Here is a 288358-nt window from a genome sequence, read left to right as displayed (position 1 = left end):
GAGATTGTCCCTATTTACGAAAAGGGGGGAGGGATAGTCCTCAGAACTATCCCCCCCATTTTCGATATTCCGGAGACACTGCTAACGCCAATCCGGTTGCTATACTCTGGCAACTCGGCTACCGTTCGATTGAGTTTAGCTGGTGATACATCTCTCGCCTTTTTAGTGGATAGAGGTGTTTGCCATAGGTGTCCTCTAGCCCCCATTTTATTCTTTATCTACATTAACACCATTATAGAAGAATTGTGCCCAGCATTGTTTTTTTCAGATGAGACAGTTCTTTTGTCTACCACACCATCTGGTTTGAAATCATCTTTGATATGTTTCCAAAAGAAATGCATTGATCTGGGTCTCGAATTGAATGTCAGAAAGACAAAAGCAATGATTTTCTCCTCAAAGAATTCAACAAGCAAACCTCTGTCGATAGTGTAAGGAGTAAATTTAGAGCAGGTCCCTTGGTATGACTACCTTGCTATTTGCTTTGCCTCCAACGGTGGGTGGGCTCTGCAAATAGACAAGGTCACTGGGGGTTTGGTGAAAAACTGGATTCCTGAAAATGTTTTTTTTCCCACCCATGGTGGCGGAGCAGTGTGCCCAGTTTTTGAAGTCTACAAATTGAAAGCAAAGTCAGCTGTATTATACGGCGTGGATATTTGGGGACCGACTAGGAGCATGAATGCAAATATTATTGAAAATAAACATTTTAAAAGTATCCTATTACTTTCCCAAGGCACTCCGACTGCGCTTGTTCGTATGGAATTTTATCTTAGTCCAACAGATGAGGAGTCTGCCATGAGACCTGCCCTTTATTGGATCAGAGTATGGGGAACCCTGCCCTAGGTAAATTCCGGGAAGCTCTAATCCAGGTAATGAACATGGAAGGTGGGTGGACACTGATGTTTGCTCATATAAAGAAATGTTTGGCAATATTGGACCTTTCTTATTACTGGCTGACCCCAAATCTGATGACTAAAACTGTGTCACTTGAGGAGAAAAAGGCTTGGGTAAATTTAAGGGCCAATAACATGGAAGGAGCATGTCTTGCCTTACCTCAGACTATCTGCTCGCTAAAGAAACATTTGGGTACCAATCTTACGATTGCTCTGAACTATGCCCAAGCTCTCTATATCGAGTTTCGAACCGGATATTTGAGGGTACACGGCTACACAGGCAAGTGGAAAAATTCGTCCGGCAGTAATTTCCTGAACAAGATAGATTTTGTGTTGTCAAATGTTTAAAACAATACAAAAGGGCTACAGTCCATCTCAGAGCCGCCAGCCAATCTCAGAAACTGATTTCTTTAAAAAAAAAAAAACTCTTTCCTCTCCTACTCTGTCCAGAGGGCTCAGATGGGTCACGTTGCCCTTCATCCCAGTGTGCAATGGATTCCCTCCAAGTAATATTGAGATGGCTGATTGGTCCACAGATTCCACCTTCGAGACATTTTATTTAAACCAGTTCTGCATGTTTTGCAGGCGCTGGTAAATGTGCTTTACACGTGCAGAATTGCAGCCTCTTTATCCTGACCTATGTTTTCTTAGCTAGCTTTGTAGGAAACTTGTAATTTTAATAAAAACAACAGAGGCATATATTCCCCCCTCATTGCCTCCTCTCTCAATATTTTCCTTAGTTGCTTCGTGAGCAACAACCTTTGAGAGCCTCTGGGGAGGATGGATGGAGGCCGCTGCTGCTTGAGGCACCTGTTTATCTGTGCCTTCTGCTTGTTAAAGATGTTGCTGTGGGAGCAAAGAAGAAGCAGCGGCTGTGGAGCGTCAGATATTTATAGACTCTTAATGATGTTCAATGCCACCTAGGACCATGTTGGTCCCATTGGTCGAGTGATTTTTTCTCTTTCAGAGAGTTAACTCTTTAATGCATTCTTTGCTCTTGGCAGTTTCAGTAAAGAAGGTTCTGCAAAATCTATTCATCGGTTCCTCTGTCGCCTTTATTACAATTATGATTTTCTTACAGAGCTAGCTGGGGAAATAGGTATTTTAGAGCATGATCATACGTAAACATATAGGATGGCCCATAGCTTGGTCAATCATCCCCATATGGAGTGCGTGCATTCGCACACATTCACGGAGAGACATTGGGCCTCATTACGAGGTTGGCAGTAGCCGTGCTGGTATAACAGGCATGGCTGCCGCCGGTATCATTTTTTTTTTTACAGCGCCTGCGAATGGGCAATTACCAATAATTGCCCATTCGCGGGCGCTAGAAATAAATTATCCCCATGCCCAATGAGCCCCACAGGGCTCAATGTGAATGAGGAAGTTGGATGAACCAGCACCATTCAGAATGGTGCCGGTGCATCCGGCAAGCTCTGCTTGCGGGTGCCAGTACGCCCGCCAGGTCAGACCTGGCGGGCAGGAAGGCACCCACAACCAAAACTCGTAGTTTGCCGGTCTGGTAACAATCGTACCAGCAGACTTACTGGTACCATTGTTACTGGACCGGCAAACTTTACGAGGTTGGCAGTAACCGCTGCTGCTACTGGCCATTTGCCGCTAAACCCATTGCACCCTTACTGATGCCTGATATCCCAATGCTACCGGGATATCACAAGCGGCGGGGGTATAGGACTCCATGAAACTGGGGACACGTGACAACCATGCCCAGCAGGGGCCTGAACTCCATGCAGGTCAGGCCTGCCAGGGGATCCGTGGCCCCCTACCGGCATCGTTGTAGTATGGCAGTCCGGAAAGTGTGCTGTTATGTTGCTACCGGCAACCTTATTTCCAGACCGCCAAACTTGGAATGAGGCCCATTATTTAATTTGGTTGTAGAACGTTGGAGAAGATAGGGATTATGTAATTTAACAAGTTGTGAACAAAAAAGCACCATTGGCTCTCGGCAGCATTCCGCACCACAGTTCTCTAGCTCGTCCACGCCATTGCAAAAGGTGTCCAAGCCAACAAGTTGTTACATATTCCCTGAATATCCCTGGTCTCCATAAAAACTCAGACACGCCTACATTCAATAAGAACCCATGAGCAGCAGCATGTTAACGAAGGAAGATAAAACGCAGCGCCGCGACCTCGCCTGCGCAGCCCCGGTTCTAGGATTTACATGGCCCTCTGCGACAAAAGACCAGCAAGTCCACCTAATTTGCACATGTATTGATATCGCCAGAAGGGACAATACAGAAAGTGACATCACAAGTAGTGAGTTACACTACATGAATTTAATAACAAGAGAAACATAACTTTTTGATGTGCTTTCGAACGGTCACTAACTTTATAAATGGAACAAATATAGTCGTTTAAACAATGATTGAAGCTTTTCCCAAACATGTGTACTATAAATGGAATCACCTATATGGACTCCATAAACTAGGACTATGAATTTTGGCATATAAGGTACAATAAGTGAAAATGATTTTCTCAGGGGCACACACTTTAGTTAAGTGGGGAAGCTGGGATTTCAGCCCAGGCTGCAATTTTGGCCCTTTACTGACCACTTACCTTTGGTTGATAAAAATATATTTGAAAAAATTGGACATATGTAAACCCTTATAAAAATACTTTAAGAAAATGGAATATGATTGCAGATGTATATTCCCTGTTCAGAATTTAAGTATGTAAGTAATTGAATGCTAAGTCATTCTCCACCTGGCTCTGTAACTTAATTTGAAGCCAAAAAGTTAATGCAGTTTGTAATTATGCACAATGTAGCGGAAATTATATGAAATTCCAGAAATAGAAGAAAAGAAACCCCTTTGTTTCCATGACATCATGGAAATATAATATGTAGACTAAAAATGCTGCAAGGGGTCCATTTGTGATCCCATCTAAGTGTCTGGAGAGAAGATGGAGATGTCCATAGTCAACCGGCAAAGCTGTGTAGGGACTTTCAGGTGCAAAAGCCCTAATCAGGTCTGATCACCTAAACAGTAATGCTACATCAGAGGATTTGCTGCCATTTGCAACTACCCTTTCAAAAGTGCAGACATTTTAAGGGTTTTCATGACCCTAATGCTAGGTTTGGGGGAGTCGAGTTACAGACACAGCATCCTCCTTCTCTCGGTTATGGAGGTTAGTGGAGGCTGCGGCACCACCGGTGCATGAGATGTCGCATGACCTCTGCAGGTCCTGATCCTGGGATCCTTTCTACTCTACTTTCAGTGGCCCACCACCTGCTCCTATTCCTCCTCCTCTCCACCCCCATGTTATTCTCCTATACTTTGGTGGTGGTGATTTGCACCTCTTTCTGCTTTACTTTTCATGCTCTTGATGGTGTTTCCCTATAGACAAGGGGTTCTCTTTCCTCTCTTCTACCCCCCACCCCTCCGGGGCACTCCTCTCTTCACCCCTCGGACCTTTTATATCTTATCTTTGTTTTCCCCTCCCTTGGGAGCATCTCAGACCCCTTCCCTTTCTTAGACTGGGCAGGGAGGCTATCTCAGGGGCCGCTTGTCTTCGAAGTAAGATAACAGGGAGCAGCCCGGCCCCACACTTAGATGCTGGAATCCAGCATGAAGCGCAACATAAGAACCCAATTGAATTATTTTTTAGACTTCTTTTCACTCCACTCCCCTTACTAGGTCATTTTCTGCCTCCCCCATATTCATAGTTTCTGACTCTTGGCCCTCCAGGGTTCTTTTACTTCCCTTGCTTTCTCTTTTCCCAGCTTGCTTTCTTCCCTCCATTCCCCTACCTTGCTCAGGGTGGTTTTGTTCTCCCTGGTCTTCTCTTCTCTCTTAGTGTTTTTGTCCTTTACTAATTTTCATTCTTACCTCCTCCCTTTGAGTGTTCACTCCTCTCCTTATTTCTGTGCCTTTTCCCCTCCTTTATGTTGTTACTTTCCACCTCCCAGTTTCTGCACCGTCTCTCCTCTGAATCATTTCTTCCCTCACTACACCTTTTTTTTGTGCAATTCCTCTGTTCCTCCTCCCACTCTCTGCACCTCCTCCCCGCCTCAAAATCTTTTCTTCCGCTCCACAGGCGCTTTCTGCATCTCAGCTGCACTTGTATTCGGTGCAGGTGATTGGCCTGCCAAGTAAGGGCACACGTGACGTGAGTGGGTGGGTGGAGATAAGCGTTGGCTTGCAAGCAGACTCTATGCAGACACCATAAGGAGACTATGCAATGAAGATAAATAGGAATTACCCATGGAACGCCTTGCCGTGCCGCTTACTTCTCTCACGCCAGGTCTCGCCACACCCTTGGTTTGGTAGGGTTCGATGTTTGGTAGAAGGAAAGGAAAGGGGTTGGTTAATGAACAAAGGGGTCTGCCTAAAATCACCCTAGACCTAAAGAAAGAATAGTTTGAACACCAAGCATAGACCATATTGCACAAGTAGCATCTGGTATACCCATCTTTGCTGTTTATCACTCAAGGGTCTAATAATCGGGCAAGCCTCTAAGAGTACGTTGCCCTCTGGACGTGTACACTCCACCATGACTGAGGGTGGATGCCCTACGTTAGAAGTCTCAGTTGTTCACCCACTGCAGCAGTACGTCACACCTGACACCTCTTGTGTATCCGAAGAGTGTGAGAGTAAAGGTTTTCTTCAGGAAATGAAGGGGATTGGTGGAACACAAACGCTGACCCTGCAGATGCCCAGGGCACGCTGATGACAAACCACTGGTGAACATCTGAAAACAAGGAATTTGGACGAGGTGATCCTGCCAAGTGTCGGGCTGCATTACCAAACACAGCAGAGCGCCCGGGGGCACAATGTAAGCATTAAGTGAAGCACCGTGGAAACCACATTCGGTTTCATGCTTGTTCTTATGTTTCCACATTGACTGGCTAGAAAGAGAATGCTTTCCATCTTTATGCGGTGCACGAAGTACAAATAACTCTGCTGTTTTCCCTATGCCTTACTCTACCCTTGTTTCTTTCTGCTTTTGAGTGCTTTTAGTAAATTTCGAACCCAGGTGTGTTTTTTATCAACTCTACACCCCCATTTGGCATCACATTTGTGTGCCGTTGGCAAATTTCAAACCTGGGTGTGTTTTCTTAACAACTCTACACCCCCATATCTGTACTCAAGTGTTTCTACTGCATCCGTTTGCTCTACTTTTCGCCTGGTGAGTTTGCGCCTGTGCCGTGCAGTCTCTCCTTCTATCCTTCATCCTTATCTCTCCGCCCCCCTATGGCACTCACCACCCCCCCCCCCTATCTATTGTAACTGCTATACTATCTTGTACCCTCCTTCTCTCACGAAGTCTGGAAGGAAAACGTTTAAAAAAGACATCCCGGCCACTAACCCTGGTCTACCCATTGCAGACACCTACGACAGCGCAACTTCTAGACAGATTGTCACTGATATCCTCTTTTTGTCCCCTCTCCAGATCTATGGACTCCCCATCTTATCTCTACTCTCTCTCCCATCTCATCCTCACCCATTATTGGTGGCACTAGAGGGGAAGTACTCTTGGCGGGCTTCTCATCATCCAGGTGTATCATTAATGTCTATCGCAATGACACCATCATGGCTCAGGGCCCTCAACCCAACCTCCTCCTCCTCCTCCTCCTCCTCCTCCTCCTCCTCTTCGACTGGCGCTTGCCGTCCCTCATCAACTTCCTTTCTATGCCGGCTACTCCTTCTATCTCTCTCTGTGTCTCTGTCTCTGTCCCCCTTCTCCCTCTGACTGGTGTACCACACTCCTGTACCCCTCATCAGAAAACCTTCAAAGACTGGCTTCACTTAGCCACACACTTAATGCTTGCTGTGCCATCAAACACTCTGCTGACATCTGCCTCCTCCTCGAAGACCTTGACCTTAATATCCTCGATCTTATCGAGACTTGGGTCAATGCCAGCTCAGTCACTGCTTTTGACTCCCTTCTCCCCGATGGCTACAAGATCATCTCTAAGCCTCGGCCTAGCCCTGCAGGCAGTGGGGTTAGCCTGATCTTCCCTGAGTGGGTCCCTTCTTCCCTCATACCCACCCAGCCATTCTCTTTCGAGAACCTGGTCTGCAAGCTGGCCATTTCTCCTACTTCCTCCCTGACCATTGCCACCATCTACAGGCCACCTGGTTTCATCACTCTGTTCCTCTCAGAATGGGCCGATGTCTCCTTCTCTCTACTGACACCTACCTCTAAACTCTTCCTGGGTGACTTAGACATCCACCTTGACTCCTCAATCATGGTGTCCACTCTCTTCCGTGACCTCTGCATCTCGCTCTCCCTCTCCATTCTCCCCTCTGGTCCTACCCACATGGCTGGACACACTCACTATGCCTTTATCCACACGATCTTCTACTCTCCACCCCACACGCCACCCTGCTCTCTTGGTCAGACCACTCCCTCCTCTCACCTGGGTCCTCTCAGCCCTCTGACCACACCTCCCCCAGCCCTGCCAACCTCACTCACGGACATCCTTCCGATGAAATGAGTGCCAGTTGCTGCCTTTGCATCCACCTTCACCCCCCCTCTCCTCCCACCGCAGACTCTAGCTCTGACTCTACTCTCAGTTACATCCATCTTGTCATCAATAATACTCTCGACATTCTTGCCCCAGTCATGAGGATCTACCTGAAACATGCCACCAAGCATAACACCTGGTACGATTCTGATCTTGCAGGCCTGAAGCGCAAGTGCACAGCTGCGGAATGGGAATGGCAGACCTCAAGCTCATGTTCTGACGAACTGGCCTGTAGCCTTCTCCAAAGGCAATACTGACTCTCCATTCGCTCTAAGTAGACGGCCCACATCCAGGCTCACAGATGAACTGGGTGGAACAGATGAACCAGGTTGAACGGATGACCTGGGTGGAATGAGTGAACAGGGTGGAACCGGTGAAATATGTGGAAGGGAAGAGTGTAGTATGTAGATGGAAAAGATGAAGCAGTTGGATGGAAGGATTGAAGTATGTGAATGGAACAGGTGAAGTATGTGGATGGAACGGATGAAGTATGTGGATGGAACGGGTGAAGTATGTGGATGGAACGGATGAAGTATGTGGATGGAACGGATGAAGTATGTGGATGGAACGGATGAAGTATGTGGATGGAACGGATGAAGTATGTGGATGGAACGCATGAAGTATGTAGATGGAACGGGTGAACCTTGTGGAAGGAACGGGTGAAGTATTGTAAATGGAACAGGTGAAGTATGTGGATTGAACGGGTAAATTATGTAGATGGAACGAGTGATGTATGTGGATGGAAAGGATGAAGGATTTGGATGGAACAGATGAAGTATGTGGATGGAGCGGGTGAAACATGTGTATGGAACAGTCTAATTGCATGGAACGGATGGTGTACCTGGATCTATTGGAAGGGGCGCAATCTCAAACACCGAAGGTAAACCACCATATCACTCCCTTCTTTACACCACCACTCAAATAGAACACAGCGATACTATGACACCATTCGGTATAACTGTTCTCATACCATCACTTGTCCCATACCGGCCATCACCCTAACTAAACACTGCTGGTTATACACTCTCCAGCCTAGGCGTTCTCCTCAAGCCTAACGCAGCTAGAATCGGTCTGGATAACAACAGGCCAGAACAAACACATACGCTTGATCTCTCAACCACCACACCTACCGCTATGAAGCAGCTATCACTTGAATGCCACACCAGCTGCACACATATAGAGTGCTCACACACACCTTTTAACTCTCTCTATTCTCTTTACTGTCTTGAACTTCGGTTCCCGAGGGCGTTCAACCTACCGGCGCCTTGAGACCATACCAATGGTACATAAGGCGCTATATAAATGCAAAGTAACATAACATCTCTGGAGGATCCAACAACACGGCTGGACTCTTTAAAATCTGCAAAGAACTAGCCAGGGCAGGCACTTGTCTTCAATCACATACATCTGATACCCATTAGCTCTCCACACACGGATAAAAGCAGAACCTAGAGACACACTCTGACCAAGGTGGAACACGAGAAGGAGCAGATCTTCTGCGGTGAAGGCAAACCCACTGGAGCAGGATGACCGATCGAGGGAATAGAGCAAAGGGTAGAGAAACCCTGCAGTTCCATGCAGGAGGTCATTGCCTCCGGGAAGTCGTGAAGGAGATGCAGAGAAAGCCAAATCGCAGACAAGAAGAAACCTGCATTGTGTTTTAAGGATGCCAGCAACTCTCTCTGGTGAATGACAGAATTGGGGAGGCAAGGCCAAGCCTGTGGCATCAACTTTGACTCGTGAATCGAAGCCGCAGAGACAAGAAAGAAACGCGCAGACCGGTGAGTTAGTGAAAGACATGAAAGGCCGGTTTGTGTCAAGGAAAGATTGAAGCCGCAACAGTGTATCTCGCAATTGAAGGTTGCGCACATGCTGATGAGACACGAATGAAAGCTAACCAGTGAGGAACTTTTAGGTAGCCGATAACTGAAGCGAGTGATCCAGAGTAGCGGAGTGGTCCAGCGAAAGAAGTAGCCCACTCGAAAGTCTCTGCAAAATGGTTGATGTCTTGTTATAAAGCGGCAAAATGAACGAACTCTGAAATGTGCAGTGGTCAAGATTAATCCTGACAAAAGGGGAAGTGAGACGGTGAATGCTTTAAGAGAAAGATTTCTTTGAACCCTTGTGCTTGTGGTATGGAACTATCAAGAATAAGAGGCACTGGGGCAAATAACATAAATGGAGAGCGGAAGTGAAAGTCGAAGCAATCCTGTGGAGGACTATAGTAAAAGCCTTGCACATTTGAAAGTCTTCGACAGTGAAAGGTCCAAGCCTGACTGAGGGAGACCTGGAATAGGAAAATAAGTTAGGGGAAGGGAACCCCTAACAAATGTGACTAAAGCTTGGGGAAGGAAACCCCTGCAAGTGCTGTAATTGCAAGGTCTGAGACGGGCTGCGGGAGATCTACACTGAATCAGGTAATTATTGGTTGCAAGGTCCGAGCCCGACTGAAGGTGACCTACATGAACCTTTGTTGAACTGTGAAAGTACTTTTGAAAAGCTGGAATAAGTGAATTTAACGTGCAAGACCAAGCAGTCCTCGATCCACATTTTGAACTGCCTTTTTTTGAGAACCTGAGCCAGAGTGTGTCATCCTGTTTACAGGGGCTGCCTTACTCCGTGCTGTCCAACGTGGGAAGGAGAGCGGACTCTGATACCTTGTTCCTTTATGTTGTAAGACTGACTTTCATGTGCATACATTCCCCTTTTTACACTTTTTTTTTTATGATAGGGCAGGCATTAGGTTTTGTTAGTATAGGCCATTTTGATTTGACAAAGACTGACTAGGACTGTGTTTTCTTTATTATTTGATGGTAGAGACTACTCCCATCACAGCTATTGGGCAGAGTAGGAGATTTTCCAAACCCCAAGAATATAATAAAGGTTTTGAAACTTGTATCTCTTGTGTCAGTGTCATACCATGCCTCCCTTACAGCATCCACTTCAATGCAAAAACACAGGACATCCTGAGCACTCTTTCTTCCTCCCTCTCCCCCTCCTACCATCCCCCTTCCACCTATGGCCTCCCATCCTCCCTCAGCCTTTCTATCCCCCTTCTCTCCTATCACATCAGAAGAGGTCACTAGGGTTGTCCCCTCTACGAAGGTCTCCTCCAAACAGGTCTCCTCCTGTTCTTCCAGAACTAATAAGGACAATATTAGCTCCCTTGCCTCTGCACTTGCTGATTTCTGCAATCACTCTCTTGCTACCGGGCCTTTCCCCTCTTCCCTCAAGCACTCCTGTGTGCCTCCTCCTGAAAAGCCTTCTGCCGACCCCTCGTGTCCGGCTAACTACTGCCCGTCTCCATCACTCCCTTCCTTGGGAAACTCCTGGAGAAGCTGGTCTTTCCCCCAACTGACCCAGCACACTGAGCTTGTTGGTTGCCTGCATGATCATCAGTCTGGATTCTGAGCAGTCAGAGGCACAGAAAATGCACTCCTGAACACCCATGAAGAACTGCTTGCATCTCTCGACTCTAACCCTCCTGCTGTTCTCATTCCACTTGATCTCTCCTCTGCATTTGACACGGTCTACCATTCAATCCTCCTAAAACGGCTTCACAATGACCTTGGTATCTCAGAGCGGCCACTGGGCTGGCTGAACTCCTTCCTCACTGATCATCCCTCCCAGGTTATCCTGGGCTCTTTCTACTCTCGCACCTCTATCTCCACCTGTAGCATTCCCCAGGGCTCCAACCTTTCCCCCTGGCTCTTTAACATATTTCTCGCACTGCTTGCTCACCTGATTTCCACTCTCTCCCCTCACTTCCAGTGTTATGCAGATAACACACAACTCTTCTTCAAACGTCCCCCTGATCCTCTCCTTAATTCCTCTATCATTCCTGACTGCCTATCTGCCATCCAGTCCTGGTGTGCCTCTAATGATCTCTGCCTCAATGCCAGCAAGACAGATTCTTCCTATTGGAACCTGTGCTCCCTCTTTATTCCCTTTGCTCTGGCCACCATCTATGGGCTCTCCCCCTTCGCCTTCATCTGAAACCAGAAACCTTGGAGTCATCTTTAACTCCTCTCTCTCTCCTTCCTCCCTCACATCCTGGACCTTGCCAAGAAGGCCTATTTTCAACTCCACCTCCTGAGAGGTATCCTTCCATTCCTCACTTTTCCCCAGAAGCTCAATGTCTCTAGAGCTCTGGTACTCTCTAGGCTGGACTACTGCGACAGCCTCTACCTTAATCTACCCTCTTCCTCTCTCCACCCCCTCAAGCTTATCCAGAATAGGGCTGAGAGACTTATCCCTGGCCTCAAGCCCAGGCACGGTATCTCTCCGGCCCTAAAATCCTTTTACTGGCTGCCGGTTGCTGCAAGGATCAAATTCAAATCCATCTCCATCATTCATAAGGCTGTCTGGGGCCGCGGACCACGCTATTTACAACTTGCTCTCACCAAATACTCTCCCTCCAGATCTTTACGCTCCTCCAGCTCCAAACCTCTGTGTGTCAAGCACTTCACTAAACAGCAAGCTGGTGGCGATCTCTTTCCTCGGCTGGCTCCCTCCTCTGGAACAGCCTCTCCCTGCCTCTCTGTCTTGAGCCGGATCTCATTAAATTCCGGAAGCTTCTCAAGACTTCCCTCTTCAACTCCTCCTTCCCCCTCTCCCTCCAGTGCTAAACTCCACAGTCGCTGTGATTCAGGCCCAGTTCCAGCAGGAGGGACAGAAAGCAGGGCCAGACTGGGAACCAAAAGAGTCCCTGGAAAATTAAGTGGCCCCATATTTATCCACACAAGTGAGCAAAATCAGTGCACAGGAAAATATTACTGTACCAAGGGGCACTATTGCAAAACAGGGCTGGTCGATTCCATCATATTGAAAACATGCATTGGCAATGCCAGCAGTTTGTGTAGGCATGGGAAGAGCACTTTCCAAGCAGCGCCGTATTGGTATTAACTGGCCATTAACGGTAGCAGGTGCAAAACGGTGTGAGTACCTGGGCACCTATTAGCAGTGCCTGGCAAATGCCCAATACTTATACACAAACAAAAACGGTTGGCTTTACCAATGTTTATTTTGAACAGGACTTAAGTGAAGGGCATGCATAGTGCTTATAAATCGAGTGGCTAAAAGCAGACCTGGTGAAGACATTTCTATTACACCAGTAGTGGGTTTACAACTCTAATTAAGTCATTAACTCTCAGAAGGCTGCTTAGACAAAACACTGGCAGGCACTTTGAGTGCAAAGTTTGATGGTAAGGCTTGATTAAAGCAAAGTCAAAGAGTTCTCTGGAGGAGGCATTTTTGACAGGGAGGGACCAGTACTGGGTTGGAATAGCCATAGGGATTATCATGGGCAGTCAATGAATGGGAAAATAACCAAACAACACCTACACGCTGGGTGTCCCTCATAGCCGATTTCTCCCCATCTGTACTTTAATGCAATAGTTTTGGTTTATAGCCGGTGCAAGCACCATCTAGAAGCCTAAACTAATCAAAAAACTGCACATAGATGAGGATAAGAGAGTGTGCAGTGAATATTACAGCAGAGGAATCCCACGGCATGGGGGTGTGATGGCAAATGTGATTGTTAAAGCAGAGGGTGAAATATTACAGCACAAGGCTGGACGATTTTGGTGCAAATACATATGTCATGGGTGGTTAACAATCAATAACCACACTAATACCAACACCGGCAGCAGTCCCCTTTGTGTGTTCCTAACATTACTTTTGCCCTTTCCGCTGCCAGTCCATCAGGGCACCCATTTTTGTTTGTTTAATAATGGGTAGGTCATGCTACAGCACAGGGCTGGCTTTATGCAGGGCTAAGGGATTACATAATACGGAAGGGGATTTTCTTATGTGGAAGAAATATTACAGCATGGGGCTGGGGTTTTACACACCAGGGGAACCATCGAGCAGCTGTGGATTGGAGGATTACACAGCATGCACAAGCTGTGTGGTGGGGTGCTCAGCGCAGCGAGAAGACAATGGCACATGCAGCAGGCACCCGTGAATCAGCCAGGCAGATATGAAATTGCCATCTGAGTCTGGAGGATTGGGGAGGTGGATGGGAGGACAGAGTGTGTAGAGCAACGGGGTGGGCAGGGCATACTGTACTAGCAGATGATTGCTGAGCAAGGAGAGATTTAGTGCATGTGTTTTTGGGATATCACACCACACTGATATATTAGAGCACACAGGGTGGGGCGTTAAAGTGCAGGAAGATATGATGATATATTTTATTTATATCGTGCTCATACACAAGTGTTTCAGAGCGCGACCAGGCAAAGAGAGGGGAACATTGGAGAACAAAAACAACGTTCTTAGTAGGCCCAGGACAGAGGGTGGACAGGTGCACGGTGAAGAGAGAGAAAGCAGATTAGCAGGGGAGAAGAAGGGTAAAGGCAGAAGCGAAGAGGAAGGTCTTGAGCTGAGAGGTCGAAGAGAAGTGCACACCACAGGGAGCGACTGTACCAGCAGAAGAGGCCAAGGTTACAGCGGGAAGTGGATGGTGCAGCAGGCAGTGAGTTACAGCACGTTGCTGGCAGAGTATAGCACTGGGAGAGCACACTACCCCCACTGAGAATGTTACAGCACAAGGGGGTAAGCACCTTGCTAAGTGCCACCTGCAGGCCCAATACATCATCTGCACACCCTGCAGCCCCCCTCCACAGCCAGAGAAAGTCTGGAATGTATTACTGTTCTTGCAGAGACGAGTGGCCCAGAAGCAGAGATGCCATGTTAAGGCACTCAAAATACAACCGGATAAGATAAGGGGTTGGCGGAGGGGGGTGCTATAACACTCCCCCCGCCCCACATACACAACTCCTCCCTGCCCAGAAACAGCATACCCTTAGACCTGGTTATCAGAGCCAACTCCAGCGGCATGCAGACCTCACCACCTACCACAAGCATGAAAGATCAGACAGCGGCTGGCCACGATTGAGGTCCATTGGCAGAGCTTTGTGGAAGTTAGTGTGATGGAAGGATGGGGGTTGCTTCTAGCTAGGGTTGAGTTACACTGGTAGAGCTGTGTGTGAAGGGGCCACTGACTGCAATGGAACAACGGGAGGTGTTGCAGGCCAGGATGGAGGGTCCATTGGCAGATCTGTGTGTGAGCCACTGTAAGGAAACAACAGAGGTTGCAGCTAGCCAGGATTGCGGTTCATTGGTAGAGCTTTATGTGAGCCACTGTTATGGAACAACAGGGGTTGCTGCCGGCTAGGATTGAAGTCCATTAGCACAGTTTTGTGAATAGCTGTAATAGAAGCAAAGGGGTTACTGCCGGTAAGGGTGCAGTAGTAGTGACAGTCGGCTGAGCTTTGCGTTAGTTGCTGTAATGGAACAGCAGGCATCAATGGAGGTCAGTGCTGAGGCACACTGCCAGAGCGGTGTATGGCTCTAACATACTGGAATTGCGGGGGTGTGTAAGGTCAGCATTGGGAAGAGGTGCATTAGCAGAGCGGTATGTCAACCTCTATAATGACATAATAAGGGGCTTCTTTAGGTCATGGTAAGGTACATTTGTAGAGGTGGGTGTGAGTGGCAGTACTGGATTAGCAGTTTAGTTTGGTTTTGCATAGCAGAGCTGAAGTGGATTTTAATAGGTCTATGGGCTGCCAGTATTCCCACTACACCCCGATAACCATCCCCATTCAGTTCGGCCAGGGATCACAGCACAAGGAGTGGATATTAGGTAAACAGGGGGCTGTTTTACAGTACAGCTCAGGCAGGGAACATTAAAGCACAGGAAGGGGAATGTTAGTGCTTATGGAGAACATATTACACGTCCCCGGCCGGTAAATGATTAGAGCACAGGGGGGAACAGATTGCAACAGAGGTGGAGAATATTACAGTGCATTGCATCACAGTAAGAAAAAAGTTCAGCACTTGCAAGCAGGATAGCAACACAAGGAAAACATTGTAGCATGATGGCTAGAAAATATTACAGCAAATTGGAAAAGGTTTACCGCATAGGGTGAGAGTGATGGTCAAAAGCACTCGGCAGAATGGGAGAGGGACCCGCACGTACAAATAATCCCTTACCTTTCAAGTCTGGCTACTACCCTCAGCTGCTCACAGCCCCAGCCCCAGCCTCACTTGGGTCACCTGCTGCTGTCTGCTGAACGAGGCAGTGCGGCCCGCCTCGCCTGGTTGGTTGGCTGTCTTTCTTGAATCTGTCAGAGCACACTGTGAACATGGGGCACAGCACACGGCATGGGCCCGGTACAAGCACAGCACTCAGACTGTCTGTCGGCAGTGTCTCTCAGGTGACAATGGCACGTTCAATCAGGGGCCCAGCAACAACTTGACAGCATAATAGGGCACGTGCGGTTTCAATGCGCACATGCCATAGTGCGTCGAGAGCGCAAGCCCCAAATCCATGGGCAGGCGCGGGCCTGGCAGGCAAATAAATCATGCAGTGAACGGCCACACCCACGCTGGCCTGTATGGATACATATCCCCAAATGGCGAGTGATAGTTTAATTTTGAGTCCCCATGTATCCTTCCCCCAAGAAAAGAAGCACTATGGCCGAGGCCTACCGGGGAAACTCCCGGTGTGTCAGTCCAGCCCTGCCAGAAAGGCGGCCTTGTCAGTGGTGTGAGGTTTTCTTCCTTTTTTCATCAAAATGTTGAATGTATTTAACTATATGCAATAAACAAAAAAACTAAAAATAAATATTAACCGCCGGTGGGTGGAGGGGGAGACTAAGGCGGTAAAAACAGGATCTGGGGATTTTGCAGTTCGCATTCTAAGGGGCTGCACTGCAGGAAGCTCAGTCAGGATTTGTTTGCTTGCTCTGGACAATGATTTATGCCCCACAGCCATGAAAGCAGAAATGACCAGGGATATGGAGGGTCATTCAGACCTCTAAGTAAGGTAGCAGACTTGCTCAAGCAGGCAGGCTACAACTATCTAGCAAGATCCTGTGTTGCTTTTTTTAACTGCATTGTTAATCTTACTTACATTTCAAACCTCTCATTTATAAGGTAGCTATTGTTTCAAACCTATCAAGTAGATTTCTATAATTGAATGTAGGTTTTTATGTGTGGGAATATAACTGTTGTTCCAATCATGCCTAATAAGATGGTTAACTGTAGAAAACAATAAATAGCAGGGGATGATGCTTGGACACAGATTTCTACACCAAGTGCAAAAACGGCTGAGGACCCTGACAAGTTACATTGACTGGAACACAAGATACCGCAAGCATTTTTAGAGCTTGTGATCCAGCAGTTTGGGCAGGGCTGCTCACATTGTGGCAAGGAGGCCAAGGCTGATTCGTAAATAACAGTATGGATGCCTGACCAAAGCAACGCAGTGGTTAAGATTGATTCAGAGACTTCCATCCATCAGACTGAGAGCCCTTACAAATTCCATTCAAAGTATATATTCTGCTGCATGAAGTACTTGAACATAAGTGAAACAATAAGGTTGGTAGTGGTAGTAAGAACAATGTAATTCTGGAGGGGAGAGTGTAGTAAACTCAAAGTGATTTGATGTAAGGCGTTTAAAGTAGGCTATTAGGTGTAAGCCAGAACAATTGCATTGGACCACAGATAAGATGGAGATAGGATGTTAGGAGGGATACACATTCAATGGACGTGTTTAGTCGTTTATCCATCCATTGCCATGTTAATCTCTATGGTATTCCCACCAACTACATGCCCCCTCCCTGCTGAAAATACCCTGTTGGGTACACTTTGAGCTAGCTGTGTCACAAAGTAAAATCACACTTTGTGATGTATTGGGCCTGCTTATGTTATATCTAAGCATTCTTTTGCGTGTTCAATGACTTATTTGCTCTGTAAATGAGCTCCTGTTGTAATACAAAATCTCTTAACATGGTGTGTTTTTCAGCCAGTAGATTTAAAAGCAACATGGCGTCCTCACATCTGTTCCTTGCACTGGAATCCTAAAACAAGCAATCGCAAAGTCAACCGTTTTGACATGTGTATAAGTTTTACACATGCATTTTCCAGACAATTACATCATATGCCTAGGTAGTCACAAAATTTTCTAGTTGTTCCCACCTTATTGCCAGATGGTACCCTTATGGCAGTGCCTGGCACATGCCTTTGCCATGTGTATTCACAACCCCCAACTGTTGGCTTTTCCAATGTGTGTTAGTTTCAGTTTATCTCCCTAAATGAAAGTATATATGCCCTGATGTGGGAGCCTTGTTTGCAACGCCTAGGGACTCAAACTGCACCTCACTGAGTTGGTCCAACAAGAACCTACCTGAAAATATCAAGGCTAGGATGGCAAGTATGGACCAACTTCAGATCATTTTCTCATGCATACTTACCAGTGGGGCTCTGACCTAAATAGTATGTATATGTGTCTGTGTGGAAGCCTAGGCTGCATGGCCAGAGCTTTTCATGAAATGGGCAGATGAGTACTGCCTTAATAGCATCATACTATTGGAGTAACAATTAACAATGTCTGTATGCAAACTGGATACATCATGTGTGTTGTGGGTCTTGTTTGAAAAATATGATATAACTGCTAGGTGTTTAGGCAGTGACAGAAACTGAAGTTATTTACTGTGGGATCCCACCAGTGACACGGGGGAGGGGTGCAGGACTGGAGGATTGTTCCCACTTCCCCCAATAAACATTTGGCTCTCAGAAGATGGATCATGAAACCTTGAAAATAACACAAGAAAAGAGCATTTCTTAATATGTTTCTGGTAACGTATAAATGGTGCACATCTGTTAAATGTAAAAAAAAGGGTATTGAAATATTTCCTGCAGAGTGCAATCGGAGGTGGATTGAACAGTCAGACAATGGACAAATGTCCGTGGGGCACCCTTGCTCTGCCTTTCTCCCCTCAAAGTCAGTCAGGGCTTCACAGGTCCTCCCAGTGACACATCTTTTTAATGTGTCTCATATGCAGTTGATTTCAAATAGGAAGTGGTTAGTGACAGGAAAAGGTACCTTTTTCTTTAAATTATATACGCCTTTAATAAGCTATTTAAGTGTGGCTGTTGGGTGATTAGAAATGATTGTGGTATAGAAAAAGCTGTGTGAAACAATGACTTTGTTATGCATTTCATTTCACTTTGTCTGTATGGGATTTTTTTGTAAATTCTGATTAATTAGCATTCTGGAGCTTGTAGGCTTCCAAACAGAATGGGGAAAATAAATCTACAATCAAAAATCATTTGATCGCCACTTTTCCACTCCACAGGACTTGGAAAATTGCCACCTATGATTGTAACTTTATTGGTAAATGCAAGCAGATTCCAACTCGTTAATTGTGAGAGAGATTTATACTTTTCCAGACACGCAGTGCAAAAGTGAAGTGAAATGGTGATTTTGCCTATGTTTTGCTATTTACTTTTCCAGAATATTGTGGAAACAATTCAAATTGCCTGTACGAGACCTGAAGTGCAAAAAGTAGCAGTCCCCTCTATGTAATTTAGGATTCAAAATTGTCCCAATACTCTTTCATCAACCCGATTCTACAATGAACACATTGTCGGGTTGGTTTATCATGTGACTTGTGCATTTTTAAAGTAATCTGTATAACAGTGAGCATTATTTGTTATTGTTTATGGCTTATAACAAACCTTTACAAAAATGTTAGCAAAGTAAGAAAAAGAAAGTAAATAAATCGAAAAAGAAAAGTAAAGAGAAAAATGGAATGCAGGAACTTACAAATTAAACATTTTGATTTTCATGGCTTACAATCATTGGTATAAAAGTATGGAATTCATAACAATAAAACATGTTTTCCTATAAATCATCTCTATCACTTAAAGTTTATTTTATATACAGAGTAATGGCTTTGGTAAGCAAAGTAAAAGTACAATTTCAAAATCTGTGCAAAAAGTGACTTTTGTGCAAAGACCCAGAATTGTAATATTTTAGGTATTTAAAACCAAACTTCAATACATATTTGTACCAACTTTAGCTGGGAAGATGTGTGGTCAAGTACCTACATTTCAGGCTATGATGACATTCTGGTTTTACCACTTAACCAAAGTGTCATTTAATCTCACTGTGTGCTTCCTGCCAAAATTAGGAGCCCCTAGAAGTGATCCACTTTGCAGTATGGTTTAATAGATGGGCCAGCCAAGGAGACATACACACATCTTTCTTTGGAAGATATAAGGACATATTTATTGATCAAAATTGTGACATTCAAAATAGCAAAGTAGACATGTCAAAAAGAAGTCATCATGGACAATTGCATATTATAAACAGTATGGAAACAGTATGTACCAGACAATGATGTAGAGGAGGTGGCAGGGGAGCGGCGGGCCATTCTCCCTGCCACATCCAACCGGGAGTGATGCCAGGAGGCCAGAAACCTTTCAACCTCCACTGTCTACCTCCTGATCCCACGCTCACCTGCATGCTAGCACTCCCACACACCCTCAACTCAATTAAAATTAGCTGCAATATTGCAACTGAAATACAATGTTGTGCCTCAAAATGTCATTTGTAAGAAACTAAATATCCTATTACTTGCATCAGTATCGAGGAGGAGGGGGTGGTCTTTCACAGACCACAAGCACCTCCTATGTGGCCTCCTGGGAGTAGCCACAGTATTCAGGGAGGTATTATTGAGCTCACACTGTTAGATGGAATAAGGACTGGCGTCCTCGCTGCTCAGCCCCTGCAGAGGAGGAGGTGGCATCATCCTTGATTCTTCCTAGCCAGGGCAAAAATACATGGTGGGGGAAGGGTGGGGGAGGTGGGAGTCATTGTAAAAGGGGGTGATATTGCCACACTATTTTTTCTGCTTCTCTTTTGCTCTGTACTGTTTTTTATATCTCAATAATAGCAGTATGTTGAAAAAAGGTACAAAACCTTTCTTAGGACATGAATAATTGGGAGTAATCACTCAGACTCTTGTTAAGGGCAGTACACAGCTTTTATTTTTGGCAAACGTTTTCCATATGGAGATGGGGGAGCATATGGAAGATGAAGTGAGCAGCCTATGGAAGTTCAAAATAGTGAGGGAGTTTATGGAAGGAAACAAAGGAGCAAATGGAAGAAGAGAGCAGAAGACTGTGGAAGGGGTACTGGCGAGCCTGTGATTTTGGAAGGGATGAGCAGCTGGAAGGCGAGAGCAGGTTTCCCCATTTGAACAAATTGAGTGAACCTGGGCAAATCACCTCATGTCAGCAAAACCTGGCGAGGTGAACCGGCTGTTTCCAGCTAGAGTCATACCCCTAAACATGCAGCTCCAATAGTAGAAAAAGACAACTTAAAAAACATGTAACATTTGTTGCACTTAGGACTGCAATTAACGACTCCCACCATAAGCTCCACACCCAGGCCCCACCTACCCGGGACCATCGGTCAGCCTTGCCCAAGAATTCATTTGGCTTAAATCTGGCAGGCAGTGCAATCCCAACAAGCATCTTTATCAGACATTGAAGTAGTCTTGCGTGTATATATGTCAACCCTGGCCCCAACAACCTGAGCTTGAATCCAGGCTTCAGCCGTATAAAGCATTATAACAGACTAAAGAAGCAAATTAAGGGCAAATGGATTTTTCAGATCCAGGAAGACATTTTTTTGCCAGATCACGAATCTGAGAAAAGTTTGGCCCCCCAGATCACAAACCTGGCCCACCCAGATAAAAATTCCTGGAGCCGGGCCTGACACTTAATAAGTGTTAACTTTGCATTGATGATGCACCAATAGCATGAGCCGTGGGGCTGCCAGTGCCCCAGCCATCCACTGGCTTGGCACCAGGCAGGCAGCTTTATGTTCTCTTCGAGAACACCAGCAATTTTTGTCGTGGGGCTGGGCTCTAAATCAAGTTTGCTTTTGCCTACCTTGGATGGTGGGCAGGGCAGGGCTGACCAGGGGATGACTCTTGAGCCTCGCCCTCTCAGGGCAGGGGGCCTGTTGATATGTAGCAGACTGGCAGTAGCAGCCAATCATGCTCAAGACGCATGGGCCGTCATGTGCATTGGTGTGTTGCTGGGTGCCACACCCAGCACAATGCGCAGATATTCAAAAGGAAGTTTTTGATGACAGAGGAGGGAGCAGACCTCAAGCAAAGCACACCCGACAACGACGAAGGGGCCCATTCGAGCTGCGTGGCCCAGCCATAAACTGCAATCAATGGAGAGTGTCTGGAGACAGAATTTGTGCACATGGGTTACACACAGTAAGTAATAAAACCATAAAACTGAATGGGCCAGCTGGGGCCAACTCAGCCTTTCATTAATCTGAGGTTCATAAATGTTATGTTATGTTATTTGGCATTTATATAGCGCTCTATATATCATTGGTATGACCTCAAAGTGCTGGTAGGTTGAACGCCATTGGGAACTGTTGTTATGGTCAGTACAGAGAGATAGTGTTGTGGGGTGCGTGGGTGCACCAGATAAGTGTGCAGCTGGTGTAATTGCCGGTTGGTAGCTACGTCCTACCATTTAGGTGTGGTGCTGATGATGTCAGTTGGATGTGTGCAGTTTGGTGGGTAGACATCTAGACTGGGTCTGGCTGCGTTAGGCCTGAAGGACGGATATGTGAGCAACTATGCCGGAATGTGCTCGGCTAGCTGCGTTTTTTATTAGGGTGATGAGGTGTTGATGAGGTCGTATTCGTATGTCGACAGCTAGGCCGAATTAATCGGGGGTATAGCTGTGTTCTAGTTGAGTGATGGTGTATAGTAGAGAGTAGGAGTAGTGATGTGATGTGATGTGGTTATCTTTAGAGCGCCTGAGAACAGGCACGTTAACAGGATGGTGGGAAAATAGCGACAAACAGACACTTAGAGACAGGGGGCTATACGGGTATATATGGGGATACAGATATATAGCATATATAGGGGGATACAGATATATAGTAAAGCATGGGGAATAGGGGGTCAGGGTGCACAGTGATAAAACGTGTGGGGCTCATTCCATTGGATTCCGCTCATTCCATCTGCCCCACTCATTACGTCCACTCCTACTTCGTCCACTCTATCTATTCTATCCATTTTATCCATATCATCTATTCAACCTATTCCATCCACTATACCATTCCATCCAATCAATCTATTCCATCTACTCTATCCATTCCATCTATTCCAGTCCCACTATTCTATCCACACTATCTATTCCATTCCCACTATTCTATCCACACATCCATTCGCACTATTCTATCCACACTATCCATTCCATCCATGAGTACCAACTACTTCATTTGGGAATGATTGTATGTAAATATGTGCTATGCACAGTGCTTTGGCAAACGTGCTATTTAAATAACAAATCATTATCAAATGCCGGGGCCATGGAAAAGGAATGTTATCACTTGTTTTCTTAAGTGTTTACACCACACATTGTATGCAACAAACACCATTAACACTCCATAAGTAGCATTTTCTGTAAAGTCGTGAATTGACATGATTCACGGATGAGGGTTTGAGGGCCACCTTTTTTAGGTGTCCGGGCCCATTTCTTGTCCCAGTACGACCACGTTGAAGAGAGCGGTGGTGCAAGCAAGCCTTGGATTTGGTTGCTGGTTCGGATTTGGCGTTACAGAGTTAGTTTCTCCAGGATGGTGTCTGTCATGGGGCATCTACAGAAGAGGATGGGGTCTTAGAGGAAAGGACTTATATGGTAGGACTTTAAGTGGGCCGGGGCCTGCCGGGGCTGGGCCCGGGCTGGCTCCGAAATCTCATTTTGAGGGTGGGCGCTGCCGGGGCCCACTAATCTGCCCTGGCAGCCCCGGCCACTACACGAAAAGGATTTTTTTTCTAATGCATGAATCTCTCTCTCCTGTGCGAAAGCTTCAGGCTTCAGAAAAAATGCCATAATAGTGTTGCTGCACCTGCAATGCATCCCTTCAAGCAAGAGATGCCAGTGGACCAGCGCCACCAGTATGGAGAAAACGTCAGGCCGCTGGAAGCAGAGGCCTTGTTTTCTAAATCCTGAAGTTCCCATGCATTCGCTGGAGTTTCAGTCGTCAGGAAATGGCCTCAACTTCCAGCGTCCTCACCCTTTCAGCCTTAATGGTGGCGCTGCCCCTCCCCAGCTGGCGAGGGCCAGCGCCACCATTAAGGCTGAATAGGCAGGCGCTGTCCCCTGCCAGGCAAGGGAGAGGGTGCTGATTTCTACAAAAGGCTGCCTGGCAGGGGTACGAGTAGCCCATTGAGCCGGGGCTCGTTGAGGGGGTGTGGCTTAACGAGCCAGCAGGTCGAACGCCACCATTAGGCCACACCCCCTTGATGAACTCCAGCTCATTTTGTAGTGCCACTTAAGGCACTGGGTAGAAGGTTCCTGCCAATTGGTTGTTGGCAGGGCATGCCCTGTCCTCCATCTTGATTTTGGATTACTCCCTTAAAAACACAAACTTTGGTTTAAAAAAGAAACTTATTTTATGTTAAAGTTTTTTCTCTTTGCTGCTGTGGTGTCATGTACTAAAGATTGTTTGCATAACACTTGCCTCCTTGTCTTTAATAGAATCTAAACCCCCTCACGTTAGTGGGGGGGATTATTCATTGTGAAGCAATGTCAAACAGGCTTGTTTTCTAATTGTTGCTTCTCATGCTGGCGTCACTCCCCACATTCACCAGCTACCCCTGCCCTCCCATCTGCACGCACAGGCAGCATGATCTTTGCTGCTTCTCTTCGGGATTGAGGGGTTCCTCTGTGCGAAAATAAAACTCGTTTTAAAACATACATCCCCCCCCTCCCAAAAAAAAAAACGACTTCGTTTTATACTGATACACAGAAAATGGAAATGGAAAAAAATGTTGGTAATTTCATTGTGTTCCTGCACCTAAAATCCCCCTTGTGGTGTCTGGCTCTCTAACAGGTACAAGCAAAAAGGGTATTTTTTTATTTTTTTATTAGTGTACATAGTTTAGTTCAAACTTTTCACTATTTTTATGCTGATAAAATAACTTACAAAAAGGAGATGACTTACAAAAACGGATAGATATGAATGGGACTAATGTACTATATTTGATCTATATTTTATCCCGTCATCTAAAATGTATTAGTTGAAATTTCAAGGCTATCGGCTATCTCTTTATACTCTTCCGTTTTTGTAAGTCATTTCCTTTTGTAAGTTATTTTATCAGCATAAAAATAGTGAAAAGTTTGAAATAAACTCTGTACACTAATAAAAAAAATTAAAAAATCCCCTTTTTGCTTGTACCTGTTTGAGAGCCAGACACCACCATTGCATGCGTCGACTCTGCACCTGGGAGTGGAGTCTTGGCAGTTGCTCACGTGACATGTCCCAAGGCCTCGTTGCCAAGTGCTTTCAGCGTCCTTTGCTATTCAAAGGATTTGCCCGTGTGTATAACCTTTCCCAGCGCTTGATGGCGTCCTTCACCTCATACAGTCAATCTGCTTTGTCATCCTGACTATATCGTGTTTACCGTCGCTATGACAAACTCCAGAACTTGTTGTTGGCAACATTTTTTAAATGTATTCCACCTAAAATGTACATCATGTAAGTCAGTGGGGAAACATATAAACACGCCTGTTCCGTAGTTTCTCTAGGCTCTGTGATTTCTTCAAATGTTGTTCATCGAAGTAGAACCGGATACAATGGACTCTGCTCTTCAGGAGCTTACTTATTGATAAAATGTCTGATTTTAACCCTCATTCGGGTGCAGGCCCCTCCATTCTAGCGCATGTGCCATAGAAGTACGCATTTGGAGGGGCAACACAGTCCAGGCCTTAGTTCTCCTGGTCAGGAACTCTCCCCTAGAAGGGGGCTAAAGTGGAAATCTGCTGAGGAAGGCCCTTTCTTTCTTTTCCTTCCTGGGCAACTCAGTTGGGCGTAGGTCCAGCTAATGGGTCCCTTGCATGCCCAGATCATCGGAGGATAGCTCAGAAGACTCAGATTCCCCACCCAAGTGAAGAAGAAGAAGGGGGGCCCTGTAGATCTCTCCCAAGGTGTTGATGGCCCATTGTTAGATGATAGTGGAGCACCTTTTGTCAACCCTTCCCTCATTCAGCATCCCAGGTCAGCTGAATGGCATTCATCTGGTGCCATCTCTGCCTTCTTGAAACATTGGATTAGGAGACCCTGGCCAATGGAGGTTAGGAATAAGCTCCACTTGGAGTGTCCAAGACTGGTCCTTCCTGATAAGGTGGCCCTTACTCCAGATATTGATCAGCACATGGTTTATTTTCTATCGCAAAAAGGGTAGGACCCCAAGAAAGGGGTAGATAAGGCCTTGAGGGGCTGCCAAGATAAATTGTTAGATATCCTAGCTCCCCTAACACAGATTGCTTAAATGGCAGAGGATGCTGCACTCGCCAACTCACCTTTGGATGTGCATGCCCTCTGGGGCTGGGTGCAAAGAGCTATTTGCCTGCTCGGCAATACCAACGCCGCCATTTCTAGAGAACGGCATAAGGCGCTTCTCATGAGGATTGATTCAAAATTGGCAGACATGGCGCAAGGGGAGGCAGGTCCCAAGGCCCAGGGCAATTTGTATGGAGAAAGGTTTTTTAAAGATCTGTCGGCTTATGTCCACACCTTCACAGCCTTAGATAAGGCACAGGCGAATATCAGAAAAGTTTTTGCTCCTATGATTTTTGACAGAGCTAGAAGAGGTAGAGCTCGCTGCTCTGGCCACCCCTTCCAGGGCTTGTGCCGTCCCAGCCAATATGCATCCAGGGATGGACATAATTCTTCCTCTGCACGAAGGTCGCAAGTTGCTTTCTACCCCCAGAAGGGGTTCCACTAGAGAGGACATGACAGCAGAGGTGCTGGTAGAGCAAGGACAGCTCCAGGTAATGCTACATGTTTGAAATGTTTCTGCCCCCAGAGGTTTAGTGGGAAGGGTGGCCAGGTTTTTCCCACAGTGGGAGGCGCTCCCTTAAGATCCTTGGGTGTTACAGACTGTAAGAGGTTTTCAGCTAGAGTTATATTCCCCTCTGTCAACTAACAGGCCCTCTTCCTCTCTCATTCGACAAGGCCAAGCAAAAAGCAGTCGATGCAGAGGTCCAGGACCTCATTTACAAAGGGGCAGTAGGCCCGGCCACCTTCAGTGCCTCCCAATTCCTGAGCACGATTTTCTTGGTCCCAAAATCCGAGGAAGGATTTCGTCCAGTCATACATTTACGAGCCCTCAGCTCTTTTGTGGTTTATCAACGTTTTAAAATGGAGGCATTCCACCTTCTCTGGGACACCCTTCTCCCTGCAGATTGGATGGTCAAGGTAGACCTCAAGGATGCATACTTGGAAGTCCCGGTTTTCCATCCCTACCAGTATTTTCTCCAGTTCCAGTGGAGGTCTTGCATTTGGCAGTTTGCCCCTATCCGGTTGTTTTGCTTTTCTGATACGTGCAACGACTGTCAGAACCTCTTACCCCATTACAGAAACCAAAAAGTTTTTGGACTCAGGAAGGCAAAAATACACACACAGACCAACGATTAGAATACAATTGGCTCTTTACAGGCCATTTATTCACAAACATGAGTATACAGCTAACTATTGGAATAAATGCAATCAGTTATATATAAACACACAAGCAGGAATGATTATACAAGGAGCTACATCACCGTTAGTGTAGTTGCAGAAGAAAACTTCATCTCAGCCACAACAACACAACCCAGTCCCAAGGCAGGTAGGCAGAGAGATTACACGTGCTAACGGGGTCCGGAGCAGAGCGTCCTCCCTCTCAGCAAGGCTTCATCACCCAAGGTTCCAATTCTTTGTCTACCATCAGGATACATCTCCTCTTATGGGGTAAAACATCTCACCCTCCTAGGTTGCCAACCATCCTTGACCGAAGGGCAGACTGCAAGCATGGAAGGCAGAGTGGAAAAATCCAGTTAGTACTGGGAAAAACCCAGTTTGTCCCCCGCCCTCTCATTCCCAGCACCCCTTATCAATGCTCCTACACAACTCCGACTCCCTTCTCAGCTCGTCCTTGCGCGAACAATACAACAACTATCCTTCATAGTGAGCTCGTCCATTTCATAATGCATATTCTTGCAACCACTGCAGAATTCATGTCTGCCTTCTAACTGAGCCCACAGACAGGAAGACTTTTATTGCAGATAAGAAGTGAAGTAAGGAATGTCCAAAATGGCCGCTCATTTTCACACACGCATTACAATCCACCCTTTGGACAATCAACTGCCATATTCCAATGAAAGAAAACATTTTTTTTTCAAAATTGACTAAACATCTTCATCAAAATGGGAATACAAGACATACAACAACAACAAACAATAAAAATCAAAACAACTACAAACACACAAATAAGAACATAGCGCAATGCCTCAGCAATCCAGGAAAACAGCTGATCCCACCAATTCCCGCCCTGGTCCTGTGTGACTTGGGAATACGGTCCTTCAAACCACCAATGTGCATTCAATAGAACGAGAATGATCATCCAGATTAAAGCAACACATACCTTCAACGGCATTGCAACCTAAATTATGTTTAAAAAACAAGTAATCAATAGCAGCCCTCTTCTGCAAAATAGCTTTTCTAAAATGTCTGTTGTCTAACAGCAGCTCAGTCAAGGCGTGAGAGGTCTCATTAAAACCCTTCACTACAATACAGCCCAACTTAATGAAAGATGTACCCACTAATGAAATTGCCAGCGCCAAAAGTTCAGTTTCAGACATCAAGTGCACATTTGAATGACAGTCAAGAGACAAGCCAATATGATGGACGGCATGCGTAGACCGCCGAACAGCAGGATGCAAAGGAAACATCATTAGACTAAGACGTGTCAAAGCACAAGGGCCACCAGAAAAGTTAGCAGGAATATTGGAGAAGGTAAAGTTACTGCAAGAGAATAGCCAACCAATAGGACGTTTTACATGGCGAATATGACTCGCAGTTAAAACAGTATAATTACAGAACAGGTGATTAGATACATCAGTACAAACAGACATAGACCAGGCACATAAATGTTTTTCAAAGTCAGTGCCACTTCGATCATTAAATAAGTTCAATTGTTGACATTTGCATACGTGCAGAGGATCACAAGTCATCAAGTTACACACATTCGCAGGAGCAATATCGTAGGTGACAATACAAGTCATATTCCTCTGTTTACGATCCATGTCCATACAAAATTTGCAGTACTCAAACAGAAAAAGAACCTCTGACATCTGAATCCTCCACAAGAGAATAATTGTGCAGTACTCCAAAAACGTGCCGCAACACAGGGGCCGCCGTTGGTACGGCCACAAGGCATGTCGAAATTAAGTTTGCAGCATCATGAACATCAGCCAAGCAGAAGTGCGAGATGTTCAGCAGACGACGGGCCAAGAAGACTCATACATTCTCAGGCTGCTCTACAATCGCAGCATAGCCATGCCGCACAAAGGACATGGAAGTCGTGGAAGGGGGCAAAACATCACAACATTTCCTCAACGAGTCACGATACAGCACAGTCGAACTGGCAGCAGGTAACAAGGTAACATCAAATCCACCAGTCGTCATCCAGATAGCCGAATTTAGTCGCAATACGGAGACATTTGCCACTTCTTCTCACATGTCCCCGGACCCTCCCGAATGGACTCCACACAAATCCACAAGCACAAACACCACACACAGGGTCTGGAAATTAACATTTCAGAAAAAACAAGATATCAGTGAAGTACATCACTCACGTAAATAACATTTGTCAGCGGGAACATGACTCAATTTTCTCTTCCCTGGTTCCATTACAAGAACCCCTTGGTCTTCCCCTGCTGCAATTACATCTGCCGTAACCGGCTGACCACTAGGTTTTTCAACCCAAAATTTCATTCCCGGAACCATTTTGTCTGATGAGCCAAACATTTGTCACCACGTGTAGTTGTCACTGTGGGTGGCACTCCCTTCTTCACCATGGGCAATTTTACAGGTACAATGATCAATTGTGCTACCCTACCACCTTTATGGATAGGTAACATGTTTTCTCCAATATTGATTAGAATCACTTTGATCTCTCCCTGATAATCTGCATCAACAATCCCTCCCAAAACTTGGATTCCTCTCAGTGCTAGTCTGGATGTAGCGCCAATTAATCCCATATGTTCTGATGGAATTTGTACTCCAATTCCTGTATCGATAACATGGATTCCTCTGGGTTTTGGCCTAATCTCTTCCATTGCATGTAAATCCACCCCTGCAGACTCTGGTGTAGCTCGATAACGAGCTAGCACTCCAGGTGTCATCTCCCAGTATATTAATGTTTCAAAGGCCGTGTTTGGCTTTGTTGGTAAGGCTGGCATTACCATACGCATCAATGGAGTTTAGCCATTGGCGATAGGTCTGTTATTTAATACTTGCACCACATCCAAAACACGTTCCCGCCACCCTTTCAGATTACCCTAACCAGATTTTCGCAACTGTTCTTTCAACAAACCATTCATTCAATCAATCCAGCAGCCTCAGGGTGATACGGGATGTGAAAGATCCATTCCACGCCATTTTCCTGACAATAATCTTGAATCAGTCTTCGTTTAAAATGTGACCCCTTGTCACTCTGAATCTGTAAGGGAATTCCATAATACATTGCCATTTGGTCTAACAATTTAATTGTATTCAAATGTGTGGCTCTCTTGCATGGTAATACCATTAAATATCTGGGGTATGTGTCCACAATCGTGCACGCATACTGACATCCTCTGCTAATTGGCATTGGACCGATATAGTTGATCTACCATATTTGAGCAGGTAAAGTACCTCGTTTTAGTGTACCACGGATAACATGAGGAATAGATCTCTGTTTTTAATGCTGACACACTGGACATTGCAAAATCACGGTTTTCACTATTTCTAAAGGAATGCTAATTCTTTGATTTTGTGCCCACCTGATAGCTTTTTCTCCAAGATGCCCGCTTTTCTGGTGTGCCCATTTAGCAATTCCTTCAAGATAATTTTCCTCAGATCTCGCATCCATAGCTGAAATTTTGGCATGCTCATCTGCAACAGAATTGAACCAACGTTCTAATGAGGTTGTCGCACAGTGTGCATCTACATGATATACAGTTACTGTGCTACGCATCAACATATTGCCACAGTTTTTTCCCCCTATAATTATTTTGCATGAATCTTCCATCCATTCTTTTGCCATGTTGGCAACCAAACAGCAAGTCAATTCGCCACGAACCACGAGTCAGTATATAACAGCCAGGGGCCTCTTTTTCTCAATGCCTTATACATAGCATATAATTCAGCTAATTGACTACTCTTCCCTTTTCCCGATGTCAATATTTTCTTCATTATGTGATTATATGCCACTGCCTTCCAGTGTCGCTCGGGTTCCCACATATTTAGCCGAACCATCGGTGAACCAGGCATGTTCAGTTTGTTTACGAGTCAGCTCTCCATAAGGAACTCCCCCACTTTACAGGAGACTCACACATTTCCGTCCCCTCTGATCACTCCAAATCCATCAGTGGAACACCCACCACTTGCTCATGTAATTTTGCCACTCCACCCTTCCCTGTTTTGGCACAATCTTGTATGTACCATTTCCATTTGATAATACTAGCTTCTTGGGCATGTCCTATTAAATGTGTTTTAGGAGATCACTGCATGATAGGAATTTCCGGTCGGATCAATACATCATGACCCACTGTCATTTGTTCTGTATCCACAAGAGCCCAATAACAGGCCAGTAACAGTTTTTCAAAGGGAGTGTAGCGGTCACCAGCTTCAGGTAACTTACAACCTCAAAGGGACACGCTTCCGGTCCTGTTTCTGGCACAAACTCCAATTGGCAGTTGTTCTGTACCGACACATTTAATTCCACTTCCCCTGCACTCAATGGCCATAAATCAAGCACTGTCTGTTTGGTATCTTTGGTTAATTGAAATGCTTTCTCCTGCTCCGGTCCCCGCGCGGTTAGATTTCTTCTGTGTCACTTTATAGAGGGGTGCAAGAATCTGCCCCAAATGTGGTATATGCTGTCTCCAGGATCCAAACAACTCTATGAATTGTTGAGCTTGTTTTTTATTCATAGGTGTAGAAAACTCAAGGATCTTTTGTGTAGCCTTTGACACCATTTCACGATGCCCATTATGCCACTCAATTCCCAGAAAAATCTGTCTCTGCAGGACCTTGGCTTTTTTCCTCATTAATTTCCAATCCTTTTCTCAGTCCCTCGATAATGAGGTCTAGGTGCGTCAGCACACTCTGCTCCTCCTTTCCTTGTATCAGAATGTCGTCAATGTAGTGCAAAATCTGCACATCAGGTTGGCACAGGATTTTATCTAAATGTTCTGCCACCAGCCGGTGACAGATTGTTGGACTATGCATATATCCCATAGGCAAACCCTGAATCAGATACTGCCTCCCATTCCAAGAAAATGCAAACTGTTCCTGATATTGTTACGCAATCGGTATTGTGAAGAAGGCATTTGCCAGGTCTATCACAGAGTACCACGTTCCTTTGAACCTTTGCGCATTTTCATTCAAGGTAACCGCATCTGGCACTGCGGGGATTAATGGAGGAGTATATTTATTCAACTTGCAATAATCTACAGTCATCCTATAGCTTCCGTCCAGCTTCTTGACTGGCCAGACCGGATTGTTCCAAGCCATGGTTACAGGACGTAACACGCCGGCTTCAACATATCCTTTAATGGTGTCTAAAATTTCCTTCTGCCCGCCAGGAATACGATATTTTTTCATAGATACCCGTTTTGTGGCTAAGGTGACCTGCACGGCATTTTCAATTTTCCCACCGTAACGGGGGTACAAGTCAATGCACTCACTCCAAACTGATAGGTTTTACCTCCTCGTCCTAAAGTCAATCCCTCCAGAATATCAAAGCCAATAATGTATTCAGGTATGGGAGCAATCAACACTTGGTATTTATTCCTTTTCAGATTACCAATTTTCATATCAACACTGGTTTGGACTGCAGGGGTCTCTTTTCCTCCCAGTCCTGTAATGGTAAAATGTCTACCATTAAATCTCGGAGGATTTGCATGATTCAAGGAGGCCTCCGCCCCGGTATCAGTCAAAGCTTGAACATCCTGTGTATTCCACGATTGCCAAAATAATTTCACACAGAGGAGCAGTTTGAATTATTGTATTTCCGGCTGAGACCGATAACGCGACTACCCCCATATGTTCAGGATACTCAACATGGATGGCTTCTTTCATTGCAAGTTCCCATAGCATCTGAATTGCCTCTCTCAATGTGTACCATTTCTTCACCTCACTAGGCCAGTCCATTGTAATTGGATACTTGTGATTACACCCTTGAGCAGCTAACTGTAATAACAACACATGCGGTTCTCTCCCATCCACATCATGAGGTGGCCCTGCATGCATTTGACTGATTATTTCCCCAACCTCCTGTTGAGAATAAATCTCTAAAGTTGTCAAATCCACGAACCCAACTCCAGGATCATTCGGATTTGGCCCAGCTTGCCTACGCATGACTGGTTTAACAGTCACCTCTTTCCAACCAGGTTCTGGTTTGGACAGCACTTCCGTTTCCGACCCACTCTCTGAACTAGTACTGTTGACTACATCTCCGTCCCATTGGTCGGGGTCTCAATCAACCCCTGCAGAGGCAATCACGGTTGCTACCTTACGTGTGTTCACCCTTCCCCTTCCCTTTCGATATTTGTATCGGGAGACTCGTGCAGCAGCTCGCTCGGCTACCGCCTGATAATTATCCACCTTGTAATGGTACAATTTCATTTGAAGCTGTTCCATTAACACAATCTGTTTCTCGGCAGCCAGCTCTTTTTCCAATCTTAAGACACTCACCTGCAATTGTACATTCTTTTGATGCATCCTTCTGAAGGCATGCAACAAAATCCAACCTTGTCTACCTAAAGCTGAACACTCCTTTACCTTTTCCACAGGTACCTGTTGCAGGCAACCCGCCACCTCGGTCGGACTCACCTCTCCTATACACGTATCCCAGGTCTCACTCGGACTTGCCCCACACACCCAAGTCTATGCTAATTTGTCATATATGCTTTTTGTCCACTCTGGGATCGTTACTTCAGGACAGACACAACCTGCAGAGCTTCCTTTTTTCCTAAATAGGGCACTCATGGTGTCAATGAATGTTTCATGTCCCCATTATCACTACCTCCAACCACCCTTATACTCAAACACTCACAAAAGAGATATTGCCTTTCTGGGTCCAAGCTTCAGATTCAGTCGGTCTTTGGCATCAATTACAGCACAAAGACCCTGCTCACAGCGCCACTATGTTTTGCCTTCCCGAGTCAAACAACGTGTTGGTTCGTGTAATAGGGTAAGTGGTTCTGACAGTCATTACACGTATCAGAAAAGCAAAACACCAGTTCGGCTTCTCTTCAGCCCCTTGGTGTTTCACCAAGTTAATGAGGCCGGTGAAGGCTCATCTCAGGTCAAAGGGGATATGAATAATATCTGGACGACATGCTCCTTATGGCGCAGAGGTTTCAGACTCTTCATACTCATCTAGCTATAGTGGTTTCTCTTTTACAAACGCTGGGGTTTTTCATAAATGCAAAGAAGTCCATTTTCCACCTATGCAATGTATCCAATTTCTGGACTTCAGTATAGATTCCAGGCAGTGCATCCTCCTGCTTCCAGATGGCAAGCGCTCCAAAATTCAGAAGGCCAGGTTAGTGGGGATGCTGTCAGCCTCCATTCAGGCCATATTTCCAGTTCTGCTACATTACAGGGCCTTGCAACGCCTGAACGCCAGACATCAGAGCAAGAATCTGTCTTACTCCCAACTAATAGACCCGTCTCCCAAATCCAGGACAGAACTCCTTTGGTGGCTCAAACACATATACGCCTGGAATGGCAGGGCGATTTTTGGTCCATCTCCAGATATTATTATTGAGTCAGATGCCAGCAGGAGAGGCTGGGGACACAGAATGGGGCAGGTGTGCACTAGGGCAAAGTGGTCAGATCAAGAGAAAACCCTGCATATCAACTGTCTGGAGCGTTTAGCTGGCTACTTTGGGGTCAAGAGTCTTCTGAAAGATCAGAGGAATTGCTGTGTTCTCCTTCGAATGGACAATGTATCAGCAGTTCATTACATCAACCATCTGGGGGGGTCGGGGACTCCTTCCAAGGCCCTAGCAGACCTGGCAAGAAACTTTTGGCACTATTGCCTGGACAGAAACATTCTATTGAAAGCGGAATACCTTCCGGGGTCCAGCATTGCAATGGCAGACTGGAATTCTCGGCACATTCAGGACAGGAACGACTGGCTGTTGGACCAAAAACATTTTTGCCTGGATCCTCTCGCTTTGGGATCCGATTCACATAGATCTCTTTCCCTCCAGGCTCAATTGCCAGGTGCAAAAAGTATGAAGTAAAGGTATATCCAATGCGCAATTCCGAAAATTACAAATTCACATCAGAGTGAAAACAAGGTTGTCTGCTTGTATGTAGGGTTTATTGGTCAATTGCCAGGTGCTCCATTTTTACAGCTGGAGTCAGATCCTAACGCACTGGGAACCAACGCTCTCCTTCAGGATTGATCGGACACCATGTCTTATGCTTTTCCGCCCTTTGCTCTGATAGTGAGGATCGTAGTACAAGTGCGCAGGTAGGCTGCAACAATGGTAATCTTGACACCCTTTTGATCCTCTCAAGTGTGGTTTCTGGCACTTTTGGAGTTGGCGGTCGATATTCTTCAACTTCCTCCTCTTCATCCTCACATCATAACGGATCCAGCAGGTTGCCCTCTACCTTATGGTCTGCAGGATTGCAACTCTTCCGGGTGCTTCTGGGGACTTTTGCAAGACTCTCTCTGTATCAAAGACTCTTGGGTAGCCTCCACCAAGTTGGGTTACACCTCAGCATGGAGCTGGTGCATGGCTCGGCACCCCAATCCCGTTTCTGCCACTCCGTTAGAGGTGGTTAATTATTTGGTTGAATTGTTTAAGGGAGGTAAAACTTACAGAACTATTAATGGGTTCAGGTCGGCCATTTCTGCTGGGCATGTATTGGTAAAGAAAGAGCCGATGGGAAGGCACTTCCTGGTGCATAAAGCTCTTAAACCTATTTGCATCCAAATCCTGCCTAAAGCTAGGTACTCCGTCTTGTGGGATGTCAATTTGGTCTTGAATTTGTTTCAGTCTTAGCCTGATAATAGCGAGTGGACCTTGCAGCAACACTTCTCCAAGCTAGCCATGTTATCGTGCCTTGTTTCCATCAAAAGAGTTTCAGACATCAGAGCATTGGATGTGGATAATGAAGTGTTTTCCCCTCAGGGGGTGACCTTCTTTATCTCTAAGAACAAAATGTATGATTTCTTCAGTTTCGTATCCTGCTTTTCCAGAGGATCACAAACTATGTGTGGTGCAATGTTTAAAATGTTTTGAACACAAGATAGTGGGGCTTAGAGCTCCAGGTACCTCTCAGCTGCTCATTTCTTACTGTAGACCCCATAAGCCTGTGTCCCCGGCCACTCCAGCCAGGTGGGTAAGATGGATCTTCTTTTTTTGTGGACTAAATATTGGTGCAGGTTAGATGTAAAGGTGTGCACTGATTGCAAAGTAATGATTGGAGCAGTTTTTGATAGAAGATGGGCAGGGTATGGGTTTGTTAAGTAAACTAGATGTGTCGGGTCGTCTGAACGGAGGGAGTGAAGTTTAAGATTATAAGATTTAGCAGTGAGGAGTAATTAGAGCAATAGGAATAGTGGGAGAATGGGCTCGGGTTAGAGTTTTGTCACTTCAGGGTTATTTCTTTGGACGTTTGAGGTGCAGTGCTTTGTCAGTTAGCAGTGGATACACAAACCAACATGGTATCCCATGAATGGTGCTTTCCAGTTGTTAGTGCTGCTTATAGTAATGAAGATTCAGAGTAGGATTTAGTTTCAAATGTTAAGGGGAAAATGTTATTGTGATATTTATTTATCCCAAAACATCATTTATCTATAGAAAAGAGCAGGGAACTCGGTGTGAAATGTTAATCACTAAAGGAAGATGATGAAAGTTTCTCACAATATAGATTGTTTTGCGCAATGGGATTGACACATAGTTCATTTACTCAGCATGTTACCGGGACCTAGAAAATATCTGTTGATTAGCTCTTGATTCATTGGTGTTAGTTCATTGAAGAGCCATGCCTCGAGTTGTTTCCTAAATGCCAGGCTGCTCACTTCCAGGTGAAGAGGCTTAGGTAGGTTGTTTCATAGTGTTTAGCTTGTATGGAGAATGGGGACCCTCCTAGTCATATTTTATTGACATTGGGATCTAGGATCAGTGCAGTGCGTAATGACCTTCTGTAGGATGTCAGAAACCTAAGGGTATTCTCCCATTAGTACCCCGAGAATACTCTTTTGGGTGGCCAGGGCACGGCCATCACCTTTCCATCCAGAACCTGGTGTAACGCTCACCTGATTCCCGCAGAGGCGCCGGTCTTGACTGGGTGAATGCCGTATCTTCAAAGGTGATGTGTAACACACGGTTGGCTCTTTGGGCTGGACCTCTGTGCACTGTATGTCTGACTCGAAGAGTAAGATGTCTGCAGATAGAAAATATGGGATTAATGAACTGGGGTTATTGGGTGCCTCTCTCCTCTTCCCTTTCTCTTCTCCTGTAGAACCCCAAAGGTTAACGCCCTCACCTTAGGTAAGTGAACGCCGAGCTCTCCATCTGCCTCGGGGCAGGGTGCCGTAACCAGTTTCTTCACTGGATAAGGGTGCAGGCCTCTTGACCTCAGAGGACTGCTGTCCGTCGTTAACTGCACGAACGGTAAGTTCTGGGCACTTCAAATGTCTTAAAAGTCTTTTGTAATGATATCTCTTGTTTTGCAGGGTTCCGGCGATGGCGGATGGCGGGCTGATGAGAGTTGAGGATCGAACCCGCGTGAGGAATAGAAGCGCCTGGAAGCACGTAAGTAAGCGCTTGTAGCCTGCTTCACGATGCGCACTAACTGTCCCTTTTATCTTGCAGGTACGAGTTCGGAGCTTTAGAGAAGCTGAAGGGTGCTGGAATACCCACTGGATTCGGCGTGGGAAGGAGTAATGGCACGTGAGTAATAAAGTTGCCCAATGTCTTTAAACGCACCTTCTTTTGTCTTTCAGATGCGGGATGCAGCGCCGAAGGCCTCCGGAGCGTGCGAAGAGCTGGTAAGCTTTTGTCTTTCAGATGCCGGAATGCAGTGCGAAGACCTCCGGAGCATGCGAAGAGTAGGTAAGCCTTTGTCTTTCAGATGCCGGAATGCAGCGCGAGGCGTTGGTGACAGCCGATGGACCAGGTAAGAGATGCGCTGCCACTGAAGACCGTAGTGCTAACCGGTTCTTTCTTTGTCTTTACAGGTGCTGCTGAAGACTGGATTCCAGGATGGTAAGCCTTTGTTCCCTTAGGCCCAGGATCAGAAGCAGAAGACACGATGAGCGTTCTGCTGCAGAGAATGCAGAATAACACAAAGCAAGATTCATCCATCGGGTGTGGTTTAAATAGCCTCCTGTAGTGCTTAGGTGTCTCCTTCCACAGCCACGCCTAGGTAAGAAAAGAGTTCCTGCTTTCCAGAAGAGTTCCAGTGTTCTGAACCTAGGGAGTGGCTCCTGCCCCACCCAACAGGAAAAGTAGTCCCAAACAGAAGAGGATCAGGGGTTCAACTGGCAGGTAAGTAAGCAGCATGGTCTGCTGCAGGTAAGTCCACCCAAGCATTATGAGCCCGGCGCTTCCAGCGCTGGGACTGGGCATCTTTATGAGCCTGGTGCCACTGGCGCCAGGACAGGGTCCAAAAGGTCCCAATTGGGACTGGCTGGCACTCGGAACCGGGGTTATGGGTCTGCTTCCAAGGGAGTCGGGCAAGTCCTGATCTTTTGGAAGCAGAGATCATGACACCTGGGGTGGACCAGTGCGGGAGGATCAGCCGGGTAGGTGAGTCCGGGGTCATTCTCATGGGAATACCCTAGGTGAGACGCAATATTCCAATTTTTCCAATGCACCCCTACCCGATATCCCAGGAGTCTTTATGGGATGTTGTCAGCACAAATAAAACCCGCCCCCCACACACCCCACAGCACTTTCCCTTATGGAACATATACAGAAAACAGGGCAAAATCCAAATTACTTCTAAAACCCAAAACAAATTTTACCTCTCCACAATACTACAACTCCCATAATTCCATTCCCCCATTGAAATGCACAAGGACTGGGACGAGGAAGAGGCAGATGGGAGGCATTAGCAGTACCCATAGGAATCAATGTCAGGCAGAGTCAGGCAGGGAGGGACAACTATTCACACCTGACTCCAATTAACCCTAGTTGGCAGCATAAAAGCAGCAGCCAGGAACAGCATTGTGAGTGAGTCAGGGATGCTGGAAGGTACTGGAGAGCAGGAGAGAGCCCATGTGAGCTGGAGATACCCTGGGAGGCATGGAGGAGAAAGAGAAAACCGCCCAAACACTGGCCCAGCTACCAGAGAGGAGATTGCAGTGTGGAGGAGGAAACCATCCGTCCAGAAGGCAAGACCAGGGTCAGCTGGGGTGGCCTGGAGGTACCAACAGTTAAACTCCTCCCCTGGGCCAGGCAGGTGAACCTAGGTGTCTCAGGGGCAGAGGGAGAGACCCCAACTTCCTACAAACATCTCCCTTTAGCTCCTGCAGCTCCCAATGACAAAGTGCCATTTTGGGGAGCAAAGGAAGTGGGAGCAAAATCAGCCAAGTGCATTCTGGGACTAGATGTCCCATAACATTTTTTTTAAATTGTGACTTTTGCAAGCAGGGACCGTCCCGGAAGAGGGAAGCTTTTGTTAACCTATAAAGGGGTCGGAGCCCGACCGAGGGAGAACTTTCCTTTAGGAGCATTAATAAGGTTCCGAGCCAGACAGAGGGAGACCCAGTGGTGAAGCTATAAGACACAATCAAACCTTCAGGACCAGCTGCAGAGTGTTCCCGCACCACGTGGGTGCTCATGTGAAAGACTGGCTGATCCCGCTTTATTTTGAAGGAACAAATGCCATAGGAGAGCCGCCAGAAGAGGTCACAGTGGTCATATTGGAGGTCTAGTAAAATCCTCGTACAATTGAAAGACTTTGATCCACAAACTTGAGAAAGTAACAGGGAAGGGAATCCTGCACGGTGAAAGAAAAAAGGGGAAGTGAATCCTGTGAACATTACAAGTGAAAGTGAAGTTGGCAAGAGTGAATCCAAAAGAGGAATGCTAACGAGAAGGGGCAAAGTCTAAAGTCCTGAGAAACAGTGCGTTGACAAGGCAGGGAATGTCCACTATGAACTGTTTGAAAAGACACTGAGATGCTAAGGAGGGGCATGAGAAGTACACTGTCCTACTGGTAGTTTTGGAATCCAAGCCCGACAGAGGGCGAAATCATAAGACTCTGTAAAACAGGAGAAGTACACTGTCCTGCTTGTCTAAGAGAAGTGTCATCCCCAGAAGAGATGGACCCAGGGGTGAGCAATTAACCTGATCACATGAACACGAGAAAAGGAGGTTCACAGCGAACTGTTGAATAGACTTTTTGGAAGAACAATAGCAGAAGACTTGTTGAAAGCCATAAGGAACCCGGCGGAGGGGGGCCAATAGTCGAGGCGGGTCCGAGCCTGAACGAGGGAGATCCAGAGGTGAACTTGTCACCAAAACCCATTAAAAAGAACTGTTTTTGAAGGGTCAGCCCAGAAAAGGGGGACCGAAGGGTGAAACCATCACCCGACATGAACTTCCAAGAGAACTTTGTGTTTGTTTTGTTATTGGATACATCAGGCCCTTTCAGGAGAAACGAGACGTGGTCATCAATGATCCGGATTGCTGCCGTTGGAACTGTAAACTCATGCTGGGAAAGCTCGAGTGTGTGCTATGCTCAAGGCTCTCATCCTACCCCATGTAGACAACGTGGGGGAGGGAGTCCCAGGCTACCACATTCAGACATTATTTATGAACACTTCTTTCTGTTCCTGAAAACTATCCCACATCCTTTTTGTATTAGTTGTGAGGTTTGGCAATAGGTTTCTTAGTTTAGGCCCCGTTTGCTTTGACACAACGCCAATAGGACTGCCTTATTTTTCATTTTATGATCAACGCTTGCTCCTATCTTAGATTTAGGTTTAGCTTAGGCATTTTTCCAACCTGCACACAGCATTTAATTGTTCAATAAACACCCTTGAACTGTGATCACTTGTGTCTGTCTTACTTATTATCACCAAGAGTTTCTCCACATATCTGTAGCGCTGTGATGCGCAAACCTATACTACCACCCATTAGCCAGTCAGTGGATTTTTACAATCAGCCCTGGGGATGGGTTTTGAGAGGCAACTTAGGTATAGCTAAATTCTATCAAGGTAATGCAGACTGAGCAGTAATTCAGCCTTCAGGCGCATTGTGGGTGGTGTAGTTAACTCAACATAGAGTATTGAAATAAGACCAGCAACACAGGACCACACAAATATACCAATTTATTAGGCCTTAACTCTAAGCAGGTAAAGTAAAGGTCGAGCAGTCATTACTAAAACACACTATCTACACATATATGTACACAGTTGGTGAGTTCAAAGTAAAATCACCCACACTTTACAATAACACAAAGTAAAAACAGTTTAAATCAATGAAGCTGGATGAACTGTAAACAGTTACGTTAGAAAACCGTCTGTTAAAGACAGTAAATAGACACCTTACCGTATTATAATTATAAGGCCCATATAGCTAAAGCCAGGTAAGTAGGCCTGGTGGTTCCACAGTCAAAGTTCAAGGAAAGTACCAGTGTAGGGAGCAGGAAGTATTAAGCCTCCTTAGAATATACTTTGGCAATGCCAAGAGGTTAGATATACTTACAGAAAAAAAGCTCTTTGGGTATTTAAAAGGTATGTAGCATGTTAGCTCTACTGTCCTAATCCTACCACCCTAGGAGTTTTTTTTTTCTTTTATTGTTTTTGGTTTATGTACAAACCTTTACAAAATCACAAAAAATATCACACATTGACGTTAAAAAAAGTAAGAGAAATACACACAAAAAAAACTGTATAAACAAATCAATCCAAAATGTGCAAATTATATAAAGACATTTTCACATCGTAATCATATTACATTAAGCTCAAACAAATTCAATTTTTGACATTATGAAAAATTCCAAATTCACATATATTAAGCTTTAAGATCAGTCACTATTTCATATGTCTAAAATCTTTACCTTCATTAACTCAAGTCACAAACATTTCTTAAAAAACTTGTTACACAGATTTTTAAACTTGTACAATTATCATGTAACATTCTGTACCATATGAAGTCTCTATTCACTTCATCGGTTGAGACCACAAATTTCGCAAAGTACTCTAACCTTTGAGCCTTCAAGTGAGGGCAAACCAGTAAAATGTGTTGCAAAGTTTCCACTACGCCAGAGATATTACAAAATCGGCACCATGGACCTCCTTCTATGGTGCGATTTCGAATACATTTTATTTGATTGGTAGGTAGAACATTAAAGCGAAAGCGCATAAAATCATTGCGCAGCCGCTTACACGGCTATTGAATCAAATATCCTTCAATGACAGATTGCCATTTCCAAGTAGAACAGGCAAATTTATATAATTTTGATTCTAAGATTTTACCTTTCGTTCTTTGCCAATCAAAGCCCATAAGACTGATCTTCACTTTTTCCGGCTTGTTACATAACGAGACCATAGATAGACCTAACTCTTTCAGACAATTCTCAGTTTCAACTTTTAACACATACATGAAAGGATTCAGTACTTCATGATAAGCAAAGGCATACAAGGTTTTGTCCGTCGATGTTTTAAATTTTTTCCATAGGCATAGTCTCTTCCAAGTTGCATAGGAAGAAAGTGAGTGCAAACCCAGTTCGTATCTAATTAGGTCTAATGGAATACATTTGGGCAGAAACCATAGCACAGCTCTCCAGATTTTTCCTTCAATACTGGTCAAATGTTCATGTAATACGTTAGGGAATAGTTCAATTCCATAAGTTAAACGTGGAATTAATTTTTTGTTGTAGAATTCCGTCAACGGGACCGTAGAAAATTTTCCAAATTTGTTATCAATGGCCATCAGCTGTCTAATGGCTATTTCTGATTTCAAATTCAGCTGACTTTTTATCAGGTTAGTGGTATCCTGCCTAGAAAAATAGAATCCCAAATACTTGAATGAGGGTTGTGCCTTAATCCTCTTTCCTTCACAGACCCAAGAATAAGCATTCTCTCTTTTATTGTTTTTACCAAACCGGCCAATAACGGTTTTAGATGGATTGATTTTAAGTTTCAGATTGTCTATGAATATTTCAAAGGCTCTAAGTAGCCTTTGGAGTCCAATTTTGGTTTTGTCCATAAGAAGGAAATCATCGGCGTATGCCATCCAAGCTATGCACACTCCGTTCAGTTTGGGACAAACCAGACCTTTACCATCAAGGGAGTTGTGAGCACCACATACATAAAGATTGAAGACCGTAGGGGCCAACATGCAACCTTGCCTTTATCCGTTCGGAATAATGATTAATTTAGAGAGTAAACCTTCAGTCGTTAGACGTACCTTCAAACTGGTGTCTGTGTACAGAGCAATAATAATTTGGAGTAAGTGAGGAGGAATACCAGTTCTTTTAACTTTAGCCAAAGGAGTTTCCTATCTACAAGAGAGTTTAGGTCCATCGAGGACACAAAAAGAGGTCTCTCCCCCTGGTTCATAGATTTGGCTATTAAAGTTTTCAATACAAGACCCCCGCAATCAGTTCCAATGTTTTTTTGAAACCTATTTGTTTCAGATCAAGAATGGATTTAGCTTTAACCCATTCTTGCAGTTCCATTAAAACCAAGGAGCAAAACATTTTCAGCAATTGCTATCGGCCTGTAACTAGTGGGACACATACGTGAACCCTTCTTAAAAACCAGTATGACATTAGATACTTTCCAAGAGAGTGGAATAATCTTGGTCTCTAAAATGTTGGCATACAAAGTTGACAAAATTTTTCCCAATAAAACCGGGTCCATTTTTAGCAGTTTATTGGACAAATTGTTCGGTCCAGTGGCACCCGAGTTTTTAGATTTCTTAATAAGGACTATAATGACGTAAACTGAAGCCTTCAAAGACCATGGCTGACTTTCAACAATTTCAATTTGCACGTCACCTATACAACAGTATATAGTTTGGAAAAATGACCCAGTCATACATCCTCATTAATAACATTCACGGCCATGTCCTGTTGAGGTTTTTCAATTTCATTTATCAAGTACCAAAAATGTGAACATCCATGTCCACGTAGAGCTTTCAACATCAACTCACCATCCTGTTGCATGCGAGAAGCTCTGTAGTGAATATGCCAATTTTTATAGGATTGTTTAATTTTACTTTTACTCAACATATAATCAAGTGGCAATAAACCTTTTTTTAGTTGTCTAAGTTCTCTTCTGTATAGAATCTTACGTGCGTGTACCACTGTATCCGTGTGATGTCTATTTTTAACCTTCAATTTCTTTCCTGTCTCAGGCAAAGAAACCAAGTTATCAGTGGTATTTTTGATGAAATCAGTGAAATTTAAGGATGAATAGCACTCCTCACGGTGGGGCTCAGACATGGACAGATAGTCATTAATCATTGTCGAAGTAAATTTAACATTCTTTTTGTGGCACCACTTTATTCCGTTCCCTTGCTGATTAACACTCACCCCATGAGTATACTTCTCAATAACAGGGTTATGAAAATCAACTGCCATTTTAAAAGTTAGAAAGCAATGATCACTCGTGCTGGAATCCATAACCTCAAAGTTAAATACACTCCTAAAAATGCCAGAAGAGACATAAATATAGTCTATAGTGGATTCATGACCTCTGGCTTTCCAAATATAATGATCCCCTCTTAGAAGTTCTAACCCCAAGGATTCCGCAAAGTGCATCCACAATCTTCCACGTAGAATGCGATTACCTCCCACCCGTTAATGCAGGTCAATATTTGCCAACATATCATCGCCCAATAGTGGATCACAGAGAGTTAGCATTCATGTCACCAGCCATCACAATGTGACCTCCCACATTTGTCTCCCGCCAAGATTCAATTCATATTCCCAGTTTGGTCTGTTCCCTTCCAAGTTGCTGGTCAGTCAATTCGCTTGGGTTCCAGTAGATATTAATAAAAAGGACAGAAAAACAGTCCTTGTTGGTTCCTAGTTTAAAAGCAGCCGCAATAAAGTGGTGTCCCAGACACCATTCCCCTATTTTAGAGAAAAGATTTGCTTGTTTGACTGCTATAAGTAGACCACCCTTCGGGCGACCCTTATTGGAACCATGTGCACAAGCTGTGACCACAGTAAACCCTTCCCAACACAACTGCTCCCTTGACCAGGTCTCTTGGAGAAGAACAAAATCAAATTGTGATAAGTAGCGCATAACCTTTTCATTCTTCAAGAGAGTCAAGCAACCCCATGAATTCCAGCTCACCAGTTTAAGATTCAAACAGGAGCTAGAGGGGTTTTCTGAGTGAATCGATGGATTCCCTTAGAGTCAAGGCCAACCACCTCCATTCTTGTTTATTCAGGTCCGATTCAACATTAGAAGACTTATTAACTTGGCTGGATTTTACTTGCTCTGTTTCATGCAACCTAGGCTTCTGTTGTAATAACACATGGGATTTATATTCAAAAATGTCAAAACCTCGTTTTTGAAGTGCTTCAGCCTCCTTTAAAAGCAGAGATCTTACCAGAGGGGAGGGAATAACAAGTCTTATGTAGTCATATCTGGTTCTATGAATAAAGTCAACCAAGGTGATATCCGCAGAAGTAATCAAACTAAGCTCAGGTATAGTGGCTAATAAAGATAGAATGTATGATCTATTTAATGAAATAGGACCTCTGTCTTTGAATAATGCTTTCAAAATCAAGCCCGGGATTTCTGGAAACACTGGCTGTCTTAGATCAATATCCTGGTTACCAGAAAAAGACCCCACATTATCAAAATCATTATCATGAAGTTTAACATCATTATCAGCTCTTCCCAGCCCTTTAAGTACAGTCCCCTGAGTTAGATCGGGGACGTCTTCTTGAAATAATCTAGAATGAGTTGTTCCCAAGGTACAATTATATGTAGAGGCTTGATTCTCCCCAAGCAACTTCAAAACAATACGACTTAAGTCATTCTCTTTTGCCTCTGCGTCAGTACCCTGAGCACCAGCAATTGTCTCACAGTTAGGGTTGGAAAGAAAAGGCTCATGCTCCCCAATCAGATCATTACTAGTAATAAAGTGTGCATCGGTCTTCCAAACATCATTGTTGCTTCTCCACTCCACCCTGCCCTGACCAGAATTAGCTGTAATTTCAGATTGTTTCACACAAGTAGTCCCTTTGGGTCGCCTTTCATTGGTTGATTCTCCGGTACTACCTGCACAACCTACTGATACAGGTTGAGGAATTTGTAAAGCTTTAGGCACACTGTTATTAGTACAACCATCATTCAATGTGATCCCCCAAACAGCTTTAGAGTTTAAGTTATCTTTACTAAAGTCCAAAGAGTGGACCTTTACAGATTTGATACATAACATCCGACTTTCGTTTTAAAGCTTCACTCAGTATTTTCTCCTCGTCTGTGAAAGCACCCCTTTGAGCACATTCTACGTCGATTATTTGTCCAGTCGTGATAGCCGTTGTCAATCCATTAACCCCCAAACTTATCTGGTTCAGTTGGGCTCAGAGAGCACAGCACCCTCTTCATTGGCTAGCTGTTGCATATCCAGTTTTCTCATACATTTTTGCGACATTTTGTTTCTTGCCGCATTATTATTTTTTTATTTTGTTTAGCCAATTTCTTACTTTGTCGTTTAGACATTTTTACCTCAAAGACATCATTTATGGGAGTCTTTGAGCAGCCATTTTTTTCCTTAACAATTTCAAAAACCTCTGCCTGTGACTCAGTGAATAAGCCTTCAGAGGGTGAACCCCCCCTGCTGCTTGAGTAGATGGAATTGTAATTATCTCTTCAGTTGGAGCAGAGTTGTCCAGGACAGTTTTTACATTATCCCTTAGCATCCCTTGCACATGGGCCAGAATATTAGGGGTTTCTTTACTCAACGCTGCAGCAAAAGATTCAGTTACATACTGAGGCATTTTCACAAACTCAATGGCTAAATTGGTTAGCACTGCTGTCTGTTTTCTCATTTCTGACAGCAGTAACCTATTGAATATGCTTAATGTTGCAGCAAAATCAGATCCTATTCCCAAATTGGTGACCTCATTTTTAGATATAACATCGGAGTCTAACATATGCCTTCCCTCCAAAGATGGATTAAATAGAGAATCAGCAAAGTTATCATAACAAAAACTGCTTTCTTTCGTCGCATTAGGTTCCTCCAAAACATCCTCTTTCTCTGAGGAAGTAACCTTACCTGAAATAGATTCAGGTAGTTCCTCATCAACAAAGAGGGATTGCGAGGGGTCCATTAGGTCCTCTATAGTCTGGCAGTTAGGAGAGCAGTCCTGCGCACATTGCAGCATGGCTTCTTCCTCATCACTAATAACAGGAAGTGGAAGAGCCGCAGCCCGCGCCAGGCTCACCCGTCGTGTACTAACTGCATTAAAAAAGTCTGCTCTAATGTCATTGCAAAGGCAGCTTTCTTTTTCCCCATATTCAAGTCACACAAAAGCAGATTATAGTACACGTTTTACCCACTTATACAAAGTGAACCAAAAGTGGACCAATTATATTTAACAAAAAGCACAAAAACGTAGCAGAGCCCACTAAATAACAAGTTAGCCTTACCAGCCAAAACCCCAGCACTGTGGCTCGTTTCTCTACAGGTTATCCCCAGGGTTGTTTTTGCTCTGTGTAATAAGTATTAGAAAGAGGATGAATGAACGAGCACCACGCACTGCTCACAGCGAACAGTAAACAGTGCTTACTGGTGCTTCGTGGTGCGCGCGCAGGTGCGCTGCACCATGAGTAGTTGTAGGGAGAGGTCGGAACAGCCAGGGGGTGGAGCCAGTGACGCTCGCTAAAAATCAAAGAAAAGAAAGTGTAGGTAAAATTACTTAAAGTACTTAGTACAGACTAAGTCCATACATATAAATGTCCGTGAGTTAAACAAGTCTAATATTGTCAACATGAAATTCCTGTTCGCAGTGTATTGACCTTCAAGCAGCAGCGGTGTTACACCGAAAGACGTCCTCTTAAAGGTGTTGGCAGGAGCATACAAGAAGGTCCGCTCAGTCAGTCCACACAGTAAACAGTGCTTACTGGTGCTTCGTGGTGCGCTGCACCATGGGTAGTTGTAGGGAGAGGTCGGAACAGCCAGGGGGCGGAGCCAGTGACACTCGCTCCAGGCAGCAGCGGTGTTACACCCAAAGACGTCCTCTTAGCGGCGTTGGCAGCAGTATACAAGAAGGTCCGCTCAGTCGGTCCACACAGTAAACAGTGCTTACTGGTGCTTCGTGGTGCGCCCCCTCCAGGGGTTTCCCTGGAGGGGGTGGGAGAATCCAGGCCTCACTGTTTATGGATAGGCAAGGGAGAGTTAGGGAGAGGACTTTGTGCCCATACAATCCCTATAGTGACAACTCCTAGGGTATTTGGAAAGACTCAGGCAAATTACTAATGCCATTGGCGTAGTTTCACGGGTGCAGCAGTGGCTTAAGTCAGTTTCTGGATTGATTCTGTGCAGCATTTCTGTGCTCTGGTGGGACATTTTGAAGATCCTCCAGCAAGACAGATAAGGCAAGGCACTTCAGTACATTAGCCACAGCAGGTCCCATGACAAGAGGAGATCACTAGGACTTTGCAGAGATGAGCAGCAGCAAAGTGTACCCTGATCAGGGGGCAGCTGGCTACTTGCCAGTGAAGAAGACTCAGCTCCTGGAAGGCCTCTCGTAATGCTGGTGAGCAGCTACAGCAAGATGGGTGATTTTAGGCCACAAGTCAACTCCATCTCAGGACGGCTGCTAATGTACTGGATAGGTATTTTGCAAAGCTAGACAGCCCGCAGGATGGTCCTGGGATGCTCCCATTGTCTTTTGATGGCAGCCTTCTTCTCCAGGTGTCAGGACTGGCTGGTTCCACCGCTCCAAGGTCGAAAGCACTGATGAGGGTCTTCTTGTATCATTGCAAGAGAGGCAGGTCTTCATGGGACTTGGCTTTGGCAGTCCTCAGCCACAGACTTCCATGACATTAGCATAGTGCTCCCCTTCCTTGGGGTCTTGGTTCCAGTCCACGATCTGACGAGCGGCTATAGGGCCCCTCTCTCATCCCGAATTTGTGCTTGGACTGCTCCAGATCTCCCAATGGCAAGGAATTCCACAATTCAAACTGAGCAGTGCTCTCCACTAATGGACAGCCTTTGGCCTCACATCTGCCCAGAAACCGACATCCCCGGCTGCAATGTGAATTCAGACAAGAAAGTGCAATCCTATATCCAACCAGGTTACAGATGCTTTCACTTTCACGAGGAAAACAAGCTGGATTCTGCCAACATGAATATCTTATGTAGCAATTCCCAACCAGAATAATTAGTAAGAAGGCCAATGAAGAAGCTGACCAGAGAACATGGAAGATCTGCATGGCATGGGCAATTTGGGTAGCTGGAACTAGAAATGGCATTATGCAGTAAAAATCAATGTGCACACAAGCACAATTAATTAATGGTAGAACTTAATCTACTGCCACCAAACCTTCCTGGACGCATGAAAAAGGTAACAAATGTACCTGCAGGAAAAGAAAGTAGATACATAGTAACCTTGCATCACTTCACTGTAAGCGGATGTCTGCTACAGTAACAAAATACAGGAATCTTGCACATGGGATAGCAGCCCCCTGCATTGGTAACCATATGGGGCTGGCCAATGCCCCCAAATTAGGTGAATTGAGGATGGGAAATAGAGCAAACGGTCTTTACTTACCTCTAAATGTCAGAAAAGGGTTCAAGTCATATCAGATGGCTGGGGTTCAATTGAAGTTAATGGTGGGAAAGTTGCAAAAGAAAAACATCTTTCCTATCAGTTTGCATGCATGGAAAATCTAACATAAGACCTATTGAACCTGCATATTAGTCAAATACCCCACCGGTCCAGAACCATCTTATTCGCATGGGCCCCTCTAAGACAACCAGCATTGCACCATAACCTGTTTTATTGACGGAAGGGACAAACATTTGCCTACTGATGAAACCACTTCTAAACCTTACTGCACTGTAGCCTTTCAATGTCCAATAACAAGACTGCCATATAAGGAGCACATTCATCTAGTGCCCTGTACAGCATGAAACAATAAAGATCCTCGTGCAACTTGCAGACCTGAAACCTCTGAGGCAAGGCAAGAGCAATTAACTGCTAATCATGTCAGATGCCTTTTTAAGTGCTACAATTCCTGCCAGATTTTCTGCAATGTTGTCTTTATGGAAATACTTCCATCCATTACTTTTCCAAAAACTGAACTGCAGCTCTAACCACCATTTGTACCTGTTGATCCTTTCAACATGGAATTCTGCTCTACTGAACAGGGTATTTTCTTAGCTGCCTGCATCCTCCGTGGTAATGCTGCAGCTATGAGCAGCGTGGTCCCCTTCAATGTCAGGGGTGTTCCACATCACACAGTTCACTCATGGGCTTCCGCAGGAAGATCAGCATTAGTAAAGTACAACCACGCCTGCTCATTTGCAGGGTAGGAGCATTCCAGCCCTTTGTTTCCCTTGTTTCCGAGACCCTTGATGGATGCACAACCAGGTGGGCAACCATCATTCTGGATGTCAGCAGCATTCCACTGTCATGGAAAAATGACCGACTATTCCTGTGGATTGGTGAACAATATATTAGTAAAAAGCAAGAAACGACAAAACAAACCAATGACAGTATCAGACTTTGACACAAGTGAGAACCCCCCTCCCTCCAAGTACCGTTCTCTTATACTCAAAGAAACATGAATTTCAATAGAAGGGGAGGTCCAGACAGGGCAAGGAATCATACTGAAACAATGTCACAAGCAGGGAACAAAGCCCCCCTATACAAGTCTTTGATACCAGCTGCGCTCTTACATGTAAGACATTGTTATCAGGAAGGACAGCATAAAGAGATATATTTAGTGGAACGGAATATACCCCTCAGAGGTTCACACACAGTTTGAGGCAGGCAAGCACACTGGATGACTTCTTTCTGCTAAAGCTGCTTTTCCATAGAAAGTGGTAGCCTAAAACATGCTTACATAGGCCAAAAGGGAAACACGTCAGAAGCGAGGGATGTGGAGGCAAGCACAACTACACACTTGGCGAAGAGTCTTCATTACAAGGGCATGCTCAGTAAAGCCTAAAGCCTCACCTCTCACCAGCAATAAACTGTTGTTTAAACATCACAGTTTTTAGTACAATATTATAATGCAGTCGTATGCTAGGGGAGTATATAACATTTTCAATTCCAGACTTCCCCCCACAATCCCGTCATGAGATATTCACTCCAGTCTCATTACATACATGTCTGGAGACCAGACATCACATCCCAGTATATCATAACATTATTTCTTCTGCAGCATGACAGTAAAGCACTTGAGCAGTTTAAGATACTTCCGAGCAGGTGGCACATGCTCGATAATAGACACTTACAAACCATCAACAGGCAGCAAAGACTTAGAATTATGATCAGTGCTATGAGCAAGATCTAACGAATAGATGCCCCCAGAGGTCCCAATAGGCCTCCAATCCAAGACCCAACTGTCCAGGGAGCCTCCAGACTTGTGTGTAGGAGGCTTACAGTGTAACGAATGTGGGTGATGTCAGTAATATTTGTTGAGTAACTTGTCATGAAAGTACAGCATTCACTCTTCACGATTGTGCAGACGCATACGGTTCTGTAGCACCATGGTTCTGATGGCTATTTGTTCTCGGGATAATAGAGTCAAGGAGGATGCAGTGGCATTTGCAATATCCTCTACTAACCGTGACAATTGGGCCAGATGGTCTCCGTTTATCTTGACCCAAAGGGCTGGTATGAAATATCCTACATTAGCAACAAGGTTTTCCCAGGCCGTGCTTCTCCTGGGGCGGGGCTGAGTGGGAAAAGTAGAAGTATGACGCACTGCGGGCAGAACATACCCCATGTAACAACTCCCTCCCCAATTAATGGGCAGCCAGGGATAAGCTTTGTCGTGACATATGAAATAGGTTCCGGAATACATGGGGTACCCATATTGTGAAAATGAAAAATTACGGTTGAAGGCAAATATGACGACATTGATCACTACACTAGAATTGGTGGACAAGTAAGAATTTCATTTGCTAGTTCCCATAAACAGAGGATCTGGGTTGGTGTAGCATAGAAGGCCAGTTGCCGGGGAGGAAAGGTAGAGTGCTGCTGGTTTGTTGCCAACTTGGTCTGGGTTGGAAATTTAGAGGACTGGTAAAACCCAAGTGGGCATGAGCGTCCCTACAGGGTCCGGGGCATTGGGGTTGGGTGACCAACTTGAGATCCAAACGGACATCCCACCCTGGAAGGGCAGGGGTGCAATAGAGAACTTGGGGGATAAGTCATGAGGCAGATGGGTGCAGACCCAACAGTCAGTAAGATTAAAGAAAATACAGGCATTCTGCCAGGAGAGGTGCAGAAAGGGGTCTTCACTTTGAACCCAGGGATGTGCAGAGGGACCATCGTTTTCATGACAGGTTGTGCAAAAAGCAGCAGTCACAGTGAAATGATAATATAGCAGTATTCTGACAATAATGGTAATAACAGAAATATAGCTAGACATAGTGTACACTAGGGCCAATCCTCAAATATCCAGGTTCAAGAATCAGGTAATGGCACCAGCACAAAAGTTTGTGACTAGAAGACAAAGTTTGGTTCAGTGAATCAGGACAGGCGATATGCAGGGCACGAGTGATATAAGCTTGCAAGGCCAGAGCTTTCAGTTCAAAACCTTATAGGATTTGTGAAGTTGGAGCAAAGTAAATGTCGATGTTCAAAAGTTCCAACAGACACTGAACTTAGAATTCTTAGTTCATAATCAAAAGTTCCAGCTCAGAATTCAAACTAAAGCTATCTGAAATACCAGAGCAACGTGCATATGAGGATCATTATAACAAAGACAATTACCAACAGATGATACCAGCAGGGGCCATAACTTGCAGGTGTCATTGGGTCAAATGTGGTGGCTTCTACTCTTTGCCAGTGCACTGCCACCTCACTGGGATTAATCGTCGTTGAGGGGACAAGTCCAGGGGCGAGTGACCTGGCCAGTTACCACTTTTTTCAAAGCTATTGGTTCTCGGGAGCTCTTCCATGGGATCACAAAGTGTACCTTTTGGGGACTGCATTGTGAGATGCAGGGGTTCAGACATTGAGGGTGGTATGCAAGCAGTGAGATCTGAACCAGGGGCTTTCCCTCTGGGGCTTCGAGAGAATGATGGAGCCTTAGCAAGAGCTCCCTCCGGGACCTCACTTTTTGGAAGCGATTCAGAAGCTGTGGGTCATGGTTGAGCACAAGAGCATACTGAGTGATTGAGGGCTGTGCCCTCGTCTACGGGTACTGGCTGTACCATTCCAGCAGCACTGAAAGTGTCTGACATTGGCAAACAACTGGCACCGTCACTGGTGGATGAGTCGATGGTCGTGCTGGGACTGGAGTCAAGCCAAAGAAGATTGGTCGAAACTGAATTGGTGTCGTCGGGTGGGGTGGCGATCTTGCAACAATGTGCTGCATGAATCTAGGCTGGGATCCCAGCACATTTAACTGCAGTGTTCATAGTTTGGAGGACCTGGAACGGGCCGTGCCACCTAGGCTGGAGTGCAGATTTCCACAGATGGACCTTTACCAATATCCAGTCTCATGGCTGTAGAGGGTGACAGGTTTCAGTAGCTGGTTCAGGCAGGGCTTCACAGACCTGAGCATGGAGAGATCCAACAGTTTTAATCAACATGCAACAGTATTGGAATAAGGTATCATCCTCTACAGGAAAACTTTGGATGTGGGGGAACTGCTGGGGGTGCAGTTCCCATTCTCATGGGACGACCACTGAGGATTTCTTGGGAGGAGTGTTTGCGTTTATGCGGGGGATTATTGCGTATGGCAAACAGAGCCAGGGGCAAGGCATCAACCCCATGTCTTTACACACTTTAGATGTTCTCAACTGTAGATCCCCATTGTAGAGGTCTACTTGCACGCTGGACAGCAGGTGATGAGCACAAAGGACTGTTGAGCTATTCCTAGAGCTTTACACACTACTTTAATAACTTGACAAGTAAAATGGGTACCCTGTCGCTGTCTATACCGAGGGGCAATCCAAATCGGGGTATGAACTCTGCAAACAACCTTTTAGCTACTGTGACAGCGCCTGCTTTTCCACATGGGTATGCTTCTACCCACCCAGAGAATACGTCAACTATCACTAAATAATAAGTAAAGTTAATCGGCTGTGGGGAGCTGCATGAAGTCTGTCTGCATGTGCAGGAAGAGACCTTCCGGTACAGGACATGCAGACAGCCTCGTGGGTACCACTCTCCCAGAATTGTGTGTCAAACCTGTAACAATTCTCACAATACCCTTGTGCCATGGAAGCTAACCCAGGGGCCATCCAATCTTGATTTAATACGGTAACCTTACCAGCATTTTTACCTGAATGAACTAAACCGTGAGCTTCCCAGTTTGGGGAGGAGTACTGTGGGTGCCACTACGTGGCTGTCTGGGGGAACGACACAGGGAATCTACTCCCAAATTTACTGTGGGGTCCAGGTCACCTTTTCGGCTTCATGGGCTTGGGTCTTGGAGGATTGCCAGACTGGAAAGGGAGGCGACTGGTGACCGTGGGACTGCAACACAAACAAGAAATACAATAGGAGCCAGGGCACATTTAAGGCTGCTGAACAAGCTGCACCATCTGCTAGTGTATTTCCATGGGCTGTGAATAACAGAGGCATCATGTCCTTTACATTTAATGATAGCAACAGCTGCGGGAAATAACTATGCATTCAATAAGGCTGACACATTTTCCATTCAATATTAGGATACTCACGGATGTTAAATACCCATGCTGCTTCCAAAGGAAGCCGAAGTCATGGATCACCCCGTGGATGTACCTGGAGTCGCTATAGATCGTGACTGATCTATCCCAGGCCAAGACACAGGCACTGTGAGAGAGTTTGGCGACCTGTGCTGATTTTGCCATAGGTAATCGATTTGCTTCTCGGACGGCCTGGGTGGTACATACAGAATGACCAGAGACCAATTCCGTCAGGTTTCCTTTAATTATTCCATTATTCCCCTTTATTTCTGTGTGGGTTAGAAGTTTTCTACTGCAGTTGGTTTGGCCTTGACTTTTCTATACAGATTCCTGGCTCTGGCCCAAGGCAAGATGGAGTTTTACAATAGAAGCTTTGATTGGCTAGAGAGAACTGCAGGACAACAATGAACATTCTAAACTGTCACTCTCTGCCTTTCATCGTCGTAACCCCAGCTGAGAGGACGTGTTTGTAGCTGCTCCTGCTGAAGTCTTGGGCCTAGTGGATTTGAACTTTCAAATCTTGGCAGTCGAGCGGCTACTTATTCGGGGTTGTTCAGGAGAAATATTCAGGTTCACAGGAGAGTTTTCGGAAGTTCTTTTGGAATAGAAACATTCTTAAGCTAAGTGATTTTATTTGGATATGTAAATCTGTTGCTCAGATTCATTAGTGACTTTTAGAGAAAGTAAATGTAAATTCAATAGTAGATCTGTGATGTTACACTGTTAATAGTTCCACATTTAATTCTTAAAAGCGTGCGAGCAACGGAAGTCTGTTACGTGAATTCTATAGCGCGTGTGTGTTCATTGCGCGTGTATTCATAGCGTGTGTACGCAAGCGCGTGAAAAGACTGCCGCGTACACGCGAGAAAAGACTGCTACAAGATTTCTACAGTGCATGTATTCATAGCGTTTGTACGCGAGTGCGTGAAAAGACTGCTGCGTGATTTCTACAGTGCGTGTATTCATAGTGTGTGTCCGCGAGCACGTGAAAAGACTGATTTCTGCAGAGCGTGAGTTCATAGCGCGTGTACGCGAGCGTGAGAAAAGACTTCTACGTGATTACTACAGCGCATGTTCATAGCGCGGGTGTTTATAGCGCGTGTACCCGAGCGTGAGAAAAGACTTCTACGTGATTTCTACAGCACGTGTGTTCATAGCACGGGTGTTTATTGCGCGTTTATGTGAGCGCAAGAAAAGACAGCTGCGTGTTTTCATAGCACGTGTGTTCCTCAGTGCGTGTTTTTCTCCGGCGTGTATTTTCTTCAGCGCGTGATCTGCGCGTGTAAATCTTTGCGCGTGTGGACAAGTTTGAAAGTTCTTAAAGAGACTATGTACTTTATTAAGAAAGAAGAACTGGATTCCTTTTAAGCCCATCATAGCTGGAACATTATACAGTTTTAAAAGGCATGAGTCAAGGTTCTTAAGGCTACATTACTCGAAAGGAGTTGCTGTTATTTTCAAGATTTCCAAAGCAAAAAAGACGGTAGAAAGATTTTATCAGCAATTACTCCTATCTTCTCTAAGATCCTTAAAGAGAAGAACCAGGTATGATTCTTTACATTTTAGTTAAGGATATAGAGTTTTCAAAATCAAAAGGTAGTTAAGTAATTTGAGGATTTTTTGTGTTCTTATGTATTCACTGCAGGTTCCGCATCAGCTAGTCTAGACGTCACCAGCCTGTTTCTTAAGTTATCCACTTCCCCCTTTCCCTTTGGGGTGTAGTTAACAGAGCCGAGTATAAACTGGTTCTGAGGATTACATTTCAGGGGGATTGTCGGGGGTTCAGCAGCTTCCGCGGACACAGGATATCTGTCACCTTTTCGGCTTCATGGGCTTGGGTCTTGGAGGATTGCCAGACTGGAAAGGGAGGTGACTGGTGACCGTGGGACTGCAACACAAACAAGAAATACATTAGGAGCCAGGGCACATTTAAGGCTGCTGAACAAGCTGCACCATCTGCTAGTGTATTTCCATGGGCTGTGAATAACAGAGGCATCATGTCCTTTACATTTAACAATAGCAAAAGCTGCGTGAAATAACTATGCATTCAATATGGCCGACACATATTTTCCATTCAATATTAGGATAGTCACGGATGTTAAATACCCATGGTGCTTCCAAAGGAAGCCTAAGTCATGGATCACCCAGTGGATGTACCTGGAGTCGCTATAGATCATGACCGATCTATCCCAGGCCAAGACACAGGCACTGTGTGAGAGTTTGGCGACCTGTGCTGATTTTGCCATAGGTAATCGATTTGCTTCTCGGACGGCCTGGGGGGTTCATACAGAATGACCAGAGACCAATTCCCCAGTTTTCGGGACATGGATGCAGGAGCCATCCACAAAGAGTATCAGGTCTGTGTTCAACAGGGGCACATCTGATAAATCAGCACGAGGAGACAGGTGTATCTCTACAACAACCTGACAGTCATTCCCATCCTGCGGAGTTGGCAGCTAAGAAGCAGGAATCAAGACTGAACATCAATTCAACATTGTGTTAGCGGCAGAAATGAGCAACTTTTCATATCAAGTGAGATGGGAATTAGTCACATGCTGTGTCTTCCCTTTAAGCAGTAATGACAACATATCATGGGAACCGCAATCGTGAGAGGGTGACCCTGTACCAGCGAGTATATTTTTTCTATCAAAAGAGCAGCAGCAGCGCCGGCTTGCAGACAAGCTGGGAGTCACCCCTTGAGAGCACCCATTGCACCCATGGCAAAACAGTACAAAGGGCTTACTATAATCCGGCAAACCTAAAGCCGGAGCCATTGAGAGTGCAAAAGCATATTCTGCTTCTTGAGGCCATGGCAGGAACTCGGGGGTTGAATAATGCATGAGGTTTTGAAGGGGCTTAATAATTGTAAGGGAGGCATGCTATCACAAGTATGACACTGACACAAGAGTTACAAGTTTCAAAACCTTTCTTAGATTCTTGGGGTTTAGAGATTCTCCTACTTTGCCCTATAGCTATGACAGGAGTAGTCTCTACCATCAAATAATAAAGTAGACAGTTCTAGTCAGTCTGTCAAATCAAAATGCCTATACTAACAAAACTTAATGCCTGTCCTATCTCTCATACAAAAAGCGTGTAAAGGGAATATGTATTGTGAGAAACCTGAAGGTGTCTCCCTATCTCGTCCCCGGGTATCTGTCACCCAGGTGGCCAGGACACAGCCATCGCTATTGGATCCAGTTCCTGGAAGTGGACCAGTGAGGATCACCTGGATGGGGGTCCTTGGGGAGTGGGACACTGACAGGTGAGATGCGCTATCCCCGTACTTTCAAAACCTTCGTAGGATATTCCAAAACACTGCCCCTCCACCCCCCTTACCAACACAAACACTTTTGCACAACATGAAAGACAACGGACTAACACGAGAGCCGTTTACCTGACATGTCTCATTACAAGGGTCAGGAAAAGTCAGGCAATTGACCAGAATCACACACACCTGGTGGCCCTTTCCCTTCGCCACACAGATAAAAGGTGGAGCACGAGAGCACAGGACGAACAAGGCAGACAGCTCAATGTAAGAGCTAACTCAGCACGGCAGTTCAAGGAGGAGGAGAAAGGTGGTGCATACCGAGAGGGTGACAAGGAGAGAAGCAACCTTGACCTATCCGACCAAGGCCCGTGAAACCTCAGCAGATGGAAACATAAGAACAAGAACAATAGCCAGTGTGTATTGCAGCAGATGTCAACGGTACACAAGACCCTCCTCTGTTGATTTCCAAGCCAGGGAGAGACGCTTGTCTCAGGAGGTACCAACCTCAACTCCATAGAGAAGGATAGCCAAGCGGTTCATCACAGCCAGTAATTCCTGTGTTGAATGAAAAGTAACCAATGGCTAATTTGAACTTTTAAAGATTTAAAGAAACTATTGATGAAAGAGGGGGAAAACCAGTAACAGAGGCGTCCGGCACCACGTGGGTGCTCACGCAGGAAACTTTGGGCAATTACCCGATGGTAGAGACTACTGTAACCAGAAGGCCTTGGGAAGAGGCAGAGAGCGGTCAAAATGGTCATACAGGAGTCTTGTAAAATCTTCTGTACCATCGAAAGTCTGATCGACAGACGATTGTGAAAGAAGGAAAATTAATCCTGCATGGTGAAATTAGTACATGAATAGTGCGTTGCAAAGGTTGGCAAGAGTGAATGCAGTGGAGGGATGCTAACGAGAAGGGATAAAGTCTGAAGTCTCATGAACAGAGTATTGACAGGAATGAGCCAGACGGATGATGTCCACCATGAATTGTTTGAAAAGGCATTAAGATATGTGAGTGCAAGAAGGATTGTAAGACCAGGGGAAGTGGATTGTCCCCCTTGGCATTAGGATCCGAGCCCAGCAGAGGGAGATACTGGGGTGAAAAGTCATCACTGTAACGTTAATTTGAAGAGGAACTTTTTGTTTGTTTTATTTATTATTTATTTATTCGTATTTGTATAGGGCACAACAGCCCATAAGCATTGTGGCACTTGTTACAGAGAGTGAGCAGACTTAGTTACATGGAGATACTTTTTACTTTTACAGTTTTTACATTACAGAGTACAATTATTGAATAGATCCTGCCCTAGAAGGCAAGACACTTATTGAAAAGAGACCTAACCATTGAAGAACCGGATAGTGGGAACGGAACTGCCGACTCATGCTGGGAAGGCCCGAGTGTGTGCTGTGCTCAGGAGATCCACCTTGTCCCATGCTCAAAACATGGGAAGGGAGACCCCCGGCAATCACACTTTGACTTATTATTTGTGAACACTTTTTCCTTTATTGAAAACCCTAGCCCACACTTTCTGCAATTAGTTGTAAGGATTTGGCAATCATTTTTTTAGTATAGGCCTTTTTAATTTGACAAGACGCCACAAGGAATGCCTTATTTTTCATTTGATGGTTGAAGCTTGCTCCCATCTTAGATTTAGGTTTAGATTAGGCATTTTTCCACCCTGCATTTACAGTTTAATAAACACCCTTGGCTGTGATCACTTGTGTCTGTCTTTACTGTTGCCACCATGTGTTCCTTACAATATGCAAAGGAAAATCAGTGTTATAACAAAGGATCAAAGTGGCTGAGTCAGCTCTCCGCCCAACATTTGACAGCACGGAGAAAGGTGGCCCATATAGACAGGACGAGACACTCTGGCTCAGGTTCTCAAAACGTGGATCGAGGATCGCCTGGCCTTCCACGTTAAAGTCACTTATTGAAGCATTCCACGGGCTCTTTCACAATTTAAAAAAAAAAGTTCATGTAGGTCTCCCTCCATCGGGCTCGGAACTCTCAAAGATTTAACAGGTCACATAGGTGCCCTCAGCCGGGCTCGGGCCTCGTAATCACAACACTTGAAGAGGTTCCCTTCCCGAAGCTGAATTCACATTTGTTAAGGGTTCCCTTCCCCTAACTTATCACACTTCCGGTCTCCCTCAGTCAGGCTCAGACCTTAGAGTGATGTCGAAGACTTTCGAATATGCAAGGCTTTTACCACAGACCTCCGCAGGACCACTTCGACTTTCTCTTCAGCTCACACTCTTATAATTGTTTACCCCAGTGTCTCTTGGTCTTGGTAGTTCAGTACCACAAGCATAGAAGTTCAAAGAAATATTTCTCTTCAAGCATTCACCTTTTCACTTCCCCTTTTGCTGGGGTTAATCTTGCCATTTACGCATTTCAGAGTTCGTTGACAATTCCGCTTTATAACAAAACATTTTGCAGAGACTTTGAGTGGGCTACTTCCTTTTGCGGGACCACTGTGCTTCTCTGTATCATTGGCTTCACAGTTATCAGTCACTTAAAAGTTCGTCACTGGTTAGCTTGATTTTACATCTCATCTGCATGTGCTCAAACTTCACTTGTGAGATACACTGTTGCGGCTTCAATCTTTCCTGGACACAAACCGGCCTTTCGTGTCGTGCGCATTCCTTTCTCATCTCTGCATCTATGATTCAGAGTCAAGGTTAATACCACAGGCTTGGCCTCGCCTCCCCAACTCGGTCGTTCACCCGGGAGGGTCGCTGGCATCCTTAAAACAATGTAGGTTTCTTCTTGGCTGCAATTGGGCTTTTTCCGCGTCTCTTCAAGATTTCCCAGAGGCAACAACCTCCTGCAGGGATCTTCAGGGTTTCCATAGCCTTTGCTCTAGTGCCTCCATTGGTCCTCCTGCTCCAGTAGGTTCACCTTTGCCACAGAAGTTCTGCTCCTTCTCATGTTCCACCTTTCTCAGAATGTGTCTCTATGTTCCACCTTTTATCCATGAGGGGAGAGCTAATGGGCATCAGATGTATGTGATTGAAATCAAGTGCCTGACTTTGCCTGACCCGATTAGCGGGACATGTCCAATGAGATGTGTTAGCCTCTTGACTCTCAGTCGCCCTCTTCCTCAGCCCAGTGTTTGTGTAGAAAGTGTGAGGGGAGTTGGGATGCTGTAGGATCTGATAAAATGGGATGGGGCATGGGAATGGGGGGAATACCACGCCTCACCATAGGCTGCCTCACCCTCATTCCCCGAAGAACCCTCACACAGGTGATCCTCTCGCACTGGTCCACCCCCCGGGTCTGGATCCAAAGGTGATGGCCTTCCCCTGGCCACGTAAGAGAGAAATTCCAGGGGACTAGTAAGTGAGACACCCTTTGGTTTCTCACACCGTGTATACATATCCCAGGACCAACTGTCTACAGTAAGTGACCATCCTGAGGAGCCCCCTTATCTGCTTCCTAGTCTTGGCGACTTTATGGATCACTGCATTCCGACCTTGGGATAAATGTCTTTCCCCATCTGAAATCTCATGGCCCAGGTATTGCACACAGGATAGACACAACTATAACTTGTCCTTAACTTCAATGTGACCCTTTCAGGAAGCACTTTCAACAGAATGAGAGTCTTCCTCAAACATGCTTCCAGGGAGGGGGGAGGCTAGGAGCAGATCATCTACGTACTGCACCAGCGTCAAACAACCTGGGAACCGAACTAAGATCTTTCTCTAATATGTGGGAGAACAGGGTAGGACTTACTACATATCCCATTGGAAGATGAGAACGTTTATTGTGTGGATGCATGGGTGAATGCAAACAGATAGTGGTTATCAGGATGTGTAGGTATGGAGAAAAACACTGAACACAGATCTACAACAGTGAAGAACTTGGTATGCAATGCATCACAAGATGGTAGCTGGGTGAGATCCAATGAGAAAGGCTGGTAGCATGGCTGCATTAACTGCACGCAGGTCCTGAATGATGCATGAAATGATATAACTCTTTAAGTGGCTTCTTTGTGGGAAAAATCAGAGTATGGCAGGGACTACGAGGTGGTACAAGAATAACTTGTTGGAAAGGAGATTGTCGGAAATAGGATACTGAGGTACACAAGGGCAAAGGTTTGGCAGGATTTAAAGTAGTTTTGACTGGCTCAGTATTAACCATGTAACCACCATCATTTGCATGGATTGAATACAATTTGACAGACTCGGTCCAACAGTACTTGGCGTGAGCACGAAGTGCCGGCCCAGTATCCAAGGTTCGAATTAGTAATTTCCCGTAGTACTGCCAGCACCTGGTGCTTTCTGAGTGGGAATGTCAAGGTTTACACCATCAGAGGAAAAGTAAACAGAGCAACTTAGCTTAGAAAATAAATGTAACCCAAACAAGTTTACAGGTAAACAGGTACTCAGCACGAATGCATGACTATCGGTTTGAAGTGGTGGCGGTAGAGACTGGGACCTATTCATTCCGCTTGGTGCGGTTTGCTCTCTGCCTCGCCCGCCATACTGAGGATGGTGTGGACACTTTTTTGCAGTAATTGCAATGATCACTGTACGTGTTCGTGTAATACTTGTCAGCAATTTACGCCAGATCATATGATTGGGATTTTCCACTCCCTCTTCCCCATCCTCCCCTTCCCTGGGAAGGTTGTGAATTCTGCATCTGCAACACCATAGGTTTTGCTTCAATAGTTTCATTTTGTCTTTCAACCATTTTCATGGACGTGCTGTGCAGCTAATAAAACTTCTACCAAACCATATCCTTCCCACCTTATTAGTACTGCCTGAATTTCCTTCGATAACTTTGGCTGCAAATCCCTAACAAACTGAGCCACTACAGCTTGAGGCGCTATAATGGCTGCATTAACAACCCCCAAATATTGCTCAAAACATAGTTTCGAACTCTCGAGGAATTCACCCTTGGCTTGCTTGCATGCATTCATTTTAGACCAATCAGTCTTTCAAGGGCACATTTCAGTGATAGTTTGTACCAGCCTGTCAGTAAAAATGTTCTGGTCCCTGGCAGTGGCAGGTTCTTCAGTTGGCACATACTTTCAGCAGGGCAAATGCATCTGTGGGCAGCACTGCTTAAAACAATTGATTCAATTCTACACATGTGGGGTATGACAGTCTAATACAACCTGAAGCTCCTCTTGGAACTTAATGGGATCTTCTCGTTTCTTTGGGAATCTCTGAATGATATTGAACAAATCAGTAGCGCTCCAAGGTGCACGTACAGTAGCTAAAGTATTGTCTCCTCTAGGGAGCTGTCTGAGCGCACCAGTACTGGTATTGGCTGTCAAATTGAGGAACCCTTCAAATGTGGCAGGGAAAGGCACAAAAAAAAAAAAGGTTTGGAGATCTGAGCTCATATTTCTGGGGTGAACGGGCCAACCATAGAGTTTATTGGGGTGGACTGATGATAGGTTGGCGGTTGGGCAGAGTCTAGGCTAGCCGGTTGACGGTCGGGTGCGACATTTAAAATGGCAGGGTTGCAAGAGTCCAAAATATCTTCAGGACATTCCTTTAGTGGGAGCTCTTCTTGGATTACTGGACAGAAATGTTTGTACCTGGCTTTGTGGACCGGTACCTGCATGTTGAAGTACTCATTTTCTCAGGGATTTAACTTGCTCCTGGAGCATTTCTTTAGTGTCTTTCTGTCTTGGACAGTCTGTCTCTTAGTAGCCTTGGTATATCAATCTAGATAGCTGTCCCATTGCCATTAGTGTACACGTGCACCTTTATTTTCTTACACCTTACATAGGTTCATTATTTTATCTAAGTCAAATGTGCCTTCATGGGGACGTGGGGGGGGGGGGGGGGGGGTGTCTAGGTGACTCACTCTGTGTATATTCATGCCATTTATCCAGGTACTTGCATGCATTGGGCGAGTATTGAGTAAACATGAAGTGTGCTGGACTTCCTTTAGGAGGGGGTGGCACTTGTCTAGACTGACCTGAACTCACAGGGGTAAGACAAGGTACGACTTAATACGGATCCAGGTGTGTTCTCAATTTGGTCTGCCTTGGGGCGCTATCATGACCTGTGGCCGGCAGAGTTGGTATGGCTCATGGCTGACCGCTCTGCCACATCTATGTAGAGGCTCAGGTATCACTACCTGAGCTGTGTTCCTCCCCATACAGAAATTTCAGTGACATCCGCAGGTGTTGATCAGATTCAGATGACTGCTGGTTCATAGCCTATATCCCCTATTATGCTACCCACAATGCAGAGGTGAGTCAAAAACAAGACAATTGGTAGAAACAAAACCGGTTACAGCTCCTCCCGTACTAGGATAGAGGAGAGTGTGAAATATAAAGCAAGATCACAACCGAGTTGCACATTTAGGGTTTCAAGTGTCAAGATACAGGATGAGGCAGAATGATTATGGGTTCTCATCCAAAATATGTTCTTCACATTGAACTGGATGGACCCCAGCCGGCCCATTTGACTGGAGATCTCCAAACAGCCCTTTAAGATGAGTAGCAGCACCCTCAAGATAGATGGGGATGCAGATTCATACTCTTGCATCAAATAATTATGACAACTCAATAGTTTGGCAACGGGTGTCCGTTTAATGACAAGTACAAAAAACGGGGAGTACAATGAACATCAGCAACCACTCGCTCTTCCTTCTCAGTTCAACTCCACTTAATTTCAGAAAAAACACAGCATTTATATCAAAAACTCATCATCACTGACGCGCAATCTTAAAAACCTAACATTCAACGAGATTGGTTACAGGAAGGTAACTTTAACATAGGTACTATATCTGTATGTGTTAACAGGGAGAGGGGATTGGATAATCACTGTCAGGTGGGGCAACTAAGCCCTTCCTTCAAAATTGCCACTATAAACGTCACTAAAAGTACAACGTCCCATTAGTTCTACTCACTACAGGACCCTAGATTACAGGGTCCACTATGATTGGGTTGGCGTCAACCCCACTCATACTTCTCCACTTACGTCTAGCAGCATGCAGAACAACCAGCCAGGTGCAGGGAGTTTGTCTGCACCCCAGCTTCCCTCCAATTATGTTACAATCAATCATCACCTCAGTGGTCATATGTCAATTACACTTTGTAGTTTGGCCTCGAGTCTGCTTCTTGGTCTGAGAAAGTTTAGGGAGTATGGGTATGGCAGGGATCCATGCATAGGTGTGAAAGTCTCATCCCTTCCTGCCTGCCTGGTCATGTGATTAGGACCCCATGAAATTGACCTCTTCCTTGCGTAATTTCATGTATTTAATTTAATTCTGCCAGTCTTCTACCATCTGTGGCTTATCTTGACCTTTCTGAACAGGATACTCTGTTCTTTTTCTCTTTAATTGTATCCACTGTTGGGCTTTTCCAGCCAGATACGACCTTGGCTTTTTGGCATGGTTACCTTCAGCTGGGTTTCTTTCCGTCTTAATTCTCGATTTGTTTGCTGCAACACTCTCCTCTTGAGACTTTTAGTAACCTTTGTTCAATTCTGCTTATGTGCGTAGTGGATTTACACTCATCTATAAAGAGCTTTGATAGATATATATATGTATATGTTGGCGCTTACCTCAATCTATTTGCTACTAAGCATAAGCAAGCTTAACAATTTCTTTGGTTCTTGCAGTTTTGTGCATCTATACACGTTTCAACTAACTGAATATCTTCATTGTGCATATGGCATAAGTGTCTGCGTCTTGACATCAACTGCTTCACCTTAGGCTCAAGATGTCACTTATCCATGGTATTTCGTCTCTTGTCAGTATTTTTAGGTCATTACATATTCTATATGTGTGTCAGTCTGATTTCTTCACCATTCATCTTCCTTTATTATCTTCTTGGCTTCTTCGGGTATTCCATTCTGACAAACGTCATTTTGTCTTGCCTGTAAATATGGTTTTCTCAATGGGTACCTTACTATCCAGGTTTTCGTAGGTATCGGTACTTCAATAGGTTCTGTTACTCAGATGGGCACTGGGCAGAGCCAGACTGCGGCTCTCAGGTTTATCTGTTCTTCATACGTCACATATTTTGGCGTGAATGTACCTGGTACTACAAAGGGGTTGGATGGTGCTTGGCACTTCCTCTTCAACATTTACACAGAACACATCCATCGTAGTCCCTGATCCATACTGCACTACTATGACCGGCGAAGCCATCATGTTATCTTAAATCAGTAGGGAGCATGGATACGCTGCTTTTACTTTTCATTCTAAACTGCAGTGACAAACCTCTTACTTTTTCTTATTCAGATAAATGGTTCTGTAGGCAGTGTTTCTTCCCTCCTGTATATCCTTGGATTATCACAACAATTTTCAGATTTCAGAATTCTTTAACCAGAGACAAACATTTACCTCACCCCGTTTCAAACAATATCATACAAGACATAACAATACACCGATGCAATTACCTGTGTGCACCAACCCACGATTTTCGGTTGCCTCTTCTGCCACATCTGCTCTGTCCACCTTCCCCCAGTCTTGGGGGGCTCAGGCCAGCTCTCCCCTCCAACAAAATCATCTCTCCTGTGCCCAGGGGGATCACCCGGCGGGAAGTGCGCCCGGCGACCCTTGGACTTGGCTGTAGAGCAGTGTAAATCCGACGTCACAGGCACCAAACTTTTCGTGGAAAAATAATCACTGACTTTTCTGGTGGATTGGTGAACAATTTATTAGTTTAAATGAAGCAACAGGACAAGTGAGAACCCTACCTCCCTCCAAGCACTGTTCTCTTATACCAAAAGGAACACATGCATTTCAATTGAAGGGGAGGTCCACACAGGGCAAGGAATTCGCTGAAACAATGTTACAAGCTGGCAACCAAGCCCCTCAGTACAAGTCTTTGATACTAGCTATGTTTTTACATGCAGGACAGTGTTTTCAGGAAGCACAGCATAAAGGAATACATTTAGTGGAGCTGAATATACTCCACAGAGGGTCACACACGGTATGAGGCAGGCAAGCACACTTTTAGTATGATGACTTCTGTCTACTAAAGCCACCTTTCCCAGGAAAGTGGGACCTTAAAACACACTTACATATGCTAAAAGAGAAATACGTCAGAAGCAAGAGATGTGGAGGTGAGCATAACTACACACTAGCAAAGAGTCTTCATTACAAGGACCAGCACAGTAAAGCCTAAATGCTCACCTCGCACAGGTGATTATCATCACACAGAGGTATACAATACAGATGCATAACTGAGCGCTACAGAGGTATGCAACAATACAGATACATAATGGAGTTCTTTACAGAGGTAAACTGTTGTTTAGGAGAGCTATAATGCTGGTTTTTCCCCCTCCCCCACCGTGGGATTTATATTGTGCAATTGGAGGGGAGTTGGTTCCTGGCTACCAGCATTGACTACAGCTACCAGAATTCCCTGAGGCCAAAATTGGCACTAATCAGCAACACCTGAACAGACTGCCTCCCTGAAGATTGCAAGAGGCATGAAAGCGCTTGGAGGAGAGGAGAAGAGCAACTAAACTGAAGGTACACAAAGCTGGGAACTAGAGTGCGCGCCTCACCCCCTCTTTTTTCTAAATGTTGTTTTAACATGGCAGTTTGCAGTACCTACCCAATATTCTAATGCAGCAGTATGCTAGTGGAGTGCATACAATGTTCAATTCTAGGCTATCCCCCAACCACTGAACTGCATACCGTAACAACATCCTTTCTATTTGCCCCAAAGGAGAGAAGGAGCTTTGCTTGTCGATGCTGCTGCGGCCCATTGGCTTGGCTGTGTATAAGGAAATGTTCCTGTTCACAAGCGCAGGTGGTTCCCAACCTCTCCACACTGCTTAGTTGCCCAGTGCCACTGCCACCTATGCTGGGCACTGCAGACCATGGCTTCCTACAATCTGGAGTGGACATTGGTGGCAGAATTGAACATTCAAAGGCACACAGATGCCTCAGTTATTTGCCATGCAGAACCCTCACTCAGCAGCTGGACGGATCACCATGGCCCCTCTCAGCTCTTCCTGATAATGATCCAGATAGTGGGGCTTCACTGGGTGATAAGTGTTGCCTGCTGTACGGTGGGTCATGTGGTATGTTGCTTACCACACCACAGCCCTTAGGGTATATATTGGGTCTCCTGGCCGACTGGGGTCCATCCCGTCACCAATTGAAGGATGCAGGGAACGAGAAGCAAATAGGAGTCCAGGTAAGTGCTGTACTTAATATTTAAATAGTCATTTACAAGTAAGAGTAAATATGCGCATGGGCCCATTAATGCACCACCAATGGTAACTGCCCCAACGGTCCTCGGTGAAACACACACACACACACACATCCTATTTGCTTCTCGTTCCCTGCATCCTTCAATTGGTGACGGGATGGACCCCAGTCGGCCAGGAGACCCAATATATACCCTAAGGGCTGTGAATTGATCTGCAGGCGAGTGTCTCTCTCTCTCTCTCTCTCTCTCTCTCTCTCTCTCTCTCTCTCTCTCTCAGTTCTGTGGGTTTCTGGATGTGTATAAAGGAGCAGTGGGACGCCTCTAGAACGCATTTAAAGATTAATGGGCAATACGTAAAGGACACAAGGTATTGGTGGTATCCATGTGGAAGTTACAGTTCCATACATGCCAACGTGCTAATTTCCAGCTACGTTTTAGTCTGAGTTAGGGGACCTACATTTCCCCCATTAACACAGGGTGTCAAGTACTAGAATAAAGAGAAAAACATGATTGGACTAGCTTCTCCACAAACTGGGCATGCTGGCATGTGTGGATATTTTGCACACTATATTAGCTCCCCGTTCCCTAGAAGGAAGCTCCTGCATACTGGGTGATTCCTGAAATCCAGGGTGCATACTGGGCGATTCCTGAAATCCATGAGCTGCTTTGAGCGCCTGTGCATCAAATCTTTATTTCCGTTCCATTCCTAGTAAACGGGCCCAGGACTAGAACTCAAGAATGCAATTGATGGAGAAACGTCAGGCCATGACTGGGGCATGCTGTTCCTGGTGACATTTGCCTCACTCTAGTGCCAAAGGCACTACGAGGCGGTTGAAAGCCGTTGGGCGGCACCGAGCAAAAACCTGATCTCTATAATTAAGTAAAGTTAATGCGTGGCGTTTCGGTCATTGGCAATGTGGCCTTGTGTGTTGCATGTCAGTGCCTGCGTGCTTGCAGAGACAGTTGGAGAATCACCACATTCCAGAAACCAGAAAGGCGACTGCCAAAAGCTTTAGCTCTTGTCACGACATTAAACACCTGAGAGAAGCAAAACAGTGGCGAAAGCACATTCATTGGATTGTTAAATTCAATCTGTGAAGTTGTCTTAGACTGCTGTCTGACACATGCCCTCCAGGGTATGTGATGATTGACAGAGACTTCCACCTGGCTCCCCTCACATAATCAAGGATTTGTGCAAGGATTCAAATGTCTGCGGCCGGTTGCTGAATGCTCATTTAATCATCTAAATTACTGGAAAGAGGCGCACCCCATCGCCATCATGCATGTTCTTCATCTCCCCTTAAAGGAACCCAGGAGTAGCCGAAACAAGAAGTGCTGCATTTTACAAAAAGCAATAAAGACTTAACAAAGCAGCGCCGTTTGCTTCTAACTCCTCCCCCTCTCCAGGCGCGCATGCGCGATGCGCGTGAAGAGCTGTAGACCATGGAGAAGAGTTAGGTCCTGATTTGGAGTTCAATGCATGACAGTTAAGTGGTGCCGAATCTGGCACTATACTTTGCTCCTGAAGGCCCGATTCTGAGCTGTGGTAAAAACTGGTAGTCAACAATCTCCCCTCCAGTTTCCAGGGCCACTATTCGGAGATGGATGGAAGGATTGGAGGGGAGCTGTTGTGCTTTCCAGCTGCAAAAGCTCAAAAACATTTGTTGTGGGAGAAACATGCGCACCTGTTCGTCAATACTCACGTACCAATGATCAGGTCGCCTGGAGGCTGTTCTAATCAAGATCCGACTGGACTGTCACTGCCCAGATCACGACTTGAACCCAATGAGGGTCTCCTCAATTTTGGGCAACCTTTCTCCTGAGACGCAGTGCTACTCATAGAATACAACAGGTACCACAGTGATTCGAACGAAAGAGCAAAGTACTACCAGTACACAGCAAGCTGAGGAAAAAAGAAAGGACTGTTATTTAAAGAGAACCAACATGGAAAGAACCAGTACACGTAATTGAACTAATGCAGCACTAACCTTAATAATAATGTCCTGGTCCCAACCCCAGGCATGTGCAGAAATCTGAACTGGCCAAGATTCTTGGAATGCGAGATGAAGGAATCAGATTGGTCTGAGAAAGGACTGAACAAGGAAAGAGGAGTTAGATGGTTAGTAGGACCTACCTCCCCCCCCCCCCGGAGGAACGAAGACGCACTACCAATGAAAAAGGGGAAAATGTGATGAAGCACTGTCCAATATTCCAATATTCCAAGCCAAGAAAGTACATCCAAGGAATAACAATGTCTAGGTCACAATCCAATCTGTTGACTCCCAACAACAAAAAAAAGAACAAAAAACAAATTACAGGCAAGGGATGTTTCCTGGAGTTCCTCAACAGTAAACAAAGGGTTAGATGATGACAGTCCGTTATACGTTCAGAGGTCGAGGATTCAAGAGCAGGAGATAAGCAGAAGGTTTCACAAAGACAGTCCGTAATGTGTACTGTGGTCTGGGTGTTCAAGGAAGATAACAAGCAAGGGATTAACAAGGCAGTCTGTAACGAGTTCCGTGGTCTGGATGTTCAAAAGGCTAGGGACAAGCAAGGACTAGGCAAAAGCAGTCCGTAATATGATCCAGAGTAAATAGGAAAGAATGAGGGATCAGCAGAGAAACAAAGGCTGAACCGAACACAGAACGGTCCTGAAATAAATCAACCATTCACCCGTGAAACGAGTGATTGAGCACTAGAGTCGGCAGACGGCTGCTGAGGCCAATATGATTGCGAGCACAAGACTGTGCAAGACCCGAGGCTGCTAACGGATCAAAGACCATGTCGACGGCATGAAGATGCTGGGAACTAAATGTGACCAGTGAGTGTGCCTGGTCAACTGCAATGTAGCAGGTGTGTGTGGGCCTGTGTAAAGGGGTATAATAGTGCACACAGCTTCTGCAAGAAATCACGAGCTGTGTTCATGTGCGCCTAAAAGAGCCGGAAATCGATGAGGCTGTCTGGCGTCACTTGGAAAGTGCCGGAGTGATCCGTGGTCTGCAAGCTAATGATAGTAGAGAGAGATACGGAATGGAGGGTGCAGAGCACCACGGCTAAGGTAGATGCAGGTCCCTAATGTGTAGAATGCAAGGGACGCGTCTGTCACAAGATGCTCTGCTCGAGAACGCGTGGATCTGATCCACACATGTGGGAAAAAGAATTAAGATGGAGGTTGTTCAGTCTGTAGACCCATCTCTTTTCCAGTTCCAGCAGTCTGTGTTGGACATTCTGGCCTGATTGGATCCTGTCAAGGACCCACCACAGAATATCATCCGGAGTATGAGAATTGGCCAAGAAATGTGAGACCAAGGGGGAGGTGGTTTTCTTACACCGGATCCTAGAACGATGTTCTGAGATCCGGGTCCCAACACTTTGCATGGTTTGTCCTACATATCGAAGGCCGCAAGGGCATTCAATGCTATATATAAAACTTGGCAACTCTTACAATTGGATTGGTTATTTAGAACCCATTGTCTGTCGTCAATGTTAAATGTTTGTATCTTTTTGGTGAATTTGCACACCGAACATGACCCGCAAGGGTAATGGCCAGTGATTTTGCATAAATTCCAAAGACCTGTACGCGGTAGAACTCTGATGTATGAGGAGTGAACCAAATATTCCCTGATGTTCCTTGCTCTTTTGAAAGCAAATTGGGGTATAGGTTTGTCAGTAAGTTGAAGTCTGACTATGGACCAATATTTGCGTATCACTTTTTTGAGATCAAAAGTATTTGGTCCATGAGTCATCACGCATGTTAGTCTTTCTTCTTCGTGTTTGATTCAGGCCTTGGTGTCAAAAGCGAATCCCGATTTGTAAATCTGGCCCTCTTAGTTGCGGTGTTCACCAATCTTTTGGGATATCCACGTGTGCGTAATCGCATGCCTAGTGCTTTGGCATTCTTGTAGAATTCATTCAGAGAGATGCAATTCCTTCTAATTCTCAACAGTTGGACATATGGAAGGTTTTGTTTAATGTGTTGTGGATGATCACTTTGATAATGAAGTGTGTTGCGATCTGTGGTTTTCCTAAAAAGATTGCAAGCAAGTTTATTGCCAAGACATGAGATCTCCAGGTCCAAAAAATGTATCCGTGTGGTACTGTACTCCATTGTAAATTGGATGTTATTACAAGTATTCAGCCATAACAGAAACTGTTGAAGGGATGTGTCGTCACCTGTCAAGATGAAGATAAAAATTTCCCACTGGCATCGTTATATTGACAATATTGAGTTCCACTGGTTGATTTGACTGTAGATGTATTGGTCCTCAAATGAGGCCATGAATAGGATGGCTAGGCTGGGTGCAAATGTTGCACCCATTGCCGTGCCTTTGACCTGTAGATCGAACTAGTTGTCAAAGGTGAAAAAATTCTTGCACAAGCAAAGGTTGCTAATTCAATAATGAATTCTGGCGGGACCCGGTGTGGTCCTGTTTCAGCGTATTCCCGGGTCAAATGTTCGTATATACAATCTATCGCTGCATCTTGTGGGATAGAGGTATATAATGCCTTGATGTCCATTGTCACTAGGAGTTGTTGCGAAGGGCACATTTTCAAAAACCTGAATGGTATGCGTGGTATCTCGGAGATACGATTTGGTTTTGCTGCTCAAAGGTTTAAGAAAATGATCAATAAATTGACCCAGTTGTTCCAAAATGGAGCCACATCCTGAAACAATTGGTCTCCCTGGTGGATCCTGTAAGTTTTTGTGGATCTTAGGGAGAGCATATAAACAGGGTGTGCGATTGGAAGATGTCTTAAGGAAAGTGGCTTCCTTGTCCGTTATCCAGTCTCTGTCATGGGCATAGGCAACCATTTCAGAGATCTCTGTTTGCATTCTTTGGTGGGGTCCTTCCTGAGTGTCCGATAGCTGATCCCATCATTCAATAGTCATGATCATGTTGGTATATTGATCATTTGTCATAAGGACAATCCCTCCACCATTATCCGCTGGTTTAATTATCAAATCCTGATTATTAGATAAATCTTTCAAAGCTTTTCTCTCACCCTTGGTTAAGTTTTGATGTCATTTATGCTTGTTCCTCTTCAATTGTCTGATGTCCCTTAAGACACATCTCTCAAAAGTGAGTAAGTCATCGGGTACCTGATTGTCTGAGGGTGTAAAAGATGACTGTGGGTGTAGGCCCATTTCTGGGTCTGCGTCTTGTTTGTTATGATCCTCGAAGAAAACACGAAGTCTTAAATTCCGAAAGAAACGGTGCATCTCTGTTTCGGTCTTGTACCAGTCTGTATCACTGGTAGGTACAAAAGAGACCTTTTGATAAAAACGAAATTTGACAGGGAGTGAGGTTGAAATTGCCAGGTTAAAAATCGGTAACTGATTGTTATCAGGGATGTGATCTAACGTCTCCGTCTCCTGGGGCGTCTCCGTTGTCCTTGGTATGGTGTGTTCCAAAATGGGGGACCCCATCCTCCTCCCTGTCCTCCTCTACCTAAGAAAGGGAAAGGGGGAGGATATGGGCCCTGGAATTGTGGTTGTGCAAATTGATAGGGCTGGTAAGGTGGAAAAATCTGGTTGGAGCTTCCACCAGAAGAGACTGAGCTGCTAGAACCCGAAAAGGTGACCCTACCTCGTCTGCCTCCTAGTGAGGATTGGGATCCACAACCTTGTTTTCTGAGAGAATCAATATAGCTGTCAGTCGTGTAGGGATAAATGACTCCAGTCCTGAAGTCTTATGTCCTTGTTCAATTTATTTGTTTTCTTAGTTAGTGTATTGGCCTTAAATTGTTCAAACTGTTTGTTGATATTTGAAAGTTGTGCCTCTATATCAGTGAGTGAAATGTTAGTCTTGAATTTGGATTCCTTTGACTAAGTTTTTTTTGCAGTTCTATGTTAATGCGTTGTGCAGTGGTAATAGTAAGGACCATGAGGTCTCGACTGCACTTCGTGGCAATAAAACTGAAATTTGTGGTGTATTCTTTGTCTTCTAAAAATAATCTAGGTTCATTCTGCACTATTAGTCCACTCGGTATATTCTTTTTCAAATATTCCCGAAGGAAATGCCCGTGGAGTTCAGTGCGGAAGGCCTTCTTTCTCAATTTCAGTAAATCCTCAGCTATGCTTGATGAGGTAGCAGGCTGATTTGGGATCTGGGATCTCAAAGAGGGAAGGACCCCGGGTTAGCTCAAGGGTTTCCTCCTCTGAATAACTTAAAGTTGCATTTTCGGCCATCTCCGTTTCTCCCACCACCAGAGGTAAAGAGCCCGTGTGGGCGCCAAACTCCCACGCGAAACACAGTAAAATAGGGGAAAAGAGTAGAATACCAGAGAGAGAATAAAGCAAAGACACTAATGAAGATGCTTTTTACGGGAGCCTACATCTGGTGATAATTGTGAAAAAAGTTAACCCCACCGAGTGGGGTGTCTGACCACTTAACAACCGTGGTTGTCCAATAGCATATACAACAAAAAGAGGTGCCACTCTATTATGGCAGTGGTCTGCCCCTCGGATCACGTACCAGTTGGGGGCAAATGAGACTAATGTTAACAAAAAGGTACTGGTACATGTGTTGACTGGCCTATGAGGGGTATAAATGAATTCAAGCCCTACTCCTGGTCCAATCCTGTGTAACCACATGGGTTATTCCCTCTACATGTAATTGTAGATATATCAAAACAAAACACCAAGGAAAACATTAAAGCTTGTAGGAATTGAGACAAAGCTTTATATCAAAAATTAGTGCATAAATTAAAAACCCAACATGTGGGGGCATATACAGTCAATAACACAATTTTATACAATCATAAAAATGAAAAATCCTTCAAAATATATGTGAAAGCAAAGATACAGAACAGAAAATGCATGTGAAAAAACAAGGCAAGTCTAAACGGCGACTAAGGGTTGTTTATCATTTTGGTGATCAATTTGTCCTATTTGGAACAACAAAGAAATGAAGGGTCAATTCATTGTTTCTTACAATGTTGTGACATCAAATTGAAAACTTGAAAAAGGTAACAATTACTTTTTTTTCAATGATGTATCGTCATGTATAATACAAATGAAATCCCAGGGTAGAAATTATTATACATTGGGATTGGGTCTGCCAACGCATAGGGGGAAGAAAAAGAAGCAGAAAGTAAGAGGAGCTTCTAAACGAAGTATCCTCATCAACAATTAATGCAAACAATGTGAGGTCCAGGCTGAATTAGATGTACTAAAAAGGGACCTCCAATCCCCTCTGAACAGTAGTGCGTTTCGGCGTTACCAAGTGGATGAAAAGATGCTCTTCACAACTGAAGAAAGAACTCCGCATCAGGGCAGTGAGCAGCAGGACCATGTATTGTAAAAAGGAAGGGAAGAGGAAACCAATGATTGTGTTAAAAAAGGGTTTAAGAGGAAAGTAATTGGTGATGGAAAAAAATAAGTTGACTTGGCATGAGGAATGATATATACAAAAGAATATAATGTAGAGGGGAAGCATTAGTCTAATTGCAGAACAATGGACTAGGTCATGTCTGCAGAGTAACGCAACACCATGTCTAGATGTCCTAACGGTTGAAGATCCTCTAGTAAAATACTGGTGGGTCCCCCCGGGGAGAGAGAAGATAATGGTGTAGGTTCCCCTTACACTGATAGGTCGCATGGGCTCCGGCGCAATCCCACGGGCTCAACAAACCCACTCGGTGAGGGAGGCAGGGGGAGCAGACAAGAGCAGTAAAAACAGGAAAAGGCCTGTAGGGACTGAAAAGGGCATGAGGAGAAAAAGGTGTAGGCCACTTACCTAGGTAATGGTCGAAAAGTGGAACCTTTTGCGAATGGACCATTGATTGTGCATCTGAGGAATGCATAAGTTCCTACCTGGTGAGGCCCGTCTTTTTTCGGGATCAAAAAATAAGGTGAATACCATCCCTTGATCTTCTCCGCTGCAGGCACCCGTTCTATGGCGCCTTTCTGCAGCAGGGATAGGATTTCCTGCACAAGGAGCGGATCCGGACGCTTCAAAGAGAGCTTCCCCGGTGGATTGTCGCGAGGCCTTTGCCAGAAGGGAAGACAGTAGCCGTGGGCTATGATCTCCAGAACCCACACATCTGAAGTAATGGCCGGCCATTCTCCAAGATGCTGCGCAAGTCTGCCCCCAACCGGAGAACCATGTGACATGGCCTCATGACTGAGCGGATACGGCTGCGGCAGTGCCTGAGGGCAAAGAGGCAACTGCCCAAGCGGCTTTGGCACCCCCAGTACCTTGCTTTCCACCCCTGGTACTCCTACGGTGGCCCCTTTGACTGGCAGCTCCTCTCGATCTACCAAAGGAAGAGTAGTACCGAAAGGAACCTCCCCTCCATTGCTGTCAGCTAGGATGAAAAGGCGGAGGTTGACGTACTGCAGCGCTCAAAGACTTCGCTGCAGCTTTGGAGGTCTGCAACCTCTCAAGGCACTCATCAGCCTTGCTGTTAAACAGATGAACCCCATCAAAGGGCATATTCAGAAGACGGGATTGCACATCAGGAGCAAACCCCGACTTCCGCAACCACGCAAACCTGCGTATCACGGTGCTCGCAGCCATAGACCGGCAGACACAGTCTGCCGTGTCCAAACCAGACTGAAGGGATTCGCACATGGCATCCTTGCAGTCTTGCACGAGGGCTAAAAAAACATCCCTTTCTTCCCCCTTCGGGAATATGCTCAGCCGCCAAAGCAGCACAGTTCCACAGTGTGTGTAAATCTCGCTAATGCACAAGTGGAGTTGACCGACTTCAATGCCATACCCCTAGCCGAAAATACCTTCTATGCCCAACCATCAAAGCGCTTATCGTCCCCATCAGGAGGGATGGTAGGGTACGCAGCCTGCTTCAAGGAGGCCATAGCCGACTGCACAACCAAACTCTCCGGATTAGGGTGCGTCGATAAGTAGCAGGGGTCACTACTGGATGGGCAGTATTTCTTCGGAAGCGACTTATTAACTGCTGGTAGACTCTCCAGAGCAGTCCAAGCTGCCGCCATCCTCCTTTGCAAAGCCATGTGAAACGGCAACACCGGGTCAGTGGGCCGACCTTGATGCAGGATGTCCGTCAAATCACCCTGAGAAAAATCAGAAGAATCAACAGGTGGAGCAGACCACCCCAAATATTCTGTCACCCTTGACATGAGACACCGATAGGAGGAATCCGCATGCGCCGCAGGCTCAGGTCGTCCAAACTCCACCTGCGGAGAGGTGTCAAGGCCACTAGCATCATGCATTGACCGACGGAGTTCTTCCATCTGACTATGCCCAGACAAAAGGTCATCAGGGACATCAGGAGGCACAGGCAGGGCCATCTCCACATCAGACAGTTCCTCAACCTCTGAAATATCCTATAAAGACTGGAAAAACTACAATCTAGGAGGAGGAACAGAATAGGGCTCAAAAACAGGCCTCAGACTTACCGGCAACCTTCCTCGGAGGTTCCACAGCCCTCAGGGGCACCTCTGTCAAATCCTCCACAAACTGCATCGAGTGCGCCGAAGGAATCGGTGTCGACCGAGGCGCTGAAGGCATCGAAGACTTCTTTGAGGACGGAGCCTCGAGAGAGCCCCACGATGGACATGGCGCTGATGGCGTCAACGCCTTCTTGGAAGGCTTCACAGGTTCCGACGGTCTTGATGGCGTCGAGGACCGGGACCTGGATCTGGCACTACTATGGCGATCCCCCTTGTCCGATCGGGACCTCGACGGCTCCCGATGATTGCGCCGACCGCCCGAGCCCAAAGGCGTGCAAGTGGTGGACCTAGCCCGTTCCCCGCTGGCTCCTTTCGAAGGCGCGGCCGGAACTGTGCTTTGTGACTCGAAAATCACTAACATCTGCTGGCGGAATGCATCCCGTTCGGCCGGCGACGAAGACTTAGTGGGATAAGTCAACAGTCTGTCGGAGCCCTCCTCCGACGAGGAAGGCGACCGGTGACAGCGCTTCCTGGAATTACCTCGATGAGGCAGAGGAATGGCTGGAACCACTCCTAGACCGAGACCCCCTGGATTTTCGCTGACGCAGAGATTTGCCCCTCGAGTCATCGGTCGAAAGCCCAGCGGACTTCCATTTACAGGGCTTAGACACCCTACCTACCTTCAATTTCCCCTTACGTTCCCACAAGGCCTTAGACATCAGGGACTGACAATCGTCGCAGTCGTCGGTGGCGTGGCTTTCGCCGAGGCACCAGAGGCAGATGTCATGGGGGTCCGTGATGGACATCATCGAACCGCAGTCCCGACATTTTTTTTAAAGCCCGACTTTGGGGTAGTTGAAGAACACTTCGTACACAAAGAAAGAATCGAGCGCGCCGAGATTCCGAAGAAAACACGTTTGTTGAAAAAATGGAACTGAGGCTACGAGTATCGTGCGTCCTATATATAACATCCGGTGACGTCGACCCTCGGCGGAGGCGCTCGAGGGACAACGGATTGACGCCATCGACGCAGGACGCCCTCTGCCGAAAGTTTTCCAAAGCAACACAGCTGTGGACATTACCGGTCATAGATGTGGAATACGTCGGAGGAAACAATCCCCTCGAAATATGTTCACCTTGGAGTATCTCTCCCCACCAATCCTCTGCTGATCTCGTGAATTGCCAGAAGAATTTCCCCAACCATCGACTCTATGTGCAAGGGCTTCGTGTCTGTAGAGCTTTAGGCTTGTAACTTATTCCTCTAGTATTGATCCAGTCTTGATCTAGAAGTTTACTTTTTGTCTTACCCGGATCTGTCATTAATGTTTCTTTTGATATACTTGGCTCAGCAAGGATATTTGAACAGGAATTCTGGCAGATTTAGAAAGAGGCTGTTGCAGTAGTCCAGCCTAGAGAACCAGAGCTCTGGAGACCGTGAACCTCTGGGGGAAGGAGAGGAAAAGAATACCTCTGAGGAGGTGCAGCTAGTAGTGTGATTTCTTAGAGACGTCAGAGATGTGAGGAGAGAGAGTGTGGAATCGAAGATGACCTTGAGGTTTTTAGCCTCGCAGGTGGGAGCGGGAAGAGGGCCAAGAGAGGCCGGCCAGAGAGCGACTCGAAAGGAGGGAGCGGGGTGTGCAGATGAGGAGAATCTCAGTCTTACTGGCATTAAGGCAGAGATCATTGGTGGCACATCACTCCTGGATAGCAGTCAAACAGTTAGAGATGAGAGAAGAGTTGGCTGAAGGTAGCCTGAAATTGAGCTGAGGGTCATCAGCATAGCACTGAAAATTGGGGCGGGGGGTGGCAATCCGATGGGCAAGTAGTGACAGGTATTGGTTGCACAGCCAGGGAGAGAGGTTAGACCCCTGGGGAATACCACAGGTAGAGATAGAAATAGAGGAGAGGAAGGACCCAAGTTGGACCTGGGAGGGTCGATCAGAGAGAAAAGATGTAAGCCAAGCCAGAGCCTGACCGGTGATACCCAGGTTATCAATCAAGGAGACAGTTGAGCAGGATGGCATGGTTGACCGTGTCAAAGGCAGAAGAGATCAAGTAAGATGAGGACACTGGGGGTGTTGGAATCAAGGTTGGAGAGCAGGTCTTCACAGATGTTCAGGAGAGCAGTTACTGGAGTGTGAAGCTCTTTTAGGTTCATATTGTATCAGGCATTCTTTCACATAGGAGGAGGCTGTACCATAAAGGCATTTCTGTGTCAAGGTGTTCATTTTGAATTGGACTCTGGCCGCTGCAGGGAGGCAGAGAAGACCTTTGCTGTGGTTTGACACATGCTCTCCCCATGGGATGTTTTTGACAATCCCAACTGCTTTGTTTTGGAGAACTTGGCATTTTTGAATGTTGCCTTTACTAGCTCTGCAGAGGAGTGTGTTCCAATAATCGATACGAGGCATGATTATTGCCCTCACTAATGTTTCACAGTTTTTTCTAGAGACAAAGGGTTTGACTTGTCTCAGCAGTTTTAGGTGATGTGAGCTTCTCAGCGGGTTTACAGCGTGAAGCCCTGTACTCAATGATGCTTCAAAGTGCACACCCACCGATGAGGAGGCTCGGAACATGGGGATTACCAGACGGTAATCCCGCCCTCCATGGTGGCCATTTTCTTGTTTACCATTTTCCCCATTTTTTTTAATGCCGCCATGCAAGGGGAGAAGGGACTATTTGTAGTCCCTTCTCCCCTTCCATGGTGGCCATTTTGTTTGTTTACTTTTTAAAAATATTTTCAATGGCTGCCTGGAAAGGGAAAACGGACTAAGTTTCCCCTTTCTTGGTGGCCATTTATTGACTTTTTTTTCCAAGTTGCAAAACGACTGAGGGTTTTGCAACTGAAAAAAAGCTTTAAGTACCCGGCCTTATGGGCCGGGTACTAATAGTAATAAGCCCCTCGCAGGGAGGGGCATTACCACTTCAGGCTTTGCTTGGGCCTGTACCTATGGGCCTGAGGCATTACCTGAAGCGAAAATGCCCCACCTTGAGGGGCGTATTGCTTAAGTCACCAATCAGTTCCATTAATAGCTGAGTGTTGTCTGCATAGTTGGTGCATTCTACCCCCATAACTGTGAGCATGCCACAGAGGGGTTTGCTGTATACATTAAAGAGGGCTGGAGAGAGGTATGCCCCTTGTGGGACTCCACAGGTAAGGTCCTCTGGGTCATATATGGCAATATCCCCATTGCAGCTGGGATTTCCTATCGTGTAAGAAAGATCAAATCCATCTTACTGCATTTTTGGAGCAGCAACCTGCAGTTTCAATATTTTGTAGAAGTTGTTCGTGATTGAGAAAATCAAATACAGAATACAGGCTAGTAATACTAGCAGGCCAGGTTTGCTTTTATCCATAATATTTAGCATGAGTGACTGGAGATCTAGCAAGGAAGATTCTGTGCCGTAATTTGGCTTGAAATTGGATTCCCTTGAGTGTAGGATAAAGTTGCATTGTAAGAGTTGTGTGGTGGCCATTTTGTTGGCAATTTTCAAGGAGAATTGGACATGAGTGATAGGTCTTAGGTTTGTGGCATCTCTAGGGTTCGAGTTCGGTTTCGTTAGGGGGGTCACTAGAACCTCTTTAATGGTATTTGGTATAGTGTTGTGTTCAAAGGAGGAGTAAAACAAAACTTGTAAGGAAGGGGGCAAAGATCTTCGAGTTGCATATTAGGAGTTTGGATGGAATGGTATTACCATGTGGTAAGGTGCATACTTTCCAATACCTTAGTTACTTCTGTTATGGAAACCTTTTTAAATTCTAACTTTAGCTGTGTGCCAGCAGCTTCAATTCCCATCTGATTTGATTGTGTTTTGGGATTAGTGTATTTGTCAATTTTATTTATGTGCTGATCTGATCTTCTCCACAAAAACCTGTTGACCCCTTGTGCAATCTTCCTAAGTGGGAGTAAAAGATATTGGGGTCTTCGGTCTCTCGAGTGTTTTAAATAACTCAAAAGTGTCTTTGTGCTATTCTCTGCACTCTCAATCTGGTTACTGAAAAATTCCTTTTTAGCTTCAACAATTGCAGTTCTATAAGCTTTTTCTATAGTCTTCCATGTAGTCTTATTTTGGTCAGTTTTGGAATTTAGTCCATGTACGCGTAGCTTCCCTCTTTTCCGTTTTCATGGTTTCTAGTGTGGGGTTGAACCACTGATTGTGGTTGGTCCCATCTCCTACCCATTTATAATTTATTGGGGCCTACCTGATCAAGGGTTCTCAGAAGGAGTTTATACTAGGCCACTAGAACAACTGGGGGATCTAGGTTATTAGCAGATGTCAAGAGTGTATCAAGACAATTGTTCAGGTCATCTAATGTTACTTTGTTAAGGTTCCTACTAAATACTTTTCTCCAGTTTATTGGTCTTACAAGGGGGTCTCCAGTAAGTAGATCCTAAACGCAACAAAGAAGTGTACGGACCAGATGCAGGGTTTAGTTTCTATACCCTCAATTTTGATATTCCTGGATACCACCCAATCCAAGGTATTTCCCCTGATGTGAGTCGGATCATTATTGTGCACTTAATGCTCTTAAGGTTCTGTTCCAATAATATTGCTTCTTTATTTATTTGCTGTATTTATTTATTTATGGCATTTATATAATGCCCAGACCCTGCGGTATCACAGGGTTTGTTACAGATATAGCATTGTCTGATGTGTCCTTGCGCCATCTATTAATGTCACCCTTTAGCATAGATGATCTGTTGGGTTTGTTAAGTGTGGCTAGTAAATGGGCTGGTTCCTTGTTAAATATGGGTGTATCCACTGGAGGACGGTAAACCAGTATAAATAGTAATACAACTATTTATGTCACTGGGGAGTTGGATCATTTCACATCCCTCACAACTGCTGGGATATGAAGTGTTTTTTGTGTGCAAGAATGGCTACCCCGCCTCCCTTGCCATTTAACTGTTTTTATGATAGAAGTTATATTTTTCTGGTACCACGAGATCTATTTTGGGGCCACTGGCATCATTAAGCAATGTTTCAGTTAGGCATAATGCATCAATGTTATTGTCCTCAATGTATTCCCTGATGTCGATAGCATGCTTGTTCAGGGACAGTGTGATCAAGAGAGACATTTTCATGGATTTGCTCTCCAACATATTATCCTTAGAGTTGTTGTCCACAGGATTTCGTTCTTGGTGTTATTTCCTGGGGCTTTTTGTGCATGTTTCCTATAGTTATTCACGGTTTGGTCATATGCGACTAGTTCTTTCCTGGTTAAGTGTTTGCCTTTTTACTGGTGACAGGGGCATATGTTTTTCTGGCAGGGGGTCAGCCGGGAGAATAGGGACACCAGCAAGTTTGGATTCTGAACCAATACTCAAAGCTAATGGGGTTTGGTCTATGCCTTTTTATTTAGCCTGTGCATTGTTGCTTAACTCTGGGTAGTTAGTGGGGATGTTAGTTTCTGGATCAGAGAGTTTAAGATTGAGGTACCTATTAATAATAGCTTCATGCACTGCTTTTTGCGCTGCTAATTGTAGCTTGAGGCCGGGGTGTATTCCCATGAGGATTGTAGATAGGGGAGATGTGTATTCCACCACAGGGGACCTTACATATTTGTTGTGTCCACAGTCTTGAGAACCATGTCTGTTTGGAGTCAGTCCTGTTGCGTCCAACACAGACCAGCGCAGGCCAGCCCAAAACGTGCCGGCGTTAATGCGCAGGCGTGCAGAAATACACTGGCACCTGCTGGGAGTTGTAGTTCGAAAAAACTACCAACAGATTGCTGCGTGTACGGCAATGAGGTATTCAAGATCTGATCTAGATGGCCTAATAAAACTTAAATAGTGCTCTTCAGAGAGAACTAAATCTAGATATAATAAAAAAAATTAAATACAATTCAACTCAGTTCAAAATACGATCTAGATTCAATTCAAAAAGTAGTTTCCTCCAAAATCGCTAATCACACACATGCATACAGGGTAAACCAATCAGTGGTACTCTTGTTCAGAGGAGAATTGCCGACCATTTCGGTGCTAGACTACCCTTGTGGGTGGGACCAGACTGATATGCAAATGGATATTTCTCCTCCGAAGGTTTCAGTGAGTTAAAACATAGTTGTAGAGTTGAAGAAATTCATAGAATAGGTTATTTGAACAATATTCATTCTCAGTAGAGGAGCTCCCACCCACTTGATTACATTTTGTCAAATAGTGCGCCACCATTGCAGTCCGTTTGGGTTAAGCAATGAGTGCACTGCTGTGTGGAGCTCTGGGATTGTTGCTAGGGCAGAGCATGTGATGTTTCCTTATCCTCATTGGATAGTAGAAATATCCCAACCACCAGGGACAGCATCAGGGCCTTTGAACCATTCCCGTCAATAGCAGCCCGAGCCTTAGGGGTCCCATAGCAACTGCCTCCATGTTGGCAGTCTTATGCCATGGCAATAAATTCCTTTCATTCGGTACTTTAAATTTGTGATCGTCAGGGCTTGCGTTACAAGCTGCATTTGCTGAAGCCCTTCAGGCACGGCTGGTGTAAGGGATTCTTGGCACCCTAGAGAAAGGTCATTTTGCCGCCCCAACTACCAACCCCACTTGTCCCAACTGCAATCCCCTCAATCCCAGATGTGCCCTCACCACTTCACATGCAGGTCATAACCACCATGTTCAAGAGCTGCAGTTTCTCCATCATGTTTCAGACCTTTTCATAACAAGGTAAAATTCATTCAATTTCTTACACACACAATATATAATATACATCGTGGATTAGAAAGCATTAGCAATACAAATAGGCAGAAGGATGAAAAATCTATGATGTCAGCAGAATTGAAAATAATGACCATCAGACATCGCTTTCCCACTCCCCAACTTGTGCCTCAGACAGTTTTCTGGGATATTGTGAGCCACTTTATTTACATACAGTAGATGTCTATTTAAAGGCTGTTGGAACAAGATTATTGCTTCCTTCTATCAAACCCACTAGCTCACTGCGAGCGCCCCTGAACTGGCTATGCTTGCCATAACTTTGCCTCTGCACTGCCTCCACCTGCATCTATTAAGCCTCCCCTAAAGAGAGTGGCAGAAACTGCCGCTCAAGTCACTGAAAGGGAGAGGGTGTTAGTGGCTGTCAGTTTTGCTACTGCCACGTCTAGCTCGGTTTGGTAGCCCCCTCACATCCTCTTTCAGATACCAGCGATGGCAGAAAATACCCACTACTCTACTGCATTTGCAGGTGAGTGGAGGGGATTCCTTGCTCGCCTCAGAAATGGAAAGGAGAACAGGAGTGAGCCATCCCCTGCCATGCCCAAGCAGGTGGCCGCCAATGGGCTGCCATTAGGGCCAGATACAAAAATGGGGCAAGGGCTCTGCCTCCCAAATAGGCCGTCATTAGATGGCGTAAAGATGTGGTGAAAGCTCTGCTTCCACCAGGTTTTCTCAATGGGGATTAAGTACACAGTGCAGTTGGGAGTTGTAAACTATTTTACTGGACTATGGTTCTTTAAAATGTCTAATTTCTCACAAACTGGTCCTCCTTGTACTACTCAGTTTTCTGCATAAAGTTATTAATTGTGTTTCATGAATGTGTGCTACACCGTTTGCTTACCTTACTAGCAGGCACAGTACTGGCGCAAATGGTGCAAATTGTATTCGCACACAGGAAAGACATCACGTGCAGCAGTAGTTATACCTTCCCTGCCATACAGGAAATGCATAGCTCTCAACCATTTGTGTTGCAAAGGCGGGTGAAAACACCCGATTTTAGTTTTGGCGGGTGAGATGCCCATTGAAACGAATGGGCATGCTGGAGGCTTGGCGGGTGAGTCAGCTGTTTTCAAGGCGGGTGACACCCGCCAAAAGCGTGTGAGTTGAGAGCTATGGAAATGTACGAAATGGGTTTCGGAGCAAGTTACTCATACACAAAGAACAGCAACTACGAAAGGAGCAGAATTGATAGTTCATCACACACTGGACAGATATATCATGGCCAGCCAGCAACACTGCAAGTTACTATAACACACCAAACAGGTACAGCATGGGAAGCAGCAGGTCCAAATTCCCTCACAGGCACCCATATGTCACAGTTTAGGTAGCAGGTCTGCAAAGTTTTAAAAAGTACAAGATTTCTTCACAAATACAGAATGCAGTTACTATATGCAAAGAACCAGCACAGGCTTCACCACAAACAGAGTGGGTACAGGCATATCACAGACAGAGCCTAACACAAGCTTTCCTCAAATTGGTACATAGGCCACGCTATTCCTACAATCTAACCCTTCCTAATACGCCAGACCCCAAATGAAATTCCAGATCCTCCTCAATCACAAACAATTCATTAGGACATGTTTCTATAGTTTTAGCAAATATTTTTATAGTTACAATTGTTTGTCATATGGGAATGAATAACTTTACATTTGTTTGTTACATTAAGTTTTCACAGTTTTAGGCTTTCTTAAACCTTGACACTGCTTTAAAATTCCTGACGTTTTTTCATGAAGTTGTCATGATGCCTACCCCCGGGCATCCGGATCGAGTCCATCAGCCCCGGGAGCAGGCATCCAGATACTCATTAAAACCCCTACAGCCCCGGCTGGGGGCTGTTTGGATTCAGTCCTGGCGCCTTAGGCACCAGGCTCATCATAGAAATCAGTCCTGGCGCCAGGCTCATAGACTTTACTTACCTTATGCAGACCATGCTGCAAATGAGTCCAAGCCAACGTGTGGCCTGGATGGGACTATTTTATTACAGGGATTTTTTTTTACTCGGGTGTGGTTTTGGGGAACTTCTTACCTGGGACTACTTTGCAGGCTATTTAAACCACGCCCGAACAGCAGTTCATGCTTCGTGTTATTCTGCATCCAGCAGCGTAATGCTCACCGTGTCTGCAAGTCAGCATCCAGTCTTCTGCCACGCCTGCCTCGAATCCGGAGCTCCTAGACAAAAGGAAAAGAAAGGAGAAGAGGTTAGATCACGGACATTGATTCCTTACCTGATTCCGGACCCAGCACATCTCCGAGCCTGGAAAGGACATTATTTCAGTAGGCGTTGCTTCGCCAGCAGCAGCGCCGCGTTATACTCACCAGTCCACCACATCTTTCAACTCGGCGCTGACTCCATCATTTTCTTCGTCGAAACCCAGCACCTGGGGGGAAAACAAAAGGAATAACAAGGTGAGCCGAGAAAACCGACAAAGACAATCTCTTTGCCACCATAGGCTTACGTGCTTTACCACCGGAGGTATTATCCTTTAATTCGCCGCATCTTTCTATGCCGCACCTATAAAAGGGAGAGAAAACAGCAAGTTAAACTCATGCAACTTTTACCGGACAGTGTTTGGTAATACAGACTCTTACCTGAACGCCATCAGCTGCCTCCAGGCAATATTCTTTTGGACCCAGCTGCAACCTAACGAGGGAATGGAACAAGAGTGAACATCAGACATATTGAACTCTTTGAACTTTATAGACACTGGAGTCAATATTCCTCTGGAACTCCTCCAGTACCTTCAAACCAGTGAAGTAACTGGTATCTACGCGCCCCTGCATGCCATGGAGGATGGAGAGCTCATCATTTAAAAGCATAAGGTGAGGGTACCAAGAAGGGATATCAGAGGTGATTAGTGGGGAGAACGAGAACAGTTGGGGGGGCCATCACTAAAGTCCACGGGTGGCTAAATCCCTTTCTCCACTTGCAGGAGAATACTTCTACGAGTCCAGCAGACAAGATTAGGCGGGCCAGTCCAGACTGTCATCTCTTCACTACGCATCACGTTGGTGGAGACCGCAGCTGTCCGGGTCCGATTGACGCCCCTGTGGGAACCAGGTGAGCGTAACATAAGTTTTCACAATGAGTCTTTCTTACACCTTAAAAGTTGCTGGTCACAAAATAACTTTACAATTCCTGCCTACACGTGTTTCGACCTTCAACTTTAGGTCTTCTTCAGGGCTCTTGTACCATCAAGAAACATGATTTTTGACACAATTATTTTACATAACATATCATTAATAATATAGAAGTATGAACCAAATGCCAGGTCAACGTCGAGTCACAATGAGGGGTGGGGAAGGATTTTTTTTATATAAGGGCACAGTAAATTAATCAAAGCCAATAATCTAAATGACAATTCATTGCTTTTCAAAAATCTCATATACTCCCTTTAAAGTCTGCTTAACATAGTTCATTAATATTCCAATAGACAATACGTGATAATCATTTTGTCACTAAACCTTATTACCAACGCACCGGTGTAGTCTTATATCCGTCACCAATATTCTATTAAGTGTTGTAATTATATTCCATACTTTTTCCAACATTTCTATTGAACCAATTTATCAAATTTACCCCATGTGATTTGTATTAGTAATTCATACCTTAATCCGGTCCTTGACAAAAATGTCAGAAAAACCAGGCTATTGCAAGCTTTCCTCAAAACCCACCAGGAACCGCATGGGCAGGGCCAGTGGACTCTTTACATAAACAGGTACAGTATGCTATGTGTCACTACAAGCTTGCCTAACTACAGCATGGGCCGGGCTAGTGCAACATTCCATCACCAGCAGATACAGCATTTATACAAGGGCAGACGTCTCTCACAAACGGTTCAGGTTGGTCAAGTGGAAGGTGCCTTACCAAAAAGCCAATGCAAGCGTCCCTTTAAAAAAAAGAACAGGTATAGAGTGGACAGGCCAGTGCATTTTTCCCTCACAAGTGGGGACAAGCACGGAATCGACAATTCTAACCCGTTTCCCTAACAAATGATAGCATGGACAGCATGGGTAGGGCCAGACAGGCTTCGCTCACAAACAAAGTATGTGCAGGGTTGTGATGGCGAAACAGTAGCGGCCACTACGGAACAAAACAGCAAGGAGGGGTATGAGTCTACTAGCCCACCGGACCATATAATGTTAAGTCTAAGAGACACGAGTGAACAAGTAAACAGACTACATATCCCAGAATGCCCCACCGGATAATCAAAACAAAAGCCAGAAAATGGGAATAGAAATCAGACTAGGAAGACGAAAAACCACGTTTCCCTATAATGGGGGTCTCGTGCAGTCGGGGGTTAAAACCAATGCTAACTCCGTGCGATGAAGCAGGGCAGAGGTGAATTAGCAGCAGGTGTAAGGAGCCCAGGGCTGGGAACGCCCGACGCTGAGACACACAGGGGTTAAAAGCATCAGAAAAAAACTCAACTGGTCTCTCGTTTTGTAGGAGTGGAAGGAGGCTGATGGAGTGGGCTCGGAATGGTACGAGGCCAGTACCCCATATCGGTGGGCGTATTAGAGGGAAAAGGAAATCTCACCAGAGTGCCCCATACCGGTCCTGCAAGTCAAATCCGACTGCCCAGCAGATGAAGGCGCCTGACGGGAAAGGAGCCTCAACAGCGTGAAAGGAAAGTTTGTTTATTTATTGAATTCCAGCCCGAGGACAGCACGGAAAGGCTGTGTCCGGGAACCTGCAACAGAGCGTGGAAAAGAAAGGGCTATGAGGCTCTGAACCATTCGGCGTGTGGAATAAAAGTGCTCGAGCCCTTAATACATGTTGCTTCAAGAAGGACTTTACTCCGGGGGTTTTCAAGGTACGAACGGCCGTTTTTGGTGAAATTCAGGCTGCCATTCCTTGTCTTCCATGTTATGAACTGCATTTAGTTTGAAATGCTGCAATTTTGAGTTACACGTTACGAACTGCATTTTTGGAAGAAAGATTGCAACCCTTGAGTTTTTGTGTTACGAGCAGCCTGGGAGAGCCCTTTTATTGTTTTGCCTTACGAACTTTAACTGAAGTTGATTAAAGGGGAGAAGACCGGTTGCACCCGAACCGATTAACCATTGGTGTGCTGTACAAATAAAAATCTTATTTGTTACCTTATCTTCTTGTCTCTGGCTCACTACTTAACAAGGGTCACTGCAAGTTTCCCTAACAAACAGGTACAACATGGGCAGGGTCAATGCAAGTCCCGTGCAAACAGATACTCACACAGCATACCAGGGCCTGTGTAAGTTTCCCTCACAAAAAGGCACAAATAGAGCATTGGTAGAGCAACTGATTGCAAGGGCCTTCGCGCACTTCACTCGTATTGGTCAATTTCTTTTTTTTCTAAACGTTTTTTTAAAAATGTATTTTCAAGAGTTACATCGGAACAGAGCATCGCAACATCAGCAATATATTTTCAAAGTGACATCACAGTGATCTTTAGAGCACAACAAAAATCGTTTCACTGTCCATGGAGTGTCGGGGGGGGGGGGCGTAGGGGGGGGGGGGAAGTTACTATCAGACAACCTATTACAGAGGTAGACTCTGAAGAGGGCCCAGATATCTTTAGGGCGGCACATTGAAGACACAGTCAACACAAATTGTTCCTCGCACTCATTCCCCATTGAGTAGTCGTCTGGTAGTTTGACACTTTAGCTATATCCCCAAATAGGTATTTTAGTGGTGTGGGGGAGGCAGGAATAGCAGTGACCTCCTCCAGGATCTCTGCCACCTCGTCCCAGCATTTCGCCACCAAGGGTGGCAAGACCAGTACATATGATATGAAGACGCATCGTCGGCATCACATTTCAGACTTTTCTTGGTGCAGTTCCCCACAAATTTAGCCAGCTTGACAGAGGAGTTATGTAGCCGATTGAGTAGTTTAAATTGGATTAATCCTAACCCCGAATTTAGGGACACAGATTTGGTGAGCTGGCAACATCTGAGCCACTTGTCACTAATCGTGTACCTCAAGTCTTGCTCCCAGATTTCTTTCATGGTGTTGAGAGGGAGAGTGCGCCTGCACCAGAGCATCTAAAACAGATATCCCCTTCCTACACCCAACCATTGCGGTTATAGCCCCTGTACACTCGTGTGTGGGGGGTTCCTCGGGGAAGGTTGACCATTTGACTGTCTTGGGAGGATAGGTCAGGGGCAACATGCTCACCTTGGAAGCAAGATGACATGGAGCAACACAGGTTCGATCCCCGGGTCCACACTCAGAATCCTCTGGTTATTAAGCGTGTTATAAATAACCTATCATATATCAAATGCGGCTTTCATGCGGTGAAAGTGGAATTGGCTAACTGGCCAGCTACTCATTGCATCTACACAGTCCTTCAATTCAATGTATCTGCCCCCGGGAATATATCACGCATTTTAAACTGCTTGTCCGGATTACACAGCTTTTGTAGTGTTCTATCAAATGTAGAAGCGATATTTGGGACGTTCCATAGCGGGATCTCCGGGTCATAACGGTTCGCAAGCCTGATTCTTTTATATATTTTGAACCACGCATTCGCGGTAGCACTCACAAGGTCGAATTTGCAGGGGTCTTTATGTTTAGAGGCGAAGATGACTGAACAGACATCGGAGGGGGAAGCTGCATATCTCTCTATGGGGATATGTGCTGCATTGTCATCTGGGTCGAACCAGTGTTTGGTGAACTGTGGCTGGGCTACTGAATAGTACAGCTCAAAGTCTGGGGCCGAAATGCCACCGCTACAGAATGGCTCTGTTAGTATCGCCCATTTCATCCTGGCTGTCTTCCCACACCACACAAACGTGGAGACTGAGGATTGTAGTTTCCTAAAAAATGTTTTCCCGGGCCAAATAGGAATGTTACAGAAATAGTAAAGCAATTTGGGAAGTACAACCATCTTGAGGAGGGCAACTCAGCCATACAGGGAGATGGGGAGTCTGGTCCACAGCTGCAGTTTAATGGTCAATGATTGCAAGAATGTCTTGTGATTATCCATGTATAAGGTGTGTTTCTCTCTGGACACCATCATCCACAGATACCGAACCCCGACAGGGGACCACCTGAAACCGCCCATGTCAGATAAGTCTTGGGTGGCCAGTGTTAACGGAAACAGTTCAGACTTTGAGACATTTATTCTGTACCCCGAGTACTTCGCGAATGCGTGAATATCTGCCATAATGGCTCTAAATTGGCCCTGGGATCCCGAATGTACAACAGTGTCATCCGCGTATAGGGAGATTAACTGGGGAGGACCTGTCATCCCAATACCTCTTTGTGAATGGTGTAACTGGACGAATTCTGCCATAGGTTCGATCGTGAGGGCTAACAATATGGGGGGAAAAGGGATATCCCTGTCTGGTGCCCCTGCCTAGTGGAAAGAGGGATGAGATGGTGCAGTTGGTAAGGACCCGGCTCTCGGGGGACAAGTATAAGACCCTGACCCAGCTGAGGAAGTACTGTCCCAACCCAAAACGCTAAAGGACTGCAAATAGGAAGGACCATGACACAGAATCAAAAGCCTTCTCGGCGTTGAGGGTGGCAATGGCCGCATCGGCTTTGGGATTAATTTGGGCCATTACCCCCAAAGAGACGTCTGAGGTTTAGAGCGGTGGATCGCATGGGGATAAAGCCCGCCTGGTCCAGATGTACCAATGTGGGCATGTGTGGTAGAAGTCTGGTAGCGAGTATTTTAGCAAAGAAATTGGCATCTGTGTTAATGAGAAAAAGGGGTCTTTAAGAGGACAGGTCGTGTGCAGGGCGCCGTGGCTTGAGCAGCACAGTAAATACTGCTTCTCGCATGGACGGCAGGAGCGAGCCCAGTGTCATTGCCTCCTCCCATACTTTCAATAATACCGGGGCCAGTATGTCAAGGTATTCTTTATATAGTTCTGCGCCCAAGCCATCCAAACCCGGGGCTCTACCCGTCGCCAATGCTTTTATAGCGCCGATGACCTTGTCTAACATTATGGGGGAGTCCAGTGCCATTCGAATTTCAGAGGAGAGAGTGGGGAGCTCTATGTCCTGCAAATAATCAGTTATTTCATCTATAGATTTAGTATCTTGGTCAGAGTATAGGGCTTCGTAAAATATTAACTAATGTGATGTTAATGTCTAGTTCTCGATTAACTAGGTCACCAGCAGGAGTTTGTATACTAACAATCGGGCTGCGGTGTCTCTCTGCTTTCACCATATTAGCTAAAAATGTCCCGGCTTTATTACTCTCGCCGTAGCGGCGAGCCTTGGCGGGGGTGGCTAAATACAGGATTTCCCCATCAGCTAGTTTATGAAATTTGCATACTGCTTCATGAATTTTGGAAAGGACCTCTTATGTGTAGCACTATATTCTGCCTCAAGCGCTGCCAGCTCTGTTTCAACCTCTCCCAGTTCCCTCCTGACATTGGCCAATAGACCCGTTGACTTACCCATAATAATGCCTCGTACCCAGACCTTAAATGTTTCCCATCATGTCGAGTAATTTTCAACCGATCCTTCGTTTATTTCAAAGAATTCCTCAATTTCCGTGTGGAGTGCTTCACATATGTGAGGATCTTTAAGTATGGCCGTGGGCATTCTCCATCACCTAGATATTGGTCAATTTCTGGAACAAACAGGATTAGTGCAAGCTTCCCTCACAAACTTGTACAGGTACAGCATGTTCAAGGCCTGTGCAGGTTCCCCTCCATAAATAGTACAGCTGCAGCATGGTCAGAGCCAGGGCAAATCTATCTAAACAGATAACTTTCACAGCATAGGCAGTGGCAGTACATGCTTTGCTTAAAAAGCACAAGTAACAGCATGAGCACCAGATCCACGCAGCCTGTTAAATCCCATGCATGTGGAGAGCTCCTCTTTCATATTTTATATGACCTAACCCAATCAGCAGCACTTACCAGTAACTGTGCTGGATGGGGAGTGGGGCAGGTACAGGGAGTGCACTGTGAAAACGTGCCTGCTTTCTGCACTCTGCCTCATCAAATAGCAGATAATCAGAATTACTTGGTTGTGAGTGGAAGGGCAAGGTGAAAAAGATGGGGTGATAAGGGCAGCTGTTGCTGGCCTCCACAACAAATACACACGACCATTACCCATTGCAAAAAGTCTCCACTCCTAACTGCCCACTGTCCAATCTCAGGGTCTCCAAGGAGATGGGAGGCGACAGCCACGGAGCATGTTCTAAGGCTGATGGGCAGTGCAGCCAGGGTATATGTGGCACTTTGGAGCGCAAGGGCCACCAGCGTCCTCTAGGATCAGTAGCATACAGCTGTAACAGAGTTAACACTGCATTACCGCCACATTAAGGCACTGTCGAACTATGGGTTTGGAGGTAAAGTGGGGTAAAACCTCCAGCAAAATGCTGGAGATAATTCCTCCATTTTACTGCCAAAAAAAACACCATTTCGTTGAAATTACCATCAGCTGAAATTCTGTCAAAATCCCCACGCACTCCATGAATGGGGACCAACACCGCCATACCGCCCCTTGTAATCTGGCAGTAATTCTGCCGGGCCAAGTGACTGGAACGGTAAATCAGTTTGGTGTTATCTCGGCAGATTTACCGCAGCAATACCACCAAACCCATTATGAGGCCCATTGACTAAAATAAGATATAGCAATAATGCTTGCCAGATAATACCTGCTGCCATGTGATGCTTGTGATATATTTGCAAATATGAAGAAACAACTGAATTGTAATGGAGTTACAGTAACCCAGAACATAGTCTTGTCTTGATACACGTCACATTTTTTCTTTATGGTTCTGGATAAGTTCTTGGGATGTATGCTTGCCTCTTCTGTGGGTTGAAATCAGTTAGGAAAGCGGTTTGCTGATGATCCACAAGAGTGAACTTTACCATCTAAGACAACTCTGAAAGTTGCAGGGTATAACATATAGCACTTAAGATTCTTCCTCCTTGCCTAAATGAAAAATGTTCTCTTTTCCACCACATCCCTGCTCCAAAAATTATAATCCTGTGACTGCCCCAAGAAAGATCACCTATTTCTCTTTCCTTCCTTAGGATCATTTATTATTTCACTGAAAAGGTTAGGAACTTCACTATGAAATGGCAAGATTTTAGACCCAATTGTGATTTTGGGCCCAATGAGCTGTGAGCTCTGTTAGTTTCCAAACAAAGTCTGGGATGCATGTTGAGCAGTTTTGTTAGGCGTTTTTGAATAAAATCAGTGGGATTGCCCCGTTCAATGTTTGTAGGACAATTGGCAATGCAAATGTTATTTCTCCTCGAGTAGTTTTCGTGGTCAGAGAGCTTGATGGGGAGTTTCTCATTTTGAGGTTTGTGTTCCTTGATCTGCTCCTTCATTGTCTGCATCCTTTCATCAGTTGATACCATTTATTCCTCTTATACATTGACTTTGGTAGCAAGCTCCAGATGTCCTTCATCAGAGATGAAGAGTTTTGTTTTACGTCAACTATATCTGTGGCAATCTCCGGGGTTATGTCACTCCTTTCTCTTATGGCAGTTGACTTATCTTCTCCTTTCCCCTTTTGCAGTTTAGCCGTTTGGAATAATTCCGTTGTATTCAGGTCTGTCAGTTTCATTTGCAGAGGCTGATATTGTTAATATAGTGGTAGCAGGAGTTCAACATTCAGGCTGCCCTCTCTGGGGCTGACAATGCTAGAATCCTGCCTGTAGTTTTATCTTTAGGTCCCTTGATTCTTGCCTGCAGTTTTATCTGTAGTTTCCTTGATTCATGTCTGCAGCTTTATCTGTAGTTTCCTTGATTCATGTCTGCAGCTTTATCTATTGTTCCCTTGATTCTCACCTGCAGTTTTATCTGTTTCCTTGATTCTAGTCTCCAGTTTCGGTCTGTAGTTTTCTTGATTGTAGTCTGCAGTTCAGTTCGTAGTGTGTTTGATTTCAACCCATAGATTTCAGTTTGCAGTTCCAGTCCTCAGTGCTCTTGTTCTTAGTCCGTAGTTTTATTGTTAGCTCGCTTGCCTCTCTTTTTCTGTCTTTGACCTTTATTTACTCACCCTTCCAGTCTATTCCAGGGATATTCTGTGTAGGCTTGTGTTTTTGTCATCAATTCTGCTTCTTTAAGTCCTTTGAGCAGAGTTTGGATGCTGGGTTTGCAGCAGGTAATGTGACCCTTTGTTTCATCACGTCTCTGTATTGTCCATCATGCCATATTTGTTAAGTGTGCTGGTTCCTATTTAAGTAGTCAATGACTGTTCATTCATGCTGTACCCATAAATGCTATTGTACTATTATGTGTTTTGTATCCCTTCTTTGACTTAGAAATCAGACACAAGGTCACTCTTACTGCTGCTTCCCATGCACATTTGTAATTTTATATTTATACAGCGCTTATACACAGGTGGAGTGCTTCAAAGTGCTTCAAGGTGGGAAGGGAACAAGGAAATACGGTAATCATTCTTAGGCCTTTAAGTCTCTGAATGATCTAAACAAAAAACTAGCCTACTAGGCCGGACGGCATTTCCCCTTGCGCAAGTGCATGAAGTGTTACAGTTTTGACCAGCTAGTGATGGGGGACAGAAAAAAATGCAGGGGTTGGGACAAGAAAGACTAACTTACTAGTCCTAGTACATTTAGTTAATACATGCGTACAGACGGAGGTGCGAGTGGAGGGGGGGGGTGGGGGGAAGAGACAAATACGTCCAGTCCAACAGGGCCCTGGGTTAAGTGCATAGAGGTTGCCTCGTTCATAGAGCATACGCAGAACGTGCAGTAGTGCTGAACATAGTGCAGTAGCCGGAAGGCAAGTGCAAAGAAGGGCGGTCGGGGATCCTGGGACCTGCAAGGCTCTGGAGGTGAACCAGGAAACCAGTCAGCAAAAAAACTGAGCGGTGTTAGGGAGGAGAAAGAGGGTTGGGGGGGGGTGCGGGGGTGAAGAAAAGAAAAAAAAGAACAGAGGTTAGCAGGGTAGTGGTACAGAGAAGGAGGAAGAGGAAGGTGCTGTAATATTAACTTGCTCAGAAGGGCGGAGTTTGCTGTGACCATTCTGTGCATGTCTCAAGTAGGAACCAAACATGTTTTAGTTGCATTCCCTGCACTTTTCTGTTCACCCCTTGGGTGCTTATCTATACTTCTATCCTGTCCTTCTGTGTTGGCAGGACATTCTTTGTTGTCTCTTGTATCCCATTCTCTTTTCAGCTTTCGGGTACCGGACCACTCTTGAGCCCCTGAAAGAATTCAAGAGCCACTTTATTCTGCTTTACCAGTAACGGCTGGCATACATAAAACGAAGGTATCTTTATACAAGAAAAAGAAGCCTATGATTGCGAATCTAGGTTCACTACCAACAGCTTTGAAAACCCTTAGTCTTAGAAATGAAATGACAGTATCCAGTCATTTTATAGCAAGAATTACAGAATGGTACATAACAGAGCAGACAATAACACTGGAAAACACCGAAAAGATTAAATATAGAAAAGGGCAGTGTGGTAAGGGATTAAAATAGGTCGGGATGGGGTTAGGGTGGGGTTAAAAGGGTAGAAAATCAGGAGACTGGGGGACCCCCACCCCCAATTGAAAAAAATAAAAAGAAATCGGTGTTTTGCTCGCGATGAAATGTACCACTATGTAATTGTGGTCTGTAAAATCACATGTATCCAAAATTACCTCTGAGAATTACATTTTGCATATAACATATTACACAGACTCCATGATTCAAAGCTGTTCAATTTTGATATATGTGATTATGACCCCCAAATACTATCTACAGAAGAATTACAGGATGAGAGTTGCTTTTTACACACTTTACTAGCACTGCACATAGAAAAGCCCCGACTTCAGTTCTAATAGTAAAACATCCATCCATGCAGAAGCCCATGCCAGTGCTACACTTGCCTCCCAGATCCCTAACAACCCTGTGCCTTTCTCAGATCAAATAAATAACTCCCATGTTCCAGAAACACCTCACACATGTTGAGAGACTTTGCACAAGAATATATAAACGGGATCCCTGTATCGGAAATTGTTCTCTCTGCATCATCTTGGCTAGCTGTACAGTCCTCCAAGCACGTGGCCAACACTTTTACCAGTGTCCAAACCATCCAGTGTCCTCAGATCAGTGTGGCTGACCTTGTGCTCAAAAAAGCCAACACTGACTTTAGGACTCCTTGCCTCTCCGCCAATGCCTACTACCCATGATAACCCACGTGTTATCCGCACCCTTGCAAAACTCTGTACCCCTCGTAAGCCAGAGACTATCTCTTTGGGCCTTGAAAGTTCTATAAAGTTATGGAGATTGCAGAAGCAGCTCTTGGAGAGTAGAATACAAACCCGAGATCTCTGCAGCGTTGAAGCCTCCTATCGGGGGAAAATCTAGCAAGAGGTTTTCTTTCATCACAAAACAAGTCGCTCTTCCCAGAACCGGACATTCCGTTTCTAAACAATAGCATGGTAAGGCTAGGGCGGGAAAGCAAGATAGAGTTAAAGGATTAGAGAGAGCATTTCAAAAAGTGGGTCTTGACATATGCTTACCAGATAAAGCTTAAACTGGGTCACTCTTTTTTCACCAGACAAGTTACTACAGACGGAAGAATTCACTTCCCCGGTTGACGATACTGTTCAAACCATGTCTGGTCTTGTTTCTGACCTGCATCCAGATACATCTTCCTCCAGAAATACTCCAGATTGCATGCCAAATGACAGTGGGGATGCCACTTCCAAACACTGCCTCTACTGTAGTTGCCACGTTTAAATACCCCTCTACTTCTGCAGGCATTCCTGCACCAGACCACGAGTCCAGGATAGTCTAAACCTGAACCGAGCATGTGCCAGTATACAGTTCAAATCCAACTTCAGTCACTACCCCAGATCCATCTGTCAATCTTAACACACAAGGCACTTCCTTCAGATTTATATTATTTATGTAAAGGAGAATATTTAGACTTAAAAACCTTTTTGGTGCCAAGTTTGTCCACCTATTTCTCTGTGCCATACTTTCAAGCACATAGACCTTAGACATCTTGCCTTTGTTAACAGAATTTCCATTTTGGGATTTCTAGGGTTACTTTAGGGCCCCTCATCTTACCCACACCTCCCATTTGTTTTGGTCTCCGCCCAATTTTGTTCAGTCAAAGAGACTTCTACTGCTATTGCAACACTTAATCAAGGCAAGCAGTCCCTGGGGTGCTTCCTAAGTGTACCCCAAAGTGATTACATCACACTACAATGGTTTTAGACAGTAGGTGGATCTACTTTAGTTTTGGCTTCACCAGGGGGGCAAGCCACTTGACCATATTGGTCGCCTATTGCACATTTTGGGTAGTCATTGCAGTCCAGCTCTCAGTCAGTCATTTTGTTTCAGGTGCTCTTTGTTCTCGTGAAACACGAGGCAGGCATAAAATGGACATTCTGCATGTGGCCACTGTGATCCCACATGGCAGCCTCCATATTAGATTTTACTGGTCGAGACGAGTATATAGGTTCTGTATTGCGTGGCAGTCCTAAGGGCCAAGCAGATTGGTAGTGCAACTGACCACTTTGTCCCCATCCCCCTCTTGTGACTGGTGGACGGTATGCAGTGATAAAATCGTGGCAGAAATGTCGCCTGTGCAAAAACACCAAAACAAAACCAAAACAAAATAACGCTGCAAAAATGCAGTGGTTTGACCCGGTTAAGGTGTACCCCATTAGTGGGTGTTGCAGGGGTGTTCCCGGCTTCCCTTAAATGGTATAATGGGTCCGGAGGTGTCCCCCGCATCCTTTACATGGATTGCGGTGGCAAAACCACAGCCTTTTTGCCACAATACTTTGCGTCCACTGCCATTTCTGCCACAATTTTAACACATGGAACCCTGGTGGACTGGCTTTAGCCAGACCCTCTTAGTAGTGGTACTAGGGGAACCCTGTACCTGCTTGTTATCTTGTTCCTGAATTTTCATAAGAAGCAGGTTTACTTAAATGCTGGCGCATTTCCTGCCCAGCAGCAACTTTAAGCCTTCATTTGGCTATAGTTGCTGAATGCAGTGGGGCTTAAGCACATTTCTGGTTTGGTTTTTCTGCTGATGGACCGTTATCCTGGCCCTTCTACAACCTCCTGCTTACTCAACTTGTGTGCAGGGGCAGGCTTCCCATGCTGGCTCTGTCTCCAGGCCATTTTACGGCTAGGACCTCTCCTGCCGTGGAGCTGGTTGCTGTAGTCATCTGAAAGGTGATGAGAACAACAATACGCCACCTCATCTGCTCTTTAGGCCATGCTGGGTCACCCCACCATTGTCTCTCTGCGGGGACAGTTTTCTACTGGGTTGCTGCCTCCTCTTGCTTGCTCAGGTGCTGGAATCCATTTTGATGAGTTCCCTCGCCCTCCAAGAGGCTTCCTTGTCTCTGCTTCACTTTAGGCTTGAGTAGCTCCATCGTCAGAATGTGGTTTGTTATTTTTGGCCGTTTGGGGGGAGGGGGGGTCAAAGTTAGCCCAGGGAGTTCCCGGAAGCTGTATACTTTAATCTGCACCTTGAAAAGAGACGCTCTTCTTACTGTGTTTTTCGGCCTCCCCGGATCAAATTAGGGAACCAACACTGAAGTACAAACCTCTGGCTCCTGTGGTGGTCGTTTCTTGATAATCACTGTCAAAGGTCAGTCTGGTCAGGTGTAAAGACGTTTCAGAAGCAAGTCTTGATCAGATTTATCATTGGAGGTGAGTGGGGAGGTTCTTCTTATGCCGTAAGAAATCATCTTTTAGTTACTACTGCTAAAACAAAAATCGTTATTATTGGTTGTAGTAGTAAGAACATTTCTCTCCAATGGACTATTGATCATAGATTCTTAGAAATCGTAGATAGATCTACTTATTTAGGTATTCCAATTTGTAATCATCCTAAATGAAATTTATATGGTAAGTTTGTCATTTCTAAAGTATTTTAAAAAATGTTGGTATTAAAAAGATTAATTAGTAAAAAAAAGGTGGTTATAACATTGAAGGTCTTATAAAAATATATCGGCCATGCATCGTCCTGGGAATATTACATGGTTTGGCAGTTCTTCCAGAGTTTAGGTCATCTGGCTGGAAAGATTGGAGGGAAAGCTTGTGCGCTCTTTTAGGCACTCCTCGCACTGTTTCAGTTGAGGAGTTAAGGTGCAAACTTGGTCTTTCCTCAGTTTGCTCCTCTTGGTTAGTGCAGCGCAGTAAACTTTCTTACCCTCTAAACTAGAGACATGGATATCGTTTCTAACATAGCTAACCTTTCTACCAAAAAGATGGATCGTAGATATGGAACCCAGAGCTCTTGCATAAAGACCCTGCGCTCGTAGCTCATTAAATGATGTTCTTTGCAAGTTCGAAGAGTCTACCTTCTTGCGCTTTAATATTTTACCCACTCAAGAACATACTGCTAGATGGATCGGTCTACTTCATAAAGATCCTGTCGACTTTGTAAATCTACAGTAAAAACAGCATGTCATTCTAACTGCATGTCCCAAACTGAACGCAGTCCTTAAAAAGCCATCTCCACCCTGAGGCTAGTGCAGAGTTTATTGAATCTACCAATTTTGGAGTAGCATTTATAGTGCTGAGTCACTTGGGACCAAGGTGCTGCCTTTCATGTGTGGAAATAGGCACTGTCTTTTTTCTTGTGACAACTAATGTCCGTGCAAAAGACTAGGATCGTAGTTCTCTGTACCGTCCATATACACCATCATCTCTGGCATTCCTCCTATATGGGCCCATTGACATGTTAAAAATGGATACGAATGGTTGATTTCATATCATGCATATGACATTGCTGCTATTTGGATATTATTGTTAGGACACCGAATACTTATTTGATTAGCATTTTATGGTTGCACTTTAATGGTATTGATATTTTATTGGTATTTCAGAGATAGATGTTTCGTCTGATATTTGTAATAATGCATGTGTGTTGTATTGAATCAGATAGTTTAATAAAATAATTGAGCCACATTATTTTAAAGCAATATGCTAAATGTTTGTTGCATAACCAAATGCACAATACAAATGTATTTAAAAAACAATTTACAAAAAGAACTGAGACTTCGCTTTATTTTCCTCATACGTGTGGCTGGCCTATTTCCTGTTTATTTCGAAGGAAATTTCAAGCACGATTGGAACTCTCCTAAAGGGACTTTGCTGGTACTTGCCTTTGGACATTTTTCCTGTACGCAGTTCGGTTTCAAGGAGTTCTAGGCCAAGAGCTAACATTTTAGTACTTACTAGTGATGTCTAACATTTTCAAAGTTCTGCTCTCCACTTCAACTGTGCATGTATTTTTACGCAGTAATTACTTTTAACTATTGCATTGGTAATGTAAGGAAGGCATGTTATCAAACAGTAAGACAGACTCAAGTGATCACAGTTCCAAGGTGTTTATTGAACTACAATCGGGTTTGAAAAGCACCCATCTAATCCTACATCTAAAGATGGGAGCAAGCTGCGACCATGAAATAACGCAATCATAAAAGGGCCTACAATAATAAACCTATTGCCAATCCTTACTTCTAAATACAAATAGTGTGCATAACAAAGTTCTGCAAAAGAAAAAAAAAATGTTCAAGAAATGATAGGTCATAATATTCAAGCCGTTGGCTTCCCTTACCAGCGTTTTCAGCACAGGAAAAGGTAGCACACTCGAGCTTAGCACAGTCTCTGGCTTCTCTAGCACGAGGATGCAGTTCAAATCTCAGTATGAGGGCCTTCTGTGCCAAAGTGTCTTTGCCATTCAAAGTCTATTACTTGAGGGCCTGATGCGACAAACAATCAAAAGTTCATTTCTCCTGAGGATTCTTATGCACAGCTTCTTGGGTGATTCACTGTTCACACCGGGTCTCCCTCTGCCGGACTCATTCCCACTTTAACACAAAGCTTTCAATTGATCTCCGTCTGCCAGGCTCGGACCAACTTTCTCTACTTTTCCAAGCTTTCTTTACTACAGTAAACAAAGACTTTCGACTGTGCGCGAGATTTTGCTCAACCCGTCGCAGGAGCGCTTCGATTCACAATTACTCGCTCCTTTGATATGCTCCCTTTCTCACTTTCACTTTACCAATTCTCAGCTGGATACTTTACAGAGACTTTCGACTGAGCATTCATGCAGCGCCAGACCGCTCCGTCAAGGGTAGTGTATATTGCTTTAAAAGTAGAGCTCCTAAATATCCCATATGGGATACTGCTCCTCTCCATGCAGCGTCCCACTCCCGAAGACCCCTCACCCAGGTGATCCTACCGCACTGGTCCACCCCGAGGAACTGGATGCAAAAGCAAGGAGTGTCCCGACCATCTGGATGACAGATCCTGGCGACTAGTGGGCGAGACACCACCTTGTTTTTCACAGTAACCATTTCTAAAATGTATCTTGATTTGTTTGGTTTCCCCTGGCTTTGTTTTGGAAGGGTTTTGATACCTCTTGCATTGTCTGAATGGGATGTCTGCATTTGTATTTTTCAGGTCCTATCCTCTAGAAGGCCAGAAATACTGTTATTTTTGGTCCAAGTATCCAGTGTGACTATTTTACTGTGCTTTTAAATATGTCTGGTTCTCTTTCCTTACAGGTTCTTCTGTTTATAGGTTTGTGCCTACCACCAGGTAGCGGATCTACAATATATTAAAGGAATGGCTTGTGTCTTTTGAAACTATTATTTTTGCAAAGGCACAAGGTAATTATTAACTGTGCGAGTGTCCAGGTCCCCCCCCCCCCCCTTCACACTACATGTTGGCTCGTCTTAGATGGTGACCACATAGGTGTAAGTAGTGCCATAACATGCTGTGTATTTGTACACTAAATATCTTACTTCATGAAGTATATATTTGGCCAGATTAATTTATGTGTCACATAATAAATGCATATATTTTTAAGTACTTGTGTTGTGTATTTTCTGTGGACAAGTGCATGAAATAATTGTACCTTGTTCCCTTTTGAGAGTTAAGCCTGTCTGCTCTGCTACTCTAAGAGGTTTGGCTTTATTTTTGTCTGTGTGCTTTTGGGCCATCACAGGGTTAAGTGTTTCGACAGCCCTCACCAGTGTGTTGTACAAAAGCTACATTAACAGCCTTTTAGTAGAAATTATATTGGCAGCATGCATATAGCCTACGTTTTAATACAATGCTGTAGCAATGAGTAACATGAGTTGGCGTGGAGTCTTCAAAACAATAGAGCTGCAGACACATCACTCCATGAATATTTTCTTTAATCTGTTGTGGCTTCTTTGTGAATATGAAAAGGCATAGTTCAGACACATGTTAACAATAGGCAACCTTGGGTCCAGATACCATTCGACCTCTCCCTCCTCTACAGAGTTTTTGGACACCAAGGCTGTGGATCTGCCAGTCAGTCTGCATACACTGCCTAACATGGTTTCTTGTTTAAGTGTTTTGGGCCTAAACCTCCAGTACACCTTGCGTCAACACTCCACAAAGGTCACATTGAACAAAGGGTGCTTGCCTATCCATGGGAATGTATGAATAGTACCAGGGTAAAGGCTTTCTAAAAAATGCTCTGGTACATAGGAGCATTTTGAATAGAAAAGTGAGTCATATGGAGATTATGCATCTGCCTAGGGGTACTCCTATTACGAAAACATTATCTAAATACTTTTAATACACCTGAACAACCATGGCAGGCTATCTATATCCTAAAAAAGGGAGAGTTCTGCTGGCAGCTCAACGCTTCAAAGAACACAAATACCTCTGAGTGAGAACTGCAAGACAAATGAAAAAATAGTGCGCAATGGTGCAGACTTTATTTTGGTTTTCTCCATCGAACATTTTAAAAGGAGAATTACTGTACATAATAAAGGAAAGTAATTATTTAGCACACGATCAGCAGGCAGTGCAACTAGCAATTTAACAGCAAATACATTAAAATGTGCACTTCCTCTGGCTCCTGATGTTAATGTGGAGCATGTACATACTTTAACAGTCAGAGATCACTAATGGAGATCTTACATTATAAGCGGGAGAGAAGCGTTAGGTCCCAGGCCTATTAAGAAAGTATGAAGATGTGCATACTAGTCCATGGGCATCCTACCCATACTTGCCTTCTGCTAACAGCAAGGATGGATAAGATACACCTAGCGGTGTGCTTCTCCAATGATGCAATGGTCTCATGGCACATGAGCAGAATCCCATTGAGAGAGAGTGAGCGGGCACGAGCGAATGTCCCAAGAAACATGCAATGCAACACAGGTCCAAATGGATCCTCAAGTGAAATCAGTTGACCTTGCAGGGTTTTCGGACACTATTCTTTGACTTGCTGATGTCGCCAGTAGTGTGTTTGGGAATTAGCAAAAAATAACACTTGTTTCTTGGGAAAAATTTCCTTTTTTAGTAAGGTCAGAGGCAAACAGATTCAGAGGGAACACCAACAAGCTCAAATAGGGAGTCCAAGCAGTACTGTGAGCTCAAAGATTGAAACAATACTTGCGAGGCCACTGGCTCAGAGAAAACTGGAGTTATCCTGAATTTCTTTGTACAAGATCCCAGATTCAGAGACACGCTGATGAAAATGTGGTAGACAAAGAGTACCCTCACGTGTTGTTGCTAAAAACTGCTTTCTGAATACACCTTTTCTAGCACTGAAGTTACCATTTGACATGCCCAAGTTTTCAGAGGACTTGTGAATTATTAAAGTAAACCGTGTAACTGAAAAAACAAGTCCAGTGACCAGGGATAAAGGCAATGTACATTACATTTGTACATCTGATTGAACCCATTGTTCTAACAGTGGCCCATTATCTGTCCCGTAACAAGGGCAGGACAATGTATTCAAGGAAAGGTGGTCTTCCGTTGAGGACCTGAAAAGGGATAGGTTAATGCAAGTAAAATTGCTTCATCCCGTCTCCACCCAGACAATTCTGAAGAGAAAGCTCCCTTAAGAAAGTACTTCCCTTCTCCATGATGCATTCCCAATCCAAAGCCAAATAGATTATAACCTCCAGGTTGATGTCCCCATTCTCGTCATATCGACACTTAAATGCTGCACAGACAGAAAGGATACAAGGAACATGTCAAAGAACTAAATGGCTTTTTTTTTTTAAAACTAACATCTCTTCTGTCTCAACCTATTGCTTGGCATGGAGGAAGATAGCTTGTGTCTTTTCCCTCACATTTTGAATCATCTTTTCTTTACAAACTTCTTCTTGGTCGTGTTTGGGTTCACCCGCCGTCTACCTGCACCCAAAGCACCATCCCGGATCTGTAGGTTAGCTGCACGGCTGTAGATATCATTTTCAGCAAATGGAGAGATGCTGGCAATATAATCTGGATCTAAAGCATCGGTCTTCTGCTTTGCCTTTTTGGAGAGTCTTTGCTGGGGAAAGTGCTGGTCATCAACGAGATGGGGATTGTGTGCATGTTTACCACCCTTCGGGATTGGCAAGGAAAACTAAGGGGGAGACAAAAAGGCAAAAGATTTAAAGTGAAGATAGAGCATTGCGATTGTCGTGTTACTTTTTCAAAACCGGATCAAGTACAACAGGCAAAGCACATGTATACCCGAGAGCAGTTTGCAACTGTCCTTCAGAATATGTGCTAGATCTGAATTAGGAATGCCTGGTTACCTAATTTCAGCTAACAGAATTTGCATCTTCTATTTATTGAGCAACATGAATGTCAACTTGTTAGAAAATGATGTACAACAGATGATACAGCGATACAGCAAATGAAGCCAGTCCTTTCGAAGGGTGCTTTACAATCGGTATGTGAATATGAGGAAGAGACGACGGGTTTGTGAATGGATGGCAGTGAGGAACATCAACCAGAGACATACGAAAAAGGAAAGACATAAATGGACGGATTGGTGTAATTACAATGAAAAATGTTCATCGAGGACGAAAACCTGCAGTTTTTATTAGGTCATTTCATGGAGGACTCCCAACCCCCACCGTAACCCTCTCCCATATACCCCCCCACATTAATTATATCCCTAATCCCCCATATAGATTTGATTTGAAATTTTGCCCAAAAAACGGTTTTCATCCTTGATGTAGTAGTCAACGTATACCAAATGGATGGAACAAGTTACTTACCTGCAACTATTGTTCTCCAGCATGTGTCTGGCATGGATGCACATGCTCACGAATATTCCTAGTTGTCAGGCTGGGAATCCTTGGTAAAAGAAAAACAGTTTCACTTAAAAGAACAAGTTACTTTCTTACCTGGTAACGTTCTTTCGATGGGATGGTTCGACGACGAATTCCATATCTATGACATGTAATCAGCACAGCTGTGGGGATTACATGTCATAGATATGGAATACGTCGGAGGACCCAATCCCCTCGAAAAACTTTCTCCCATAAAGCAATCACTGTCCCCTGCGTCATACTACCCCCAGCCAATGACAGTCCCCTCCCTAAATCTCTCCTCTGGCAGCCATCTTCGGATTTGGTAAGCACGTAAAGTGGTAGTATGACCAAGAAGAGCCACAGAGGGGAAGGACGGAGGGTTCGCATGTGAATCCATGCCGACCCATGCTGAAGAACAATAGTTACAAGCAAGTAACTTGTTCCTTCTCCAGTATGGGGTCTGGCATGGATTCACATGCTCATGAATAACGAATACACAGCAGTAAAACATTACACAACCACGGGAGGTGGCAAGGCTCAACAAAAGCAATTCACTCTGTCTGGAACAGACTCCCCTCAAGCGAACAGGTTGCGTAGCACTGCTTGGCCGACTCTGGACTCCTCCTTGGAATCCCCGTCGACACAGTAGAACTTGTTGAGCTGTGTGTGGACCTCCACGTAGCAGCCCTGCAGATGTCCAGCAGGGGCACACCAGCCAGGAATGCCATTGTCGCAGCAATCGCAGGCGTGGGCTCTCAGACAGCTGGGCAGCAGTCGGTTCTCAAACCGATGACAGTGCATGATGCAGCCGGAGAGCCACCTTCTATCCATCTCATTTTTTCTATTGCATCACTAACACAAAGGCCTCAGGGCGCTCACAGGAGAATCACGTAAAAGACAGAGTGGCCGTAGAAAAAGACCCTAAAAAGCACTGCGGCTTTGTTTTTTTTTCTGTTTCAAGGGGGTGGGCAGGGAGCCCGTAGGTTGTAGTTTCTGGCGTGGGTGGGTACTGGGAAGTTAAGGAAAACGTTTTGCCCAATGGACACAGGTACTTCCATTAGCATCAATTCAATGACTCGCATGAATTACAATAGGAACATAAACCACAGCAAGATTGGGACCAAGAAACCTGAACATGTCTCGCACATCAGGATATTAGGCGCTAGATTTCCACGCATAACATGACTACACGCGTAACAAGAGGGGAAACGGGGGAGTCTCCCACTACAATGTCCTGGATTGCAAGGGGATTCACAAATCAGAAAAAGACCGGTCTAATCGCAAACTTCAGTAGAAGGCACAAGGTCAACGTGCTGTGCCTGCAGGAGACACATCTGGCTTCTGACACACCTCTCCCCAAATTCGCGGGGTGGGGCATATATAGGTATTGCGCGTCTTATTCTTCACACTCTAGAGGGGTGGCCACGTACATTCATGGATCTCTACAATTTAGGTTTCACAAACAAATCAAAGATAAGGAGGGCAGATACATAATTTTAGCAGGGGAACTGGCTGGTACAAAACTCCTCATTATAAATATATATATATATATGCTCCTAATGCGGACACCCGGAATTCTTCCACCAGTGCGCCAGGCATATCCGCAGATTTCTATCCTATGAAATGATCTGGGTAGGTGATTTCAACTTAGTGCTCACACTAGACCTGGATAGGTCCCATACATCAAAGCAAGTCCTTCCTCAGGCGGCGAGAGCTTGGGCCTCAGTTTCTGCATATCGCAATCTCCACAATATTTGTCGATGCCAACATCCCAACACCACAGAGTACACCATCTTCTCCGGAGCACATTACACCTCATCTAGAATCGATTATATCATGGAAACCTCTTCAATCATCAGGAAAGTTACAGACACCAGTATACTTCCCCGTACCCTCTCTGACCACTCACCAGTAATAGCTCGCATCTCCAACCTCCCCAGTCACCTCTGATGGCGCTTTAGGGCCACGGCCCTAGAGGACGTGGCGTTCCATGCAGAGATAAGCCACAACATAAGGTCCTTCTTCCTAACGAATGAAGACTCGGTCCCAGACCAGGGCCCAATCTGGGAGGCTTTTAAAGTGTATGTCAGGGGGTGCTGCATTTCAAAAGGAGGGGTCTTGGAAGCCATTCGCAGGTCCATGGGGAGACTAGAAGACATCATTAGAGAGTTAGAGAATAAGCAGTGTGACTTGGACTCTCGTGAGATCAGTCTTGAGCTTAAGGCACGCCGGGAACAATATCGACAATTAGCGGCTAGCGAGGAGAGATTACTGGGAGACCCAAAATTAGCAGTTAAATATGGGGAAGGGGAATCGCCCAAGTAGAACATTGGCCTGGGCCATTAGACCAGAACACTCTGCCCCTATAGCAGAAATTATAGGTCAGAATAGGGACTCTGTCAAGGACATACAGGGGATTAATAAAGAATTCTTCAAGCACTATACTCTTATTATACACTTCATGCCATACTGCTGAGCGCAATGTATTGACACGCTACCTGGATGAGATCGCACTGGGATGGTTGGATCATGAACAGGAAAACGCTTTAAACGCCCTAATATCCGAAGAGGAGATTTGCAAGGCCATAAAATCACTCCCCAATGGTAAAGCCCCTGGATTAGACAGTCTAACAGCCACATTTTATAAAGCATATGCAGACTTGATAATTCCCCACCTGCTAAGTATGTATGAGGGAGCCATGGCAAGAGGCACCCTCCCGGAATCGACCAGATCAGTGATAGTAACGGTGCTACCGAAACCGGGTACCCTCTTGGAGAAACCAACTATTGAAACAGTTTAAAGTGTGTTCTACTTTAACCATTTTCCCACTCACTGCAACCCAATTTTGTAATGGTGAGCAAAAGTAAGTGCTACTACTGACCTTTGACTGATGTCACTGTGTGCTGAAACATGTTTAGCAAAGAAAATAATTAATCACCTTCATTGTTGGTCTTCTAATTAAAGTTATTAGTTGCTGTTTTTTTTTTTAAAGAAGGTTCGATTTGCCTTGTGGATCTATAAACAAAGTAATATAACTAAGTGTGTAAGTGTTTACTGATTTCATTGTGCTACTGTACAGCTCACATTACCCTTCCTAGCATAAGCATGGCTGCTCAGTCACTTACCAACTTATATAGTACAGGACTATATTAAGAGTTGGGTCTGCCTAATACCAATTGATCAGTCTTGTGCAGTCCCATATCAGTTGGACTTTACAAAATCTTACCAAACTGGGCCCAACAGTTAATCTAGGATATTAAGGAGCCAAATGCAGTGTACCAACTATAAAACTAATACAAGCAAGTCATACTTTGTGGTGGACTTCATTAGGAATCTGTATAGGTTATGTGGGATTCTACCCAGAAGTTACAGCAAGACATGAAAGAAGGCCCGACTAGGCAAATAATTGCCTGGTCTCCTCCCTACAATCCTACCACTGGTCTCTGCAGACCGCTTCCATTTAACAATCTCACATTGCCATGGTCAAAACCTCCCTTTCCCACTTTAACTCTCTCAAGTAAATAGATTTATTGTACACAGTGTGCAACAAAGATTTGGCAATGGCAGATGTGGGGAGGGGGCAGTCTCGGGACACCACTCATTGCCCAAACCAACACACTACATTTACATTTTTTAACCATCAGTGTAACTGCTAGCCACAAATCTCACATGCATGACTGGTATCACCCATGACAGGTTTTGTGCCCCCCTCAGCCATTTCCAAATGCTTTCCTGCTAAGTACCACAGAAATCATCCAAATTCCATGGTCTTACACTAAAATATATATATATATATATAACATTACTCACCGTAATCGTATTTCTGATGCTTGTATCTGCTTAGATTCACATGCTGTGCATAGGCCGACATCTAGTGGAAGCTGCAGAGTATTACAGTTTGTTTTTCGAAACTCGAAAATGGCCGTCGACACAGGGCGTGCCAGTAATACTATCCCTAGTGTGACGTCCACTGTACCCAAGATCCCTCACGTGTCTAGGATCCTCAGATTGTATTTTATTTGACATGAGGAGTAGCGTGAGTACAGATAATCCAAGCAGATAGAAAGGTAAGACTACAAGCAACCATGCGCCTTCTCTCAGAGGGGAGGAAGGGTGGGTCGCATGTGAATCTAAGCAGATACAAGCATCAGAAATACGATTACGGCGAGTAATGTATCCATTCTGAGGCTTGTGGAATCTGCTTAGATCACATGCTGTGCATAGATTAGCGAGCAGTACCTGAAGAAGGAAGAGGTGGGATGTGAGAAGGGTCATGAGCAAATAAGTGTCTTAGAACCGCTTGTCCCACTTGTGTATCTGCCTTGGAATGGGTGTCAATGCAGTAATGCTGAGTAAAAGTGTGAATAGAGCTCCAAGTAGCTGCTTTGCAAATGGTGTCAAGGGGTACATTTGCAATGAAAGCCAGAGTGGCCCCAATGCCTCTAGTAGAGTGGGCTCTTGGCGTGAAAGGCAGAGTTCTTTCAGAGAGTGAGTAACACAGCTGGATACAGTTAATAATCCACTTTGAGATTGCACCTTTAGAGACGCGATTTCCCCCCCCCCTCTGCCTGTAGCTACGGAGACAAACAGTTGCTCTGTTTTCCTTAGAGGTCTGGTTTTATTTACATAGTAGAGGACCGCCCTACGCACATCTAGGGTGTGTAGTTTCACCTCAGCCGAGCTTTGAGGGTCCTGGAAGAAAGCCGGAAGCTCGATGGACTGGTTTACGTGGAATTTAGATATAAACTTAGGTGAGAACCTAGGGTGTGTGCGTAAAACCAGTTTGTCTTTATGGACAGTAAAGAAGGGATCCTGCACTGACAGAGCCTGAATTTCACTGACCCTTCTTATATAAGTAATAGCTACTAAGAAGGCCGTTTTATAAGTCAGGTGTTTGAGACTGCTTTTATGCATGGGCTCGAAAGGGGGGCCCATGAGCTTAGATAGCATCACATTAAGGTCCCACCCTGCTGGTGGGTTTGAAATAAAAGGGTGACGTCTCTTTACTCCTTCCATAAAGGCTTTAACTACTGGTACTTTCCACCACGAGACCTTGTTATGGGAAGTGGTGTATGCCGACAGGGCTGCCAGGTGTACTTTCAGTGAGTTAAAAACCAATCCTGCATCTAGCAGGTGGAGCATGTATGTAACAATAGTGGAAGGAGTGCAATCAACTGGGTTGATTACTCTGGCACCAGATAACGAATCTCTTCTACTTGTCAAAGTAACAGTGCCTTGTGTTTGGTTTCCTAGATTCCTTTAGGATGTCCATACACCTCTGTGGTAAATTGAGATGTCCAAACTCTATGACCTCAGGAGCCATGCTGCCAGGTTCATTGAGTTGGGTTGCTGATGCACTGTTTGACCTTGGTGCTGGGACAGTAGGTTGTACCAGGCTGGTGATGGGCTCGCACACCGCCATCCTGCGTAGGCGTGGGAACCACGGTGGTCTTGCCCACATGGGAGCAACTAGGACGAGCGTCATCGACTCTCTGTTCATCTTGTTGACCACCTTCCTGATGAGGAGTTGGTGGAAAAGCGTACGCAAACATACCAGACCAGTTCATCCACAGGGCGTTCCCCTGGGATTCTCGTTGGGGGAACCTGGATGCAAATCCTGGGCATTGTCCGTTTTCGCTTGTGGCGAATAAGTCTATAGTGGGGACACCCCACTGAGAAAAGATATCTTCTACGACCTCTCTGTGTAGAACCCATTCGTGTTCCTCTGGGAGGGAGTCTCTGCTCAGAGCATCCGCTAGGGAATTGAACTCCCCTGGAACATGTGATGACAGGAAGATGTTCCGTCTGAGTGCCCATATCCAGATTTTCTGGGCAAGCATGGACAGATTTGGCGAACAAGTCCCTCCTTGCTTGTTCAGGTAGAACATGGCTGTTGTGCTGTCCGTACGGATTTGAATTGACAGGTTTAGTAGGTGGGGCTCGAACGCTTGAAGCGCTCTGAATACTGCCAGAAGCTCTAGCAGGTTGATGTGGTTCTTGGCCACTGAGGGAGACCAGAGACCCTGAGCTGTGTGGTGGAGATGGTGAGCTCCCCACCCCGTCAGACATGCATCGGTAGTGACTACTGCCTGTACTTCGGGATCGTAAAAGGGTTTTCCCTGTGCAAGATTCTCTCTTGTCCACCAGTGAAGGCTTTGTACTAGTGTTGGCGAAACGACCACTAGATCGTCCCACTGACCACTTGCCTGAGACCACTGTTTCGCCAACCATTCCTGCATGGGACGCATGCGCAGGGGCGCGTGGGGGACCAGGTAAATACATGACGCCATCATGCCCAGCAAACGCATTGCTTTGCGTACCGTTATTTGGTGACCGGACTGATATTGCGGAATTTGCAGTAGTATATTCTGAATTCTTTCCTCTGAAGGAAATGTCAACCCCTCTTGAGTATCTAGGATTGCTCCTAGGAACTGTTTGGAGGTGCTTGGCACCAGGCTTGACTTTTTCTCGTTGATTGAGAAGCCTAATTCGTCGATAGTCCTTTGAATGTTTGTTCTGCAAATTACTGGGGTTTCCCCCGTTATGAGCCAGTCGTCCAGATAAGGGTACACCGGGATTGCCTCCCTGCGTAGGTGTGCAGCTGCCACCGCCAGTACCTTGGTGAATACCCTTGGTGCCGAAGCTATCCCGAAGGGCAGTACCTTGAACTGGTAGTGCCGACTGTCCACCTTGAAGCGCAAGTACCTTCTGTGCGCTGGGAACATGGAAATATGAAAATAAGCAACTTTCATATCCAAGGTTGCCATGTAATCCCCTTTTTTAGGAGGGGGATTACCTCTTGTAGCGTAGTCATACGAAACTTTTGGGGCTTGACATACTTGTTGGCAGGCCGTAAGTCCAATACTGGGCGCATTGTCAAATTTTTTTTGGCACAAGGAAGTACGTTGAATAAATACCCTTGTTTACCTGGTGTCCCGGGACGAGTTCTATCGCGTCCTTTGCTAGCAGATTGGCGATCTCCTCGAGGAGAATCTTCTGATGTTCTAAAGAGTGTACTCTTTGTCGTGGTGGATGGTTCCGGGGACGCTGCAGTAGTTCTATACAGTACCCTGCGGATACTGTTGACAGCACCCATCTGTCTGATGTGATCCCTTCCTAAGCCTGGGTGAAGTTGGAAATGCGTCCCCCTACTGGGGTTGCGTGAGAAGGGACCCTGAACTGAGCGTCACTGCTTTGGTGGAGGCGTGCCGCCTCCTTTACTGGGGCTGCCTCTGCCTTTACCACGTCCTCTCCCATTACCCCTGCCGTAACCCTGGGTAGACTGTTGGCTGTTGTTCCACTGTGTACCCTGCCCCTGGGAATAGTTTGATCCTCTCTGGGAATTTTGGCCACGTGGGCGACGAAAATTACTATTTCCCCTCTGGTTAGGGGGTTTATTGGTTAACTGGCCAAGGGACTTGAGTGTCTTGTATTCGTCCTTGGCATTTTTCAGCGCGTCCTCAACCGCCTTACCAAACAGATCGGCTTCCACCGGTTTGTCCAACAATGATGCCTGGGTTTCTGCCTTAAAACCAGACTGCCGTAACCACGCATGTCTCTTGATAACAGTACCTTCTGCTATCAATCTGCCTGAGTTGTCCGCGGCGTCAAAAGTTTCTTTTAAAATGCAACCAGACACGGCTCTACCCTCTGCGGAAATTTGTGCTAACTGGCCCTTTAAGGGTTCTGGTGCAGAGGCTATGAGTGCCACGACTTCTTCCCACTGATGGCAGTTGTAGCTGGCCAACAGGGTGGTGGAGTTTGCAATCCTTGCCTGATAGGCGGATGTTGAGGCTACTTTCCTGCCGAAACCATATAGTTTTTTGCTCTCCTTGTCTGGAGGAGCTTCGGACGATGACAAGGGTGTTCCAGCCCTCTTACGAGTGTTAGTGACAACTAGGGAGTCTGGCTTCAGATGTCCTCTTATATAGAGAGGGTCAGACTGGGCTGCCCTGAAAAGTTTTTCAACTCTGGGATTGACTGCTCTGGTGAGGTTCGGGTTCACCAGGGACAGGTCTATTCTTCGCTGAATAGACTTAAGGATAGGGATGGTCTGGACAACAGGCCTCCTTTCTCCCACTAACTCCTCGGCAAAGTCCCTCTCTTCCTGGACACCGTGGGTGTCAATATGGAAATGTTCTGCTGCTCGTGCGAGAACCTCGTTCAGGAGGGGTTGGTTATCGACAGGGGAGTCGGTAACCGGGGCTTCCTTCTCTACCGGGGAATCTACTCTGTAGGTTTCAGGGTCTTCCTCTTCTTGGTCCTCATCATCCCCATAGTAGCCCGTCCCGGTTTGCTCTTCTACCATGCCAAAATCTTGGTCCTCACCAAAGGAAGTTTCTCCTTGATACAGTGAGTATGGCCGCGAGTATGGTTGTACCTCGAAGGGGTCTGTAGACCTCATCGGTGTCTCAAAGCGGGGCTTCTTACTCAGGGGGATAGGATCATTAGAGCCTGAGAGTGTAGCCCCTTGTGGATTATATGAAAGGAAATGGTCTGGATTTTTATCGTAAAAAAGTCTGCCAAAGAAGACATCTTTGACATGACCCTATCTGTCATCACTCAACCATTTTTTGGAACTGGGAATGACTCTCAGAAAGTCTAGGAGATTTATCTTGAGTAGATTTGCTGGTTTTAGAAATATCAGCAGACCTGGTCTTGTCTGTCTGTTTAGGAGGAGTGGAGTGTGTCACAGGTGTGGAAGAGTGCAGAGGCTGCTGCTTCTGCTGTTTTCCCCCCTCCCTGGGAGTGGAAAAGTGTTTTCCCTGACCCTTTGTGGCTCCGGAGGTTTGCGACGCCTGGCGTCTCTTCGAACGTGGGGCCGCGCTGATCTTGTCTGCGGGCTCCGACTCCTGGAGAGCGGCCTGGAGGTGGAAGTCGTCTTCGTCCTCCGACGATCGAACTTCTGTTAGCCTAGGGAGCGAGGCACTCGTGGCAAGAGTGGATGATTGCCTGGAGACATGCGGCGATCTCGATCGAGAACGCCCAGAGGACACCGATTCGGACCGTTCTGTTTGTGCCCATTTCCGAGAACTCGACGTAGTCGAGTCTCGGTTGGACTTCGTGTGTTTTGTGTGAGTGGTGTGTGAAGATCTTGTGTCGCCGGGGGGGGGTCTTCTCCATAGCCGCTCTGTCGGACGACCTTCCGAGGTCGGGGACCTGCGCTCGGCTGTCTTTCGACGCCGTAATGCCCTCGCCGTCCGAAAGCACGGCGTCGCTGCCATGGCCGCCTGCCTGGCGTGGTGGGCCCAACGCTTCGTCGAACGGTCCTTAAGTGTCTTAGGTTTAAACCTACTACAAGCTCTGCAGTTCGCTTCGGGGTGGTCCCTCGGCAAGCAGAGATTGCACGTGGCGTGCCTGTCGACCCAAGGGTATTTGCGATTGCCCTTGGGGCAGAATTGAAAAGGGGTACCCTCCATACGCACCTTGAGGCAGCGGGCTGGTAAGTGTAGGAAATGTATAAGGTGTACCTATATACCAAGAGTGTAGAGTATGTCCAACCCCCCACTCTCCCTACTTGCAGGGCCAAGGCCAGAGGCCTTCCAAGGCCCGGGCCGAGGCCAGAGGCCTTCCGAGGCCCAAATCCGTTGTGCAGCAGCCGACGGTCGATTTCTTCTCCAAGCCGGCGTCGAGTGTCGAAGTTCGACGTTGGGATGGGGAAAGGATGTAAATTAATCAATATTTTAGCAAAAGTATGGCTAAGGCCAGGGGTCTCCGCAAAATGCTTCTGACCAGTATGGCGTAAAAAACAATCTGAGGATCCTAGACGCGTGAGGGATCTTGGGTACAGTGGACGTCACACTAGGGATAGTATTACTGGCACGCCCTGTGTCGACGCCCATTTTCGAGTTTCGAAAAACAAACTAATACTCCGCAGCTTCCACTAGATGTCGGCCTATGCACAGCATGTGATTTAAGCAGATTCCACAAGCCTCAGAAATATATATATATATATATATATATATATATATATATATATACACACACACACACACACACACACACACACACACACACACACACACACACACACACACACACACACACACCCATCCATCCATCCATCCATCCATCCATCCATCCAACCACCCCCCCCCGAACTCCCTTCATGTGGAGGTGCAATTGGATAGAATCTCACAGAAAGCATCTTAGAAAGATATTACTCAAAGTCTGCATGTGAAAAGGAGGAAAGGGAATACAACTAGAAATTGAAGGGCGCTTTAAAATCAGAATTTAACACTTCTTACCCGTAGTCCACGAGTGTTGAGAACCTTGGGATTGCGCGATAAGTGCATTTGAAGACTGCCATCCTCGTTCACAGTTATTGCAACCTTCTTCAATGTCTTGTTACCGCAGTTTGGACAAAACACTCTGGTCATGTTAGATGTGGTCCTACAAAACAGGACAATTGGATAAATTCAGACATTATAATATTTTGTTTTCTTATCATACAAGCATCTGTATAACATCTGTAAATGACATCCCAAAAACCAATCGTGCGCGATGCCAGACCTACAAAAATCATAAGTACATTAAAAGATGGGGTTCACACTATTCAGACAGTTTCTCTGCCCAGTGGGTAGGGGATGAAAGATACCGATTCAAAGCTAAGCAATAGGGCCTTCTGCAAGCATTCTCCTGAGGGCAGAAGGGTTGTTCAAGATACAGCAGAACGCAATTTAAGGATGTTATTAAAAATAGTATGTTCTGTGTGATCAAGTGTAAAACTAGAATCGTCAGCGGGGATCACAGTCTGTCCCAGACTATGGGCCGGCGAGTAGGCCCCCTGCCAGCAGAAAAGACCCAAACAACTATGTGGGAAATGACATATACATGAAGTATTTGCTTAGACAAACTGTGAAGGGAGTTTGTCTAAAGTCCACTTGTGGTCGAACTTTACAAAACTATTCCCCTGGTATACTGAGACCCAACTTCTAGAAGAAGCCTGTACTACTCAAGGTTCTGGTAGTATGGCAGAGCAGCCAGGCTGATCTTAGGAGGGAGATGCGAGTTGTAGGTAAGTACAAAGAACTTAGAACATACATAGATACATAGGCCCAAAGAAACACTTGTTGTTATATTAAAATAGTTATTTATTGTATATACACAAGGTAAAGCTAATCTTCAGCTAAGTAGTTCTATTTCAAACTAAAACAATAGAAAACCAATGTAATACTTCAATTGAGTAAACCAGAAGGTAGGATTTATACAGGTAATAAACAGTTCAAAAGTAAAACCACTGTTGTACTAACACAAGAAATGTTCTGTTTAAGGAATAAAATGATCATCAACACCAACAATAGCAGGTCAGTGCTTCAAGACTTCTATTACTTTTCATAGGCCTTCAGGCTTTAGCAGTCCATCCAGATCTAGGTATGGGTTCTTCAAAGTTAGATTGTAGGGAAGGCAGGCAAGGCACAGATGTAGGAAAGGTATAGTGAAGAATCATTTGGAACACTGATTAATCATAGAGCTTTTGTTGGTCAAAAAGGGTTCAGAGACCTTGGGAAAGGTTCCCTTATGCACACATGGATTAGGCTTGGGCAAACACCCCAGCAACAAAGAAGTGACAAAGACTCTAGGCAAGTATTACCTTGAGCCCCAGAGTACCTTAGGAGCTATGAAGGATTAGCTGGACACCTCCATGAAGCAGCAGCGAGGGACCCAGTCTCCTGTTCCTTGGTTGTGGTGACGAAAGGGGGGCTCGGGAAGGGATGTCGCAGCAGCAGTCGAGAGGGGGCCACCAGGAAAGGATTCTTTGTGCTTCAACGCAGGCCTGTGATTTTGGCACCTTTTCACAGAATCAAACAACGAACGGTTCTCGTCCGAACAGTTCACCTCACTTGCTAAGTCCTGCACTCTGGGGAGGGGACTTTGAGGAGGGGGATCCGGCGGGCCGCAAAGAGTTCAAAGGTTCGGAAGATTTTGTTCAGAGCAAGAAGATACCCTAGGGCCTCGAGCCCGAGTGCAGTGTATCAGTGGTTTGGAGCCCAAAAGGTTGCTGTTCGTCGTGCAATAGCTTCAATTGAAGGTCATTTTAGGACAGAATGTGCCCACCAATCCAAGAAGTCGTCCTCTTCTGAGCTTCCCGGGCGGCGGCGGCGGTGGTGGTGGTTCCAGGAAGGCATCTCGGGAGACAACACTGGAGCCTTGGCAGCCTTCACAAAGGATTCCTGCTGAAGGCAAGTCACACAAAAGATGGTAGAACACGTCCACTGCCATCAACCATTCAGGTATGCTTGTCACTAACTAATGTTACAGGGGCAGTGAGAAAGGGGATACTATGCAACCTCTCAGCACTAAAGATAAGGTTGTGTGTGCTGATCTCACAAAAGAAAAGGTAAGAAGGATACAAAAAAAATATCCCCCCCCCCCGCCCCGTCCTTGGGAACAGTAGTTCTCAACGAAAAAGAATAAAAAGGAAAGCCCAAAAGGCTCCCAGCAACACTGCAAAAAGTTGCGATGTGCTGCAAAAGTGAATCACAGAAGCCTTACAAAATATGGAGGAAAGCATAACTCCATAAAATAAAAACAAAATCATCAAGGGCTCCCATAGTCAGTGCAAAGGAATGAATGAGGGGGGGAAAAGGCGACTCAATTCAGGAGAACAGACACAAAGATCGGGAAGGGTCTCAACATGCAGAGGGGATTTGGCATAAATATGAAAAATATCCCTGGCACGGACCTGGTGAGAATAGCGTGTAGTCCAAAATAAGCTGCCCTGCCTATAGGAGTAGAATAACTGGAGAATCCAAGGGGAGAGGCAGATGTCCAGAAGGCCAGTGGAAGACTGAGGAAATCCATTTGCTTTCAAAATCCACTTAATTGGGACCACCAGCATATATTTATTTTTGCAGTTATTAGGCGCACGAAACCCAGGGGCATCAAGGCGGTGAAGGTGGGTGTGATCTAGTGCAACTAATGTTTGGGAGGGATGTCTTTACTTTCGCTCCGTGAGTTTAACTTGTTTTTGGGGCAGTGGTCAGTCCTTATAGTACTACCGCAGGTGAGCTTCTTACCCTCATGTAAATCCCTTTTTAGTAGCGGGACTACCTTCTTTATGGCTAGTGTTGTAGGGGAAAAAGTTTTCCCTGGTTACTATTTTCAGTGCAATGCTAGCAGATTGGTAGCTCAACCATTTTTCAGTGTCCAACTATGCCCCTGTATATTCCATCTCCCATCCCGGAGATAACCATTTATCATGATAGTGGTTAAAATGGATAAAGCTAATTTTGTAAGCATTGCCTTAGTTCGGTCCATATTGGCTTTCTTCCTTTGGCAAGGGTCAGATAAGGACCATGTGAAGAGAAGCATTCTTGTGGGTCTCGTGCAAGAATCCAGGGAAATTCTTTGTGCAAGTGAAATGGTTGGAACTGGGAAGGGGACTGCAGACCTCCCCAATGCACATTAGAACCAGAGAGTTTTGCTGAAAGAGCCGGATGTCATGGATGGACTCCCTCCCCATTTGAATGGTGCAGGTCCTTCTAGTGTTGGGTTGGAATCCGTCCCAGCCTAGGATTTTACATATTAGGAGGGGATGTGGAGCCATTCAACAATCAACTACTTGAGCCCGGTGGATAGAACCCTTGGAGGCATCCTCCTTGTGGGACTTCAACCTCTGCTGGTACTGCTCTCAACCCAAGAGGGAGCCCTTTCAAAGACTGAGCCACCGGTCCATCATCTTCATGCCTGCAGATTCTTTATTGGGTCACCAAGCTACTCACTATGCCTGAAGGTGTTCTGGCAGTGGTCCAACATCGAGTGAGTTGTTGTAGAGTCATACATGCTTCTTTAGCCAAGCCTAGGCTAGGTGGAAATCTAGTACCCAAAGATTGCCTACTTGTAGGAGGAATATTCAAAACTAGCCTTCGGGAGGGTTCTGAGGATATCAACCAAAAGTGATCAGCAAGGGCTTTTCACACTTGGTCTTAATAAGCTCTCAAAAAGCAGCATAGTCTGAACAGCAAGGCAAACTTAACAATGGCAGTATATTTTATATATCTGTGTGGAACTCCATTAGGTCCCAACACACTATGCACATAGACGTATTTACAACAAGGCCGACTAGGGTGGCAGATTGCCAGAGGAGCAGCATTTGATTGTAGTTTATTTTCAATTTACTTGTTGTGGTTTTTTAAATATAAAGCCATTATGTTTCTCAGAGTCGGGCTTATCCACAACACTCCGAGTAATTCTGAGCTGTTAGCACTCATTTCACTCTGACAGCTTAAGTCTTTGATGGCCAAATATATATATGCTTCCTATTTACAAAAGCTTTATTGCTAGGGTGAGTTTTGTTTATTTAAGAAAAGAAAAAAGGGAGACCACCAAGGGGCATGGAAGAACATGGCCGTGTGAGAATGGGGCTCTGCACCTGCCATTGACATTTAGTAATAAGAAATACCAGATGAGCAGAGGGGAGACGCCTGGAGGGTGTGCAGAGCTTTGAGGAGTCGAGCCCCCCCCGGCTCCAGGACCTTGAATGGAGCGGGAGCGACAGGTTGATTCCTGGACTGAGGCGGTGGGGACGCCTCAGGGACACAGACAGCGAGCCGGAGAGGCCCACAGTGTGGCGGACGAATTGTGGGGAGGACCAGCCCCCATCCTCCCCTACACAAAGGGCTGAGAGGAAACCCCGGCACTGTTGGCCAGCTGACGGAAAGTACCACGGAGGAAAGGACCCTGTGGAGCCGGTGCCCCCTCCCCTCAGCACAATGGTGGAGAGGACAGGAGCATGCAGCGACAGACCTGAAAGGATCCAGACCTAGCGGTGACCCCCCCGGCCTGAGACGGCCTTCAGCGGGGGAGCTGGAGTAGGGGCCTGGACCTAACGCAGGGACCGGGAGGTGCAATGCAAGGTTTATGATATTGAGAACAGGCAAAGGAGGCACAATCTGCGCATTTGAGGATTCTCTGGCAGAGACACGGAAACACCACGAGACCTAGAGGAGTCCCTGCTGCGGTTGCTGCGCAAGCTATTGGGGGTCCCATCGGAGAGGGAAATCAAATTTAACAGGTTACACAGGGGGGCAGGGTCTGGTGAGGGACAGCGCTCAGTGGTGGCAAAAAAACTACTACAGTGACTAAGAAGAAATCCACCAAAAGAGCACAGAGCTGTGCTCGATAGAATAGGAAGGAGCCAAGGTGAGAATTTTTCAGGACCCCTCGGTTAACACCCAGGACCAATGCCGTAAATGTAGACCCCTGACGAAATGGCTCCAGGATAAGGGGGTGAGGCATCACTAGCGTTTTCCCTTTGCCCTGGGGTTTGAGCTCTGATGGGGCAGAGGTTCCCGTTATAGGAACATTTCCCAGAAAAGGCTGTGGTTGAGCTGAAGGTGGCAAACCTCAACCTAAATGGACTCAACTCCCCCAAATAAACTATCATTGACATATAATATGTTCCAGGCCCTCCAGTTATCCGTTTTGTTTCCACAGGAAACACTTTAAGCAGGGAAAGGAACCACCATTGCGGAGGGGGGTGGTGGGGCAAATGTTTTGGGCCTCTAACAGTCCATCAAAAGGAAAGGGTGGGAACCGTGCTTGCGAGATCATTCCATATGAAAGGGATCCAGGTCAAGAGGGGATTTGTGGGTGCGGGGGGCGTATTCCTGGCTCTCAAGGGCCAGGTAGATGGAGTTAGGTTTACCTTGGCCACGGTACATGCACCCAACGTGGGCCAGCTCCTTTTTTGAGAAGGATCTTTGTGGCATTAGAGGAATGGGTGGGAGGGACACATGCTAGTAAGGGGGGTGGGGGGGAATGTCAACCTGATGGCTGACCAGGGGCTGGATTGGTGGTCAGCGAAAAGGGGAACGATCAAACAAGTGGGCAAGAATATAGGGATTTCGCTAGCCTCCTGGAGGAGCACTTTTGAGTCCGAACTTTGGAGTTCTTTCTAATCGATACCCATACACAGTGTTAAGAAATTACTTTTATATTCAAATACATGACATGCATTTATTAAACCGTTGCAGAAATTAGGGTTTTCCCTTCAGAAACGTTAAGGTTAAAAATGATGCATAATTTTTCAATATTAAATGCATGCCTATGCTTAAGTCAAGCACAGAGTTCTCACAGGTGGCACTAAAATCATATTCAGAAACATGCACTAGTTTCCCTCCCAGGCCCCACGTTTCAGAGATATGTGGCCGCCCAAAAGGTGCAAGCATGAAAGAACAGAGAAGTTAAAATGGCAAAGAGTAAATCTGATGCACAAAAACATCAAAGGATACCTGAAGCCATAGAAGGGTAGAACAAAAACTGTGTGCCAAAGGTACACACTGTTTCACAGCAGTAAAGGTATCCTGTAAACTTATCAGTCCAGGCATCTTTACAAAAGCTGCTCAGTCCTAAGCAGACAAATGGCATCCCTGCTGGGTTTATCATGCGTCTCTGATGACATTATGCTGCACACTCAGTACTACCAACAGAACCAACTGTAAAGTATGTCACACAATGCATAACTGATGTTTATAAGTTATCTTTACATTAATTAAGCAATATGCCCCGAGCGGCAGGGGCATTACCAAGTCAGGTAATGCCCCGGGGCCCATAGTTTTAGGCCCGAGCAAAGCCCCGCTGCGAGGGGCATATTGCCATTAGAACCCCGGCCTGCAAGATCTGCGTGACCGGGGCACTAAAAGCACCTTTTTCTGAGGTGTTTTGGGACAGAAACCCCCCCCCCCCAAAAAAAACCTCCACAAACAACCAAGAAAATGGCCACCGGGAAAGGGAAAACAGTCCGTTTTTTCTTTCCATGGCGGCCATCAGGAGCAGACGCGCTGGGAAAAGAAATGTTCCCAGCGCGTCCCGTTCTCAAAAGATCAGAGAAGAAGGTAAGTGGGGTCAGGAGGTGGGGGGGGATAACAAAAAAAACCCTTACGAGTCCCTGGCAGGGAGGGAGGGAGGGCGAAAACAGCTCCTCAGCCATGGATGGGCCATCCCCGCTCCGAGCCTCCTCATTGGCAGAGGGGCTGCCACACCCCACCGCCATGGACAAGGCAGCTGGAATCCCAGCCGAGAATACAGGGATTCTCGGCTGGGTAACGACCCGGCAAGAGCCAATCAGAATGCGTGTTGCATTCTGCTTGACTCTCGCTGGGTACTAATTATATTTTAAAACACAAGGTATGACATTTACTGTGAAACAGTACTAAAACGACAGGACATCTACATCCATACCCACAAATGTCAACATGTTGCTATGTACTGGACGATGCACTCGATAAATGTTCCAGGTACCCCAGGTTTTGGGATTCTGCAGCTCGGGAAAGTCGCAGCAAGTTGTGGGATGGCCCAAAATGAAGGTGGTATAGAGGCTAGTTGGTCGCAGCAGCCTAAGAGAGGAAGTCGTCCTTCGCGGGTCTTCCCTGTCTATGTGAAAACGGGGTCAGCACAGCTCCAAGGCTTCACCAGTGTTTTTGCGGTCCTAGAAGGTGCTGCTGGTGTCTGCTCGTTTTCTGCTTCGGATTCCTTGTTCCAGTGGTCGACTGTAGTCCAAACATCCTCGACTTTTATGCTGGATCCCAGTCATTCACACACTCTGAGCTGTCAATCACCTGGGGGTTGGCTGTCCTCCAGGACAGCCAGCTGCCCAGTTAGAACTGGTTTCAGCCAGGCATACCTACAGACAAAGGACAGTCAAAATAGCTAAAAAAGAAGGATAGGGGCCATTTTGGAAAAATTGTCACTCATGGGTGCTGTACTGCAGATGAGAAATCAGCCTGCTAGCAACCTGCACAAAAGGTAGTAAAAAGAAACCACTGCCACCAGCCATTTAAGTTATTTAGTTGTAACAACAAGTTACATGAGGAGTGGGAGAAGGAGGTACAATGTAACACCCCAGCACCCCACATAAGGTGGTGTGTACTGGACCCACAAAAGAAGAAAGGTAAGCAAGATAAAGTGATCTTACTATTCTTGGGAACGGTAGTTCTCACAAGAAAATGTATTTGAACATAAAGAGAAGTCCAAGGGACTTCAGCGACAATGCACATAGGGTGGTGGGTGTCGCAAAACAAAAAGCAGATGCCTGCATTTAACATGTGACATTTACCAGACTACATAAAACAGTAAAAATAAAAATCCCAGTCAGAGAAAAAAGAATGATTGAGTGGCAATAAGCTCCACTCGCTCAGGAGTTTGAAATCAAAAGAGCCCAGAGTGCAGCAAAAGTGCTGGGGGTCTCAGGTTAAAGGAAATTAGCAGAAACTAAAATTTCTCCCCAACAACGACCAGCTACATAATGAGGCACTGGACTATTGCACCCAGGAATTGTTTACTTCCTGGGAACAAGACTCTCTCATCGATTGAAAACCCGAACTGAAACAGAAGGTCGATTGTGTCGCGAGTGTGCTGCCGACACATTTGTGGTGGGTCTCCTGTTATGAGCCAGTCGTCCAGATAAGGGTACACTGGGATGGATTGCCTGCTTAAGTGGGCTGCCATCACTTTAGTACTTCGGTAAACACAAGTGGTGCTCAGGCTATGCCGAAGGGAAGCACTTTGAATTGTTAGTATGTGGACCCTGCTTTGAACCGCAAGTACATTCGGTTCACTGGCTACATTGTGTTATGGAGAATTTTCATGTTCTGTGCCAGTTCCCTTTAACCAGAGAGATCGGCAGCACTTTTGCTTGACTCTGGGATATTCTGATCGGTTCTCCTGAGTGAGGGGAACGTTTTCCCACTCACTCATTCTTTTTGCTCCGATGGGAACCTTTTTTCACTGCTTTTGTAGTTCTTTTTACTTCAAATGGTGTCATGCTTTCCTCGATGTGTTTTACTACCGACATCTGTAATTGATTTTTGCAGCACACAGCACCTTATGTGCAGTGTTGCTGGGGAATCCCTTGGGCTTCCCTTTATTTTATTCCATTTTCCCCATGAGAACACATGTTCAAGGGTAGTGAAATATTTATCTTACTTAACTTTATGTGGGATCAGCACACCATCTTATGTGGGCTACTGAAGGGCTATCCGCAACTCTTTTCCCACTGCTCCTGTAACTTTCTAGTTACAGTACTAGGCAAACAAATGGCTGGTGGCAGTGTGTATGTTTCTACCATGTATGTGCAAATCACTTGCAGGCTGTTTCCACAGCTGCAGTGAGGCACCCATGGGTGACAATGTTCCCAAAATGGCCAGTCTTCTTTTGTCGCCATTTTTCATTTGTACGATCCTTCTTGGCCCTCCTACCATTGCAGGGGTGGGGATGGGTCTTTGAGATTGCTTTCAGTGGGAATTCTTTGTGAAGCCCGCTTAAGGCTCCAGTGTCTGCTGAGACAGGAAGTGAGGGAGGGAGGGTGTCTGTTGGTGCCTGGCAGAAACCAGTTTGAACTGGGATGCTGGCTGTCCTTCAAGGACAGCCACCACCAGGTGATTTGACAGGCTCCAAAGGACCGAATGAACAGATCCCTGCATGCAAGGCTTTTGGGAGAGAAGGCAGAGTCGACCTCTGGAATTGAAGATCCGAAGATAACCAGCGACGCCTGCAGCACCTCCAGCACCGCTGATGTCCTGACCCAGTTTTCGCACCAACAGGGAAGCTCCGCCAAGGATGACTTTCTCCTTTTGGCTGGTGGGCATAATCAGCCTCAATACCACCTTCAATTTGAGCCGTTTCCAGACGTCTTGCGACCTCCCTGGGCTGCAGAACTCCAATACCCGTGGGTACCTCAACCATCTTTCAGTGCATCGTCTGGCCGTGATCGAATCTCGCAGGAACTTCGGTAGCCTCCTTGTGGACCTACAGAAACAAGAATCCTCTCCACAGAGTCCCCTCACCAGAGTGTGGGACCAAGTAAACCCGTGGTAAGCGCTCCTGGTGTTGATAAAAAAGGCACCAAAACCACAGACCGACACAGGAGTACTAAGAATCTTTTGTCCCTCTCTCGCCTACTGCTGCAGGGTCCCATCCAGAGTCCTTCCTTTAGTCACCATGACCAAGGAACAGGAGACCAGGTCTGCATTAGTGCAGCTGCATCATCTTCACTTTCCAGGTACTGTGGGGCTCTTGGTAAACGTGCCTTGACCCATTTGTGTCGCTCCTTTGTTCTGGAGGGCTGTTCGGGTGATTAACCAACTTCAGTCGCCCAGGCCTAACAGCTTGAGCGTCTACGGGGAGGTTTCTCTGAAGACCCTGTGCCATTTTGTACCCACCATCTTGTTACCCACCTGCACAGAGACGATTGTTATGCTTGAACTAAAATGGTGCTGGTGCGCACCGTATTCTGGGAGTGCTTGGAGCCATGATGGATATTTACTTCATGCCACAGTGAGAAGCTGCACACATTTTGCTGAGTGTTCGATTCACGTTGCTGACGAAAACATGCTTTCCAAACCTGGTATGCGGTCAAGGACATTTCTGCTGGGAAAGCTAACATTGTCATGGTTTGTTACTGTTCTCCGCGGAGCGTGTTTTTAGAGGAGGGAGGCACTCTGCTCCTTGAGGCTGGCTGTCGATTGACCCAGCTGGCAACCGACGGCTGCTCATCAACTGCGCAAGTGCCATTTCCAGAAGGTTCGAGAACTGCCACCCCTTTTCGGAGTGTATATATATGCGGAAACCCGGAGGTGGTCAGGTGAGACTTCAGCCAGAGGACGACGCTTACGTCCGGCACGCCTGTGAGCTGTGGTGCTCTCGGCCTGGCTGTTCCCGGGGTCTTCCAGCTGCTTCTGGGCGAGATGAGGAATCCAGTTACGCTCACGGTGATGTATTTCCTTTTGAATTCTTTGCTTCTTTTGTGATTTATGTCTATGTTACTTTTGTGAGTTATTTCTATGTTATCACTGGTTGCTTCTAAGCTTTGAATAAATAGCCGTATAAGTGCTGATTATCTTCTAAGAGTGTGTGGTTGCGAGTTATTGAGTCTTTCTGCGTTCAAAGTATTTGCTCTATAATTGCATTGGTGATTTATGTTTTTCCGTGCACTCTGGGGAAAGCAATACATTTTTGGCGTCACGAACAGGATACTTGTGATGAGTTGTTCCAAGTATTCAAGAATCTGTTTGACCGTAGATAGGATTTGGTTGTCTTGCAAGTGAAGTTTTTGAGTAGTGAAGTTCTTTTTTTTCCCTTTCGTCGGTGTGTGTGTGCCTGTGGGAGTGATTGCAGTGTGGAGAGAAAAAATATAGATATAAAGAGGTTTTATTTTGTGTGCGATAATGAGTAGTTTGTTCAGAAAAAAGAGCGTTACCACTGGCGGTGACTGTTCTGATGTTGTCATTCCAGGCTGGACTAAGAGTCCATATGATAAGTTGGCCCAGGTGTGGGCATGTGGTGCAGGTCTAAGTGAAACATGGGATCAAGGATTGGGAGATGCCGATCCTGCTGATGTAATGGCATGCTTGCAACAAGTTCCAGTAGAACGTGGCAGAGAATCTGCGGCATTAGGTAGGCGAGGTTGGGTTCTTTTGCATGCTTATAGGAAAATACATCAAATGAAGGTGGAAGTGAAAAATGAGGTTTTGTGATTAGAGAGCGCTGGCTGCAGAAAAGCAGACTGCGTTAATGCAGCAGATTCAAATGAAACTGTTTAAAGATAAGGCTGACACATATCAGGCTGTGGCCGAGAGGGCAGCATTCAGAGTAGCCCGGTATAAGTATAGGAAAAGACGGGGAGGGGTCAACAAAAGAAAGGTGGCAGCTGTAATCGCTACCGCTGGTGTGGACTGGGATCCGGATAAGTGGGATGGTGATATTTTTGATTCAACCAGTCTAGAAAGTAGTTCCGCAAATGAGTGACCCTAAAATGGAAGCGAAACAGAAAAAAGTGGCGGCTAAGCCCATTAGAAGACGGCGAGCCGGACCCCACCCACAGAATCCTGCTGGCAGAATGGTGGATTTAACCACGCTAGAGGATTATACAGCAGGAGGTCGGGGAAATTATTACCCGCTTGAAGCAAAAATCAGGGGAAGCTTTATTGACATGGATGGTGAGATTGCTAGATGGGGGTGCTGCAGGGTTGTTGGTAGATTCTACGGATTCACCGCGTTTTTTACCCCTGTCAATTGACACCAATGTACAGGAGGTCTCAAGGGAAGGACCGCCCCCTGACGCAAATGGTCAAGTTACACAGGTGTCTTTGTTGCACCTGGTAGCCCAAGCATGTAACCGTAAATACCCCATTACCACTGATTGGCCTAGCGAAGAAACGAAGTGGCATACGTTGAGAGAAGCAATTCAAAAAGTCAGAGCATGCTATGAAAGAGGCTATTCACATAGATGCTCCTGATCACATGGGAGCCGTGCCGCTCTCAGTTTCAACTCGAAGCATGGTGATTAGAACCGCGCCACCAGCATACAAAAGTGTCATTTTGACTTTGCTCGTAGGTATGACGGGCAAAGCTACTGATGAGGTAGCGGATGCCATTCGGCAACTTGCAGATTTAGGGGAGTGGGATAAGAGCGATAACAAGCCACGGGAGAGAGAGAGAGGCGTAGTGAGAGAAGAACCGAAGGCAGGCGGCAAGATAGCAGAGACGCCCGAGTGTCCCGAAAAGACATTTTTTGGCTTTGTTAAAAGATGGTGTGCCACACTAAGAAATTGATGGCATTGAAACCAGAGTAATGTATGAATTATACAAAAAAACGAGGACTTGCAGCCAAAGAGCGCTATAAACAGGTTAAGAAACAGGTAGTCACCACACCACAGGGGGACACCTCACCTTCTGCTCCCCCTATGGAAGAACAAGACGAAGGGTCTATGGGGACACCTTCCCCGTACCAGCCAACATACGCTGATTTGAGAAAGGTGGTGGGTGCAATGTTAGAGGCGGAGTCGAGTCACACTCATTCGAAGTTTGACTAGGGCTTCAGTCAAGCGGCCTCATGTTGATGTTAAGATTTTTTGGGGGCCAGGAAATACACAAGGGGTGTGAGCATTGATAGATACCGGGGCGGAGGCCTCTTTGATTCATGGCAATCCAACACGATTTAAAGGAAAACAGTTTACTATTACAGGTCTAGGGGGAAAGGAGACCCCTGCAGTACAAACGAAAGTGGAGATGAAAATAGGCAACTTGAATAGGCAGAAATACCAAGCGTTGATTGTCCCGATACCTGAATATATAATTGGCTTTGACATTTTGGAAGGGTTAACCTTGGGACTTGGCGGTAAAACGTATCAGTTTGGGGTGAGTGCATTGATCTGTACACCCATCACGGTAGGCAAATTGAAGATGCCCCCAGTGCAAGTGCCGGTGGCAACCAAGCAATGAAACAATACCGCATTCCTGGGGGCACAAGGAAATTTCAGACACCATCAAAGAGTACGTGGAGGCGGGTGTATTACACCCTATTACCACCGCATGGAACAATCCTCTCTGGCCTATTAAAAAGGGAGATGGGTCGCGGAGGATTACAGGGAGTTGAATAAACACACTCCTCCCTTAGTGCCCGCAGTCCCAGATGCCATTACCTTGATTGAAAATGTCCAAAAGTTTGAGGGGACTTGGTATGCAGTGATCGATTTAGCCAATGCATTTTTTTCTGTGCCAATTGCTGAAGAGTGTCAAGAGCAGTTTGCATTTTTGTGGAGTGGACGTCAGTACACTTTCACGAGGCTACCTATGGGGTACATACATAGCCAGACCATCTGTCACCGGCTGGTGGCAGAGCACTTAGACAAGATACTGTGTAAACCTGACATACAAATCTCTCATTACATTGATGATATTTTGATTCAGGGCAGTGTGCAAAGCCAGTTAGATGTCATTATGGAAGGATTGAAGAAGGAAGGGTGGGAGATTAACCCGAGTAAAATTCAAGGTCCAGCTGAAACAGTGATATTCTTAGAGATTCAGTGGCATCATGGGCATCGCGAAATGGTGCCAAAGGCTCGACAGAAAATACTTGAATTCACCACTCCAATGAACAAAAAGCAAGCTCAGCAGTTTATAGGGCTGTTTGGGTTTTGGAGACGGCACATTCCCCATTTAGGGAAGATATTGGCCCCCCTCTACAAGGTGACACAAAAGAAATATGCATTTCAGTGGGGTGGGGGGGAACGGGCGGGGGGTAAGAGCAGCAGAAAGCCTTTGAGCTGGCGAAAGACACCATGCAGCAGGTGCTTGATTTATGGCCATTGAAGGAAGGCGAAGTGGAATTAAATGTGTCTGTACAAGACAATTATGCTAACTGGAGTGTGTGGCAGAAACAAGACAGGAAACGTGTGCCATTGGGGTTTTGGAGTCATAAGTTGCCCAATGCTGGCAACTCATACACTCTGTTTGAGAAGCAATTGCTGGCGTGTTATTGGGCCCTTGTTGATAGAGCAAATGACGGTGGGCCATGATGTATTAATGAGACCAGAAATACCAATCATGCAATGGGTACTGAGCTCTCCTAAAACGCATAGAATAGGACATGCTGAAGAAGCCAGCATAATTAAATGGAAATGGTATATTCAAGACAGAGCCAAATCAGGAAAGGGTGGAGTGGCAAAATTACATGAGCAAGTAGCCAACATACCGCCCTCAGATTACATACCACCGGAAGTGCCAGAAAAACGAGTCTCCCGTGAAATGGGGAGTACCTTACAGCGATTTGACCGTGGAGCAAACAGAGCATGCTTGGTTCACGGATGGCTCAGCTCGATATGTGAGAACTGAGCGGTACTGGAAAGCAGTGTCGTACAATCCCAAGACAAAAAAAGATGTTGACAACGACAGGGAAAGGGAAGAGCAGTCAGTTTGCAGAGCTTTACGCAGTTTACCAAGCATTGAAACAAGAGACCCGTGGACAATGTTATGTGTACACAGATTCATGGTCAGTGGCGAATGGATTGGCAGTATGGTTGCCAACTTGGCAAAAGAATGGGTGAAAGATTCATTCAAAAAAGAGTTGTGGGGAAAAGAACTGTGGCAAGATATTGCAGAAATGTTATTACAAAGTGAAGTCACTGTATATCATGTGGACGCGCGTTGTGCCACAGACTCATTAGAATGTTGGTTTAATTCTGTTGCAGACAAACACACCAAGATTTCATCTGTGGATGCAGAGGCTCAGGAAGACGATTTGGAGGGTTTGGCCAAATGGGCTCATCAGAAATGTGAGCACCTTGGAGAAAAGGCTACTATCAGGTGGGCAAAGCTCGAGGAATCAGTCTTCCTTTAGAAGTAGCGAAAACAATCATTTTGCAATGTCCAGTGTGCCAACACCAACTGCATAGACCTATCCCTCAGATTGTTCGGGGTACATTGCGAAGAGGAAAATTACCAGGTCAAATTTGGCAGATTGATTATATCGGTCCCATGCCAATCAGTAGAAGTTGGCAGTATGCATGCACCATTGTGGATATATACTCAGGATATTTTATGGTTTTGCTGTGCAAACGTGCAACACAACTGAACACCATCAGGTTGTTAGATCAGATCATACATTATGGAGTGCCTTTGCAGATTCAAAGTGACAATGGGTCACATTTCAAAGGCAAGCTCATTCAGGAGTATTGTCAGGAAAAGAGCATTGAGTGGTTGTACCACGCACCTTATTATCCAGCTGCTTCCGGGTTAATTGAACGAATGAATGGGTTATTGAAAGAACAGTTGCGCAAATCTGGAGATGGCAGTTTGGCAAACTGGTGTGATCGTGTGTTTGATGCGGTGCAAGTATTAAACAATAGACCTGTGTATGAGCATGAAACTCCTTTGATGCGATTAATGACTCCTACTTTACAGGTTCAACCCAATTCAGTCAGAGAAACACTATTGTACTCGGAAATTACTCAGGGTTCTTTAGCTCCTTATCGAGCAACTCCAGAGTCAGCAGGGGTAGACTTGCATTCCCATGAAGAAATCAGATTAGACCCGAGAGGGATGGTTGTAATTGAAACAGGGATTGGAGTACAAACTCCCCCAGAGCATATGGGATGGATTGCCCCTAGATCTGGCCTAGCATTGAAGGGAGTTCAAGTGTTGGGAGGGGTAATTGATGCTGATTACCAAGGCGAGATTAAAGTCATCCTAATGAATAGTGGGGACCAATTGTTATCAATCCACAAGGGTGATCGAGTGGCCCAATTGATCATTATTCCCGTTAAGTTGTCCATGATTAAGAAGGGGGAGCCTCCTACTGTGTTAACTACCCGTGGGGATCGCGGTTTTGGCTCTTCAGACAGTATGGTACCGGGTGCAAAGGTGTGGGTGGAAAAGCCAAGTGGCCCACCAGTGCCCGCAGATGTCATTGCATCAGGCAAAGATCAAGTAGTTTTAGTCATGGAGCCTGGTAGAAAGAAACGGCAATATGTGCCCGCAGACAAATGTTACCTGAGAGAGTGATGTGCAACACGGATATCTCTTTTCTGGGTTTGCCTTGTAGATCCTGTGTCTGGCTGGTGTAATTGTGGTACTAAATGGACTCCATTTGGGAGAGTTAAACAGCCTGCTGCTACCAACGAAAAATGTCACATCTGTGCCAGTGATCAAGGGGATACTGATAGTGATGAATAATGTTGTCCCAAAGCAGCCTTATGCCAGACAGAATATGTGGATATAACTGGCACAGCAGGTGCTCAACATATCGCACTTCTGTCTTACTGATGTGCCCAATGCTGAAGCTTTACCGACTACGTGCTCAGTAGCAGTGCCGATGCCTGTTCCGGTTTTAAAACATATCTTCGGCGTCACACATAATGATTCTTTGGTTCAAGATTCTGATATTAGGCAATCTTTTTCCGTTTATGAGTACAGTAGGTTCTGCCAAGAAACCGATCGCAAATGGAGAAATTTGACACGTGTTATTACTTATAATATAACCCAAGGTGATGTATGTTATTTTATGACCTGCAATGCACAAGAAATTGGCAAATGCCAACAGATAGATTTAACCAAACAGCACTAACACACAATGCTTGAGGGACGACTGTGTTCGCGAGTGCCACGCACATGCACCAGTGTAAATAATACTATGTCTTGTAATCATACGGTGATAGCTGACAGTCATTTGAATCATGTGAAACTTCCAACAGGATAGCTCTTTTCATGTGGCAACATCACATACACTTGTATTCCAGCCAACATTTCCGGAGGTCCATGTGCTTTAACTCGATTAGGGCTAATGATGTTTCCTTTACACCCAGCGATAACTCGAGGTAAAAGGTCAACTTTCGAATCTATGGGTCTATCTCCTGATTGTGATCACATGTACACTCTTTATCAGAAGCTGAGGTTCTAGCATTAACCCTTTCATTATTGGGAGTTTGGGGTTTAGCTGCTGGGGGTTACAAATCTTTGATGAAATTAGCATGTTTAGTAGTCAAAAGTCTTAATCATACTTATCAGGCATTAGAAGAAGTATTCCTTGATAGTCAAGTTATTAGAAAAGCAACTTTGCAGAACAGAGCTGCTGTTGATTATCTATTGCTAAAGCATAATTTAGGGTGTAACGCACTTGAAGGTATGTGTTGTTTTAATCTAAGTGACCATTCACGATCCATTGAAAGTCATATTCGAGGTTTGAGGGATCTCATTTCTCAAGTGTCTCAAGACCGTACTGGGAATTGGTGGGATTGGTTATTTTCATGGATACCCGATATTGGGGGTACACTACGTTACGCTTTTGCTTGCATTTTCATTATATTAGCTATCATAATTGCTTGTTGTTGTATTCAATGTATTCCCAATTTAGTTTTAACGTTTCGTAGGTTTCAGAGACCGGGCTATGGAAGGCAAATTTCCAAATGTGGAATTGTTATGCTTGAACTAAAATGGCGCTGGTGCGCAGTGTATTCTGGGAGCGCTCGGAGCCATGATGGATATTTACTTCATGCCGCAGTGAAAAGCTGCACACATTTTGCTGAGTGTTCGATTCACGGTGCTGAGGAAAACATGCTTTCCAAACCTGGTATGCGGTCAAGGACATTTCTGCTGGGAAAGCAAACGTTATGGTTTGTTACTGTTCTCCGCCGAGCGTGTTTTTAGAGGAGGGAGGCACTCTACTCCTTGAGGGTGGCTGTCGATTGACCCAGCTGGCAACCGACAGCTGCTTATCAACTGCACAAGTGTCGATTCCAGAAGGTTCGAGAACTGCCACCCCTTTTCGGAGTGTGTATATATGCGGAAACCCGGAGGTGGTCAGGTGAGACTTCAGCCGGAGTACGACGCTTACGTCCAGCACTCCTGTGAGCTGTGGTGCTCTCGGCCTGGCTATTCCCGGGGTCTTCCAGCCACTTCTGGGCGAGATGAGGAATCCAGTTACGCTCACAGTGATATATTTCCTTTTGAATTCTTTGCTTCTTTTGTGATTTATGTCTATGTTACTTTTGTGAGTTATTTCTATGTTATCACTGGTTGCTTCTAAGCTTTGAATAAATAGCCGTATAAGTGCTGATTATCTACTAAGAGTGTGTGGTTGCGAGTTATTGAGTCTTTCTGCGTTCAAAGTATTTGCTCTATAATTGCATTGGTGATTTATGTTTTTCCGTGCACTCTGGGGAGAGCAATACAACGATGTTCCTCAGAACTCTGCATACACATTGACTTTGGCATTGCTGGTTCCCATACAGAAAACATTATTCCTATTGACTTTGGCATTGCTTTTTTACTGAAGAACTCTTTTCTAGCTAGGGAAGGGCTGCCCAAGGCTTGCAAGTCTCTGATATGAAATGCTACAGTGTTGTTTACTTGCTAAGGTTTAAGTTACTTACCTGTAACTATTGTTCTCCAGCACGGGTTTACATGCTCATGAATATTCCCAGTCAGGCTGGGAATCCTCAGTAAAAGAAGTTTGACCTTAAAACCATTTCTCCTCTAAACCAATCAGTGTCCTCTGGGTCATATTGCCCCCCATCAAAGGACAGTCCTCTCCCCAAGCTGCACCCCTGGAGGCCATCTTCACATTTGGTAAGCACGTAAAGTGGCAGTATGAACCAAGAAGAGCCACCTAGGGGAAGTTAGGTGGGTTTCGCATGTGAATCCATGCCAGGCCCATGCTGGAGAACAACAGTCACAGGTAAGTAACTTAAACCTTCTCCAGCATGGGGTCTGGCATGGATTCACATGCTCATGAAGAATGACTACACAGCAGTACATCTAAGCAACCACTGGAGGTGGCAAGGCTCAACAGAAGCAATAAACACCCACCTCTGGAGCAGAATCACCTCAAACAAATAGGGTGTGTAGCACCGCTTGGCAGACTTGGGACTCCTCCCTCGAAGTGAAAGCGTGCGTGGACCGCCACTAGCAGTCCAGCAGATGTTGAGCAGGGGCACGCCAGATAGGAACGTAGTCGTACTGCAATGGCTCTGGTGGAGCGAGCTCACAGACGGCCTGGCAGCGGCCCACTAGCCACTCGATGACAGTGCATGATGCAGCCGGAAAGCCACCTGGAGATGGAAGCCTTCAACAAGGCCTTTCCCCGATTCTTCAGAGGTTCCAAGCTGACAAACAACTGAGAAGTCAATCAAAAATCATTCGTACTGCCACATAGAATTTCAAAGCACGAGCAACATCCAGTAATGCAAGGTACTCTCAGCTGGCGATGACGGATTCCTAAAGACAGCCAACACCAAAGGCTAGTTGAGGTGGAATTCTGACGGTACCTTGGCATAAAGCTGGGGGTGTATGCAGTACAATTCTTTAAGTGTGGAAAGACAAATAAGGCGGCTTGCAAGACAGGGCCTAAATCTCCCCGACCCGCCTGGCGGAGGTTATAGCCACAAGGAAAGCAGTCTTCCACGAGAGAAAGTCGAGCAGAGCTTGATGCACAGGTTCGAATGGCCCTCCCAGGAGCTTAGTTAGCACAACATTGAGCTCTCTGAGGGAAGACGCCAAGCATGTCACAGTGTTGAGTTGTGAACCCAGGAATAGAGCGTCCCGAGATGGCTTCAAGCAAAACTTTGGATAGTTTATGGAGAACACCAGCTCGATCAGCAGATGTACGGCCGTCGCCGTGTGCTCGCTTGACAGACCAGCCAGTCGTCCAGGTAGGGGTTTATACGTGGATGCCCTGCAGACGAAGATGTGCCGCCACCGGGGCCAGGCACTTTGTAAACCCTGTCTGGGCCAACTTCAGGCCGGAAGGCAGAGTTGGTAGTGCTCATCCTGATCACAAGAACTTGCACTGCTTTTTGAGTATGGGGATGAGGAAGGAGGCGTCCTCCAAGTAAGACATCAGAAAATCTCCCTGCTCCAGCTGGCCCAGAACGTGCTGCAATATGACAAACCAGAACTTTTAAAGACGAAGTACTTCCCGAGACGGCATAGATCAGAATCGGCCTCCAACCTCCCATCTTCATCTGGAACATAGTCCAGAGCCTCGGAGTCACTGAGGGACAGGCTGTATTGCCGATTTCCGTAACATGGACCACACCTCCTGTAGAAGCTGTGAGCCGTGTAATTCTTGCCGCTGAATCGGAAGGATACAAAGACACTTGCGTTGGAACTCCAATGGGTGCCCCTGTGTTAGGGAGAAGTCTCATTTCTGTGCTAATTCACCTTCAACCTTTGAGACCACCAGCTCTTGCTGGACTTTAGGATTTTTTAAATTTCAACACTGGAGTGAGTGAGGCCTTTTTCTCACTCTCTCATGTGTTTTGACCCGACTTGGATTTTTCTCTGTTTTTGGAGTCTGACAAACTCCATAGGCATCTACTTTGTGTATGGGACACAGCACCTTCAGTGCAGTGTCACCGAGAAATCCTTTAGATTTCTCAGAAGGTTTAAATACCTTGTGTGAACTACTGTTCACAAGAATAGTAAAGACAAATTGACTTTACTTACCCTTTCTCTTTGTAGGTCCAGCACACATGATCTTATGTGGAGTGCTTGTGGGGGGGGGGGGGGGGGGAGGGGAGTCTTACATTCTCATGTAACATTTTGTGTTACCCACACTACTTTAAATGGCTGGTGGCAGTGGTTTTATTTTCCTACCATTGTGCTTTTCTACCACAGATGGAACCCTCAGCTGCAGTATAGCACCCATGGGTGACCATTTTGTCAAAATGGCCCTGGTCTTCTTTTCTCTGAATTTTCTGTTTGTGCAGTCTTTCTTGGGCTTTACTCTGTGCGTTGAGCAAGGTTTGAGCCCTTTGTTCATTTTGTCTTTGGCGGGCTTCAGCCCTGAAGCCCGCCTCTGGCTCCAGTGTGTCTGGAAAGGCAGGATGTGAGGGAGGTTCCTGAAACTCCTGTCCTTTGGCTCTAGCAATGCCTGAATGCAACCAGTCCTGCACCCTGCTGTGTGATTGACAACCTAGGCTGTGCATGAATGGGGGAAAACCTGCTTAAAAAGGAGAGGGTTTTGGGACTAGAGGCAGATTCGACCACTGGGAGAAACATCCGACGAGGAAACCGTGAACGAAGCTTGCTGCATCCACCTGCATCTTTGAATTGTTCGGTGAAGCCCTGCTTCTGTGCTGAAACTCCTTTTTCTGATCGACAGAGAAGCTCCAGAAGGGACGACTTCTTCCCTTGGGTTAGTGGGACCAACTAATCTCGAGACAAACTGCTCTGGACCATCTTCCCCGATTGGCTGTACCTCTTCACTGCTGCAGGAACACAGTGCAAGGGGTCGAGAAATCTGTAGTCTAGTGCAACGTCTGACATCCAGCCAGAAGCTCCAGGAGTCTCCTAAGGAACCTCCAGAAGCAGTATGACCAGAGCTCAAGTCCCCTCACCAGGGTGCAGGACCCAAGGAGTGAAGGAAGCCCAACCGGTATCCGAGATCTGCAACAGTGCTGTTTACCGAGCACTGAAACCGTGAAGTGCCGCTGAACCAAAAAGAGCCTGTAGCTGCTGACGACCTGCAAAATGCTGCTGCAGGAGCCCTCCAGACATCCTCCTCTTCTGCCCATGACTGAGGCTCAGGAACCCAGAGTCTACATCGCTGCAACAGGAAAGAATCCAGCTGGACCACTCTTCTTCAAACCAGAGGTACTGTGTAGACTTGGGGTACTTACCTTATTGTCTTTTGGCTGTGCTTTTCTCAGTTCAGATTTGCAGTGGCTTACCTTTAGAGTTGCTTCCAACTCTGCTTTGGCTTAACAGCTTGTGACCCTAAAAGTGATTTTTCTACAAACTCTAACCTTGTGCAATACTTCATCTAAGAATTGCCTCCGCTCCAGAGACTTTGTCCCAATTGACTTTGGCTGTCCTGGCTCCTTGCACACTCTTCTAGCCCACTGACTTCGATAGTGTGTCCCTCATTGGTCGCAACTTGAGTTAGATGGTTACTTCTGGGAAAGGCTGGTCTAGATTTCATTGGAAGATTTAGTTTCCTCACACATACTGAAAACCTGTTTAACCTTTTCCTTCCTTAAACCTTTCCTTTCTGCAAACTCTGAATCTGCAAAGTATAACTAGTGCGATATATAAATGCCATTACTGTCCTGGGTGTAGGAATTGTGTAAGAAGCATATCCAAAGAGAATCCACTAACTTAGACTGATTCGGAAAGTGGTTTTAAATGTGTATTTACCTCGTTACAAGAACTGCTTCTTAACCCCTTAAGTGCCAAGGACGCGATATCTCGTCCTTGGAAGTGCATGCACAGTGCTTGTCTGTTTTGGCACCTTGTTTTGTGGGATCCCTGCAAAGCAGGGATCCCACAAAACAGTAATCCAACCCCCGGGCTATGTGAGGGGGAGGTCCCCCCTCACTGCCAGGGGGCTGGATTACCTTCAGTTTCACGTCGGCGTGCGTAATGCACGTCGGCGTGAAACTGAAGTAATTTTCACCGCAGCAGCCATTTCAGGCTGCTGCACTGAAAATATAAGGTGAGTCTTCACCTTTCTCCCCCTCGATCTTCGGCTGTATTTCAAGACGGAGAGCGAGGTGGGTATCGTTGGAAAGGGGAGATCCTCCCCTTTCCAACGATACCCTGTGTGACAGCATTGCTGCCCGCGGATCGGGCGCTGGGCGCTCGATGCGCAGGCAGCAATGCCCACTAGACACCAGGGAAACGTTTGGGACGTGGTGGGGAGGGAGGCTGTTTACAGTAAGCAGCCCTCATCCCCCCCCGACCCCCAAAGTAAGGGGGCAAATATATAACAACCCCTGGGGGCAGACAGGTGACCATCTGGCCACAGGGGTGGGGGCATAACAAAATAAATAAACAAACAAACGTGATGGGAAGGGGAAGGGGGAGGGGGAGGGGGTTTGGGGGCCCTAGCCACCACAGATTTTGTCAGAAAGGGTGTCATTGGAAAGGGGAGACTCTTCCCTTTCCAATGACACCATTTGTGACAGCATTTGTGACAGCATTGCTGCCCGCGGATTGGGCGCTGGGCGCTCGATGCGCGGGCAGCAATGCCCACTAGACACAGGGATGTCTTTGAATACGGGGAGGGGGGTGGGGGCTGCTTACAGTAAGCAGCCCTTGCCCCAGCCACCCAAGCATGGGGGCACATGTGTACAACCCTGGGGGCAGATGGCTGATCATCTGCCCCCAGGGAAGGGGGCAAAAAAACAAAATTATAACAGGGAATTTTGGGTGGGATTGGGGGGGCCACTAGCCACCACGGATATATTTGAAAGAAAAGGGGGTGGCCCTCTTGGTGTGCCAATTTGGCACCGGGGTGCCCAAACCTTGCTGTCCCACCCACTACTGGGGGCCTGTCTCACCATTTTTAGGGGCCCTCTCCCCTCCACCCCAAATGGAGGGGGTGGGGGTGTACCTCACGCAGCCATTTGTAGGAGGCCCAGGAAGGCCTGCATGAGGTTCCCCCGCCACCCATTTGGGGTGCGGGGGAGAGGGCCCCCAGAAATTGTGGGACAGGCCCCCCCAGTGGGTGGGGCAGTAAGGTTTGGGCACCCTGGGGCCAGATTGGCACACCAATGTGCCCCTCTGCGCCAAGGCAAGTTTCGTAAACAAAGAAAAAAATGGAAAATGGAACGCATTTTAGGGGGCTGTGGGACACCCCAAAGGGATGGGGAATTTTCTAATGGGACGGGGTAGTGACCCCGTCTCCCCCACCCGCAATGGAGTGGGTGCCATGTCATGCAGCCCTCCCTGGGACCAGATATCTGCTCCTAGGAAGGGACGCCTGAGCCCAGGGAGGAGTGCAGGACAGCCCCCCAACTTATCTGCCCCTGGGGAGGGCTACATGAGATGGGCCACCCCCCCCCCCCCCCAATTTGGCCATGTGTGCATTCCCACGGGTGTCCTCTTTTGGGAAAAGCATGGGGTTCCCTGTTTTCCTTGCTGGCTTCGACACCCTAGGCCTAAATCTGTAGGTTGCCCACATGAACAAAATGGGCAGTGGCGAAAGGCTTGGGGTTCCCAGTGGGTTACCCTTTTCCTTGTGCTTGTCTGGAGAAAGTGTCAAATTCAGGTGTCGAAACAGACTTGGGGTTACCTGTGTTTTAGGCTTTCTCCTTGGTGCCCCCACACATGTGAGGTACCGTTTTCATCGGGACACGTGTGGGGACGCGGGAAGGTAGGCCATGTGTTGTTGGCGGTGTGTTTCGATGGGTGCTCCGAGTAAAATGTGTGGAAAATGCGTTTTTTTCCCCCCAAATTTCGGACTTTGCGGGGGTGTCTGGGTAATAAATTCTGGGCCGATTTGCGCAAATCATACCTCTGCGGATTCCCACGGGTGTCCTCTTTTCGGAAATGCATGGTGTTCCCCGGTTTCCTTGGTGGCTTGGACACCCGAGGCCCATCTGTATGTTGTGCTTGTCTGCAGAAAGTGTCAAATTCGGGTGTCGAAACAGACTTGGGGTTACCTGTGTTTTAGGCTTTGCCCTTGGCGCCCAGGTAGGTGCACCCACACATGTGGGGTACCATTTTCATCGGGACACCTTTGGGAACGCAGGAAGGTATAACATTTGTTGTGTTTGTGTGGTTTTCATAACATTTTGACCCATCTGCTGGTGCCCTTTGTCACACAACCCTTTCATTTCCCAAATGTGGCCTACATTTAGTCGCTGCTTTAGGCACCATACACTTTTGTAACCTGCACAAGTCACCTACCCTTGAAAAGGTCTGCCTGTGCTCTTTCAAAAAATGGATGCTTGCCATTCCTCACCACATTGGTTTTTCCGATTTACACATGCTAAGTGCGTCTGTTCAGGCCATGAGTATATAACCTCCTGTGTACCATGGCTCAGTGTTTGGCTTGTGGTATTGCTTGTTTTGTAAAACACTACAAAAAATGTGTGCTTTCCTAACTGCAAGAGTCGGGGGAATGTAGCCATTGTCGTACCAAGCGAACCATGTCCAACACATACCTTTTTTTCAGTCAATCCCCTCCCCCCCCACCCATCATCTATGGCATTTTCCCTTACCTAGTTGTTGCCTGACCTACGCAAATCACCCCTTCCTAAACTTTTGTCTACTTTTCAGAGATATATGTCTTTCTGTCCTCCAATTTGGCTTTCCTACCCCTTTCTTCCATTCCGTCCATGCATGTCCAATTGGCAAAAATGGCCAAAATCGCCTACCTCTCACAAAACAGTTGATAACCACATCAAAATAATTGTTTTAGTTTCCACTCAACCTGTTCTTGAAAGCCAGGAAATTGGGGAATTCAGCACAGCAAACCATTTGTTCCTAGCTCTTACAAGGAAAAAAACCACAGGCTTCTTTGTACATAATTTTATTGGCATTTTTTGAAAAACCCCCATATTTTCGCTCTTTTTGCTCATTTTCTCTCACCCCCTACAGCAACCTAGGATTCCTGGGTGGCGTTACGGCCGCCTACTTGTGGGAAAAGAAAGGAGCCAAATTTGGCCGAGATATCTCATGTAACAAAATAGTTACAAGGCTTTGAATGGCTACATACCGAAATCATCAAAAAAGGCCCTGGCACTGGGGGGGGAATACCCATGGCACTTAAAGGGTTAAAGAACGCTTATTTAAAAATTGATGTTAAATAAATAAAGATTTAGAACAGAAACCTTGAGTGCAAGTATTACTTGGTTACTTGCATTTACAAATATCATTGCTACAGCTCTACAGCTCACATTTACCCCTTGAGATAGGCCTAGCTGCTTAGTCACACTACCAACATGTGTAGTACATACCTATACCAAAAGGTGGGTTACCTAATACCAAGCAGATAAGTGTAGTGTAGTCTCACACAGTACTACTATATCAATTCTTGCCCTACATAGTCCGCCCAGTGTTTAGTGAGTTTTTCCTTGAACATCTTCGGACAAAAGAACTTACATGCAGAACAGCCCTTTACATGAAACAGAAGGGCCACTATATTAATGAACAATAGCAAAAAAGCTTCAAAGCATGGAGGGCCAACCAAGATGGCGGGAAAAAAAAAAAAACAATCCCAGGACCTAGACGCATTAATGACCATGAGTAAAGAGCATGTCACACTAAGGATAGTATAACAGACAAGCCCCAACGCCCCTTTTTAATCTTTGAAAACAAGTCATGCAATACTCGCACTATTTTATTTATTGAACATTTGTATGGCGCCTGTACAAGGAGGAGGAAAAACAAATGGTCCTACTAGGCATTGTGACATTTGGATCGTGCAAATGCAGCTAGAAGTGCAGAGGGAGGGGTCTGATCGGGGCGAGGGAAGGCCTAGGAAGAGGGGGTGAGGGAGAAGTGCCGGAGGGATGGGACCCCAGGGGCTGGGCAAGTGCTAAGGGGTGCCAAGGAGGGCAAGTGCCTGGGGGGAAAAGGAGGGGGAGGTCAAATAGTGTGGGACTGGGTGGACCAGACTCAATAGGCTAGTCAGGGAAGGGTGCCCATAGGCAAGTGCTAGTTAAGAGTGCAGGGGGGGTTAGACTGGTTGAGGGATGGCCTGGCACCGGTAAGGCTAAGGGACACAGGCAACCAGTCGCAGCATGTTAGGGAGAATTCTCAGAAATTTGCTAATTCCCTCCACCTTAGAGACCCCCAGCAACTTCGCTGGATTTTGAGGACTTGAATGTTTTAACCTGGAGAGAGCACGACTCTTTTGCCCACTTGCTCATGTATTTTAATGTGATTTTGAACTCTGTTTCTTTTGGTTATGGAGTCTGACAAACTCTGTAGGCATCATCTTTTACATTGTGTCACACAGCACCTAAAGTGCGGTGGGACAGGGAAGTCTTTCAGATTTCCCAAAGGTTTAATTACCTTCCCAGAGTAGTAAAGTGAAATTGACTACTTAAATTTGTAACATTCTAGATCCAGCACACACTATCTTACAATAGGGTGCTGGAGGGGTCACCTAGTATCCCCTTTGTCTAGCTTCTCATGTAACATTTTTTATGTTACCCTTTTCTCACTGAATGGCTGGTGTCACTGGTTTCATTTTAACTACTGTGGTGTGCATTTACCGCGGGCTGCATTCCCAGCTGCAGCAAAGCACCCCAGGGTGCAATTTTTTTCAAAATGGCCCGTTCGTCTTTTTTCGCCATTTCTTTGTGGAACGGTCCTTCTTGAGATTTACTCTGCATGCCAAACCAGGTTTGGTCCCATCGCTTGCTTTGCCTTTGGTGGGATTCACGAGTGAAGCCTGCCTCTGGCTCCAGGGTATCTGGAGTGGTCAGGAAGTGAGGGAGGTGCCCAAAACGCCCTGTGCTTAGTCTCCTAGGAGACCCAAATGCACTCTGTAGTGATTGGCTGGCTGACTGTCCGGCAAGGACAGCCACCCTGCTGGGTGACTGACCGCTAGGCTGGAATGAATGGGAGTGAACTGAATAAAAGGCAAGGCTTTTGGCTTGGAGTCGACCACTGGATGAAGGAACTGAAGAACAACTTGAAGAGGACGCCTGCTGCAACTCCTGGACCATTGGTTTGCCCGGTGAAGCCCTGCTGCTGTGCTGAAACGCCAAATTTGTATCGATAAAGAAGCCCCTGCAAGGACGACTTCGCTCCTTGAGTTAGTGGGACCAATCAACTCCAAAGTATGCCACCTGGACATTCTTCTCAGCGCTGGTTGAATTTCCACAGATTTGCTGCTGGAAACCATATAGCCAGGGAGAGGAACACCAGATCATGTGCGTTGCTTTTAAGTTGGCCAAGAGCTCCAGGAAGATCCTTTGGACTCCCAGGAAGCAGGACTGACTGAGCCGGAGCCCCCTCAACAGAGTATGGGACACCAGAAGCAAGGAAAGTCCATCTCGACAGCCAGAAACCACAGTGTTGCCATTTACGACTTGTTGGAAAGATTGCCGGTTGCGAGCGGTGACTGTCCCTTTGCAGTGCAGGAGTCCCCAGAAGTCCTCCCTCTTGTCCCCACGACTGAGGCACAGGAACAGTGGGATCTGCAGAGCTGCACAGGACCAGAAGTCACCTGCTACACTTTTTCTTCAATACAAAAAGGTACTGTAAAGTCAGAGAACATACCCCTCATTGTAGAGTTGCTTGCATCTTCTACTTCTCACAAGTCTAATCAGCTTGTGGCCCTCCATTTGATTCTGCTTTTCTTCAAAGACTTCTAAAACACTGTGCAAAGACTTTTCTACTTACCTACCAGAAGTGCTTCATCCTATATAAGACTTTTGCCCAAGGATTTTGGCCTAGCCTGTTATACTGAAGGACTCTGTTGTGGGGATCCAAAAGTATTTGCCTGCTTAAGAATATTTGTGGTCTCTTGTTGTTTCAATAACCTTTTCCTTTTACCAATTTCTAACAGTATTCTAAATGCAAACGGTAAGATATTAATGTCCCCAGCACCCTAGCTATTGAAGTCACCCAAGGGTGTAGGTTGCATCTGTGGGCCATCCGAAAAGGGTCTTCACTGATTTTAGGATATTAAGAGTGTGCGGTTTGAAGTGTATTTGAGTGTTACTTTTATATTGCTCCCTTCTGAAGAAGGCTTTTTCTAACTGATAAAACAATAATTGTTTATTCAAGAAACCTTGTGTGTAAGTGTTTATTTTAATACTTGTCACTGAATCTTTACTCCCCTGCAGCTCAAATTGACCCCTCTTGAGATCAGCCTGGCTGCTCAACACGCTACGAAAACTGTGTAGTACAAGCTTATACCAAAGGATGGGTTTCCTATACCTGTAGTCAGAGTTGTGTGTAGTGCACCCAAAGGGTACTGCATACAATCTTTGCCTAACAGCATCAGGTGGAGACCAGCAAGGGAGGGGGTGAGGGAAGGAGGAGAAAAGGAAGGTCTTGAGAAGCTTCCGGAATTTGAGAAGATCCGGCTCAAGTCGGAGATGGGCAGGGAGGCCATTCCAGAGGGCAGTTCCTGCTGAAGAAAGATCTACCCCCCACAACTCCAACTCTCGCTACTTGGAGAAACGTACCTGCAGAGAGTTGGAGCTAGAGGACCGAAAGGATGTTGGCAGGGATGTATTTAGAGATGGAGATTTGGATGTAGCAAGGTCCCAGGCCCCAGAAAGCCTTGTGGATGATGCAAAGGGTATTGAGTTTGATCCTTACAACCACCGGGAGACAGTGGAGAGATTTTAGGGCTGGAGCGATGCAGTCCCTGGGCTTGAGGCCAAGGATAAGTCTTGCAGTCCTATTCTAGATTAGTAGAAGAGGGTGGAGGGAGGAGAGAGGAAAATTGAGGAAGAGGCTGTTGCAGTAGTCCAGTCGGGAGAGGACCAGAGCTTTGGAGACATTGAGTTTCTGGGGGAAGGGGAGGAAAGGGAGAATGCCTCTGAGGAGCCACTTGGAAAGGTCTGAGATATGAACTAGAAAGGAGAGAGGAGTTGAAGACAACACCCAGGTTTTTGGCCTCACACAAGGGTGAGGGGTGGGGGGGGGATGTGGGGGACCAGGGACGGGAGCTACAGAGTAGATGGGAAGGAAGGGGCAAGGGTCTCAATGAGAAGGATCTCAGTCTTACTGGCGTTAAGGCAGAGATCATTAAAAGCACACCATGCCTGAATAGCAGTCCGACAATCAGGAATGAGGGAGGAAGAGGAGGGAAGCTTAAAGGAGAGCTGCGTGTCAGCATAGCACTGGAAATAAGGAGAGAATGTGGAGATCAGGTAGGCAAGAGGGGAACAGTAAATGTTAACAGCCACAGCGATAGGATAGAGCCCTGAGGCACGCCGCAAGTAGAGAGTGAAGGAGAGAAGAGAAAAGGGTCCAATTGCACTTAGGAGGGCCGATTTGAAAGGAGACGTCAACCAATCCAGTGTCCGGTCTGTAATGTCGAGGGTATCACAGAGCCAATTTATGAGGGTTGAGTGATTGACCGTGTCAAAGCCAGAGAACAGATCGAGGAGGATGAGAACGGAAGGAGAGTTGGAAACGAGGTTTGCGAGCAAGTCCAACCTGGTGTTCAAGAGAGCAGTTTCCATGTCTCTGGCTGCTCTGAAGCCAGACTGGTGGTTGTGGAGACACCAGCTTCCTCATGGAGTTTGCCCAAGAAGAGGGTAGTGGAGATAGGGTTGTAGCTAGTTAAGCAGGAAGGGTCAGCAGGCAGCTTTTTTTTTTTTTTAGGAGAGGGTGCAAAAGGGAGTGCTTGAAGGGCGATGGAAAGGAGCCAGTGGCAAAAGAGTGGTTACAGAACTCCGCCAAGGAGGGAGCGAGAGAGGCAATGTTGTCCTTAATGGTTCTAGAGGAGGAGGTAAACGCCTGTTTGGAGGAGACTTTCATAGAGCAAACGGTCTTGGTAACCTCATCCGGTGCTATTTGTGAGCAGGAGGAGAGTAGGGTGCGGGGGTAGAGAGGGCCAAGGAAAGCCTGGGTGCAGGCAGAGGGGTGTGGGGGGGGGGGTAAGAGGAGAGGACAAGATGGCCTGAGTTTTGGTTGTGAAATGGGTGGCCAAAGCGGAGCAGAGGGCCTGAGAAGGAAGAGAAGACTGCAGGATTGCAAGTTCCTTGCAGATTTTGAAAGGTTCAGCCATGTTTGTGGCTCCAGAGATGCAGGCTTCGATATGGGTCCGTTTCTTGTAGCAGGTGGAGAGTCTGTATTGCCTTTAAAGCAGGCATTAGGCTAGTTTGTCAGAGGATGTGATAGAAGCCAACCGTCGCAGCTTTGCACTTGCATTTCAGCGAGGCTAGGTCGGAATCATACCAGCTATTGCACTTGGAAGTACATTACACAAAATGTTTTCAGAATATAAATAGAACTGTTTGAGCACATTTTTTGCATTTTACTATAGCCTGTTTTTCTATTAAGAACCATACGTGCAACGCATACATTGTAGATATAGGGACAGCCTCCTTTTCTTTCCCTGTTAGATAGGCATTCCATCATCTCGTTCCTAGGGACAGACACCCCACACTTAAGGAAAGGGTGTTCCTCCGCTTAGGGATCCAGATGGGTTATACATTCATTGTGCAAAAAATATTTGAAGAAATGTTTGTTCCTAAAAGCGTTACTGTGTGCTAAAAAGGTTACCTTATATAACACTTAAGGTTAAGGTTAATTGAGTATCACCGATCACACTCCCTGATTGTTTTCAGAGAGTGAGGACATCTTGGTCAAAGTCTTCAAAGAAGTGACAGATGTAACAGGAGTGCTTGATAGAATAGCGAGAATTGAGGGTAGCTAGGTGAAGCTGGTTGGCAACTTTAAAAAGGTCTACCGAAGCGGGGTATAGGAACGAGGAACACCTGTCAGTAGAGACAAAGTAGCCAGAGGGGTGGTAGACGGTGGAATGGCCAGAGAAGCAAGGAAGTTAATGAGAGATGGGAGATGCCGGCAAGAAGGAGGAGATTGGGCCGAGAGCCCTGGGCCATGATAGTACCGTTCTGGTAGATATTAATGATGCACCTGGAGGATGAGAAGTGTGCCAAGAGAACTTCCCATCTGGTTCCACCAATAATGGGTGAGGAAGAAAAAGGGGGAGACGATATAGACCATACGGGGCATCGGTCAGGAGAGGGGACAGCAAAGAGGATGTTGGTAAAAGGTAGGAAAGATGATCGAGTAGCAGTTACAGTATATAGGAGAGAACCAGGATTGCAAAGGGGAGGTGGAGGGAAATAGAGAGCGGAATAGGAACTGCACTGTGCACAAGAACTAACCAGGCAGCCTAGCAGCAAGTCAGGGGTAGTATCTTTATTGTCTAATATTAGGGAAGCGAGGACCACACCGCTCTAATCTCTCCAGCTGGTGGGACCGCTTCTCGCGCCTGCAGGGGCTCCCGACCTGTCATTGTAAGATCATCTGCTGCTCGGTCGCTGTCTCAGCGTTGCCCCCTGAGGCCACTGGGTGAGCTTTGATGCCTGGCGCCCACCACGCTCTCCAGACAACTGTAACAGCTCCTCTCAGTTGCTCACCAACACAACCACTATATGTCAGCCTATGCAAAAAGCTTGCAATGCTAAGCAGAACCACAAGCCTCAGGAATATAGAACATGCATCCACCTGCAATGGCAGCTATAAGGACTGACCAGCACCCCTAAAAATAAGTCTGTTGAGCAAGGGAGTGGGATTGAAAAGACCTTCCTTTAAAAAACCAGTCCAATGTTTGGGGGGGGGACGGGGGGGGGGGTGTCACACAGAAGTAGGTGATTAAGCCGCAAAAAGGAAACATACCGCAACATGTACTTCATGAAGTCAAAGCTAAACAGCAGCTGTCCCAATTTCTATTTGGGCACCAACAACTCCAGTGAATGAAGACCCAAAGCAGAAAGTGCTGCTTGGGATGAAATTACAAATGTACAATACAGCGCAGCTGCAGATTCTTTTTACCAAAGTACGGCTCTAAATTTGAGGAGGTGCAGTCAATGTCCAGCAGTTGCAATCAGACTCAGTCCCAACGATTACAAGTTCTTGGTTGTTGTTTTGCTTTTCCAACAACTGTTTCTGATTCTGTCTGTTATCAGTGCTCATGGTATCTAGTGCCCATGCCAGTTTCGGTTTTTTCATGAGTGAGCAGCTGGGTTTCTCTGGAAAAAGAGGAGATATGCAACCAGACTGCACCCACTTGGGAAAGGTTTGGAACTACTGGTTCCTTGGTTCACTCTGCTCACTACATTTTTTTTATATCTGCAGATATTTAGAGCTTTCAGGTCAACTGGTCTAGGAAAGATTAAGCAGAGCGTCCTCGTGGAACTCTTCGGTGGGCTTTTTCTCAGTGTTCGGAAAGTTTCGCAGAGCATCCTACCAAACCTTCCCATTACAAATTTTACAAATTTGACATGGTTATGTTATTTAGGTACTGTACAGCACACTATCATTTGTGTGGTCTCTTGGCACTGTGGGATCTGCAAAAAAAAAGTGGGATGGGCTTTTGATTAGGACGTTCAGCAGGAAGGGTGCATACTTGTCGGTTAAATTAAAGTAGGAGTGGAGTTCACAAGCTGCTTCTAATCACAAAGATACATCCATTTAAGCTTTTGAAAGCCACATTTCCTGTCGGTTTCCTAACACTTTTTTTTTTAAGACTCTCAAAATAGCCTATGAAGGTTTCTATACTGTACATCAAGGGTATGCAACCTTTGGCTCTCCAGTTGTTTTGGACTACATCTCCCATCCACCCTTGAAAGCATAGTGAAGAGTATGGGATCATGGAAATCCGTCCAAAACATCTGGACAGCCACAGGTTGCAGATCCCTGCTAAATGTATGTGCTAGTGGCTTTAAATGCTTTTGCGTCTTCCAGACATGGCAGTGTTTTAATACATACTGTTGCTGTATATAAAGTTCCTGCCCAACTGATACACTGACTATATAAAAGACAATATTATTTCTAGTAAAATTACTTTGTGGACTTAGAATACCGCTTATAAGAACACAAAGGTGACACTTAGTACAAACTCCTCCACTCCTAAGAGGGAAGTCAGATTTCTCAACCATGGCTACCACTAGCTACCAGTAGGCGAAACCCCTGCCTAACATGTTTTTTCTAAGCCCTCACCAAAACACTTGAATTATATATATATATATATATATATATATATATATATATATATATATATATATATATATATATATATATATATGATTATTTTGTCAAATTTTTAGCTCCATCCTGTTTCACTATACCTACAATCTATTTTTTACCCAAAACTCACAAATCTCTTGTTCATCCACCGGGCAGGCCTATTGTTACTCTGTGTGGTTCTCTCCTTGAGCATTTGGCCCAGTTTGTTGACGAAACTCTATTTCCCCTTGTGTCAGTTTTACCTTCTTATTTACGGGATACCAAAGATTTTCTACAACATATCTCAAACATACCTTAGGAGGATGGTTTGCTTTTAGCAACCCTTGATGTTGTCTCCCTCTATACCTCCATTGACCATCAAGTTGGTATGGGTGCCTGTAAATATTTTCTCGATACCCGCTCATTGAATTTCCACAGCCACAGTTCCATGATCCTTGAAATGCTCTCTTTCTGCCTAAACAACAATGTCTTCTTGTTCGAGGGTTCTTTTTTTCCGTCAGGTAAGGGGCACTGCCATGGGCAGTACTTTAGCTCCTTCATATGCAAACCTGACAACAATGGGATGGTGGGAGGCCACTTTCCTTAGTGATCTACTTACATCTAGCTTTGCCACACATATTGTCGCCTGGTGGCGATATATTGACGATGTATTCGTCATATGGAAGGGGACCGAAGTTGAATGGCAATCATTTGTGAAACAGATTAATACCAATATGTCTAATCTGAGCTTCACAGAATGTAACAGCACGACTGAAATTGTCTATCTTGATATAGTGGTGACTCTTGAAAGATCTGGCCTTCGTACAGCACTATACAAAAAGCCATCTAACACCGGTCTGCCCTTACATGCCACAAACTGTCATCCTACGTCATGTAAACACAGGATTCCATATGGGGAATTTATTAGATATCGTATGAATTGCACAGATCTAGCATCCTTTGATCATCATTGTGCCTTGGCGGCTCCAGATTTTGTTAAGCAAGGCTATGAGCGCAGAATCATAGAATTGGCCTACACCAAAGCATGTGGACTATCCAGGGACCGCCTATTGTATGGCATTAAGCCTGCTAGAACTACTGTCAACGATGAACCCCGTTTGATTGTCACATTTGACAATGCTTCCAATCATGTTCGAAAAATTATAGAGCGACATTGGCGGATTCTCATCATTGACAAGGACTTATGTCCTCTGCTTTCCAAACGTCCTACTATCACGTACAAACGTGTACCCTCGCTCAGGGATAAACTGGTCTCTAGCTTCTTGCCACCTATCAATACCAATCCATCTCTCATGAAATCATTGATGGAATCCCCCATAGGCTTTACTAAATGCTGCAAATGTAGGGCCTGTGCTCATGCCATTACATGTAAATCCTTTTTGCATCCGGTTACCCAATGCAACCAGTTAATCAAACATACAATGAATTGTGATACCACTTTTGTGGTTTATGTGCTCTCATGTCCATGCATGAGATGGTATGTCGGGAGTACCACATGTAAACTTAAGCTAAGAATATTACAGCATCTTAGGGCAATCAAAAACTCCGATCCCGCATACCCTATGGCTAAGCACTTTAAAGAAAAAACACAACAATGACCTTTCTCTCCTTAAATTCTTCGCAGTGGCGCACATTCCGATCCACCCTAAAGGTGGGCATCGTGTGCTAAAACTAAGACAGCTAGAGACTAGATTTATTTTGTATTTCGACACCAAGTTCCCCAATGGTCACAATCTCGACGAGGAGCTTTATACGTTTTTAGGCACATAAGAGACTTTTGTTTGCTAATTGTTTGTTTTGGATTGGCTTTTCTTTTAGTTATCAATTCGTTTCTGATTATATTTAGATGATGGGATTGTGCTTTCTCATTAACAAGTGTTTCTTTTGTTTTCTGGAATGAACATGTTGTTCCCTTTTCACTTTTCAGTCCCTGACCTGTGCTCTAGTTTCATCTTTTCCCCATTACCACTATGATGGCTATATTACCACTAAGGTTTATAAATGGGATTGGTTTTACACTTAGTCTTATTTTTCAAGCTGCAATCTTCACGACCTAGCGAAACATTTGACACTTTTTGTTTATATTTTTTTGTTGTAGTCTTTCATGTTTAATATCTTGGTGCTTCTTAACACCTTCTCCATCTTGGTTATCTGGTTGTACAAGATCATTTCAAATTTGCATGCTTCAGTCGAGGTATTCAGCTAGTCTTACAAAAGTGTTCATCTTTGTCAGTTGTGATACCATCTGCCAATTAATTTGCCAAATTGCTGCTAATTATAGTTGCTTACGCGATTTTGCCTGTTTGCACAACTTTTATGCTGCTTTTTGATTGACCTGCACTTGATGTCAATATGGCCCATGTGATCTTGCCTGTTTGCACATTTTTTCATGCTGCTTTTGACCGACTTGCACCTGCACTTTATGTCTTTACTGGTCAGAATATATAATGCTCTTTGATTTATTTGTAACAATTATTGTTGCCCTGCATTTTATTATCAGAATTGCAATTCTGAGCATTTTTTACATATCTTCGTATTCTGATCACCTTACAAGACTGATGGTCCTTCCATGACTATTTTACCGGCACCGAGCCATTTGAACCGTCTGATATGACAATGTGATGCAATGTTTGCTATTTTGCACATGTTTATGCTGCTATTTTGTTCATTTGCACAAAGCTAAATCTTGCATACTTATGCTGATATTTTGTGGATTTGCACAAAGCCTGATTGCACATGGTATTGCGTTGCCTTTATAGCCTGTTTTACGATTGACCGATTGATTTTTATAAGCTGCAATCTTATTTTTTCAAGCGCACTATGCACTCATTCGATCTCTAAATATGCATTGTAATATCTTGTTTTTAAAACCAGTAACATACGTTGGAATCCGAGGTGCAAGGGATTTGGCTCACATGGCTGTCTGTATAGAATTTTTCTTTTATTTCTGTACTTTACGTTATAGGTCGGTATAAGTGTCACACTGTTGGCTTATTCTTGAATCTCCATTCCAACATGGCCGCCATGGAATCAGTCCTCTATTGTACCTCTATTGCAACCAACATAGATGATGGACTACATGTTATTTTTAATTGTGTCTTTGTCCTCTGTTGTGCTACGTGATCAAGCGCTCAGTTGAGCGTGAAACGCGTTGTAGGTGGGCCGTGTACCAGGCGTCCTGCCTCTGTTTGTTTTGCTGTTTCCCTAGCCTTTTTTTGCTCTGTACAATTGTGCAGTTTTTTACTATTAAAAACTTCCTATTCTTACCGTGTGAGCATTATATATTTTTGGGTTCTCTTCCCATCTGGGATTGTAGGACCTCTTTGGGTCCACGGAGAGTGCGGTCCGTCCCTTCTCCTCTGGAGGGATATATATAGATATATGTGCGAACCAGTCCCAAACCAGGGGCATCACCAGGATACAGCAAGCTGAAAAGGTAAATCTCTGCCACAGATAAATGGAACACATAAAACGAACTGTGAAAGGTTCATCACACACTAACAGTTTGTATTTTGGACATCCTGAGCATGGGAGACTTAAGGCACCCGGGGGAAACGGTTGCTATAGAAGTGGGAAGTGGCGGTGGGGGGGTTGGAGGTGTGTGAAATGGGTAGTGTCCAATTTAGGCTCAATAGACTCGCAGCAGGCTCACGATCAGTCTTACCTGAAGCAGCCATGGCATCTCAAGATATAGTTTCTTGTTTGTCGGATCAGCAAGCCACTCACCGACAGCACGTGGATACCCATCTGAATAAGCACATTCTGCAAAGACGAAGACATAAGAGGATGAGAGTACATATGCCAGCAGAGAGCCATCAGACTGCTGCGAAGGCAGCGAGGAAATGGTTCCATAGAAGTCATGGCCAGTTCGATCACTGAACTTTTCTAAACAAGCCTTTCAAAGCAGTATGCAATCTTTGTCTCTCCAAATGTTGTGGACTACAACCCTCATCTACCCAAGCCATCATAGTTAATGTTGAGGGATCATAGAAGTTGTAATCCAATACCTCTGGAAAGGTGCATACAAAAAAAAAAAAGGAAAATAAAAAAAAAAAGGAAAAACAAACTTAATTATATCAAGCAGAGAGAAAACCTAGGATAAAACAAAAGATAAAACAAGACTAATAAGAAAGCTTACAAGGCATAAACCACGAGGACAAAATAAGGGAAAAGAAAAACGAATGTTTTAAAAAATAATAACTACATAAAAATCAAATCGATAACTGCTAATAAGAAGTAAATGGAGAGAAAAATTAGTCAACACAACCTAAAGAGAAGGAAGGTCATCAATCAAAAAGGGTGATTAATCTAAGGGGGTGCGGGTCTCCGATTATTATAATCAAACGTAAAGGCATTGGGACATCAAAGCTGGTTTGAAACTTCAGATTCAGTTCTTGGGTATGACCAGTAGGCAAAACTGATGTCAATACTTCCAACCAAAAAGCCCCACGTTGTGTCCAATCTCTGATAGGGAGATTGGACCCAATTTAAGGGTCAGAAAACTAAAAGCCACAGTGTGTTTTTTCTCTAAAAAGTGCTTAGCTAGGGAGGAATTGTGTCTTTATTGCATAAGGTACCCCTATGTTTATCATTTCAGCACCCCATTTTGATTCCAGAGTGATTCGATCGCCACAAACGTGTGGTGGAGTAGGCTGATATCAGCTGTGATTTAGTTTAGGCTATATCAGGGTGGTAGCCACCTTTTACTGCATTAGTAGCTCAATGCACCTTTTTGCTATAGTCCATGGGGTTCTAATGCACTTTTAAAGCCCCACTGCAGGCAATATGGATTTTGACCATGCCTAGATGTTGACCATGAGGCACGGTCAATAAGGTTGTTTAGTGGACGTATGCTCTTCCTGCACCCACAAAGGAACTCTAGGTTTTATTTAAATGGATGCACACTGTTGTATTGGTCCCTAGACTTCCCAGTCTACATCCAGTGTGGCTTTTAGTGTTAGTCTAAATGGCTGGCAACCAACACCTGTGTGTGCATTACTAGTAAATGTGATAAGTAGGATGTCACAGGCAAGCCCCAGAGTGCATGCATCATCAGTGGGAGATACTGGGCCTTCCTCAATTCAGTACCTACATTCCTGAGATTGCTGCCAAATATGGGACGCAGAGTACCCTGTTGTGGCCATACTAGTTTGAACCCTGGCTCCTTTTCCTTTGCTCCCTGATCCTTCTCTGCTGGTGGAATGCCATCCTGGTCTCTTCCTTAGCTTCCGGGCATTATCTTTACTTGCTGGATTAGATGTTACTCTATGGGACATCTTACCAGTCAGCAATGGTGCCTCCGTGGTAAATCTGTCTGGCCTCAGTGAAGTGGCATTAAGATAGGGAGTCTTCAAGGCCTGGACATTTTGTGGCTTGCTGCTACTCCACCTCAGCTTAGTTTGAGATATCCTCGGTTGCCTCCTGCGGTTGCCCCAATTGTGGGACCACTTCTTGCTGGCTGGCTGACCCAGAACCTGGTGGGTTCTTTTGTACTTCCATTGCTGTCTTTGTGGCTCCTCCTGGGTGTTCGCCCATCATGGGTCAACCTCCCAGGTGTTCTCCTTATTGCTGTTTTTGGTTGTCTGGAACCTTGCTGGGTTGTGGGTTTGAGTCCCCTCCATTTAGAGACCCAAACACCTGCTGTTCCTGGTAGGATTTCCCAGAATCCAGCTCCGTGAGTACTTGTTGCTTGGTGATTTAATCCTGGTATACTCCTTGATTCTGTCGCCAGCAGCACCCTCTGCCTGGGAGTAATGGGTGTTTTGAGGCTTTCTGTAAAGTTGCCTCATCAGACCAATGGGATTTGGCTTCGTAGTTTTCTGTTGGAAAACATTTTGAAAATCTTAATGACTTACTCAGGTACTCCCGCCCCCCCCCCCCCCCATCCCGCCCCCCTCAAATATTTTTTCCAGGCTGTGCTACTTACAACAAAGACTGGAATTTTAGAAAGCACCAGTGATCTATCAAAGGTTTAAAAATAAAAAATTACATCTGTACTAGAAAAAAGTAAAACGTTATATCAACCAGTAGTGGTTACATTGTTTGACTTGTTTCTTACAGTGCACTGGGTCCTAGTCTGACCTAGCACTGCAATTCTGCATTCTAAATATTGTGCTGGCCCATTTCCTAAAAATGTTCTAACCGCTTGCTTTCCTCCTTTGAACGACCAGTTCTCACCTTTTAGTTTCATCACCTAAATTGTATGTCCTTGAGTGAAGTGTGACAAATGCCAGATACCTTTATTGCTTAGATACTACTGCATTGTGGTGTAAGATCCCAAGTGATCGTTTTTAATCATAATGCAATATTAAATAAATATCTATTTTTAAAGTACATTGTCTGGGACTAGATTTACTTTAATTCCAGTTCATCCCCTCCATAGAGTGAAGCCGGAATACTCTGCAAAGTACCAAATGCAAGAGTTTGGCTCCAACTTGGTGGCAACTCTGTTACCCACTTAAGATGGGTCTCTTCACATCGCTTGTCAGACGTTTTTCCACAGCTCTTTGGAGAGGGGCGTAGCAATACTTGTTGTCAGTGAATACATGGTGTCCATCATAGATTGTCCAAACTATATTAGGTAGTGTAGCAGAGCAGGAAGGCTTCACTAGAGGATGGTGAGACGGCTGGCCAGTTGGTACATTTAGGCATAATAGAAAATAAGACACTACATTACACAGGAAGACAGAAAAATATTACAATCAACAAATACGATTTCAGTCAGTAATGTATCTGCTTAGATTCACATGCTGTGCATATTGTCCCACATCTAGTGGTTATTGCAGATTATTGCATCTTTTTTTCGAAAATCGATAAAAAGGGACGTTAACATAGGTGTGACTAACACCATCCTTAAAGGGATGTGTAGTGTACCCAAAATCCTTCACGCGTCAAGGTCCCGCCGGTAATTTTTGTTCTGTCATGAGGGAGCCCGATAGAATGTGTGAGTGAGTACAGAAAAGAAGGTGTAAGATGTCCATGTTCCTTCAACCCCAAAGAAGGGTGGGTGCATGTGAATACAAGGAGATCTAGGCAACAGAAATAGGATTACAGTGAGTAATGTAGGTCTTCTGATCCTTGTGAATCTGCTTAGAATCACATGCTGTGCATAGACAAGCAAGAAGTACCAGGAGATGCTGGTGGGATGTGTGAAGGAACAGTAGCAAAGAGGTCTTAGCACCGCCGGACCCACCTGAGAATCAGTCTTAGTGTGTTGAAGCAGTAATGTTGAGTGCAAGTGTGAACAGAACTCCAGGTAGCCGCTTTGCAAATCGAATCAAGAGGAACATTTCTAATAAAAGCTATAGTAGCTCCTGTGCCTCGAATAGATTGCGCTCTAGGCATAAAGGGTAAATCTCTCTTAGCAAGAAATGAAATTATATTTTATTTATATGGCATTCGTATACAAGTGTTTCAGATCGCGACCAGGCAAAAAGGGACGGAGAAAAACACAGAAAAACAGCGATCTTACTAGGCCCAGTGACATTTAAGAAAGCGCAAGTGCATGGAAAAAGGAAAACCGGGGGAAAGTGCACGGAAAGGGGGGGAGGGGGAGTGGAAAGTGGGAGGCAGAGGATAGAAAACAAATATTAAATAGAATAAATAAGGGCAATAAACCATGGTAGTGCAGCCAGCAAGTGGCAGGTGAAAGTTAGTCAGAAAGGTATATCTGCTAAGCGCAGAAGAAACATGGGAGGGGGACTGTATGGGTACAGATACAGAACCCTAGTGCAGATGGTGGCCTGGAGGCAGCGCAAGAGGGTGGCCGGGATGAACAGGTTCCTTGGTTCGAAAGAATAGAGGGTGGCCAGGTACACTATGCCAAGAGAAGAAACAGATCAACAGGGGAGAAGGGGGGCAAAGGCAGAAGCAAAGAGGAAGGTCTTGAGATGCTTCCGGAATTGAAGATGTTTTTTCCTCAAGTTTCAAGGTTGCCGGGAGACTGTTCCAAAGGGAGGCACCAGCCGAAGACAGATCTACCCCCAGCTTGTTTCTTTGCAAAACGACTAATCCTGAGGGACTTAGAAGTAGAGGAGCAAAGGGCAAGAGAGGGGCGGTATTTACCGAGGAATAGTTGAAAGTGTTTTGGCCCCAGGCCCCAGAAAGCCTTGTGGACAATGCAGATTAATCCTTGAATCCACTGGGACTCAATGAAGGGATTTCAAGGCTGGAGAGATACGATCCCAGGGCTTGAGGCCAAGGACAAGTCTTGCAGTTCTGTTGTGGATTAGTTGTTGAGGGCGCAGAGTGGAGGCAGGTAGATTTAGAAAGAGGCTGTTGCATAGAGTAACATAGTGGGATGCATTAACAATCCATCTAGAGATTGTGGACTTAGAAAAGAATTTAGGTGGAAAGCGTGGGTGTGTGCGCACTGCACCACTTTGTCCTTATGAATGGTAACAAACTGGTCTTGAACAGAGCCTGCAGTTCACTAACTCACCTAATAAAGGCAATAGCCACCACAAAAGCAGTCTTGTAGGCGAGAGCCTTAACACTAGCATTATGCACTGGGTCAAAAGGAGGTCCCATTAGTCTTTTAAGAACAATATTCAAGTCCCATCTGAGAGTTGGGTTAGAACTAGGAGGGTGAAGCCTTGCTACCCCTTCCATGAATGCTTTAAACACTGGAATTTTCCATCAGGAAATCTTGCTCTGCGATGTGCTGTATGTAGATAGGGCAGCAAGGTGGACCTTTAATGAGTTGAAAACAGGCCCTGAATCTAAGAGGTGTGTTCGATAAAGGATTTAAGTGATGTGAGAAACCAAAGGGTGTCTCACTTGCTAGTCCCTGGGGAGATCAATCTTGATCTCTCGATCCCCCTCCTGTGGTGCCCCCCACCCCCCTCCAGGGCACAGCCATCGTCTGGGATCCAGACCCTGGGGGTGAACCAGTGCGGGAGGATCACCTGGGTGAGGGATCTTCAGGGAGTGGTGTGAGGCAACCGATTGAGACGCTGTACCCCCCTTTCCCGTACCCATACCCCATCCTATTTTATAGGATTCTCCAATGTTATAACTTCCCCCCCGGTCCCCCCACTATCTACACAAACACTGGGCAGAGGAAGAGAACACAGAGTAAAGAGGTTAACCCTTGCATATCTCATTGGACATGTCCCGTTAATATGGTCAGGCAAAGTCAGACGCTTGGCTTCAATTACATATGATATGATACATGATGTGGCATTAATAAACATGCCTGTACACAAGTGTTTCTAGGCACTCCAAAGAAGGGGAAACAAAGGGAGGACAAAATGACGATCTAACCAGGCCTTCATCACTCAGATAGCACACGTGCGGGGAAAAGAGAAGGGGGAGGGGAGATGTGCCGGGGGGGGGGGGGCGGGAGGGCAGTTATCTCAAGAGTGCAGCCAGCACGTGGCTCATAAGTGCAGACCATAAGACCCTTAAGTGCTGGGGAGCCCAGAGGCAGTGAGAGGGCAGCTGGACATGCTGTAGCCTGGGCCCAAGTTCAGAGGGGGAGCAGTCAGGTGCATCAGCAGGGTAGAGGAAAAGAGAAAGAAGAAGCGAAAAGCAAGGTTTTGAGTAGCTTTCGGAACCAGAGATGTTTCTGCTCAAGTTTGAGAGAGGAAGGGAGGGCCCCAGCCGAGGAGACAGATCTGCCCCCAACTATCTGCTTGGAGAAGTGTCCGACCCTCAGAGAGAGTTGGGAGGTGGATGGGCGGAGAGCTTGAGAAGGAAGATTTTTTGGAACAGAAAGTTTTAGGTAGAGAGGTCCCAGGCCCCAATAAGCCTTGTGGATGATGCAGTGGGTCTTGAAGTTGATCTTTGCAGCTACAGGAGACAGTGAAGAGATTTCAGAGCTGGATAGATACGATACCTGGGCTTGAGGACAAGGACAAGTCTTGCAGTCCTGTTCTGGATTAGTTGTAAAGGTCAAAGAGTAGAGGCAGGAAGATTTAGAAAGAGGCTGTAGCAATAGTCCAGCCTAGAGTGGACCATAGCTCTGGAGGCAGTGTGCTTCTGTGGGAAAGTGAGAAAATGAAGAATACCTCTGGGGAGGTGCAACTGATAGTTTGACTTCTTAGAGACCTCAGAGATGTGCGGATAGAAGGAGAGGGTGGAGTCAAAGATGACAGCAAGGTTCTTAGCCTCACAGGAAGAAGCAGGGAAAGAGCCCAGAATGGGGGGTTGGGGAGGAGAGAAAGAGAAACCCAATGAGGAGGACCCCATTTGGACCTGTGAGGGAGGGTCGGTGAGAAAGTAGGTCAACCAGGCCAGGTTGTTGCTGAGACGACTGAGCAGGATGGCATGGTTGACCGTGTCAAAAGCACAGGATAGAGTAGAATGAGGACAGAAGGGAGATTCAAAATTAGGAAGCAAGTCTTCACGGGCAGGAGAGCAGATTCTGTGCTTCTGACAGCTCTGAAGCCAGACTGGTGGTCATGGAGGCAACCAACAGATTCAGTATGTAGATTAAGCTGGGAGATGGTCAGCTTTTCCAAGAGTTTGCCCAGGAAAGTAGTGATGTAAGATCGGGCGATAGTAAGCCAGAGAGCAAGGATCGGCCGAGGGCTTCTTTAGAAGGGGGTACGCAAGAGTGATTAAGTGGGGGCGGGGAGGAGGGGAAGTTCCAGTGGCAAAGGAGGGATGCAGAAATCGGCCCTTGCTGGAGCAAGGTTGTCAATGTGGTCCTCGATTGTTCTGGATGAGCAAGGGAGAACCTGCTTTGACAAGACTTTAGATCGGACTGGTCTAGAAACATTGTCAGGATTGGACAGGGGAAACAGCTTCAGACGGGCCAGGAGTGGAAGAGGAAGAGGGTGGACAGGATGACCTGAGTTTTAATAGTGAAATGAGAGGCCAAGGCTGTGCAGAGAGCATAGGAGGGAACAGGAAAGGCCAGCTCCTTGCAGATTTTGAAAAGTTTGGCCGAGCTGTTAGAGGCCACAGAGATGCAAGCTTGGATGTAGGCTCCCTTCTTAGAGAGGACACAGAGTCTGTACTGCCTTTGGAGCAGGAGGCCGGCCAGTTTGTCATGGGGTACGCCCGATGCCCTCCACTTGCGTTTAAGGGCGGCAAGTTTGGTATTGTACCAAGAATTGCACTTGGATTTGAGCTTCAAGCGGATCCTCATAACAGTGGCAAGGACAGCCAGAGTGTTGGAGATAGAGAGATGAAGGTTAGAGAGGGCTGTGTCAGGGTGAGAGTCAGCCAAAGTTGCAGGAGGAGGAGAGAAAGTAGCAGCGAAAGACTCCACTGACGCAAGCTTCATGGGTCGGAGAGGAAAGTCCTGAAGAATGGATGGTAGCATCCAGGTGGATGTTCAAGTCTCTGAGGAGAAGTTGAGAGGTAGAGGCGAGGAGGAGAGGTCAGCCCACTGGAGGAAAAGGGTGACCGGGCCAGGCGGCCTGTAGATGGTGGCCACAGTGAGAGAGGCCAGGCGAGATAGTGAGCCTGCAGTCCAGGCATTTAAAAGGAGGGGTAGTGATGCATTGGAATGACAGAAGCAGGGATCCACTCCGGGAAAATAAAGGCTACACACACACAACAGGACGGTTGGTTCTGGGTTCGGAAAGGATCTTGTAGCCAACGGGAAGGAAAGGGTCGAAACATGAGACAGAGCTGGCTGTGAACCAAGTACTGGTGAGACCAAGTACATAAGCTCTTCCAGGAGACAGACAGGAGTGCGACAGCTAAATGAGAGTTCAGAGTAGCGGTGTGGAGCAAGTTGCCACATTTGAAGGACTTCCAGGGAGGGGTACAGGCCAGAGGTACAACCTGCGGAAGTGTTGGCGGTGCATGAGGATGGGCAGAGGAAGAAGGAAGAGGAGGCAGGGTAGTCGAAGAAGGAAAAGAGTGCTAGATGAGTGGCAGCAGAGGGAGGCAACAGGGTGGCCAGAGAAGCAATGTGGCCATAAAGCCCTTTGGATTAAGGCGCTATATAAATAAAGACCTCATTATCAGATACACATTAGCTCCCTCCCACACGGATAAAAGGCAGAACATTGAGACACTCTGAGAAAGTTGAGACACGAGAAGGAGAAGATCTTCCAGGGGCGAAGGCAAACCCACTGGAGCAGAACGAGCGACCAGAGTGAAGGGTAGCAAAACCCCAAAGATTCCTGCAGGAGGTTGTTGCCTCCGAGAAACCGTGAAGTATACGCAGAGAAAGCCAAATCCCAGACAAGAAGCCTGTGTTGCGTTTCAAGGACGCCAGCGACCCTCTCGGGTGAACGGCAGAGTTGGGGAGGCGAGACCAAGCCCGTTTGATCAATCTTGACTTGTGAATCAAAGCTGCAGAGAAAAGAAAGGAATGCACACAACCGGTGAGAGTTAGCGAAGGACATGAAAGGCCAGTTTCTGTCAAGGAAAGGATTGAAGCCGCAACAGTATCTCACAATTGAAGGATGCGCGCGTGCTGATGAGACGCAAAAGAAAGCAAAATCAATAGTGAACTTTAAACTTCCTGATAACCGAAGTCAGTGATACAGCGTAGCGGAGTGGTCCGGTGAAAGTAAATAGCCCATTCGAAAGTCTCCGCGAAATGTTTGATGTCCTGTTATAAAGCGACAAATTAAACAAACTTTGAAATGCGCAATGGTCAAGATTAATCCGGACGAAAGGGGAAGTTAAAAAGGCGAATGAAAGATTTTTTAACTTTTCTGATTGCGTTATGGAAATACGAAGACCAAGAGACACTGGGGCAAATAAAATAAGGGAGAGCTGAAGTGAAAGTCGAAGTGGTCCTGCGGAGGTCTGTGAAAAACCCCTGCACACGACTGAGGGAGACCTACGTGAACTTTGGTGAACTGAAAACAAGTGACTTTAACGTGAAAGGCCAAGCAGGTCTTGACCAAAGTTTTGAACTGCCTTTTTGATAACCTGAGCCAGAGTGTGTCATCCGGTCTACGTGGGATGCCTTACTCTGCGCTGTGCAACGTGGGGAGGAGAGCTGACTCAGCCACCATGATCCTTTATGCAATAACATGCAATTTCCTTTGCATGCACATTCCCTTTACACATTTTTTGTATGAGAGATGGGGCAGACATTAGGTATTTTGTTTTTTAGTATAGGCCATTTTGATTTGACAGACTGACGAGGACTGTGTTTTCCTTTAATATTTGATGGTAGAGACTACTCCCATCGTAGCTATAGGGCAAAGTAGGAGTTTGCCAAACCCCAAGAATTGCATAAAGGTTTTGAAACTTGTAGCTCTTGTGTCAGTGTCATACTTGTGATTCTATGCCTCCCTTACAGTGATTAAAGATGTGAAGGCAGGCGCTCCGTTACCAGTCTTTAGCTTCTCCTCCTAACACACGTTTTCATGACTTCATCAATCTTCAGGGAGGCTGAGTTTCTTTGTTTTTTCAGGCGGGTCTGCATTTCTGTTTCAGGTGTGACAAGTTAATTAACTCTGAGGATTCTGGTACTTGTATTTTTTGAACTTGATTTTGCTGGCAGGTGACTGGAAACAACTCCCTCCATAGCACAAATCTTCCCCTTGATGGGGGGAGGGGGAAAGCCATGCTTGTGGCTCTCCAATGTAAGGCATGATGGCCCTGCTGCACTGCCTTGTGAGCCCGGGACTCCTGGAACAATGTTTAAAGATGTGAAGGCAGGCGCGCTGTTACCAGTCTTTAGCTTCTCCTCCTAACGCACGTTTTCATGACTTGTCACACCTGAAACAGAAATGCAGACCCGCCTGAAAAAACAAAGAAACTCAGCCTCCCTGAAGATTGATGAAGTCATGAAAACCTGCGTTAGGAGAAGCTAAAGACTGGTAACATAGCGCCTGCCTTCACATCTTTAAACTCCCTTACAGTGTGCAGTCAATTTATTTATTTATTTGCATTTGTTGAGCGCACATCAGACCGAAGGCATCGTGGCGCTAGTTACAGTGTTGCTTATACTTAGTTACATACAGTTCATGTCCGTAAGGTTACATTGGACGAGATACTTTTTTTTTTTTTTTTTACAGATATGCAAGAGCAGCAGGAGCACATGAAAACGGGTTTAGTTGAATAGGGCAGTTTTGAGCTTTTTTCGGAAGGAGAAAAGAGATGTATCAGCTCTGAGGTCAGTAGGTAGGGCATTCCAGAGTTTAGGTGCGAGGAAGGGGAAGCCTATGCCTCCTGCTTTGGTTCTGTTTATGCGAGGTATTGCTAGTTGGTTCGTGTATTGTGCTCTTCTTGGTCTTGTGGATTGATATCTACCTATCGTGTCAGATAAATAAGAGGGAGCTGTGAGGTTGATGCATTTATGGGTGGTTGTGAAAATTTTGAAGGAGATACGGTCTTTGACTGGGAGCCAATGAGCTGCCATTCTGGCTTGTGTGAGGTGTTCTCTTTTTGGTATGCTGAGGGCTGCTCTGAGAGCGTTGTTTTGGGTTGTTTGGAGCCTCGATACGTTTTTTTGGGAGGTGCCGGCTAGGAGCGCATTACAATAGTCTAGTTTGGCTCCTATAGTTGCTCAGGCGATGGAGAGGCAGCTATCCTTGGTTAGGAATGGTTTTATTGCGTTAATGAGTTTAGTACTCAGTGCTGAGGCCGAGACTATGGCGCTGACTTGTTTGTCCATGGATAGTGTTGAGTCTATGTGAACCCCCAGTGTTTTGACTGAGGATAGGACTGGGATGATACAATTGTCTATGTTGAAATTGACGTACAGTGGGTTGAGGTTGGAGAGGGTGGATTTCTGTCCTAGAATGAGGATTTCGGTCTTGTCCCCATTCAAGCAGAGGCCGTTGGTAGCCATCCATGCTTGTATGGTAGAGTAGATTTGCTGTAGGGTAGAGGCGTCTTGGTGATAATTCCCTGTCAGGGGGAGGAGAACCTGTGTGTCGTTGGCGTAGTTTGTGTAAGTGATCCCCAGCGCGTCTAGTTTATCAAATAGTGGCTTGGTAAAAAGATTATAGAGCGTGGGGGCAGTACAGGAACCTTGTGGTACCCCACAGTGGATGATGGAGGGTGCTGCGTTAGAGAACACTTTCATCGCTCTTCCCTCTAAGAATGATGTTACCCAGGATGCTGCGTCCTTTGAGAAGAGTGCAGCGTGTGTCAGGTGACTGGTAAGAGTAGTGTGGTCTACCAGATCAAACGCAGCTGAAAGGTCAAGGAGAAGGAGGAGGGCGGGCTTGCCTTTGTCTAGGATGTTGGTAATTTCGTTTTTTAAGTCTAGAAGGGCGGTTTCAGTACTGTGTCCCTTGCGGAATCCGGATTGTCTTTTACCTAGGATTGCGTTCGATTCAAGGTATAGTTGAATCTGTTTGTGGGCGGCCTTGTCAAGTAGTTTCAGGAGGAAAGGGACTGGTTATGGGTCGGTAGTTAGGGTTAGCAGGGTCTAGCGTCGTTTTTTTTTTTTTTAAGAGAGGGCGTACCCAGGCCTCTTTAAGGCTGTCTGTGACTATGCCCGTTTTGAAGGATGCATTGATGAAATCTGTGAGAAGGGGGGCGAGTGGTTCTGCGCAATCTTTGATGATTTTAGGGGGGCATACATCACCCTTACATTGTGAGGGTTTGAGGTGTCTGAGAATGTCAGTGACCTCGGTTTCGGAGATTTCGGTAAATGCAAATTTGGGCACGTTTCTTACTTTTACATTAGGTTTTATCTGTGCATGTGCACTTTGCTTAGGTAAGGTTTTGAAGTGGTGGGATATTTTGTTTTGGAGGAGGTTTATTTTTGTAAGCATGGCTGATTGAATGCCTGTACACCATGCCTCGTCTTTGACAATCTCATCAGGGCATGTAGGTGGTACGGTTAGCTCTTTGAATATATTGAAAAGTTCTTTAGAGTGGGAGTCGGCATTGGAAATGCGGTGGTTGTAGGTTTCAGATTTAGCAAGGAAGATTGCGTCTTTGTATTTTTTTGCTATGGATTTGAAGTTAGCTTTTGTGGTATCGCATGGGTTAAAGCTGCCAATTTTTTAGGGCTAAGCGTTTGTCTTTGCGCAAAGTCTGGAGTTCCTGAGTGAACCAGGAATTGGAATGGAAGGATTTTTTTTCTTTTTTGTTTTCCAGTGGGGCAACAGTGTTGACAGCCATTGTGATGGTGTCTTTGAATATTTCTGCGAGGATGTTGGGGTCATCGGAGAACGGGGGCGCTAGGCATGGTAGATTGAGGAGTGCACTGATATTGTCTGCAGTGAGTTTTTTGGCGCTTCTTGCTAAGGTCGCCGGTGCTTTAGTAGGCACTTTAGCGCTTAGTGAGACAGGGATGTCAAATAGGAGAAGGTTGTGGTCTGTCCATGGGAGGCTAGTATTGGAGGTGATGGCTGTGTTACAGTTGTGGTCTACAATCCAATCTAGGATGCGTCCTTTAGCATGAGTAGGCGAGGTGCTCTTTTGAGAGAAGCCTAGGTCTTGGAGGTCCTTGGCTAGAGAGATAGCAGCTTTGTCCTTAGAGTCGTTGAATCGTAAGTTAAGGTCACCTATAAGTAGTGATTTTGTGGATTTTTTAAGGTTGTTTCTTAGGAGGTGAGTGACTTGACCTATGAAATTAGCAGTTGGGCCAGGTGGACGGTATACAGTATGAATATTTATTGTGCTATTTGGAGAGAGTGCTAATTTGACTGATAGGATGTCTATATTATCTTCCTCTTGGTGGGGTACGGTTCTGATAGAGAGGGTTTCTTTGTGAATAATGGCCACCCCCCTCCTGTTCTGGCTATCCTATCTTGTCTAAGGATGGCATACCCTTGTGGTAGGACTAGTGAAATGGCTGGGCCGGAGGCTTCGTTGAGCCATGTCTCTGTGATAGAGAGTAAGTCTAGGTTTTGGGTAGTTATTAGGTCATTTACTTCTAATGCGTGGGCATTGAGTGATCGTACATTGATTAAGGCGCATTTGTATAGCGTTGGGCAAGGCAAGAGATTTTTGAAGGTATGGTGTGGGAGTCTGCTTTAGGTACAGTGGTACATTGAGAGTAGGAGCTACCGCTCGGTGTAGTAAGTGTGTGTTTAAATTTGTGGCATATGGATGTGTTATCATGGATGTGGAGTGTGTGCACTTTAGAGGTGCGTGAGCTAAGTCTGCAGTTTCTGTGTGGTATGTGTGTAGGAGTGGCATGGTGGTGGATAGGGATGGTGCGGGCTCTGAGTCTGTCTAGTCTGAGGTTGAGGTTAGGTATCATTAGTGCTGTGTTATTTGGAGTGTGTGAGGGCTTGGGCAGGAGGTCCATCGTGTGTATTCGATGACGCAGGCTGATTTGATAGTGGTGGGGGTGCTTTAATGTAGAAGGGTGTGGTGTGGTCATAAAGGTGAGTAGCATGCTAATTAAGCAGGTGAGGACGGGCAGAGAGTACATAGCAAAATAGCAGTGGCAACCTGCCTAGATTCCAATATCACAAAATGGAGCAAAATGCAGTGTTTGGGCAATAAATAGCAGTGGCAACCTGCCTAGATTCCAATATCACAAAATGGAGCAAAATGCAGTGTTTAGGCAATAAATAGCAGTGGCAACCTGCCTAGATTCCAATATCACAAAATGGAGCAAAATGCAGTGTTTAGGGAATAAGGGGCATTCAAATAAGCATATAGCGGTGCAAGCAGTGTAGCTGCATTGAATCCCAGTATGGCTTGAGAGAGTTGTGCAGCCGTGAGCGAGCAAGACAAGTTCTTAGTACAATTGTCACGTACTGTCCTTGGATGTAGGTGTGTAGGGCAACAGCCAGGTGGTAGGGTTTGGTGCATGGGGGTGGGAGTTAGCCAGCTTAGGGATCAGTGGGGGCGCGTGTTATGCTGCTGGTGGGCTTACCCGTTGACCTCAGGGGCTTTAAGGCGACTGTGAGTGGTCCTGGGGCAGCGAGTCCTCCATGCTGGTGCTCTCCTGTGAGGGCCAGGGGGACTGGCAGAGGCAGAATCGGCAGGAAACCGGCTCGAAACAGGTAGCAGCCTTGCCTCCGTGGGCCTTGGAGGGAGTGGGCCAGCTTCGCCTGCCGGCAGCCAATGGTGGTGAAGATAGGCCAGTAAGCCAATCAGATGGCTACTGGAAGGCTGGATTAGGCCGAGGGGGCAGCAAGCATCGGACGGGCGGCCATCTTTGAGTGATTAGGTACCTTGTGTACCTTAATGGCGGCAATGGGCTTGCTTGAGCCTTTCAGGGCAGAAAAGTAATGCAAGTTGGAACTCTTGCATTTTAAAATCAGAGTGAGCTCGCCTGCAGTAATGTAGAGGCTATTGTGGCATTTTTCCATCCAATGCGCAGAAAACATCAGCGCTTACCGCAATCATCACGAATACAGCTGGGCATGTGTGAATTCCTCCGTGGGTCCGCTGCTCCTGCAGGGACATGGCCTGGAGCTCCTGCTCCTCGGAAGGTAGTGGGGATCAATAGGGTTGAGGTTCTTTGTATTGCACCAAATGACCAGGTTTCCATTTATTGGATTAACGAGGTTTGTTAAATTTCTGTGCCTCTCCAAGAATGTCCATACATCTTTGAGGTAGTTGGATTCGCCCAAACTCTCTTTGTCTTGACAGCATTTTATATGGGTAAGGATGTTTCCACATTAGAGGACCATGTCTGTCGAGCCCACATTGGTGCCACCAGGATCATGTTGAGTAGGGGAACTGGGAGAAGAGCATAGGCAAATCTCCCGGACTAAGTGCTAGGGAGATGTATCAGGTATGTTATGCTTCATCCCCTCTCCTAGTGTGACTCCCCCAGCAATTTTTGCTGGACTTCTGGACCTTTTTCTTTCAATCCTGAATGAGTGGAGCCTTTTCCCACTTATTAATTCTTGTGGCCTGTTCTTTTGTAATCTACCTGTACTATGGAGACTGTCTGCCCCATAGCTCTTAAAGGCATCCGTGTTTCACTACTGCAGCATACAGATCCTTATGGGGAGTGTTGCTGGGGACCCTTCGGGTCCTCCTTTAAGATTATTTTCTATATGCTCAAGTAACTACAGTTCTTTAGGACTCAAAACTCTAGTCTGAGAGATTGGCACACACCCCCTTCAGTGGAGTGCCAAAGGGATACTTTGTATTACCCTTCTCTCTGCTCCTGTGACTTTACAGTCACATAGACAATCACCTAGTTATGGCTGGTGGCAGCGGACATGTTCTACCAACTATTGTGTATTTTGTTGTTAGGAAGAATTGCATGCAGTACCCTCTGGGACCACCACATACAATTAGGACTTCAGGTGTAAGCAAAACCAACCTTTGGTATGAGTCTGTACTAAACAGTTTTGTGGTAGCGAGCTGAACAGTCAGGCTTATCTCAAGAGGGAATGTGAGCAGTACAACAGGTTACACAGAGGTCTTACAATCACAGTGGTTCAAGTAGAGACTTACGCTCAAGGTTTCTTGGCAAAAACACTTATTAATTTATTACACATTTAGAAAACATTCACTCGAAGGAGTCAACTTAATATTATACACAAACACTTCAATAGCAGTAAGTTTCTGAACAAATTAGGCTGCCCTGAAATAGGAGCAAAATGGCATTTCAGTTACTTTCAATGGGAGTAAAAAGGCACAAGTTAGCAGAATAGATCACAAATACTTTCTTAGGCAGTGCAAATAGTTCTAGTTCACTAGATGACTTGATTCAGTTCAATAGGCCTAGGCTAAAGTCAATGGACTAGTGTCTTGGATAGGAAAGAGCAGTTCTTGAAGTAAACGGTAAAGCCTTTGCCAAAGTTCTTAGAAGTAGTTTGTACGAAAAAGAATCATATGTTGGGTCACAAGCTGATTAGGCCTGCAAGTTGGGAAAGTTCCATGAACTTTCACAGAGAGAAGCGTTCTCTCAATCGGGTTGGCACAGTATCTTAGTATGAAGCAAAAGATGCAGCTGAAAACGTTGGTTCCTGGTAGTTCCTGCAGAGCTCACTGTTCCTGGCCTCAGTTGTGGGGATAAGAGGGAGGATGTCAGGAGAAGGGGGGGGGGGGGGGGGGTGGAGCTGTTGCATTGCACGGGATTGTCGGAAAACGCTGACAAAATGGAGTCACTTCAGTTTGAGTAGTTGTTCATCAAGCACACAAGCTTGTGTCCTTCCCCCTGGTTAATCCTAGCCAGCTTCGAGAACGGTATCCCGGTGGCTTATGAGTCGATTGGTCCCACAAACTCAAAAGGAAGAAGTCATCCTTGAAGGGGCTTCTTTGTCGATGTGAACTTGGCAATTTGGACCTGTAGCAGGGCTTCACCGGCAAACCAATGGTCCAGGAGTTGCAGCAGCCGTCCTCTTCCAGCTCGTCTTTGTTTTTTTCGTTCCAGTGGTCGACTGCTTTCCAGTCCAAGAGACCGCCTTTTAAACAGTTTTCTCCCTTTCATTCCAGCCTAGCTGTCACTCACCCAGCAGGGTGGCTGTCCTTACCGGACAGTAGCCAGCCAATCACGCCAGAGTGCATTTGGGTCTCCTATGAGACTAAGTACAGGGAGTTTCAGGCACCTCCCTCACTTCCTGCCCACCCCAGACACTCAGACGCCAGAGGCGGTCTTCAGTCCTGAAGCCTGCCAAAAGGCATAGAAAAAGAGGGACCAAACCTGGTTTGGCACACAGAGAAACACTAGAAGGACCTTTCCAAAAAGAAATGGCGAAAAAAGAAGACCGGGACCCGTTTAAACAAAGGGCTAAAGGCGCCATCTTGAAAAACATGGCTCCTGCGATTTTTTGCTACCAGTGTTCGAGGTCGGGGAAAAATCATGGTAGTTTGTTGTAAAACCACTGCCATCAGCCATTTCTATAGAAAAGGGCAGCATTTGACTGCTATACGACTATTTAGACACAGGGGATACTAGGTAACCCCTCCAGCACTCTATAGGAAGATAGTGTGTGCTGCGTCTAGGAATTTAAAGAGACTAGTAAAGTCAATTTAACCTTACATTCTTTGGGAAACAGTAGTTTGTCCCAGAGAAAGTATTTAAACCTTTGGGACGTCTAAAAAGACATCCCTGTGTCACTGCACTGAGGGTGCTATGCAACACACATGAAAAGATGCCTATGGAGTGATCTTAAAACTCCACAATCAAAAAACACAAGAGTAAAAAAAAAAAAAAAAAATCAAGTCCTCAATATCCAGCAAAGTTGCTGGGGGTCTCTAAGGTCAAGGGAATTCGCATATTTTTGAGAATTCTCCCTAACACTTGTATACCGCAGGCTATGTCCATAGCCTCGTAAGTGCACAATAGGGCCACCCATGTACCAAGTTGGGGCCCATGTTCTTTTTTCGCCATTACTAGCGTGGTTGTTCTTGGTTAGTTCTTCTACAATTCTGGGAGGGGGGGGGAGGTCTGTGTGTTTTGCCTTTGGCAGGAACACCAAGTATCTCTGCTTAGGCTCCAGAGTGTCTGGGCAGGCAGGAAATGGGGTAGGAATCTTCCACCCTCCTGTCCTCTGTCTGCCACAGTGCCTGAATAGGTCCAGCTCCCACAGGGGAGCTGGGGGACGGGGGGGGGGGGGTCCTTCAGTCTTGATTGGACAGCCAAATGACCCTTTCTGTAAAATGCTGAGAGAGATTGCAGAGGAGTGTGTGCTGGACTGTTTAAAAAGGAGGCTTCTGGAGTGTAAAGCAAGTCGACCACAGGAAACAGAAGTAACTGAAGAAGATGACGACTAGAGACACCGGCCAACTATTGCAAGACCGTGAAGCGGCCACTGCTGTCCTGACTGCGTTTTCTATGCGACAGAGGAGCTCCGAAGAGGAGCACTCCTTCCCTTTGGCAGGTGGGAACAACTTTGAAACAAGCCATCTCCCGAGGTCCTAGAGCTTCCAGAGCTGCAGACACCCCAATACCAGGAGACCTGCTGCCCATTTCGAGTGCATTGTCGTGGAAAGGCCGAATCCATCCAAATCTTTGCTGAACCCGTAAGGACACTCCAGAGATCTGACCCAACTCACCCAGATTGTGGGACTACAGGAAGCAAAGAAGATTGACCAGACGATCCATGTCCTTTGTTGGTGCTACTGAAAAAGGTGCCAAAACCGCAGAGTGAACCAAGAAGTTGCTGAAAGTCGTCCTAAAGGTCCTCCATCAAGGCTGCTGCTGAGAGACATTGTCCATTGTCCTGTGTTAGGGAGAATTTTCAGTTTAGTGCTCAATTCCTCCCACCTTAGAGACCCCCAGCTCTTTTGCTGAGCTTTGGAACTTTGTACTTTTAATTCTGTGTGTGTTCCGTGTTTTTGACTTTGGAGTCTGAAACTCCATAGGCATCCTCTTTACATTGTGACACACAACACCTTCAGTGCAATGGCAAAGCGAAGTCTTTTAGATTTCCCAAAGGCCTAAATACCGTCTCTTGGTGAAACTACTGTTTCCAAGACCAGTGAAGTGCAATTGACCTTTTGTAACTTTCTATACCCAGCACACACTATCTTACAATAGCGTGCTGGAGGGGTTACTTAGTATCCCCTTCGTCTAGTTTCTCATGTAACATTTTCATGTTACCCTTTCTACAATTAATGGCTGGTGGCAGTGGTTTACTTTTTCCTACCATTGTGTGTTTCTACCGCGGGCTGCAATTGCAGCTGCAGTAAAGCACCAAAAAGTGTCAAAAAGGCCCCAGACTTTTTTTCGCCATTTCTTGTTGTAAAGGTCCTTCTTGGGATTTACTCTGCGTGCCAAACCAGGTTTGGTCCCTTTGTTCGTTTTTTCTTTGGCGGGATTCACTGGTGTAGCCAGCCTATGGCTCCAGCATGTCTAGCAGGGGCAGGAAGTGAGGGAGATGCCCCAAACTCCCTGTACGTAATCCCCTTGGTTACAGGAATGCACCCAAAGGTGATTGGCCGGCTGGCTGTCCTCTGGGGACAGCCAACCTGCTGTGCGATTGACAACTAGGCTGCGAATTGGGAGAAACCTGCATAAAAAGGAGAGGCTTTTGGTTTGGAATGCAGAGTCGACCACTGGACGAAGGAATCTGAAGAATTAGGAAGAGACGCTTGCTGCAAATCCTGGACCGTTGGTTTGCCCGGTGAAGCCATGTTGCTGTGCTGAAGCTCCGAATTCGTCCTAGAGAAGCCCTGCAACAGACGACCTCTCCCCTTGCGTTGGTGGGACCAATCAACCCCAAAGCGAACTCGTCTGGACATCCTCCCGGAGCGGGCTGTACTTCCATTGTTGCAGCAGGAACCGATTGCCAGGGAGAGGAACACCAGATAGAGTGCATTGTTTTGAAGTCGGACCTGAGCTCCAGGAAGATCCTCCGGACTCCCATGAAGCAGGACTGACCAAGCCTGAGCCACCTCTACAGAGTGCTGGACCCCAGATGTGAAGAAAGTCCATAGTGGTATCAGAGAACCGCGGTGGTGCTATTCGCGAGAGTCACGAGAAGCTGAAACCGCGAGTGCGGCTGATCTGAAGTTTGCCCATTGCTGCCGTCGACCTTCCATTCGTAGTGCAGGAGTCCCCAGACGTCCTCCCTCTTGTCCCCAAGAGTGAGGCCCGGGAACAACAGGATCGGCAAACCTACACAGGAACAGAAGCCAGCTGGTACCAAAGGTACTGAAAAACTAAGAGGACTTACCTCTTGTTGTGTAGCCTTGCTAGTTCTCAGTTGAGACTTGTCTTGGTTGCTTTGCAGAGTTGCTTGCAGCTTTGCCCCTCACAAGCCTTCCAGCTTGTGGCCCTAAAGTGATTTCATTTGTATACAAAAACCTCATTGGGCAAGACTTTTTACCTACCTACAAGAAGTGCTTCAGCTCACCTATACCTTTGCTCAACATTGGCTGTCCGGGCTCGCTGAAAAACTCTTACCTCTGACTTTGTGCTTTGCCTTTCCCCCCAGGAAAGGGTTAATTTACTTTGCATTGGAGGGTTCAAAAAGTACTTGCCCACTTAAGACTATTTGTTAGCTATTGTTTTATTCCCTCAACTACTTCTTTTGACACTCATCTCACTATTGCTCTAAATGAACCAGTGATATATTAATGTCCACAGTGTCCTGGTTATTTAAGTCACTTCAGGGTGTAGGAAGAATCGGTGTGTCATCCCAATGGGTATTTACTGATTTAAAGAAACTGAGTGTGTGTATTTTGAAGTATATTTTTGTGTTACATATATATTGCTCCCTTCTAAAGAAGGCTTATTCAACTGACTGTTTAATAATTATTTAATCAAGAAACCTTGAGTGTAAAAGTTTATTTGAATACCTGTCACTGTGAATCTGTGTGAGAACCCTACAGCTCACATTGACCCCTCTTGAGATAAGCCTGGCTGCTCAGTCACTCTACCAACTTGTGTAGTACGACATGCATTACTTACCGTAATAGCATTTCTGATGATTGTATCTGCTTAGATTCACATGCTGTGCATATGGTCCGACATCCAGTGGTAACTGCAGAGTATTGCATCTTGTCTTTCAGGGACCGAAAGGGGACGCCGGCATAGGCGTGTCTGTAACACTATCCCTATCATGACGTGTGTAGTACCCAAAATCCCTCACGCGCTGAGGTCCCTCCGATTGTATTTTTTCTGCCATGAGGGAGCCCAAGGCTATTAGTGAGTGAGTACATAAACACAGAAAGTAGTAAGACCTATGTTTCTTCCACCCCGAGCGGGGAGGTAGGGAGGGCGCATGTGAATCTAAGCAGCTACAATCATCAGAAATGCTATTACGGTAAGTAATGCATGTCTTCTGATGCTTGTTAATCTGCTTAGAATCACATGCTGTGCATAGACTAGCGAGCAGTACCCGGAGTTGGAGGTGGGTTGTGAGAAGGAACACTAGAGAAAAGATGTCTTAGTACTGCTTGTCCCACCTGAAAATCAGACCTAGAATGGGTGTATAGGCAATAGTGTTTTGTCAAGGTGTGTACAGAACTCCAGGTTGACTCTAGGGGAACATTTGCAATGAATGCTATGGATGCCCCAGTGCCTCGAGTAGTGTGCTGTAGCCTTGAAGAGCAGTTCTCTCTTCGCAAGAGTGTAACATAGTGTGATGCATTTGACAATCCACCTTGAGATTGCTGATTTAGAGACAGGATCCCCTTCTCTATTAGCTGCCACAGAAACAAAGAATTGTTTAGTTTTCCTCAGTGGTTTAGTTCTTTCCGTGTAAAACATGACTGCCCTGCGCACATCTACGTGGGTAGTTTGATTGACTGGTTCACATGGAACTTTGAAATAAACTTCAGCGCAAACCTGGGATGTGTGCGCAGAACTACCTTATCTTTGTGGACTGTAACAAAGGGGTCTAAAACAGAAAGAGCCTGTAGTTCGCCAACTCTTCTGATAGAAGTGATAGCCACTAGGAAGGCTGTCTTGCAAGTCAGATCTTTCAGACTTGCTTTATGCATAGGCTCAAAGGGAGCTCCCATGAGCCTGGTCAAAACCACATTCAGATCCCACCCAGGCGCTGGATGAGTGATGGGAGGATGAATCCTCTTAACCCCTTCTATAAAGGCTTTAATTACTGGTATTTTCCACCACAATACTTTCTGCTGTGATGTGGTGTGGTGTAGGCAGACAGCGCAGCCAGATGAACCTTTAGGGAATTGAAGACTAATCCAGAGTCCAACAGGTGGGTTAGATACAAAACAATGTGCGAGGGTGAGCAATCGATGGGATCGACGCCCTTGGAATTGCACCAGATGACAAACCGTTTCCATTTGCTGGCATAGCAATAACGTCTATTAGGCTTTCTCGCTTCCCCAGAGTATGTCCATGCATCTCTGAGGGAGTTGCAGGTGTCCAAACTATGATCTCAGGAGCCAGGCTGCTAAGTTCAGAGTTTGTGGGCATGGGTGGAGGGTCCCCCCTCTGTCCTGAGACAACATGTTGTACGGGCAGGGCAGTTTGACTGGTGGGGAGCGGAACATCTCCATCAGGTGAGCGAACCAGCGTTGGCGGGCCCACATGGGGGCCACTAGTATCATGGCAACTGGTTCCTCGTGCATCTTGTTGAGAAGGGGAGTCGGGTGGGGCGAAAGCGTAGACAAATTTCCCGGACCAGGTTATCCAGAGCCCGTTGCCCTTGGATCGGTTCTGGGGGTACCTTGAGGCGTAGTCTTGGCATTGGGCGTTCCGAGTAGCGAACAGGTCGATCTCTGGGAAACCCCATTTTGCGAAGACGTTGGACACAATGTCTTCGTGCAGCTGCCATTCGTATTCTTCTGGCAGAGGAAAATCTCTGCTGAACATATCTGCTAGAAGATTGAGTTCCCCTGGAACAAGGGAGGGACAACAGAAGCATCTTGTTCTTGAGAGCCCATATCCAAATGTTCTGGAACAGGTTGGATAGCCCTGGAGAGTGAGTGCCCCCCCGTTTGTTCAGGTAATACATTGCTGTAGTGTTGTCCGTTAGGATCAGCACTGTCTTCCCTTGCAGTTGCCCCTGAAAGGCTTTCAATGCTTTGAACACCGCTAATAGCTCCAGTATGTTTATAAGATTGGACGCTACCTGAGGGGACCACACTCCATGTGCCGTCTGCTGTAGCAGGTGAGCCCTCTCTCCCCCACCCCGTGAGAGATAAGTCTGTCGTAAGAGTGGCTTCCACTGCAGCGGTGGTGAAGGCCTTCCCCTTCAAGAGGTTTTCTCTTGACCACCACTGCAGAGAGAGAACGAGGGCTGGCGAGACAACTTTACAGATCTTCCCATTGTCCGCTGGTCTGACACCACTGGCTGTTGAGCCACTCTTGCATGGGACGCATGCGCAGCCGCGCATGGGGAACCAAGTATATGCACGACGCCATCATCCCTAGCAAACGCGTGGCTTTGAGTACCGTCACCTCCCGACTAGCTACATATTGGAGGAACCTGAGAGCATGTTCTGAACCCTCTCACTGGAGGGGAAGACAAGGCCATCTTCCGTCTGAATTGGCGCTCCCAGAAATTGTTTCACTTGGCTGGGGACTAAACTGGATTTCTTTTCGTTGATTGAAAAACCCAGGCTGAAGAGAAGATCTACTGTTTTTTGGGTGTTCGAAAAACAAGCGTCGAACGAGTCCCCCGTAATGAGCCAGTCGTCGAGGTAAGGGTAAACTGGGACTGATAGCCTGGGTGTGCTGCTGCCACTGCCAGGACTTTTGTAAACACCCTTGGAACTGGTATTGTCTGTCTTGAATCATGAACCTTAGGTATTTTCTGTGTGCTGGCAACATTGAAATATGAAAGTATGCATCTTTCATATCCAATGTTGCCATGAAGTCCCCCTGTTTCAGCAATGGGACACCTCCTGCAGTGTTACCATGCGAAACTTCTGGGGTATTATAAAAAAAATTGTTCGCTGGGCGCAGATCCAGAACAGGACGCATGGTAAGATCCTTTTTGGGTACAAGGAAGTACACTGAATAAATACCCTTGTTTACCTGAAGAATGGGGACGACTTCAATGGCGTCCTTTCCCAGCAGTGCTTCCACCTCTTGGATCAGGATCTCCAGATGGTCCTGTGAAAGGCGCCGTGAGCGCGGCGGTCTGAACTGTGGAGGTCGGCCGAATTCCACGCAATAACCGTGGGCGACCGTCTTTAAGACCCACTTGTCGGAAGTTATCCCCTCCCATGCCTTGAGGAAAGAGGTTAATCGCCCCCCCCGACCGGGGATACATGGGAAGGGACCTGGACTTGGTGGTCATTTCTGACCAGAGGCTGAGGCTCCTCTGGGATTGGGGACTCTGCCTCTACCTTTGCTGCGTTTCTGACCCCTTGGGGGGTAGTAGGTAGGGCTTCCGGATGCTTGATTCGTGTTGAAGTTACCCGTGCCGTAGTTTTTCTGACCAGCACGGGCTTGTCCTCGAAAGGACCGCTGAGAATTATTACCCCTCTGGGAGGAGGGTTTCTGTGTAATCGGTGCAAAGACCTTATAGTCTCGTGCTCCTTCTTGGCCGTCTCCAACGCTTCATCCACTGCTTTCCCGAAGAGGTTAGTCTCCTCAATGGGTTTGTTAACGAGAGAGGCCTGGGTCTCAGGTCTGAAGCCCCCCATGCGCAGCCATGCGTGTCTTTTTAGAAGAGTACCTTGTGCAAGAGACTTGCCTGCTGTTTCTGCAGTGTCCAGGGTGTTCTTCACCACATTCTGATTAACCAATTTACCCTCCGAAACAATGGTGAGAAGCTTTGTTCTGGCTGGTTCAGGAACCTCCTGGAGGCCTTCTTGGAGCAAGTTCCATTGGGCATCAGCATAGCTTGCTAATAGCGTAGTATTATTAGCAACCCAAATGGTGTATGCAGCTGCTGACGTGACACGTTTGCCAATGGCATACAACCTTTTATAGACTCCTTGTCTGGTGGTGGTTCTCCCGTGGCAAGGGGTACCCCTGCCCTCTTTCGAGTGGTGGTCACTACCAGTGAGTCTGGGATGGCGTGCCCCTTAATATACAGACGGTCGGTAGGGGAAGGGCGAAATAGTTTTTCGACTCTCGGGTTCACCGCCCCTGTCTGAGCAGGTGTGACCAAAGATGGAGCTACCCGCCTCTGGACAGAGTTAAGGAGGGGGATGGATTGACTCGCTGGAGGTTTGTCTTTAACATCCTCCACGAAATCCTGCTCCTGTACCGCCTCTTGAGTGGCAATTTTGAAGAATTCTGCCGCTTTTTTTCAACATGGAGTTCAAAGCCATTTGGTCATCCACAGGGGAGGCCTGGCGAGCCAGATTGGACAGAGGAGAATCCAGGACCAAAATATCAGATTCCTGATCTTGTTGTGTCCAAGGGTTTTCACCTTCCTGCTGGGTCTCCTCCCAGTGGTCTGTCGTGTCCTGTTGATCCTCCTCATAATTTGAGAAAGGACGCTTCTTCTTCCTCATTATAGATATCTCTAAGTACCCATATGGATCAAGTCTTCTTGTTTGGAAACCAGAGACTGATCTACTTGAACTCTAGGGTTAGGGTCTACCCGTGCTTTTTTCGGGGGCGGATGATCTGAAGAGGTGATGATCCGCTCCAGCCGATCCATACAACCTTCGAAGTTTTCTGTAGTCCATTTAGAGGACCCGAACGGGCCGGCGCTAGGAGAAGTGACATTCTCTGCACTTTGGCGACGACAGGAACCTCTAAGGGTGTCGGAGAGAGTCTCTTGACCATCTACGTAAGTCCCATTGGAATCAGGAACATAATCCGCCGAGAACTTTCCCGCGGATTGACCCATAATCTTTGGCGGAACTGGGATAAGACCCACCGCCGCTGCGGTCCTTCAGATGCTACTTTGGATAGTTGCCGAATCGTCGAGAGATGAAGGCTGCAGTGATTTGTCGGCAGCAGAAAGACCATCCGTGCCACCAGGAGGTTTAGCGGACGGGTTTCCGGATAGAGGCCTAGTCGTATCTTTTGGGCCTATAGAGGCCTTGGAACTCGAAGCGTCGGGCTCCCGACTTTCGACGTGTATAGGATTAGGAGTATCGCCCTTGGTCTTTGTTTGCCCAGTCACCATGCGCTGCTGCGAATGCGGGGAAGGCCGTGCATCAGAGCGATCCGGGGGAACCGGCGAAGATTTGTGGCCCTGTTTTTGACGCAACCAACGAAGTCGGCGTAGGGGTTGTGCGCTTAGTGTTACGGTACGATTGTACGCCCCCGTCGCCAGGTGTGGTCCCTGTAGCAAGACCAGAGTCGAGCCTGGAAGGCTCGGGGACGGGCGTGGCGGACCTAGAAGTTTCCGCCTCAAGGTCTATAACATCCATATTGGACGTTTGGTCATCCTAAGTACCCCCGTCACTTTCGGCTGGTGTGGCTGTGGGGGAGGCGGGCTCCACGTGTGACATGCCGTACGCGGCCCACCGCTTTACACAGCGCTCCTTAAGGGTCTTGGGCCAAAGGAGCTTGCACGCCACACACCGCTTCTCGTTGTGCTGTAGGGGGACAGGCGTTAAACGTCCTGTGCTCGTCCTTCCAAAGTTATCTAACCCTACACTTAGAGCAGACACTAAATGGAGTCCTTTCCATAGCAAAAGGGAAGGATGACCAGACCAAAAGGGAAAGGAGGAAAAACATACTAAAACAATATGGCCACGCTGACCCCACTCTCCCTACTGTATAGGTCGGCCAGAGGGCCCGACCACGTGGACAATCCGGCCGCTGGATCTTAGGCGCCGAAATCCACAGCCGTAGACGATTCCCCCGTAGTCTTCGTCGAGGATGTTCTTATTGGCGAAGTGACTTAACGGGGAATAAACCGACAATTCGGTAAAGATAAACAAAGTCTCTAGTAAGAGCTCCGCTATAGGGCGACCAGTTATCGGAGCGGAAAAAAAACAATCTGAGGGACCTCAGCGCGAGAGGGATTTTGGGTACTACACACATCAGGATAGGGATAGTGTTACAGGCACGCCTATGCCGACGTCCCCTTTCGGTCCCCGAAAGACAAGATGCAACTCTGCGCGGTTACCATTGGATGTCGGACCATATGCACAGCATGTGATTCTAAGCAGATTAACAAGCATCAGAAATGCTTATGCCAAAGGTTGGGTTAACTATTGCCAAGAGGTCAAGGCTGGTGCAGTCTCCCACCGGGTACTGCATACGATCTTGCCCAACATCCTGTCTTTCGTCACCAGACCAAGGCATCCAGAGGTCGGGTCCAGAACTGCCACATCGCGGAGAAGCGGACACAAACACTTGCTTCGAACCAAAAAGGTACTGTGACTGGAAAAAGGTATCGCTTACCCGATTCCACAAAGACCACAAAGACGCTCCAGAGCATTCGAGTGCACATAGAGGTGCTCAAGGCAACCCCCTCTTGCCTCTGACCCAAGCCACTGTTTGTGCCCCCTTCGAGTTTTAAGGTCTCCTTCGTTAGTCGTTAACTTACTGCTTCAGTAACTTTAGGCACTGAAAGAAATCCGCAGGAACTTTATACTCGCTGTTTGCCAAGACTTCAAGACCTCTCAGAAATGCCTTTAGCTAGGGTTGTGTTTTTGGACTTCAAAGACTTGCCAGGTGAAGAAACCATCTCTGGAACCTTGCACTAAGCTCATGTTGCACTAACCACTTACTTTCCTCCTATCAAGTGACTTTCCTATATGTGTTTGCAGAGTATATGTATTACCGTATGACCTGTTGAAAACCGCATGAGTGCGCAATTACTGATAATACAATAACCTTGTCTTTTCCCTTTCTAACATTGCTACAAATGTAACCGTGAACACAAAAGTGCCCTTTGAAGTGGAGTTATGTAGTATTCCTAAGTGTTCTAACATAAAAGTCTACCATAAAAGACTGAAGTATTTAAATTGATTCTGGTGTAAATATAATAAATATATGTCTTTGATAGAAATATAGGTGTAAGTGCTTCTTTGTTGTGCCTGTCTAGCTAAGATTCAGAGTACTTACCTACAGCTGACATCTGCTTGTGATAAGCTCGACTGCTCTGCCACACTACCAAGGTCCTGAGCTAGTACAGACTGATCCTAAGAGTTGGGGATCTAGTAACCACTGCGAGAGCTTACTAAAGTCTAGTGCCAGTAGCACTAAACGCCCCGAACAGATTCCCTCCCACGCGTGGGTGAAAGATGTTAATCGTCCCCTTATTGGGGAAACATTGGAGGGGACCTGACCAATCAAGTCATTTGCTGGCCGGGGCGGGGAGTCTCAGGCTGCTGCATTTCTCCCCCTACCTACCTTTGACACACCAAAATCCCTGTTGAGGGGTTTGAAGGTTGCTGGATGTACCCTGGCTGGAATACCAGGGAGATACTCCAGTACCATAAGCACCTTGAGCTGAGCAGGGAAAAGATTGCCTGCCAAAGGACCAGTGGCTTTTAAAGACCCTGCGTTGAACGAGTGGCTTGGCTGGAATTTGTTTCAGAGACTTTAATGTTTCGTGCTCCTTCGTGGTTAAAGGCTTTGTCCACTGCTTTGGTGAAGAGGGCAGAGTCCTCAACAGGTTTATTAATAAGTGAGGCCCGTGTCTCGGGCTGGAATCCAGAATTCTTTGGCCACGCATGGCGCTTCAACAGGGTGCCTTCCGCTAGTATCCTACCCACAGTTTCTGCTGAGTTAAGGATATGTTTCCAATATGTTTTGAGTCACTTGATGCCCTTCGTGTGTCACTTATTTATTTGGATTTATAGCGCGCACTACAGCCCGCAGGCATCAAGGCGCTATATCAGAGTTTAAGAAGGCTTGATTAATGGTTACAAAAAAGCCGCCCAGTGAAAAACGTGTTTACATTGCAGAGAAAGTGGTTACACATTATCACAGAATACAAATTTATACAGTCCGACAAAGAGGTTTGTTTTGATGGCCGAGCGAAATGATGAGTGGGATACAATAAGCCGGAGGTAGGGAGTTCCAGAGTGGGGGGGGGCCACCGTTGAGAAGTTGGAGCCACCAGCACAGGCCTTACATGAACCACAGCCAGAAACAGATCCAATAGGCTCTGGAACATTTTGCAGGCCTTTGTACACTAGTCCCCACTGTACGTCATTATAGCTATCAAGTTGTGTTAGCTATGCGGGTACTGTAAGCGGGTGACAAAGTGACGCGATAGCCAAATTTACAAAAGTCAATACATTCCGTCATTGTCCATGCAGGTCTCAAACCGCTCTCTAGGACATGCAGAAGGAGTCTTCAGGAAGAAGGAACAGCGAATCAGAAGGAACAGGGTCCTGTTGTAGGGCCTGTGGCAGAGGAGGGAGGCTAGAGAGTACCCTAAAAGGCAAAGGGGTGGCCTGGCGCCAGAGCCATGTATAGGGGTCTGGGAAAGCTTATCTAGGAGTTTGTGGAGCACTTGCGCAAGGGATGCATGTTTCGGTGCATTTTCCGATGCCTCTGCAACATGCACTATGATGACAGGGCACAGGGTGCCCTGCACCGTGAGGTTCAGTAGACCCCGCCAAATGTTTTCAACGGGCCTACAGGCACAGATTTCTTTTTCAGTGAATCCGAAGGCCAAGGGGGTTGCGTTTGACCTTAGGAATGGAATGTGAGCCTTTGTCACCGGGGTGCGATTTCCCAATCGCACTGCCGACAGCATACTTAGTGGGAACAGGCACTCTACGGTAACATCTTCAGACTCCGAAATAGAGCCTTGGCTGCTTATGGACTCATCTGAGGTGCCGGCGGGAGTGTGACTCTCGGACTGCATAGCGTAGGCCGCGGACTGCTTGGCACACCCGTCATAAGCGGCTTGGGCCTAAAGAGTTTACAGGCCTTGCAACACTGTTCGTCGTGGTCACGAGGGAGACACCGGCCACACTCCTTGTGAAATGTCCTTCGACAGAAATATGACATTACACGAATGGCAAGATTTAAAAGGAGTTTGCTCAAAAATAGCTTGGAAAAAACAGCCAGATGAGAAAAGGAAGAGGAAGAGTGGTAGAAAAGAAAAGGCTTTCTCAGAACACAAGTGTCAAGAGAAAACATGTGCCCACTCTCCATAGTGTAAGGCCGAGAAACAGCCGCTGAGTCGCCAGAGGCAGCAAAGTGTTGCAGAGTGGCAAAACCGGAACAGCCGCCGAAGATGTTTGATGAACAGTCATCGAGAATATCCGCTGATGTGGTGCGTCTAAGACGCAAGAAACCGCAATCTTATTTTGAAATAAGAACACCGAATAAAGCGACCCTACCAGAAAGGCGAAAACAAATATGGGGGACCTCAACGCAGGATGGATTTTAGGTACACTACAGGTCCCGTTAGGGGTAGTGTTACAGTCACGTCGACGTCCCTTTACAATCTTCGGAAAAAAGATGCAGTACTTTGCGATTACCACTAGATGTCAGACTATATGCACAGCATGAGAATCCAAGCAGATTCACAAGCATCAGAAATACTATTTGTTGCAGAAGTATGCAATAAGTAACCAAAAGTTCAAAGTGTTAATATATCAAGAACACAACACAGGAAAACTTGTAAAGGGCCTTATTGTAGTCCGTTCCCACTACTAATCTAATATACCAGGTACACCCTGGAGAAATCTTTGCGCAATACAATGCAAAGGAGTTGGGAAAAGGTATTCCTAAGCAGACAGCCAAGTACATACACAATCCTGGAATTATGTCAGTCATGGGTTGCTACCCCACAACCTCGACAACATTAGAGTTTGCATACACATTACAGGAACAATTTATGCAAATACATGGAAACGTGAACAGGCCATGTAGCTACTACTCGAAACTCGTAAAAGGTGAAATGATCCATTTGATCCATAGACGAGACATGTTCTACAAAGTCACAGTTATTGACCCAGTGGGCTCCTGGCTGTGGCACACCAGGTCTGGTTTCTCATGCTGTACATGTCTCATGTATGTTTCCAAGGATACATCATGTTGTTCACGTGGGAAATACATATTTCTAGCCTACCACCACCTGCAGCTACCTTTGCCACGATCATACAGATTTTTATCACATACTCCCCCAAAACATAGGTTTTCTAACATGGTAACAGCTTATATCCCCAGTCCCATTACATACTCTTTTGCCCACGTAGTAAACTACCTCAATGCTTACAACTAGCAATTCGGGTCACATTACTGCAATATACCGATGGTTCAGATAACCGAGTGCTAAGCTTGTCCCACCTCAACGTCCTCTCTAATCCCATCTCAGAACAGACCTCGTCTTCTTTCTTTTGTACTAATGCAAAGCATTTGACACTTGCAGACAAGCCGGCCCCTTCCTACCAGACTATCTTCGTAAATTTAAAATCACATTTACCCTGAATCAAGAATTGGCTGCGTACCACTGTCCTACCCCCTTCCCTCCCTCCCTCCCTCCCTCCCTAAGCATGGGCTATCATATAGTAGCTCACCAAAAAAAAAGAAAAAAAAAAAAAACCCTTCCATAGCCTTACTTTTTTCCTCCTTCTTAAGTCCACTCCCTCCAGCCATCGCTCACTCGTGCTCCCATCTCCATTTCACGCCCTAGTCCAAGCATCCATAGCAACAGAATGAATTAAAACCTGGGCTAGCCCCCTCTCAACCACATGACAAGCATATATTTGCAAAAGTACTTTCATATTACAAAGGCCTTCCTTTCCATCCTACTTGACCCCAATTTCATTATATAGTATGGTTTGTTCGGCCTCACCATTCAGCCTATTCAAAACGCATAGAGGCAAAGGACCATATACCTCCGGACTGGGCAGACTTCCTCTACTTCGGATCATCTGACATGAGCCTAACACTTATCGGACCTTCTCAGTGCCTGCACCAGAGAACGCGCCAGAATTTGCAGAGGACTTTGCTAGTAGTATCCTTTTTAACTCATCTTTCTACGTACACAATGTCCTCATTCAAGGCAGAAAATTTCAAAGAAAATTAAGATGCCCTAATTTATGACCACTTTATAAAGTTCTTAGTTTGCGAAATATGACTGAACACAGAATATATGAATGTCATGTAAAATGTAAGGACCGCTTCAAAGCCATCTCGATTTACTTTTGGAGACTACTAAACTCACGAAAAACGGGCATTCGCGAGATGTCATCGCGCACAATGTTATGCGCGATGACATAACGTGCATATAAACAACGGGCGCCATTTTAGAACGCCCGATTCCCATCACGGCAAATACCCTGTGAACCCAGCCCTACTGTGACAAGTCCACACAGACCATGAAGAATCCCAACCAACGACTACATACTCAACCCAAGAAGATGCGTAATGAGGCTCAAGCTTCAATATTCACTGCTGATGGATAAAATCTGTCAGCAAGAAGACAAGCGCAGAACACCCAAAATTGCCACGAAATAGGAGCACTAGCATATCCTACCGTTGCAGTACACAGTTAATTGCACTTATCAGATAATGTTTGTATTTTTTGTCTTTTTCCTTGAAGACAAACTCCTATTGCAAGGAAAATGAGTTTTATCAATCAATAGTATCACTAGGTCACATACATACTGCTCTGTATTGTTTCATTTGCCCTCAGAAGCCCAACCACATACAGCAGCCAGAATGTAGAAAGAAAAAAAAAAAAGAAATTACCAGATAAATTATAAGCAAGATCAGACTGGGTATGTAGAATCACCGGAAATACTAAATGGATATATGTTAGGAAGAGACTCGAACATTCAATTAAAAGGACCCAAATAACCAACATATTTTAATGCATATTTTTTCAAAACTATTTTAGGTCTTATAGATGGTATTGAAAAGTTAATTCCTCCTGATGTTTCACCAGAAGTTGGTGAAACACGTGTAGAGGATAAAAGGATCAGAATTTTATGAGGATAAGCATTAAAAACATTTGAAGCTAAGAGACACTTTAATGCTCATCTTCTTGATTCAATCATTGCAATCATTTTCAGTATCAGATATTACGGCTCAACAGAGACTATAAATCACAAATAATTGATTCTATGTGTTTGAGTTGTAGACAGGAATTTGATTGTTTTATTTGATCATGAGCACTGTCATGGTTTTAATAGACCACAAAATAGATAATTTGTCAAAAACTCCACCAATATACCAGCTCTATGGTCATTGAAGATAACAGGAATTGTATGATATGGATTTTGTATGAAAGAATTGTGAATGTACCCTTGTCCCCATATATGTGCTGATTCACAATGTCAAGAATCAGGGGAGACCAAAATACCACTCGGGTACTTTCAGGTTCATAAATGTGCATAATCGACTGTGCTGAATTACTATTTATGTGCTTAGATTGAGAAGTAAATATGACTAGGTAAAGAGCCGACAGTAATGACCCTCTAATAACACAAGTAGCTAATTGGATTCCAATTACATCCATAAATCAATGCAACATTAAGACCATGCATTAATTCTACCAACAGACATTATGACAAATACTCAGCCAGCATGTTACATTTTAAAAAAATATATAACTACCACACTAATATTCAAAGAGTTAGATGATTGAGGATCATAGATATTTAAATCCTTTCCATGTATTCAGAATATGTAATCATACGAAAAAATAGGAATAACAAATACTCATCCAAGATGGTGCCGCGACCTGCCGCGTTCAAGTCACCAACTATAATCGAAGGCATAGCGGCAAGGTTGCTAAACAACGTGCCGATGCAGACACAAACACGCGTCTCATAGAGGAGCTGCGTGCGAGTGAAGAACATAACGGATTTCAGTAATTAACAGTAGCTCCTAGATCCGAATAGTAATCTCCTTCTGAACATCAGAATAGTTACGAGGCATCTCTCTCACAATAACTAGAATCGTAATTCTGAAACACACAGATTGAGACAAATTACAAGAGACGGCGTTCGCGGCAATGCTACAATGCGTTTAGCCGAGTAATACAGCTGCAACCTTTACAACATGAAAGCAGGACGAGTCACGCTATAAAAGGTAAGATTTAAACGCCTCCAAGACTTGCAACCTAAACAATAGAGAGAACGTTGATAATCTTGTATATACAAACTATACCACTCGCTCGACAAGACTGACTCGAGCATCTAATTTGTCAATGACAGGTATTCAGCCTATAAGAAGAATATACTATCAGAACAAGGTCTCCTATAAGAACCAGCACAATAGTACGGAAACACGATTCACGACACCTATGATATTCATATGAACGCAATAAACATTAAGAGGTACGTTATAGAATATATTAAGACAACTATTAATGTTACATTAGTCAATTATTTAAGTATTATGGACAATTTCTAAGGCAGTTTGAATAAATATCTTTTCAGCAAACACATCAATACGTCCAGCGATTCGTATGGCCCAATTCAGACATCTGGGACAATCAAGTCCACTTGTACTCGACTCACAGCATACGCTAGGTGAGTGCACTAATTAACACCATTATAAAGACGATTAGAATGTAGGTGGTCTTTTAGTGGGACACAGCGCTACTTTAGCGTCTCATCCCACAAGAGACCACATTTTACGCAATATTTATCATCGTAGTAACAAAGTGCTTTTATTCACAGAGATTACATCTGATAATCAGAAGATTGAAGAGCAACGTCAGTAGACAGGCCTTTTCACAGGTTAGTGCAGGAATACCCTTCAGTCCTTTCCAACAGACAAATAAATCCCACTTGATCTTACATGATTAAAATACTATTTATTTTTATTGAATTTACAGAACCTAACTTTTCCAGATATCTATACCTGAAGAAGGGCTCATGAGCCCGAAATGTGTAGTAGCAGATAGGTGGAAAGTTAGTCCTTTCAAACATGCATAACACCCATCAAGATATCAGGATGTTTATTGTTTAACATTATGAACACTATTGAAAATTCAAATGTATTAATGAGAAGAATCCATTACTTTTGAACGTTATGAGATTTATTCAACATTTACTGAGTAATGTTTAGAATGACTATTTAAAAAAAAAACTTCTATAATTAATTCAAAGAAAAGAAAAATTATTTTTGTTGTCAGCTAAAATGGACTATATATATATATATATATATATATATATATATAACACTTTATGAAAAACTAATTTATGTGGTGAATATCTAAGAATTGAAAACAACTTATTAGTTACTGTGTGTGCCCTTGTTTGTACCTCGGTTTCCTAGAGGTGCCTACTTCTTTCTCACTGTAGTCCTGAACTCCCAGGAGACACCTCTGGAGCTCCTCACAGAAAGGAATCTACGGGTCATGCAGGGGCTAGGCAAGCCGTCCCATGAACTGAAACTATTGAACACTCGCTAAGGGGACACAAACGGGTGTGGACGTAATCCTGAAGTGCACAGAGCTGAAGTCAGCAGTGTTGGCGCAACTGTAGTGTTTTACCTAGGTCATCAAGAGGCACGAGTTGTCTCTGTTAAGGTGATTGTCAAGCTCCGAGCCGGTTGCCCTGAGGGTTGTGGGCTGGGCTCATGTGCTAGCTGTTTGTTTGGGGGGACAGGGGGCTGGGGAGGTTAAGAGGAAGGAGCATCAACAGTGAATTACTTAGACAGTGATGCAGGATGAAAAGCAATATGGGGCGTCCTAATTTCTACCCACGATGAAGAGGCCCAGGTTTGGGGCGGATGGGCTTCACACGAAACGAACATGGCAGCTGACTACTAAAGAACTATGCATGGGGACCTGGAACGTGCAAGGTCTTAACTTTCCAGGGAAGCGGAAAATCAGTAGAACGTAGACTATCCAAGCTCTCCGCCGATATATAGTCTGCTTACAGAAAACACACCTCCTGGCTGCTGATGAGAAACGCATACACTTTAGCCGAATCTCTAAGTGCTATTTCGCAACTGCAAGGGGTGGGGGTCACCTTGCTTTTTAGCCGGGAGATGCCACTGAGACAAATTTCTGTAAAGCGAGACGCAATGGGGAGATATTTACTAGTAAAGGGTCATCTGCTCGAGCAAGCTCAAGCCTTTGCCTCCATATACTGCCCAAACGGTGCACAAGACTGCTTCCTCTGCACCTTCATACCAGACATCACATTTGCGGAAGGCTGCCTCCTCACAGCAGGAGACTTCAACCTGGTCCCTAACCCAAACAATGACAAAACCCTACCAGCTTCAAGGGAAGTTTACACTCTAGCAATAGGATTCGCCACATTTTTTAGGGAAACCGGATTAGTAGACATGTGGAGACTCTGTAATGAAGGAGTCCATGACTGCACAGGGTACTCCCATGTCCACAAAGGCCTGCCTAGAATAGACTTGATTCTTGTCCAGTGAGCTGTTCCCCTGCCTTGATTAGGTTCAAATTCAACCAACAGTGCCGTCAGACTATGCACCAGTATTGGCCCGGGTGTGAGTGCACCGGAAGTAGCAAGACTCTAAAGAAGAAATACGTATGGCCCTTGTTTGTTATTTCAGGGAAAATACCTCAGTGGGTTGCTCTGAGGCTGTGATCTGGGATGCCATGAAGCCAGTGGTGAGGCGGTGCTGATCAATTGAGCCACAGGGCAAAAGGAGAGCCGGGCAACTATAACAAGCGAGACTAGAGGAGTGGTAGAACTGGAAGTTATTCAAGAGGCACTAAACCACAAACCGGGAGAGAGCTCAAAAATGCTAAATCCATTCTGGAAATGCACCCAGCAGACAAATCTGCTTGTGCACTAGCCTAAACAATACTATTATATTAACAGCAATAAGGCAAACCGTTTCCTGGTATATAAACTAAAAAGGTTATATGCTCAAACCAAATATCCAAACACTGGCCCAGGTGGAACGTTACTGTGCTCGGAGGGTGACAAAATGAGGGCAAGGATGGACCAACACAGCGAGGTCATGTCTGGGGCTTAAACAGAGAAAGCGCTGCAAACCAGTTATCTGGCCATTACCCATAGAGGGAATGAGCCACCCCAAGCTCATCACACTAAAAGAGGTGACGGAAGCATTAAAAACGCAGCTCCAGATCCCCAAGGGCTAACTGTGCAATTCTACCTTAGGTGCTGGTTGATGTAATCCATTTTTGGCCTGCTTTATGCAATATATATATATATATATATATATATATATATATATATATATATATATATATATATATATATTTTGTTGTTGTCCTCTCTTCAAAATGTATTATTTATTTACTTAACCATTTATGTATTTATATTTTTTGGTGAGCACTGTGTGCTAATCTGGTGTCTGTCTAGAGTTTGTTTTGGCTTCTGAGGCCGTTTTTCTGGTCTGGGCTGCATCCAAAGGGTGCAGTCTGTGGGGTGTAGTCCTTTGTTTGCGACTGCCTTTTCCCAGTCCCACCCTCTACACTTGCAATTGGTTGGAAAAGTCAGGTGTGTTTGTGGCTTGGTTTCAGCAGCCATTTTCCATTTACAATCAACCATTCCATTTCCATGGTAGAATGGATGAAGTAGATGGATGAACGGGTGATGTGTCCGGAAACGGCGAAGTGGGTAGAACCAGTGAAGTGGGTAAAACAGGCGAAGTAGATCGAACGTGTGAAATGGGTGGAACCAGTTAAGTGGTTGGAACGTGTGAAGATGACGTATGTGGATGAATGATGCATGAAGAAAGGATAACGTGGCTAGAAAGAATGAAAGGACCAGTGCACGAAACGGATGCGAGTGCACAGAATGGCGCGACTTACATGGAATGGTTTGGAGAGCATGGAACGTTTAAAGAGCTTTGTAAGGAACGGTTTGGAGTGCTTGAAACGGTCGGAGTACTTGGAACGGATGGAGTACATGGAACTATTGGAATGAACCACCTAATGTAAACCACCATATTCACATGTCCACGCTTACTCTTCTTTACACCACCACTCAAATAGAACAAAGAGATACTAGGACACCATTCGGTATAGCTGTTCTCATATCATCATTTGCCACATACACCCCCCCCATCCCCATCACTCTAACTAAACACTGCTGGTTACACACCGTCCAGCCTAGGCGTTTCTCATCAGGCCTAACGCAGCCATAATCGGTCTGGATAACAACCTGCCAGAACTAACACATACTCTATCTCTCAACCTCCACACCTACCGCTAAGAAGCAGCTATCACACCAATGCCACACCAGCTGCACACATATCCGGTGCTCAAACGCATCTTTTGACTCTCTCTATTCTCTTTACGGACCTGAACTTCGGTTCCCGAGGGCATTCAACCTACCGGCGCCTTGAGACCATACCAATGGTACATAAGGCGCAATATAAATGCAAAGTAACATAACATCTTAGCTCCTCAACTTGTGCCAATTCCTTCCTGACCACAGGGGGCATTACGCCCTCCATGAAGGAATCCCAAACAGTGCTCATACCAAAACCAGGAAAAGACCCAGAGAACTGTGCATCCATTCGACTCATAGCACTAATGAACAATGATGCTAAAATCTTCTCCAAAATCCTGGCAACCAGACTTGCGAGGGTCCTCCCAGATCTAATACACCGGAACCAAAGGGTTCATCCCAGGCCGCACCATGCAAGCTAAACGGACGTACCCCAAACTTAAATGAGAGCGATGGGAGTAGAACTGGCAGTAATATCGCTCGACGCTCGCAAGGCATTTGGCCTTTCAGATTGGGGTATATGAGCGAGACGTTAACCCACTTGGGTTTGGCCTGAGATTCATCAAATGGGTCCATGTCAACTAGCAACACCACTCCACATCCATGAGAATAAATGGTGCAAGGTCTTCGAAACTCATTATATCCAGGAGGCACACGACAAGGCTGCCCTGTCACCTTTAATATTTGCACTCTCCATGAAACCGTTCGGGGCCAGCATCCACGACAATCCACAAATCTAAGGCCCACAGGTGGGTGGCAACTGCTATAGGGTCTCCATGTATGCGGACGTCCTCTCCCTAACCCAGACTCATGCCTCCCTGGAAGCTCTCGGGCAGGAGGTCTCTGCATTTGTAGCAGTGTCAGGCTTTAGGGTCAACTACGCGAAATCAAAGGCCCTAGGGGTAAATATCTCTGAGGCGTGCAGAGAAGCCCCGACTAACACAGATCCTATATCACCCATTTAGGGCTTCAGATACCAAAAGAGTATACCGGCTAATTTCCCACAGCTATCCAGGGACCTACTGAGTGACCTGGAGCGCTGGCACAAACAAGAGGTGTCATGGCTTGGGAGAATTAAGACCCTGAAAATGAACTTCGTTCCAAGGCTGATCTACCATGGCCTTGCCCTAGCAGTCACCATCCCAGAGGGAGAGCTCCAGAAGTTACAAAAGGGGTCACAGATACATATGGGGCATGAAAAATCCATGAATAGCCCGGAGAGTCCTGCTCGGGGGCGCAGCAAGGGTGGGGGGTGGGGTGAAGCCTTGGTGTTCCAGACGTCTCTAGGTATTGTCTCGCAGCGCAACTATCACACTCCTTTGCCTGGCAGGTAACCAATAACCAACCCCGGTGGAAGCAAATAGAGGAAGCATGGAGCCCAGCTCCGCTCACAACTTTACCACATCTCGCAACATCTCGCGGAGCTCCGGGCACCGTGCCCACTAACATCAACCAAAAACACGGTTCAGTGCTACAGTAAGGCGGTGCGCCGTTGGGGCAGCAGAGGTTTACTGGGACCCCTTACCCAGTATGGAACAACCTTGACTTCACTCACCAGGATCAGTCAAACAGGGTTCTGTAAATGGCAGGAAGGGGGATTAAGTCAAATCGCAGGTTTCTTCACCAACAGGACCCCACTATCCTTTGAGGAATGTAAAGCAAAATTCGGACTCCCAGAAACAGAAAGGTTCCGATACGCCCATCTCAGGCACTGGATGTCGCAACACAGGGGCAGGGAACTTAACGCTCTAGAACATACCCAAACATCAGCGGCCGAGGGGGAAAATTTTGCTCCTCTACACACACTCCTAGAGAAAGGCGACTCCACCAAGAAGGAGAACTACATGCTTAAATGGGAAAAGGACCTGCGAAGAGAGCTCGGGTTGGACGCATCTGGTCCCGTATGCATAAAAGTTCCAAATGTGTTACGTATAAGGAGGGGGCTGTGACGTTATGTTTTAGATGGTACATCGCCCCAGAAATTTGGAACAAAAGCAATCCAGCACTATCGCCACAGTGCTGGAGGGGTTGTAAAGCAACGGGCTCACTACTCCACCTCCTGTGGACATGCCCGAAGTCAACTTAATTTTGGAGGGAGGTGCTAGAACCGATCTGATTGATCACAGGGCTGACAATACCATGGGATCCAGGAATTGTACTACTAGGAACACTGGTGATGGAGCATTCCCACTGACGGGGCATCTAGCGGACCTAATTCACACTTTCTCACGGCAGCCAAAATCACCATTGCCCGACTGTGGAAGCAAACTGAAGGCCCTGTGCTTACTAAGTGGTGGGCGAAATGTTGGGACACAGCAGTTGCAGAGAAAAGATCTGCCTCTCGCCTGGGAAACATGGGGAGATTCTACAGCACCTGGTCCCCCTTTCTGGACTACGCTGAACAATTCCCAGGGATTGTCCACCAACCACCCACACATCACTGGTGCACGAAGAACTGATCTCTCCCCCTCTGCCCCCACATACCCCACCCCCAAACTCCTCACCCGGCGCAAATGGCTGCAAGCCTCACAGCAAAACCCAACCTCCCCCCCCAGCCCCAATATGCCCCCCATCTGTCACAGCAAACCCAAAACCTTGCACGAGAAGCCATCAATACTGGCTCACCATAAATTAACAATAATAATAATTAATTTAGCATTTATATAGCGCTACAAACCCTCAGGTATCTGAGCGCTGCTTATTATTACCCACGGTGTGTGGTGCTCAATTCCCTTCAATGAAATGTAATGATTAACATTCTATGCATAATGCAGTCTCCTCCCTGATTTATTGTTTTAATTGTCTGTTTCACTGATATCATCGTTTTAATAAAAGGTTGTAAAATCCCAATAAAATATAATATTGGAAAAAGTAAAAACTCCCTTTCGGGAGGGGCCTCAAGCTACTCAATGATAAGTATAAACACTCAATAACTATTTTAGAATGCACTAAGCGAATCAGGAAAAGCAAATCCCAAATTACGCTTTAAGACAATGTATTTCAAGGTAAGTCATTGACCTATTGGTACATAAATCTACGCTAGCGAATAGCTAGTTATACTCCAACTGTATTATATGCTTCTTAAAAGTATACCAAGATAAGTAAGAACTTTATTAAACTATTTTAGAATAGCACTAATGCACTTCAGGGAAGCACAACCCAGGGTTACAAGTTTAGAAGAGCAGCAACTATCCAAGGTGAGTAACACCATATACGTTTAAGAGGGGCTACAAGCAACTCAAAGACCCGTAATAACAAAACTATTTTAGATCGGTCTAAAGAAGAACAGGGAAAGCAAAACCCTTATTGTACACTTGAACAATTACACTGTTATTCAGGGTAGGTAAACCCTATTGGTAAGCCTTTACACTCATTCATTTAAGCAATGATAAAACAGTACCAGAACTTTATTACTTTTTAGAACGTGGGACACTATTCAAAAACTACATACTTTTTAAAAAGGTGCAACCAGCAAATAAAAAGGAAGTAATAACTTGACACTTTGGATGTGGCTAAGTAGCCATGCAGCGAGGACGTGTCTCCGGCTGCTCCTGCTGACCCGACAAGATCTTGGCCAGCAACAAAAAGGTACTAGCGAGCGTTGGATCCTGGCTGCGTACCAGCTGATGTGGGAAGAGTACTAGCATATGCGGAAAAGCAGAAAATGAATGCATCAAGTAATGCCACAAACGTGCTCGAAGAAACACGGCCCGCAAGAAGCAGCGTATTCAAAATGGAGGCGGACAAGATGCTGTGACCCGTGTCGTACAGCATCGGCATAGAAGCAACTTGGTGGTGCGGAACTCCAGCACGGCAGCCGGAGGCCTGCGGCGACACAACCTGTGCTGCACAGTCATGGCGGCAGAGGCAGGTCCTGGTCGAGCTGCAGAGCGAAGTGTGCCGGACACAGTCTGAGGAGCAGCAGTACTACGAGGGATAGTGCAGCAGAGCCTAATATGCTGTGCGAGGTGCACCGGGCACATCCTCTACGACTGCGGGACTGCGGAACCTTGCGGTGAGTCGGGGAGGGACAGCTGTACCCCCAGGGACACCTTGCCGTGTCGAACAGTGGCAAGCACATAGATGGCGCAGTGTTCGTTCCGGCAACACTGGGAGCTGTGGCTGCACTGCAACGGCACTTGGCCCTAGCACGAGCCCCCCACCGCCCTCCGAGCCTGGTTCAAATAACGAACACGTGTAATAGAAGCAGGCCACTGCATGATAACCGGAGGAGGAGCGGACGCAGAAGCAAGTACTGACCACAACAAGCCCTGTGGGGAGCGGGGGGACACAGATAATAACGGGCCACAAGAGTGCGCAACACACTTTATCCTTACAAGCATGGCCTAGTTGATAGGCTGGGTGTATGGCACAAACACCGGATCAAACATTTAAGCCCAATGATCAAATTGACAGCCAAGACCAGCCAAGACCAGGAACCTGCCATGAAATTAGCACAGGTCTAAACTTGAGACCCAAATAGGAAAAGGGTCAGCCACAAATAGGAGCTGGCTACCACGGAAGGAGGGTACCCAGCCACTCTGCGGGGTGACATGCATACATCAGTGAAGAACCTTGCATGTGATGTCCAAGATTGCAGCACCCAAGCCAGTCCACATAGCAGCAACCAACCTTCCATCAAGCAGAGGAGGCCCCCGACGCGGGATATCGGAACAGAGTGCACACTCTGAGAGAAACATATGGGAGTGCGCCAGTAATTACTGGCCCACCCATGTAGGAGACAACAGTCTCCACAATGGGGGCAACATATAAGAAGGTGTGTGACCACCCCGCAACGTTGCACACAGAAGCTAGCTGTTACACCAAGGACTGATAGTGCAGTTCGCCTGCGGGGCACGCGGAGTGGGCCAAAGCACCGATATCGAAGCCTCGGAAATAGGAAGCAATTGTCACTCAGCACAGGCTGGCGAACAGCAATAAAGGCAGGACAAGTGTGGAACCAACAGGGGGCGAACAAATAGGTACTGAGTGACCTAAGCATGGTGTCCAAGACCCTGAAACACAAGGCTAAGCAGCCCACATGGCACACCATGCCAGTGGCACCATTACCACAAGGTGAGCCAGAGCAAACAAAGGGGGACCAACAGGTACTAGCAGCGATAGCAGCCCTGAAGATTGCATTGGAATCCAAGATGGACACCATCAGCATAGACGTGAATCTCCTGAGGCAGGATGTCCGGCCACTCGAACACACTGGAACTCTGGAAAAGGAAGTCGCAGAGAATGCTGTCAGCCTGAAGGACACCTCTAAAAAAGTGGCTATATTGCATCAAAAATTGAGGAATCTAGAAGGAAGAGTCAAAGATGCAGAAGGGCGGGCCAGACGCAACATTAGACTCAGACTTGCTGAGGGTGAAGGAGTGAACCCTACTAATTTCATGGAGAATATGTTGCTGCAAGAAATTGTCCGGGAACCCTCACTCAGGGGTTTACAGTTAAAAGAACGCACAGGTCTCCGATGAGGAAACCAGCGCCAGCAGCCCTGCCACGGCCCATAATAGCCCAGATACTAAATTATAAAGCCTGAGAAAGGATCCTTGAAAACTTCCGGAAAGGCAGCACGATGCAGAGAGCATCAGCCAATATTACAACACACCCGGACTACACCTTGCAAGTGCAAAAACAGAGGCTGAACTTCACATCGGTCGTCAAGAGGAGATTGCGAACCTCAAATACATGCTGCTGTACCCGGCAAGGCTGAAAATCATAAGCAAAGGTCGCGCCATCTTCTTTGATACCCCTGAGGATGCACAAAAGTGGATGGACATGGACAATATGCCAACTGAGGCGGACAGACAAAGATGGCGAGGCGGACACGTGCCGAGAGAACCCAGCGGGATCCGTGAGAATATGGCTGGTCGCAACTGACCGACTACAACAGTAGGCGGCCCCCTACGGAAGGAATAACGCACAAACAGCTTTGTAAATTGCAGGAGCAAGCAGCATAAACTCTGTAGCCAGGAGCACACTGCAAGGAAGCATCCTCCACCCAAGACTGGTTTTGTTTTTGGATACTAGTTATGTATCCGCCTGCAGTACTCCAGGCACCTGGACAAGCAACTGGGGCGGGAGTTAGATATGGATGGCACCGTCTGTACCATTCAGGGTCCTCAAGAAGTTTAAGGACAAAGAAGGTAGGATTGTAGTAGTACAGGGACTTGTGGAACAGAAAGAACTCTGTATTATGAACACTTGAGCACCAAACCACGACACAGCTGCCTACTTTCACTAGTTATACCCCAAATTGGCCCATACAGAGATGGCACATTAGTTGGGGGGGGGGGGGGGGGAACTAATTGTACGTTAGACCCGGTACTTGATAGATCGGACAGCAAATTCACAGTCACCCCACCCCACCCCCCCTCAGCCAAAGCCTTGAATACACTGACATATGGAAGACCCTGCACCTGCAAGCCCGCAGATACTCACATTACACGCTCCCCCCCCAAACCCCCCCCCCCCCCCCCCCCCCCAACGACCTATACACCAAATTGGACTAGGTCTTCACAGGAGAAGAAACCTTGGTCAAATTCTAAACAGTGGAATATAAAGTACTATCTGTCCACGCACCGTTGATAGTCACATGGCAGGTCGTCCCACGTAGGGCATATATTCCGACCTGGAAGCTCAGAGGCGAATCCCTGAAGGATGCAGTATTCCGAGAGCACCTAAAGGAGGGCGTTGGGCACCATTTTAAATACAACACAGGGAATGTAAAATCAGCCGGGACTTTGTGGGAAGCCTTAAAAGTAGTGATCGGGGAGGGGCGGAGGGGGGGATGGCAATAGCTAAAGCGAAAGGTATGCCAGCCACGATAGAAACAACACTTAGACAAATCGGAAACTACACTGGAAGCCATAGACCGCACAGAAGACATGTCCAGGGAACGGGCCCAGGAAGCTAGACGTCTGGAGCAGCAATTGCTGAAGCACTGGCATAGATTAGGCACACTGAACTATAAAAAAAATATGTAGAAAGGCAACACGCAGAAGGAGATAAGCAGGAGGTCTGCTGGCTTGGCTATACAAAAGTCAAGCCCAGCAGGATATGATATGCTTGATTGCAGAGAACAGGGAGGTATGTATGTCACAAGAAGGCATAAACAAATGTTTTCACGATTATTAAAAAGAGTTATATGCAGAGACAGCAGAAAAGCAGTCCTCTGGGATAGAAGAGGCCCAAGCACAGATAGATCTTCCGACACTGTATACAGAAGAAGCTGGTAGGCTGGAGGCTCCCATAACCATAGAAGAGCTAGAAAACACTGCAAGGGGGCTACCTACGTGCAAAACTCCAGGAGCGGATGGCCTGCCCAGAGAATTTTTATAAAGAATTCATTGCAGATGTTACGCCCCCATTGCTGGCAATGTTGAATGAAGCGTTAGACACGGGCCCTCTACTGATGTTGCTAAGAGACAGTCATCCCACTATTGAAACCGAACACTGATTGCGGGTCATACAGGCCGCTCTCGCTGCTCAATCAAGATGGGAAAGTACTCTCAGACTCGTTGGCCAACAAAGATGGTAATATCTAAGATCATACACCCAGAGCAGACTGGATACATCCCGGACAGGAATATCACTTGTAACCTAAGGAGGTTACACCACATCATTGACCACACCCGTGACAGCACACATCATTACGCTGTGGGCTCCCTAGAGGATATTTGACTCAGTTAGATGGCTATGGTTGTTCGCTGCATTGAAGAGCTTCAGAATGGGGCCCACATACATTAAATTGGTACGGCTGATGTATAGCAGTCCGGTAGAGAGCGTCAACACAGGCAACCATATTTCAGATCAATGGGTGCTAAGAAAAGGTACGAGATAGGGTTGCCCATCGTCTCCTATGTTGTTTATATTAGTCTTGGAACCGGTAGAATCTCCGGAAGGAGTATCAAGATGCGGGCATAGTCACATGTGGCAGTAAGAACCTGATCTCCCTAACATGCTTTTATACTTCCAGCACCCAGAGACTAACCTACAGTATATTCTGGATGTGGTGGAGCTCTACGCAGAACTTTCAGGCATTACGAATAGTGCGCAAAAATAATGTCTGTTCCCCTTGGCAGGTTATAAAGGGAAACATCCGAATGCACTGCCAGTACTGCCGGTCAAGTGGGAAGTGAACACATTAAAGTACCTGGGAGTAGAAATCTTTCACGACCACAAGTCGGAACACAAAGAAGGCAGTAAATAAATCCATGGCTTTTCGGGCTAGACTACCGCTCCAATTGATGGGTAGGGCCAATATTATTAAAAATGGTGGTGCTCCTGAGGCTCTTGCACTTTTTCATAACATCCCATACGACATACCTAGAGGCTTCATTAAGAAACTTAACACAGGTCTGCTTTTTATGGCACGAGTCAAGATGCAGAATGGCACAGACGAAATTGCAGAGGCCATACGACCAGGGTGGTAAAAAGGTGCACAATTTTGAAGCATACTTCGTAGCGAGTCAACTTCAATTCGTTACAAACTGACTGTCCGACAAACAGACTCAAGACACACAGTTACTACAGCCAGCATGCGGCCCATTTTTTTCTAAAAGAGGTGATATGGACCCCGACGTTGCAGAGCCCAAAACCCCTGCTGCTGCTGAAGCTGGGTAGGCAGATATGTTGTAGGGCTTGCGCTTGTTAGAGAAAATGTCACCTTATTCCCCTCAGGTCCCATTGATAACACTAAAAGGTTGGGGACCCACAGTTCAGGTTAAATGTGAGGAAGTACTGGGAGCCCATGGGCATAGAAACGATGGGAGATTTAGTACGAGAAGGGAAGCCAATAGACTTTAGAGCACTCACCTCAGAGACTGGGTTGCATGCAGGACAATACATAATATACAAGACACTCCTCACTATGTTAAAGTGGAAATGGTCAGAAACAGATCGGGAATTGCAGGAGGATGAAACAATAGAAACCCTTTATATTTTAGAAAGGGGGCATGCAGTGTCGAGAATATACAAGTTATTGATTGATGTCTCAACAAGGGGATATTCTTGCGCAAACCGGGCGTAGTTGGGCGGCAGAACTGCAGGAACAATTGACAGATGCAGACTGGGGTAGAGCAATAGCCGATCATAAAAAAAAAAGTGTCCCGAAATGCCAGACTTCAGTTAATTCGGCTGTACATAACCCATAGAGCAATTTGACCCCTAAGAAAATTGCCAAATTGAGCAAAACAGCGGAACAAACCTGGCCAAAATGTGGACCGATTAATGCAGACCTATTACACATGTACTGGGCAATCACAAAGGTCCAACAGTACTGTGACGACATAACTCAGTTCCCTAGCCAAAGCAGGAATAATATTGGACAGGCGTCTACCACAGCCTGTATGCTCGGAATTTTTACACGACCAAAGCAAGCCAGACATGTCACTAAAATTAAAGACCTAGCATATATCCTAGCTAAACTTAGAATAGCGAACGGTTGGAAACATCAGATAAGCCCGGTTGTAGGTCTGGTGGGGTGACCTCTAAAAATGGTTGTTGCCAGAGACCTCTGCGTGGCAAGAAGAAGCTTGGCAAGGACAAGGTGAATAAAATGCAAACTTGGACTCTTGGAGGAGTTTGTTACAGGAACCGATGGCCTCTGCGCATGATGACACTAGAGGTAACGGATGCTCAGTCACAATTGACGGGACAGTGATAAATGCATATACTCAGTACATTCAGATGGAATGTGATGCATGAGAACATGTGGAAAAGGCGGCAGTTGGGGGAAAGGGTACAAGCAGACAGACAATTAGATGTATATTGTTATTGGACACATAATTAAGTCTGTATGTTATACTGTATTCAATAAAATAATAAACTTTTTTTAAATTCAAAAAAACTTGACACTAACGTTTCTATTATAGAGATTCAGTTACAACACTAACTATTTGGACAAGTACTTCTTCACTTGGTATACTTTCAAGACAATCCTTTTCTTAAACAGGCCTTCCCTAGTCTATTGCGCAAGTGCTCAGAGGCAGAAGAGGGACCCTGGTAGTCGAGGAGCCCGCTGTAGGCAGGTGGAGATAGGGTTCAGTTGCAGGAAAGTCAAAGTTCCAGAGGAGATATTCTTTAACTAGTATGTAGCAGCTTCAGAGTTAGTTAGTGTTCAGGGACTTCACAGAAGGCTCCCTATATGCGTTCCAGCATTAGGCCTGGGCAAGTGTTATGGGCAAACTCCCAACCACACGAATCACCCACTCCGCCTCACAGGATGCACACCAGACTTTAGACAAGTATTACCCAAGCTCGCTGCTCTGTGGATTTGGCGCACGTTTACAGCAGCCAGATGAATGAATATCGCCGGCCAGATTCTCTTCAATCTCTCGGTCCTGCACTCTGGTGAGGGGACTTCGGGGATTCGAATTGGGTCTCTGGAAATCCAGCAGGAGTTCAAAGTTTCAGACGGATTCGGAAGACAATGCACTGCACTCGGGCTCGAGGTGCCAGGGTATTGGCAGCCCAGCAAGGGCGCAGCACGTCGTGGGATGGCTCAAAATGCAGGTCTTCTTGACACCAGTGGATCTCACCAGCCTCTGGGAAGGAGTCGTTGCATTCGGGATCCCCAGGTCGTTTGGAAGGAAAGGTTATATCAGGCTCCGGTTACACAGCAGGCTCTTCGGTCGCTGGAAATGGCTACAGACTTCTTTTCATCATCTTACTCTTCAAATTCAGCTCCAGAGGTCAGCTTGTCCACAGCTTCCAGGTTAAGAGTATTTATCCAGAACTACAGCATGACTTTACAGAAAGGGGCTGTCTGGCTGTCCAATTAGGACAGCAAGTCACACACCCGCCCCCCCCACCCCATTGGGGGTTAGTTTGCTTCAGGCAAGGTGAAAGACAAGGGGTTCAGAGTATGACTCTTCCCTCTCTTCCTGCCTTCTCAGGCACTCTGGAGCCTAGACGAAGACACAACTTCCACTGATTTAGTTTGTCTAGAATGGCAGGGGAAGACCTCAGAAACAAGCACACGAGAAATTGCAGAAAATGAAAGAGCTCCCGATTCTAGCAGAATGGTGGCACTTCTGTGCATTACTGAGGCAGATTTAACAGCCTGCAAGTAATAATAACAAAGTCATCAAAGTAGTTACACTGCCAGCGGCCATTCAAGTAAACTTGCAACTGGAACATAAATGTTACCAGGTAAGTAAGAAAGGGGGTACATTGTATCCTCCAGCACTCTACATACGGTAGGGTGTGCTGGCTCACTGAACGAAATGTAAAGAGGATGATAATACCCTTTACCCCTTGGGAACAGTAGTTCAACCAAGTACATGAAAGAAATTTACTGCATTAGTAGCCTAATGTGTGTTAGGGAGAATTCTCAGAAATGTGCCAATTCCTCTCTACCTTAGAGACCTCCAGCAGTTTTGCTGGACTCTAGGACTTACATTTCTTGCCTGGAGAGTGTGAGACCCCTTTTTCTTCCCACTCTCCCATTTATCTTAATGTTATTTTGAACTCAGTTTCTTTTGGTTGTGGAGTCTGAAACTCCATAGGCATCATCTTTTACATTGTGTCACACAGCACCTTCAGTGCAGTGACACAGGGAAGTCTTCCAGACTTCCCAAACGTTTAAATACCTTCTCTTGGATAAGCTACTGTTTCCAAGAGCAGTGAAGTGACTGACTTTTACTGACACCTGTAACTTTCCTGGCCCAGCTCACACTATCTTACAATCGGGTGCTGGAGGGGTTACTTAGTATCCCCTTTTGTCTAGATTCTCAAGTAAAAAAAATGTGTTAGCCTTTCCTCGAACGGCTCGTGGCAGTGGTTTACTTGTAACTACCCTGGTGTGCAATTATCGCAGGCTGCAGTCGCAGCTGCAGTAAAGCACCCAAGGGTGCAATTTTTGTCAAAATGGCCCCAGTCTTCTTTTTTTGCACTTTGTGGAAAAGGTCCTTCTTGAGATTTACTCTGCACGCCAAACCAGGTTTGGTTCCCTTTGTTTGTTTTGTCTTTGGCGTGATTCACGAGTGAAGCCCACCTCTGAGTCCAGGGTGTCTGGCGGGGGCAGGAAGCGAGGGAGGTGCCCGAAACTCCCTGTGCAAAGTCTCATAGGAGATAGGTTTGCAGTCTTAGGTGATTGGTCGGCTGGCTGTCCGGCAAGGAAAGCCACCCTTGACAGCTGGGCTGGAATAAATGGGAGAAACCTGCATAAAAGACGAGGCTTTTTGGCTTGGAAGGCAGAGTTGACCACTGGACGAAGGAATCCAAAAGAAGAACTTGGAAGAGACGCCTGCTGCAAATCCTGGACCGCTGGTTTGCCCGGTGAAGCCCTACTGAAACTCAATTTTGTATTGACTAGAGAAGCCCTGCAAGGACGACTTCTCCCCTTGAGTTGGTGGGACCAATCAACTCCAAAGTAAGCCACCTGGACATCCTCTCGGAGCTGGTTGAAATTCCACTGCAGTCGCTGCTGGAACCGAATAGCCAGGGAGGGGAACACCAATTGTGTGCATTGCTTTTAAGCTGGCCACGAGCTCCAGGAAGATCCTCCGAAGAGCTCCAGGAAGATCCTCCGGACTCCCAGGAAACCGGACTGACCGAGCCTGAGCCACCTCAACAGAGTGCTGGACCCCAGATACAAGGAAAGCCCATCTCGACAGCTAGGAACCACAGTGTTGCCATTTACAGTAGACGCAAGGAGCTGAAACACCGAAGTGCCACTTGCTTGAAGATTGCCAGTTGCGGTCAGTGACTGTCCAATTCCCAGACGTCATCGCTCTTGTCCCCACGATTGAGGCCCAGGAACACCAGGATCTGCAGAGCTGCCCAGGAACACCAGGATCTGCAGAGCTGCACAGGAACTGAAGTAATCGGCTGCCCTTTTTCTTCAACCTAAAGGTACTGTACAGTCTAAGAGAATTTACCTCTTGTTGTGTAACTGTACTTGTTCTCTGTTGGCGAGACCTGTTGTGGTTACTCTGTAGAGTTGCTGATAGCTTATTTACTTCACAAGTCTAAACAGCTTGTGGCCCTGCTTTGAATTTCTCTTTTCTACAAAGACTTCTAGAACATTGTGCAAGACTTTTATTTACCTGCAAGAAGTGCTTCAGCTCACCTAGACTTTTGCCCAATTGACTTTGGCCTAGCCTGGCTCCCTGAGTGAATCTTCTGCTCTGCAACATTTTGTTTCATCCTCCTTCCAGGAAGGGGTTAACTAACTTTGCATTAGGGGTTACAAAAGTACTTACCTGCTTCAGAATATTAGTGTGATCTCTTGTTCTGTTCTAATGACCTTTTTCTTTGCCAAACTCTTAAGTCTGATTCTAAATGCAAACAGTGGTATATTAATGTCCACAGTGCCCTAGTTAATAAAGTCACCTGAGGGTGTAGGAGGTGTCTGTGTGCCATCCCAAAAGGGTACTTCTTAATTTAGAAATATTAAGAGTGTGGATTTTGGAGTGTATTTGTGTTACCATTATATTGCCCCCTTCTGAAGAAGGCTTCTTCTAAATGACTGTTAAATTAATAATTGTTTAAATGAAGAAACTTGTGTTTAAGAGTTTATTTGAATACTTGTCACTGTGAATCTCTGTGCAACTCCCCTACAGCTCACATTGACCCCTATTGAGATCAGCCTGGCTGCTCAACACGCTACCAACCTGTGTAGTACAGACTTATACCAAAGGTTTGGTTCCTATAACCAGGAGGTCAGGGTTGTTTTAGTGCACCCAAAGGGTACTGCATACAATCTTCCCCAACAACGTGCAGTGATGATTCCTACGGATCCCTCATTGAACCCCTGGCTAAAGTCTCCTACCAGGTGGCAAGGGAAAGGCAGACGCTTCCTGTTCCCTGACCTTGGGGGTGGTGTTCGGATCACGTAGGAGGAGAGAAGGCTCAGGGAAGTGAGAGGAATCCGTGGGGTGAGACAGAATGTGCCTTCCTCTAAGGAAGACATATCACAAATGCCAAAGTATATCATCGTTTGTTGCTACAATAACCTAGCTGTTCCACATGTTGAACATCTTAATGTGTGAGAAATCAGCCATAGCTCCTGTGGTACAAAAAGGAATAAAAACACTTCTCCGACCCATAGAGTTAGAAACTTCCCTAACTCAAGGAGGTAATGGAAGGAAGATTTTGAATAATAACCGCCAAAAGTCTAGAAAGCCTTATTCTTCGTTCCAAACAAGACTGATAATTTGCGTGATATTCCTTTATTAAACACTGTAGAGAGCAGAGATCAAAGTAGAAAAGAGGTGAACAACGTGTTGGCAGGGAATTCCAAGTCCCATAATTCCTTCAGTACTGGGACGGGGAAGAGGGATGCAGAGTGTTCAGAAAGATTCCCAATTATGTGACTTTTCCCTCCAGTTGTGTATCATCCCCCCCCCCAACTTTTTGCTGCTGTTTAAACACCTTAGTCTGACTTTGCCAGTGGAGCACAACCTTCAGCTGCACTCCCCTGGGCTTTTCACTCACTTTGTTATGGGGAAACTGACATGCCCATAAAGACAGTCAGTACTGGGAAACTTGTTTCCCTTAGTCCTTTCCAATGTTGCAACTTTCCTGCAACATGTTACAAGTGCACAGTACAGGCGTGGGTCTTACTGTCATTTCCAAAAGGCCCTAGACACCCTCGAAGGATTTTTTTAGAAGTGCAGATGTGCCTTGGACAGGGCTGGTGGCAGTTTATCTTTTATGCATTTTTAATCCTTTCTTGCCATGCAAACCGTGCTTAAAATGGCCATGCCACAAGGTTCTTTGTCCTGTCCTTTGGCCACCTTGCCGCTTCACCTTCCCCAGGTCGAGCCGATTCTACCACGAAACGCCAAGCTTTCGTGGCCTTCTGCATGCCTTGTGTGTGTGTGCCCCCAGGATGTGGGCTGGACTGTCTAGTTGCAATCCACATCCTGGGTGCCAGAGAGTCTGGTGTGCTGTGAATGACTGGGATCACTGTGGTCCATGATTTGTCCAGGTCTGATGTGCCTATATGTGAGCAGATCTCCCATTGGGTCCTCTTCGTTTTGGCGCGAAGGAGATTCTGGATAAGAGAAGGCTCCAAACACCCATACCAGGTCGATCTCGAGTTCTCACTGAACTTAGGATAGGATCCAAGCATCCTGAAACTAGGAAGCCGAGTCGAGGACCCGCTGGAAGGTTTGGCACCCCGAGCCCGCTGTTGTCCCGCTGGACCCCTCTGCATCTGATCGAAGGTCTGTAAAAAACGTTTCAACCCATTAGAATAGCGGGACCAACTATTCTCAGCACCTTCACCAAACCCTGCAAATAAGCCTTCTCGGAAGTGTTGCTGGGCAAAACAGTGGGCTGACCAGCTTGCGCAGGACGTTTGCTCTGACACCACCGCCGTTTCGAAGAGACCCGAATTTTGTACACTTGGCATTCCCAGGTCTGACATAAATGGAGAGCGCCCCTACTGGAGCATACACAGTTACCGTGTCGCCCAGCCATAGTGACCAACTTCGCAGATGCCTTGCTGCTGTGACCCGCTGTGCCCTGAAGTCTGCTACAGTGAAACTGGCCTGATCCCTCCACCTGGAGTGGAGAATTAGCCACTGTCCCATTTGGGAATCAACGCTGTAACTTCGATGCTGAAAGCCGCACAATTGCCGCATTTGAACCTGCAACCGAAGCAGACTCAACTGCTGAAGTTTGGTCCGGAGTGCGCCGGGGGTCAGTGAGTACTTGCAACCCTTACCGGTGGCCCCTAGCGGATCCACCCATTTTTACACACTAGTGTCCCATGAGGGCCACTCTCCTTTCCACAGATAGCCTTAGCTATCAAACTATTTCCCCAACTCCTGGAACCTGCTCGGCCCTTTTGGGGAGACCCTCCACAAACAGTGGGAACTTATTCTGCATCACCTCACCCACCTTCCTGAGCTGCTACAGACCCTACAAGAGACCCTTCTGCACCATTGCGTGCACCAGCACCTGAAAGTACATTTGAGCACTAGGCTCCTCTCAACATAGGGGCTGGACTGCCTTTCAGTTAGGTATTGAACTTTGAAGAACTGCATAAAGATAATTCACACTGCTCGCTTCCTTCCCTTGCAGGTTGTGGACCCAGCAGCTTGTGGAACCATTCTGTGCATTTAACCCTTTAGACCACTTCGTCTTGTATATATGTATTGTAGTAGGATTGTATTGGTTTAAAGATATTGCTGTTGAGAATTACTGTGTGTTGAAACTCAAGGCCTTGAATAAATGTATTTGTATTTTTTATGTATATATACACACACCTGACTGGGAGTGATTTGTAAGTGTCCTTTACTCTGTGTGCTCATTGAGGTCTTTCAGTCACCCTCACCCCTCCTGAGACCTAGTCTTGACCACCGCCAATGCTACCTTGATTGGTCTGGCTTGTCCAGAAGGTTACCCTGTTCCAAGAAACTAGGCTGGCCTTCTGAACCTCTGCCCACCAGGTCGGAGTTCAGAAATCCATCTTAACACAGGAATACTGCTGTAGGAGCACTCAGTGAATTAGTGTAAACACCTGAGGGAGACAGAGGCTTAAAAAGCTCCCGCAGTGGCAGGCACCAGAACAGCTGAAGCAGCAGCAGAGGCGGCAGCAGAGGAGAAAGCAGCATGGACCGTGTACGCAGGAGGAAAGTGAAGCTGGAGGCGAGAGAAGGTGCCAGGACCACTGTAAAGCCCAATGCAGTGGCATGTCTGGTGGGCGGGGGGGGGGGGTGGCTTTGCCATAAATTATCCCTGTTGCAGAGGTTGGGAAGCATAAGAAAAAGGATGCTTGCCCATTGAAGGCTCTTGAGGTCACGCAGCGGAAAAGCAGAAGTAGCTAGGGAAGTGTGTGCCCCCTTTAACCAATGAGCTATAATCAAATTTATATAAAAAGGACAAGCATAATAGTCCTTTGCTTGTAAGGGTTTAAAGGCTTCAGGTGGCTCGGTTGCACCAGAGCCTCTACACAGCAGAGGAAGCTACAATTTTGAGTGGCATGGGCAGAGGTGGACAGCGAGGGGCCACCAAGACAGAAGACCTGCGAACACAAAGAGCGTGATAGAGCGCCGTACCCAGTGAGTTCAGAGCTTGCGATTGACTCCGGATCGCACCAATGCTGTTTGCGTGTTCACGGCAGGCAGTTTCACTCACATGAAAGAAGCAGTAGCGACACTTGAATATTGAACTGTTCTAAAAATAAAATGTGTATCTGTTGAACCAAAGTGACTGTGCAAGCAAGCGTGTGACTTGGTAGACTCAAAACCCCTGTGGGGAAGCTTTAATCCAAACAAAAGCTCACACGCAATACCCAAGCCACAAGTATTTAAAAACACAGCAATGCCAATAAAATAAACCTTGCTCAAGGCGAGAGGGGAATATTGGGAACCACAAGAGTAAGACTTGCTGCACATGTGGTATGAAATACAGGATCAGCAGATGATATGAACATACATTGCCAAGGCCAAGACAGTGAGCAGGATATAGTCTTCCTCTATTTGGTTGTTGGACTAGAGGTGAAAGAAAGGTGGCAATCATGCTGCCCTTGTGGAGAAGAGTATCCAGGAGGGAGAGGAGCATAGTTGCAGAGGAGTTTAAAGAAAACGAATGCGATTCCTGGTTTGGCCTGTGCAGTAGGGACCCCAGCCGGCCCATAGGACTGGGGTTTCCAAAACAGCACTTTAAGATGAGTAGCAGAACCCTTGAGATGGATGGGGATGCATATTGATACTTTCGCATCAAATCAATAATGAAAACTCAATAGCTTGGCAAAGGTAGTCCGTTTAATGACAAGTACAAAAAAACGTGGAGTTAATAAATATCAGCAATTGCTCGATCTTCCTTCTCGCTTCAAAACTTAGCATGCAACTTGATTGGTTCTAGGAAGGTAACTTTAATATAGGTATTATATCTGTATATGGTAACGGGGAAAGGAGATGGTTTGTCCTATGTCAGGTGGGGCATCTAAGCCCTTCCTTCAAAATGGCTACTGTAGAAGTCACTAAAAGTGCAACGTCCCATTGGTTCTACTAACTATAGGACCCTAGATTACACGGTCCACTATGACTGGGTTGGCATCCACCCCACTCATACTTTTCCACTTTCTTTAGCAACATGCAGAATAGCCGGCCCGGTGCAGGGAGTGTGTCTGCACCCCCAGCTTCCCTCTAATTATTGCTACAATCAATCATCACTTCAGTGGTCATGTGTCAATTACTTCTTTGTGGTTGGCCTCGAGTCTGCTTCTTGGTCTGGGAAAGTTAAAGCGTTTGGGCATGGCAAAGGTCCATGCGTAGGTGTGAAAGTCTAATCCTTTTGCTTGCTCGATCACGTGATTCCGACACCGTGGAATCATCTTATTCTTCATGCAATTTCGTGTATTTGATTTAATTCTGCCAGTCGTCTGCCAACTGTGGCTTATCTTGACCATTCTGAACAGGATACTCTGCTCTTCTTGTCATTAATTGTATCCACTGTTGGTTTATTTCAGCCGATACGACCTTGGCTTCTTGGCATAGTTATCTTCGTCCAAGTTTCTCTCCGTCTTTAATTCTCAATTTATTTGCTGCAAAACTATCCTCTTGAGACCTTTAGTAACCTTTGGTTAATTCTGCTCGTACATAGTGGAAGTATACTTGTATAAAGTGCTCCTTTTGAGGTAGATATGTATAGGTGGCGCTTGCCGCAATCTATCATATTACTAAGTATAAGCAAGCCTCATGATTTCTGTGATTCTTGCGGTTACTTTGCATATGAACACCGTTAAACTAACTGAATATCTTCATCGTGCTTATGGTGCAATTTTCTGATATGTTGACATCAAGTTCTTCACTTTAAGATCAGGATGTCACTTATCCATGGTGTTTCGTCTCTTTTCATCATTCTCAGGTCGTTATATTTCTATATGCGAGTCAGTCGGGGTTCTTATGACGTCATCATTAGTCTTTTTAGTATCTTCTTGGCTTCTTCAGGTATTGCATTTTGACAATCGTCATTCTGACTCATGTGTCGATATGGTTTTCTCAACGGGTACCATACTGTCCAAGTTTTCTTAGGTGTCAGTACTTCAATAGGGGCTGTTATTCTGATAGGTACTGGACAGAGCACCACTGCGGCTCTCTGCTGGTTTATTTGCTCATCTTACGTCACATATTTTGGCGTGAATGTTCCTGGCACTTCAAAATGGGAGGTTGGAGTGCGACTCGTGCTTGGTACCTCCTCTACAGCCCAAAAGTTGTTTAGGTTTGATGCCAATGAAAACTTAAGTTGTTGTTCCAAGTTGGAAGTTACCACTGAAGCACACTGTGTGGTGGTGAACTGGCACATGCCTGGCTTTTCAGCATAACCACAGGTCAGCCTAGATAGATACTTTGTCCCATCGTTTCCCATTTGGTACATTCAACTTTGAACTCCTTCAAGTGAAACTGGAAGACACCCGGACTAGGGAATTTTTCTAGGGTCCTTAGAGTTCTTCCCAAAGCTCTGGATTTTTAGAGACATTTGTTGATTTATTAGGTATTTTTAAATCTGTGTATTACACTGCTGTATAGAATAAACCTAGTTTCCCTCCTTCTGGGCCCAAGAACTATAACTAAAAGATATCCTAAACTTGGTAGCCCTCCCAGTGTTCACTACATCCAAGTGCTTTAACGGTTATGTACCTGTGTATTCTAGTTTAAAACTTTATTTAGAATGTAGAAAGAAATCTGAACCAATTATATGGAACACGTTACTTACCTGTAACTGTTGTTCTCCAGCATGGGTCTGGCATGGATTCACATGCTCATGAATATTCCCCGTCGTCAGGCCGGGAATCCTCAGTAAAGAAAAAAAAAGAAAAATCAGTATCAGTTTCGTTTCTGATCTGTCTTTCTTAGTAGTAACCAATCACTGATCTCTGGGTCATACTGCCCCCAGCCAATGACTGCCCCTCTACCTAAGCCCCTCCCCTGGCAGTCATCCTCAGATTTGGTAGCACGAAAAGTGGCAGTATGACCAAGTGAAGAGCCGCAGAGGGGCAGGAGGGAGGGTTTCCATGTGAATCCATGCCAGACCCATGCTGGAGAACAACCCATGCTGGAGAACAACAGTTACAGGTAAGTAACTTGTTCCTTCTCCAGCATGGGGTCTGGCATGGATTCACATGCTCATGAATATAAGAATACATAGCAGTATACACATGCACAACCACAGGAAGGGGGGGGTGGGTGGCAACAGGCTCAACATTAAGCAATACAACAACTCAACAGTAAGCATCTCTTAACTCCTCACCAGGCTCACCTTAAGTGAGCAGGTTGAGCAGCACTGCTTGGCCGACCCTGGACTCCTCCCTGGAGTCCCGATCGACGCAGTAGAATCTTGTGAAGGTGTGCGTCGACCTCCACATAGCAGCCCTGCAGATGTCCAGCAGGGGCACACCAGACAGGAACGCCGTGGTAGCAGCGATCGCTCTGGTCGAATGGGCTCTCGGACGGCCGGGCAGCAGTCTGTTTGCCAACCGGTGACAGTGCATGATGCAGCCGGAGAGCCATCTGGAAATAGAAGCCTTCGAGAGAGCCTTTCCTTGATTCACAGGTCCAAAGTTCACAAACAGCTGTGATGTCTTCCGAAAACTCTTTGTGCGGTCCACGTAGAACTTCAGCGCTCTAGCCACATCCAGCGAGTGCAAAGTCCTCTCGGCCGGAGACGAAGGCGACGGGAAGAAAACTGGCAACACCAAGGGCTCGTTGAGGTGGAAGTCTGACGGCACCTTGGGCATAAAGGAGGGGTGCGTCCTCAGCACCACCCTTGTGTCGTGAAAAGTCAAGGATGGAGGCTTGCAAGATAGGGCCTGGATCTCTCCCACTCGTCGTGCGGAGGTGATGGCCACGAGAAATGCTGTCTTCCACGACAGGAACTTCAATGGCGCCAAATGCATAGGCTCGAATGGTGCCCACCCCCCCCCCCCCATGAGCCTGGTCAGCACCACGTTGAGCTCCCACGCCGGGGCAGGGGCCAGGGGCCTTCACCGGCGGGAACGATCGGAATAGTCCCTTCATAAATTCCTTCACCAGGCGATAAGACCACAAGGACGCCCATCTTGTAGTTCTGGTGTATCGGGAGATGGCAGCCAGATGCATCTTGATGGAGGCGTGAGCCAGTCCATCTTTGGCCAGCGACAGTAGGTATGGCAATACTTGAGGGGCCGAAATCCGCAGAGGTTTAATTTTCTGTGCACGGCACCAGACAGAGACCTCTTCCACTTCTGTCCATAGCATTTGAGAGTTGAGGACGCCCTGGCCTTTGCAAGAACCTCTCTGCAGTCAGCCGGGATATCGTATCCTCCAAACTAGTGCTGCAGGAGCCAAGCCTGCAAGTTCAGCGACTCCGGGTCGTGATGAAGAATGGCGCCTCCTTGATAGGTGGGGACGCTGACAAGTCCAGAAGGTCCGGGAACCAGATCTGTCTCGGCCACGCCGGTGCAACTAGGATCATCCTGCCCCTGGACCTCTTGAGCTGGAGCAGCAACGGAGGGAACGCGTATAGGAACAGGCTGTCCCAAGGGAACGAGAAAGTATCACCCATGCTCCTCGGCTGTGCGAACCTGCTGGCAAACCTCTGGCACTTGGAGTTCGTAGCCGTCGCAAACAGGTCGATCTGGGGTTTCAACCCATCGTTGAAAGAGCTGATCCACCTGGTCCTGGCGTAGTTCCCACTCGTGGCACGAGCGCAGCTCCCTGCTGAGTGAGTCGCAATGGTGTTTTTTTTATTCCTGCCAGGTGGAAGGGAACCAGAAACATCACCTGGGTGACGGCCCAGTGCCACAGATCCTGGGCCTCCTTGGATAGGGCTGGGGATCTGGTGCCTCCCTGCTTCCGGATGTAGATCATGGTGGTGTTGCCGGTGAAGATCCTCACCACCTTGTCCTTGAGGGATGGAAGGAACAATTTGAGCGGCCAGAACACGGCTCATAGCTCCAGTATGTTGATGTGGAGAGACCTCTCCTCCGGGAGCCAGAGGCCTCTTGCGTGGAGATTTCCGGTGTGGGCCCCCCATCCCTCCAGGGAGGCGTCCGTCGTCACCGTCTCCTGATACGCCGGGGTCTGAAAGTCCGTGCCTGCCGTGAGGTGCGCACGGGTACCCCACCATAGCATCGCCCGAAGGAACTCCTCGTCGAGCGGGATCCTGTCTTCGAAGCTGCCCGCCGCTTGAATCCAGCGGGCGTCGAGGTACTCTTGTAGCGGACGCATCCGAAGTCTGCAAAGGGACACAAGGTAGATGCATGAGGACATCATCCCGAGGAGGGACTTGATGGACCTCACTCTGGCCACAACCGTGGCTAACAGGCGCTGCACCTTGCCCCAAATGGCCTTCGTCCTTTCTTCCGACGGAGATGCCAATCGCTTCACTGTATTGAGCTTCGCTCCCAGAAACCGTGCCACCTGCGACGGGACCAGATGGGATTTGGCGTAGTTGATGGCGAATCCCAGCTCCGTGAGCAGGCGGACGGTCCTTGCTGTGTGTTCGACGGCAAGTTCTCTTGACCTTGCACGGATTAGCCAGTCGTCCAGGTAGGGGTAGACGTGGATCCCTTGCATGCGGAGCCGCGCCGCCACAGGTGCGAGGCACTTGGTGAACACCCTGGGTGCCGACTAATCCGAACGGCAGGGCTCTGAATTGATAGCGACGCCCCTGGACTACGAATCTGAGGAACTTTGTGTCCTTTTAGAATGGGGATGTGGAAGTAAGCATCCTCCAGGTCCAGGGACGATAGGAAGTCGCCCTCCTCCAGCTGTCCCAGCACGTGCTGAAAGGCGACCATCCTGAATTTCTGTGCCTTGATGTACTTGTTCAACCGACGCAGGTCCACGATGGGGCGCCAACCGTCTGTCTTCTTTCTGACAAGGAAGTATCTTGAGTATACTCCGGAGCCCCGGAGCCTCTTGGGGACAAGCTTGATGGCACCTTTCTTGAGCATGGCCCTTACCTCCAACAGCAGTTGAGGGACGTGATTCTCCTTCCTGGCCACGGGAGGAATGCCAACACTTCTTTTGAAATTCTAGCGAGTGTCCGCGGGCCAGGGTGTCCTGCACCCAACGGTCGGTGGAGATGGACTCCCACATGCTGACGGACTTAGTCAGCGGGCCTCCCAACGGGGAGCTTCGGTGGGGGCCCGACGCTAAGGCCGGTTCAGTCCTGCTTGGAAGAGGCCTTGCCGCCTTGGCCTCCTCGCTTGCCGCGTCCTCTGTAGGCCTCCTGGGACGAGGAGCGGGCCGCCTGGCGGTAAGTAGAAGAGCCATCGCGGGATCCCTTGGAGGCTCCGTGTCTGCCTCCAGAGCTCCGAAAGGGCTGCCGTCGCTGAAGGACTCCTAGGGCTTGGGCTGTTTCCGTGTCTGTCTTGATGGCCTGGAGGGACTCATCCACCGTCTTTCCTAACAGGTTGTTGCCGTCGAACGGCATGTCCAACACTCTGGTCTGGACGTCCTAGCGAAAGTCTGTCGCCTTGAGCCATCCTCGTCGTCGGAGGCAAACCCCGTTGCCCAGTTGGCGAAATCCGGTATCGGCAATGTCAGTTGCCACTGTTATGGCGTGATCCGACGCCACCTCACTTTCCTGCAGAATCTGTAGGGCTTCTGCCCTCTTGTCGTCCAGTAGGAAGTCTAGCAGAGGAGCTATCTTGAACCAAAGCTCCCTGTCGTAATGGGCCACAAGCATTGGCCGCTCTAATCGTTGTCGCCGCTGGGATGACTCGTTGTCCCATGGAGTCCAACTTCTTGCCCTCGCTGTCCGACGGGGAAGTGGAAGTTGAAGCCGCCGCACCCGCTGCTTTCTTCTTGGCCGCTGCTAAGAGTCCGGCGTGGGCTGGGCCCTGAGGCAAAGGGGGCGGCATCGGGGACCCGGTACTTCTCGTACCTGTCCCTCTTGGCGGGTGTCGCGGAAGGGTTCTTGAGGATAGCCAGCCCCTCGTCCCAGATGTCCTCGAGCAACGGCACCACGAGAAACGTCTTTCTCTTGGCCTCTCGTCATTGGTAAAGAAAACCTTCCTTTTTCTGTTCTTCAGGGCAGAGCTGGATGAGTTTGGATGCCCTGGCGATCATGGCGTGAAAAGAGCCAATTTCGTCGGGCGGAGAGACCCGAGGGAGGTGGGCGATGACGGGATGTCCGTTGTATCATCACCGCCGCCGTCGTCGTCATCCGTCCCCGTCGCTGTATCCGTCGCCGTATGCTCCCGAGGGTCCGGCGAGGGGGATGAGGGGTCCACAGGCCTCACGGGCACCAAGGGCGGAGCGGGGTGGACTCTCCTCCGCTTGTTAGGAGGGCTTCCCGACGGGCCTGGTTCTGGATCCTCCGTCGGGGTCTGTGGTAACCTCGTCCTTATCTCAGTACATAAGGATTGGATCACCAACAAAATGGCCGCTGAGCTATCCTGGGGCTCAGGTAATGCGACGGACGGGATGGCTGCTCCACTGGGCCCTCGTCGTCGCCATCTTCGATCACATCAGCGGGAACCTTCCCCTGGGATCGAACCTCTCGTTGAGGCCTATGAACCTCTCGTTGAGGCCTTTCACGGTTTTCACCGGATCCTCCTCGGAGGCCGAATCCGAGTCCGTAATGGCCACCGCCCCCCCGCCCCTTCTTTTTCCACCGGGGTCTTCACGATGGTGTGGAAAGAGGATTCCCTCCGCGGTGGCAGGGAAACTCTGGGCCCCGAGGCCGCCTCCTCTGGCGTAGCCTCTGCCGGCTTCGCCAGGGCCGCTGCGACAACCTCGATAGAGGCCTTTGCCAGATGGACCAAGGCCCTCACCACCTTATGTGCATCCTGGGCCTTCGCTTTTGGGGGGGGGGTCATCACCTCTCTCCCCCTCGGCTCCCTTCGAGATCGACCGGGGCCTCTCCAGAAGCTTGCCCGGGTTCTCGGACTTCCTCTTCCCCGAACCAGAGCGCTGGCTCGTGGTTGATCGTGCCGGGTAAGTCGCACCCTGCCTGGCAGTCGAGGAGCCCGACCTTTCGGCGCTCCCGGTGCCCGCGGACTTGCGGTGCATGGCCTTCTGTTGGGCCCCCGTCGCCGGGGCGCCCTCACAGGACTTAGAAGACCGCTCAGACTTTTTCTTTGCCTTCTCACCTGCTGTGCCCTTCTCCAGCCAGGCGCAAGGCGGCAACGACGATCTTGCTTGGTCCGTTCCGACAGGTTCTTGCAGAACGCACAGTCCTTCTCCATGTGCGTCTTGTCCTCATGAAGGCAGTAGAGACATCTCGAATGCTCGTCCTCCTTGAAAACATTTTGCAATCCGCATCCTGGGCAGCTCCTGAACAGCTTGGATCCGGGCGTCGAGCTTCCCTTGTCCTGGGCCATGTCCGTAGAGATAGGCCACAGATCTTCTGGAATCCTCCAAGAAGCGTAACTCGACGAAAACTTCACTCTTGAGGGGCGTAGAAGAATTCCGAAACGGGTCCCCGTTATCGGAAGTAGAAACGGTGGAGCTGGAGGCTCGATTAAACCGAAAAAATGAGAAAAATCTCCTGAAAAAGCATGAAAACACAGTAAAAGCTCGAGAGCTAAAGCACGAGGACTCCCAACACTTTAACGTGCGGTAAAAATCTAAGAATGGCTGCCAGAGGAGGGGCTTAGGTAGAGGGCAGTCATTGTCTGCGGGCTGTATGACCCAGAGATCAGTGATTGGTTACTACTAAGAAAGACAGATCAGAAACGAAACTGATACTGATTTTTTTTCTTTACCGAGGATTCCCGGCCTGACAACGGGGAATATTCATGAGCATGTGAATCCATGTCAGACCCCATGCTGGAGAAGTGTTGATACCTCCCTGGATCACGACTGGTATTTATTACTGTATGTAATATGGTGTAGGGGTGTACTTCAACTTTCCTCTGGAAGTCTATATGTATTGCATCGGCAACCACCAGTTTGTAGTTCCTACAATCAACTTTCTGGACCAGGACAATGGATCCCTTCTACTTGTACTGGTCTGCACTCTTCAATATAGTTTATAAGGCCAGTGGTAGTGACTCCATTCCCCTGGTGTCTATTCAATGTACTTGAAATGATTCAGTTTCCCCACCAGAAGAATGGATTCCATTCTCCTGGTTTTAAAGAGTTTTTTTTATTTTATTTTTTAACTTGGGGGGGGGGGGGCGGGGTTCTCTTGGCACTCTCACAATATCAGCAAAGTCCCAATCCCTTCTCTGGATTCCCGTGGACTTGGCTCTGCCACTGCGACAAGGACGATTTCCTTGAATGCCTGTTCCAGTGGCATTAGGGTCCCAGACCCTTTTCTGATAATCAGTGGGCTTATTTCTGCCACGGATACGAGGAAGATTCTCAGATGCTAGTTTTACTTATATTGGGGTCCAAGACCCTTCTCTGGTGGTCAGCGGGCTTATCACGGATACGAAGAAGATTCTCCGATTGGTTCTCTTCTGTTGGGGTCCAAGAACCTTCTTTGGTGGTCAGTGGGCTGATCGACACTGCTTCGAGAAATCTTTTGGATGCAGTCTTCGCTTGGTTTTGGGTCCCCCAACCTGATTGCCCTTTGATCGGCTTTACAATTGCCCAGGCATGAAGAGACCACTGTGCCCCCACGCCCCATCTCCAGCTCGTGCTTCCTGTTAACTTCTGACACTTGCTTGCACGGCACCAGTCTCTCCAAGGACTTGGGTCAGTCACCCTCCCACTGCTTCTGCAGCAATTCTGTGTGTTGTGGCTCCTCGCAGTCCCGGCACCGTTACAGGACTGTGCTGTCCACTTCCTCCTGGAGGTTGTGCCACTGACTCACCTGATTTCAGCTGGACAAGGTCCTGTCGATGCAGGACCTGCCAAGGATTCCCTCAGCCACTCACTGGCATCCTCTACAGCGCACTCTCCTCGAGTGCAGACTTCGAATTTCACAGGTTCTTTGATGAGGAAGGAATACACTTAGTCCTTACTCTGCCCCAGCGTAACATCAAAACACTGGTTGTCAATGGCTCCTTGGTGGTACTCATGCCTCGCGTGAGCCACCTCGTCTCAGTACTAGCAGTCAGTAATCTCCCCCCGCTTTGTGCTCTTCTTTGTCCTAGTATTTTCTGTCTTGGCTGTACCCCAGGCACTACAGAAATACATTGGTCTGTTAGGCAAGACTAATGTAATAACCCTGTGGGAGACTACACCAGCCTTGTCCCCCTTGGCAATAGAAAACCCAACTATTGGTATAGGTCTGTACTACGCAAGTTGGTAAAGTGACCGAGCAGGCAGACATCTAAAACAGTAACTTTACATCCAACTTGTAAAAATCACTCTGTGATTATAAACTCGTATAAAAAAAAAAAAAGTGAGCTGTAAAGGTGCAACAGAGATTCACAATGACAAGTATTCAATTAACACTTTTTCTAGTAAAATAATTATTAATTTAACAGTCAGTTTTAAAAATCAGCCTTCTTTAGAAAGGGCACTATGAAACAATAAAATACACTTCCTCAGTTTTAAGTTAAGTAAGTAGATACCCTTTTAGAATGGGTCACACAAACTTCCTACACCCAGAGGTTACTTCAATTGCTAGGACACTGGACGTGGATATATCACTTTTAACACTTAAGGCAATACTGAGGGTATGGAAAAAGTAAAAGGTTAGGGAAGGAAACAAAGGTTAACAAGTTTTCTGAACAAGTGATTACTTCACAACTCCTCCCCCCACTCCCACAATGAAGTATAGATTAACCCTTTACCAGAAATACAAGTAACTTATGTATGAGGGACAGAAACACAAAGTCAAAGGGTCAGAAGAGTCTGCAGGGAGCCAGTACACCCAATGTCAATTGGAAATGTCTAGGGAGCTGAGGCACTTCTGGAAGATAGCACAAACGTCTTGCACAATGTTATATGGAGAGTTTGTGGAACATTGTTAGGCCACAAGATGTACTCTGCAGAAAATTAGCTGCTGCAAATCTCCAGTGAGAACAAGCAAGCTGGAGATAATAAGAGGCGAGTACACCTTAGTTAACACAGTACCTTGGGTCTGAAGAAAAGGATCCAGCTGGCTTCTGTTCCGGTTGCAGTCCTGCACATCATGGGTTCCTGGGTCTCAGCCATGAAGACAAGAGGGAGGTCGTCTAGAGGACTCATGCACTGCAGTTTGAAGATCGGCAGCAGCACTTGGAGGTTTCAGTTACAGGTCAATAGCACCACTGCGGTCCTTGAACACTCAATGGGAATCCCTTGCTTCTGGGGTCCAGCACTGCTCAGGCTTGGATCGCCATGCTGCAGGAGGGTCCTTTGGAGCTTTCTGAAGGTCTGGTCCGGATTAAAGACTATGCACTCGTTCCTGGTGTTCCTGACCACTGGCACTCAGTTCTAGCAGCAAGGAAGTACAGCCAGCAGGCAGAGGGGGTTCCTGTAAAGTTCGTCTTGGGGTCAGTTGGTCCCACCAACCCAAGGGAAGAAGTCATCCATTCCGGGCTTCTCTAGTCGTTTAGAAATTTGCGGCCAAACCCAAAGGTCCAGGAGGGTGCAGCAAGCATCTTAGTTTCTTTCTTCACTTCCTTCGCCCAGTGATCGATTCTGCCTTCTCTCCAAGAGACCTCGCCTTTTATGCAGGTTTCTCCCATTCATTTGCAGCATAGTTGTCCCTCACACAGCAGAGTGGCTGTCCTCCAAGAACAGCCAGCCAACCAGCGCTGGGTGCATTCAGGTTACCATGGAGACTAAGGACAGGGAGTTTCAGGCACCTCCTCGCTTCCTGCCCTGCCAGACACGCTGGAGCCAGAGGCGGGTTTCAGCACTGAAGCCCTCCAAAGACAAAACGAACAAAGGTACCAAGCCTGGTTTGGCGCACAGAGTTGCAAGCAAGAAATGGTGAAAAAAGAAGACTGGGCCATTATGACAAAATGGGCACCCATGGGTCCAATACTGCAGCTGAGGATTCAGCCTGCAGTAAAAAAGCAAAATGGTAGGAAAATTAACCCTTCCACATTAAGATATGTAGGTCCAGTACAAGCCTAGGAAAAAACAGGTAAGTAAAGTGAATTTCACTTTACTACAATTGGAAACAGTAGTTTACCCAAGAGAAGGTATTTAAACCTTCAGATAAATCCAAGTGACTTCTCTGTGACAATTCACTGAAGGTGCTGTGTGTCGCAATACAAAAGCTGATGCCTATGGAGTTTGTCAGACACCAAAACCTAAAGAAACAGAGTCCAAATCAGATACAAATACATGAGCGTGAGGAAAAGGTCTCACTGACTCCAGGATACAAATTAAAAGTCCACCAAAAGAGCTGGGGGTCCCTAAGGTAGAAGGGAATTAGCACAGAAATGAGAATTCTCCTCAACAGTCTGCTCTCAATATAGTGGTTTGAAATGGGGGGGGGTGGTGGGGGGTGGGGGTCGAGAGACGTTCAACTGGTTCTATCCCAGGTGGTCACCTTTAACCCGGGGGGGGGGGGGGGGGTCCTCCTGCATTTAATCACCCCGGGAGGGGGGGGGGAGACTATTGGTTAGCGGGCGCACCTCCTTAGCCTTGTGAATCGTCACACTCCCTGCTAGCCTTTCTCCCTCCTGAAGTTAAGCCCGACTGCTCTGCTGCGCTCATCATTGGAGAGTCTTGGCTTTCCTTTTGGGTGGCACAGTCTTACCATTAGGTTAGATGATTACACAGCCCTCACTAGAGGGTTGTGCAAAAATCTCCCCAACATCCTACATGAACATTCCATGTCACCAACCAAGCACACACAAGGACAATAAAGATGGATACCTAGTTTCCAACATTTGGAGCGTCCAGGAAGGCGCTCTGTTAGCCAAAATGTTATGCAAAAACTATATTGAAGTGCACTGCCTGTGTACATACTTTTCCCAAAAGGTTAACAGCTTTTGATTCGCTCGATGGATTTTGATGAAAAGTACACAAAAAGTCCCAGGGTCCCCCAAACAGGAAATTGGGGGGAAAATGAAAACCGTGTTTCCGGCCTATTCCCATTAATTTTCCAGACAGAAAAAGGTGCATAGATTTAAAAAAAAAAAAAAAAAAAAAAACACACCTGGACAGATTGGGACCAAATAAGCAAGTTGGGCAAAAAGCAATGCACACGCGCCTTTTGCTGGCTTTGGGTGAATTGGTGAAGTGGGTGTGCCTTGAACCCGAAAAACGTTTATATAGCTTCCATGGTGCTCTGCAGCCGCTATTTATTTTGCTCGATGCAAGCGATGCCTGCAGTAATGCAGAGGGAAGGCGAAGAAAAAGAAAAAGCTATTTGGAGGCAGAAATGGGAGTATTTACCAAAGTTAGATGAGAGCAGCTGTCCCAGAAGAGCTGCCACACTCACCTAAACTGACCAACTCTCATCAGTACCTCTGCAACAGATTGGAGGGAACATAGGCCGAACTGGCTGTGTGACAAAAAACACGGTCGGGCACCCATATGGCCCCATTCTGTGCACAGTGGTCTCATAGCGATCTATCCTGAATACACCATTACCAAATGAGTGCTGTGAAAATGCAACGCTACTTGCAGGAAAATTGTCCCATTTAAAATTGGGCCCTTGGAAGTCCTCCGAATGGCACTGTCTCGGTAAATACATGAACAGCACTGTTTAATTGTGAAAGGATGTGGAGTGTTGATACAGGAATTTAGTAAAAGTATTAAGAAGTTTATCAATTTAATTCTGTATTCTGGTTCCTCCACATCATCGTTCCTATTAAATCTGCATTTTAGATTTCCAAACTCTGACAAACTGCGGTACAGTTTGAGATGAAACACGGCACTCTCTTGTCTTGCTACAGACCAAACATGAATGATATTTATAATGTGCTAATTCTACTCAAACACTTTGCTGCAGCAGCACATATTAAGCAGTAAAGAGTGTAGATCCTTACCTGCATAGCAAAATCTGTTGTCAAGCAGCCAACCTTGACGTTGATGGGTGGTTCTCCAGATCTCATGTCCTGCTGCACCTGTTTGATGTTGCCTGGAGTGATCCAACCACCTCCATCACCTCCATCATCTTCATCATCATCATCATCATCATCATCATCATCATCCTCGCTCTCAGTGCTGGAATCACTAGTTCCTCTGGTGAGGTCATTCGTGGTTTCCTGTTGCTCCTTGCATAGATCCACACTTACAACTGCACTGTGCGAGTTCTGTATGGGGATTGAATGGAGTGTGTGAAAGACGAAGCTAGAAGATGCAGGACTTTATTTAACAGCTCTATGTTTTAATTAAGGATTACATAGAGTATTGCGATTTCTGTGCAGACAACAGTTTCCCCGTACTATATAAAAAAAAAAGCTTTCCGACTTCTTCTCCAGGGGACAACGGTATGTGTTGAACCTTAGAGGAGGGATAGTTTGGAGAATGTACATTTCTAATCAGGTTCACGGAATGCTGACTTGACTCCTCCTGGACACATTAACTGGATTTGCTGGAGTGCAGCACTACAAAAAGAGCAATGATGGGGGGTGTTCCATTAGTCTAATCCACACTTTTTAATAGGCGCGCATTGGGAAGCGGGGGAATAGGGGTTGGTGGTACTGCACAGAATTACCCTGCTCAGGGGATGGGGGCATAATCTAGATGCTGCTGAACCTCTAAATTACTGAGGAGAGAAAATGCACCGTTCTCTTGCTGCCCTTACAGAACAGCTGCAATAATTTTTATAATACCTGGAAAAGATCTGTTAGTGGAACCTTTGGTAAATACTCATATCAATGTTCTTTAACTCTTTCACTAGAACACCCACCACTGTTTTTCTCAGTCATGCATTCCTCTGGAGGTCGAACATTGAACAAACATACAAAAAAAAGTAAAATGGATAAAGAGTTAAAACCGAGGAAAAATGATACCAGCAATTCCTGCAGATCCTCTTCAATACTGGGGAGCGGGTTCCTCCAAAAAATAAACGCGCCAAATTCGGGATGGTCTGTTCCAGTAATCCTTGTGCTCTTCTCCAACACTGAGGGAGAATCAGCTTTCGTCTAAAAATAAAAAGGATATTTTTATGTTTCCCTCTCCACACTACTTCTAATAACAAAAAAATGCATAAGAGCAAGGCTGAATGATTCCTACAGATGCAGGGTGGCACAAAAAAGGATACATATACAATTATGCAGTTCTAACAGTTGAGGCCAGTTGAAGTCCACAAAGCAACCCAATGAAACATCCTGGAATGTTGGACCTACCTCTTCCTTGCACTGTGGCATCACATTCTTGTGATTTTATGCAATGTTATACTTAGATTTCTTTCAAGCAAAAGCAAAAGGCATCGAAGGAAGGATGCTGGATTTGACCAAGGTCATGCTGTAGAATAGGGCACTTGGAACACAGTAGCAGGCCTTGCAAATTATTCAAATCCCACTAGACCTGCAGGGCAAGTTCCTTAGTTTACATACTCTACCTAAGAGAAACACACTCGCCCCAAGGTGTCTGGGGACAAAATATTTACCAGTGCTTTTTGTAAAATGGTGCACGTCACCATAAGCACACTTCATATTTGGCGCAATGCTGCCAGGCATGCACAGCAAAACTTGCATTTACCCGTTTCTGCAAAGTGTGTTTGCAGTAAATGCAAAATAAGTTTCTAACATCTACATACTCGCCAGCAAGGTTAGGTATCCTGCAAATGGGGCTCACCCTTGAGATAAAATACTCGCCAATGCTAGTGGGTGTTAGGCAGAATTGCACTCAGTTCCCTCTGGGACCACCATATACAATTAGGCCAACAGGTGTAAGCAAAAACCAACCTTTGTTATAAGTCTGTACTACCCAGTTTGTGGTAGCGAGCTGAGCAGCCAGGCTTATCTCAAGAGGGAATGTGAGCAGTACAAGAGGTTACAAAGAGGTCTTACAATCACAGTGGTTCAAATAGACACTTACACTCAAGGTTTCTTGGTAAAACACTTATCAATTTATTACACAATCATTAAGAAAACATTCACTAGAAGGCAACTTAATATTCTACACAAACACACTTCAATACCAAACCAATACGTTTCTTAACAATTTAGGCTCCCCTGAAATAGGAGCAAAATGGCATTTCAGTTACTTTCAATGGGAGTAAAAAGGCACAAGTTAGCAGAATAGATCACAAATACTTTCTTAGGCAGTGCAAATAGTTCTAGTTCACTAGAGGACTCGATTCAATTCAATAGGCCTAAGTCAATGGAGTAGTGTTTTGGATAGGAAAGAGCAGTTCTTGAAGTAAACAGTAAAGTCTTTGCCAAAGTTCTCAGAAGTAGTTTGTACGAAAAAGAATCTTGTTGGGTCACAAGCTGATTAGGCCTGCAAGTTGGTAAAGATCCACAAACTTTCACTGCGAGAGAAGCGTTCTCTCAAATCGGGTTGGCACAGTACCTTAATATGAAGCAAAGATGCAGCTGAAAACGTTGGTTCCTGGCAGTTCCTGCAGATCTCACTGTTCCTGAGCCTCAGTCGTGGGGACAAGAGGGAGGACGTTGGGGGACTCCTGCACTGCATAGGATCATCAGAAAACACAGACAAAGCGGAGTCACTTCATTTCGAGTAGCCGTTCATCAAGCACACAAGCTGGTGTCCTTCCCCCTGGTTAAGCCTAACCAACTCAAAGAATGGTATTCCAGGTGGCTTACGAGTTGATCGGTCCTACCAACTCAAAGGAAGAAGTCGTCCTTGAAGCGGCTTCTCAGTCGAGGTGAACTTGGCAATTCGGACCTGCAGCAGGGCTTCACCGGCAAACCAACAGTCCAGGAGTTGCAGCAGCCGTCCTCTTCCAGCTCGTCTGCGGTTCTTTTGCTCCAGTGGTCGACTCTGCTTTCTAGTCCAAGAGACTTATCTTTTAAACAGTTTTCTCCCTTTCATTCCAGCCTAGCTGCAACTCACCCACAGGGTGGCTGTCCTTGCAGGACAGTCAGCCAATCAAGCCAGAGTGCATTGTGTCTCCTAGGAGACTAAGCACAGGAAGTTTCAGGCACCTCCCTCACTTCCTGCCCACCCCAGACACTCAGACGCCAGAGGCGGTCTTCAGTCCTGAAGCCAGCCAAAGGCATAGAAACAAAGGGACCAAACCTGCTTTGGCGCGTAGAGACAAACATTAGAAGGACCTTTCCAAAAAGAAATGGCGAAAAAAGAAGACCGGGACCTGTTTAAACAAAGGGGCTTAAGGCGCCATCTTGAAAAACATGGCTCCCGCAACTTCTAGCTACCGGTGTTCGCGGTCAGGAACAATCATCGTAGTTCATTGTAAAACCACTGCCACCGGCCATTTCGATAGAAAAGGGTAGCATTTGACTGTTACATGATTTTCTAGACACAGGGAATACTAGGTAACCCCTCCAGCACTCTATAGGAAGATCGTGTGGGCTGGGTCTAGGAATTTAAAAAGACTAGTAAAGTCAATTTAACCTTACATTCTCTGGGAAACAGTTTCAGAGAAGGTATTTGAACCTTTGGGAAGTCTAAAAAAAGACATCACTGTGTCACTGCACTGAGGGTGCTGTGTAACATGAAAAGATGCCTATGGAGTGATCTTAAAACTCCATAATGAAAGAACACAAGGGTAAAACACACATGAAAATACACGAAAGAGTGGGGGGAAAAAGGCTAACATTCTTTCCCGGTTAAAAAAAAGAAAAAAAAATCAAGTCTTCAAAATCCAGCAAAGTTGCTGGGGGGGGGGGGGGGTCTCTAAGGTGAAGGGAATTAGCACTGGTGGGGATGGAGGGGAGTCCATACACAAGGCGTCGGGTTCCAGAGTAGGGGTAGGGGACGCCCAAGGTTGATCATCAACTGTATGTTAGTCGTCCCATCCCCGATTGGGATCAGAAGGATCATCAGCCGGATCACCAAAAGGGGCATCATCATTTACATGTGTGTCAACGTGAAATTCATCATCAGTGATGTCCAAAATGTCTTCTTCATGATGTGGATCAAAAGTCCTTTGAAATTTGGCCACAGGTGTATAAGGGCTTTCTTCACAAGGCCTCTTTGGAGCAAAATTTTCAGAAAAGACTCTTCTAGTCTGCTCATGCACCCCTCAAACTTCTCTCTGGTCTATGATGAGAAACCAGAGGTGCCTAGAGGAGGAAAGGGCTCTTCAGGATGCTCTTCTTCCCTAGAATGTTGAGATTTCTCTCCTAGAGCCTGAGAGAAGGATACAGGGCTCTCAGAGTAACTTTTTGGTCCCTCCTGGCCTTGCGATGTGTCCTTCGATGCGTCGCCCGTTTGTGTTTCACCGCCAAAACGATCTTAGCAATACTATCGCCGATGCTCGGTGTCACAGGGAGGTGTACAGAATGTAGGCGCAGTGGATTTAGGCGCAAACTGACCTTTGTGCGGCGTCGACTCCCTCTTCTGAGGTGTTTTGACGGCCGCATGGCTTTTGGTGCTGGCGCCCTTACTCTTGGACTCCCCGGAAGCATGCCACTGTTGCAGGGAGGGCTGCCCATCACAGGGACTGGCGGGTACTGCCAAACTGGCCGACGTACCCATTGGCGCCTTGGAGCGCTTCGACTTAACTGTCGAAGCAGAACCAGGGGTTGTGTCCTTTGTGTGGGGATTGTGTGCGTCCCTGTCGCCGGGATGCTTATTCCCCATAGCGGGACTCTTGTTGTGCCTATTGGGGCCGTGGACGGACAGCGTGGAGCTAGAACGCTTCTGAGTAAGGCCAATGGCGTCTGAGGTGGAGCCTTGGCCATCAATTGTATCCTCGTCACACCTGGTGGCTGTGGCGGTAGGGTAGTTACTTTCAGCACGTGACATAGTGTAGACCGCCCAGCGTTTTAATTGATGCTCTTTCAAGGTCTTAGGGCGCAGAAGCTTACAGGCCTCTCAGGCCGCCTCGTTGTGATCGAGGGGAAGACACTTCTTGCACTGGTGGTGCTGGTCTTTCCACAGGAATTTTGCCTTACAAGAAGGACAAAATCTAACTGGTGACCTGTCCATAACTCAGGATCGCAAAAGTGACAACAAAACCAGAAGAAGAGGGAGAAGTAAAGACATTTTTGAAAGAAGATAAACACCCACAGGCCCCACTCTCCCTACTGTCTAGGCTGGCCAGAAGGCAGTGGTACTGGAAACAGCCGTCGAAGGGGGTGAGGATGATGGACATCGAGAAATATAACACTATTGCAATTATTTGGACGAGCTCCGCATAAGGCGACCAGCTAGCTGGGCGGAAAAAAAACAATCTGAGGGACCTCGACGGCTGAGGGATTTTGGGTACACTACACGTTAGAGATAGTGTTACAGGCACGCCCATGTCGACGTCCCCTTTTGATCCTCGAAAGACAAGATCCAATACTCTAGATGTCGGACTATATGCACAACATGTGATTCTAAGCAGATTAACAAGCATCAGAACTGTATTTATTGATTTCATTGTACAGCTCACATAATCCCTCTTAAGATACGCCTGGCTGCTCTGTCACACTACCAACTTGTGTAGTACAGGCTTAAATTAAAAAGTGGTTACTGAATACCAGGAGATAGTCTTGTGTAGTCCCACATCAGTCAGACTGCACCAATTCCTACCTAACAAATATCCCAGACTATAATAAATCCATATTTCAATAGTTCCTTGAAGCCTCTGTTGAGGGTTACTGGTTTGAGTTCAGAATCAGAAGGTCCCACTGAACACCATTTTGAGACAAATGTCACAGAAGTGGTCTTGTGGGCAACCATATGGGATGCTGTGAAGACAGTTTAGTTTTTAGAGGGGCATTCCTAAGCTTCTAGACGAAGAGCTCAGTTAGCAGACATTTAACATCGAGACATTGGAAGGGTCTCAGAAGCTATATACCCTACAACGTATTTTGACAAAGGACAATAAGGGGTAAGCGGCCAACTCTAAAAGCAGACAAAATTACTATTTAATGTATTTCTTTTGTATTTATTTCAGCGCATAAAACCCAGAGGCATCTAGGCGCTAGTTACCAAGAGTGCATAGTACATTAGGGAAGTGAAGAGTGTGTGTGTGTAATGGTTACAGAGTAGGTGAGTGTATACAGACTAGCGAAGCCTCACCTCATGGTGCGGGGGTCTACATCAAATGTACAAGTACAAATGGTAAAGATGCGACATAAGGATGCACAGATTGGGAAAGCCTCAGCTCATGGTGTTGGGGGCTACATCAAGTGTACAACTACTACACAGACACTTAACACTTATGAGCATCGGGGGGTAAAGCTTCTAAGATCCTGGCTTACAAATAAAGAAACACACATCCCGTATTTATGGCAAATGCCTGAAAGACGCCCAGGGTCACTTGATCTACATAGATGATCAAAAGCGTAAAGTCTTTATAAATGGGACCAAAGTGACACAAAATCAAGCTTAAACTTTGACTGATATTCTCCTTCCACAATAACAGAGACTCACTAGAAAATCTTATCACAGAATACCAAAGCTCAGTGACTAAAAATCTCCAAGCCCAAACGAGTTCAGAAACTGCTTCTAGAATTGAGTGCCCTGCATGCGTCTCTGATCAAACTCCTCTTCCAAAATGATATGTCGCCCGTCTCAATCTCGCCATATATCATGCAATTATCTGTCTTGTGCTTGCTGTAGACAGATTGCTCTTCTCAATAATGATGCAAAAATCTTTGCCAAAAATCATAGCTAATCGTCTGGAACCATGGATGGGCAAACCTATAGCGGGATAATATCTGTAGAGCTATAGGTGTCATTAACCATGCTCAAATTCTCTAACCAACTAGTATTTTTGTCCCTCAACACGGAAGGCATTCGATAGAAATTGGTCTTTTCTGCAATTAGTTTCACATCTTTTTGGATTTTACCTTTATTACTAAACTAGCAAAAAGTGTCCGTACTCTGCACATGTTCCGTTGACTGGCCCTTAATAATCTCACTTTCTTTGATTTTGGATTCATTTGTCCAATAGATTTGAGCTTTTTGGGGAGGTATCTGGAAAGAGACAAAGCATGGAAAGTACACACAATTATAATGTATCTGGTGCAGTGCAAATATCGCAGCAACTGTGTGTCCTAGGGTCTTAAAATGTGGTTTGAGGACCCACCTCGCGTTGAACCGCTTAAAAATGAACTTATGCGGTCCTTCAACGGCCAGATTGATATTTTGCTGATTTCAGGCAATGGCCTCACGTGGGAAGGGGCTGAAATCCAGGGAAAGGGGTGGGATGTCCAAATGTCATGTAGCCAGTAATGTCCGTAGGGTTGTAACAGGTAGCTATGCCAAATGCGGTGCAGATTGGTGGAACGGTGTGGAATTGTAGAAGGAACAAATTTACCCAACGCTTAACATCACAGCATGGCAAACCGAAAAACCAAAAAGATTGTCCAGGACTCTCTATTTCAGGTGCAAAACTTCCGATTTTAATCATTGAAAGTCATCCATTAAAATCTAAAACCAACATGGACTTACATAGCAGTCTGTAGCGCTATGGCAAGAAACTCTACGCCACGCGATCTGTCCAGTTTACCCAGAATTGCTATGAGGAAAATCAAATTTTTTCAGATCTGGGATCTCTTATTTTCAGGCAAAACTGGTCAGCTGATAGTATACCAATCATGTGACCTGTTCTTTAGACCAGATTCAACCTGCAAGAATGGCGGGCATCTTAACATGTCAAATCCTTTAAATTCATACACTTTTTGATAAAAACAATCAGGACTTCTTAAATAAAATGCCATTGCCACCTTTGTTATACATGTACATTTCTTTAAACCTCTCTCAATACAATACCCTAATGTCAAGTGTCTAAATTATTGTCAAAATAGCCTCACTGCAGAGGAGTACTATGTGGTACGCATTCGAGAACTAACCATATGAAGCCAATGAAGTTGCAGCTTAGTCTTACTTTACAATTCTCCAATTTCACAGTCCTGCACCAATGTGCCATCAACTTAAATGTCATTTGCAGATTAATTTAATTTCAAAACATCATTATCTACAATTCAGCGAAAAAAATGGCATTGAATAAGTATCCCGATCACACCCCTGTATTCACAATCTTATTTTCAGTTTACTTCTACATTAACTCAGTACGTGGTGAATTTTTTCAAACACATCCGCTGGCTATTTTTATTGGATATATATAATACCTTAAATGGCACAACATTTATTCATTAAAAAATAAAAAGATAAAATTTTAAAACATTCAATATATATCATACAAATAATTATTTTCTGCAACAATCTGTTATTACTATTCCTTAGCTCCTGTCTTTAATCATCATACAGATGTATTGTTAATTCTTTGTCTGAGTTAGGCCCCAAGGATATATTGATTCTATAATTAGTCTGGATTCTAACTTGCGCAACATCCATTCCCGGTTACCTTTTTTCTTATGTTCTGGGATATCTACTAATCCACAAATACTGAGAAGGGCAACATCTCCATCATGCTTCTCCGCAAAGTATTTGTTTTTTTGTATAGATCTATAATGCTGCAAAATTCTCACTTTCAATTGACAAATTGTAGTGCCTATATATATTTTAAATCACGTGGACAACTGATTGCGTATACTACATATTGCGTTAGACAATCTTATTCGCGATTAGCTCTTTGAATTCGGATTCCATATTTGACAACAGTTTTTGGTTTGTACACATTTTGCATTCATTACACCTTCCAAAACCGTTTTTACCACTCATGTTATGTAACCAATTGTCCTCATCACTGTCATGTCTCAGACAACTAGGGTCAACTATTTCCTTTAGAGCTTTGGCTTTCGAGAACATAATCTGTGTGGTTTTCCCCCCACTAACTTGTACAGATCAGGATCTGCTTGTTAAATAGACCAATGTTTTTGTAGAATGGCTCCGATTTGTTTGCGACTGGAGACTATATTGTATAATGAACCTTATACAATTGTTACTTTTAGCATTATTTTCCCTGGGATTGAGCAACTGTCTGACCTTTAGCTGTTTTACTGTATGCACTAATCATACTCCGACGGGAATCGTCCCTTACTAGGAAGCACACTCCCATATCGTGAGCCTCTTCCAAAGTCTTCACTTGCCTGAACTTCTTCTGCCAGATTGCCTGAATGGAACCAGTTCCCACTGGGGGGCTGGCAGTCCTGATTGGACAGTCACCTGCCCCTTCTGTAACATACAGAGAGTTTGCAGAGGTGTGCATGGGAAAACTGAATGAAAAGGTGAAAGGCAAGTCGAACAGTGGAAACTAAAGTAACTGAAGCTGAAGACGACCAACATGCCCGCAGACCCTCACTGAAGTGGCTACTGCTGTCCTGACCCTGTTTTGAACTCGACAGAGGAGCTCTGAAGAGGACGACTCCTTCCCTTTGGGTGGTGGGACTAACCAGCTCGGAGACCAACTACAAATTGAGCCATCTGCCGAGGTGCTGTGCCGCTGCAGAGCGCGAATACCAGGAGACCTCTGACCCGTTTGCAGCGCAATGTCATTGTACTGTATATTTATTTATAGAGCGCACCAGCCCTCAGGCATCTGGGCGCTTTACAAGTTTAAAGTTACAGGTGAGAAGGACAGCAAAAGAAGAACAAATACAGAGAAGAGACATTTACATACTTATATGATTTTTAACAGAATATATACAGTAATATACATAGATTATGTTATACAGATCATTTGGTGGTGCCCTGGGTCATCTTAAGTTCATGGAACAGAAACCATCACCGGTCATGAGAATGCAGCCAACGCCTAACATTCATCTTGAAGGAGGGTAACGCTCTTGGGGTCAGGTATGGAATTCCATAGTTGTGTCGCCATGACTGGAAAACTGGAGCCCCCTTTTTTTTTTGAAATTGGGGACTCTAAGGCTGTTGGATTGCGCCTTTCTAATGGGTCGCTCTGACGTGTGTTTGGTGAATCTTTCTGTCAAGTATATGGGTATTAGTGAGGCATTTGTAGGTAAGATTAAGTGATTTGAACTTACTTCTGTCATTTATGGCAATCCAACTGATGGAGTCTCTAGGGGGAGATTTTGGAATGCCTAAGGCAGATCTTAAGGCATTATTTTGGAGTGTCTGGAGTTTATTCGTGTTGCGTTTGCTGGTACCAAGCATTAGAATAATCCAACTTGGGTAGGATTAGTGCATGTGCAATCATAGTGCAACTTTCCGTGGTCAGAAATGGTTTGCATGCGTAAATCAGTTTGCAAGTGTAGCTGGTTGTAGAAGCTGTGGCATTTACTGGTTTATTAAGTTTAAGGGCAGAGTCCAAGTAAAAACCTCTGGTCTTTACTTCCTTGGCGACTGTCATCTTGATTCCATCAATAGTGACAGAATTATATTGAGGAGAGGGTTTGTTCAGCCTATGGGTGGACCCAACGATTAAGAGCTCAGTCTTTTCATCGTTTAGACATAGTCCATGGGTGGCCATTCAGGTTTGTGTAAATTTTATTGATCAATTCTACATCTTTGTCATAGTGTCCTTGGGATACGAATGAGGATCTGGGTGTCGTCAGCATAATTGGTGTATGAGACACCCAGATTGTAAAGTATATTGAAGAGGGGCTTTGTAAATATATTATACAAAGTGGGGGAGACAGGATCCCTGTGGTACCCCACATGTGAGATACTGGGTCTGCTGATGAGGACGGTGAGAAAACAAATGGATCTGTTATATAAGAAGGAATTTATCCAAGCAGTGGCCTCCTTGGAAAAGTGGGCAGCTGATTTAAGGTGGTTGCACAAACCTTGTGGTCAACCAAGTCAAATGCAGCGGAAAGGTCCAAAAAGAGAAGAAGAATGGTGGCTTCTCCTTTGTCTTTCCCCATCATCCGGTTGGTTCTTCTGGTCAAGAAGGGCCGTTTCAGTCCTGTGTCTTGGCCTGAAGCCTGAATGGCGTTTGCCTAATAAATTGTTGATCTCCAGATATGATTGAATCTGGAGATAGGCAGCTCTGTTCATGATTTTGAGGAGAAACAGTACTGTAGCGATTGGTCTATAGTTGGTGGGATACTGGGGTCCAGGTTAGGTTTTTTTTTTTTTTTTATAAGAGTAGTACCCATGCGTCTAAGGTTGGTGGGAACTGAACAGGATTTGAAAGAGGAGTTAATGAAGGTGGTGATGAAATGAGCAAGGTCCTTCACTGTTTCTTTAGGATTGGTGCTGGGCAGGTGTCCCCAAGGCAGCGGGAGGGTTTGAGAGATGTGATGATATTTTAAGTCTCAATTGTTGAGATGGACTTAAAATTGAACAACAATCCTGTGTAGAGTAGTTTTTTTGGCTATAATTTTATCCTGGAGCATGGAAATTGTTACATAAAGCATTTTGGATATCGGTACGCCAGATTTTGTTTTTAATGCACGAGTCGTTAGGAGCGACCGGGGATTCTAATTCTCTTAGTATGGAGATTTCCCTGGTACTCAAGTTGGCTTTTTTGATTCTTTCATTGATTGAATGTCTTTAGTTTTAATCATTTCTTTTTTGTATTTATCTGCAAGGGAGGTGAGAAAATTTGTATTCTGTTCAGACAGGTTCTTTTTCCAGCTGGTTTCAGTCTCTTTTCTCTTTACGAAGGGCTTTTAGGCTGGGGGTGAACCAAGAATTTAGTTGAGCTAGGGGGTTTTCTTTGCTGAGTTTCAACAGTGCAATGACGTCAATAGTGGAGTTGATTGTATTATCGTATAAATCAACAAAGTCTGTGGGTCTGCAGGTAGGTGGATAGGATTAGTTATAGGTTGGATCAGAGGTAAGAGGTTAGCGACTGTTATGTTCTTTTTACATCTAGTTAGGGCCGGTGGGGCCAAAGGCTTAGCGGAGTTAGTTTGTGGGCTGTCTTGAAAGGTGAACGAGATCAAGTAGTGGTCTGTCCATACACAAGGTTCAGTAGCGGTTGTATAGGAAATACAGTGGATATCTGCGATCCAATCCAGAGTACGACCTTTGGTGTGGTGGGTCCATTATTCCTAATAGTGAGGCCTGCTTCAATGATGGTATTTGCTCAGATGGTGGCATTGGTGTCCTTGGGGTCGTTTGCCCTAAATTGAGATCACCAAGTATGATAATTTGGGACCCACGTTTAGTGTTGGTGTTTAGAAGGGACGTTAGGGTCTTCTTCCAATATTCCTAGTGGGCCGGGTGGTCTGGAGACCAGGTGCAGAGTAATGGTACGTGAAGGGGATAGACTCAGCTTAACAGAGTAGCTCGGCAGAGGGAAGTGGCCTGTATTCTGTTTCTCTAATGTCTAAATTGGGTTTGCAAATTAATGCTTATCCACCCCCTCTGGATGTTTCTCTGTCTCATCTAATGACGATGAAGTTTACCGGGACAGCTAAAGAGAGGGCAGGTCCGGCTGCTTTGTGGAGTCAAATCTCTATGACAGCTAGGAAGTCTAGCTGGTTAGATGTAATGATGTCAACAATTTCTGTGGCATGGGCAACAAGGGATCTAGCGTTGATAAGGGCTCCCTTGATTTTAGGACTTTCCTTGATTGTATTCTTAGTAGGGCATGTGAAGATGGAGTGCAGCACTCCAAGTTTGGAGTGGATTTGGACTTAAGAGGGTCGAGTGAGCGCAGCCTGGGTAAAGACTGAGTGTACCCTCTTATGGGGTAGAGTGTACCCTCTTATGGGGTAGATGAGGGATTTGGGAGTCTGGATCCTAGTCTATGGTTTCTCCATCTGGTAGGACATGGCTTGTTAGATTTAGGCTTACTAGCAAAATGTGAGATCCATTGGGTAGGTGTTCGCTCAGACGTTTGTGGAGTGTCGTCATTAATAGGGCAGGATTCCTTTTGTCTCAGAACGAGGGGCAGCAGGAAGAAAGTTGGCTTGATTGGGTTGGATGGGGGTAATAATTATATTTTAGCTGATGAGTTAGGGACCCTAAGGACCATGGTAGTATTGGCTTCCAATACTGGGGATGGCATGCTACAGGAGAATGCCTTGTAGGAAGGGGAAGGAAGTTAAGATAAAGGAGCACGGTGTGGGTGACGGTCTTAGTCATAACATGGCTCATGGTACGACCACACAGTAGGACTCAGATGTGACTACAGAAGGTAAGGTGCGGGCTGCTCTAGCAGACGGTTAGTCACGGCTGTGGTCAACGTGGTTTGTTCACGCGAGATAGGTTATTTTGTCCGCTACCGTGGTTCTTCGGACAATATGATAAAATGCAGGGCAAACGCTATAGCTTCGTGGGATGGGTAAAAATTATAAGCATGTATAGGCACAAATGGCTGGCTGACATAGCATAGGAATGACAGTCATGTAACAGAGCACGTTCAGTCAGCATGCACGTTTTCAAGCTGGTTAGGCTCTAAACCAGGGGTGCACAACTGATTTTGACAGAGGGCCGAAAGTACCTTACATGATGGCTATAGTGGGCCGAAAAGTAAAATTGGGCGGGGTGGTAGGCACAGCAGGCGAGGCGTGGCAGGAGGCTTTTTCAAACCCCAAATTTCATTAAACACATGGAAAAAGAATACGTTTTTGGAGGTGTAACGATTTTTATTTGTATTTCAAACTTACATTTTGTACTACACATTTTCATCGTTATCATTTATTTCTATTTAGCTATTGCATATTGTCTGTTTAATTAAATTATATATATATTTTATTGACCCTTGATTGGACATTCCGTTATTTTGGTCTGCTATACTTTGCTGTTTGGGATGCCCAAGAGGAGTATGGCTTTTGTTGAGTCAGGTTTCCACAAAAAGTGTGCCTGTTTTAGCTTTATTATTGGGTTCACTCTTGGAGTGTGACACTATGCCCCATGGACACCACCCCCCCCCCCCAACCAAACACTATACCCCATTACACCCACCCCTCAACCAAGCACTATGCCCCAAGACCCCCACCCCTCAAGCAAACACTATGCCCCAAGACCCCCACCCCAACCAAACACTATGCCCCATGCCACCAAGCATGCACACATCCTCATACAGACCCAAACCCCCACCCCCAACTCAGCACACAAACTCACAAGCATACACAATACACTATGCAACCATACAGAACCGAACCCCCACCTCCCCCAACTCACAAGCATACACCATGCACCCATACAAACCCGAGCCCCCCAACTCAGCACACAAACCCACAAGCATACACCAATACACTATGCACCCATACAGACCCGAACAACTCCCACCCCCCAACTCAGCACACAAACTCAGGACCCCCCCCAACACCGCATCTCAACATACACTGAACGTGCACACAACAACAACAAACATTCAGGCAGACGCGACCCTCCCCACACCCCCCCCAGCATCTCAACATACACTGCACTTGCACACAAACACATTCAGGCAGACCCGACACACACACACCACCCCCACATCTCAACACACACTGCACCTGCAAACAAACACATTCAGGCAGACGCGACACACCTCACACTCGCATCTCAACATACAAACAGCACAAAGATCAGAGACCCCCCCCCCACACACACACACACACACAACACAAACAAACATCCTCACTCCCAAAAATAATCTGTACTTATCGGACGACGTGCTGGAAGGCAGGCTAGCTGGAACGCTGGTGAGGTCTGGTACTACGGCTGGCGTGGGCAGGGCAAGGCTGAAATGTCTTCCGGAATCAAGCCTTACTGGCCACGCCAGCCCTAGTGCTGGCCCTCCATTGGTGTAGCACACGCACTACGTGGCTCGTAGGAGCTACGTGGTTAGTGTGCCCTGAGCAAATGAGGGCCAGTGTTTTGTCTGGCCCGGAAGACAACAAAGACTTTTCCTAATGGAAGGCGGCCGATGCTGCTTGCGGGCCGCCCTCCATTAGGAAAGTCTTTGTTGCTGGCGGGCTGGACAAAACGGCATGGCAGGCCGCAACCGGCCCGCATGTTGTGCACCCATGCTCTAAACATAAAGGAGTAAATTGCAGTACATTTAAAAAGAAAATAAAAACACAAGCGCAGCCTAGGGTTCATTTCCTATGATACAGAGCACAGGATGTAGTCCTTGGTAGCGGTTAGTCCAACCGTAAGTTACAAAGACAAAAAGGTAAATAGTGTAAGACATAGCGAGATATAGCGTATGGTTAGGTATGCGTATGGTGAAGATCATACAAGAAGATATGACTAGATCATGATGCCAGTTAGCCCAGTGATCATTGGCAACATGGGTACCGCAACTACCTAGAGTAATGGTGCAGTTGCCAGCAATTAAAAACGAACAGGCATGGTATGGATATACAGTACAAGGCGGCTGATAAGCATGTTCGTTAACAGCTGATGAGAGCAGGCCATTAATGCAGATAAGAACACAATATATTGAAATAGGATGCAGTGCGAAATAGTATTATAAATCGCTTATACATAGGCCTCAAACGTTTGAAGAGTAAGTGTAGGCCAAGGGCCCGTAGACAAAATGGCAATGAAGGCAGTTTGCTACTCGGTTTCTATTACCGAGGCCTAGTAAGACAATGTTAGGTGGCGATGAGGTGACGTTCAGGAGCGCAACCGCAGATCAGCTGCGGTGTGATCGCCGAAGATGGGGAGAAAAGTATGGAAAGGTTGCCGGTGTAAGAAAGTAGACTTGGGTTCTTACCCATGGTTCATGAGGCGGTGTATGGCTGAAACTGTTCCAAGTCGAGTCGCAAAAAGTTGTGGTAGCGGCCTAAGAGCCTGGGACAGACCTCCAGTCTTCCCGGCTCAGACAGGAGAGCGCCTTTGTTTCGTGGCCTTCGTAGAGACGCCGGCTTCGCCTCCCGGCGAATTACGATTGGCTCTTGTGCCGTACTGTGGCCAATCTGCTGGGAGGCCAGGATTAGACGCGGAAGAGGCCTTAGGAATCATGTGCCATCCATCTTTTAGAGGTGAAGGCCTTGAAGATGGCAATGGCGCCGAAAGGCAAAAAAATGACGGATGCGCTCTTGTGGATCAGCGCAGCAGTTCCGAATGGTCTTTTTGAGGCCGAATCCGTCCAAGTCTTTGCTAAGATCCAGGTGAACCTCCAGAGACACGATTCGACTCATCTAAAGTCTTCTCACCAGAGTGCAGGACTCCAGAAACAAAGAAGATCGACCGGGTGAACACAGTCCTTCGTTGGTAAAGAAAAAAGAAAATGAAAAAAAAGACGCCAAAAACACAGACTGACCAAGGAGACTGAAGAAATCCATGCCAAGGGTCCTCTCTCTCTCGAGACTGAATGGGATGTCTCAGCCGCAGAGTTCTTCCTTTCGTCACCTGACCGAGGAATCAGGAGACTGGGTCTGTCGCTGCTGCACAGAGGAGAATCCAGCCATGAGCATTTCTTGTAACTTAAGGTACTGTGGGGTGAAAAGGTATAGTTTACCTTGCACCAGGAAGTCGCTCCAGAGTGACTGGAATGCATGAAGAGGTGTCCAGAACGTCCACTCTACCTCAGACCCAAGCGGTCGGCTTGTGTCCCTTAAATGAGTCCTTTTGCAGGGTCTCCATCGTTGTGTTGAATTACCAAGTATCTTATCCTAGAGACTAAAGGTATACCGAAGAACTTTTGCTGTTCTGCTGCTCTTTGAATCCACTCCGAACTGACTTTCATTTTTGTTAGGGATTGGACTTAAAGCATTACTTTGCCCGAAGTGTCTCTAGAACGTTAAGCTCTGCGACTTTATGTGGTTTTGCTAGCTAAATACAATTACTGTATATCTTTGTCTTAATGCAAGTGCGTGTACATACCGATAATATCGTAGAACTGTCATTAGTGTCAAACCCTGTAACAATTGTACCGCAAGCAACTACCACTGAAGCAGTGGCCTTTGAAAAGTGCGTTAAGTATTCCTAAATGTGTTGGTTAATTGAACAAAGTATTTTATGACCTTCCTTGTGTAAATATAATAAGTGTATTTTAATAAACACATTTTAAGTGCAAGTGCTTCTTTGGACTACTGTATTTACTTGGTTTAGTGTACTTACCTACAGCTAACACCTTCCTCCTATGATAAGCCTGACTGCTCTGCCACTCTACCAAGGTTCCTTCAGTGGTAGAGACTAAGAGTTGGGATCTGTATGCCAAGGGATAGTTTTATGAAGTCTTACCTCAAGTGGACTAACTCCCCTAACACTTTTACCCTTATTTCCAGACAAAATCCTGATCACCAAAGTCCTTCCCTAGTCTATATCATGTGTTTTCTCAGAGGCCGAAGAGGGACCATAGTGGTCTAGGAGCCAATTGTAAGCAGGTCAGGATAGGGTTCAGTTGCAGGAAAGTCAGCATTCCAGAAGACATCTTCTTTAACAAGTAATAGCTTCATAGTTAATTTAAAGGGTTCAGGGACTTCTGAGGAGGCTCCCTATATGCGTTCCAGCATTAGGCCTGGGCAAGTGGTATGGGCAAACTCCCAACCACACGAATCACTCCATAAGGATTCACACAAGAGGTAAGCATTACCCAACAGTACCTTAGTGGAAACGAAGGGCTGAGTGGATGCCTTCAGGATGCAGCAGCACAGGACCAGGTCCCTGGTTCTTGGTCTGGAGACGAAAGAACCTGACACTGGATGGATGCAGCAGCAGATGGCAGAGGAGGCTTCCAATAAAGGCTTCTTCACGGAGTCTCGCAGCTCCATGAATTTGGTGCCCGTTTACAGGAGCCAGGTGAAGGAATATCGCTGGCCGGATTCTCTTCACTCCCTTGGTCCTGCACTCTGGTGAGGGAACTGGAGGGATTCGAATCAGGTCTCTGGAGGTCCAGCAAGAGTCCACCAAAGTTTCCCCTGGATTTGAACTTCGGAAGCCCATGCACTGCACTCCGACTCGAGGTCCCAGAGTATTGGCAGTTTACAGCCTAGCAAGGTCGCAGCATGTCATGGGATGGCTAAAAATGCAGGTCTTCTTGAGATTAGTGGATCCCACCAGCCTCTGGGTAGGAGTCGCTGCATTCGGGGGGAGACCCCCCCGAATGCAGCGACTCCTACCCACCCCCCCCCACCCACCCAGGTCAATTGGAAAGAAGGGTTGCATTAGTCTACAGTTACACAGTAAGCTCTCTGGTCGATGGAAATCGCTACAGACTTTTCTTCATCTTGCTATTCAGATTCGGCTCCAGTGGTCAACTGGTCAGCAGCTTCCAGGATTGGCACATTTATCAGGAACTACAGCACACCTTCTGCAAACTCTGCCTCAGTTTACAGAAAGGAGCCGTCTGGCTGTCCTATCAGGACAGCCAGTTCCACACTAGGAACTGGTTCCTTTCAGGCTAGGTGAAAGTCAAGGGGCTGCAGAGTTCAGAACTCCTCCCTCGCTTTCTGCCTCCTCTGGAGCCTAGGCAGGGAATCCAAAGGATTCCTGCCGAAGACAAAACTTCCACTGAAGTTGCTCCTGCCTATAATGGCAGGGGAGGACCTCAGAAACAACAAGCAAACAAGAAATGGCAACAAAAAAAACAAGGACCACACCATTCTAGCAGAATGGTGGCCTTTCTGTATATTACAGAGACTGATTTAACAGCCTGCAAGTAAGAAGACTAAAAAGTTACCAAGGTAAAACCCCTGCCACTCGCCATTCAAGTAAACTTGCAATTGTATCAAAAATGTTACGGGTAAGTGAGAAAGGGGATACATTGTATCCTACCCCTCCTCCCAGCACTCCACATAAGGTGGGGGTGTGATGGCTCACTATATACAATGTAAAGGGAAAAGAAGGTCAGGCGCGCACTCTGGTTCCAAGTCATTTAATCCTGATGTAAGTAATAACAGGGTTGAATCCCAACACAGTTCAGAAAATAATAACAGGGCTGAATCCCAGATGCAAATAGTCCCAACAATGTTACAAAATTACCAGGGTTGAATCCCAACTGCTACAGTTCCAAAGCACAATAGTTAGTTCTACTCCTCCAAGTACTTTCAAGTCTCAAACTCTCACCAGGGAGGCTGTGTTAGCGGTGTTCCTTTTCAGGTGTTGCTAATTACTTTTTTCAATTTCACTCTTTGGAGGGGAGTTGGTTCCTGGTCTCCTGAATGAAACACTTGTGCCATCACTACAATAACCAGAATCCTTTTAGACTGTGGCGGATCTACTAAAGATACAAGTCTCCCCTTTGTCAACCACAGCTTACTAGTACTACACAGACCCAGAGGCTACAACAGGAACTTTGCAGACTCACCTAGTGATGCCCTATCAGCCGCCTTAATTCAGCACCCATCTCTCACAATACTAGGAGATTTCAACATCTGGTTTGACACCTTCCAAACTCATGACCTGTTCTCTCACCAACAACCTGAAAGCCCACAACTTGACCCCCAACAGATTTCTCTCCCCACCCACACAGCAGGAAGAGGAAACCCCCTCAATGCTTTATTCAGCTCCACGAACCAGATCACCAACCTGCCTCCCCGCCCACTAGTCTGGACAGATCAATCTACAATCTTCTCCCTCCTGAAAACTCCACCCTCCCTTACCCGCCACACCAGTCCAACCACTGCCTCCCCATCCCTCTCTGGAATAAAGTCACCATTAACCCTGATCTGGCCAACTGTCTGGGAGAATTTTCCTTTCTTCTGCCAATCCCCCTCAACCTCGAGAGACCCCCCCCAGCACTTTTGCTGGACTTCTAGGACGTTTTGCTTTATTCTCCTAAGTGAGTGGAACTTTTACCACTCATTCTTTTTTTGCTCCAAGATGGGAAGCCTACATTTTTTCTGCAACTGTATTTTGGTTTACTTTTAATGGAGTCATGCTTTCCTCCATGTTTTTCTCTACAGGCATCTGTAATAAAGTGTTGCAGCACATAGCACCCTATATGCAGTGCTGCTGGGGAGCGTTGTGGGCTTCCTTTTCTATTCTTTATTACTTTTTCCTGAGAACTACTGTTCTCCAGTATAGTAGGATACTTTTATCTTACCTTTCTTTTTGTGGGATCAGCACACTCCACCGCCTGTCGAGTGCTGAGGGGCTAAACTAATTTCCCACTGCTCCTGTAACTTTTACAGTGACAAACCAACCTAAATGGATGGTGGCAGCGGATACCTTTTTACCATTTTGTGTTAGTTACTCGCAGGCTGTCTTCACAGCTGCAGTACAGCACCCATGGGTGACCATTTTCCAAAGAATTGTGCCAATCGTCTTTTAATTGCCATTTTCGTTTGTGTGTTCCTTCTTCTACCGTTCCAGGTGGGAGGTGGGTCCTCTAGTTAATGTTTCTGCTGAGGCAGGACGGGAGGGAAGAGCCTGAAAATCTCTGTCTTTTGTCTGAAGGTATGCCTGGGTGGAAACAGTTTGAACTGGGTGACTGGCTGTCCAACAGCCACCCCAGGTGATTGACAGGTCCAAAAGGACTGAATGAATAGGTTTCTATATAAAAGCAGAGGCTTTTGGGACAGAAGGCCAAGTTGACCACTGGAACTGAAGCTCCCCAAGACGACCAGAGACACCCGCAATAACCACAGAAGCACCATCCTTAAGGCACTCTTCAATTCGAGTCGTCCCAATACATGGGGTACCTTGACCACCTTGAGGTGCATTGCCTTGACGTTGACGAATCTCACTGGAACTTGGCATCCGGAAGCACAAATCCTCTCCTCAGAGTCTGCTCACCAGAGTGCAGGACCGAGAAAAGCAAAAGAGTCCAACTGGCAGTGATCGTTACCTACTGGTGATGAAAAAAAGGGGACAAAACCACGAACCGGTGCAGGAGTATGAAGAAATCTGTGCTGGAGAGTCCCTCTATCGACTACTCCTGCAGGAACCCATCCAGGAACCCCCCACCCCACCTTCGTCCACAGGACGATGGACTAGGAGACTGGGTTTACAGGCGTGCATCCAGCTGCATCAGCTTCTTCACTCTCAAGGTATTGTTTGAGCTGCTGGTAATCTTACCTGAAGCAATTTGTGTCGCTCCGTTGCTTCTGGAGCACGGTTTTCACAGTTTCGGTGTTCACCCCTTTTGCAGTCGCCAGGCCTAACAGCTTGTGCCCTACAGGGAGGCCTTCTAAACTCCTTTCTTTACAATTACCAACTAACTTGTTACAGAAGAAGATTTGCATCAGAACTCTTGGTCTCCCTTTAACTTTGGCAGTGCGGGTTCCCGGTGAGTAAATCTTCAGACACTCTGGCTTTGGTTGTGTCCCTCCAAAATCTGAACTGATGAATTCCTTATCGTTCGGGAAAAGACTGGCTAATCCTTGTAAGAGTTGCTAGAAGTATTACTTACCTGTGATGGTTGCCCTTTCTTGAATGTAGCTATACTAGAATAATGCAGTTAATACAAGTGACAGCCACTATCCCCACCGGATTGGTTCCCTGGCGCTCTGGCGGATCTGAAAAGCAAGAGGGTAGGATATGTTAGTAGGACTGAGCGGGAAAAGTGCAAGAGAGCTGTGATGTGCTGTTGGCAGTTCTAATTTGGTTTATGCCGTTCGCTGAGCGTAGGTGTGATTTTCTGGGTCGGTAGTCGTGCTGTTGTGCGAGGTTATGCGTTTCGTTGTTGCAGTGTAGTGAAGTGCATGCGGTTTGTTGTGCAATATATGTATGGTTGTGTTTTGTTTGGAGTATGAGAGGTGTAAGCAGAGGGGTGAGTTTTTTTAGTGGGTTGTTAATTGTGGCTCCTATATGCTGTGCAGGGTTATTTGGAGAGGATGCCTCAGCCAGCCCCCACCCCCACGTTTAGAATAATGGAGGTCTACACTGCTTTTGGCCCCTGGCGTATCGGGTGTGCAGCAGCGGCCATCGCCTCGCTGGGCCCCTTGAGGAGAGATAAGGGGGGGGGGCATCTTCCCTGTGCCCTTGAGCTGCCTGGGCCCCATGGTTTATCTGTTTGGTCACCACTCATTCCCGTTCACCTCTTATGCCCCAGTCTGTGGTTCAACCTCAGACGCTGCAGTTTCTCTCATTAGCGTCCGTAGGGCCCTTCATGGGAATGGGTGAAACCGGGTCTCCCTCCCATACGGAGGACTATGCGTGTTCATTCCGAGGGGTGCGTTTGTTGCTTATTAGTTTTCATCCGGTTCCGAGTTAAGAGCCAAGTTTTTAGGAGTTCACTGAATTTTTAGATGGTCCTTCATGTTTCGTATTTCTCGCGGGAGGTAATTCAGCATTTTTGCAGCTAGTAAAGAGAATGCTGATCAACCACGTTTTTTTCCATGTGTGCTGGTTAGGTTCCACGCAGATGTCGTTGCTGGATCACAGTGTTCTGGTCAGCTGGTAAATGGTGATAGTAGGAATTCTGCTCCTTGGCTGTGGATTGCTCTGTGCGTTATGCACATTCTTTTGAAGGTTCTTTAGCGCAGGAGCATGAACAAGAACATTTTTCGAAACACATGTGAGCCGATACTATATTGTGGAGTTGCTGGCCGGTATTTAAGATTGGTTGGCTTGAGCAAAACAAAAATGTGATGGCTGTAAGGTTTTGAATAAATCCTAACCAAGGACACCGCTCTGGACAACCCTCCAGACCATCGTTTTTCAGCCTGCCAAGGAATTACTTTACTTTTATTGCTTTATTTTCGACAAAATAGTCATAAAGGCAGTTCACAGAAAAGTTTTTAAAAAAACACATTAGTTACATCGTCACATCGCTTAGCTCATAATTACTCCACTAAAATTAAACAATCAGTGCTTTACCATAAAGCCAAATAAAAACAGATCAACATCATACAGACAATAGCAGCTTGTACAGAGTGGTCTTTACCCCACAGCACTGTTCAGCAACTTAGCCTTCCTCATATACATTTTTCTTGCCCAGCTCAGATAACTTGTAGTGGCAAGCACAGCCTCCTTATCCGAGGCGTCCAGGCAAATTACCATAGCACCAGCAAGGGACCTACAGCCACGGCTTAAGAACAGAGGCTTCAGGGAGCGCTTCCTCAGAGGCTTGGTGGCTGGACAGAGTAACAAATGGTGTTGTACCATCTCTTCAGACTCACCACAAAGGATACATGACGCGGAAACAGCAATATTCCATTTCTGCCAAAATGCAGAAGTCAGCAAGATTCCAATACAAAACTTTAAATATAATGCCCTTTCCCACCTGGGTGAGACATAGTACAAGTATTCTTCACAGCCTGCCCGTCCGCGTCTTTATTGAAAGATATCCGGCCATCTGCTCAGAAGCCCTGGATGTCCTCTCATGCCTTTGCCCTTGCTGCGCTCCATTGTTTCCTTTTCAACCGGTGTGATGATTTGAGGGATTTGATCAGTAATCCTACAAACCCAGATATCCTTTCACATGGGCAGCCCACTTTAAGGAGCTGCCCCCCTGCTGGGACAAAACATCTGTAAATGCCTCTTTGTATTTACGAAGGTGAGGTTTAGACCAGAGGCAAGCCCAGTAAAGGACCAGGTGTAACTTACAGATCATCTCAAACCCCTCCAATCCAGTTTCCAAAAGCATTGGGATGTTCGGGGCCGCAGTGGGCAACCCAAGGATATTCTTCAGAAATGTTGTCTCAGTCACTGCAAGGCACTTGGTCTCCACGTGTCCCCAGAGTTCCATCCCAAACAATGCTGCCTGACGAGCTTGTGGTGTGTAGGCCTCCAGCGAGACCCGCACTGCCCCATTCCCATGCTCATTGATGAATCTAGTGAGGGCCCATGCTATATCTAGCCACGTTGAGGTTGGCCTTCTTAACCTGCATTTTCCAACTGCATGATGCCATAACTCACAGACCTAGATAATCATAGGACTGAACCTGCTCAACTGCACCCAACTCTACAAAGAGATAAGGGCTTGCGCTTCTTCTTGGAATTGGCATTGAAGATCATAGCCTTGGTTTTTGTGATAGTCAAGGCAAGCCCATTCTTATTTGCAAAAGACAAATCTCCAGTCGTTTGTACACACCAGTCGGCGTGAGAGGAGCACAGCATCATCGGCAAACAACAATGCAGTAAACTTGTCGCCTGCTAGCAAAGGGGCGTCAGTCTGCGCGGCCAACAACCTCTTCAAAACTTCATTAATGACAATGCAGAACACCCTCGGCGCCAACACACATCCCTGGCGGATTCCCTTCTGTATAACAATACTACGGGAAGTGCTTCCCTCTTGGCTACAGCGGACCACCACCGAGTTCTCTGTATAAAGACTAAGACTCTGAATTGCTGTAAGCAGAGCCACAGGGACCCCAAGCTCCTCCAGAACCTTCAACAAACGTGCCTGTGGAACCGTATCAAAAACTGTGCAGAGGTCCACAAACTCAGCGTAGACGCTGACCTTTCTCAGAATACTTTTCACAGATCAAGCGCAGCCGAAGATTTTGGTCCATCATGGTCAGGCCCTCACAAAATCCCACCTGGCGAGTACCATTTACACTGGGGCTCAATACCCACTCATTCAAGTGGAATAAAAGTGCCCTGGCAAACGTCTACCTCCCCCCAAGATCAAGCAAGGAAATTGGTATAAAGTTGACCGGTTCATTACGCGCACCCGTTGTGTATTGGGACTATTTCAGCCCCAGTCCAAGACCCCGGAACCATGGTGCTGGCCAACACAGTGTTGGTGAAATAGGGCACCCATATTGAAGACTCATTCCTGAAAAAAAAGCTGGGCCCGGGGGCCTTGCGCCCAGTTTCTGGCGCACCAACGCACGCTCCACCTGGGCCTCTGAGCGTTATGGGAGATAGGGGGTAGAGCCGGGGCCAGCACAGGGCAATCGCCAGCAGTGCAGAACTCCATCGAAGTCCTTGGGGTCCTCGCGGTCAAGGGTACAAGCAGTTACAGAAGGGGAAAGTCGATATGCAAATCAGGATTGGTCCCACCCCCAAAGGGGCAGCCCAGCCCGAACTGCTAGGTCACATCCCTTCTGCACAAGACCACAAGCATCCCCAAACATGTTTCAGCCTTGTTGAGCATCATCAGTGAGGAGTAGCTTGGTTGGGTCTCTAGGCCCAGCAGGCCCTGGACCCACGTCTGGGCATACCCGTCGCACTCGGGGTGACTTAAGAAAAACAAAAAAGGTGATGGCTGGAAGGTTTTGAATTAATCATAACCAGGGGCGTGGGACCAAGCCCGATTTGCGTGTGGCCTTTCCCCTTTTGTAATGGCTTGGTAGGCGAAGAACGATGGTCTCGAGGGTTGCACAGAGCAATGCCAGAGGTTAGGATTCATACCAAACCTTCCAGCCATCACCTCTTTTGTTTAAAATTGGTTGGTACTGCAGGAAATATCCTGGAACTATTTGCATTTACCATGGAACACTTTATTTCAAGTATATAGGCGACAATATGTTTGAAGCTAACTGTACAGGAGCAAATCTCCTGGAGTCGTATGCATCTATGATAGAATCATTTTAAGGCTGTATATAAAACCATATATATTGAAAACCGTTGAGTCATAAATCTCATTATTAAAACACAATGTCAGTGCAGAAGTCTAGGAATATTTTCTACATTATCTTTGGCAAGAGTCTCATCTATCCAGAGGCACAGGCAAAGATGCCCACACTCCCCATTGCCGTTTGCACTGGCGGTTGTACCGTTCGCCACATTACAAGCATTAGATTAGAGTATTCAATCCAGGGCATCAGCTGTGGATAAGAAATGTATAACACAATTTACTCACCTGCTTCATTTCCTTACTATTCTAAATGTTCTTTTGAGGTTGCCAGTTGATAGCTTTGTGTACATTAAAATAAAATCAATATTTTAAAGTATGTAAGTGTTTCTTTGGATCTATGTATATTCTGGTTTTGTTGTACCAATTTACCCCTTTAAGATAAGCCTGGCTGCTCAGCCACTCTACCAACCTTGGGTAGTACAGGCCTATATTAGAAGTTGGGGCCCTAAAACCAAGTGATGCCTCTTGTAGAGCCCAATACCAATTGGACTTTAGCCCTTACCCCCAACACCAACTCTCTACTAAACTCACTGCCAGCACTCTCACTCCATGAAGGACCTCCGTCCATCACCTTTTCGATCATTGGCTCTCCAACGCCCTCCTCCCCCTTACTCCGAGGCGTGCGTCTCAGAGGCCAGGCCTCAATCCCAAGTGGTACACAGGCAGCCTCAAATCTCTCAAAACCTGAGCACTGCCTGAAGCAGACTTTGAGAACTAGCCCCACACTCAAGCCCAAAAGAAAAAAGAAAAAGAACCCACCGGACTCTCCAACTCCTGCAACCCTAGCTGGGAACCGCGCATAATCAATGAATTCAAAAAATGTCTCGCTGCTCAATCCCTCCCTAGCACCAATCACTCTGCGATGATCTGACCACTCACAATATCGCCACTGTTAGACCCTGTTTAATCATCTCCAAACACTATCTTTGATGCCCCTGCCTCTTCCCTTCCCCCTCCAAGCCCCATCATTACTCCGCTCACCGAGCCGGTCATCTCCTCTTCCACCCCATCTCACACCCAGAGTTACTCAAACTCCTAGCACAAAGCCAACCTTTGGGGCCTCCTGTCCGCCCTCACTTCTTAAGAACATCTTAACGAATACAGGTGCAGGCAGCATTGCTCGGGCCATCATTATCTAATCTCTCACCTCGGGTTTCATCTCGGAAGCCTTCAAAACATACTTACGTCAAACCCCTCCTACGCTCAACCCCCTCCACCCGCCAACTACTACCCTATTTCTAACACCTGCTTCATTGCGGAACTAGACCGCACTGTGTACAAACAGCTCTGCCACCTTCTTGACCCAGCCCAATCTGGCTTTAGACCCCTTCGAAGTACTGAATCCCCTTATGTTGATTTGGGATGCCTTAAAAAGAACAGCAGATTCAAGGATGCGCTGCCCTCATCCTCCTGGACTGATCCACTGCCTTCGACAACATTGACCACACCATAAACACACAGGCTCCACTCGAGGGATCAGAGAGTCTACTCTAACATGGATCTCCTCCTTCCTTTCGAACTGTTTGCAAATAATGCTCCTCCCCACTTTCTCCTCCCTCTGGAGTCCCGCAGGGAGCCTCCCCGTCTCCCCTCCTCTTCAATCTCTACCATAGCCTACTCCAGGCACTCATCCACTCTCAGAACGTTATCTGATTTAATTTATTTTATTGGTCACTTATTAGGCATTTATACAATTAGCAAAACTGTTTCAAAGCGCCCACAGGGTAAACAGGATGGGGACAATCAATTACAACAAGGATAAATAATTGCATTAATAGTACAACAAATAATGAGAATAATGGGGGGCTGGGGGAGGCAACCTTCTTTTCCTTGTGAGTGTTTAGAACGTGCAAGTGCAGAGGGGGGGATGGATAAAGTGATTGGACGCTCATGAAGAAGTGCTCAGGGTAAGTGCTAAGAGGAGAAGACAAACGTATGTGCAATCACTGATGAGTGGATGAACAAAGTAAGTGCAGTAGCAAGACAGCGGCTCGGATGAGAGATGAGGCGCGGGGGGCAGGAGGTCAGGGCCCTGCACAAGGAGGAGATAAAGAGAAAGGTCTTGTGGCAGTTTCAGAATTTAAGGAGGTCTTGGTTAAGATGCAGAGGGAGAGGGATGCCGACATCCGACATGCCAATGACAACCATATCACTCTTACGATCCCCAAGGCGCCAGCCTCTGCCAGCCCTGACCTATCCGCCTGCCTTTCTGAAATTGACCACTGGATGACGGCCAACCACCTTCTCCTCAACCCGTGCAAAACTGAAATCCTAATATGCGGAAAAACCACTCTCCTTCCCCCAACTGATACTCTGGCCACGCTCCCTAGGACCCAATCCTGTTGCATCTACTTCTGTAAAAAAAATCTCAGATGCATTCTGGACTCCAATCTATCGCTCACCCACCACATCACCTCTGTGTCGTGAACCTGACCTCCACCTATGTATCCTCGGGCGAAATCTTCCCATACCTCTCTTACCCACTGAGTCTCTGCAATCCTTGCCATCATCCTTTCCCGCTTAGACTATGCCAAATCCCTCTACTTGGGTGCTCCGGCATACCAACTCAGGAAACTACAAAGAATCCCAAATTCTGCAGCCAGTCTCCTCCTTGCCCCGTCACCAAGAGAGGCTCCCTATCTGCCAACGAGCGACCTTGAAAGCCATATGCATCACTCACTGCACCCTCCGTAATACCGTACCAGAATTCCTCCATGACATGCTCCCACGCTACCAACCTACCAAAAACCTCAGATCTGGTTCTGCCCATCTCCTTAATATCCACCATTACAACTCCACCAGAATGGGAGGAACCACTTTCTCCGCCCAAGCCCCCTTCGCCTAGAACTCCCTCCCACTCCATATCCGCCACAATGATAACTATCTCTCCTTCAGAAAGGCCCTCAAAACATGGCTATTTCCCTCTGCAACTTGAACCTTTCTTTGCTTCCCTTATTTATATCATCACGGCATCATTCACCTCAGCTCAGAATAGTATGCAGTGCAAGTTAAAGCAAGACACAAACAGTCTGGTGGCCTCCCACCCCTGCGGCATCACCAAATTTGTAAACCACCACCAAGTCACGCGATCATACACCTAAATGCAGATGCCGGCCTTTGTCACGGCAGTCCGCCCATGCACTTCACAACTGTACACTACTCAGCATACACAACTAACATCAGACTGCAAATACGACTGATACATTTCAGACCAGGAGGACACACAAACCAACCCCAGGCACCCAATACAGCTTGGACCATGTCAAAAGAATGGCATGGTGGCCACATGATTAAACTCCTTCGCCCCAAACTCTGTATACCATACTATCCAGGATTGCTTGGTATGGAAGGCGGCTAGCCCATCTGGGCCCCTTGCTCAGCCTGGTGTGCACCAGCATCCTGTATATACCACCTGACAGTATGAGGGCAGCCGGTATATGACACATTAAATGTATCTGGATAGCCTGCCCCACGGCACAAAGTAAGTACTGGGTTTTCCCAGTCTATTGCACTCGCCTTGACCCCACACCTAGAAGAACCATGTTAGCCTGTCTGCAGTCGAAAGATTTATGGGCATTGCTGATATTTGCACTCAGAAGATACTTGTAATTTTAAATCATAAGTCTCTGGTCGATAGCCTGTCTATTGCACTGATGCTTAGGCCAACATGTTCTATTGCACTTTAACACAACCTTTTTACTGATGACAACTATTTCAAAAGATAAGGGTCCGTCCGAGCCTCAAGGTACGTATGCACACAGCTCAGTGAACTTCGGCCGCAGGCACGGCTACCCACCGACACATATTCAAATGCAGCGATGGCCTACAACAATAATTCAGGGCTAGCTAGACAACACTACTCCAGGCTGAAACGCAGCACAGAACACATCGTCCATAAGAATGCAGAGATGACCTATGACTAAATTTGGTCTAGCTCGGGGTTGTCCAACTCCAGACCCCTTGAGAGCAGAGAAGGATTTCCCCTATTAATATTCACGAGCAGAAGTGTGTCTACATTTAGAATCATTGTATGCAAATTTCTCATGAATATTAATGAGTGGTACCCTGAAAATCCAACATGGATCCAGCCCTCGAGGCCTTGAGTTGGACAACCCCGACTTAGGCTGGACACTTAACGAATATTTCCAATTTTTGCCATCACACATACCTCTCTCCACTCAGCACCCATCCATGTGCCTGACCTCAAGGGTAGCTTTACGGAGCCCAGCCAGGCCTCCTAACTCTGTATCTTGGCCAAATACACTGACGTATTCTGGCCGCCACACTACTTCCCACACCTTGGCCTTCAGTATCTGCCTCTGACCCCCATCCACCCCCCAGGGCATTCCCAGCACAAGCGCATTGAGGCCATATTAATGGGATAAAAGTGCTATACAAATTATAAGAAGCGCTAAATTAACAATTGCCCACACACAGCACAAAACATGGTCCGCAGTGGCCATGGACAAAATGAAAGTAACGTTACATTCCAAATTTCAGTTGTCTGAGAGTATGGTGCCCTTTGTTGATTATGTTAATTTACAAGTTAGCACTATCTAATGGTTTCATCAAATCCCTTGGTTATCTGATACAAGCATTAGGATGTGACATGATGGACCTCCTTGAACCACAAAATCCTTAAGATTTATTTAGCATGATCACTATGCTCTGACTTGGATATCTTTAGGCGTTCCAAAGGTCAGATAGAAAGAAAGAAAAAAAAAAAGAAGGCCCCTCTAAACCAAGTAGCCTTAATGGGTAGATCTCCCATAAGGTTTCCATTAGCTTTTACCAATTCCCATTAAACAAACTAATCATGTCATAGTCCTGCACTTTTTTCTTTTGATATTTAGCCCCTGTTCAGGTTATTTATACTTGAATCACGATTACCAGCAACATCGTTCACTATGTCCAAAAAGGTGCATTTGAAGTCCCCCCGCATACACCATGTTGACTGAAAACCCTAATTCCAACCACCACGTTAGGGTATCATTCAACTCAGGCAGTAGCCAATACTCTCCACCTTTGGATTACAGTATTACTTGATAATAACATATCCTTCTCCTTACTGCCATTATCACTTGAGATCACTATCACAGGTATTAGCCTGGAGTCAATAAATCATTCAGACACTGTTAAATCTGTTCTCCCATATTACCACTTAGGTCTAGATGTGGCCCCTTTTTGCTATACAGATAGAAGCCGGAACCAATCACTTCAATGCTCTTGTCCGATGTGTTCTTAACAGCAACATGCCTTAGCGTGTCGTCAACGGTATGTTCAGGTAGTGAGGTAAGGCCTGTTCTTCAGAGTAGCCACCCAGTTGGTGCAAAGGAAAAATACCACCAGCCAGGTAGCCGCAAGCACGAGCAAAAAGAAATGGAAGAAAAAAGGGGTTAAGCTAGAATAAACAAACCTCCAAAAGCAGGCCTGTAGTTCGGATAAACAGGAGGCAGGCAGATTCAATGAAGGGGGATCCACTTAAACTGGAATCCCAGAAGACAACAAACCCCAACAGGAGGAGTATGTAAACAAGGAAGAGGCAGGGAAGGCTGAAGGCAACAAGGGATGAGGAGGCCGGGTGGGAGGAGGCAGGGAAGGCAACAAAAGGACCATGGTAAGGGTGTGATTCAGGTGTGAAGGAGGAACATGACGAGTTGCATGCTGGAAACGCAACGCGTCTGTGCAAGAGGCACAGAGGGTTGGGACGCATCGGGGTCCAGCTTTAGTCCTCATTATGCTTCTGGACAGAACATAATGCTGAACGCGAAATGTGAGTCATCTTTGAGTGTTATGTGTAAGCTCCAGCAAGGGTACAGCCTCCAGTGGAACCTGGTATTCCGGACAGTCCGGGGAAGGCTCCAATGGAACCCCATTTCCGCCCTCCCCAATTACACAATTTTTAGGTCACTGCGCCCCCTTATCAAATCCTGCGCCCCCTTATCAAATCCTGATCCTTAGTTTGCTAAAGCATGCAAGATTCAAATTAGGTTGGTGGTTTGCCAAAAAGTCTTTTAAGTGCAGAAATGGAGGGTAGGGTTATAACCCAACAATAGGATGGATTCCTGCACTTCCCGCATCATTAAATACACTACTTTATCCAAAGTGATGATTCATTTTTATTCTACAATCCGCTTGCCTCTCGAAATTCAACCTGCTTTCATGTCTGAAGACCTCAACAAGTGTAGCAACGGTATACTAGAGACAATGCTCAAGATCCTTGATCTGTCAATGGGAATTCCCTCATCCCAAAAATAGATTTCAAACTCAAACACAGATCTTCAGCCTTTTTTCCCAAAGACAGAGTTCCAATTTAAGAAGGAGGGACAGAACATACGTTCCTTGAGTTGGTGCTCTTGATTTTCAAAGTCCTGTTTTCGATGTTCAGAACTGTATTTCCAAGAAATTAGTAACCCCTGAAGGGACAGGCCCCAAAACCCTCAGGTCTCTTCCTCCTCCTCCTCCTCTTTTTCAGTCTTTTTACAGGACGTAGAAAAACAATTGTTTCCTCCTTTCACTCCTCCTGTCCTCAGTGTTTATTCCGCTGGAGAGAGACATTCGACATTTTCTCGATCCCCTCCTATGTTGCGTCTAGGGATTTTTAATGTTTTTTGTATTTCTTTTTTGCACTTTGCTTTTTTTAGGGAAACTCCTGTGGGTTTATTAGATCTGCTATAGACTCTGGCGTGGTTGACTTAACAAGTCCCTGTGATTAGAATGATAATTGAATTAGAATAATTGGTTATAACACGCTTAATACACCGAGGTTTCTAGGCGCGGACCCAGGGATCGAACCGTTGTTACACTGCATGGTCTTGCTTCCAAGACACACGTAGCCCCCGAGCCATCCTCCTGATCCAGTCTCTTATCAGGTTTCTGTCACAGTGATCAACACTAGTCCCATCAATATAAAACATCTCAGAACGTGTCATTCCGTCATCCTCCTTTCCTAGTAAAACATCCTCTTCTTGCCCACCAAGGACATGCTCATCAAAACCATTAAGCATCATATTCATTTATTTTTTTTAGAGATTTTATCAACTTTAAAATGTCATTTAATTGATGTGTGTGCATCCTAACTTCAACCAATCTAGTCGTATAAATCGGACTATGGGTTGGAGAGCGGAGTTTAGAGCTGCAATCGAAGAGGTCCTAGAGAAAAGCCTGTTGGTGTAGCTATGACAATTTCTTCCTTGAGTAGAAAACAGAGTTTCAAATGGGTTGTTGCGATCTACATTTCTCACTCTAATGGAGGCACAAATTCTCACTCTTATGGAGGCACAATCCAAACCTTTCCACGGTAGACTCCCATGGAATGCGAGATTATCGGTGTCAGGAATAGTCAAGGGAGGAGAAAAACGGACATCCGTTTCTTTTCTTTTTCAGGCTCATGCAGTCGTGTACCTGCTTACACTGTGTAAACGAGACATTTAATGAGAGACTTCCAAACCCAAGGGATATCTCGTAGATGCGCGTTTGTCAACCATTATTTATTGAGAAAAAAAAAATCTGTTAATCTTTACTGCATACCTGAGGGCTCCACTGATATTGTTTCACAAGTATGTGTCAATTTAGTAAACACAGACAAGTTCTGCATGCTCTTAGGGGTTTGGGAAGTACTTTGGCACTTAAATTCTAATGCAAATTAGCCCCCTTCATGCTTACAGGTGGATTGAATGTCTGCTCCCCCAAAAAGGAGAATCAAAGGGGGGTGGCGGGGAGGGGGGAGAAACAGTCCAAAACACTTACCGTTGCTGCAGGTATTCTTGCAGGTTGATATGTAGCAATTGGCGAGAGAGATGGATCCTTTTTTGCAGACCTACAACTGCACTTGCGCCTCACTTCGCAGAGCTTCTGCAAGGGGAGGCGTTTTCACATGCTCACCTGCAGATAAAGTGTCCTAAAGGGACAGCCGAGCAAACTTAATTGGGTTCCCGCAGATCTCACCAACACTGAACCGGTGTCCAGCGGCATTCCCACATTGTGCCCAAACAAGCACGACCAAACAAAGTCTCCACAGCCACTTCCTAGAACTGCAGTTGCGCTGCATTTCCAGATTTAAAGGAAGGCCTTCACCATCTGCCCAGTTGGAACAGTTAATCTTTTCAGCCTAAGTATGGAAGGGTATATGGAGAAGGTGGGCCGTCAGGCGTAAAGGTGATGAGAGGGGAAATCTTTCCTCTTTACCCCCTTTCTCCTTCTCAATTGATAAAAGGTGTATGTTGTAGCCAAGATCAGTGTGGCTAGATCTTTGAATATGCGTTTGTGCTAATCTGACTCACATGGTATCAAAAACTAAGGATTAAATAGACCTAAACCCACCTGCAGGTGGAAGGAGGGAAAAGGATGAGGGTTTTTGTTTTGTCCTTTTTCTACATCATTAGTTATTCTCTTTATATACTCCAAGTCAACATTATCTTGGAGTAGACATGTTCAATGGTTTCAATTTATAGGCTGCATTTTCACTTCCTATCATGTTGCATGAAGTTAATTTTATTGTACATTTTGATTTTCGCTGAAAACAACAATGTAGCAATAACCTTTACTCTTGCTATGGTTATCTCCACGTTCTTGACCGTTACACTATTTGGAAAAATCTAATAAACCAATGGTTGGGGGCAGCTGGGGTGTTCTAGAATGTACAGCCTCAATATCGCAGTCTGCCACTTCTTTATAAACACTATATTTAATTATCTCCATGGCACCCTTTGTTAGAGTACCATTGGTTCATCAGGTTTTTTTTAAATTAAACTGTATAGCAAAGTTAGGTGATGGGAAAGTTAGTAGTTTACATGCTTGTTGGATATACAGTCCCACAAATTAAAAGGTTTATGACCCTACAATAGATCACAGTTTTGAATGAAAATACACTTCCTATAAGAAAGCTTCAAAACCGCCACTACTAGGCATAGAAATGCAAGCATTATAGGTGGCCAACTGTGTTTAGAGCACACATGCCAACCAACAACCAATGCCATAGTCCACCTAAGCTGGGATGAGTAGTGGGAGAGGGCGGGGGGAGCATCATCAATCCGAGAAGGAAACAAACCCCACAAACAAATATCACATTTAAGAATGAGTCTGCACACAGTTACCTTGGAAGGAAGGTGGAAGCCAGTCAGGTTCACTGGAGCCTCTGGATGCTGTACAGTTGAAGTAACCGTAATCTGCAAACACAATGTTAATTGTTATATTGAAACTTTAAAACAAAAATATGAACTTGCTCGGAAACGTCCTTAGCCTGCCCTGCAAGGTCCATGCACAAGAGGATTTGAAAAAATATTAGTGAATGCTGTGCCCAGTATTTTGAACTACCAGAGAGGTTAAGTTAATGTATTATACGTGCTATAAGGCCTCCAGATATTTATTTTTTAAGTGGGACTATTTTACACTAACTTTTGAAATTGGGATTTAAACGATTTATGGGCGATTCTCATTGCAGGGATTATTATTAATCATATTCTTTTTTAAGGTGAATAGAAATGTATTATTCTTGTAATCCATACACATTAAGAGCATATTGGACCATATAATTCCACTTTGGACCAGTCAATAACAGCATTTCTTCTTCAAGGGCTACTGCTTAGCTGTTACCACTAATAAGATATCGTGGTGCTGTGTACGTGGAAACAGGGAGATGGCTCCTATGTGTTCACCATTTCAATTTTTTTGTTGGGAGCATTTGCTTCTTTTTAGGAGTTCCTGACCACACTACAAACACGTCTAAGAGAATGATTAGGGATTACAAAACATCAGAAAAGAGGTTGGGGTGAGGTTAAACACTTCGACAAGGCAGGGTTTAAAGCTGACCTAAATTATCTACAACAATGTAGTTTGGAGTAATTTCCCAGATATTGAAAGATTCTATTCTTGGGTTAGTTGCAGCAGCAGTTTATGCTGAAGACTTGTGCCCACCACCAAGAAGGACCGTTCACCAGACTTTACCTTTACAAAATATTGGCTTTGCGCACACAGGTGAGTATAAGAGAATGTCTACACGATATACCTGGCTTAGACCTGCGAGGGCACTACATGCAAATACTAGGATCACAAACGAACATTAGACGCAAACAGCCAATCCAGGGAAACTCCTTTTAGTGAAGGCGATTTTTTTTTATTTTAAAGTGCAGCTAAGGGCTTTATTCTGCCCCATTTCAATCACACCAGAAAGACCAACACGCCACATGCTGTTGGAATGTAGAACATGAAAAAAGGGGTTAAGGACTTACCTTTTTATCTGGTTCTTTCTTCAGATGATTCACACCAACATGCTCTGCCACCAGTTGGTATGCAAGAGCCAGCACCTTCAGGTCAGTGGCTGAAAGACTGGGGTAGTCTCCAGTTTTCTTTGCAAACTCGGTCACTGTTATAAAAAGAACATTTAGAGCAAAACATTGATTTTCTCTGTAACATCTCCAAATCATTGCTTGCAAAAAGGTTTACAGAAACACGTGTATGCTGCACTCAATAGGTCCCTTGTGAAAGACTGACACTGTAAAATAAAAAGAACTTCCTAATTAGCTCATTATCACTGGCTAAGAGGAATAACTCGAGTACTCGCAATCCGCTTCATTCTTTCCAGTATCCCCAGTTTGTCAGTTCTCATGAATCTTCTTTTGGCTCCCCTCTACCTTTCTCCTTCTCCCATTTTTTTGCTACGCTAGATGCACTCCTCTCATTCGCCTCCATATGTGCCAAGCAATTGCCTCTTCAACTTTTCTCTTAACCTCCATCTTTTACTTTGCTCCAAACTTCGCTAACCCCCTGCCCTCTACCTCATTTTCTGTGCGTCACTATGTTTCGACACTTGATATTATGTGCCTGGAAATACTGTGCAATACCCAATGTCCTTAGGGGAGTCGCCAAACTAAAACACACAGATAACGACAACAGTGCTAAAGCATGTAATCAGTTTGTGTAAACATATCATTCAGGCTCCAAACGGCAAATGTGAAATGGAATAAAACTGTAAACTTGATAAATAAAAGAACACACCTAATTTTACATTGTCCGGAAGTGGCTCTTTGAAATGGAGTTCATATGGCAGGATAGCCAGGCGCTTTTTAGTTTCCTTGTCACGTATTTCACCAACCACATCCTTGATGGTGTAAATATTCTTGCCAATGTCCTAAGAGAGAATCAAACATTGTAATCGCGCCTGGTGAGCAATACGAAGCCTATTATGTTAATAGGAAAGAAGTGATGCATGCAGAAACCTTGCTTTACAGTCACAGCTATTTTGATGGACACGTATTCCAACAAAGGCCACCAACTGTAAAGTAAGTTACTTGTGGGATTTAAAACAACATGAATCGAGAGATGGATCCGAAGCACTTAATAAGATGTATACAAACATTTAATGTAGAAGAGTAGATGAAGTGGATTAGCATACCGATCAATCTAGAAAATTGACATTTGCTGCAGTAACAAATTCACGACCACCATTTTATGAACAATGTGGCCACTCATCTCACAATCTGTTAACAAATGGTCAAATAAGGATTGAAATTCATTTTGTCTGAGAAGCGCAGATTAATTGAAATCACCTGTTCGAATTATCCTATGTCAAGGAAAAGTAGAACTCAATTTACTATATAAAAGCGAATTCCCACTCACTTTATCCAAAGGATAAATGGTCGACATTAAGCAAGATAGTAGGAAGTACACATTCTAGAATGCGAACTACAGATGCTTTTCACTAGGAGATAGCGTGCAGAAGGTTCCGATGTAACTAGGAAAGCAATAGACACATAAGCGGCCAGTCTGCCCAATTTAGAGCTTCTAGTAGCCCTAGGGATGAAATGCATAAAGTTCAACAAATGCTTCCTACAAGATATAGGTTTCCGACAATGTAAAAAAGTAGATCGATTAACAGGATCCCCAGTCTGTTGTAAGGAAGGCATGGGATCAACAGTGACGACAGACAAGTGTTCACAGTTCAAGGGTGTTTATTGAACTTCAATTGGGTTTGAAAAACGCCCATCTAACCCTAAATCTAAAAAGATGGGAGCAAGCTACGACCATCAAATAATAACAGTCCTAGTAGACTCTAAATAAAATGGCCTATACTAATAAACCTATTGCCTATTCTTACTATAAATACGAAAGGGTGAGGGAAACAAAATTATACAAAATAAAAGTATTCAAGAAATCATATGTCAGGATAGCTGAGCCGTTAGCTTCCCCTTCCCCACCTTTTCATCGCGGGACAAGGCGGCACACTGGAGCTTAGCACATACTCTGGCTTTTCTAGCACGACGTTGTAGTTCAAAATCTCAGCATCAGGACCTTTCAGAGGGCGTGATGCGACAAACAAGCATTCAAAGTTGCTTTTTCTTCAGGATTCTCATATGCACAACTTCTCAAGTGATTCACTGTTCACCCCGGGTCCCCCTCTGTCGCACTCAGACCAAATCTATCTATTTTTCCAAACTTTCTTTACTATATTCGAAGACTTTCGACTGTGCGTAGGATTTTGCTTGACCTGTCGCAGGACCAATTCAACTGACAATTCTTTCTTCTCTTCTCAATATAACACTTTCTGCCACTTCTCAGCTGGATACCTTACAGAGACCTTCGATTGAGCACCCACGCGGTGCCGGACCACTCTGTGAAAGTTATCGTATCAAAGTCTCTTCAAAGTTCAAACACTCATCAGCAGTTCAACTTTACTTGCATCTTTATCACAGGTGTTTTAACAATGTTCGTTCCAGCGCTTGCCATACAATGTTGCTGCTTGCAACCTTGGCTTCAACACAGACTGGTCTTGTATCGGTTTATCCAACTCACCAGCTGTTTTGATTTCACTGATGCTGCTTTCATCTTGGAGCCAAGGACAGTACCATGGCTGTTGCTGCTTCTCCACGCTTCGATTAGTGATGCGTGAGGGCTCCGGGTATCTCCGACACACAATACAGGACTCTTCAGCCTGGTTTCCTGGTCTTACTTTCAAGAGCCCTCGAGAGTAGAAAGCGTTAACTGTTTGTCGGAAAGGTCAAGGGAACTTCCCTCCTGTTTTGCCATCCTCCTCTCATTCTAGTGCCATTTCCTCTTGTGCTTTTCCTCGCTCAGAGTGTCCTTTCGTGCTGCGCCCTTTATCTGTATGGGGAAGCTTAATGGAAGTCAGGTGTGAGTGATGGTCAGTAATTGCCTGACTTCGCCCCACCATTGTATTGGGACACATCAGGTATATTTCTCGGGCGTTAGCCTTTTCTCCCAGAGCGTGCTGTCAGTGTGAAAGTGTTCGTGTAGGAAAGGGGGCTGGGGGCAGAGGAGGGGGGGTGAGGGGGGAGGGGACAGAGTTCCTATGCATCCTATCCAATAGGATGGGGTAAAGGCGTTACAGGGAAGGGGATACTGTGTCTTGCCATACGACGTCCCGCTCCCCGAAGACCCCTCACCCAGGTGATCCTCCCGCACTGGTCAACCCCCAGGAACTGGATCCAAAAGCTATGGCCATGGCCCCCTGGGTGACAGATCCCCGGGGGACTAGTGGGTGAGAAACCTTCTGGTTTATCACCCTGTAGAAGTAGGAGCACCAAGTAACATGATGGTTGTTGGCTTAAGAAGAAAGGACCAGTCCTGACCACCTCATACGTTCCCATGGAACACAAGCTAAAGTGGAGAAAGGAGGCTGTGCTTGGCTCTGACAAAGTCAAGAAAAGCGTGGATGAATCGTGAGCAGTTTATATGTCAACTGCAAGGCAACCAAGATGACACAAGCGGCACTCAGAAATAATACAAAATACGATATTGGAAACAACTAGTCTTAAGCCCCCTGCTCCCCCGTTAGTCATTTTGGGGACATTAACGATTCCTTGCATACCCCATTCAGCACCATCATCACTACAGGGTAGCAGGGATTTACCCTTACTGCAACGAAATCTGTGCTTGTGGCAGTCTTGCTGTGAAATTACAGCCATCGGTGGTTGGACACCTATTATTACATAACAGCCCACAATACCTTTATCAAAGCTTGCAAATCATGTTCCAATTACAGACTAGTTGTGACATCACCACTGACGGCAATAAGATGACATCACTACTGCTCTGCAATCATTTATAATGCTTCAGTCGTGATGTCACAATGTCTGCTGCCTTAGCCAAAAGCAATACCTCTGGGAAACCCTCCAGGCAATTTTTCCAGCGTGGCAAACCATTACAGAAGGGGAAAGACCATATACAAATTAGGATTGGGCCCTCCCCCAAAAGGGCCAGTCCAGCCCAAACGGCTAGGTCACATTCATTCTGCACAGGACCACCAGACATGTTTCAGCATAAAGGAGTTGTAGCTTAGTTCGCCAAGTCCAGCAGGCAGGGACCCACATCTGGGAATACCATTCCCACTTGTAGTGACTAAAGCAACACCAAACGCGATATCTGGAAGGTTTTGAATAAATCTCATACATCCCACACCAGTCCGGGAAACAGGTCGGATTTATGGAATACCACCCATTAATATTCATAAGATAAATGTGCATACAATAATCCTGAATGTATGCATATTTTATCTAATGGCTATTCATGAGGTCTATCCTAAAAACCGGTCATGATTCCGGTCCTCGTGGCATGGAGTTGGACAACTGGCAACCCTTAAAACCATCAGCCAGCACAGAGCAGAATTCCAGATGCCACTGCAGCACTAGCAAGCTTTTCAAATTCCTTTCATGTAAAGTAGCTTTCTGGAACACTTATCAGCCATTAAATGATTATTACTGCCAGCAGTTTATGTGCACTGTTGGAGTTTAACTCATGAGAGCAAGAATCTGCATGCTATATAAAAGCACAACAAACATTTTTTAAAACCATTTCTTTAAAATTTTAAACAGTCCTTTTTTAAATCCAAACCGATTCTTAATTTAAGTGCATCAGCAAATGAGGATCTGGTGGATTAGAATAAGGAAGAGGCTGGGGATAAAGCAGGGATCGAAAATGAGGGGAGCTGCAAGCCATATAGCTCCAGTTTATAGCCTAGTTAGCTTAAAACCAACAATTACCAGGAGCTACTTATGGCTCCCCAGGCCAACTGATGCCAATCAAACTCAACTATGTGAATTTAACTACTCTGCGCATTTGGGACAATCTAAAAGAAACCTTAGGACACATCTGTATGACATTTAAAGCATAAGGGTCATAAATAATGGATACAATTATGCGTATGCATTTTATGTGGCAGTAGATCACGCTATGTACTTCCTCTTCGTTTCTCAGTGCTAGCTCCTGGTGATCGGTTACTCCTGATACGAGGAGCCGCTTGTAGCTCATGCTTATTCAATCCCAATTTCGAGCCCTGAAGGGGACGAGGACAGCGTGCTGCCATGTATAAGAAATAAAATAACCCTACCATTTGTAAAAAGTTTATTGCAAGTCACTGTGGAGTTGTGCGACTTTATAAAGAAACTTAGCCGTGTTCTTCCATTTGGTCCCGAAACTCCTCAGTGACTTGCAATATACCCAAGGCACGGTAAGGGGTACTTCTTTACGGGTAGTATAGCTCAGTGGCAACGCTGTCATCTTGGAAGCAAAACTAAGCAGAGCAACACAGGTTTGAATCCTGCGTCCTACACTAGTTTACAGGATATACAGGAAACGTATCCACCCAAGTTTTTCAGTTGGGAGCCCGGTGTAGTTTATTAGTTTACACAAATATATTGGAGGCCGCAATTACCATGTGCCCATTTGTATATACTTGTGCTCGCATTTGATACATTTGAAGCCGGTTTATAATGATAAAGAATAGTAAAAGCAAGCGGTAGCATGTTTTCATGAGGTTTACAAGGCTTGCAAGTCTCATGCGCGAGTACGACATCCAGTTCCTATTCTGGGATATATGTAGCCTACATTTAAAAAAAGGCAAAACTACATTCCACAGAATTCCAAGGAACAAACAGGACAGCATAACTTTCTAAAGTAACTGGAAAACATGAGCATTACTTTATGTATTAGAGTCATAAGCCAAAATGTAATGAAAGGCATCTTTCTTTAGCTGGCTAGTGTTGCTGGTGGATCGTCCTACCTCTTAATTTTGGTAATAAAGTCACGTTTTTTAATTTGTTTTCATTTGTGCAATGGGTCACCGTAAACATTCACCAGAAACAAAAATGATTCATTTTAAAATCAATGTATACAATAATTACAAACTGCTCAAATTTATGATTTTTGTTTCCCATTTAAGAGGACTCCAAAATGTATCTTAATATATACAAAAAGGTCTTAAAAAAAAAAACAAAAAAAAAAACACATTCTATTTAGAGCAATCGATATATACAGAGATGCTCAAGGGTTTTAATATAGCCGATAATTCTAAGTGACAAGTTCTCTGTAACTCAGGAAGGTAGTCCTCCCACGATCTCATGCTGCCAATGCATTCAAATAAAAGCCACATACAATTTGATATAAAAATCTACCCAGAAACTCTCAAATATGCTTGCATCTTACAATACGGTGGAAAACAATAACACATTGCAGCAACAATTCTTGTCAATAAATAGTACATTTGTTCACCCCAATAAGATTTCCTTTTTTCTTCAATTAAAGAACGTATGCATCGTCTACAATACTTACATAACATCTTACTTATGTTACAACTCCTCATAAAAATACTTTATCTTTTCCATCTAAACATATTTTAAAAAGTGTACCATTAAAGCATTATGTTTGCTACAATGTTAAACTTTTTAACATAGCAATCAAATAACAAGCCCTGGTTCCTGGGTAGATTCAGGCAAGGATAACAACAAGAGGCAAACATTCAAGGTGTAATTGTAATTGGTTATTTATAACACGCTTTATACCCTGAGGTTTCTAAGCGCGGACCCGGGGATTTAACCCGTGTTGCTCCGCGTCGTCTTGCTTCCAAGACGAGCGCATTGCCCCCGAGCTATCCTCCCGATGCAAGCTACGAGCCAGCAAACTCGACACTTCAATTCTACGCATACTCGCAGTACACGATTCTTTACTCCCCAAAAGTTAAATATCAATTGCCAATGGCTGGTAGAGAGCAAATTTCGCACCCTGTAAATATTTTCCAAATCAAATCCTTCCAAATATTCCACCCTATTTTTATCCCACATAATCAAATAGGAACTAGCTTTTGGAAATACAACAAAAAGAGATAATGTAAAAACCACCATTTGGTTCACAAAATCTTTTAAAAGCTATCACCACGAGTACATTTTCTAATGTTATTTTAGCAAATGAGCCTGCCAAAGAATTAGGTAAATGTGTAATATTGTCTACTTCTTCTAGAGGCATACAATTTAAATAACCCCTATGAGATCTAGTCCAAGCACTTTTCCTAGTGTACTGCAATCGCTTAACTACTCCCTGGAGTGTATCTCCAGATCTCATCCAAGGATATTTTATGATCTATGTGGGCGTTATCCAACATAACAATGTCCCTTGCATATGTTACCTTACAAAATGTATGATATCCAGCGAAAATGTATGATTGTATTTTGTGCATTCGACTCAACCACCCAAATTAATGAGACAAAAAACACACCCTTGCCGAAGTCGATTTGTCAGTATGGGCAGATTATCCATGCTAATTCTCAGGACTCCTTGTCCACCGTTAATCCTCACAGTCCTTACTTATTGAAGGCGCTCTGCCTTCCAGACAGAACCAATGAAGCTGCCTAAAAATCCTGGAATTTTCCCCGACTCCCTACAGGGAGTTCACCAGGGCTGTGTCCTGGCACTCAAGGTATTTTGTATTCTTATAAATGGGGTGATTGAATAACAGCTGACTCTCAAGCCCGATGCCCCAGTCTTAGCAAATGAAGAGGTACTTACATTTGCTGATGAAGCATTATGGTCTTACACCCATGCGTCCAGAAAACAAAATCCATGGTGTTCAATGGCGGCAGACAGGGAAGATATCCTTACAGCTCGAGTTGAATGCTGGGCTAATCCATCAGGTTGAGTACTACGATTATCTTGGACTGAGGGTCAAGGCAAAATGCTGATGGGATGAACATCTGGCAAAAGCAGGCGTTACCTTGGCAAGGTACAGTGCAGCTCTTGCAGGTTTCCTACCGAATATGGGAACGAGGCAGTGCGGGTCTCTTCAGAAGCCTACAAGCCCATGCGCGACAAGCAGCAATTTATGGGGCCTGAGCTACAGGGGAATGTTGGGTAGCTTGCAGTCATAGAAACCAAAATATTAAAAAAGATATCCTCTGCTTACCGTACAGCACACCGCATCTGCCGATTTTTTGGAAGACTGGAATGCAATGTAGAGTCGCTCTGATAAAGCGCAGCCAATTTTTACTGGCTAAGGCTCTGCTCAAATGAGCACCTAGGCAACCATAAAGCAGCACCCGTGGACCTCATTGATCAGGCTTGTGGCCAGTCCCTTCCTTGGCTTGCCCACATTAGAGGTCAACACATCTTAGGGCTGAGTGACCTCTGGACCAACTCGGATAGCATCACCTGTTTGAGTAAACTGGCAGTTAAGAATGCTTATGTAGCCAAGGAAGAGCTGGATATCTTAGAGAAAATAAGCCAATCCACCTTGTTAAGGAAGGTATTGGGGCTTGAAGACAGCACTGGGTTATGAAACAATATTGGGATGCATGTTTCATGTCCCAACATAGGGAAGAGGTTCACGTTGCGCATGTCATATTAGAACAATGGTGTTGCTAGGTTAGATGTGTTGCAATTTAACATGTCTTCAGTGTAGATAAGTGGATTGGGATAAAGGTTACTATGGATACATTTTAGATTTGCATCACATAGCAAAATAAAAGTTATGAGGACACAATGTAATTGTGCAATATAGAATGTGTAATGCTTAGAGTGGGGGGCGAGAAGATCTATGCATGCAAGGAAGAAGTCTGCGAGGGGAAAGCCACTTTGGGGGCGGGGGGGTTGAATAATGTACATGTGGGATTCAAAAATGGTTTAGATGGGAGACGCGTTTCTGGATATAGGGGAATATGGGGTGTGTTACGAGTACATGGGAATATCGCAGATCACCATTCCTCCATAGCTGGGTTTCGTGTAGGCCGCGGAGAGCGTGGTTTGCGGAGGTGAACTTCGAATGTCCTGAAGAGTTGAATGACCAGGTCAAGCAAGGAGGAATGAAGCAAACCACATTTCAGCAGTTGGCGATAAGCATCCAATGCTTACTTGAGGCATAGATTAAATGAAGTGCCATTGGGTCATGCGTTTATAATTAGATGAGTTTGTGGATATGGGGAACAAGTCTTCCTTTGAGCACAGAGTCTTGTTAAGTTCTGCCAATTAGTGAGTCGAACTGGGGTTAGTTAATAAAAACACATGGAAGGGGTGATGGAGGGCACAGTTTGCCAATGTTTTAAGGGTTTTGTTTGGGCTCCAAGGAAGATGAGCAGGATGAGTGGCGGGGCTGTATGATCTGAGATGTTAGTCGAAAATTAGATAACATACAGGAATGCAGAAGGAATAACATGGGACGATAGCTGATCTGTGAGGATAAGATGTTCATTGCTTGATCAAAGACATGGTTGTTTTTCCTCTCCCCTACTCTTGTTTGGAGTGTTCTTGTAAAACTGAGTGGAACGGGGTTTGTCAATAAAGCACATGGAAGGGGTGCTGGAGGGCAGAGTTTGCCAATGTTTTATGGGTTTCGGTTGGGCGCTCAGGAAAATAAGCAGGATGTGCGCTGGAGGCTGTATGATCTGAGATGGTAGTCAGAAATAAGATAACGTGAAGGAATAATGGGACGCCAGCATGTGTGATAAGATGTTTATTGCTTGATCAAAGACAGTTGTTTTTTCCTCTCCGTCCTCTTGTTTGAAGTCTTCTTGTAAAAGCCTTGCACATCACATACTGGGTTAAAGGTTTCCTACCAAATGGGGCAAGTCATAAATATAATTGTTTTTAGATAAGGAGAATATTTTTACAACGTCATGACGGATTATAAAAATAAAGCATGGGGCGGGGGAGAAATTGTGTTTTGCCAATGTGTCCAATGGGGTTTGAGAACAGAGGGTATTAGATTTCCTTGTACAGTGTTAGCCGAAAGGATTTTGAGGGATGGCCATGTGGGATTATGTAAATTGTTCAAATGTGAATAAAAACTGCAACTTTGTTGAGCAATGGAAGGAACTGTTCATTTTCAGCTTCACGAGGCTGACTAACCCCTTCCAGTCGTCACCATGCAACAAACATGCTTTTCTGACAAAAGCACATTGGAGCTCCATTGGAGTGGTTTTTTGGAGTCACATGTCTACACTACCTTGATTATATCAGCCCCAAATATGAATTGTGGATAGGCACATTGCCGGTAACCAGCCTGTGCAACAGATCGAACAGTAATGTTGCACCAGAATGCTGATTTTGCATGCACTTGAAAGTTTGGTTAATTTCATTTTGATATGTCCCCACTATTTACTGCCTAGAGGAAGGTTCCTGAGTCCGTTATTCAGGGACAGGCACGTGCGGACTACAGCAGATACCATGACTAGGTGAACGATATACCGGCAGTCTATTCAACATCCATGGGCCTGGCGTACAAGACAGAAAAAGGTGGGCAGCAAACCGCTTCAGTACACATGGACTAGCTTGTTCTCTCTGAATATGGTATAGCATGTCCAGAATCTTGATGAAAGTACGACCGGGTTGATTGAGTTTGATATTATAGCTAGCACTCTGGAACCTGATTGTCGTTACAGGTATTTTATTATTAATTGCTTATATTTCTGTATTCTTTTAATCATGTTTATACCCAGGTACCTCATGTTATTTCTAGAATTGACGACATGCTATTTATTGATCCTTTTACTACTTGATTTTACCTGAGGCAATTCAGATTTTAAAATGGTCTATTGATGTTGCTGCTTTAATGATATTGCATATCGAAATAAAGTTATGATAAGAATCCAAAAGGGAGAGGCGGGCAGGTCCCAAGGGCTGCGACGAGATGGGTGGACATGGAGTAATGAGGATTATCATACATAATCTGGCCATTACCTCCTGTCCACCGTTACTCGTCACAGTCCTTACTTATTGAAGATGTAGCCAACAGTAACCTCATACAGTCACAAGAACAGTAAAAAAAAAAAAAAAAAAAACACCACCATCAAAAGTACAGCGCCAAGGATCCCCATGATGGTCAATACACAAACAAGAACGCGCCAGGCAACAATAGACCCACTGATGTTCAAAACGAACGACTGACAACGTAGACCAATCACCAAGGCACATTACCCCACTCGACCAAGGGTTAAAAAAATAAATTAAAAAAATAAGACTGGAAATAAAAAAAAAGGACTACACTGATAAAGGCCAATTTTCGCTTGACATCCTCCCCCGAATAAACAAGAATATAGGACTGCCACTGAAGTATACCCCAGGTGGATCACAAAGGCCCACCCAGCAACAATGGCGGGCGCAAAACATTTTTTTTTACATTTAAAAAAAAAAAAAGGGCAGAACCTACAAGGAATCGGTGTTTGCCGTCCTAATGAGCACCACGCAGCAGTGACCACCGATAGGAACACAACACTCATGAGTCTGCGTTATTGAGGATGGTCCTCGGATGTAAGAGTGCCACCCAAGGCAACCAAAACACCTGTTCTAGGTCACCCCATTCAGCGGAAAATAAGAGCAGCAAACGAAAAAAGCAACTGAGGCAGTTGAACAGTACATCTAGACCCAGGGTCTCCAACCAGTGGATTGCATGCCACTGGTAGCTTGGCCAAGGCTGCCCAATAGCTGCTCGCATCAGACACCAAAACGAAGTACAGTGTTCATTTTGGTGCCTCACTGGCCTCTTCCTCTGCCTGCAAAGCACAGAATCAAAAGATGTCTGCGCAGCGACAGGAGGCGATGCATCTGGGCTCGAGAGGCTCTGGACAGTGTCCCAACAAGAGGTTAAATATCAATAACAAAAGTAAATGGGAAATGTGTGTTATGGCATTGTCACCCACAGGTGCAAATGAGGATTAGAAACGGAAGGGTGCATATATGGGCATGGCATGTGAAACAAAAATGGGGCTGCGATTGTTTCAGTCTCACTGTGTTTCTATAGATTTATTTCACTAAGCATTATTCTGCATGCTGGTAATTGTAGGCTTTCTAACAGAATGGGGAAAAATAAAAGGTGTGTGTGTGTGTGTATATATATAAACAAAACCCAATCAATCCGTGGCAGTCCCTGGTTGCAAGATAAAATAAAGTAGCATCTAGGAGGTATGTGTTGCTGTTTATGGTAAAAAATTTGAAGGTTCCGAGTTCTCTCCGATTTAAGGTACTAATATCCCATTAAGTTAATGTGGAATTTCCTGCGATTTGGAGGAGTCCACCTCTATGCGTGCCACAATACAGGAATTCAGGTGCTAATGGCAATTTTACATTTAAGTAAATGTGGGAAAATACTAGCTACACTGTATTCCGGTGCATGTCCACATATATTTGAAAAACTAAACAGGAATGTAAAATGACATGTGCGATCAATGCCAGGACTTCAAACATAATTTGAGAATGATGTTTCAGGTGATGCTTTACAAAACAAGTGTACCAATGACGCAATTAAGTGAGAAAAGTGATCTGTGGTTTGTATGTATAGGATTATTAAAGCTTAAATCTAGTTATGTAACAGACCACTGTACAAAACGCGAGGAGGGAGAGAGCCATGGGATGGGAGGACATGTAATAGGGTTAATCCCCCTTTGGCTATGTACACACACCAGGAGGTTTATGGAGATCTGTGGGGAGCCTGTATGCACGATCACATTCTGGCAGGGGATTTTCAGCCTTTCAATTCTAGGTTGAAATGGTGACATTTTGTGAGCACTATTTTTGATAGAAATTGGGCAAAGCATCCAATTTACAAGTAATTTTCATAAACACACGTAAACACTCCCATCCCATATCTTTACGCTTACTTTCTACCATACACCATCACACAACCCCCGATCAATTCGGCCTAGCTGTTCACACACAAACATTACCCCATGAATACCTCATCACTAATAAAACGCAGCTATCCCATGACAATCCAGCCTAGCTGCTCACATAAGCGTCCTACAGACCTAACGCAGCCAGAACCCAGTCTGGGTGTCCACCCACCAGACTGCACACATTCAACTGATATCTTCACCACCTAACGCTAGGATGCAGCTACCATCTGGCAATTACATCATCTGCGCACATAACTGTTGTACCCACACACCCTACGACACTTTCTATTCTGGCCGGGACTGCGGTCCCCGAGGGCGTTCAACCTACCAGCGCTTATGAGATCATACCAATGATATATAGAGCGCTATATAAATGCCAAATTACAGAACATAACTTGGAAATTCCAATAGAAACCGGGTCACCAACAGTACACAGGATATTCTGGCACTGTAAAACATGTTCATGCCATTGCAAACAATGACAGAATTATCATGTTAACACATTTTTATGATGCTGGAGCACTTACTAGGTCTGAGAGATGCATGTGCAAGACAGGCATGGCCCACTGTGGTCATGCACCAGAATTACCTACATAATTACAGCAAGGCGAGGCAGCAATCCTTTGGGCTGTTCTCTGTGATACTGCATCCCTTATAAAGGGCAGACGATGGCAGGTCATCACTCATGAATAAGTCGCTCCTCGCTTCAACCATAATCTTTGATAAAATGTTAATACGATGATGGATATCTGGTTGGGTTGTCATAGGAGTCGTTTAAAGTGAAAGCTATTTTTGCCCTGTAATTTTACTTTCCTTGCATAGAACTTGATCATCTGGTTTCCACATGTTCATTTTTTTAATCTTGCCAATTATGTTGACATAAAAACCATTAAGGGTAGTCAAAGCAGGCTTTAGTTTACTTTTCCTTGACTGAATTCTGTGTCCTAGCATGTGAGCAGTTTGCATGAACTGGTGATATGCTAAACTGGCAGTAAATTAGATTTTTGGACAAAGCAAAGCATGGTTTATGCTAAATTCTTTTAACATTGATTGAAATACTCCAGATATTGTCTTTGTACAAGGAGCCCCAAAATTAAAAATAAACTTCTGTTGTTGAAATCTTGGATACAAATGCAGGCACACTATTAAACAAAAGGCAGCGGATCTACCATTTCCATCCAGAGTGGGAAGCAGATTTATCCCCCACCGCCCTCTAGCGTAAAAAGGAAATGTGCATCTTAATCGACTGTGCCCAAATTACAGTGGGCAAAAGGCGTGAATGATGAGGCATTTTGCGGCGACACACAAATTATGAAGAAAATAAAATTCCAAAAGGAAGCCGTCTGCAAGCCTAAAAAGTAGGTCTACCAAACGGTGCAATACAAATCAAAAGAGAGCTCAGTTTGCACACATCGGAAAGTGGAAGTTATTCAGTTTCAGGGTGGCCAAGCATAGAGCAAGAGCCAATGCGCTACCCCCCCCACCCCCAGACATCGCATTTGCAGAAACAGGAGAGTTCCTAAGGCGCACTGGTCCTAGATTCGACAAAGGAAACCCTAGTCTACTGGGATGCAGCCCGTAGATTTTGGGACGTTCGGCCAGGCCTGGGCCCTCTTTCCCTGGTCTCAGGGAACCCAGCCTTCGCACCGGGACTGGATGTTAATGTTAATGTTAAAGGTCATTTGTACCGCGCACTATCACCACCGAAGTGGTCCCCTGGCGCTCTGGCGGCTCTGAAAAGGGGAGGAGAGGGGGTGGGTTAGTAGGAATAAGTTGGAAAAGTGCAAGAGAGCAGTGATGTGCTGTTGGCAGCCTCAGCCCGGTGGTTCCGTCGGCCGGGCTTGGGGTGTTTTATGGTCCGTAGTCGTCGTGTGCTGTTGTGTAAGGCTATGTGCGGTTTGTTTTGTTGTTGCATTGTTGTGAAGTTTGTGCGGATTGCTGCGTTTAAGGCTTGTGGTTGTGTTTGGTTATAGTTTGAGAGGTGTCTGCAGAGGGATGGAATTGTTAGTTGGTTGGTTAGTTGGCATTGCTGTCCTTGCAATTGTGGGATTCCATCTAGGTCCGGTACATGCTAACAGTCACATTTCTATCTAGATGCGACGCAAGCTAGGGTTCATAATTCTAAGTGTGGTGCATGCTAAGAGTCACATATGCTAACGGTCCCATTCCTGAAAATTCCATCCGAGTGTGGCATATGCTAACCATCATATTTCTATCTAGATGCGACGCGGGCTAAGCTTGGGAATTCCATCCGAGTGTGGCATATGTTAACCATCATATTTCTATCTAGATGCGACGCGGACTAAGCTTGGGAATTCCATCTGAGTGTGGCACATGCTGACCATCATATTTCTATCTAGATGCGACGCGGACTAAGCTTGGGAATTCCATCTGAGTGTGGCACATGCTGACCATCATATTTCTGAAATTCCATCTAAGTGTGATATCTGCTAACATTCATATTTCTGTCTAGATTTGGCGCAGACTAAACTTGTGAAATTCCATTGTGTGTGGCACATGCTAACAATCACGTTTCTGTAGTTACCTCTAAGTGTGGTATATGCTAGCAGTCACATTTCTGCAATTCCATCTAAGCGTGGCACATGCTAACAGTCATATTTCTGTCTAGATTAGGCGCAGACTAAACTTGAGAAATTCCATTAAGTGTGGCACATGCTAACAATCACGTTTCTGTAGTTACCTCTAAGTGTGGTATATGCTAGCAGTCACATTTCTGCAATTCCATCTAAGCGTGGCACATGCTAACAGTCATATTTCTGTCTAGATTAGGCGCAGACTAAACTTGAGAAATTCCATTAAGTGTGGCATTCCACCTCTGGTTCGGAGGGCCAGCTCAGAGACTAACATCTGGGGTCTCCCATGCTCATTCAAAGATTTTAAAACCAAGTTCTCCCTGCCAGAGAGAGAGCGATTACACTAGTGGCAATTTAGACATTGGAACACCTCTAATGAGGTGGCCAGTGTACCCACAGCCCTAAAATGGCTCCTCCAAGACGCGCCAGTCAAGAGGACAACTTCAAGCATTTACAAGGTGCTAGCTAGTGCAGACACCAACGAAAAGCTGCTGTATATGATAGCCTAGGAACGAGGCCTACAATAAGAAATCCCGCCGGACTCATGGTCCTGTATTTGGACGAGGCCATAGAAAAGCTCTAAATGCACCCTGGTCAAAGTAAATGCCTATAAAATATTGTTAGAGGTATTTTAGCACTTGCTACCCCCAACACCTTCACAGAATCTCACTGGGCTATCCAGAGTTATGCTGGATGAGATGTTGTCAGACTGGCACATTGAATATCCAGTGGGATATTGAAGTCCCTTTACTGTTCATTTCCAAATTTGAGGCAAAGCTTCCAGATAAGTAAAATCATTAAAGAAACATGCTACACAGTGACCCGACTTTGTACAAATTGTTCCCCAAAGCCGCCATGATGGCCTTCAAAAGAGGGAGGAACCTCAGGGATAAATTGGTGAGAGTTGAAAAACAGACAGTTGTTTTGTTTTTGAAGACTAAAAAGAAGGGGGCCTTCCCCTGCTTGGGTTGCAGTCGCTGCAATAACCTTGTGAGAAGTGATACTATTGCACATCCACAAACATTTTAAAAAAATCAAATTGAGGGATTATGCAACATGCCTTACCCCAGGAGTGATTTCTGCGATTAAATGCCCCTGTGGGCAACTTTATATTGGCCAGACCATGAGGCCTGTAAAAGAGAGTTGACAGAACATAATTCTAACATAGATGCAACAACCCGAGATCGCCAATGGCAAGGCACTTCTATGAACAACATTACACTATAGCCCAACTTAAATTCCAGACATTGGAAGTACTTAAACGTTCACAGAGAGGAGGCAACTATCAGTCACTACTCCTTCAGAAAGAAATGTACTGGGTACACCTATTGGATATTGAATAACCTAAGGGCCTCAATGAAGACCGTTTTCTGAATTGTTTTATATAGGGCAGTGCTACTTATCCTTGCGATAATAATAATTTGGCATTTATATAGCGCTACAAACCCTCAGGTATCTGAGCGCTGATTATTATTACCCACAGTGTGTGGTGCTCATTTATCGACCTTGGAAGGATGAAAGGCTGAGTTTGGCCCCGCCGGGATTCGAACCTGCGTTAGCAAGCTCTGCACGGATGTCAAGGCAGGCACTCTACTCGCTGTGCCACTTGATCGGCCAATATCGTTCTAGGAGTGTGGTTTGAACCTGCAATATCATTGCAGTCTCTGTGATTACCTGGGTATCACTGAGCAGTCCCTGGCTTGGCTGACATCTTTCCTCTCCGATCGACCCCCCCAGGTCCAACTCGGGTCATTTCTCTCCTCCATCTCTACCTGTGGTGGTCCACAGAGGTCTAACCTCTCTCCCTGGCTGTTCAACCAATACCTGGCACTCCTTGCCCACTGCATTGCCGCTCTCTGCCCCAACCTTTAGTGCCAAGTGGATGACACAACTCATTTTCAGGCTCCCTTCCGTCACTTGGTCTCCTCTCATCTTATCTCGGACTATATGTCTGCTATCCAGGAGTGGTGTGCTGCCAATGATCTCTGTCTTAATGCCAGTAAGACAAAGATTCTCCTCATCGGCACACCTGCTCCCTCCTTTCCGGTCACTCTCTGGCCAGCCTCTCGTAGCCCTCTTCCTGCTACCACCTGTGAAGCTAAAAACCTTGGGGTCATCTTCGACTCCACACTCTCCTTCTCTCCTCACATATCCGACGTCTCTAAGTCACACTACCAGCTGCAGGGGAGGGTGGGGTTCTCTAAAGGAGATGTGTAGGGGGGGTTTCTCTAAAGGAGAAGTGTAGGGCTGCCACCTGGGCTGATCAAAGCACTTTCATCAACCACTATTGGTTGAATGTCTCCAACTTGGGAGGAGGGTTCCTACACGGTTAGGGTTTTGTCAGTATGGATGTGATTTTAGAGTTATTAAAAAAGGTGTATTTCTGCACTGTTTTTGGCTCTGTGTCTCATTGGGACCTTTTCCCCGTTGCTGCTATGGTATGCCTCGTGAGGCAAGTACTAGGAAGAGGAAGTGTGGACGTAATGCTTCGATTACTTACCGGTAATTCTCATTACTCTTAGTCCTACTCTTCCTCGTCACAGAACTGACGACCCTCCTCACCCTCCCTGCAGGGAGGGTCCCATGCACCGGCATGGTAATATGAAACTGAGTGACATGATTATGTGGGAGGAGTTATAGGGATTCAAAGAAATAAAAAAGGTCCTGTGTCAGAGGCAGGGGCCTCATGAGTTAAGTATGTTAATGTTAAGGACATTTGTACCGTGCACTATCACCACCGGAGTGGTGCCCTGGCGGCTCTGAAAGAGGAAGGAAGGGCGAGTTAGTGGGAGGATGCTGGAAAAGTGCAGTCACGTGCTGTTGGCTGCCTCAGCCCGTTGGCTGGGCCTGGGGTGTTTGCGGCCCGTAGTCGTCGTGTACTGTTGTGTGGGTCTATGTGCGTTTTTTGTTTTGTTGTTGCAGTGTAGTGAAGTTTGTGCGGTTTGTTGTGCTTGGTTTGGAGTTTGAGAGGTGTATGCAGAGGAGGAAATTGTTAGTGGAATTGGTTAGTTGGCATCTCTATCCTGAATTGACGAGTTGGGCTTGCGTAATCTCTCCAGATGGAGTGCAGGGGCACCCTGTGCCTCTTCTTAGGTCTGGGCCCGTCCTGCATTCAAGGTCCCTTTCACATCTCGCTCCCACCTCCACCAGCCTCCCCAACAACCTTACCTGTCCTTCCTTCCCACTTATATGGCCAGTGCACCTGTCAGTGTCTCACAACTCAGTTAGTGTGGCGATTGGTAATATCTCGACAATTCCACAACAATGGTGGTACCTAGTAGCAGCTAAGGGGCGGGTGAACATGTTGGATGGGATTTGATGGGGTTGTTGACTCCCTCTCCATAGGTGTCGCCTGTGTTCCACTCTGCCCGGCGTCACCCATCCAGGTGCCGTGGGTGCTTCTCAGTCGGTTCTGGGAGCTTGTCAGTGTCCTTTCCGGTTTAGTCATTCTTTTTCCTTTCTGTTTTCAGTTTGAATCTGTGGTGTTGAAGAGCCAGGTTTTTAGTAATTTTCAGAATTTTAGGTGATCTTTTGCGTTTATTTCTTTTGGGATGTTGTTCCAGGTTTTTGCGGCTAAGTGGTAGAAGGCGGTGCCTCTGAGTTTTGTCTTAATGTATGGTTATAGTTCCAGGCGGATTTCGTTGCTTGACCTGAGGGGTCTCGTTGGCTTGTAGAGTGTTATTTTCTTTTGTAGGAATTCTGCTCCTTGTCCACAGATTCCCCTGTGCGTTATGCACATTGTTTTGAAGGTGATGCAATGTTTTACTGGGAGCCAGTGTAGTGTTTTTAGGGCAGGGGTGATGTGGTCTCTTCTGGATCGTTTGAGGAGTAGTCTGGCTGCTGTATTTTCTTCAGGAGGTATTCCGAGGTAGAGGCTGTTTGCACAGCCGATTCTTGACATGATGAGGGTGACGATAGTGAGTGTTTAGTGAGTGTTTTGTGCGCAAAGGAGAGGAAAGGTAGGATTCTTCTTGCCGTGTGGAGGAGGAAGAAACATTTCTTGACTGTTGCATTTATTTGTGGTTCTGAGTGTTGTCCATTAGGACTCCCAGATTTTTTACTACCTTAAATGGTGAGGTTCCCATTTCCGTTGGCCACGGGATGGCAGTTTCGTTCTCTTGGTCTTTGGATATGATCATGATTTCTGTTTTTCAGGTTTTTGGCATTCATTCAGTTGAAGACTTATTTTAGACAGTTGGTTACGTTGGAATGATCGGCTAGGGTGTCTGATTTTGTAGATTTGAGTATCATCTGCATAGTTGTAGCATGTAATGTATTTTTTGAAGATTCTGATAACTGGGTTCTGGTAGATGTTGAAGTACAGTGGTGATAGTGAGGATCCTTGTGGCACTCCACAGTCGTTAACTCGTGGGGTGGATTTAAAGGGTTTAATCCATACAGTTTCTGTTCTGTCTACTAGGAATGATTTAGTCCAGTGTAGTGCTGTGTCTGTTATGCCTATGACTTCTAGTTTTTTGGTTAGGTTGAATTGTGAAGGTTAGCATATGCTGCACTTAGTTGGAATCCTCAGCGTAGCCTGCGTCGCATATAGAGATGTTATTCAATGATTGATATACGACTCTTCTGCCTAGACCAAGCGTGCAATCAAGAATCAATAACCAACCCACTTACAATTTCACTCCTCTGCATACACCTCTCAAACTCAAACCAAACACAACCCTTAAACGCAGCAAACTTCACTACACTTCAACAACAAAACAAACCACACACAGACCTTGTACAACAGCACACAACGACTACCAACCGAAAAACACCCCAAGCCAAGCCAACGGACCCACCGGGCTGAGGCTGCCAACAGCATATCACTGCTATCTTGCACTTTTCCAGCTCATTCCCATTAACTCACCCCCCTATCCCTTTTTCAGAGCTGCCAGAGCGCCAGGGGAGATATAATAGTGTGTTCTGCCCAAGCTGCCCATATCATAACACGGCATACCTACCAACATGCCTCGTTACATTCAGGAGATCCGAGTACGGCCTTGTTTTTAACTTTGCATTCTGAGATTTATGGTCCTTGGCTTATACGGGAAACCCAGACTTACTACAAGTCCCAGAATGCAAAGCTAAATCCAGAACTGGGCTACCATCTCCAGAACGAAATGGGGAAAGTTTGCATGTATGTAAGAGATCTCAGTATGGGAAGCTCTTAGGTGAATTCCTCACCCCTATGACAGCTCTGCAAAATGCACCGCGAGTAATCCGTGATGTACTCTCACAGTGAAATGTGTGTTTCACTGAGAGAACAATACTGATGTAAGCACTGCATTTTGACAAAGCACCAAATACGCAGATAAGGAAATCACATGCTAAAAGAGCTTCCTGTATCTCACTTTAACCCACTAAGCAATTTAAGCACACAAATTCCAGGCTTTGGTTAGTACAAAATGTAAGGTTTGGATTGTAAACCTTATAGCTTATGTTTCACACCCTGAAAAGAAAACAAAGCAATCGCCACTCATGTGAAACTAGTAGACATCATAGGTGTAAACCAATCTTTAAACAGAGTACTTAACTGATTTGGAAATGGGCACATGTGTTATAGTTAATTTGTGTCGTTTCGGGTCTTTCATTTGGTAATGTGCCGGTTATCACGCTTAAAGAAGAGTTATTGATGACAAAGAACATGGGTTTTTGCGAGTTTCTTAAAAAGGGCTGGCTGCAGCCATAAGCTACGCTACATGTAGGGGGTCTCTTAGCCAGGTCTCGTTTTTAGTTTTGGTTAGATTTTAAACTAAAAACAAATAAGCACAGTAAAACGAAACTTAACTGGTGCTTCAGTACCAAGGACCGCGATACAAGATCACGACAGGTGGCGTCTCATACAGCAGACGTAGCTGGTGATCCACACTAACATAACGAAGCCCTTTCACCACTCACGCCAACTCCCCGTTTCGCGAATATGGGGTACCCCTCAGAAAGACAGTCCCATTCTTTACCTGCAGAGTAGCACCTCTCAAAAAAGCTCCTGCGTCAGCCACAACATGTTCTACCAAGGAAGCCGCCATGTTTTCTTTCATATCCAACCAATCTGGAGAGCCTTGACTTTTGCCCTGAACTACCACACACTACAGCAGGGCTCAACGCCAGCGTCCATTGGCTGTGCGACTGAGCCCTCCCATTGGCTCTCGCTCTGGAAGCAGGAACGGAAGTGATGACGTTGCAGTTTGCTACTTAGTTTCCAGGCGGACAATTTAAAGCCGTCGGACTCGGTCGGAGCAGCCAGTGAGTGAAGAGGCGCTACTTGCAACAGCACGGGCTAACACGCCACAACGTTCAAGTTTTATTTCGGAATGCTTGAGGAATTTAAGAGGGGCGCAAGGATAACGAAACTGCGGATTGAAAACTAGAACGAAGACATTAGTGGAGGACTCGTGTTATGTAATATTTAGTTGCATACATGCCAACATTCTGTGACCAAAAATCTGTAGGAATCTTAAAGTTTCAAAAATAGTCAGTCGAGGAGGTAATGATAGGAATAGGGCGCGTCAGCAGCCCATTGTCATTGAATGAGCCCGCCGCCGCGGGTGCATTCAATGACAATGAGGCGCCTGCCACGCCTTCTGCCATCACGCCAGCTCAGGGGAGCCCTTGAAAGACTCACCAGAGTTGACGTGGTGGGGGGGGGCTAATGGCGCCTTTTGTGAAAGGCACTCGCGGCGGAGGGCCGCCTTTAGCCCACCACGTGGACGCCTTTTACATCAAAGGCCTGCATGCTGCGCCTTCTCTCGCTACGCCAGCTCGGGGAAGTCCTTGAAAGACTCCCCCGAGCTGGCGTGGTGGGGGGCTAATGGCGCCTTTGACCAAAAGGCACCCGCGGTGGAGGGGCGCTTTTAGCCCACCGCCGTGGGTGCCTTTGACATTAAAAGCTTGCATGCTGCGCCTTCTCCCGCTACGCCAGCTCGGGGGAAGTCCTTGAAAGACTCCCCGAGTTGGCGTGGTGGGGGGCTAATGGCGCCTTTTGCCAAAGGCACCCGCGGCGGAAGGGCGCTTTTAGCCCACCGCCGTGGGTGCCTTTGACATTAACAGCCTGCATGCCGCGCCTTCTCCCGCTACACCAGCTCGGGGAAGTCCTTGAAAGACTCCCCGAGTTGGCGTGGTGGGGGCTAATGGCGCCTTTTGCCAAAGGCACCCGTGGCGGAAGGGCGCTTTTAGCCCACCGCCGTGGGTGCCTTTGACATTAAAAGCCTGCATGCTGCGCCTTCTCCCGCTACGCCAGCTCGGGGAAGTCCTTGAAAGACTCCCCGAGTTGGCGTGGTGGGGGGCTAATGGCGCCTTTTGCCAAAGGCACCCGCGGCGGAAGGGCGCTTTTAGCCCACCGCCGTGGGTGCCTTTGACATTAAAAGCTTGCATGCCGGGCATTCTCCCGGTACGCCAGCTCGGGGGAGCCCTTGAAAGACTCCCCAAGCTGGCGTGGGCAAAAAAAAAAAATGTAAAAAAAAAAAAAAATTTTCGGTATTTGATGTCAAAAAATCGGTAGGCGGTAGGACTGCTTAAAAAGCCCAGAAAACCTAGAAAAAAAACCGCAGCTAGTGCTTATTTTTTGTAAAAACAATAGATAGCACTTACTGAGATTCAGCTGCAGCTTTCCTGCTCTGGTCTCCGGTCCGCGTCCTCCGAGACCCGGCACTAATGAAGGGAAAGCCACCCAGCGGTAGACTTTGTTTACTACAGCTGGCTGGCTTTTCCTTCATTAGTGCCGCAAAAGCAAAAGCCAGCACAGGAGGGCCTCCATTTCACAAAATGGCTGCGCCCCTGTGCTTGCTTTTTCGAATTTTGAGCTTGAATAGCTCAAAATTTTACATAGGAAGTTTTAAAACGGAGGATGCTAGTATTTTTTTTTTTTATGTGGCCTATCTATTTTTTAAATAAACATTTTTACTAGACCATCCGTTTAAGCCTGAGCACCGGCCCTCTCAGCCGACCTGTCACAGACAAAAGCAGCAGAGTATTGTTATGATCTTCCTACATGCCAACATTCTCGAGCAGCTGGGAGGGCGATTTTGCACAGAAAGCAGGAGACAGGAATTTCCCCATGGGATTGCATTGGGGATTTAATTCATTTAGGCAGGAATAAGTAAAAAATATCAACATTCTTAATTGAAAAATCAGGAGTCTCCCGCCTAAATCGGGAGGGTTGGCATGTATGGATCTTCTGTTCCATGGAACATTGGCCGCAGGGAGTTTGACAGTTGGGGTTTGATCTTATTTGTGGTGGCTGGCATTGGTCCTGTTTGCGGGCCCTTAATAGATGAACTACCACACTTGGTGTAGTTCCTACATCGCTACAAGTGGTGACGAGGAACCGCGTTGTGTGGGACCCACACGGCTGAAGAGAATATTGGTCGGCTTGAGGTGATTGACTGCAACACAGAGAGGCTCCGTTTACTCCGGCAGAGCATGAAGTAAGATGGAAGGGGCAGTGAGGTTTTCTGGCGGTGATATTGGCAGATTACATATCTGTGGAAGGAGTGGCCTCAGGGGCCTCTATTGATTGTTGACCACACAGCGGCTCACGTAGTGAGTGAAGGTGCCTGATGGGATAACTTACAAAGGTGCCAAAAGACTGACTTTCTTATTGATTTTACAAGTTGTCAGGCATAATGGGCAGCACTGAACAGGCCCAGCCATCACTGTTTTTAGCAACCCCAGGCAAGCCACCAGTGAAATGGGATGAGGGGGGGAGTGGGTGGATCAGAGCATTTGAAACTTATTTAGCGGCCAGGGATGGAGCAACATATAAAACGGAAAGGAATGCTGTGTTGTTGGTTAATGCCCTGGGTCTGGAAGGACGGACTGTGTTTCATCATTTGCCCATGGCACAAGTGGAGCGAGAATATTTAGATGAATATATGGAGGCAGTACTGCGAATGACGAGGCATTATGAATTGCAGTCCAATGTTATTTTAGATGGGATGTGATTTCAAAAAAGGAGGTAAAACATCAATACCCTTTATTTCAATGGTTACCCGCTGTATTTTTCAAAACACTAATAATCAGTGCAGAGAAAGATTATTTAGTAAAAGAAGTAGTTGCTTGATTGGAAAATACTGAGAGAGAAGTCCATTCTAATTTTACTATGGGTCAAAGAGACCATATGCAAAAATTGGCAAGGAATAACCAAGTCATTGTCCAACAGGCAGACAACGCTGGGGCTATTGTCCTTTGGAACCGCTCAGACTATAAAAAAGAGTGGTTTGTGCTGTTCGGTTGGAGCTTGTGTGAACTGTGGATCTCTGCGCTAGGTTATGAATCTGTGTTCGTGCTTAATATTGGTTGGACTTGGTATTTCCTGCTGCCTGTACGTTGGTTTCCAAAAGGACAGAGCTCCTGCAGTCCTGGTTTTGAGTATATGTTTATTGCTGGGATTCGAACCCTTTTATACGTTGGCGCTGGACTGAGTAATGACCGGTTGTTATGTGACAGTACAATATTTTCTTCTTCAATAATGTTGGACACTTTTTGTGCTTTGAGCAGATGTTGATTTTTATTGTGACTTTTGGTCACATACGTTCATTAGTTGGCCTTAGTTGTCGCTGTTGTGACATACATCCTAGTGCCGACACGTGTTTCAACCAAAGGTTTTTCTGGCTGTGCATTAGGTGAGGTGTGTATTCAGGTGCAGTGTGTTAGTGATGTTATAATACAGGTGGCGAACCAGTAGTTTTATTTTTAAATTGGGTACGTGACATATGCTCAGTATATGTGAAGTTCACATTTCAGAAAAGTACAGTTATATCTTTGCCAAATGTCATCATTGTTGCATATGAGTGACATATATTTCGAATAGGCAGTGTTGTGAACATGTTTAAACATTTGCATGTATAATGTCACGGTAGGTTCGAGAATCATACAGTTATACACATTAGTCAAAATCAGATTGATACATTGAACAACCGCCCCCCGATCCCCTTGGAGTGGAAAGCGTGCAGCCCCCAGTGGCCAAGCAGGACCTCAAAAACACCTCCGGCAGTGGCGGTGGTGCTGCAGATAGCACGCAAGGTGCGTACGCTGAGCCATGGCACCAGGAGGGTTCCATGTAGTAATGTCGCCACAAAAATCTCGCCATGCAAAAATATCACCGAAAAATGGCCATTTTTTGTGGAGACATTATTGCATGGAACATGCGGGGGACACCCCCGCAACGCCCATACTTTTTTTTTTTGCCCCTGTCCCCATATATATGGTCACCCAAGTAATATCGCCATGACATTTTCGCGGCGATATTATTTACGGCGACCATATATAGCGATATTATTACCTGATACCACCAGGAGAGCATGACCTGGGGACGCAACACGCAGATGAAAGATCAACACCGTCAGTCGGCAGTGCTTAACTGACGTGGGAGGACATGACCCGCTCGCAGAACAATATAGGGGAGCAGAAGGCCCAGGTATAAAAGTTGGCATCTAAAGATGGAAGGATGAAACTGGGCCGAGTACGAAATCACGTTGTAGGAAGCAAAGACGACGTACACTGCATGTTGAGACTGGAGAAGACCACATGAAAGGGGGACGTACAACCTGCTCAAGAGGGAAGGCCAGGCAAAGCAAAAGGGAGCAAGGGCAAACAAACAAGCATCTTTTTTTAGTTTTTTTTTTATTCAGTTTTTTTACAAACTTTTAAAAATAAAAAGAAAGAAGAAAGATGAAAATCATCAGACAGTGAAGAAATACATTTCTTTGTGTCCAATTCATCATCTGAACCATTTCTTTCGTCAAACAGAGTGCATGTGGATTTACCACATCAATTACTGGGTAGTTTTTTTTACATCCAGGCTCTCCTTTAGTACACACAAAAAGGTAACGAGCACATAACACAGATCTGTTTGAACTGTCAAACAAAGCTCTCCACCAGTCCTCCCGAGATAGAAATTGAAATTTCCTTGTTACAGGGCCAAAAATGGTGTTTCTTTGTTGTTCTAACCCAGAACACGTCATTGTCAAATATTTGAGGGTTTCATTGGTGGTTCCACAAAATCGACACAATAGATCTAAGTCATCAGGCTGGGACCAGAAGCTTAGGCGCTCCTTAGTTGGCAGTGTGTTGAGCCTGAACTGCATGTATAGAGTTCTTGATCGTTGGTCCGGGAAACGAGTTAAGTATTCTGAGACTAAGCCATATGCTCTCGCTTCTTCGGGCACTTCTTTCATTGTCCGTGAACCAGTTCTTAGTTTGCATGTATTGATCCAGTCAGTTCGCCACATCTTTAATTTAGCCGAGTCTGGATTATCAATCAATGTTTGTAACTTAATGTCGAATGTGTCGAATACCTCACGACACAACGAATTCCATTGGTGCAAGATTGTTTGTGTTTTGCCATCCTCTGGATTGTGGAGTATGGCAATTTGAGGTAGCGGACTCGGTTGTGCTGTTTTTATGAATAAACTCAGGAGATTCAAAGCAACTCTTGCTTGGATTGAGATATAACCGAGTTCATATCTTACACAAGCTGTTGCAGTCCTCTTTTGGAAGTTGTAACACTTTTGACCAAAAAATGTTTTCAAACGTACTCCAGACTTCATGCCCACAGCCAAAGGCATTTTCTCCGCCATAGATCAAGGCCGGAACCACCTTTTGTTGGAAAAAAACTGTCGTGGGTTTGAGAGAAAATTTGCCACATTTTTTGTTAATCAGGGAGGCTTGGCATGCCAGCTGCCGGCATTTCATCTTCACGGACTCCAGCCAGGGTGCATCGTTTCTACTTGCACTGATTCTCATTCCCAAGTAGGAGGTGTTCTTCACGATCCTGATTGACTCTTTGTCTAAACACCAATTGAATTTCTTCATGTTTCCTTTAGTGCCCTGCAGTTTTTCAAACCATAATCTCACATTTTTCCTTGTTGATATTAAGGCCATTTGTTGTTAAGTATTCTTTGACGATGGTGAGCTTACGTTGTAGGCCTATGTAGTGATAAGCAAAATTGCAACTTTGCCAATCAGGGCTTTAGATGACAGCATTAGCCGCTGAAAGCCAATAGTTTATTCAAAGTGTGTGCCAAAAATGCTGACAGTAGTCTGTTGTAGCACTTCCATTATGCAGTAGTGAGCTACAAGGAATATGCAGGCCTAGTAGGAGTGATAGGTCACATTATGCATTGTTGATAGACAGGCAGGGCGAGGGCCCCAGCTATGTAGCTAATAGACATTTTTGGAGTGTTTGGAACATTCTGGCACCTATATAGCGCTTAGATAGCCAATCTTAAGCGCTATCAACACTAAACTATGAGTGAATGCCTTTTAGAGCTTGCTCAGATGGGGTTAATTCATCTCGGCTTCTGTTAGAATATTCTGCCTTTCTAACTGTAGTCCTGCATGGCTTCGTAAGCTAATCTTCCTTTCTCTGGGAAGGCACTGATAAGACATTCCTGAGCTTTCGCGCAGATGGGCTCCAAGCAGGGAGGGGCACAGAAAAGGAGCACAGTGGAAATTCACAGAGTTGGGTTTTTCCATGAGCAAGCCTATATTTTGCACAGGGAAAGTTCTGGAACTGTGCGTCATGGACTGATAAATATGCATGCCCACATGACTCAGGTGGGAGATCGACCTGTGGACTTGGTTCGAGCAAGATCAAGTGCCGGAATTTGGAGCTCTGACGGTACCTTACAGCGGTGTCCTCTGAGCGGGGCTTGTTACAGCTAGCTTATGAGGGCCAGGGTCTCCCAGTGCTGATTGAAGGGGCGTAAGACTGTGTTTCTCTATGTTTCTCTACGTTTTTCTAAGTTCCATGTTTCTCTATATTTTGTATTTCTCTAAGTTGTGTGCTTTGTAATCTTCTCTAACTTGAATCCCAAAATGTAAATGAAATTCACTGTTTAGAATAAATACTAAAACTTATTGAAGGTGTCATTTGTCACTAGCATGAGTTCACTGCTCGGCACAATAGAACCTGTATTTTGGGCTGAATTTGGTATTTTTTGCTCCCAAGGGCTGGCCCCGAGGAAGATTTTGCCCTTTTCAAGACAGCCTATAGGTGTTAAATCCAGAAGAATAAGATCATCCGCATAAACAAGATAGTCAATGTGAGTACCATTTACTTTGGGTGGAAACGTAGGCAAGTCTTTGAAAATGTCTTTAATGTCCGATATAAACAGATTAAAGATGCTGGCTGCTAGGGGGCAACCTTGTTTAACCCCCCTGAACGTGTCAATAGGGGCTGATAGATTGCCTTTAAGGTCTAATCTGACCCTGATCGAGGTGTTTGTGTGAAGTTCACGAATAGCAGCCAGCAGGCTAGATGGACAATTCCATTCACTCAGCTTTTCCCAGAGTAGGTCTCTGTTTATACTATCAAATGCTTGAGATAAATCTAATAGGGCCAAATAGATCTTAGAGTTGGACCGATGAGCTTCCATCTTCAATAGATTTAGCAACAGGAGATTGACACAACACCCTACCCCCTTAACAAACCCTGTCTGTGTCGGGTCGACCTGATTGCATTTGGTAGACCATTCGAGGAGTTGCTGTTGTAAGAGGGTGGCATACACTTTCCCTAGCACATCGAGCAGTGCAATGGGTCTGTAGTTCCTCGGGTTTCTTCGATCTCCTTTTTTGAAGATAGGTACAATCACGGCAGATTTCCATGATTTCGGGGTGTTACAGCACTTGACGATTCTTTTGAACAAAGTTGTACAAAATTCTGACCATTCTTCTGGGTGGCGTTTAATGGAAAAGTTTGTGAGCCCGTCCGGGCCAGGTGCTCTGGAGTCATGCACTGTTATGGACTTGATCTTGATGGTCGTGTAGATTAGTAATGCCTCAATCCCCAAGTACCACACAGACAACGAGATATTCAGTGCCTGTGCGGTCTTTGAGGCCACAGGTTGTTTTTGTGAGCCGCCAGGTCTGGAACCGGGAACAGCCAGAAGGACCCCTGGAGCGCTGCAAGGCAATGAGTGATTATCAAACAATGTGCGTGTTGTACAATGAATACCCAGCAAGAAAAGAGAGCACCGCTTACCTAAGAGTATAGGAAGTGACACCCTGAAGGATAGTGGGGCCCGGGACGGGGCTTGAACTTCAGTAGCAGAGGGTTAGGGGTTGGTGTGTGGATGGGCTCACACCGTGGTTTGAGGCAGTTCAGGTTATGCAGCCAGGCGAACGCCTTGCAAGAGGCCGGTGGCCAAAGTACCAAAAACAAAAACGAAATCCCTGAGGCAGTCCAAATCCAAATCCGAGGTCGTGACAAAATGCAAAGCCAAGGTTCAAAGTGCCAGGGGTTAGACAAAGCAATCCAGTAGACAAATCCGAGGTTGTGCAAAGATCGTAGGAGCGAGGTTCAAAACAAGGAACAAGAGGCGTACAGTACTGAAAGAGTTCAGCTGTGAAGCAACGCTTCCGTGTTCCTGGACGCTTTTGAATCATTGGGAGAATTCACGTGATGCGTCGGAATGACACGTGATGCGCGTCACATGATGCGGAAGCGTTGTCGCCACGTGACTCCTGGCGGTGCTAGCCCCCTCACGTGATGCGTGATCGTGTTGGCCCCCTCACGTGACGCAAGGATCTTCGCAAACGATGTGGATTGCTGCGAGCTGCCAGTGGGAGTCTCCATTGTAATTGCCAGCACTGGGATGGCCGGTAAACCCCTGGTCCAAACAGTGTCCTGGTATGGCGGGTAAGAGGATGCAGTCTCCGACTGCCAGAGTTCACATGCGGGATCCCCTGATGGTGTTTGGCAGAGGCCGGGCGTGCGGAGGGAGCAGGGAGAGGGTGTGCGGGGGAAAGCGTGACATGCACGTTCTTAATGACTTGCAAGATCTTCTTTGTCAAACTTAATCTCCCAATGTGTTAGCATGCGGGGTTTCCATTCTTTGGTAGATGCGTCTTTGTGAAAGAGATCAGAGTAGAAGGATATCCACTCTGTCTCTAAAACTAGATTTGTCTGCAAGGCATGCTGTGGCGCCATATTGTTGTTTATTAGTCTCCAGTAATCTGCTGAGTTGGTGCCCGCCATTTTCGACAACATGAGCTCTGCATCATTTTGTGACAGAATAGCTTTATGCGACTTGAGCCAGTTCTTATAAGCTTGTTTAAGCTTTCGACTCTGTTCACAGGCGTCTGAAGAGGGAGTTTTTCGCACTTTTCTCAATTGCTGACGCAATGATCTTTTCCGTTGAGAAATCTCTAGGTCAAATTTGTGATTGAAGGAAAAATCAGCATTTCTTAGGTTATTTTTCCGTTCTGCATATTGAGTCAAAAGGTGTTCGTATTCCAGTGATCCAGAATTCAGAAATTTGTCAGAGATAAAGAATACGTCCTCAGTAACAAGATATAAACAAATTTAATTTGCAGCATCCCGTTCTTACTGAATGGTCCCAGCGTTCCTGATTGTGCCGAACGGTAGACTTAAATTTCAAGATCACCATGTCGTGATCACTGTGAGCCGTTTTTGTGACTTCAAGAGAGTTGGTTCGCGTGTGGATATTTTCAGATACGAATATGTAATCAAGTGTAGAACTTGGATCACCTCTTCGCCACGTAGGAACAGCCAGAATGTCTCCTGGTGTTTGGCCATTTAACATTGTTAGACCAAGTCCATTTCCGAGCACCACTGAGTTGTCAGGTGTTGTTCGGAACTACTTAGTCTCTTCTTGTCACTGATTAAATTCAAGTGAGTGATACCATCGATGTTAAGGTCGCCACAAATTATCAGATCGTTAGTTACTCATTTCCATTACGTCGTCAATAGCAGTTGTTACTTGATCAACAAAACATTCGGCTCCAGTGGCCCCGTGGTTCCAGTAAAGGTTAATGATACAGAGTTTCGAGTTTAGCGCCTGTGTAGTCCCTGAACAACTGATCATCACCACCTGGATAAAAGGAGAGGAATTTGCACAAGTCACAATCCTGAAGCCGGAGGCTATCTTTGCGGCGACCAAGAGCCCGGCCATAGGTCTCCCTTTTGCCTGTTTGATTGCTGGATTGTGAGCTATTTCAAACCCTTCCAAAGTTGGAGTTTCGTGCATCCACGTTTCCTGCAGACAAATGAGGTCCAAGTCAGCAGCCCAGGCTGTGTTAAACAAATGCGAAAAGCCCCTGGTGTTCCAAGATCCCAATTTACGGTTTGTATGCTGTTCGGGAGCCTGGCATTATTTCGGGTGTTCTTTATTCAGGGTTCCGGCAACCCATGACCAGTCATTTTCTTTAGTGACCTTGGGGGCGGTCTCTTCTGGCGCAGCCTTGTTTAAGGGCGTGCAGTCCACTCCTTGTAAGCATCAAACCCTTACGAGGAAATTGAACAGGGACCAACCCATACTGCCGCAGGCAACCATGGCTACGTCTAGTGCAGCACAGCAGGAAGAAGGCG

At 45.9% G+C, this 288358-nt stretch overlaps 1 protein-coding gene across 2 annotated transcripts; it reads right to left on the bottom strand.

Moving 5' to 3' along the window:
- Nucleotides 1-103242: 103242 nt before the first annotated feature.
- NOB1 (NIN1 (RPN12) binding protein 1 homolog) lies at nucleotides 103243-278210 on the bottom strand. Of its 2 annotated transcripts, XR_011283341.1 has the most exons (10): nucleotides 277986-278143; nucleotides 257544-257676; nucleotides 256778-256911; nucleotides 255644-255715; nucleotides 222241-222372; nucleotides 221272-221538; nucleotides 152950-153047; nucleotides 115835-115979; nucleotides 105551-105629; nucleotides 104775-104907 (listed from the first exon to the last, which is right to left on the bottom strand). XR_011283341.1 is itself a non-coding variant. In XM_069635518.1 (9 exons), exons 1-9 carry the CDS (start codon nucleotides 278064-278066, stop codon nucleotides 104638-104640), a joined length of 1332 nt encoding a protein of 443 aa, XP_069491619.1. In that variant the 5' UTR covers nucleotides 278067-278210; the 3' UTR covers nucleotides 103243-104637. The 2 variants fall into 2 exon arrangements, 1 of the variants encoding a protein (XP_069491619.1); XM_069635518.1 differs by lacking the exon at nucleotides 105551-105629 and having other exon boundaries at nucleotides 103243-104907; nucleotides 277986-278210.
- Between the last annotated feature and the right edge of the window lie 10148 nt (nucleotides 278211-288358).

Source organism: Ambystoma mexicanum, chromosome 1q (assembly GCF_040938575.1).
Source record: "Ambystoma mexicanum isolate Mex_15411 chromosome 1q, UKY_AmexF1_1, whole genome shotgun sequence".
Taxonomy (NCBI): domain Eukaryota; kingdom Metazoa; phylum Chordata; class Amphibia; order Caudata; family Ambystomatidae; genus Ambystoma; species Ambystoma mexicanum.
The sequence above is the reverse complement of the archived record's forward strand: the minus strand, read 5'-3'. Positions and strand labels throughout refer to the sequence as shown.

Coding starts and splice junctions, on each gene's coding strand:
- NOB1 (XM_069635518.1), bottom strand. CDS start 278,066: ATGAAAGAAAACATGGCGGCTTCCTTGGTAGAACATGTTGTGGCTGAC. Junction 221,539..222,240: donor AGGATCTGCAGGAATTGCTG/GTATCATTTTTC, acceptor ATCCCCATACAG/AACTCGCACAGTGCAGTTGT. Junction 104,908..115,834: donor TCAACACTCGTGGACTACGG/GTAAGAAGTGTT, acceptor TCTCCCCCTTAG/TTTTCCTTGCCAATCCCGAA.